General features: G+C 41.8%; 3 protein-coding genes and 1 long non-coding RNA gene across 14 annotated transcripts; 2 read left to right on the top strand and 2 right to left on the bottom strand.

The window, feature by feature from the left end:
- The first annotated feature begins 33,968 nt into the window (after positions 1 to 33,968).
- LOC125459598 (uncharacterized) lies at positions 33,969 to 42,693 on the top strand. The gene is made up of 4 exons (XR_007249059.1): positions 33,969 to 34,045; positions 34,950 to 35,040; positions 37,337 to 37,446; positions 42,340 to 42,693. It is a non-coding gene; the product is annotated as an uncharacterized LOC125459598 (long non-coding RNA).
- A 28,444-nt stretch (positions 42,694 to 71,137) lies between these two features.
- meak7 (MTOR associated protein, eak-7 homolog) lies at positions 71,138 to 103,491 on the top strand. 5 transcript variants are annotated; one of them, XM_048546565.2, is made up of 8 exons: positions 71,138 to 71,522; positions 76,434 to 76,630; positions 79,939 to 80,040; positions 81,375 to 81,519; positions 87,160 to 87,603; positions 89,950 to 90,068; positions 100,665 to 100,844; positions 102,597 to 103,491. In XM_048546565.2, the coding sequence occupies exons 2-8, from the start codon at positions 76,466 to 76,468 to the stop codon at positions 102,714 to 102,716; spliced, it is 1,275 nt and encodes a 424-aa protein (XP_048402522.2). In that variant the 5' UTR covers positions 71,138 to 71,522; positions 76,434 to 76,465; the 3' UTR covers positions 102,717 to 103,491. The 5 variants fall into 5 exon arrangements, with proteins under 5 accessions (XP_048402522.2, XP_048402523.2, XP_048402520.2 ...); XM_048546563.2 differs by having other exon boundaries at positions 71,140 to 71,522; positions 79,939 to 80,172; XM_048546567.2 differs by having other exon boundaries at positions 71,141 to 71,522; positions 79,939 to 80,172; positions 87,160 to 87,351.
- On the bottom strand, positions 100,758 to 209,494 carry LOC125459753 (calcium-transporting ATPase type 2C member 2-like). Of its 6 annotated transcripts, none has more exons than XM_048546560.2 (27): positions 209,052 to 209,491; positions 185,319 to 185,432; positions 182,824 to 182,940; positions 179,186 to 179,275; positions 175,828 to 175,863; positions 175,674 to 175,735; positions 175,270 to 175,378; positions 168,307 to 168,456; positions 157,675 to 157,743; positions 156,096 to 156,171; positions 148,563 to 148,629; positions 145,441 to 145,565; positions 144,992 to 145,089; positions 143,295 to 143,396; positions 141,511 to 141,600; positions 139,874 to 139,975; positions 139,622 to 139,778; positions 136,193 to 136,363; positions 134,799 to 134,896; positions 133,949 to 133,999; positions 133,561 to 133,727; positions 128,102 to 128,170; positions 127,860 to 127,976; positions 122,965 to 123,112; positions 121,897 to 121,992; positions 112,031 to 112,172; positions 100,758 to 100,863 (listed from the first exon to the last, which is right to left on the bottom strand). In XM_048546560.2, the coding sequence occupies exons 1-27, from the start codon at positions 209,148 to 209,150 to the stop codon at positions 100,859 to 100,861; spliced, it is 2,727 nt and encodes a 908-aa protein (XP_048402517.1). In that variant the 5' UTR covers positions 209,151 to 209,491; the 3' UTR covers positions 100,758 to 100,858. The 6 variants fall into 6 exon arrangements, with proteins under 6 accessions (XP_048402517.1, XP_048402516.1, XP_048402514.1 ...); XM_048546559.2 differs by lacking the exon at positions 100,758 to 100,863 and adding an exon at positions 110,274 to 111,077 and having other exon boundaries at positions 168,328 to 168,456; XM_048546557.2 differs by lacking the exon at positions 100,758 to 100,863 and adding an exon at positions 110,274 to 111,077 and having other exon boundaries at positions 209,052 to 209,490.
- A 14,682-nt stretch (positions 209,495 to 224,176) lies between these two features.
- wfdc1 (WAP four-disulfide core domain 1) lies at positions 224,177 to 281,412 on the bottom strand. 2 transcript variants are annotated; one of them, XM_059651750.1, is made up of 6 exons: positions 280,957 to 281,408; positions 248,728 to 248,923; positions 247,365 to 247,448; positions 238,356 to 238,496; positions 233,717 to 233,761; positions 224,177 to 230,579 (listed from the first exon to the last, which is right to left on the bottom strand). In XM_059651750.1, the coding sequence occupies exons 1-6, from the start codon at positions 281,086 to 281,088 to the stop codon at positions 230,521 to 230,523; spliced, it is 657 nt and encodes a 218-aa protein (XP_059507733.1). In that variant the 5' UTR covers positions 281,089 to 281,408; the 3' UTR covers positions 224,177 to 230,520. The 2 variants fall into 2 exon arrangements, with proteins under 2 accessions (XP_059507733.1, XP_059507734.1); XM_059651751.1 differs by lacking the exon at positions 233,717 to 233,761 and having other exon boundaries at positions 280,957 to 281,412.
- Positions 281,413 to 288,358: the final 6,946 nt, after the last annotated feature.

Below are 288,358 nucleotides of genomic sequence, written 5' to 3'. Positions count from 1 at the left end.
GTAGACAAAGATCATTATACCGTACTCAGGTCATTTGTCGACATGCAGCTGTGACCTGAAATTCCTTCCAAAAACTAGAAAAATGTCTGTTTTTGCTAACTAAAGCCTGATAAAGGTAATACGTGATAAATTCTTGCAGCATTCCATAGATGCTGATACAGTACAATGAAGATAAGATATTTTAATCAAAGATTAGACTTCATTGAAAATCTTAAAATGTTGCTTTTACAATTTGGGAAAAATGGAAGCAGAGTAAAATTTTGGGCACATTAACTTGGGTATAGGAGCATTAGTCAGATATGATACTGTGGCTTTGCACAATAAATATATCAATATCGGTTTGTCACTGCAGATATGTCACTTAGATATCTTACTGTTGATATGTTGACAAAGGTTTGTCACTCCAGATATGTCACGATAAGTATGTCACTGCAGATATGTCTCTATGGATATGTCACAGCAGGTATGTCACTGCAGGTGTGTAACTGCAGGAGTATCAATGCAGGTACGTCATGTTGGGTATATCCTTGCAGGCATTTCACTGTAGGCATGTCATTGTAGGTTTGTCACTGCAGTTATGTCACTGTGGATATGTCACAGGGATATATCACCACAGATTTGTCACTCTGATTTATCACTGTAGATGAATCACGATAAATATATCACTGGATACATGTCACTGTAGATAAGTCACTGCTGATATATCAGTGTGAATATTTTGCTGTGGGGTTGTGTTTGTGGATATGTCCCATGGCTGGATGACTTCAGGTATGTAATTGCAGTTTTGTTAGTGTGCAACAAAGCGAATACAAATCTAAGAGTACAAGAGAATGCAATAGCTGGAAGGCTCTGAATGGGTGTTGCAGAAAACCAGTCAAAATTAAGCGCTACGTTCAGATTAAGATGTATTAGAAAATGTGGATGATATCCGGACGCATGTGCAGCCACAAGGACATGGAGAAAAAGGCAAAATGGTTATGAAAGATCAGGGCAGGGAGTCAAAGAAGAGACAGGAGCTACGGAAATTGGACACTGATAGCAGAATGGAGAGAATTAGCAGGACTGGAGACAACGAGCTGAGGCAGAAGTGCGACCATAGCAACAGCTGATGAGAACCCAAAGAGTCTGATGAGGCTGTAGTAAATTGTCGCTTTCCCACATTGAGTCATGTGATTCATCGCATTGCGGTGGTCAGAAAGGTTGCTGGACAGTCTTGTGATTGGTCCTCAACAGGGGAATGTGAGAGTAAGTAATGTCTAATTTAATGTTTGGTTAGGTTAGGAGCAAATTTAGCTGTAGGTTAACAATTTTGGTATTAAAAATTGGTTATCTACCATTGGCTCAATGTTGGACATTAGCTATGAGGTGGAATGTTGTGAGGTGACTTACATAGACCCAAATACTGATCCCTGATCATTAGAATGAGAAATCTGGGCCAATATTGTCCAGTGGGAGGACGGGTCTGTGACAAGCATAGTCGTTTTTAAAAGTTCTATATACTGGTCTTCAGGCAACTATTCTTAAAGTTAGATTGATGTGGTTTGCACAATTCTAACCAGTTTGTTCAGAAGGATCATTTATAGAAGGCATGACAGATTGACCCTTGTGTTGAATGTTATTTCTGTGAGTGATGCTGTCATTATTAGCTCAAGATAGTTACATTTTCAGCCATTTGTGATCAGAGATATGGATAGAGTGGACAGCCAGAGACTTTTTCCTAGGGTGGAGGTAGCTATTATGAGGGGCATAGTTTTAAAGTGAGTGGGGGTCGATATAGTGGAGATGTCAGAGGTATGTTCTTTACTCAGAGAGTGTTAGGAGTGTGGAATGCATTGCCAGAGAGGGTAGTGGAGTTGGCCTCATTAGGGGCATTTAAACGGCTATTAGATAGGCATATGGATGATAGTATAAAGTAGGGGTGGAGGTTAGATAGACCTTAGGTTTAGGGTAAAAGTTTGACATAACATTGTGGGCCAAAGGACTGTGCTGTACTGTTCTATGTTCTATGTTGTCTTTTGTAAAGTGGAAGAAGAATTTGTGCTGCAATTGGCAAGATAAACAGACATATATGGACGCAACATAATGTATAAATTGCAAAAGGATACAACTTGTAAATTGGAGATTCCTCAGTTCCACATTGTTAAACATCTTGATTGATGGCATTACGTTGTGGTCATCAATTGCTGGTGACCATGGTGATGACATTTGCCGTTTCAGAGCAAGTGGACCATGCGATAGTTGCCACATTCCTGTCAAAGATCCTGGGAAGAACTATATGCAATCTGTATGTTATTAGCACAGAAGTTACAAACATGTTTGCAAACAGAATCACAAATGTGCTTTCATAAAATTCTATCCAAGTCACGATGTTGTGTGAATGTGAGGTTGGCTCCATCCCTTTTAGATTCATAAACTAAAATATGGTCCTGTCTCCTTTGGAAATATGAACTGAAAATTGTCATTGACAAGTTGCCTCAGTCCTGAAAGTTAATATTCACCCGATAATAAAATATCTTTTGGTGAATTACCTCTGCATTGGGCTAGCTAAATTGAGACAACTTCATATCAGAAGCCATGAATGTTTATGACCATTCAGTGAACATTTCTGGTCAGTTATAAATGTTGTTTTTTCACAGATGAACTAATAAACTATTTGAAAGTGTTTGAAAATTGAATCTCACTTCAAATGTCAGTGTTTCAATTATGATCACTGAAGCAGAGACTTAATAAGGAGAGACTAAATAAAGAGGTAAAAATGAATTGTAAATGAGAACGTGAATCAGAAGCTATTGGATTCCAATGGGTGCTGTTTCTTTATCAATCACAGAGCACAGGCTTTGCTTTGGAAGATTGATACTCCCACGATCAACAGAATTGCCATCCAGTCTATAAGCTGTCTGCACACAAATAGGATGACCTAAAATTTGAAGCTCAGACTGTTCAATTGCTTAACTCCTAAAATGGATGTCTTATAAATCTGGGGTTTGCATGCTTTTCAGATGGGCTTTCTTTCACTCCGTGAGCCATTACAATTCTTGATGAATTATATATAGGAGCTGCCGGCAGGAGGAAGCTGACTGTCTCACAGTAGGGGAAGAAAACAGCAGGAGCTTACTTTTATCCCAAATCAGCTGACCACAGAATATCACTGACAGCAATAGTGTAGAATCGTATAGTTAAGACAACTAAATCTTCCCAGGTGAGACAGTTGAATGTAAAAAAGGAGAGCGGGGAAATGCAAACTGCTTAGGCTGAAGCAGGCAATATCCCATTTGGTTGAGCAAATCGAAGAATAGCAACAATTATGTTGACAAAGCAACCTCTGCAAAAGGCTCCTGTAGCTTGCAATCTGGAAGACCTAAGATTAATTTTCAATGGAGAATGAAACACATCATGCCAGTAATTATTTCTCAATATAAACTCAATATTGAGGATTATTAATAGTAATTGCTTGGATTATTTAACTTTGGAAAATATAGAAAGGATTTTTTGCCTTCATGCTCGTGTACCTGAGTCAGACATTGGCTTAGAACTAGAACATAGAACATTGAACAGTATAGTACAGTATAGGCCCTTCAGCCCACAATGTTGCGCTGAACTATTATTGTACTCTAAGATCAAACCACCATGCATAACCTACATTTTACTATCATCTATGTGCCTATCCAAGAGTTGATTAAATGACCCTAATATATCTGACTCTGCTACCACCACAGGCAGCACATTGCATGCACCCACCACTCTCTAAAGAATGTACCTCTGACACCTCCCCTATACCTTCCTCCAATCGCCTTAAAATTGTGCCTCCTTGTAATAGTCATTTCTGCCCTGGGGAAAAAGTCTCTGACTATCCACTCTATCTATGCCTCTCATCATCTTCTACACCTCTACCAAGTCACCTCTCATCCTTCTTCACTCCAGAGAGAAAGGCCTTAGCTCCGTCAACCTTTCCTCATAAGACCTGCCTTCCAGTCCAGGCAGCATCCCGATAAATCACCTCTGCACCCTCTCTAAAGCTTCCACATCCTTCCTATAATGAGGTGACCAGAACTGAACACAATATTCCAAGTGTGGTCTAACCAGTGTTTTATAGAGCTGCAGCATAACCTCACAACATTTAAACTCAATTCTCTTGCCAATAAAAGCTCAGCATACACCTTCTTACCAACCCAATCAATTTGAGTGGCAAATTTGAGGGACCTGTAGATGTGAACCCCAAGATCCCACTGTTCCTCCACACTGCCGAGAACCCTGCCATGAAACCTGTGTTCTGCATTCAAATTTGCCCTTCCAAAATGAATCACTTCACACTTTTCTGGGTTTAATTCCATCTGCCACTTCTTTGCCCAGCTCTGCATCCTGTCTATGTCCCATTGCAACCTATAACAGCCCTCCACACTATCCACAAATCTACCAACCCTCGCGTCATCTGCAAACATACGAACCCACCCTTCCACTTCCTCATCCAAATCATTTATAAAGATCACAAAGAGCAGAGGTCCCAGAACAGATCCCTGTGAAACACCTCTGGTCACTGAGCTCCAGACTGAATACTTTCCTTCCACTATCACCCTCTGTCTTCTATTGGACAACCAATTTGGTATCCAGTCAGCCAAATTTCTCTGGATACCATGCCTCCTTACTTTCTGAATGGGGGACCTTATCAAATGTCTTGCTAAAATCCATATATACCACATCCACTGCATCCACTTCATCAATGTGTTTTGTCACATCCTCAAAGAATTCAATAAGCCTTGTGAGGCATGACCTGCTCCTCACAAAGCCATGCTGATGATTTCTAATCAAACAAATCTATGCTGACTATTTCTATTCAAAACTGGTTTTCAAATCAACTGGTAAAGTTTCTTTGAGCCATTTGTCAATTGAGCAGAATTGGAGATGAAATTGACCAACTTCAAGAGACCCTGAAAGGTAAGTTTTAAATTTAAGTATGTGAGAAACCCAGGAAAGGCTGGGCCTCTGCTGTCAAACTTATTTGGAATTCTCTAGCATGGAGCACTGTGCATAATCAGATGTGGAGTATATTCAAGACTAATCAAATGAATTTGGGTTCTTGGGGAATCAAGGGATGTTGGGATCCAGGATGAGGAATGAAGGTGAAGTTGGACATTATCTGTTATCTTGTTGAATGGCAGACAAATTGTTGAACAAAACTGTAGGAAAAAAATAACATGGAACTTAGTAGTAAATGAATTGAACTCCTGTTTTAAAAGCTTTTTAACAATTAAATAAGTATTTATATATATATATGAAATTGTATATCAGTATTTTTGTTAGTTTGGAATCAAAATTTAATTATTTCAAAAACATTTTTGGCAGATCAGCCGTTAAACCTGAACCTTTTGAAAGTGCAGTATGGAACTGGGCCAGAAATGTTGAGTGATTGTGGTGCTAGGTTTAACAAAAATATGTCCAACAGAGGGTTAATATGTCTTGTTTGTTGCACAGACATTGAAATAGCAATTACACACAATCTATAAGCATCACAATTGACTGATATGAAAAGCTGATACGTTATTTTAGGAAGTGGTGCGATGTAAATAAGTTACCTGTTAGGCGGTGAATGGAATAGTTTGTGACGTCGTATTGCTGACAGTTGAAGGCAAAAGATCTCCAGCCCTTATGCCTTGTAGTAGTAGGCACAATGCTCAGATGATGAAAACTCTCTTCTGCTAACACTGGTAACCCAATCTCCACTACAATGTTTGGAGCCATTGCTTTCCAAATGAAAAAATGGCTTTACTTTGTTTATATGGTTATTAGAAGCAATTCAGCTAAGAATATATAGATTTTTGCATCTTGTTAATTGCAAATTACAGCTCAGGAACAACCTTTTCAATCAAACTGATCTGTGCTACATTTTGCACTCCAAGGAACTTATTGAACCTGCCCACATTAGCAAATCCTTCTGTTCATTTCTCCATCATGTACTTTTCAAACTTCTTGCTATATGGCTCTGAGCTCCATCTTCTGACCACTTTCTGGATAAAGACATTCATTGTGAATAGTTTATTGAATTTGTTAATGACTAATTTACATTTAGGAGTTCCAAGTATGGGCTCCCTGCAAGAAATATCTTCTACGTATCTTCTCTGTCACAGTTCATCAGAAGTTTTAAACGTTTTGATTAGATCACTCCACAACTTTCGGTTGAAGAGAAATAAAATTCACGCTAGATTTGGGATATCTGATAACTTGGCTGCCAAGTAGAGATTGCCATAGCAATCTATTAAGAGGTTATTATTTCCAGAAAGACATATCTTCAAGTCCCAAGTTGAATGCGCCCTTACGTGTGAGTTTACTAGCATGCTAAATGCTTTTTCCGCTTAATATTTAGCATTCCCTTCATGTTGCTGCTTTCTTCAGTGTTTCACCATTTAAATAATATTCTATTCTACCAAAATTAACAGCTTCACATTTTTCCACATTAAATTCAATTGGCCAACTTTTTGCCAATTTCCTTAATTGTCAATATCTCGCTGAAAACTGTTTGTATCCCTCTCATAACCTGCCTTTCTACTTGTTTTGGGGTCATCTACAAATTTGGCTACAGTGCTTTTATGTCCTTCCTCCAAGTCATTAATGTATGTTCTAAACAGTTATAGCCCCAGCTTGATTCCTGTAGAACATCACTCGTCACAGGTCACCATCCTGAAAAAGAACCCCTTTTATCCTCTTGGTATTTCTTGCCCGTAAGCTAATTCTCCATCCATGGCAATATGCAACCTCCAACACCATGGCCTCTTTTGACTTTACCTTTTGTGAGGTTCCTTTTCAAACACCTTCTGGAAGTTCAAATATAATGCATCTACTAGACCTCCCCTCTCTACGCTGATTGAGACTCCCTCAAAAAACTGTAATAAATTACTCGGTCACTACCTCTTTTGCATGACACCATCCTGACTATGCTTCATTAGATTATGATTTTCTGAATGTTCTGTTATTACTTCCTTAATAATTGATTCTAATACTTTCCCAAAAAATCGATGTTAGGCTAATTGGCCTATAGTTACCTGCTTTTTGCCTCCCTCCTTTTTTGAATAAGGGTATCACTTTGGCAGTTTTCCAATCCTCTGGTATTTCTCCAGAACCCAGGGATTTTCAGAAAACTACAAATAATGCCTCCACTAGCTCTTTTAGGATCCTAGGATGAGAGCCTCAGGGCCAGAGGACTTATCTGCCTTTCGCCACATTCGTTTGTCTAATATTACTTCTGTAGTAATTGTAATGGTACTTAATTCCTTTCTGAATTCAATTGACTGATTTTACTGTCATGTGAACCGAAATAACATGAAAAGCTTTGTTTATGAGCAATACAGCAATCAAAGGATGTACAGATAAAAAAAACCTTGAGGCATACAATTAATATTGCAGGTTATATTATTTGAGGTTAGAATCCATTCAATAGTCTGATAATGTCTGGAAAGACGCTGCTTCTGAACCTGCTGTGTGTGTGTTCAGCCTTCCGTATCATCCGCTTGTAGGAGATCATTACCAGGGTGCAATGGGTCTTTCATAATGTTGGCTGCCTTTCTGTGGCAGCAAGCCGTGTAAAATTCCATGGATGGAAGGTTGGCTTCCACGATGGTCTGGCTGTACACGTCACCTTCTGCAGTTCCTTATGGTCCTAGACAGAGCAGCTGGTGGCACGGTGGCTCAGTGGTTAACACTGCTGCCTCACAGTGCCAGCAATCTGAGCTCGATTCCACCCTTGGGCGACTGTCTGTGTGGAGTTTGCGCATTCTCCTGGTGTCTGCATGGGTTTCCTCCGGATGCGCCAGTATCTTCCCACAGTCCAAAAATGTGCAGGATTGGTGGATTGGCCATGCTAAATTGCCCTTAGCTTTCAGGGATATATAGAACAGGTGGATTACAGAGTGATGGGTCTGATTGGGATGCTCTGAGAGTCGGTGTGGACTTGTTGTGCCAAAGGGCCTGTTTCCGCACTGTAGGAATCTATCGAAGTTGCCATACCAGGCTGTTATGAATCCCGACAGTATGCTTTCAATGATGCATCTGTAGAAGTTGGTGACGGACCTTATGGGCATGTGAAATTTCCTGATCTGTCTGAGGAAGAAGAGGCGTTGTTGTGCCTTCTTGACTGTCACATTTATGTGGGAAGTCCAGGACAGGTCATCGGTTATCATCACTCCAAGAGTTTGAGGTTGGCACACTGGCTCTTTGGTAAACACTGCAGCCTCACAGCGCCAGGGACCCGGGTGCTATTCTGCCCTCGGGCGACTGTCTGTGTGGAGTTTTCACATTCTCCCCATGTCTGCGCGGGTTTCCACCTGGTGCTCTGGTTTCTTCCCACAGTGCAAAGAAGTGCAAGTTAGGTGAATTGGCCATAATCAATTGCCCATAGTGTTTGCAGATGAGTTGATTGGGTAGACAGGGGTGTGGGTCTGGGTGGGATGCTCTGAGATTTGGTGTGGACCTGTTTGGCCGAAGGGCTGTTTCCGCACTGTAGGGATTCTATTAAAAAAAAACTTGATGATCTCCATCCTCTCATCTTCAGTTTTGTTGATGTAGATGGGGGCGTATTCTCCTCCTTTCTTTCTGAAGTCAGTTCTTTAGTTTTGCCGACAAGCATTAACAGAATGTTTGCTGCATCTTCCACCGTAAAGACTGATGCAAAATATCTGTTTGACTCTTCTGCCATTTCCTTGCTCCCCAAAATTGTCTCACAAGGTTCATTTTCTAAGGAGCTTATGCACACTTTGACCCTGCTCTTCTTTTTATAAACAAAACCCTTATTGTCAGTTTTTGTATTCCTCACGAGTTTGTCCTTACAGTTTCTTCTCTCTGTCTTTATTATCTTTTTAGTCCTACTTTGCTGGAAGGAGCTGGTTGATATATTACAGCTGGATCAGTACAAATACAGCCTGCATGATATTTTCTAGCCCACAATACATTTGTAGAAAGTTTTAGTTTTCAGAACTGTGAACAAAGTACTGACTAATTTGATCAAAGTCACTGTAAAATCAGATTCTATTCAGATACTGTAAACAATTGGCATTTAAGCCTCTAAGGAAAAAAACACATTCCATTCTCACTCCAAAATTCCCAAAGGTCTTCTTCACATACAAGAAGACACATGTTCGCTGAATTATTCTTTATTTTCATTTGGAACTTGTACATGCTTCGGCACTCATCTCGAGTTGGCAGAGACAACAATGTGTTCAAGTAATAAAGTGTGAAGCTGGATGAACACAGCAGGCCAAGCAGCATCTCAGGAGCACAAAAGCTGACGTTTCAGGCCTAGACCCTGTGCTCAAGTAGCCTGTTCTGATCATTTACCTGCAATGATAACTCTCTTCACAGAGACTTACCAGAACTGATGAACATTTCTAGCATTCTCTGTTTTATTTTACATTTCCAACAACTGTGCTAGTTTGCCTTTGTGCTAAAATGGCTAGTTTGCTATTACAAAATTTTGTATTTTTACCTTCGCTAGTGTGTCAAACATATGTTAAATTGGGAGAAACACAATGTGGGAGAAACTCGGTGTGTTTGGAAACATCTGTGGGGAAAGAAACAGAGTTAATATTTCATATTTAGTACAGGTATTCTCCATTAACATGATCGCTGTGTTCTTGTGCAAACTAGCACTATAGAAAATCATGCTATAGAAAATCACATTCTAGGGAAATTACTGCTGGAAATCGTTATACTGTACAATAGAAAGTTTTCATTATCCAAGCAGTGTTCCCTATTGATCAATCACATTACAGCCAATTCGCATTAATGAAACATATGTTATAGCAGAAATACAAATGATTCTTTTTCAGAACTACCAGACTTGACATGCTAACTCTGTTTCTTTCTCCACAGATGCTGCCTCACCTGGCACATTTCTCAAGCATTCTCTCTGTTTGTCACAGATTTCCAGCATCTGGAGTATTTTGCTTTCATTGCATCTCTGGATCTATATGTAAGTTATAAAAATAGGTTCTACATTATAACAAAGACTATTGAGAGCATCAAAAAAAGTTTATCTCCCACAAGATCCTATTTTACTCTCCCACCAAGTCCTTATGACATCATCACCATGTGTGGTGCTTATTGCACTCAATTCAGTATCAGTTCCTCCCAGGCCCACAAACAACAAGTTGTTCTTGTCTTCAGAGATAAAGGGAACTGCAGATGCTGGAGAATCCGAGATAACAAAGTCTAGGGCTGGATGAACACAGCAGGCCTCTCTGTGAGGCCTGCTGTGTTCATCCAGCCCCACACTTTGTTATCCTGAATTGTCTTATATGGGTTGAGGAATTGCAGCTTCTAACCATGTAGGCTTAGGCTGCTGGCATCACAAATGTGGATGCCAATGGTCAAAGTGGATTCCAAGGTCTGACCACTCAAATTATTGAGGCCTTATCATGGAGGAGTAAGATAGTAGCTGCCTGGATCATGAATCTGCTGTCCTCTCTCCCAAAGTGCCAGTATTCATGCTCCCACAGTTACACTGGATATTATCTGCCAACTAGTCATAGCAGACTGGTGCCACCCAGAACAGTGTAGTTCAAAGCATCTGCAGGGTGCCCTGCAAGGCCATTTGCAGTCTCCACCATTGAAATAAACATCATTTCTGCACCCATGGTGCAGCCACTGGGGTGAAACTACATACGAGCAGCAGATCAGGGAAAGACATTCGCAACATAATCATGAAGGAAATATATAATGGTCATTTGTTCAGTTTTATATGGAAAATGCAGCAGGACCTGGGCAATATCTAGGCTAGGTCTGAAAAGTTGCAAGTAACATTCAAGCCACACAAATCCCAGGCAATGACCATCTCCACCACAAGAGATTCTAACCATCCCTCCTTGGCATTCAATGACGTTACCATCACTAACCTTCCAACATTACCGTTGACCATATACTGAACTGGACAAGCCATTAAAAATACAATGGCTTCAAGATATGGTGTTGAGATTTTGCATGATGTTGGTGAGGCCTCTTCTGGAGTTTTGTGCCCAGTTCTGGTTGACCTGTGAGGGGAACGATATTATTAAACTGGAGGAGGTTCAGAAGCAATTGAGCAGGATGTTGCTAGGAATAGAGGGTTTGAGTTATGAGGAGAGGCTGGATAGGCTGGTATGTTTTTCACTGGAGCCAAGGAAGTTGAAGGGTGGCCTTGAAGAGGCTGATAAAATCATGAGGGGTATAGATAAGGTGAACGGCAGATATCTATTCCTTATGGTGGGGGATTTCAAGACGACGGGCATATTTTTAAGGTGAGAGGAGAAAGATTTAAAAAGGACATGAGGGCCATTTTTTTTTACACAGAGAAATGGCTCATCTGTGGAATGAACTTCCAAAAGAATGCGGGTCCAGTTACAATGTTCAGAAGACATTTGGACAGATACATGAATAAGAAATGTTTGGAGGAATATGGGCCAAGCGTAGATGGGTGGGACGAGTTTAGTTTAGAATTATGATCGGTATGGGCTGTTTGGACAGAAGGGTCGGTTTCTATGCTGTATGACTCTGACTCCATGACTCTATAACAACGGATCAGAGGCTAGGTATACTGCATAAGTAACTCATCTCCTGATTCCCTTAAGTCTGTTCACCATCTATAAAGCACAAGTAAGGAATGTGATGGAATACTACCCATTGGATAAGTGTAGCTCCAACAACACTCAAGAAACTTAACACCATCTAGGAAAAAGTATCCTGCATGATTGGTACCCCTTCACGTAGCAGTAACAGTGTGTCCCATCTACAAGATGCACTGCAGAAATTCACCAAAAACATATAGATAGCACCTTCCAAACGCAGGGCCGCTACCATCTGGAAGGACAAGGGCAGCAAATACACGGGAATAACACCATCTGCAATTTCCTCTGCAAGCCACTTATCATCCTGACTTGGAGCTAAATTGTCATTCCTTCAGTGCTGCCAGGATTCTGGAATTCACTTCCTAATGGCATTGAGGGTCTACCCACAATTCATGGGCTGTGGTGTTTCAAGGAGGCAGTTCTGATCAGTTCTGAGAAAGGGGCACCGGACCGAAAACGTTAACCCTGTTTTCTCCTCCACAGATGCTGGTAGACCTGCTGAACTTTTACAGCAATTTTCTTTTTGTTCTCATTTACAGCATCCGTAGTTCTTTTGGTTTTTGTTGTGCTGCCTGTCTATTGCTTTCCTTCATAAGCACTATTCCTCTTTCTATTTCTCTTCCTGAGGTATATACTGAATCAGTGGTGGCCACTCTTCCGTCTGACACCAGGTTGTGGATTATGGCAGATAAATCATGGTAGCCACATTGGTGAGAATTTGAAGTCTCTTGCATGGGAATTATGAAGATACTAATGCTTTAAGAGGTGTATTTTGTCCTTTTTTTTGAAGGGAGGTTGAGACAGAGATACTGAGTGGTCTGCTGCAAGCGAATGAAGGAAACAGCTTGTGAGGCTTTGGTTTTGTTTTAAGTTGGAATAATGAAGAAGCATGAAGGTGGGGGGGGGGGGGGTGGGGGGGAGAAGCTTCCACAGAACCAGGCTTTTAGTTTAGTTTTCAGTAGCTGCTATATATCTCTCCCTGCTATGGCAAAATGCGTGAGCTCTCTCTCCCTCTCTCCCAGGGCTTGTTTTTGACATCCTTTCCTTCTGAACTGAAGAATCAAATGTGAGATAATCTATTTTACTGAATTTGCCTTTGCGTAGGGTGTGTTTATGGGATGTTACAATCTTGGAACAGTTGCTGTTAAATAGTTAAATAATCCGTTATACTGATAAGTTTTCCAATAGAGTTAAGTTATTCTAATTCTTTTTCTTTTGTTATATTTGCTGTGTATACATAAAGTGTGACTTGTATCAAGTCTAAGTTTGACCTATTGAATTGTATCCAGAACACAATGCCTCACACTTTCCTTCTAAAAATAAGAAAACCTTGGGGTCTAGGCTGTCTTCTGAATATATTTTGAAGGGATTTGTCCTGGTCCATAACAGAATACATGTGGCAAACTCATTACTGTAACCTCAGAATCAATGATTTATTTATGTGACACTGCAGTATTCATGGGTATGGAGTTACTGGATGGGTCATCATTTTTTGCCCATTCCAATGGGCCAATAAGAGTTTACAACATCACTGTATGTCTGAAGTCACATATGGGCCATACATGGTAAGGGGGCAGATTTCCTACCTAAAAGGAATTTAGTGAATCAGATAAAGGCACAAAAAACAGAAGTTGGTATAAACACTCAGCAGGTCTGGCAACATCGGTGGAAAGAAAGCGGAGTTGATGTTTTGTGCCCAGTGGCCCTTCTTCAGAATTAATTGCCACCAGAAGTAAACAATAGTTGGTAGAGATGGGGCCCAGAGAGAAAGAACAACAATTGAACAGATGAAGGAATGGTTAAAGGTCAGCCAGTGAGAACCAATATCTGTTATTGGGAACCATTAGTGGTTGACAATGGGTTGGTTATGGTAACAGCCCATGTGATGACAAAGCCTGCTATATGGGGTTTGGGGTAAGGACATGTGAGAAAGTGCTCAGGCCTAAAATTATTGAACTCAACACTGAGTCCTTAAGGCTGCAAGGTCCTCAAATGATAAATGAGATGTTGATATACCTGTTTTTGCTGATCTTTGCTGGAACAGTGCAGCAAATTCAAGACAGAGATATTGGTCAGGGAACACGGTTGTCATAGGTCATAGGTCATAGTTGTGTGTTGAAGTGGTAGGCAACAGGAAGATCAGGGTTATTTTTGCAAACAGAAACTCACCACCTGTTATCTTATTCTAATGAGAGAGTGAGACGATGGCAACTTTACTTCTAACTGATGTCGCAACCTGTCTATTTCGCTTTCTTCCAATCCATGCTTGGGACTCCATGCTATTACCTTCACCAAGATGGCATTCAGTATGGGTCCCATTGGAATTGAGCATGAGCAAAGTTAAATGTTGTTTTGGCATCAAAATGGCATCTTGTATTGCCTAAGCTATAATTGCCATGCAGCTGAATTTTGACGCTGGAAGGACTTCTTTGTACAGCTCTGGGAAGGAGGTAGAATATTTCCTCAGATATTAATTGGCGCAGCCCATGATAGCTAGGATCATACAATATCACAAGAAGGAAATTCTCCAGTGTTTATTTCTACTTCAATAGTTTCTTATAATAATTCTTAGTATTGACTTTCAATGAACATGGTTGAAATATTTACTTTGCTTACTGATTGCAAAGTTTGTGTGCTTAACAATCTTGCACTGTGCTATTTAATCTCATACCTTGAGATTTTTTTACAGACTGATCAGGGAGAATGTATAAGGCTTAGATTTCACATTAACAATTTATTAAATATTAACACTAAATTCCCAGATAAATGGTCATAAAAGAAAGGGACTGTTACTTATAATTGAATCTATCTTTTTCTTGTGTTCATATCCATATCCTCTCTATGTATCTTCCTGAGAGTACAAATTTCTTGAGCAGTTTCATGTGGTTTCTTCCTGTGATCTGTATTGTCTGTTCTAAGTCCATCCACACTGTAATTTATACTCAGTGATACACAGCTTAGTGATGTAATTGCAAGGTTACTCCACAGTCCAAATGCATTTGCACAAATAATGCAATGAAGGCAGTTGCAAATTAAGAATTTTGGTTTTTGCTCGTCTATGGGCTTTGCAGTGAGTCATTTCACAGACCACAGGTTAACAGTCACCAAAAATGAAATAAGCCAAAAGAATTCTTGCTCCAAATGAGCTAATATTTGGCAGTAGTACATTGTGTTAAAATCTCTTGAGATGGTCTCAGAGATATGTCAATAAACCAAAATCAACAAAAAAATTCTCACTTAGGACATTTAAAGCTATGCATCCTTGCAAACATGCAAAGGATCTGTTCCACTGCATTAGGTATGCAAGCCTCTACTTAAAATTGCTGGGAATGAAGAGATGTAGGAAATCTCTATTTCTGTTACTGGAAGCGATTGTGAGAAGATTTGGGGAATAACTGCTCTATACGTGAGTACTATTCTATTTGCTGGGGTCTTTTAAATTCCAGTTTTGGGGTACAGGGCATGATCATGAGCAAATTGTCTGTATGTAACCACCCCACACCCACCCCTGCCAACTACATTATTAACATTTCTACATCAATGATGTAACTTGCAAACCTCCTGGACTTCCTGGTGGTGATTATTACCAGGTCAGCAAGGTGGATATCATAGAACATGAGTTTCCTAATTTGGGCTGTTAATATGGCCCAATGAGGAAGCTCTGGCTGACAGGTAACAACAGGAGTGTCAGACATCCTGACTGCCTTAAGCTTAGAGCTGGCTCAGAGGGAGTTGGATCAGTGTCAAAGACTCTCCACAAGTAAATAAAGCACAGTTTGGTGATGGGATACTAACTCTGTGGAGTTATTTCACTCAGAATTTCTTATTTTGTATGGCCCCGTCTACTTTCATGAAGCCAATCCCAATGAGATCATAGGAGATCCAAATCTTTGCTAAGAAAAATGAATCAGTCATTGAAGGGATCAGTTATCTTTCCAATAATTGCTACACTTTGAGTGGCCAACAGCGAAGAGGCGAATTTTCCGTTAACCTCTTTCTTATCAGATCGGGGCAGCAATATTTTGATATTCCATGTGGAAATTTGATGTGGCTTCTGCTGAGACACACCCCCCCCCCCCAACCATTTAAATAATCCACCTCTGATTTTTGGGTCAGATCTCTGAATTGGAAGCTCTCTGTTGGATATGTGGTACTGGTGGAATGAGACCTTGAGAATTTCAGGACTATTGAGCTTGTTACATAAATGCTCGGGGGTATAATTTCTATGCCACCGGTAAACTGACCTGAAAAGTTATGACTAATGATGTTGTGAGTGAGTTAGGAACAGCACCTTGACGGCCTAGTCAAGAGATTATTATGGCAGTTGTAAAATTGGATCACCAACTTGCAATTTTCATCATCTTATTTTAACACCTGGCACCTTTCCTTAACAAAATTGTTTTAAAGAATGAAAAATACTGAATTAACTTGGCTGCGATGGTCTCCTGACTCAGTTCATCCCAGCACCAATTATTAAAAGTCAATCTGAGCCAATGCAGGCATTGTTACCAGAAGACATTGAAACTCAGATCTGTACATCATAATGGGATAAAAGTCATCAGCAGATTATCCAGCTTCATGAAACAACGAAGCCTGGCTTGGGCATACATGAGTGAACTGTACTTCAGGCAACAGCTTTCATGACAGTGGAGTGAATGATGGGTATTTAATAGTAGACATGGAAAGTTTGCTTTATCTCTCCCTGTCTCTCAGAGCCACTTGAGAAACATTATTCATTAAAGAGCAAATCATAAAAACATCATCGCGATCTCAGATATCTACACACTTCACCGCTGCTGAGGATACAGACATCAGTTGAAAAATGTAGTTGCAGGTTAAAATGCAACAACTCACTGATTCTAAGGAATTTTCAAACTGAGCAGTCTTGATCTTTCTTTCTATACTGTACCCTGTCTAAACCTTTATACCTATGTTCATATGTGTCATAGATATCACATTATTATTTTCTTCACATTCAATTGGTAATAAAATTCTTCATCCTTTCATTCAAGGAAACTTTGTAATTGTCTTCTTAATTTTGACTAACCCTATATTTAAATTGAAATGTGATACAGCTGCATGCTGAAAAGAATGTTTAAAATATTGATGTGGTCAAGTGAGTTTGGGGAGGTGGCATAATTTACGAAGAGGGACGTCAATTCATGCTTCCTTACTTAGTCCAAACAAGATCTTAACAGTGCATCCAGATTTGAGCACATTCAAATATGGAGAAACTCAGCAGGCCTGGCGACACCGATGGAGAGAAAGCAGAGTTAATGTTTCAAGTTTGGTGGCCCTTCTTCTGAATGGATATCTAACCATATTAGCGGAGAGAAGCATGTTGTTTCGGGTACTAAAACTACGCTGCTTGACTTCTGCAGTTATTTTTCTCACCTTAACCAATCATCTGCAAATGAGTTGCGTCAGTTTCTTAGTTCTCAGTTTTGTCAATAATTTTTCTTTTTGATGCTGCATCATGCTTATTGCTTCTTACAGTCTCAGGTGCACTTTTATGGCATTTATCGCTGCAAGTGGCTAGATGAATTATGGAGAGATAAAATAAATAATCAAAATGAATCATCATCAAATGATTGCAAGCGTTGTTTGGAGAGACCTCTTGCAAAAAGTGATTGTCGCTCCTTGAACAGGAACTGACCAAGCAGATAGGAAGTAGCAACTTTTTGAACCACATGGAAATCAGAGAGCAAGGAATGTGGTGTTTGAAAAAGGAAGGGTGGACATTCACATTTGCAGATGCTAAAATGAAGTAAACTAGGAAAAATACTCCAATCGGCATGGCAGAGCAACTTAAGAGACATAACAATAAGTATAATATTATGGGGGTCTGAGATGTAGGCTGTGCTGAGCTTTGTGACAGAATCAGACGAGAAGTCTGGTGAGACCTAACATAAAGTTGTGAGCATCTCGTGCTACCTTTTATGCTCCTGATGAGCAGTTAGGGAAATTTCTTGTTTGGCAGCAACCAATTACCTACTAAGCTGAATTAATGTTTTGTTTAAAACATCACATTGAGGCCACATCTTGCTTCACGGAAATTCAGCTTCTCACCTTACCAAACAAGGTAAATGTCAATAAATCTCCACATGGAATCCACAACAGGCACCTGGCGACTTCAGCTTACCACTTGCTCGAGGACCCGCTACATTGTACTCTGACCATCGATATCCGTGGGGACGCTTTACATGCCTCCCACATCCATGGATGCTGGCACCCAATATTTGACAGCCTGTAAGAATCCTCGTGGTGAGCAGGGAAGACGTTGCCAGCAATGGAGATAGTGGTGGAGAATGAGCCTTGGTGGGTGCTGGGAACAGCAGTAGAGATGGTGTGAGTATGTCGTATTGAAGAGATGACTGAGTGGAGAAGGTCATTGCCTTAGTATCTGTGTTCCTCAAGGTGGCTGAGACTCAGCTAAGTTTTCATAACCTGGTGTTTTCCCCTCCAGTTGCTCGTCCTGTTGGAAATGGACATCCTACATCTGCGCAAGCCCAAACACGAGGATCTCATTCCCACCCCCACTTGCAAGATTCTTCTGCATTTCAGCGCTGCACCTTGGCTGCCCCATTGTATTACTACAGTAGATGAAATGTATCAGCTGACATCTTTGGCCTGTTCATTCACTGTCATTGTGTTCATTCCCTCTGAGCCTACCTGGATTTACCGCAGCATTCCTGCCTTACCCTGCTTAGCTGTGCTTTTTTGCGTTTTGCCCATTGACCCACAGGCACAGACTCCTATTACATCTGCCTTGACTTGCAGACATGAAACCAGAAAGCTTGTCATGGTTGTCAGCAAGCGTCAGCCAGGTGAAAAGAGATCCCGCTTGGTCCGTTAATCTTGGCATTGTCAGTCATGGGCTGTGTTTGATACCAGTCCAGGGGCTTGGACATAGTTAGTCAGCTGCTTGAGGTTCTCAGAGTCAGGATGTTCTTCGTGTAAAGGATGAGGAGCTGAATTTCAGACGGCCCATCTTGAATCTTTCTGCTGTGTAGAGAAATGTTTTCTTCCTGGAATGAGAGAGAGGAGCAGGTATTAAAGGTAATGAAAGTGGCAGAATGGCTCGGGGTGGCTGGTGCAGTTGTCAGGAATGAATGGGCAGCACGGAGGTCATGCAGAGATAGTGGGTCAGCACTGGGGAACTGAGGGTGAGTGGGGATGATGTTGCAGATATTACTGAGAGAGGCAGAGCACGATCCTTGATGAGTGGTTGGAACATTAGCCGAGATGGAATGAGTGTGAGGCATTAGAGAGAAAATGCTGGCACAGTGAAGAAGCTGTTAGCCGTCTACCTATATTGCCGGGCATTCCTCCTGATGGCCAAGACCTCAGTGACCGAGGTGGCAAGCTTTCACCAGGTTGCCATGATGTGGCGTTGTGTCCTCTGCTACTGGGCCTGGGGAAAGTGGACATCCTTCGTGTGTACCACATTGTCCACAAGGACCTCCAGATTCCAGCTCACAAAGAAGGGTGCCAATTACTCCCTGACTGCCTTGTCTGGGAAAAATGTCAGGAACCAAGGAGGGCAGATCCAGACTGTTGGTGCTTGTTTAGATGCATATTGGGCTTTTAAAGCTGGCACAAGTGCAAGGAATGCTGGTCTTTTCGATAATACCCAGTGAGTGGCGAGATCTTCTGGAATGGCTGCAATTATCTGATTTTGTCTAATAACATGTACTTTCATGTTCTTTTCAATAATAGGCATTATTTGCTGTGTTGTTATCAGTTTTACTGGCAGCATTTTGTGATATCCATGACCAAAATATTTATTTCGTTGTATTAAACTGTCTAAAGTGAAAAAGAAGTGTGAAATATTTACTCCAAGATAATTGAAAGTTAATCAGTAGCAGCTTCCTGTCAACTAACACTACTGTCGCTCTCTCTCTCTCTCTTATACATACATGCTCTATATATAGCATCTTAAAAATCTGGCCTATTGAGCTCACTTCTTGAAAATGTCACACTTACATCCTGGATATTTTCTTCAAGAAAACAGAACTCCGATGTAATGATAAAACCTTCTCTGACTCAATTCGGCATAACAGGAAGCCAGCTAGCATTACAAAAATATGGTATCATATTAGCTTGTGATGCTTACATGATTGTTGATCACAACATGGAATTTTATGCAGCTATTTGAGGGTCAGAGAACACCCTGGAGAGGTTTTGGAACACCTGAAGAATCTTGGGAAACCCCTGGGGATGATGCCAGATGCAACAACGGCATCCAATCAGATTTCAGTGCAGTTACACTAACAAGTTGTTAGTGGCAGGAGACAAACAAGGAAATCTTTGACACTTGTCATTCAAATGAGGAAACATAAGAGCAGTCAGTGAGTGAGAATGGAAAGTTTTTTTTACCTTAACCTCAAATCAACAGCTTGGTTAAGCTTTGTTCGCTGATTGTAGTGAATAAGACACAACAGGTCAGGGGCCTTTTCTGATTGTCTCTCAGAAAACTTTATAATTAGGAAAATATTCCAAGCTTTGTCAATTTCATTTTAGAAAAATGTTGCTCTGTTTCTGGATATAAACTTCATTCTGCTGAGGCCTGACTGTTGATTTTGTCTTTCACTGAATTAGTCATAAAAGCCTGGAATGCCATCAGTACTGTTTGGTTAGAAGATCAAACAATTTGTTGTCCAATTGATCAATAGTGCACTAAAGTTAATTTGCAGAGTTGCTTCCCAGTGAAAAACCAGAACACAATTTGGTGCAAGATCATTCAGGCCATGAAGACAGTCGGGAACCTAGGTACCTCATTGCAGATCAGCAGAGGAACTGTTCTAACACTGGGTTAATCCACAATGTTGGGACAGGCTGGGAATTCTCAGTGGAACAATGAATGCCTAAAATAGAAAATGTTCCATTGCACAGCTCCAATAATGTTGCTCGCCTCAATGGCCACAAAAAAAATCACCTAACTGGTGGCCTGTTTTTAATTGGCATGGGCAGATCACGGAAAGCTAAAGTAATTGTTTATGGAAGGTTTTTGTTTGCGGTCTATTATCGATTATTTTGCTTCATGCACGCGCGAAGAATTCCATATTTAAAGTGAATATCTTCTTCTTCAAAAAAGAGATAGTTCTACTTCTTTTCATGTTTATCCATCTCTGGGGCAAGAGTCAGCAATATTAATCAGAGAATCAAACACAATATAAAAAAGTGTGTGAACAGAAGAACAGCAGAAGTGAAGGGGGTTGGTAGTAAGTTTGGAGGGATAGAGATATACATTTGGATTGTTTGAATTAATGTGAAGGACACAGAGGTAGGCAAGTATGCACGTTTATGCTAATAATTGGCATAGGAGTCTCTTGTCAACATTCTCCCCCCGCCACGTCATTTACCACTGACGAGAAACAAGGGGAGGTGGGAACTGGAAATGCTTGCAATGCTCCAGGTAGGGCCTCCCAATATGTCTGTTACAAACTGCAGCAGTAGGCAACATTGGAGAAAATCTCCCCTTCCCCTAGTTTTGGCCTGGCTGCTGATTTGATTTTTGATTTCAGAGCTGGACCGAGGTGACCTCCACCTTGAGGACCTCTTCTCCCTCCCTTCTTCAGTGCTGGAAGGCTAAAGCGATAGTGTCCTTAGTCCTACACCAAGGGGATCAGGTTCAGGACCCACTCGCTCCAGAGGTATATAATGATCGCTCTCAAACTGGTTAATTTGGGAAAATATCTGCAACACAAGAATGAAGGTTTATCAGCCAGGGTGACTAACATCTTCTTCAAGAAAGAATTTGATAAAAAGAATAAAGAACAAGGAAACCTACAGCACTGGAACAGGCCCTTCGGCCCTCCAAGTCTGCGCCGATCAAGATCCTCTGTCTAACCTGTCATCTATTTTCTAACGGTTTGTGTCCATTTGCTCCCTGCCCATCCATGTACCTGTCCAAATGTATCTTAAAAGACAGTAACGTGTCTGCATCTACCACCTCCGCTGGCAACGCGTTCCAGGCGCCCACCACCCTCTGTGTAAAGGACTTTCCACGCATATGGCTCTTAGTGCTTGTGGGATCAAAGGGTATGTGGACAAAGCAGGAACAGAATACTGAGTTGAATGATCACCCATGATCACATTGAATAGGAGAGCAGACTGGAAGGCCTGATTACCGTAATTCTGCTCTTCATTCTTTTTGCCAAGTTAAACTGTCAGATCATAGTCACAGTAGCCAGAGCATCAATGTATATAATGCTCTTTTTCCTGGTTTATACAGATACGGTGTCTTACTGTTACAGCATAATAAACATTAAATCTTCCTGCCAGATACAAATGAAGCTTTGTCCTGGGTGTTATAGACTGTACCTATCTCTTGGCTTTGTTCGTCTGTTGAAAGTTGACATTAGCTGAGTAAAGAATCATGGCTATTAACATACAGAGGACTTTTGGAGAAGGGAACATCATCACAAATCAGAAATGGGCCATTTTATACAACATAACAGACTCACCAAATACATTTCAGTAGCATTGGTGTCTGCTTACTACCTAAGAAATTATCATTGCATTTGTGTTGTATCTTCTAAAGGTTTTGAGTTTGAGATTGGTATGTGTTGCATGGCTTTTTCAGGCAGAAAACACACATTGAGAAAAGCCATTTTTCCCAATGTGTGCCAGGATTAGTTTTACACTTAAATTTGTTCAAAGTATTTTTAGGCACTGTATCTTCAGACCCCTGAGGCTAATAATTATACTTCTACGGTGTAAATGTTAATCTATGAAAGAAATTAAACTGTGAAATTAGTGTGACCCACTAAATGCTCATCATCTGAATGTATTCCCCCTTCAAAACCAAACTCAGGAGGAGATTCATGGTAAGAAAAATGAAGAAAGAAAATATCTGGTTTGCCTGAATGAAGTTGCTTCTGAATGAGCTTTGAACTTATACAAAAAGAATTGTTTAAGATTTTAAAAAAATAATCCAGTATCTGGTGAATGAGATTGTGGCTGAGTGACCTAGTTACATATACATTGGAAAGCTACATCATATGAAAGCCAAAAGACTCCCCCTGTAACTTATTTTATACAATTCATACACATTTAGTTTCAATTCCTATTGCCCAGATATTACAAACAATGCTTTCACACTGAGCAGTCTGCTCTTTATTATCTGCAATGAGTTGGCAAGTAAGGCTGGTTGCAAAACTAAACACTTCCTCATACTCAGTTGATTTCAGATATGTAGTATTTGCGAGTGCATGATAAGCTGGAAGCTGATTTAACTTTGCCATATATGGTAGTCAGTCCAAAGAACTTGGAGAGCAGGTAGGTGGATACCAGAGAAATCTGGAGACGTTGCAGAACTAACCACACACTGCTGAAGTAGAGATGAATGAAGCAGAGGCAATGTCATTTCAATGGTCTGCCACAAAACACTAGTTGAAATCTTTATTCCTAATAAGGTAAAAATCATTTTTGTTCCAGGCGAATTCAGAGTACAAAATACAGCTAAAGTGTGATACAATAGCTTCTACAGACGAAACTTAGACTCTCACCAAAATATTTTGTCAAACAAATATGCACAAAGTACCACAAGTTCTCATTTACTGTTTACTGCTAAAAAATGAACACACAACTTTGACCTGTTTTGTAATTTTTACTTGCATTTCTTGTTACATTGTTGCCTGAACATTGCAGTGCAACAGAGTTGATCAATGGCATAAAAAGACTTGATAGTTGATAAATTGGAGTTTCTTCATAACAAGATACCCAAACCTTTAAAACTTCAAACATTCGAGATAAGAAATGAAGCCTAAGTTATGTAAGGTAGGCCTTCGATTTGCGGAGTAAAGAGGAACTGTTTAGGTCAAGTACACTAAAGAAGTACGGGAACACATCATGAAAAATTGGAATTTTGAGTGTATGAACACATGAAAACAGAAAGACTTGCACTTCTATAGCACCTATCCTGACTGAAGATCTTCTCAAGCATGCAGCCAGCAAAGTGCTTTTGAAGTTGCAACATAGGATAAGTGACATCTAAGATGCACAGAGCAAACTCCTACCAAAAGCATTGTAGTAGCAATCAGTTATCAGCCTTGTGGTATTATCACTAGATTATCAATTTAATAACCTATCTAACGTTGTAGGTACTTGTGTTCAAATTCTGCCATGGTAGCTGGTTCAAACTAAATCCTATAACAAATCTGGAGTTAAGAGTTTAATGTTGGCAATGAAACTGTCATTGATTGTCAGGAAAAACCCATCTAGTTCACTAATATCCTTTAGGGAAGGAAACACTATCCTTACCTGGTCTCGATATCACTCTAAACCCACAGCAATGCGGACAATTTTTAATTGCCCTTAGGGCAATCAAGGATGGACAATAAATGCTCCCTAGCCAGTGAGACCCACATCCCATGAATGGATAATATTAATAATTTATTTTAAATCTGTTTTTCTGGTTTTGATTGAAGGATAAACATTGACCAGGGCACCAGGGATAATTCAACTGCTCATAGACCCATAGAATTATAAAGTCGTACAGCATGGAAACAGGCCCTGGAAGTTTCATCAGTTAAAGGCTGATTTCCTGAACACTGTTGTGAACACCTGGGGAGAAAAATAAAAGTTGTAGGAACACCTTCTAAAGAAAAGTCAAAACATTTTTTCGAGAATTTTTGAAGATAGGGATAGCAGGTTGTTGCTTGACTATCAGGTAAAATTCATCTAGGGGAGGGGGAGTGAATCCCAGTGACTAGGTTAGCAGGTGGTGAGAAAGAAGGAAAGGCAGTTGTTGCTGGTAACATAAGTCTGGATGGCTCCCAGCAGCAATTTCCAAAGCTTTGGCCTGGAAATGTGGATCAGCTGCCTGACTGTAAGACTCACACGACCAGTTTACATCATTAAAGATTCTAAATTGAGCCATTTTACCAATCCTACCAGCTTTTTTGGCTGATTAGTCCTGACATGACAAGTTTGGCGATGACTGTGGTAAATCTCTCGAGTTGGTGCTATGCTGGTAAGCATAAGTTCATTGCCTGCTTTTTGCCTTGGTTCACGAGTCCTACAGCCTGTGATAAAGAATTGTTTCTGTTTCTAGTTGGCAAAAGATGGGCATGTTGAGTCAGCACTAATGGAGATGTTGAGGATGTGGCAGGGCAACTGGAGATAGGAGAATATGTGACAAAACATTCAGGAGTGCATCCAACCAGAGTTAGCAGCCCTAATGTTTAGGAACTGACTGATATATTAAAATTTGCTGGTTGCCAATGTATCAATTGTCCATCAAACACTTCACATTCCACAATAGCAGTGCTGGGTGGGCAGCAAACATGGAGGGGAAAAAAAGTCTGTAATCTGGGCATCCAGCGTTGGTTTCACAACACACTTAGGAGAATTCTGTCAGATTCTGAACTTTCAGGATTATGGGACCTGCTTTAAAGGCATTCCAAGATATACAAGATTGGTGAAAACACAACCCAGTTGAGAAAAGATGTCAATGCTCTGGAGTTTACCTTTTGAGGATCACTATGCTTTGTGAAACATTTCCTCTGAGATTAAATGGATTGAATATGAGCTGCCTGAATTATTAACATTACGTTGTACAAAGACAACAGAACCGTTCACCTCACTCATTGCTAGTTTAGCTACGTCACTCATCCACCAACAATCTCTATCAATCAGGCCTCATATTCAATAACCATCTGCTGTTGTGGCTATTTCAGAGACATGGATAGAGCAGGGTCAGGAATGAATGTTGCAGGTTCCAGGGTTTAGATCTTTCATTAAGATCAGGGAAGGTGGTAAAAGAGGGGGGGGTGTGGCTTTGTTAGTCAAGGACAGTATAACGGTGGCTGAAAGAACTTTTGATGAGGACTCGTCTACTGAGGTGGTATGGGCTGAAGTCAGAAACAGGAGAGGAGAGGTAACACTGCTGGGAGTTTTTTATAGGCCTCCGCAAAGTTCCAGGGATGTGGAGGAGAGGATTGGCAAAACGATTCTGGGCAGGAGTGAAAGGAACCGGGTGGTCATTATGGGAGACTTTAACTTTCCTAACATTGACTGAAAGTGCTATAACTCTAATACGTCGGATGGATCAGTTTTTGTCCAATGTGTGCAGGAGGGTTTCCTGACTCAGTGTGTCGAAGGGCTGACAAGAAGGGAGGCCACACTGGATCTGGTACTTGGTAATGAACCAGGCCAGGTGTTTGATTTAGTGGTAGGTGAGCACTTTGGAGAGAGTGACCATAATTCGATTATGTTTAGTTTAGCCATGGAAAGGGACAGGAACATGCCACAGGGCAAGAGTTATAGATGGGGGAAAGGCAATTATAATGTGATTAGGCAAGACTTAGGAGGCATAGAATGGGTTAGCAAAATGGGGACAATCGAAATGTGGAGCTGGTTTAAGGAACAGATATTGTGTGTCCTTGATAGGTATGTCCCTGTCAGGCAGGGAAGAAGCAATAAGGTAAGGAAACCGTGGTTTACGAAAGAAATTGTATCTCTTATTAAGCGGAAGAGGGAGGCTTATGTGACGATGAGACGAGGTGGTTCAGATGAGCTGATGGAGGGTTACAGATTAGCTAGGAAGGATTTAAAAAGAGAGTTAAGAAGAATAAGGAGGGGACATGAGCAGACATTGGCAGGTAGAATAAAGGAGAACCCTAAAGCTTTCTACAGGTATCTGAGGAGTAAGAGGATGACGAGGGTAGGAATAGGGCCAGTCAAAGACAGAAGTGGGAAGTTATGTGTGGACCCTGTGGAGATCGGAGAGGTGCAAAATGATTATTTCCATCTGTTTTCACTGAGGAACAGGAGAATATTTTAGAGGAGATGGCTGAGTTACGGGCTACTAGAATTGAAAGGATTAAGGTTAGTAAGGAGGAGGTGTTATCAATTCTAGAAGGTGTGAAGGTAGATAAATCCCCTGGGCAAGATGGGATTTTTCCGAGGATTGTCTGGGAGCTAGGGAGGAGGTGTCGGAGCCTTTGGCTTTGATCTTTGAGTCCTCATTGTCTGCAGGTTTAGTACCAGAGGACTGGAGGATTGCAAATGTTGTGCCCTTGTTCAAGAAGGGCAGTAGGAATGACCCAGGTAATTATAGACCTGTGAGCCTTACGTCTATTGTAGGAAATGTTTTGGAAAGGATTATAAGAAATAGGATTTATAATCATCTAACAAGCAATAATTTGATTGGAGATAACCAGCATGTATTCATCAAGGGCAGGTTGTGTCTCACAAACCTCATTGAGTTTTTTGAGAAGGTGACCAAGCATGTGCATGAGGGAAGGGCAGTTGACCTGGTGTACGTGGACTTCAGTAAAGCCATTGATAAGGTTCCACATCGTAGGCTATTAGAGAAAATACAGAGGCATGGGATTGAGGGAGATTTAGCAGTTTGGATTAGAAACTGGCTTTCTGTAAGAAGGCAATGAGTGGTGGCTGATGGAAAATATTCAGCCTGGAGACAGGTCACTAGTGGTGTGCCTCAAAGATCTGTTTAGGGACCACTGCTGTTTGTCATTCTAATAAATGACTTGGACGCAGGCATAGGTGGATGGGTTAGCAAGTTTGCAGATGACACTAAAGTCGGTGGAGTGGTGGACAGTGTGGAAGAATGTTGCAGGTTGCAGGGAGACTTGGATAAACTGCAGAAGTGGGCTGAAAGGTGGCAAATGGAGTTCAATGCGGATAAATGCGAGGTGATTCACTTTGGGAAGAATAATAGGAAGGCAGAATACTGGGTCAATGGAAAGATTCTTGGTAGTATGGATGTGCAGAGGGATCTTGGTATCCATGTACATAGATCCCTGAAAGTTGCTACCCAGGTTGATAGTGCTGTTAAGAAGGCTTACGGTGTGTTAGGTTTTATTGGTAGAGGGATTGAGTTCCAGAGCTGTGATGTCATGTTGCAACTGTACAAAACACTAGTGTGGCCTCATTTGGAATATTGAATGTAGTTCTGATCACTCCGTTACAGGAAGGATGTGGAAACATTGGAAAAGGTGCAGAGGAGATTTACCAGGATGTTGCCTAGTCTGGAGCGCAGGCCTTATGAAAAAATTGCACACAAGAACAACTTGCACTGCTGTTGTTGATATTTACTATAGTCTTCTGACAGTCTAACTTAGCAGCACTTAATCCTTCAAAGGCTCATCTTTGCATCCTTTTTCTGAATCCCAGTTGCGATCAAATGATTTAGCATAAACAAGAGATGGAACCCATGTCTTTTTACCATCTGTGGTTCAGCTTTGGTACCTTTACTTTGATTCTTTTGGGAAAATCAACAAACGTTTTCATTAGATATAACAGTGCAGAGCTGGAGGAACACAGCAGGCAAGGCAGTATCAGAGGAGCAGGACAGTTGATGTTTCAGGTTGGGACTCTTGTTCAGGAATGGGCGAATTCACAGTGGGGTTATAACTCACTCAGAGAGAGTAAGAGCAGGCAGTGCTAGAGTCAGAGATAATAGTATGGAGCTGGAGGAGCACAGCAGGCTATGCAGCATCAGAGGAGCAGGAAAGTTGACGTTTCAGGTTCTGAAGAAGGGTCCTGACCCAAAACATCAACTTTTCTGCTCTTTTGATGCTGCCCGACCTGTTGCATTTCTCCAGCTCCACACTATTGTCTCTGACTCCAGCATTGGTAGTTCTTATTATCTCTGAAACTTTTTAATTATCCTTTCTCCTATTTTAGTGCTCAATTCCTAATAAATATTTGTAAGGGAGAATGGATAGCCAACTTTCAGCTCAAAGAATCTCAGTAGGATAATCCCAGGACAGCCTTCTGATTTCCTATCTCATTTTTCTAGGGACTCAGCTAATTTTCTTTGAATAGTTTTGTTCAATGTACAGTCAAAAACTTAACCACATCCTACCATCTTGTGTGGCACATAAGCACGCAATATGATGTCACCATTGTGTTAGTGCTGTCCTGGGGCTCTTCTGCTCAGCACTGATGGATAATCTGATGCATTTGCAAAGTGATAGTGGGCCCAATTAAAAGGCTTTTTTAAGCAGCTTGCAGGTTTTCTTTCTGTAAGGCAACCTTTTAAATTTTTTTTTATTGCCATTTCTGATATATGCAAATTCTAATAAAGAAAGGATTTACAAAAGCGAAACCTGAAATGATATGCTTTGACCTCAAAATAAGCATCAAGGCTGTGGTTTTATCATCTACATCACTGAATGTGGACATGTATAAGCTGGTGGAGTGACTAATCACTGATGTCTGGAGTAGGAAAAGTAAAAATTGAGGGAAAATAATAGCGGGTTGACATTTAATGAGTGATATTATTTCGATATTTTTACTTGCCAGACTAAAAACATCCCCTTATTCATTGTAGAGGTCATCTGGGCGATATCTCAGAGAGGACTACAGTACAAGTATTGACTTTGAAAAATATCCTTGACATTTCTCCTGTTTTTTCCAGAGTGTTTTTGTTTTTATTTGGGGTGTGATGGGCTTTGACAGCTGGGCCAGCACTTATTGCCCATCCCCAACTGTCCTTGAGAAAGTGACAGCGAGTAATAATAATGAAAGAGATTCTGCATTAACAGCAGAACTCCATTAACTCAAGAGCTAATTTTACAAGACCCTGGCCCCAGCAAGGGACCTTTAGGTTGAAGTACTGATTATAAATTAGGAATACAGCCCAACAAGCTGAGAAAAAGGGAGTCTTACAAGATGGAAGCCCACCACCACAAACATGTGCATATGTTCAGTAATGCATGTCAGCAGCACACAGTATTGAAGTGACTTCCAGTTAGCATCTATTTCTAATAGGGATCGTTCACTACTACTGTGAATGCTACGATAGCCTAACTTTCAGTGTTACCTGCAATGCTCCCCAGACTTACATGATACTTATGCGATATTTTACATTAAGTAAAATGTCCCAAGCACTTCACAGTAAGTTCAGTAAGATTTTGGAGATTACCAAATGAAAACTTAAGGATAAAAGGCAGGGAAAATTGACGAGAGAGACTGAGGGAGATCTATGGTTTGAGCTTACACTTTTATTTCCTTATAAGGTTTGCTATTGCCTCACTTGCCAATAAGAAAAGGAGAGCTGATCATCACAGGCAGGCCCACTAGTTACTTACTGATTAGCAGCTACCTCTAGTGGCCTCAAATATAAATATATTTGATTGTACATATTTCGGGTGCTACTTATTAAAAGTAAAAGCCACCTTGCATGTAGCTTCCTTCATGCTCAATGATCTGAACCTAAAATTCTGCCATTGGGCAATAATGGAGGAACAGTGTACATTCTTTTTACATACTGAAGTTACATACAATATGTGCAAAGATATCTTTGCGAAGTCACAAACTACGTGAGTTTGTTTCACATTACTGCACAGCACTATTTGCTGTGTGCAGCTCAGAAACTGGTTTGGCAAATATATCTTCATAAAGAATCTCAAATAATTTTATTTTTCTTTAATCTTGTGAAGGTTTGTCAGTATCACGAACAATATCAGCATTTGTTGCCAATCTCTAGCTGCCCCAAGACCAGTTAACACAATTGTGGGCATCTGCAATCAAAGCTAGACCACACCAGGTAGGCTTGGCTGATTTTCTTCCCGAACAGGACATGAGTGAATCAGATTTTTATTTGCAACAATCAATGAGAAATGTCTTGGTTGCCATTACTGAGATCAATCCAGATTGATGAATTAAATTTAAAGTTTCGCCAGCTACTATGATTGGATTTAAACCGATGCCCTGAGAACAGTTGCTTGGTTTTCAAAATGTCTGGTGACTTTACCACAGTGCCACCATTACCTCACCAAAATTAAAAACGGTAAAATGTTAAAAAGCTTACTGAGTACTCTAAAGTCACTCAGCCTACCACATTGGCATTCAGCATGCCAGATCTGTGTATCTGTTGTCATATAAGGCAGTACTTGATCAGGCTAACATTGTGAACTAGGCATCACCCATCAGGATAAAATTGGTCCTATCCAGTTTTTGCAAATGTATATTCATTGTCTTGTACATTGATTGTTCAAGTGCTAAGTCCATGTAGCAAACAATAATGCGCATTTACTCTTAAGTTAAATGTGAAGTCTCACCAGTAACCATTATGTATTTTAGATGCAATGTAACTCATTATTGAGTACAATGTAATCAAGTCAAGTCACTATAGACTTATCAGACCATAGGGCTACTCTCGCATAAGAGAGATGACTGGTGGTGATTTAACCTGAGGACTACCATGCTTCATGCAAGGGGAGAGGTTGAGCAAGAGAAGTCATTCATGGCAACTTCTGCCAGTGCCAGAATTCAACATATGGTCTTGGCATTGCACAGCTTTGCAAACCAACTGAGCTAAACTGGCCCCAATGTAATAAGCTTTGGCTATTTATCAAGATAGAGCCCGTCTTCTGCTGAAGACTTTCTATTGGCATCCACTTTAGACTGATACCAAAAGGAAGTATTGGTGGCAGTAATTCAGATAGACGCACCGCAATAATATAAAATAGTCACAACAGTAGGCGCACTCTGCAGAAAACCTACAGGCTATGAAAGCCGCAGATATTCAAAAAGAAGAAAGAAGAACATAAAATCCAATCAGGAAATTGTGATTATATTTTAAAACACTCAACTGCTGAAAAGTACACAGAATGGGTCAGCCTCTGAAAAAAACATCAGCCAGCAGTTTAAAAAAACAGGAATACTGATCTCAGTACTAATTCAGTCTCTGGAAGCTTAAAACAACCAGAAATAGCATGAATAGTAAAGCTATGAATATTGAATATTTAACATGTTATGCTTTAAATATTGCCATTATTCTCTTCAATTACTGTATGATGAAGATGAGTATTAATAAAGGTGTATCATCAAGGAGTTTTTTTGTTCTAATGAAGATTATTCATTTCTGTTTTCTTATTTGTATCAAAAACCAAGAAGAAAAAAGCGGAGAATAGCACAAAGTTACAGTCTTTTCCCATGTTAGAAGAAAAAAAACAGTATTTCTTTATTATAATGCATTGTAATACTCATTAAACATCTAAAATCAATTTGTTTCAAAAGAAATAAGAGGATTAATCTGTAACACTTGGCGGTATTTCAACTTTGGTAAACAGAAATGAAATATTCCAATTTTCAGAGTTTCTGGGTAATTTTAAGCAATTTTAACAATGCTGTTATAATATAACAACTTAGGACCTAAACTTCCCAGCCCAGGCTTTTCCCCAAAATGTAAGAATTTGGCCATAGCTCTAAGGGACACAACTTACTTCAGGTGTTCAATGTCAGTCATTTCTTTTACCCGTATTTATGATTCAAAACGTTATCCTTGAAGCTATGGTATGGCTTTTCATAGTCACAAAGCCTTTTCAACAGCTGTTACATCTAACGTTCTTTAGGAAAGGAAATCTGTCATCCGGTGCTGGTCTCTTTTACTTGCTAACCCCACCCCCACCATATCTTCAGCATATAAACTGACATTTTCCTAGCTACCATCAGTTTTAATGAAAGGTCACTTGGCCCAAAACATTAACTCTTATTTCTCTCCACAGATGCTGCCAGGCCTGCTGAGTTTTTCCAGCAGTATCTGTTTTTGTCCCAAACTAAATTAGTCCCATCTGCCTGCTCCTGACCCATATCCCTATTTTCCCCTGTTTCCTATTCATGTACTTATCTATGTGTCTTTTAAATGCTGTAAGTGTGCCTGCATCCACTACTTCCTCAGGAAGTTCATCCCAAACCCGAACTACCTACTGTGTATCAAAATTTGCCCCTCATGTTGTTTGAAATCTCTCTTCTCTTACCTTATAAATATGCCCCCTAGTGTTGAAATGCTCCATTCTAAAGAAAAGACAGCTATCATTAACTCTACCCATACCCCTCATGATTTTACAAATTTTCAAAAGGTCACCTCTCAACCTCCTACACCCCAGTGAAAACATCCCAGCCTATCCAGCCTTTCTTTATAACTCAAACCTTCCATACTTGGTACCAGGCTGGTAAATCTCTTCTGAATCCTTTCTACCTTAATAATATTCTTCTTATGACAGGGTGATCAGAACTGGACACAATACTTCAGAAGAGGCCTCAACATTGGTATTCCATGGTGACTTGTTGGAACCTTTTTATAAGTATTCTTTTGTCATCTCTGTAATTGATTTAATTTTGTTACAGATCTGCAGCACAGGAAAAGGCCCTTTGGCCCATCATGTACATGTAGGTCAAAATCAACAATCTAACTGTTCTAATCCAAATTCGTGGCCTATAGCTCTGTGTGCCTTATGTGTAATTTCTTGTTAATAACTTCATTTCAAAATCAATAAGGAATTCTCAGTGGAATTTCACAACAAACCAGCCCTCAACATATATAAAGAAAAGCTTGATTGCTTGTCTACTTTAACATAATTCATTATATAACAAAAGGTTCTATTTTAATCTAGAAATGAGTTTTCCTGTTTTTTTGGCTGCTGTTGTTTTGGCCATAGGAAATGGTTGGAAACTGAGACAGGCCCTGACATAGGTGATAACCCCTTACTATGATGTAAAATAGCCACTTAAATATTGCCTGCGCCCAAAATGGATCCATAATGAACCATACAGATATCTGCTTTTTTAAAACTTCATTATTACATGTAAGATATTACCTTCGCATCAGCACTTCGCACCTTTGCAATCTGTGACTGTCCAGTTGAGATTCATGTTTGAAGAGGGTCATCTACCATTTTCCTCCATCCTGTGAAAACACCTCACTTCCTTCTAATCTAGCCAAGTGTTAACATTGTTTTTGTTTGCACTGGACATACTAGGGAAAGCAGAACAGTTTGAATCGCAGGTTGTCCTGGGGCTTGAACCATCGACATTTATGAAGAGGCACTAAGTATTGCAGTCACCTAAGCTGTGAGCCTTGCATTTCCGAATTCCTTTCAGTAATTAGCTTCCAGTAAGCTTAGGAAATTATTTTTTTTTCTCACATGGGTCTCAATTGAATAGTTGTCTGAAAAAAATGACATTGAATTTCTCCTCTGCAAGTTTTCAAAAATGTTCAGTTCTGATTGGTCTAGAGACTGAAATCGTATGCAACAGGACATCTTGATATTCCATAAAAGAAAGATTCAGAACCAAATCACCATTCACAGGAGCGTGGAAACAGCAATAGTTTGTTTCAGCCATGGCCTGTTCTGTTACTCTTGTAAATCATGTATGATTAGTCCATTTAAAGTGCATACTAGCAGTGTTTTTCCGCTATAAATTGGTTTGTAATTAAGCAAGTTCCTTGCATAATGCTGCCTCTATTTTAGTTTGAGCTTGGTCACTGCATATGCCCAACCTTTTCTCGTAAAGAAACAATCATTTAGTTTGCTGACTGTTGTGACTTTCCCAACCATTTCTGCTCACCACTTCCCTCTTCTGTCACTCCCACTCACTTCCCTCTCTTGAGCGTTACCACTCACAGCTTCCCTTTCTTGGAAATATTTGCTGCCATATGCTGGCTGCTCCTTTCCTGAACCCATGCTGTGGACAAGGTAATGAGAAGGGAGTAAGACGAAGGGAGCCACTATGTTCATGGTATTGTTCGGCTTATGTAGAACAGTTCACGAGTCTGCTGGGGTACATAGACCAGGAGCTTTATTGGAACACAGCTTACTAGTTTGGCAACAACAAGGTGTAGAGATGGATGAACACAGCAGAAAAAGCAGCATCAGAGGAGCAGGAAAGCTGATGTTTTGGGCCTAGACCCTTCTTCTTTTACAACATCCACGAGGCTATGTGAATTTGACCTTCTCTTGGTTAACAAGGCAGGGCAAGTGTCTCATGTGATATTAGGGGCAAACTTTGTATCTAATGATCATAATTCTATTACTTTTAAAATAGTTATGGAAAATAATAAGCCTTTCAGAAAAGTGAAAATGTTTATTTGGAGTAAGGCAAATTTTAATGGTATGAGACAAGAACTTTCAAGACTTGATTGAAGTAGGCTGTTCGCAGATAAAGGGTACTTTGATAAGTGGAAGCTTTCAAAAGAGTGATAATAAGAGCTCAGAGTCATTGTGTTCCCGTTAAAGTGAAAGTTAAGGCTGGTAAGATTAGGGAACAACAGATGAATAAAGATATTGAAGCTGTAATCAACAATAAAAAAAATCATATAATAGATATAGACATCTGGGTTCAAATGAATCTCTTGAACATGCTAAAGTCTCTAGGGTCATTCTTAAGAGCGAGATCAGAAAGGTGAAGAAGGAATACGAGATAGCATCGGCAGATAAGGTTACGGATAACCCAAGGAGATTCTACTAGTTCATTAAGAGCAAAAGAGTAGCGAGAGAGAGAGAGTTGGGCCCCTTAAAGATCAAAGAAGTGCTCTTTGTGTTGAACCTTAGCAGATGGGAGAGACATTATATGAATATTTAATATTTTACTTGTTTCCAGGGAGCAGAGTCAGAGGGAGGAGCGCACAGACCAGTAACCGAAGCCAAACTGATGAAGTGATGTCACAGCAAAGCTGTGGCCTGATGGGCTGGTAGGAAATCTATCCTAAATTTGAAAACAAAACACAGCAAAACTATTTAATAAATTAATTAACAAAGTAGAAATGGACGGGAAGGTGATGTGCTGTGGCTGTATAATGTGGGAGCTGGCAGATTCTCATTGCGAGCTGCAGCACGTGTTGGTTGTTGGAGGACTTTTGGCTCAGAATTGATGAGCTGGAGTTCGAGCTTTGGACAATGCAGCACATCCAGCAGGGGAAGGGTTACCTGGATGCTTTGTTGCAGGAGGAGGTCACACCTGGTAGATTAAGTACGACATATTCGATCAGTGGGTCAGCGACAGCAGAGAATGACTGTAAGTAAGGCAGGTGAAGGGATCCTGTATTCAGGAACAGAGGGGCATCAGCTCTTGACCTCTTCCAAAGGTATGAGGTACTTGTTCCCTGTGCAGATGAGGAACAGGGCTGTGGGGTGGATGAGCCAACTGACTACAGTACTGTGGCACAGGAGCCATTCAAGAAGGGGCAAGCAAAAAGACAAATGGTAGTTGTGGGGGATTCTATAATTAGAGGAATAAATAGCATCCTTTGTAAGCAGGATTGAGAGTCCTGCATTGTAAATTGCCTGCCAGGGTGAGGGACATTTCTGATGGGGTTACAGCGATATTGGTGAGGGAGGGGCAGAATCCAGTTGCTGTGGTTCACATCAGGACAAAAACCATAGACAAGACAAGGAAAGAGGACCTGTTTGGGGATTATCAGGAACTAGGAACTAAATTGAAAGCCAGGTCCTCAAGGATTACAATCTCGAGCCACGTGCAAATTGGCAAAGGGATGCGAGAAAAAAGGAAGAAAACACTGTTGCGAAGTTGGATGGAGTACTTGTGGATTGAGAGGCAGGAAGTTAAAATTTAGTGCTTGTAAAATGCCAGGGTGAAAGCATTGCATGGTCCCTTTAAAAGATCACGTGCTTTTTCTGTGCTTAGTAATTCAAAATAGATGCCTGTAAGCAGCAGCTGAAGGGTTGGAAGCACATGGAGAGCACCCAAATTGAAACATTTATATCAAAAGGTCATATAATTAACAGGCCAAGAAGAAGTTTTTTTTCACCAAGGTAACAGGTTTTTGAATTCATCCAATCAATTTGAACCAGGTAGTTAGATACCCAAAGCCTATTAAATTTAAGTCTAATGGTTTTGATAACATAGGACCATATTAAAATATTAATATGTTATCACGGGTATAAAAAGAAGGGGGCAGTTGGACACAGATGCCAGAGCTAGCTGCCATCCACCAGAGCTAATGGCCCTCAACTCTCAAGATGGAATCACTGGCTCACATATGTCCTAGAACAAGCACCATTTAAATAACAATGGTACCAAGGCCATAACTAGTTAATATTCCTGGCAGAAGAATTGACAGAGAAGGTATTCCTGACAGAAGAATCAACAGAGAAGGCACAGAACATTCCGGAAGACACGTGACATGTCTGTAATTTCGAGAGACTATTTTTTTAATATAAGTGGGAATTCTATTTGTTGGAACAGCATACCATTAGAATCTTGTTTTATTTGGGAATAATTGGTAGTTAGAAGGGATTTATTCAGCTTGTTAATAGATTAGTTAATTTATTCACTGTTAGAGTCAGACAAATACTTGTTGATTTTAAAGTAAGTGTCAGGGATTTATTTTATTTAACAACTAGAAATTGCTGAAAGGCAGATTACACCACTTTCCACACTCTTTTTACAGATTATAGGACAAGGTGTTCTTCTTTGGGTGTTTTAGTTTTACTTCTCAGGAGAGGAGAGGATTAACCTCTGCTTTATAACATCACTTGACTAAAGGAGTGGTGCAGAAAAGGGAGGTTCTATCTCATGGGACACTGGCATCAGTATTGGAATAGGAGGGATCTGCACTGCTGGGATGGTCTGCTCCAGAACGAGCTGGGACCAATGTTCTAGCAAAAAGGGTAAGTAGGGTGCTCAACAGAAATTTGAATGAGAAAATAGAGGGAGGAGGAAGGGAAAGGTAAAACATTATGAAATAAAGTTACCAATGGGAAACAAAGCAGCAGGTTAACATCTGTGGGGGTTAATTCAACTGGATGAAAAGGTATGAAAAAAAGTGCAAAGAAAGGAGAACTCAGGAGAGGATACTAGAGTCTCCAGAACAAAAAATAGGAAAGAGTGTTTGGAAAGGGTCAGGAATCTAACATCAAGCATATCAGATAAAGGGATGACAATGAGAAGTGGGAAGGTCAGGGATGAAGGTGCTATCTCTCAAAGCACACAGTATATGAAATAAAATAAATGTGCTTGTGGCACAGGTCGAAATTGGCAGGTACGATATGATGGGCTTCATGGAGACGTCTCTGCAAGAGGATTGGGACTGGGAGCAAAATATCCAAAAAGTACATCTTACCGAAAATACAGACAGGTGGGTAGAGAGTGTAGTGTTGTCTTATAAGTAAGAAATGAAATTAAATCAATAGCAAGAAATGACATAGGGTCAGATGATGTAGAATCTGTGTGGGTACAGTTGAGGAACTGCAAAGGTAAAAAAAACAGTAATGGGAATTATGTACAGGGCCCCAAACAGTATACAGGATGTGGGCACAAAATACACCAGGAGATAGAAAAGATGTGTAAGAAAGGCAAAGTTACAATAATCATGGGGGATTTAAATTTGCAGGCGGACAGGGAAAATCAGGTTGGCAGAGGATTGCAAGAAAAGGAATATGTGGAATGTCTACCAGATGGTTTTTTTTTTGGAGCAGCTTGTGGTGGAGCCCACTAGGGAATAGGCAATACTGGATTTAATGTTGTGCAATGAGGCAGACTTGATAAGGGTGGTAAAAGTGAAGGAACCTTTTGGACTCTGTGACCATAATATGACCGAATGTAGTCTGCTGTTTGAGAGGGAGAAGCTGGAAGCAGATGTAACTGTATTACAGTTGAATAAAGACAGCTACAGAGGCACGAGGGAGGAGGTGGCCAGAATTGATTAGGAGAGGAGCCGAGCAGGAAAAACAGTGGAACAGCAATGGCAGGAGTTTCTGGGAGTCATTCAGGAGATTTAGGAAAAAGAAACATACTAAAGGGAAGACAAAGAAACTCTGGAAGGCAAGGGAAGTCAGGGACAGCATAAATGCAAATGAACAAGTATATAATGCAGTGAAGGGCAATGGGAAGCCAGAGAATTGGGAAGTCGACAAAGACCAACAGAGGACAACTGAAAGATAAATAAAGAAGGGGAAGGTTACATATGATGGTAACCTAGCCAGTAATATAAAAGAAGATTGCCAGAGTTTCTTTAGATATTTAAAGGGAAAAAGAGAGGCAAAGTGGACATTGCGCAGCTGGAAAATGATGCTGGAGAAGTAGTAATGGGGAACAAAGAAATGGCAGAGGAACTGAACAAATACTTTGTGTCAACCTTCAAAATGGAAGATCCCAACAATTCAAGAGAGTTGTGGGGCAGAGGTGAGTATGGCAGCCATAACCTAGGAGAAGGCACTAGAAGGGCTAAAAGATCTGAAGATGGACAAATCACAAGGACCAGATGGACTACATCCTAGAGTTCTGAAAGAAATAACTGAAGAGATCGTGTGAGAGTTGATGGTCATCTTTCATGAATCACTGGAGTCACGGAAGGTACCAGAGGACTGGACAATTTAGGATGTAACACGTCTGCTCAATAACAGAGTAAGGCAAAAGATGGGAATTACAAGCTGATTAGCCTGAGCTCGGTCGTTGGTAAGATGTTGGAGTCCATTGTGAAGGATGAGATTTCTAAATACTGGGAAGTGCATAGTAAAATAGGGCAAAATCAGCATGGCTTCATTGGGGGAGGTCATGCTTGATGAATCTGATAGAATTCTTTGAGGAAGTAATGAGCAGGTTAGACAAAGAGAGCCAATGGATGTTATCTACTTGGACATCCAGAAGGCCTTTGACAAGGTGCTGTATAGGAGGCTGCTGAGTAAGATAAGTGGCCATGGTGTTAGAGGCAAGGTGCGAACATGGATAGAAGATTCTCTGTCTGGCAGAAAGCAGAGAATGGGGATAATGGTGGAATTCAACAAGGGTCAGTGTTAGGACCACAACTTTTAACTTTATACATTAATGATCTGGATGAAGGAACTGAGAGCATTCTGGCTAATTTTGCAGATGATACAAAGATAGGTGGCAGACATGTAGTGTTTGTGGAAGTAGGGGACTGCAGAAGGATTCAAACAGGTTAGGATAATGGTCAAAAAAGTGGCAGATGGAATTCAACATGGGAAGGTCATGCACTTTGGAAGGAGGAATATAGGCATTGATTATTTCCTAAATGGGGAGAAAATTCAGAAATTTGAAGTGCAAAGGGACTTGAGAGTTCTTGTATGGGATTCTCTCAAGGTTAGCTTGCAGACTGAGTCAATTGTGGGGAAGGCAAATACAACATTGGCATTATTCCAAGGGGATTGGAATATAAAAGCAGTGATATAATTCCGAGGTTTTATAAGGCTCTGGTCAGACCACATTTAGAATATTGTGAGCAATTTGGGCCCCATACCTCAGGAAAGATGTACTGTCCCTGGAGCGGGTTCAGAGGAGGTTCACGAGAATGATCCCAGGAATGAAAGGCTTAATATATGAGGAACGTTTGAGGGCTCTGTTTCTATACTTGATGGGGTTTGGAAGGATAAGGGGATCTAACTGAAACTTACAGAAATCTAAATGGCCTGGATAGAGTGGACATTGAGAAGATGTTTCCATTTGCAGAAGAGACTAATTCCCAAAGGCATAGCTTTAGAGTGAAGGGAAGACCATTTAGAACAGAGATGAGAAGGGACTTCTTCAGCCAGAGAGTGGTGAATCTATGGAACTCACTGCCTCAGAAGGCTGTGGCGGCCAGGCCATTGAGTATATTTAAGACAGAGATAAATAGGCTCTTTATTGTTCAGGGGATCAAAGGTTATGAGGAGAAAGCGAGAGAACGGGGTTGGAAAACTTAGCAGCCATGATTGATTGATGGAGCAGACCCTGTGGGCCAAATGGCTTAATTTCTGCTCCTACATCTTTTGTCTTATGGTCTACATGAAAGTTACAGAACTCAGGGAAATCAATAATGATGTTTTGAAAACAATTCATGTTACAGAAAAAGAAATATAAAGATGGATAAATCTTGGGAACAGATCTAGAGCATTCCAGAACGCAGTGGGAAGTTAGGGAGGAATTTATAGTTTCCCTTTCAGAAATATTTGTACTGTCTATATATAACAATGGGTGAGGTGCCAGATGAATGAAAAGTAGCCAATACAAAAGGATGGAAGGAGAAGCTTGGAAACTATAGACCTGTGAGTCTGTCTTTGGTGGTGAGTAAGTTGTTGGAGGTGATTCTGAAAGACACGATTTAGATGCATTTGCACGAGAAACCTGCTAGAAGCTACATATATTCATCATCACAGAATCCTTACAGTGTGGAAACAGACTCTTCAGCCCAACAAGTCCACACCGACCCTTGGAGCATCCTACCCAGACCCCTATAACCCAACTAAACTTCACATGCCTGAACACTACAGGCAATTTAGCATGACCAATCCACCTAACCTGCACATCATTGGACCGTGGGAGGAAACCGGAACACCCGAAGGAAACTCACGCAGACTCGGGCAGAATGTGCAAACTTCACACAGAAGTCACCCGAGGGAGGAATCAAACCCAGCGCTGTGAGATAGCAGTACTAACCACTGAGCCACCTGTTTGGAGGGACAAGAAATGATAGGGATAGTCAGGATGGCTTTGTGTAAGGGAAATAATGCCTCACAAACCTGACAACTTTTTGAGCAAGTAACCAAGAAGATTGATGAAGGCAGAGCAGTTGACACTGTTTTCCTTGGATTTTAGTAAAGCCCTTCGTAAGGTTCTGCAAGGTAATTAAATGGTAAAGGTAGATCACTTGCGATTCAGAGTGAGCTTGCCAACTGCATGCAAAATTGGCTTAAGAGCAGGACGCAGAGTGTTGAAGGTTGTTTTTCGGACTGGAGATCAGTGGTATTCCACAGGGATTGGTACTGGGTCCACTTTTGTTTGTTATTTATATAAGAATAGATGAGAATATAGAAGGTATGATTAGACAGTTTGCAGGTGACACCAAAATTGGTGGTGTAGTGGTCAGTGAAGAAGGTTATCTAAGATTACAAGGAGATCTTGATCACTTGGGTCAATGGGTTGAGGAGTGGCAGTTGGAGTTTAGTTTGAATAAATGCAAGGTATTGCATTTTGGTAAAGCAAACAAGGGTAGATTTATACAATTAAAGATAAGGCCTTGGATGGTGCTGTAGAACAGAGAGAGCTAGGGGTTCAGGTACATAATTCTTTGAAGTTTGCATCATGTACAGACAGGGAGGCTAATAAAGCATTTAGCATGCTTTCCTTCATTGCTCAGACCTTCGTGTATAGGAATTGGGCCATCATGTTGAGGTTATACAGAACATTGGCGATGCCTGTTTCAGAGTACTGTGACCAGTGAAAGGATATTATTAAGCTGGAGAAGGTTCAGAAAAGGTTTACCAACATGTTGCCTGGAATGGAGTGTTTGATTTACAAGGAGAAGCTGGGGCTTTTGTCACTAGAATGTAAGAGGTTGACAAAACCATGAAGGGTAAAGATAAGGTAAATGGCAGGTATCTTTTTCCCCTGGTGAGGGATTTTAAAACTGGAGGCATATTTCTGAGGTTAGAGGAGAGAGATTTGGAAAAGGTATGAGGGGTAGCCTTTTTAACACGTGGCTCATGTGTGAAATTTAACTTCCAGGGGAAATGGCGCATGTAGGTACAGTTACAACATTTAGAAGACATTCAGCTAAGGTCAGAAATAAGAAATGTTTGGAGGGATATGGGCCAAGTGGAGGCAGGTGGGATTAGTTTAGTTTGGGATTACGGTCGGTGTGGACTGGTTGGACCGAAGGGTGTGTTTCTGTGCTATATGACTCTAAATCACGTGATGCTGTGTCACTTCTTGTGATGATGTACAATTAGAATTTCAAATTAATAGCCCAATATCTAATATGACACATTAACCAATGGAGGAGGAGAGCAGCTGGTGGTGGGAGACAGGAGGGTCGGGAAAGGAAAGCAAATCTTGGTATTCCCTATGTAATGGTATTGTGAGAATGTCTTCAGTAAGTGGGCTGCAGCAGTTTGAGAAAGTGCCGAACCACCGGCCCTTCAAGGGTAACTGTAAATAAGGAATAAATGCTGGCATTGCTGGTGGTGCCCATATCTGAGGAATGAATGTTTTTTTTTAAATAAATCACTAATTTGCTTTTCCCATTTTGTTTCAGTTTCAGCTACCCTTAGCAATTCGCACTTGCCTATCCTAGGGCAGTTCTGCTGACTTATCACTCTTGAATATCAATTGACACTTTAGTAGTGACAGCTCATGACTAATGATGTCCTTTTCAGCCAATCTTGTTTTGATGGTATCTGCTGTACTATGTAATCATTGTTTGAAGCTCCACCTCATTAAGTTACAATCTCCCATTTCTTTCACTTTGTGTGCTCCATCTTTTACCACCACCTGTGCAATCTGACCCCATTTGCACAGGTTGCATAATTCATTCCCATTCACTAAAGTAGGGCAGTCTTAATCTAACAAAGTCAGATAATTTAACTTACTGCCGGGGTAAATTAACATGTAGCACTAATGAAAAGTGCAATATAGCTGCACAATAAAATCATGTGATCATTAGTTTTTTTTGTTTGTCTCAAGTTTGTTCCTTCCTCTTTATTCTTTGTTCAAATTACAGTACTCAGGGGTTCCTTAATCACAATTCATTTTAGTTAGGTACATTTTATTTGGGAGTGTATTGTGTCAAAATCCTTTCAGTAAGAATTTCACCCCTTGGCTTTCAAAACCTAAACCTATGGTGGGAAACATAATTTGCTTAGGTTAATGATCGAGTGAATATTTCCTGTTTCCTCTTGGCTAACGTTCAGAGCTGGGTAGCCTTATGTGTTTTTATGAAAAGAATTGTTCAAGGGGATATGGGTGTCACTGACTAGATCAGCAGTTATTGCCCCTCCCTATTGCATGGAGGGCAATTAAAAGTCAACCACATTGCTGTGGGTCTGGATTCATATTTAGACCAGGCCCAATAAGGATGGCAGATTTCCTTCCCAAAAGCAACCAAATAAGTTTTTGTGATAATTGACAATAGGTTGCATAGTCACCTCAAAGTCAGTTTTTAATCCAAATTTCTATTGAATTCAAATTTTGCCAGCTGCCATAATGGGATTCACACCAATGCTACATAACTTTGACCTGGGATTTTGGATTACTAATCCAGGGACATTAGCACCAAGGCACCGCCTCCTTTTAGTGGCCATAATGTGAAGGAAGCTTTGCCATGTTTAGTTAAAGTGTTTAGCATGAGATTTTTGGGTTCTTGTCCACCACAACTTGGAAAAACTTTTCTTATGTGACTCTCCACTCTTCACCTTGTAGCGTTCAAGTGGGTTCTTGAGCACTTTCCTTCAGGAGTCATTTGGCCGAAGTGGCAGAAGTACTTACCTCAGCTTAGACCTTTTGGGGTACATGCTTTGGTGCCACATTTAAAGCCCAACTGCACACCATTTCACACACTGCAAAGGAGGAACTTCCTCACAGCCTGTAGTACTCAGCCATTATGCTAGGCCAGAGAAGAAATAGTCGCTCCTCACCCTGTGGGCAAGGAGCTAGTTCAGGTGGTGGAGAGGAGGGCTGTCTTTTCTCTTGCAGACAAAGATAGAATGCCATCCCACCAGACCAAGCCAGCTGGGACTGAAATGCCAGCGCAGGCCAGTGAGCTGGGATTGCTTGCTGTGTAGGAGCAAGGTCTATGAGCTCTGCCAGTCTGCACACGTGTCAACCTCTTACCTCTTCTATGTCACACTGACAGAGCCACCTCGAATTATAACTCTGCCATTGCACAGGCCTCTCAGCAAGGTTCATGGACTCCAACTCTCACTATTTTATGCATCATGTCCACGTAATGCTTTACAACCGCTTCATCCATCCAAACTACTAACTCTTCCAGTTTTTTACACTTCCTACTTACACGCTGGGGGCATTTTACTACATCTTCTAGTTCTGCATCACTACTAACTGCATCTAACCACTTCTATCAAGCACAATTTCCCCCTGTTGTCTCATTGCAGGAAATATGGTCCACCCCTCAGACTGATGTTTCTACACAAGCATAACAGGCTCGGTTGTAATCTATGGACTTGGGTGCATTTGATGTGAAGGATTGACAGTGGCCCAATCTCTGGACTTCAAGGGCGTGGATTTCTGTAATCTGATAGGACCTGACTAACCATGACCTTTATCGTTAACTGGCATTGGGCGAGCTCCTTGACTTACTGTGACAGTATCCCTTATGGCTTTCCATAGTCCCCCTCTACTCCATTAAGTACCTTTGATTTCCCCATGTGGCCACTTGTTTGATGTGTACGCAATGTGGCCGCCACGTAACATGCTGGCATATACTACAGATGTGAAATTATTGTAGCTCAGTGTTTCACTGAAACAAGTCCAACCTTTGATTCAAAGATAGTAAGAATTGCCGCTGCAGGTGTATGAGATAACACAGTGTGAAGCTGGAGGAACGCAGCGAGCCATGTAGCATCAGAGGAGGAAAGGATCTTTCTGAAGATGGGGCCCAACCCGAAAAGTCAGCTTTCCTACTTCTCTGATGCTGCCTGGCCTGCTGTGCTCCTCCAGCTCCACACTATGTTATCCATCCCTTGATTGTTGAGCACTCCCCATAGTGATAAACCACGCGCATCTCTCTCGGCTCTGAACAGCAATTCAAGCCACAGAGACTGGCAGCCTCTGATTGAGCATTAAAGACCCTGTGTGCTAAGAATGCAAGCCATGAGCTAGTTACTGCATCCTGTGCAGATGTTTGTAATGTGTGCATGCCCTGTGACCTTGCAGGTGCCTGCAAGTCATAGGTGTCCATAATCTCTGAAATAAAGTGTTGAAGGGCTGAAGTGGTGTGTGATTTGATTTAGTAACAGACATGGTGATAATAGTGACTCTGGTGGTTTGCCAATGTCTATTTGAGTGGACGAAGGGTCGAGGAGAATGTGTCTATGGAGCATGCAGGGAGGTTGTTGTAAAGAAACAGCCAGCTGGTGGCTAGAAAAAGCATCCAGTGAGCTGCAGTTGCCAGGTACCTGCTTTGATTGACATATGGTGGAATTTGTGTCATCGCACATTTCATTGGAAAAGAGAAATGAATTGGGTGTAAATATAGAAAGGACACTTAGGGTTTTAACGAGATGCAAATTCATGGAAATAATCCATGTGAGATTCTGAAGTCATCATTTAAGCCTCACTGGGACAATTGCAAAGTATCTAAGGCCAGTCAAGGTCTTATTTTCATCATTATTTTTCCACCTATCTTGGCCGTGCTTCGCTAAGAAAGGGAACATTTCCCCAGTGATTTTATTTTCATTGCCACGTTATTGCTGGGCCCAAATCCTGGAAGCCCATCCATACAGCAGGGTGGGTGTCCTGACATCACATGAACTAAGGGCTTCCAGAAGGTGACTCAACATTACATTCTCAAGGTCAATTAGGGATGGACAACAAATATTTGCTTTACCAAGAGAAGCCAACATCCTATGAATGAAGTGAAAGAACTCAGTAGGTCAGTCATCATCTAGAGGGAGAAACAGACAAGTTAATCATAAGATTTTGTCATTCATTTTTACTTAACTAAGGACTCGATTTGCAACTTGTGCAGATGCTGCCTTGAGACAATTAGCGCTGCTTGGGATTTGGTAACTGGTTTTGTTGCTAATGGAATTTATCTTACATTGGCAACATTTTTATTGTTGTCATGGCAAATTATTTGCCAAACCCGTATGACCATTTTCAATTGAAACTAATTAAATTTGCCAAAAGATATCAAGGGATGAAGTGGGTTAATTTTTGGCTCAACTCTTTAGGCCAATAGGCAATTCAAATAAATATGAAAACTATGCATGAATATTTACATATGGGAATGTTCAAATATTCAAACCATATTGAAAAACAAATCTGCTTAAAATTCTAAGATGTGATGGTGGCATTCCTTCATTCATTCGCGGGATGAGGGCGTTGCTGTCTAGGCAGCAATTATCACCCATCTCAAATTGCCCAGAGGGCAGTTCAAAGTCAACCACATTGGTATGGGTCTGGAGCCACATGTAGGCCAGAGCAGGTTAGGATGGCAGTTTCCTTCCCTAAAGGGCATTAGTAAGCCAGATGAGTTTTTCCTTTCCCCAACAATTGGCAGTGGATTCATGGTCATCATCAGATTCTTAATTCCAGGTATTTATTCAATTCAAATTCCACTATCTGCTGTGGTGGGATTTGAACGCAGGTCCCAGGAACGTTATCCAGATCTCTGGATTAACAGTCCAACCATAATGCCGCTAGGCCATTGCCTGCCCATTGTTATGAACCTGGCTAGGAGTCCCAAATGCTGAACCTTTATTTAAGTTGTGACCTTTTAGTCTGAACATCAGGAGTGCCTTGGTGCAATTCAGGAAACTGTTCTATCAGCTCTTTAATTATTATAGTGTAGGTTCCCACTCTCATCTTCTGCATATTAATTTCCCTTATTTCCTTGCTGGGCAGCTGTTTTTAACCTTCAGAACTCCCGCATACTGTAAAATTTCCTTTACGTTAATACCTCACATCAATTAAACCTCATTAATGAGATAAACTCTTCATATTTCCAAGATTAATGGCCCATTCTAGAGAGTGCTCTGCAGACATCATAGTCAGGATATCACACTTCACATATAAAATTAATAAATCACAACTGAACAGTCTTAACAATTGCACAGCTATTTCCTGTTATTCCTGGACCTGGTGAAAACCTGGAAAAATGCCAAGCAGCTGCCAATCCAAAGAAATTTCCAATAACAAAAGTAGTTTGCCCCTAATTGACCACAGGATCTGCTTAAAGCGTTTCCCACTAGCAGTGGCTGATCAGTGGGTTTAAAAGGATCAGCAAGTTAAAATTATAATTTCCCGTACCAATAGCAAGCAATCTAGTCAAAGATGAAATAATAGTAAAACGTTGTATATACTACGTGACAATAGAATTTTAAACAGTTAATTGAAATACAGTTTATTAATGATAAAATAAATCAGCTCCCCAGTGTTTCGCTTTGTTAAGGCAATGGTTAGCTTGACCATGAGAACAAGGGCACTATCAAGTTTGATTTGTTGAATTAGATGATCTCAGTTAGTGCTAAATAATTGGCCTCAACAGCCTTGGTCCGGAAAGGAAAAATTTAACAAGGGATTCTTGTGTTGATTCTTTCCCAGCAACGCCTCTGTTGGAAATGCATGTCTGCCCAGCGAGAAGAAGATACAGCTCAGCTGTGATCTCCGTCTTTAGCAAAAGCCACTGTTAATGCATGTGTGTGAATAATTGTCAGAAGTGGGGCAACTATTGCAACAGAAGTTATGCTTTCTCACGTCTTTAGGAGAGGATGGAGTAAGGAGGGAAAAGAAATGAAAACTGCAAGGCAGACTGGCTGTTGCAAATTTCTTAAGTTTCATTTCCTTTTCATGTGTAATGTGACCACAATTTTGTGAAATAAAGGACCGATATGTGGCCCAATCAGATTCAGACTGCAGAAACTAATTTATCCTCAAGGTAACAGCAAACACTGAAAAAACATGCTTTGTGTACAGCAGCTATTAGTTTTGTGACACAAATTGCACGTGGTTCATCTTCCCCAAAACAAATCAATGGCCTTTGTCACTTCATGACTTGTATGTCTTTAATTTTTCTGAGGTGTTTAATTTTTGTGAGAACACTTGCTATGTCAGCTATTCAGGACAATTTGGAAAAATACAGCAAGTTAATAAGAATCAGCATAGTTCTTTGCCAATGACAGAATGCAGTTTCTCCCAACTTTTTATTAGGACAACGCCTGTATTCTGAATCATTTTAACTCATTTGTGAATCATAGTGTTATGCTTGTTTTGGACTATCATGACATTTTTCACAGGGCTCCAGAACTTTTAATTGAAAACAGCAGGGTAAATTATCCTCCCCTGAAAAAGCTATGAACAATAATAACACAGATCAACTCATCCTTTGTTTAATGTGCTGGATAAGCAGCTTCTAATAAACTCCATTGTAAAACCAAATGAATCCAGCCACCAAGTAACAACGAACTGTCACTTATACTAAATAGTCAAATCTTTGCTTCACATAGAACAATACTTCTGAAAGAAATGGGTTGTGAGTAAGTCTAGCAGTTTGTGTCTGACTGCTCCCTCTTACAGGGTTCAAGGGTTGGTCATAAACTAGTTGATTGCTGCCATGTTGTAATATTGGTTGGTCACTTTGGTCCATCCCTCAGAGGTTCTCACAAACCATCAGAGAAAGCTCACTGACATTTTCTGGGACAAAGAGCAACACTGGGTTGCTGATGAGATACTGAGTCCCTCACTTGAGGAGGGGAATTATCAGATCAGTTGTGCTTTTAATGAATGCATGTCATGGGGGCTGAGTGGTCTGTTCCTACTCCTATTACATCTGTTTATGTGTTCTTGCAGTCAGAAGTCTAAAATCAGAGCAAGAGATTCATGGAAGTGAAGGTAACTGTTGACTTCAGCTTCCACATACTATGCTTCTTCCAGGCTCCTGCAGGTAACTGAGACAACATTCTCCAGCTCACCATCCATTGTTGTGTTTGTGGGTGGACAGAGAAGCTGTATGTCAGGAGGCAGGCCTTTTGTTTTGCCTGGACTGAGAGAATCGCATGGGAACGTGTTCATAGCTTTGCCAAGATCGTGGGCTTTCAAATGGTGCAGATGTCCATTAATCACTGATGCCTGGCTTTAAAAGTGCCACGTCCTAGTGCTGCCATGTACTAAAATCGACACCACTCAACCATTATGCAGTCAATGTGTGGCCATACCCAGCACATCATGCTGCTGAATATTTTGTCAGGAGTAGTGATATGCCCATCCTGCACGAGTCCAGCAATCTTCCAGTCACCATATCAAACCACAGAGGTGTTGCTCGGCAACGGGGACTGTAGCTGTTGAGTAATACTCCTCACCAGCCTCAGAACATATGTCCATCACCTACCTAATGTAGCGAAGAAAAATGGCATTGGGGTGATGAGCAATGAGCCTGCTTCCTCAACAGATTTAGCGTGCCTTCTGGTACCCGTTGGCACTGGCAACTTCAATTCATGGCGGAGCTAAACTTGCGAACATGTGCCGCAGCGGCATGGGCGGGATTGACGGCAACAGATGGTGTGCTGGGCTGGACGATGGAAAGCACAGTGAATGAGTCGAGTCCTGCAGCAGAGCGGAGCAAGCGGGCCATGTCCCACGGTGGAGTGGACGCAGCGGGCAGTATGCTGTGGTAGAGCGGACCGAGTGGGCAGTGTGCCGTAGAATAGGGAACTGAGCGAGTAGTTGGTGTGGCAGAGTGGACTGAGCAGGCTGTGTGCTGTGGCAGAGCGGACTGAGCGGGCAGTGTGCTGTGGCAGAATGGACTGAGCAGGCAGTGTGATGTGGCAGAACGGACCAAGCGGACAGTGTGATGTGGCAGAATGGACTAAGCGGGCAGTGTGATGTGGCAGAGCAGACTGAGCAGGCAGTGTGCTGTGGGAGAGCGGACTGAGCAGGCAGTGTGATGTGGCAGAGCAGACTGAGCGGGCAGTGTGCTGTGGCAGAACGGGCTGAGCAGGCAGTGTGCTGCGGCAGAGCGGACTGAGCAGGCAGTGTGATGTGGCAGAGCAGACTGAGCAGGCAGTGTGCTGTGGCAGAACGGGCTGAGCAGGCAGTGTGATGTGGCAAAGTGGACTGAGCAGGCAGTGTGATGTGGCAGAGCAGACTGACCGGGCAGTGTGATGTGGCAGAACAGACTGAGCAGGCAGTGTGATGTGGCAGAACGGACTGAGCAGGCAGTGTGATGTGGCAGAGTGGACCCAGCGGGCAGTGTGATGTGGCAGAGCGGACCAAGCGGGCAGTGTGATGTGGCAGAGCAGACTGAGTGGGCGGTGTGATGTGGCAGAGCGGTCTAAGTGGGCAGTGTGATCTCGCAGAACGGACTGAGCGGGCAGTGTGATGTGGCAGAACTGACCAAGTGGGCAGTTTGTTGCGGCAGAACGGACTGAGCAGGCTGTGCGATGTGGCAGAATGGACCAAGCGCGCAGTGTGATGTGGCAGAGCAGACTGAGCGGGCAGTGTGATGTGGCAGAGCGGTTTAAGTGGGCAGTGTGATCTCGCAGAACGGACTGAGTGGGCAGTGTGATGTGGCAGAACTGACCGAGTGGGCAGTTTGATGCGGCAGAACGGACTGAGCAGGCTGTGTGATGTGGCAGAACGGACCAAGCGGGCAGTGTGCTGTGGCAGAACGGGCTGAGCAGGCAGTGTGCTGCGGCAGAGCGGACTGAGCAGGCAGTGTGCTGTGGCAGAACGGACTGAGCGGGCAGTGTGATGTGGCAGAACGGACTGAGCAGGCAGTGTGATGTGGCAGAGTGGACACAGCGGGCAGTGTGATGTGGCAGAGCGGACCAAGCGGGCAGTGTGATGTGGCAAAGCAGACTGAGCGGGCGGTGTGATGTGGCAGAGCGGTCTAAGTGGGCAGTGTGATCTCGCAGAACGGACTGAGCGGGCAGTCTGATGTGGCAAAGTGGACTGAGCAGGCAGTGTGATGTGACAGAGAGGACTGAGAGGGCAATGTGATGTGGCAGAGCGGACTGAGAGGGCAGTGTGCTGTGGCAGAACGGGCTGAGCGGGCAGTGTGCTGTGGCAGAACGGACTGAGCGGGCAGTGTGATGTGGCAAAGTGGACTGAGCGGGCAGTGTGATGTGGAAGAACGGACTGAGCGGGCAGTGTGATGTGGCAAAGTGGACTGAGTGGACAGGGATGATTCCCGGAGCAGCAATGGAGCGATCTCTTGGTAGAGACTGGCATGTGTTGGCATTGCAGCCTCTTGCTCTAGGACCGACAGACACTGACTGGAACTTTAGAATCGATGGGCACTTGTCATTCTGGACTTTTCACTGTTTTCATGCTAATTTATATTTTTTTGTACTCTGCAACAACACCTTTTTGTTTGCTCTGTAAGATTTTGCGCATAGGTACTTGTACCGAAGGTGGTGCCATGAAAGGCAGACATTGCAGAACCTTTTCCCTGTCCTTCTGTACCGGAGTACATGTGACAATAAAGGATATTCGGATTCTGATCCTAATCTGCACAACTTGGTAATCATGAGCGCACATGCAACCTTTGTCACTTGCCAATTCAGTGATAACTTCAGGAAGAGAAAGAAGTCGAGGAAGAAAGCAGGAATAAGAGGATGTAGCTGGCACATCCACATTCTGAGCAGAGACACAATGGACATCTCATTTGAGTGCAGTTCCATGAATACAACTGCAGATGCATATGTTTGGACAGTTCCCCACCTTATTATTACACAGTTATGCACCAAAATGCTCTTTTGCCACATTCCCAAAATAAAAGCTACTAACAAAACCAGTATTGTTTAGCTTTATGCTGCAAATCATCCAATAATTCATACAAAACTCAATGGCTCCCTTGCGCATGCCTTTGATATCAGTCTTGCAGGTGCTTTGGCCTTGCCTAGTGCACGATTCATTGTAAGAACATAGAACATAGAACATTACAGCACAGTACAGGCCATTTGGCCCTCGATGTTGTGCCGACCCATCATACCGAACTCAAGCCCATCTCACCTACACTATTCCATGTACGTCCATATGCTTGTCCAATGACGACTTAAATGTACCTAAAGTTGGCGAATCTACTACCGTTGCAGGCAAAGAGTTCCATTCCCTTACTACTCTCTGAGTAAAGAAACTACCTCTGTCATCTGTCCTATATCTTTCACCCCTCAATTTAAAGCTTTGCCCCCTCATGCTCGCCATCACCATCCTAGGAAAAAGGCTCTCCCTATCCACCCTATCTAACCCTCTGATTATTTAATCCAGTATATTGGCAAGAATGGTGAAGGTGATGCAGAAGGAGTTTTGCCTCTCCCTGGGAGTGGGCTGATCACTTCAAATGGCATTGGAGCAGACCCTTAGCCAGTTTTAGGCATTGGAGAGCTGGCTTCGGACTGCAGTACTTCAGCAAGAGCAGTGGCAGCAGCAGGCCTGGCCTACTGAAAGACATTAGTGAGGACATTGGAGGGATAGCAGAGGTGGGAGTTTGCATGCTGCTATGCTGAGAGAGGAGAGTGGATCCATAAAGACCATAGGACATAGGAGGAGAAATTAGTCCATTCAGCCTATTATGCCTGATCCACCATTCAACCATGGCTGAGAAGTTTCTCAAACCCCATTCTCCTGTTATCTCCCTGTAACCTTTGATTACCTTGAAAATCAAGAAACTAACTCTCTCTGTCTTAAATATACTCACTGACGTGGCCTCCACAGTCTTCTGTGGCAGTGAATTCCATAAATTCATCACTCTCTGCCTGAAGATGTTCTTTCTTATCTCCGTTCTAAAGGGTCTTCCCTTTACTCTAAAGCTGTGTCCTTGGGTCCTAGTTTCTCCTACTAATGAAAACATCTTCCAATTGTCCACTCCAGGCCATTAAGTATTCTATAAGTTTCAATTAGATTCTCCCCTCATCATTCTAAACTCCATCGAGTATAGACCCAGAGTCCTCAAACGTTCCTCATTTGTTAAACCTTTCGCTCCTGGGATCATTCGCATGAACCTCCTCTCGACCCACTCCAGGGCCAATACATCGTTCCTGAGGTATGGAGCCCAAAATTTCTCTCAATATTCTAAATGTGGTTTGAGCCCTATAAAGCCTCAGAAGAACATTCCTGCTTTCATATTTTAGTCCTCTTCAAATAAATTCCAACATCGTATTTGCCTTCCTAACCACCGACTCAACCTGCAAGTTAACCTTAACAGAATCCTGGGCTAGGACTCCCAGGTCCCTTTGCACTTCAGGTTTTCAAAATTTCTCCCAATTTATAAAACTGTCTATGCCTGAATGCTTCCTACCAAAGTGCATAATCTCACACTTTTCTGTGTTCTATTCCATCTGCCCCTTTTCTGCCCAATCTTCTAACCTGTCTAAATCATTCTGCAGTCTCCTGCCTCCTCAATACTACCTGTCACTCCACCTATTTTTGTATCATATGCAAACTTAGCCAGAATGCTCTCAATTCCTTCATCTGGATCATTAATGTATAAAGTGAAAACTTGTGATCCCAACTCTGAACACCACTAATCACCAGCTGCCATCCTGGGAAGGACCCTTTTATCTCCAGGCAGCCCCTTTCTGCCAAACAGCCAATCTTCTATCCATGCTAGTAACTTGCCTCTAACACCATCGGCCCTTACGTTACTCAGCAGCCTCTGTGCAACACCTTGTCAACGGCCTTCTGGAGATCCAAGTAGATAACATCCATTGGCTCTGCTTGGTCTAAGCTGCTCATTACCTCCTCAAAGAATTCTATCAGATTCATCAAACATGACCTCCCCTTGATTAAGTCATGTTGAGTTTGCCCTATTTTACTACGCACTTCCAAGTGTTCAGAAATCTCACGCTTCACAGTAAACTCCAAAATCTTACTAACAACCGAGATCAGGCTGATCAGCCTGTAATTTCCTGGCTCTTACCTTACTCCCTTCTTAAGCTGGGGTGGGGTGGGAGTACTTCAGCATTTTCCAGTCCTCTAGGACCTTCCCTGACTGCAGTGATTCCTAGAAAATCACCATTAATGCCTCCACTATCTCTTCAGCTATCTCCTTCAGAAAGTTTCAAGGAAATACTACCGCTCCATTAGGATAACAAAGTGTGGAGCTGGATGAACAGAGCAGACCCAGCAGCATCTTAGGAGTACAAAAGCTGATGTTTCGGGCCAGATGAAGGCTGAAACATCAGCTTTTGTGCTCCCAAGATACTGCTTGTGTTAATCCAGCTCTACACTTTGTTATCTCAGATTCTCCAGCATCTGCAGTTCCCATTATCTCTCACTCCATCAGGATGGTGCTTTAGCAGTCTTAATAATCTGTTTGACCACAAACAGTGGGACTGCTGCGTGACTATACCAGGTTGTTTGTACACTGCCGTTCACAACCATAAACTGACACAGTCCCAAATGGCATTGGAACAAGCTTCACTTTGAGTGTTGGTGAAAACGGGACACATTTTGTCAAAGCATTTTGTGTTGATTCATCAGGCTAATTTGCAAAATATGAGTTTAAGGGGAACAACATGTCATACTATATGAGAAGAGCATGCTGATTGATTGGCACAAGGGGTCTGATTGTTAAAGGCATTGCCGTGGAAAAGCATCAGTTAAATAATGAGTGACAGTTAATTGCCAAGCTTAAATGAAAAAAAAGTCAGCCTGACTCTGTATATTTTTTGCAATTGAAACAGGCACTGCAAGTGTATGTATTCTTTCTGCCTGCAAAGAACAGGGCTTTGTGTTCTAATGTAAGTATCTCTGCAGCACATGCAGACGTATCACACTGCAAGCCCACCTGATAATCTTTAACTGGATGTCAGTATAATTCTTAACACACTTGGGATTATTTAGCATATATTGTCCAATCACATGTAACATTGGATGCTGTACTTAGAGCACATGCTGGTTGTGCATGGTCAGTACCCTGCTACAAACAGTTGAAGGGACATGCTGTTTCATATAATCTGTCAATCTTTGTGACAAGCTGCCTAGCATCACACCAGCATTTAAATTCATATCATATATTCCTCATTTGTGTGATAGGCAGAACGTCTCTTTGGTTTGATGGCAGCAACCAGTTAGAGGCAAAAGACATTTGTGTAGCTACTACACAGTAGCAGCTTGGAATGCTTAGCTTCATTTGTTGCTGAAATGCTTGACATACCCTACTTTTGCATGGTACTTTGGGATGGGCCTTAGGTTCATTTGTGTGATTGTGTGTTATATGGTGAGAAGTGATCAGATCAGGGTAGGTAAAATCCCACAAGTTGGCTTCGATGTGCCCAACTTCATAACTAAGCTTCCATAGTGTGTCATTGGCTCAGGGCCTGTTTACAAGATTGCTAATGAGCCCAATCTTCCATGGTATGGATCTGTAGGAATCCCATTGTGTGCATTGACCAGTGAAAGTAGGCCTGCAGTAGGCTTTGGTAGAGAACACCTCAACAGATTTCTCAATTAGCAGTTGAAGAGAAAGGGTGCTCCTTTGGCTGCTCTAGTTCAAACATGAATTTGAGTGCAAGATGGGCCTCATTAAGATGGGTGATGATCACTTATTCGGATATTTTATCTCTGGCCTTGATGCTAGACTGGCATTATTGACTCTATCAGCTTCCTGATTCCATTCTCTTCTCAGTATCTGCTGAAGGTCCTCTTGTACCAAGTGAGAAGAGAAATTCTCTCTGCCTTAGCAGCTCCTACATCAAGGCTATCCAGCTTGACACATCCTCATAGCATGCTTTTGCTGATCCCTACTGAAACCAAACTCATTTTTATGAGCTAAGATAACAAAGTGTGAAGCTGGATGAACACCGCAGGCCAAGCAGCATCTCAGAAGCACAAAAGCTGACGTTTCGGGCCTAGACCCTTCATCAGAACCTCTGACGAAGGGTCTAGGCCTGAAACGTCAGCTTTTGTGCTCCTAAGATGCTGCTTGGCCTGCTGTGTTCATCCAGCCCCACACTTTGTTATCTTGGAATCTCCAGCATCTGCAGTCCCCATTATCTCTGATCTCATTTTTATGAGCTGCAGTCTGGCTTTAGATAACGAAATGTGAGGCTGGATGAACACAGCAGGCCCAGCAGCATCTCAGGAGCACAAAAGCTGACGTTTCGGGCCTAGACCCTTCATCCCATTATCACTGGCTTTAGATAAAGCTGGATTTGAATGAACTTGGGTCTCTTACCTACAGCAAAATAATCAACATTGCACTGCACGCCATAATCACAGGCTGTACAAAGCTCCACACGCCCATTTGAGGTATCGTCCAATTTGAGCACTGTATGTTGGCAAGCTTCCCAGGTTTCACAGCATTATCATGGAAATTAATTGACTACTGCCACCTGCTGGATGAAAATAATAAACCATGAAACTTTCAGCAAGGCACACAGACAATAAGAATACTTGTATTCATTGTAAATAAAATTTATATAACAAATATTACATTCTTCAATATGTATAATTTAATATTTTTATTTGTAATCGATAGACTATCTTCATCAAAACCATTGAAATGAAAAAAGTTCTGAATGTTGCACTTTTAAAATAACTATAAAGGATAACACAAAGCTCACCATCTGGAAAAAGAAACGACAGATTTCTGTTTCCTTAGAGGCTAAATTTGTACTGTCTTTACAGTATGATGGTAGGCTATTTGGCCTATTGAACCCATGCCAGCCTCAGTAGAATAATCCACTTAATCTCAGTCTCCAGCTCTACTTCAGTAATCCACCCAAGACATTTTTCCATCCCCACCCCTGTCTGCTTTCCGGAGAGACCACTGTCTCCGTGGCTCCCTTGTTCGCTCCACACTGCCCTCCAACCCCACCACACCCGGCACCGTCTCCTGCAACCGTAGGAAGTGCTACACTTGCCCCCACACCTCCTCCCTCACTCCTATCCCAGGCCCCAAGATGACTTTCCACATTAAGCAGATGTTCACCTGCACATCTGCCAATGTGGTATACTGTATCCATTGTACCCGGTGTGGCTTCCTCTACATTGGGGAAACCAAGCGGAGGCTTGGGGACTGCTTTGCAGAACACCTCTGCTCGCTTCGCAATAAACAACTGCACCTCCCAGTCGCGAACCATTTCAACTCCCCCTCCCATTCTTTAGATGACATGTCTATCATGGGTCTCCTGCAGTGCCACAATGTCGCCACCCAAAGGTTGCAGGAACAGCAACTCATATTCCGCTTGGGAACCCTGCAGCCCAATGGTATCAATGTGGACTTCACCAGCTTCAAAATCTCCCCTTCCCCCACCGCATCCCAAAACCAGCCCAGTTCGTCCCCTCCCCCCACTGCATCCCAAAACCAGCCCAGCCTGTCTCTGCCTCCCTAACCTGTTCTTCCTCTCACCCATCCCTTCCTCCCACCACAAGCCGCACCTCCATTTCCTACCTACTAACCTCATCCCACCTCCTTGACCTGTCCGTCTTCCCTGGACTGACCTATCCCCTCCCTACCTCCTCACCTATACTCTCCTCTCCACCTATCTTTTTTTCTCTCCATCTTCGGTCCCCCTCCCCCTCTCTCCCTATTTATTCCAGAACCCTCACCCTATCCCCCTCTCTGATGAAGGGTCCAGGCCCGAAACATCAGCTTTTGTGCTCCTGAGATGCTGCTTGGCCTGCTGTGTTCATCCAGCTTCATACTTTATTATCTTGGATTCTCCAGCATCTGCAGCTCCCATTACCACCGGATTTGCCAAATTTGCCTTATTGAGAAAATCCGTGAAACTATTTTGGGCAAATCTTATTTGCATACTCTCAAGGAACCCGACATCCTGCTAAAATGTGGTGACTAGAGATAGACACAATGCTCTGGCTGTGACCTATAAGGGTTCAGCATGCTTTGCAATTTCATTCATTGTCTCTGTTCGGAAGGCCAGAAGTCCCAGACACCTTGCTAACTGCTCTTGCATCATGTCTGGTCAATTTAAAAAGACTTTTACAAAAAAACTGTCTGTCCCTTTGTCCTTAAATGCTCTTTGAACTGTCCCATTTAGTCTGTATTTCCTCACCTTATGCCTTCTGTGAAAACCCATCACCTCTAACTTCTCTGTATTAAATTGCATTTACTACTTGTCTGCCCTATCTCTGTTCTGTTGCAGTCGGTTGATATTGTTTTCACAATTTGTCACACCTCCAAGTTTGGTGGCATCAGAAAATTACTCTGTATTCTTATATTATGTGCACATATGAAAAACAGAAAAAAGCAGAGTTGTAACATTGGTCTTTGGGGGACAACACTGTGTAACAACCAGTTCCTTTGACTTATTGTTTTCCATCCTTCAGCCAGTTTTTAAAATATAGGTCGATGCTGACCTTCCTATACCATGAATCTTATTTCCTAACCAGGCTTTAATGTGATACTATGTCAAATAGTTTCTTGAAATCCATATAGACAACCCAGCGTATTCCCATCATCAATCCTCTCTCTTATGCTGTAGAAAGGATTATTCAACAATAGGTAGTTTGGATGTATAATTTTCATCAAAAGCACAAACACTTCTGATTGAGCATGTACATTCATCTCTTATTTCTCCTTATAGCTGTGGATCTGCTGTGTATATTTAACATGTTCCGTTTGCGAGGTTAAATAAAATTTTAATTGAGTAACTATAGCTTGAAGGACCGCAGCAGGTATGAATTAGAAAGAGGGGCAAATCAACCTGTAGTGATCAGCTGAAGTCACACCATCATTATAAAATCTGTAAAGAGTACAAAGAATGAGCTATACAATGTCCTAATTTTGTTGAGCTTCTGGGAAAAGAAAGGGTGAGAGTTAGAGACGTGGTTCTTAACTTCAAAACAATAAAAAGGCAGGGTAAAAGAGGATAGCCTCAATTGGAGTGATAATTTGGGACAATACGTAAATATTTGGCAGCAAGGTGTTGGCTTGGTGACAGCTGAGATGTGGGAGCACAGTGAAGTACAGCAAAGACTCTACTGTCTTTTTTACCCTGAAAAGAAGCAGACCTGGAGAAGAGCAGAACGTGCCAGGGCAATTACAGGATGAAGCCACAGATACAGTGGCTGGTGGTCGATGCCAGGTAAACTTCACCTTGTTCGAGAGAGAGGAATTTTTAAAATTAGTACTTAATGTCAAAGAAGGGTCTCCAACATACACGGAGATCTGAGAACACCAATACACTTGAAAAGTGGCCCTTCAACCAAAACAGTTTGAAAACCAGTGGACTGATTGGTAAAGACTGATTGCTTTGACTAGTCGACAACACCATAGCCATTGGCTCATGTGACCATCAGGATGGTGGCGAACAAACAATATAAATTTAAGTCTTGTCAAGCACTCATAAGCTTAGAAAAATTCACTAAAGAGTAGATTCATCTAACTGTGTAAATACAGTATGTTGGAAATAAACATGGCACAGCTACCCAATTTGAACGGAATCAGCTTTGATGGATATCCTTCAGTGAATGCCTGTAATTGCCAGGCTTGATATGGCAGAGGTTGCAGAGTTTTTGTAATGTAATGTTTGCTAATGTAAACAGCATGCTGCGCTTCTTTCTGATAAACTGTGTCACCCAGCTGAATCTAAGAAATGAAAATCAATGGAACACTCATGCTTCGATTCTGATTTATTCTATTTTCTTCTTGGTCATTCCAACACATCTTTCCTGTATTTTTATTTAGCACTAGGTGGCGATCAGGAGCAATATTGTAGACGAGCCTGAGGCACAGGTGGACTGCCCACTGCTTCAACTTCACTTCGACAATGCTTCTCCATGTAATCAACAGGAAGCTATGAGTACAGGGGTAAAAAAGAACTGCTCCATTCATAGCTGTGATTTTCAAGGGTTATTTTTTATTCATTCATGGGACACAGACATTGCTGGCTGGCCAGTATTTATTGCCTGTCCCAAATTGCCCTTGAGAAAGTGGTGGTGAGCTGCCTTCTTGAACAGCTGCAGTCCACGTGCTGTAGGTTGACCCCCCATGCCTGTCGGGAGGATATTCCACGATTTTGACCCAGCAACAGTGAAGAAACGGCAATATATTTCCAAATCAGGATTGTGAGTGTCTTGGAGGGGAACTTGTTCCCATCTATCTGGTGCCCTTGTCCTTCTAGGTGGAAATGGTTGTGAGTTTGGCTGTTTGAGGATCGTTGTGAATTTCTGCAGTGCATATTGTAGACAGTACACACTGCTGATATTGAGTATTGGTGGTAGAGGGAGTGGATGTTAGTATAGTGCCAACCAAGCTGTCTGCTTTGTCCTAGATGTAGTCAAGTTTCTTGAGTGCTGTTGGTCCTACACCCATCCAAGCAAGTGAGGAGTATCCCATTATGTATTGTGACTCGTACACAGTGAATAGGCTTTGGGGTATCAGGAGATGGTTTACTCTCCTCAGTATTCCTAGCCTCTGACCTGCTCTTGTAGCCACAGTGTTTGTGTGTTGAGTTCAGTTGAATTTCTAGTCAATGGTAATGTCAAGGATGTTGATAGTGAGATTCCGTGCTGGTAACACCATTGAATGTCGATGAACAGTGATGAAATTGACTCTTGTTGGAGGTCCTCATTGCCTGGTGTTAGTGTGGCACAAAGGTTAGTGGCCATTTGTCAGCCCAAGCTTGACTATTGTCCAGATTCTGTCTCAAGTAGGAGAACACTAGATAATGAAGAATTTGGAGCATCTCACATTATTAATAGTCAGACTTTTCTTTCACCCTTCAGCTGAAAATCTTGCCTTGTAAGGTGTTGCATGGGCTGATAACAAGCAATGAGGGCAGTTAGGACCTTAGTGACTGATTGAACCACCATTGATGCAGCTATCATCTCACCTCGAATGTCCCTTTTTTCTTCAAAGTCCTTGAATTTATTGTCCCGTCCAAAACCAGTTCCCATCTATCCTGAAACTCATTTTTGAAATCTGTCCACTGAAGTAACAAACCTTGCCACAACTTTATTAAAGTCAGCAACGGCATTCTGCAACTGTTTCAATCATGAACATCTCTTCATAGCTCTTCTTGACTTGTCTGCAGCCTTTGAAAGCTAGCCACACCTCTCTTCTCCAACACTTCAATACTGTTATCCAACTGGGCTGCACTAGAGAGGCATTTATCTAAACATAGGCAAAGAATCACTTGCAATGGCTTCTTTTCCTGCTCTAGAGTGAAGTGGGGCCGATCAGCAGCTGGAGTGGAGTCGGGATCGTCAGCGGCCTTGAGCAGAGTCAGGATGGTGAGTGGCCTGGAGTGGAGTCAGGATGGTCAGTGGCCTGGAGTGGAGTCGGAATGACCAGTGGCCCAGAGCAGAGTTGGGATGGTCAGCGGCCTGGAACAGAGTGGGGGCAGACATCAGCTCTGAGCTGAGTTGGGATGGTGGCCAGCAGGCCCAAAGCAAAGATGGCCACTGGTTGGGAACATGTGGAGGCCAGTCAGAGCATGTGGAAGCCCTTATAGAAATGTAATGCCTATCTTTTTAGCTACATTTCTTATTTCCAAACTTCCACTGAATGTAATAATATATAGGTAACTTTTTTTTCTTTATTTTCTATTTTTTTTTGTATCTTAGATTTGTACTTGGGTACTTTGCACATGGGATGGTGCCATATGTTGGTGACATTGTGCACTTTTCACTGTACTCCTGTTCTTTCGTAACTGGAATAATAGACCTAATTCTGTTCTATTCCATTCTGTTATCTCCAGGTCTATCCGTGGCCATCTCCAATTTTTTTATCAAAAGCTTCCCTTGGCCTCTCACAGTCTATCTTCCATAAATCAGAAGCTGACTACACTCTGCTGCTTGGGCTTACAACAATATCTCTAACTCTTGACCGCTACTTCCTCCTCTAAGACACCTCAAAACCTTGGTCTGAGACTAAGCATTAGGCCATCTATCCCAAAATCTCCTTTATGTGGCTCATTGACAAGCTTTATTATATTCCATGTACACAATCATAGCAAGTTTTATTATATTAAAAGTGCCATACAAATACAAGTTGTTGTTATCTCAAATGTAAACAACACACTTTGGACATTCAACGCTTCTTCCCTTCAAAAAAAGTCAAGGAAGAAAAATCAAGTTTTCAACATTTCTCTGAGGTTTCTGTCAATCTTTTGCCAAAGTTACAGTCAAATATTGGAAAATTGTAACCCCCATTAAAATTCCACCTCATCTTCTGAATTTTCTTAATTTTTTTGTTATCCTCATTTTTTTAGATTAGATTAGATTCCCTACAGTGTGGAAACAGGCCCTTTGCCCAAAAAGTCCACACTGCCTGTTGCAGCATCCCACACAGACCCATCCCCCTATAACCCACACACCCCTGAACACTAACGGCAATTTAGCATGGCATAGCACCTAACCTGCACATCTTTGGACTGTGGGAGGAAACCGGAGCACCCGACGGAAATCCACGCAGACATGGGGAGAATGTGCAAACTCCACACAGACAGTTACCCGAGGCTGGAATCGAACCCAGGTCCCTGGCGCTGTGAGGCTGCAGTGCTAACTACTGAGCCGCCGTGCCGCCCATTTCCTTATGTATCTACTACCACCACCCTCTGCTATTCTGCCCCACCCTTATACCCACACAGCTCTCGAGGCAGAATACAAATTCTCCTGTAGGAACTATGCCAACATGATTATGCAGTGGTAAACTTGAATCAGCCAGGCATTTTAAACTAGAAATAGTAGGAACTGCCGATGCTGAAGAATCTGAGATAACACGGTGTAGAGCTGGATGAACACAGCAGGCCAAGTAGCATCAGAGGAGCAGGAAAGCTTGACGTTTCGGTTTGGGACCCTTCTTCCATTTTAATCTAACCAGGATTGAGTGTCCGTCTAAATTTCCATCCCTCACTGTGGGAAAGGCCTATCTTTGCTCAAAGTTTGAAATTGAATCATAATCTCAGTGCATGGGAACCTGATTTCAAACTGCATCTGACTATTGCATTCAGAGCAAATCTTCCATCCTAAGTCTTCTTCATCAACATTCCCTGTCAATCTATAGATATATGCAGAGAGAGCACTATTTCTTCCTCGTATGTTGGTCATTTTTGAACATGTAAACAAGGGCAAGACTACTCACCATTGTCACCACAGTCAATGTCCTGAATTTTTTATATGAACATTTTTAAAGCGGCCAACCATCACCTAGTTATAGCAACTCAACCCCTTCCAGGAAGAGTGTACTGTGCCTTTGCTGGCGTGGAGTAAAACATAATAGTTTGTTAGCAAAGTACTCAAAACATTGATAAAAAGCTACCAGCCCTTCCTTAGCACTTCCTGTGTAAACACTCATTACTGATCTACAAAGCATACATTTGTAATTAGTTAAAACGAATACACTGCTAGATCATCAATATCAATTTAAATTATTGATTTCATTCTCTCAAGTTTCCACTCACAGATATATTTCAAAGGTCACACTCATAGCACTTATCCATGTGTTGAATGTTAAACCTGTTGTCAGATCAAAAGATGGTGGTCAGGGCGTTCCGTAGCTCCACTCAATTTATCATTAGTTTGCCAAAGATAATTTTGTAAGTTTAAGATATGCAAATAGTAAAAAGCAATTTCTGGTCAAATTCTTCCCTGTCTGAGTACATAATGCAGATATTGAAATGTGAATTTGACTCTATGACTCTAGCAATAGATTTCCAATCTTAGCCAGACAACCAGGAAAATATATGCTGAAAATGACCAATTCCTGCGGGGAATATAGTTCTAAATGTTATAACAAAAATAGTTCAACATTCTACCTGAGCACCTCTTGTGTAAACTAAAGTACAAATAGCATTTTCCAATGGTCAGGCTTCATGTTGAACACCATCTGATTCCCATTTTGAGAAACAAGTCCTAGGAACAGACTAAGATACCAACAGTTACTTGATGGTACAGATCTTGAATATTGTCAAAAAGAGAGATATGTTGCTAAGCTTCCCATCTTGCACTTGTCAGGACAAATGTAAGAATGCCACATTTCAAACAATCACGACAATTCATACTACAGGCAAAAAAAAAGGTTCTGGTTAATAGGGACTGTGGAAAAGGAGCTGTGGAAGCTGGACATGAGAAACAAAACCAGAAATTGCTGAAATCACTCAGCAAGTCTGGAAGCATCTGTGGAGTGAAATCAGAGTTAATGTTTTGGGTACAGTGACCCTTCTTCAGAACTACTTTAAGTCTATTCTGATTGTCCAAAATGCTGCCATGGAGAAAGTGGCTGAGAACTATAGGCTCCCCAAGGTGATTCATAATAAACACTAGCCTTGAGTATATTTATTTCATTTGAAGAGAATGTGTCATTGTGTACCAATGAAGGCTGCTTTCAGTAAACTTAAATGAACCACATTGTGAGCAACTAAAATAAAACCAGAGATAATGGGAACTGCAGATGCTGGAGATTCCAAGATAATAAAATGTGAGGCTGGATGAACACAGCAGGCCAAGCAGCATCTCAGGAGCACACAAGCTGACGTTTCGGGCCTAGACCCTTCATCAGAGAGAGGGATGGGGAGAGGGAACTGGAATAAATAGGGAGAGAAGGGGAGGCGGACCGAAGAACCCTCTCCCCATCCCCCTCTCTGATGAAGGGTCTAGGCCCGAAACGTCAGCTTGTGTGCTCCTGAGATGCTGCTTGGCCTGCTGTGTTCATCCAGCCTCACATTTTATTAAAATAAAACCAGCCCAGTTCGTCCCCTCCCCCCACTGCACCACACAACCAGCCCAGCTCTTCCCCTCCACCCACTGCATCCCAAAACCAGTCCAACCTGTCTCTGCCTCCCTAACCTGTTCTTCCTCTCACCCATCCCTTCCTCCCACCCCAAGCCGCACCTCCATCTCCTACCTACCAACCTCATCCCACCTCCATGACCTGTCCGTCTTCCCTGGACTGACCTATCCCCTCCCTACCTCCCCACCTATACTCTCCTCTCCACCTATCTTCTTTTCTCTCCATCTTCGGTCCGCCTCTCCCTCTCTCCCTATTTATTCCAGAACCCTCACCCCATCCCCCTCTCTGATGAAGGGCCTAGGCCCGAAACGTCAGCTTTTGTGCTCCTGAGATGCTGCTGGGCCTGCTGTGTTCATCCAGCCTCACATTTTATTATCTAAAATAAAATGCTGCTTGATTTCATCAGCCAATCACCAGGAAGGGTTACCAAACCCGAAACGTTAACTATTCACAAACCCTACCAGACCTGCTGTGCTTTTTCAGCAACTTCTGTTTTTGTTCCTGATTTACAGCATCCACAGTTCTTTTGGTATTTTTTCAGATGAGTTCAGATTAGATTCCCTACAGTGTGGAAACAGGCCCTTCAGCCCAACAAGTCCACACTGCCTCTTGGAGCATCCCACCCAGGCCCATCCCCCTATAACCCACACACCCCTGAACACTACGGGCAATTTAGCATGGCCAAACCACATAGCCTGCACATCTTTGGACCATGGGAGGAAACTGGAGCACACGGAAAAAGCCCATGCAGACACGGGGAAAATGTGCAAACTCTGCACAGACAGTTGCCCGAGGTTGGATTCGAACCCAGGTCCCTGGCGCTGTGAGGCTGCAGTGCTAACCACTGAACTACCCGGGTCTGATTAATGGATATAATATTATTGTTATCATGGAGACACTGGTTGAAGGAGGGAAAGGACTGGTAGCAAAACATTCGAGATGTAGAATCTTCAGGCAAGTCGGGGGAGGATGAGTAAAAGAAAAAGTGTTGCAACATTGATCAGGAGTTCAATTACTGCACTAAGAAGGGATGATATCTTAGAAGATTCCTCAATTGAGGCTCTGTGGGTATAACTGAAGAACAAAAAGGAAGGAATCCCATTATTTGGAGTGAACTGTAGCCCCATAAACTGTCAAGAATATCTAGAAGGGCAGATATGTTAGCAAATCTCTGGGATAACTGGGTGTCCATGACGCTGACTACTTATACAATAAAACTGAAAAACTTTAGTAAGACATGTCCATAATCATTCACACTCAGGTCCTAGATACATATGATCTGACATAATTTGACATTATTAATGAAGCAATCTAGATATTAGCATGTACTTATTAATCTCACCGCTACATTGCTTCAATTATAATTCTAACAAAAACCAATTTTATATAGTGACATCTGGTCACCTTTTGCAGTTCGCTGATCCTAACATAAATATTAAGAGATTTTCACCTCCCTCTCTGTCAACTTTTGAGACAGAACATATGAACTTAAAGCAGAAATGATGAATTCACCCTGTGCAGTCTACTTCATTATTCAAAATGTTGTGACTGATCTGATTACTTTAAATACCCACATTCCTCTAATTCCCTTTCAATCACCACACACCCCCCCTACTTTTCTTATTAAAAATCGAGAATACATCTGCTTCAAAAACGTTCAAAGATTCTACTTCCACTGCTTTTTAAGGAAGAGAGTTTGAAAGACTCTTGATCCTTTGCGAGGTTAAAAAAAAATCTCTATTTTATACCTTGGGCAATGCTTATTTTTAAACAGTGACCCCTAGAAATACGTTCCACCACGAAAGGAAACACACATTCCACAGTCACCCTGTCAGGACCTATCAGGATTTTATATGATTCGTTCAGTCACCTCTTGCTCTTCTAAACTCCAGCTGACACAAGATTAACCCGTCCAACCTTTCTTCATAAGTCAACCCATCCATTTCAGCTCCCAGTCTGGTAAACCTCCTCTGAATTGCTTCCAGAGCATTTATAGTCTTACTTAAATAAGAAAACTTTTACCATATGCATTACTCCAGATGTGGTCTCATCATTGTCATGTATAAGGACAACCTATAAATTAAAACAAAGAACTGCATAAGGTGGAGAAAAACTGAAATGCTGGAGAAACTCAGTCAGCCTGGTAGCATCTGCGGAGAGAGAAACAGAGTTAACATTTCAAGTCCTGTTGATGGCTGGATTTGAAACGTTAACTCTACTTTTCTCTCCACAGATGCCCTCCAAGTCTGCACTGATCCAGATCCTCTACCTAAACCTGTTGCCTATTTTCTAAGGATCTGTATCCCTCTGCTCCCTGCCTATTCATGTATCTGTCTAGATACATCTTAAATGACGCTTTCGTGCCCGCCTCTACCACCTCCGCTGGCTACGCATTCCAGGCACCCACCACCCTCTGCGCAAAGAACTTTCCACACGTATCTCCCTTAAAGTTTTCCCCTCTCACCTTGAAATCGTGACCTCTAGTAAATGAGTCCCCCACTCTGGGAAAAAGCTTCTTGCTATCCACCCTGTCTATACCTCTCATGGTTTTGTAGACCTCAGTCAGGTCCCCCTCTCAACCTTCGTCTTTCTAATGTAAATAATACGAATCTACTCAACCTCTCTTCATAGCTAGCGCCCTCCATACCAGGCAACATCCTGGTGAACCTCCTCTGCACCCTCTCCAAAGCATCCACATGCTTTTGGTAATGTGGCGAGCAGAAATGTACACAGTATTCCAAATGGAGTCAACCCAAAGTGCTGTACAACTGTAACATGACCTGCCAACTCTTGTACTCAATACCCTGTCCAATGAATGAAAGCATGCCATATGCCTTCTTGACCACTCTATCGACCTACGTTGCCACCTTCAGGGTATAATGGACCTGAACACCCAGATCTCTCTGTGCATCAATTTTCCCCAGGGCTTTTCCGTTTGCCATATCGTTCGCTCTTGAATTGGATCTTCCAAAATGCATCACCTCGCATTTTCCTGTATTGAACTCCACCTGCCATTTATCCATCCAACTCTCCAGTCTACCTATATTCTGCTGCACTCTTTGACAGTCACCTTAACTATCTACTACTCCACCAATCTTAGTGTCATCTGCAAACTTGCTAATCAGGGCATCTATACCTTCCTCATTTGCACATCTGCCAATGTAGTATACTGTATCCACTGTACCCGGTGTGGCTTCCTCTACATTGGGGAAACCAAGTGGAGGCTTGGGGACTGCTTTGCAGAACACCTCTGCTCGGTTCGCAATAAACAACTGCACCTCCCAGTCGTGAACCATTTTAACACCCCCTCCCATTCTTTAGACGACATGTCCATCATGGGCCTCCTGCAGTGCCACAATGATGCCACCCGAAGGTTGCAGGAACAGCAACTCATATTCCACTTGGGAACTCTGCAGCCCAATGGTATCAATGTGGACTTCACCAGCTTCAAAATCTCCCCCTCCCCCACTGCATCCCAAAACCAGCCCAGCTCATCCCCTCCCCCCACTGCGTCCCAATACCAGCCCAGCTCGTCCCCGCCTCCCTAACCTGTTCTTCCTCTCACCTATCCCCTCCTCCCATCTCAAGCCGCACCTCCATTTCCCACCATAAGAGATCCCCCTCTCTGATGAAAGGTCTAGGCCCGAAACGTCAGCTTCTGTTCTCCTGAGATGCTGCTTGGCCTGCGGTGTTCATCCAGCTTCACACTTTGTTATCCAGATCATTTATGTTTATCACAAACAACCGTGGTCCCAACGCGGATCCCTGTGGAACACCACTGGTCACAGTTCTCCATTTTGACCAACTCACTTCCACTACAACTCTCTGTCTCCTGTTGCCCAGCCAGTTCTCTATCCATCTAGCTAGTACAGCCTGGACCACATGCAACTTCACTTTCTCCATCAGCCTCCCATGGGGAACCTTATCAAAAGCTTTACTGAAGTCCATGTATACGACATCTACGTACATACCCTCTTCACTCATCTATCAACTTTGTCACTTCCTCAAAGAATTCTATCAATGACCTTCCCTGCACAAAACCATGCTGCCTATCACTAATAAGCCCATTTTCTTCCAAATGTAAATAGATCCTATCCCTCAATATCTTCTCCAGCAGCTTCCCCACCACCGACATCAGCTCACCATCTATAATTACCTGGATTATCCTCCCTGGATTATCATTGCTACCCTTCTTAAACAAGAGGACAACATTAGCAATTCTCCAGTCCTCCGGGACCTCACTAATGCTCAAGGATGCTGCAAAGATATCTGTTAAGGCCCCAACTATCTTCTCTCTCGCTTCCCTCAGTAACCTGGGATAGATCCCGTCAGGACTTGTCCACCCTATTGCCTTTTACAATACCTAACACTTCCGCCTCCTTATACCGACTTCATCTCGCGTAATCAAACATCTATCCCTTACCCCAAGATCCGTCATATCCCTCTCCTTGGTGAATACCAACACAAAGTACTCATTAAGAACCTCACTCATTTTCCCTGACTCCTCGCATAACTTCCTTCGTCCTTGTGTGGGCCAACCCTTTCTCTAGTTACCCTCTTGCTCCTTATGTATGAATAAAAGGCTTTGGGATTTTCCTTAACTCTGTTTGCTAAATATATTTCATGACCCCTTTTAGCCCTCTTAATTCCTTGTTTCAGATTGGTCCTAATTTCCTGATATTCTGCCAAAGCTTTGTCTGTTTTCAGTTGCCTAGGCCTTATGTATGCTTCCTTTTTCCTCTTTGCTTGTCTCACAATTTCACCTGTTGTCCATGGTTCCTTAATCTTGCCCTTTCTATCCTTCATTTTCACAGGGACATGTCTGCCTTGCACTCTAATCAACCTCTCTTTAAAAGTCTTTCACATATCAAATGTGGATTTACCCTCAAAGGGCTGCTCCCAATCCACATTCCCCAGGTCCTGCTGAATTTTGCTATAGTTGGCCTTCCCACAATTTAGCACTCTTCCTTTAGGACCACTCTTGTCTTTGTCCATGAGTACTGTAAAACTTATGGAACTTTCTGTTTTTGTTTGTGTAAGCATAATCTCCCTACTTTTGTGTTCGATTCCCCTCAAAATTTACAAAATTACACAAGCTTTTCTAAATCCATTTTGTAAGAATGCACCAGACATACATACTATGAAGTAGGAAAGTTAAAGTCAAGGATAAATGAGGCAGTACAAACTGAGTCAAAAGATTAGCAGCAGTTAAAACAAAAGTTTAGCCTACCTAGGTCCTCCCTCTGAGCACAACAATGACCAGATTACATTGTTTACAATTGTTGAGTAATATTAGTGTAGTATTTCTATATTGCACTGAAAATGTCACAGGTCTTTAAATGGTTTCTCATTTTAACAGAAGGCTGACTCCAGAATTTTCTGAAATTTGGCAAAATTTAAAAAATAGAACAACAATAACAGTTCTGAGGAAGTGTTACTTGACCCAAAGCATTAACTCTGTTTTCTCCTCACAGATGCTGCCAGACTGGCTGAGGTTTTCCAGAAATGTCTACTTTTAGTTCTGATTTACAGCACATGCAGTTTTTACAACAATAACTTTATTTGGTACAACAGAAAACACATTACATAAGAATGAAGCACAACACACGAAGCATTAAGGTCGATAATTCCCTTTTTTTTCATGCTGTATCACAGTTGACAAGGTGAGGACTTGGCATAAGTGAATTTATGAGTCTGTCTATCATAGATTCTTTCTTCTTTGATCTGTGCTCAATTGATGCCACAGGCTAGAATGTAGAATGCCTTTTTCACCACAAAGTTGATTGCAGCATGAGATGTACTGAAAATAGTTGTTGCAAAGACACCCGTGAGCTCTAGAAACTGTATGAGGATGCGTTAGGAGAGCCAGTAAAGGAGCATAGGCTGCCTATAAGGAGGATGAAGACAGGCAGACCCTCCCACGGGTTGGCTGAAATTCTAGGCCAGTAGGCCTGGGTTCAAGTCCCACTTACACCAGATGCGTCATAAGGTGTCTGAACAGGCTGGTTAATGTATCTACACTGGAACTCCATGGAACAAAGGGTAGCAGTTCTCCATCTGCAGTCTCTATGTAGATTGCATATGAATAAAAAACATGGCTTTTCTCCAAAGGATAGGATTTCAGTTGGAAAATTTCTTCTCAGGAACAGTGTTATGGATACTTTTTAAGTCAATTTGCTCGGATATTCTACCACACACACCTCTGGAGCAGGTAGGACTTGAACCTTGAAATTCCTCTTTCATGACTTAGAAGTGGAGACAATGCGGCACAAGAGCCCTAGAACGAATCGATTCTTGCAGCTTGGTACCCATAACCACAGCCCTGAAATGAAGAGTCTCAGGCTCTGCAGACTGAGCGAGTTGAGCTGACTAACATCACAGCTATTGGTTTGAGAGCATCTTCTGTCCATATGCTAGAAATGGGAGAAAGCACATTCTATTGTTTCAATCTCTTCTCTTCAACATATGCTCTCTGGTAGTAGTAGGTTTTCCATTTATTATAAGCGTTTGGGCAGCTGAGGGTTAAATGCTACTCCCCTATGTCTGCAGCAGCTTCGAGGTGGAATTTGTTGAAGGCTGCAATGACCCTTTTGTGCAGACACTTAAAACAGCCACATCCCGTGAAAACTGCTCTGATGATTAGATCACTAAACACTGCAGTTATCTTGGTGAGACTCTGGCGGTCGGTGGTTTGGTAGCCTGGTGCCTGTTGTAACACGAGTAATATTACCCATGATTTGAACTCCTCACCCTACAGCCTCAGGCAAGGACACCAACTGAACGCAACTACCCGCCTCCTGAACGGCTGCTGGCCAATGATCCCACAACTACAGCATAAATGTCGCTTTCTGAGTGTCAGATTGGCTCTTATCGCTGTCAGTCTCTTCACCTTCCGCTGCATATTGAGGTTTGGTGGTCCTACGTTAAACCTTGTAGGCTGGCGATGTCTGTTGAACAGTAATATTGCGCTTCGTGTCAGTATGGCTCGTTCAGAAACGACCCTCTTCCCTCCGGCTCCTGCTGAGTGACCAGAGAAACGTCGCTCTGCAAAAAGCCCCAGCATCGTAAGTACGCTTTCAGCAGAACAAGACATGTTCAAGGAATATGTATCCTGTGCAGGAAGTGCTACAATCTGCATTGCCTTTTCAGTAACGTCACCTCTTATCAAATTTCCATGATACTGTAGCTAGTTTATACCCAGTAATATCCAGTTTTCACGCTTTGGCTACTTCAAACCTAAAACTCTGCCGCCCATTTTCTCATTTGCACCAAGTCTCATCAGCCCCAGTATGCTGTTCCTACGTTGGCTTTAGATCCAGTAAGTTCACAATTAGAAATAATCTCATATTTGTATATATAGATTGCTGGATAGTCTTGCCCCTGGCTTGTGAATACAGAGTGATAATAACGAGCTTCTTGTTTCTGTGCTACATTTTGAGACAGTCAATTAAGACACGACACTCCCACCTTTTGGACTGGATTTTTGTTTTTAGTGACTTGTTCTAGTTTGTCTCTTGCAAACCTCTGACATGAAATAGGGTTGACTGGTGTAAAACTGAATCTTAGCATGTATTGTGGATGGTACTGATTGTTGTGTGATCATCAGCAAACACCTAACTCCTTATGATTGAGGAAGGATTCTTGATTAAGCATCTGAAGGTGTTTGGTATTATCCTTGTAATTCTCTTTTTTCCCCAGTATGTCATTTTTGCAACATAAAGCCTATAAATTTACTGTAAGTGTGGTCTAACTGATTTTTGATTATAAGATCAATGTAACTTTCCTGCCTTTACCTAAGTCTATTCCTTTAGAAATGATCTTTTGCTTGGATTTTATGGCCTTGTTAAATTGTATCTCTACTGATAACAACTTCTGAATGTGAATCCCTAGGTGGCTTTGCTTCCCTTAGCCTTTTTGAGTCTTATTTTCTAGTGAATGTATGGTCTCATTGATCTCCCTTCTGATACGCACCACCTCATGTGTCTAAATTGAAATTACTTGCCATTTATGTGCTGAATAGACGTTTGTTGTTCACTGTGTGCTTTAATTTATCCATTGAAGGATTTGAAGTATGATATTCCAAAAATGGTCAGTTATTCTATTAAAAATGTTCTTTTCAAAGCACTGCAAATCTAGAAATCCATAGGTCCATAGGTCAGTTAACATCTGTGGAGAGAAAATGCAGATTCTAGAGTGCCCTTTCATTAGAACTGAGATTGACAAGATGAGTACCCATTTCAGAAAAGTTACAAAAATAGAAGGAAGGGAAGGAAATCTGTAGAAAGGATCCGAATGGACTGGAAACAACTTTAATAGAAGATTTCCTTTGATATAAGGGATGAACAGGTATAGTGTTGGAAATTTGAAAAGGACAAAAATGCAAAAACCCTTCAGAACTTAAAGAAAAAAGTGAGGAAATTATGGGTGGGTGAATGCAGGAAAGGAGATTCTAGATGAGGTGGATGAAAACAAAAATAGTTGCAAATATAACGTGATATTATAAAAGGAAATTGCTGGGCAGAAGTCTAAGAAATGGCCGCTGCGCATCATATCTGCCATCACCCACTCAATACCATCTCGTGATAGAGGGGAAACCACCATAATGTCAATCCCACCCAGAATCATAGTTTGGCTTTCTCCTGTACTATGACCGTTCAGCCTGTTGTTTGTGCTGGCTCTCTGTAGGGGAATTTACTTACCGCACTTCCCCCATCTCTCTCCACCTGTTGATGTTCAAATAGTCTAATTGTGTAATTTAACTGCTTTATATTTAACCCACCGTAATTAAAACAAACACGGTTAACAATCTGTAAATTAATGCTTTTTTTGAAAGGACATTCTGATTAAAATCCCTCAACAATCTATTCCCTTATGTTCCTGTTCTTCCTCCCTGTACTAAAATGCACAGTTGTTATTTCAATGTTCTGATAATTACTTGTTTACAAACTGTAAACAGATAAAGTGATACTCCTTGGTGGTTGCTGTATTGTCATCTCTTTTTCTGAGACTGTTGTTCTTGGAAAGGCATGTGAAGATGCTGCTCAGCCTGCTGTGTTCATCCAGCTCCACACTTTGTTATTTCTGAAGTTACATTGCTGACTGGCGGCTGTTTGTCACCTCCGCGTCCAGTCTGAGCTTAACTTCTGGCACCATACTTTCTCTGTAAATGAAAGCAAGAACTGCAGATGATGGAGTAAGACTGACAATGCATCCTTTACATAGTACATACTGCTGCCACTGTGAACCACTGGTGGAGTTGATATTCAAGGTGGTGGATGAGTTACTAAGTAGGTAGTCTGAATGCTTCTTGAGTGTTTTTGGAGTTGAATTCATCCGGGCAAGTGGGAAGTATTCAGTCACAATCTGAATCTTGCTTGTGATGGTAACCAGGGACAGAAGATGAGTTAACAAGGTGTAGAGCTGGATGAACACCAAGGCTCTACACCTTGTTATCTCAGATTCTCCAGCATCTGCAGTTCCTTCTATCACAGAAGATGAATTACAGGTTTCAGAATTTCCAGCCTTTTGATCTGTTATTGTATCAACAGAATTTATATGGCTGGCACTTGCCTCACCTTTGGAATCCAGCTCTTTCCCCACGTTTAGACCAAGTTAGCAGCAGTATCTGGCAGAACCAAATGCTCATTGGTGAGCTGGTTGTTGCTTGATAACACTACTGTTGACACTTTCCATCACTTTCTTGACATACTGAGTGTAAATAGTTGGAATGGTTGGATTTGTCATGCTTTTCAGATGTGACAAGCATTTGCAGCATCCAGTGCAGTGGGACATTATGGACTTTACTATAGATACAAAATGCAGTGCCTCACTTTTCTTGCTATTATAAAAAAAAGGGAAATGTTGTTGATTTCAGCTCTAATTAAAAACATTAAATAGTGGGAAAACTGGGCAAAACTGTTGGATTAATGCTTTAATTAGAAGTGCTTTCTGTGTGAAGAATTTAGCAATGTCTACCAAGTTTCAGTTGATTTTAGCCTATTTTGAATGGTCAAAGAGCCAAAAAGATCGAACGTAAGCTTTTTTTTTCTATTTGGAATGTGAGCAATAGATGTTTTCGTCAAGCTTTGGGGTTACCATGGCAACAAACTGTTCCACTATCTAACAATTATGACCTGTAGGGATCCACAGATGCTCTGTCAATGAAGGGAACACAAAACAGTAAGCAATGACTAGCCCTGCCATGATTAAAGGGAGATTGGAAAAACCGATTTGCAGCCAAGCCCCCTCTAAATGAAATATAAGAAAAGCTGAGAATCAGGAACTGAGGGGAATGTGCAGCAAAATCTGAAGATGAAGACCGACCTTCCTTTCTAAAATCAGAGATTTAATTGGTTCGTTTTTTTTCAGCTCCTTGTAAACATTGTATGGTGGAATCTTTTGGGTTTTTGATTGGTAAAGGATTAGTTCCTGATTCTGAAGGTCTTCTGTTGCTGTAGTAAATAGAGCAGCTTGATCGTTTAGTTTGTCTTACACCAAAAATATTGTGCCAGATTAGAAATTAGAAAGTCGGATTCTGTGATTAGAAATATTAATGTCATTGCATTGTTTCATTCATGAACAAATATGATTTAGTCAGTGTGATGGGAAAGAATACAACTTTGCCATGAATGACTGTTTAATGTATATTTTTAATAAGTTAACACTTTTTGTAGTTTGGATCTCACAGCTGTCACTTTCCTTTAGTGGTTCAGTTTGATTAAAATAAATGGTTAAAATCAAAACATTATGATGACAGGAATAACTTGAGTAAATCAGCTCATCAAATCTACTCGGACCCTCTGAAGAACAAATCGCCTAACCCCAGCCTCTTATCCTATCCCTGTAATTGTCCATTTCCCATGGCTAACCCATCTAGCCTACACATCCCTAGACACGCTGGACAACTTAGCTCGGCCAGTCCACCTAACCTGCATGTCTTTGGACTGTGGGAGGAAACTGGAGCACCCGGAGGTAACCCACTCAGCGACAGGGAGAATGTGTGCAAACCCCATTCAGACGTGTGAGGGTGCAATTGAACCTGGCTCCCTGGCGCTGTGAGGCAGCAGTGTGCCGTCCCACAATATTGTTCCAATGGCTTTGGATAGATTGAACCTGAGCTAAATTTTAGTTTTGGAATTGTTTGTGGCAATTACCATCATCTGCGTTCACACTCAATCTTAGTTTACAAACCTAGCTGTACTACTCATGCTTTATGGTGAAGTACTGAGGAAGTGTTGCATTATTAGAGGTCTATTGGATGTGCTGTTAACCTAGTCTGCTGTCTTGGGAACTGTAAAAGATCCCATAAGAACCTGTTTTCTTTTGAAAACATGCAGCAGTATTTCTACATCCTGGTTGACATTGAGCCCTCAAGCGTTTCATGCCGGAAAGTGATTGCCCTGTAATTGGTCACTCATTGCTGTTTGTCAGGATATTCTTGTGTAGTAAAGAACTGCATCATTTTCTGATGGAACAATAGTAATTAAAGTGGCCCTGAAGCCCTTTCTGATGTCATGAGAATGCGAAGGTATGAGATCAGCTTGGATTAGTCATTCATTCTGGTGTTTTATGTAAACAAATGTCAACATAAAAATATACAGGAAAGCCCATAAGTGATTTCGGTTGTCCTCCATGAAGAATGAAAATGTAAGGAGGAAGTGCATACTAATCCCTTCAAAAATAGGTGGGATTGCCTTGTGGCCATTTACAGTCTCAGATATGAAAAGCTGAATGCTGGCTTTTTTCGCATATGTTTTCGCCTCAGTATTTAAGAACTGTCTGTATCTTTTAGGGGCTTTGTGAAGTTTTGAAGTCAGGTAATATCTCGCCCTCCTCGCCCTCCGCTCCCTCTCATTTTACAGTAGTTATTTTATTCCCAATGAGCGTGCATGTCTAAATTGCAGATTAAAAGTTGAGTTAAATAGCTGCTTTCTTAGTATTCTGGTGCTCCCTCATTTTTCAAATGTTATTTGTAGGTTTGAGGGACCTCACTTATCTGCAAGAAAAGATGGGAAATGGAGAAAGTCATGGATTGAATAGAATCTGGCGATGTCCATTTTCAGCTGAAGAACGCGTTATTCTGGATAATGTTTTTGACTCCATGTCTGGCTCAAAAAGCAATGCAAAGGACAGAAAAGATGCTCAGAAACAAATTACTTTGGCTATGCTAAAGGTAAATACTGAACACACAAACTGGAAGTGAAAAGATTTATCGTAAATGTACTCTCTGACTTCCATGCAAAGCATCAAATTATGTGTTACTCGAAATGCAATTTAACATTGCAAGTTGTGTCCAATTTTTTTGTAAAACAAAGTTGCTATGTCTGTCTGTTGAACTTTATGATATTTTGTTCTAACTAAACATTTTAAAAAGAGGGTTCCCACTTTTACTTCAGAAATACATCTCCTTAATGTTGCATATGTTTATGCTGCAAACTGGTTTTGGGGAACGAGTCGCAATTTCAAATTTACTTTCTGGTTGGCTTAATGTCTGATCGTAATTTGCAGAGGGAAATAATGTCTCTGGGCTATTTGGATAGACTAATTTTGAGGCATGTGATGAAGAAATCCATATTAACTAGAGGGATTTTCAATGTTGACTGAATCTGTGAATTGAATTCTAACATTGGAATGGCACATATATCTTCGTTGGCTCCTTCACCTAGGTAGGAGAAACACAACTGTTTTAACCTGTGAGGAAAGAGAAAAGTAGATACTTAGCTTTGGAAAATCGATTTGTTGTGGTGTGGTTTTGCCAGTATCGTCTACATTAAGTTCTCTGCTACGAGTACTTAGTGGTGATTTTGAACCTTCTTGAACAATATAACTGACATTCTATTGAATCAACAATTTGTTGGAATAAATAATCAACACTGTTTCTGTTTGAACAAATGTCACCTTCAAGACCTTTTGCTGTTCTAAAGTTGTTCCATTCCTCTTTTGGAAATGGCAGCAGATGAAATGGAACTCCAAAGCTCCACAGATGCAAGATCTCGTAGACAGAACAAAGCTCACGGACAAGCCTGTGGGCTTCACACTTTGGTGGCCAAACACCTAAACTGAGGAGTTGCTCTTAAATTGATCAGTATTGCTGTTGTCAGCTGCAAGATAACATTTTACATCAGTAAGAAAACGCTGAAAACAAAGTTATGGCCACAATGCTGACAGCTGTTGATTGTTTGTATGCACTTGAGTAAATTAAGCAATAACAATTGAAGGTAATAGTCCCTAGGGCTTTATTAGACAAAATGAGCATGCTCATTATGCTTAACCTCCGTGGTTAAACTTGATGTGTGCGCATTACCAATTGTACAACTTGGTTCTGTTTCACCTCAGCTTTCAGGCTTTATTGTATTTATTTCTTCTAAATCTAGGATGGACTAGACCTGAAATGCTCATTGCTTAGTTTTTGCCTCCTACCTCACCCACCTACCCACTTTTCTGGAGAGTACAACCAGTGGGTTAAAACACGATTGCTAAAATAAGGGAAACATTTTCCATGTTGTTTCTTTCTGTTTGCTGAGATAGGGACCCAGGGGTATGGGCTTTACTTTCCAATGAAGAAAGAGCAGCAAGAAAGCCAATGAAGAGGGTGTGCCTGGCAGTGAGGGCTTGTGCCATGTCTGATCAAATTTTTGACAAACACAAGCCCCTGAAAAAAACTGCTGTTCACCGTTTTATGTATATCCTCTGTTCTCAGGCTGTCTTGATCTTAATGTAAAGAGGCGGAGCCTGGTACTGTGAAGGGAAATGGTATATCACCTTTTTTTTTTAAGAGTTCATTGGAGAACAAAGTGAATAAAGGGGATCCTGTGGGATGTTGGGTACTTGCATTCCCAAAAGCCGTAGACTTGATGCCACTTCCAGGTTCCTGCACAAAGTAAGAGCTTGTGGGGTAGAGGGTAACATATTATCCTTGACAGGGAATTGATTAGCAAACAGGCCTCAGTGACGCCATAAGCAAGAAATAGTTATATTATTTCTGTCGTATGCCATGTGTAGCACAGCCAAAGTAAAAGCCACTGGGATGAAGTGGCATCTTATGAGAATAGCTTGCTCAGGTTGGGCCTGCAAGCATTGTGAGTTAGGAGAATGAGGATAATATTATTAAAACATAGACCCTGAGAGGATATGGGAGAGATTGGAACGAGAGAGCACTATTTAAAATGCTGGGTATCCCATTTGAATGGAGATAAGGAGAATTTTTTTCTCTTCGAGAGTTGTTTACCTGTGGAACTCACTTCCTCCAAGATGGACAGAACCACAGTCATTGAATATTTTAAGGCAGAGTTAGATGTCATAGACAGGAAAATAGAATTGTGACCGCAGTCAGATCAGCCATTGAGTTATCAAAAGACCGAGCAGGCTCAAAGGTACCTGCTGTTAATATGTATGCTTGTATGTCCTCACAACCTACTACTATGGATTTTGGTCTGGGATAACTTAGTGAAGGAATGAAGCTCAGTTCCAAGGTGCAGTTAACCCACTGTCAGTTTAGCTGAATAAATGAATTATATCTGACTAGAGCAAATGGCCAGTGGGACAGCAAAAATTTTTTTTTTCCTTTATTTGTTCATGGGAATGTGGGCGTCACTGGCTAGGCTGTATTTATTGTCTATCTCTAATTGTCCAGAGGGCAGTTAAGAATCATCCACATTGCTGTGGGTTTGGGGTCACATGTAGTCCAGACCAGATAAGGATGATAGTTTCCTTCCCTGAAGGACATTAGTGAACCAGATGGGTTTTTCCAACAATTGACAATGGATTCATGGTCATCTTTAGATTCTTAATTCCAGGTATTTATTGAATTCAAATTTCACCATCTGCCATGGCAGGATTTGAACCCAGGTGCCCAGAACTTTGTCTGGGTCTCTGGATTAACTGACCAGTGATAATACCATTAGGCCATCATTTCCTCAATTATTATGTTTAATAATTACACAGTTCCTTAAAAAGAATTTAGTTTGTAGAATTAACTCCAATATTATAGGCTGTGATTTTGCAGATTGGCACGATTCTGGGACCTCTTGATCAATGCAGGGATTCTGGACTGTACTGGGAGGAACTAAACTCATAGCTTATTACATTAGCCACAACCCCCTGATGTGATATAGAATTTTTTTTTCGCAAATCGACTCTGCTGGTCACCAGTTCCACGTGCTCCAACAATGCCATTACAATACTGACGACTCGGTGATCACTTGAAAGACTGATTTTGTAACTTTCCTGAGCTTGGCACACTGTCATTGGAAGTGATATTAGGAATTTGCTATTAGTGCAATCATCCTTCAGCTTTTTATAGACACTGAAGTGATTTTTCCTCCCGCTTGACAATCATTATAAATCCTAAGTAGAAAGAATAGAGTCGTTGTCTCTAGAAAGCTGTCTCACAGCTCAGATGACTGAATGTAAAAGTAGAGTTGGAAGAAGTTTAGGAGACCGTTATACAATGCCAAGTGATGTTGTCTTGTTTTTCCTCAGGCTTACGTGCATGTGACTGTGCAGGGCCCCATGACGATCCGACTCTACAATGCAATGAGAAGCATAGATCCAATTAAAAACACAGAAGGTCTCAGTTACTCCATAAGCAAGAAACAGTTTATTTTATTTCTTTCTTATGCCATGCGAGGCACAGCCGAAGAAAAAGCTTTTATAATTCAGAGAATGGTTTCCCAAGATGCTGATGGTCATGTAAAAGGAAAGCAAATAAAAGAGGTAAAGATGTTAATAATGTCCTAAATTTCAGCAAGGGCGTGCCAGCATTTTATTTACAAAGTGTACTGATACTCATTCCCTTATGATAGAGCTTTTATTTAATGGCATTAGAGGTGCAGTTAGAAGCATTTAGTTTGGTATGTGGAGAGAAACCTCCAAATTTTTATCCTGTAAAGTCTTTTGAATTTTTTTTGTTGAACCACATCGGGGGCATTCTCCTTGTTTTATCCTGTTCAGTATATATTTTGTCGACTGTTTGGATACAAGGCATTTCCCTGAGATTCAATTCCTTGATCTCTCATTTTAACAGTAAGATTTGGGCACATTCATGTCTTTAACCAAGTTTCAAATTCAAAATTCAGAGCATTTATTTCATCTCATGCCAAAGTGAATCAGCCTCATTTAGTTCACAGAGCTCTGTAAATTGTTCTTCTCACTTGTTGGACCTGCATGGTTGTAATTAATTGGACTTTGTTTTTTCAGACTTCACCTTTTTAAGTATTTTCTTCCCTGATATCTTCACTTTTTGTTTGGGCAAGCTAGTCTTGGAAACACGTCCGTTTCTCAAACTTTTTTGTTTAAACCTGTGAAAGGTAATCTTGTGAAAGTGCTGTCCTGGATAACACTGATTCCAATAATACGCGGGCACTGAATCGATATGAAAGTTGTGGACGGCCAAATTAAGAAACTATTTGAATCCATTTTACTTCTGTTGTCACTGCCTCGACCTGTCAATGGCCACCCTCACTAGGCCTGGGTGTATGAGGTAGTTCTGGGCATCTTGTTAACACAAGACCCTGATTACATAGCCATTATTCAACCTAGTCAACAGATGTTGACTAATTGTTTGTCAAGAGACCAACTCAGTTGCACCAAATCATAAACAGGAATATGACATTGAAATAGAAGTTCAGCTATGATCATACAGTAGAGAATCGTAGAACTGTCTCAAAGAGCCATGTGGCCTACTCCTACTCTTCTATGCCTGTGTTTCTGTATCAATCACTTCCTAATTGTCAGGGACTATAATCAAATTTGGGAATGCTAATCAACTTTTAGTCTTGCCTTTTATCCCCTTCCATGCCTGAGACTGCTCCAGATGTTTTGTTTTCGATTTAACTGTGTACTTTACCATTTTGTTCTGAACATTTGTGCTGGATAAATCTCCGTCTAGTCTGTGGTTTGTTCTGTATCTCATGCAGTTCACAAAGGATCTCATTACAACAGTGATCCAGTTGTTGCATATTGAACAGATGCTTGGAGGTTGGACTTTGGAGAAAACTGCAGATCCCACGTTAGGCACAGTACGGCTGACTAACACTCTGATGTCTCAGTTGAAAGCTAAAGGTACTAATATTGCATGTTGTGCATCCATGCCTGTTTTTAACAACTAGCTTATAGCTGGAATAAAATGAAATTGTCAGGAATTTAAAAACTCAACTGCATATATGGTCCTGGTATTTAAAATCTATAGCTCTTTGGAAATTTAAGGGTATCTTGGTTACATTCAGTTGACCCAAATGGAAAGAGTCAGTCACAAAAAAATTGTGAACATTTTATTTAAGTGCAGTTTCATTAAAAAAAATTGTCTTTTCCATGGGATCTTAACAGTTGCCTTCTCATCATTTTGAACCTTTGTGTGACTACTTTGGTTGTCTACACGATCCTCCCAGCGCCTCTCCACTGTAGCCCAGCTGCGTCGCCTCGATGTCAACTTGTTCCATTCTTTCTATTTAAATGTGGCTCGAGTATCACTTCCAGTGGCTTCCCATCCTTCCCGTGCACTGTTAACTTTGGTATACTCCAAGTTGTATCCTTGCTCGCTCTACACCCATTTCTCACTACATCTTGTTCCTTAGCAACATTATTTGAAAACCCGATATTAGTTTTCACGTGTATGCAGACAACACTCAGCTGTACTTCACTGTCAGCTCTCTCAACCCACCCACTGTCTCGCAGTTAGCAGACTGGCTGTCCAAACTCCAGTAGTGGATGAGCCGAAATTTACCCCAAAATAATATTGGCAGACTGAAGCTATTGCCTCTGATTCTCACTCCAAGTCTGTTGTCTGGCTACTGACTTCATCCTCCTTGGCATCAAACTAAGATTAAACCCTCTGCTTGCAACCTTGTTGTCAGATTTTATCATGACCTTCCAACCACGCATATGATTGCCCAGATTGCTTGTTTCTAAGTGTTCCCATAGTGTTCAGGGATGTGTAGGTTAGGTACATTAGCCATGGGAAATGCAGGTTGAAAGGGTAAGTGGATGGATCTAGGTTGGATGCTGTTCAGAGGGTTGATGTTGACATGTACTTAGGGGCGGCACGGCTCAGTAGTTAGCACTGCAGCCTCACAGCGCCAGGGACCCGGGTTCGATTCCAGCCTCGGGGGACTGTCTGTGTGGAGTTCGCACATTCTCCCTGTGTCTGCGTGGGTTTCCTCCGGGTGCTCAGGTTTCCTCCCACAGTCCAAAGATGTGCAGGCTAGGTGGATCGGCCACGCTAAATTGCCCCTAGTGTTCAGGGGTGTGTGGGTTATAGGGGATGGGTCTGGGTGGGATGCTTCAAAGGGCGGTGTGGACTTGTTGGGCCGAAGGGCCTGTTTCCACACTGTAGGGAATCTAATCTAATCTATCTCCAAAACTTTACCCAACATCATCCTGATTTTCGTTTATCTGCTGTTGTATAAACCCATCTGATCCACTAATGTGCTTAAGGGAAAGAAATTTGCATCCATACCTGGTCTGGTCAATCTGTGACTCCAGACCCACATCAAAGTGCTGGACTATTAATGGCCCTCAGTCAATTAGGGATTGGCATTAAAAGCTATCCTAGCCAGTGATGTCCACATCCCATGAACAAATAATAATATAGGGCTTTGGTAGAAATAGGCACAATTTTTCAGATTTTATTTACAATTTCTAGGGTAAACTGAGCACTTTTCAGGACTGACGTCTTGGCCTTGGCGTTGATGTGTTTGTGCAATATATGAGAAATTAAATTTAAGAACTTTGTGCAATAGCAACATGAATGGTGTACAGCACTAACAGGATATTACTGTGAAACTAAAAAGATATTCTACCTATCACACAGATGAGTAATACGGTATGTGAATTTCAGTGCTGGTGTGATTGTGGATATGTGTTCCCTATGACCCAAAAACTGGTGAATTATATTGAACAACATGCTATTTAGACTGTTTGTATTGGGCAAGGTGCTGATCCTAACCAGCTTGCACATGCTTGTTATACTTAAAGCAATGTCCAAAATTATATGTGATTCTGCAATTGAACAGCATTTGTTAAATTATCTTGTGTGCTAAGAATTGCACTGACAATCACCGGAAGCTGCCTTTATTAGTTCACAGTTTGCAAAGAGCATGTGTACATATTGTGCCTATTTTAACACAATAGGTGACAGCCATCCTCAGGTTCATACAAAATAGGGATTAGGCGATTCAGCTCATGAAGCCAACATGATCATGCTGATCTTCTTTTGCAACGCTATGCTCTGTTCTCTTTGTAAACCCATTGATATATTTTTTCCTACTAGCAATCTGTTCATTTTTAAAATCTATTCAGTGACTGCCTTCAGTGGCGCAGAATTCCACAGGCTCAGTACCCTTAGACTGAAGAAATTTCTCTTCATCTCAGTGTGCAATTAACTAGTGGTGTATTTGGATTTTCAGAAAGGCTTTGGTAAGATCCCACTTTAGAAATTATTGTGCAAACTCAAAATATATATTGATGGTGCTTTATTGGCATGGACTGAGAATTGGTTAGCAGGCATGAAACAGAGAGTTAGTTTGTCAAACACAATTTTCCTTTCCTAAATCCATGTTGTCTCTGTGTGAGATCATTGGTATTTTCTAAGTGTCCTAATATCACATATTTATAGTAAGACTGCAGCATTTTCCCTGCAAAGAATTTGTGACTAACAGGTCTATATTCTCAGTCTTAGAATTTTTGGACTGGAAAATCCCTCATTCTGGACTCCCCCTGGCCAGGGAAAACATCATTACTAAATCTGTCAAACCCTGTCAAAAGTTTGTATGTCTCAATGTGCATCACTCTCATTCGTTTAAACTCCAGTGAATGCAGACCCAGTCAACTCAGTCTTTCTCATGTGATGAACCTACCAAGCCAGAAATCAGTGTGGTGACAAAAACAGAAATTGCTAGAAAAACTCAACAGGTCTGGCAGCATTGAACCTTCCTCAGAACTACTTGTGAGGAAGGGTCTCTGGACCTGAAATGTCAACTCTGATTTCTAACTACAGATGCTGCCAGACCTGCTAATCTTTTCCAGCAATTTCTGTTCTTGTTTCTGATTTGTAACATTCTCAGTTATTTTGGTTTTTGCTCAGCCTGGGGAATCTTGACTGTACTTCCTCTTTCGTCTCTAGAGTAAGAATGCTAAAACTGCTTATCATACTCCAGATGTGGTCACTCTGAGGCCCTGTGCTTCCTTGCTTCTGTACTTAAAACCTTTTGCAATGAATTTGCATCCAATTTGCGTTCCTAATTGCTTCCTTGCATGCTTGCTGTCAATGACTGGTGTGCAAAGATATCCAGGTCCTTTTTATTTATAAATCATTCTCAATTTGTCACCTGTAGCATTACTAAATAACAGCTTGCTCTTCCATTTTTCCTTCACGTTCCTTCAACAACTTCACATTTATCCACATTGTGCTGCATCTGCTATGTATTTCCCCACTGTCAACTTGTCCAAATCACCCAGAAACTGCTTTAGCCCCTCCTCCCCATTCACACTCCCATCTAATTTTGTGTTGTTTACAAATTTCTTTTGTCTAGCTGGTTGACATATATTGTGAATAGCTTGGGCCAAATGCTGCTGTCTACACTATCCCCCTTGTCACGGCTTTCCGCTCTGAAAAGACTCACGTATTCCTATTCTGTTTCTTGCTTGCTAACCAATTCTCAAGCCCTTGCCAATAAAGTGCCACCAATCCATGTGCTTTGAATTTTCATCACAGCATTGATGTGGGACGTTATGAAAACCTTGCTGAAAATCTAAATATACCACATCCATTTCCTCACCTATCCTATTATCTATGTCCTCAAAAAAAAAACTCCAGTAGGTTTGTCAAATGGATTTTCCTTTCCTAAATCCGTATTACCTCTGTGTGATAACATTGTTTTTTTTATAGTGTCCTTTTGTCATATATTTATAATAAGACTGCAGCATTTTCCCTACTGTTGTTTAACTATATTCTCTTTCTTTTCTCTCTCCCTCCTTTTTCAAACAGTGGGGTTATATTTGACCCTCCAGTTGTCTGGGACCTACTGAATTTTAGAAGACAATAACTAACTGTTTCACTGGCCACTTTCTTTATTGCTCTGCCATGTAGATTATCAGGTGTGGGGACTGTATTAGTTTTCCGTCCCATTAATTTGTCTTGCACTATTTTTTTTACTGATATTAATTCCTACAATTTCTCCTTACCTATAAATCCATGCTTCCATCACATGGCTCACAGGTTATTTGTGTATCCTTAAATAGTTGTTTAATTGTTCAGCCGTTTCCTTGTTCTTGTTCCTTTTCCTGTTTCAGATTTCTTTTTAAATTCATTCATGGGATGAGGGTGTCGCTGGCTAGGCAGCATTTATTATCCATCCCTCATTGCCCAGAGGGCAATTGAGAGTCAACCACGTTGCTGTGGGTCTGGAGTCACATGTAGGCCAGACCAAGTAAGGATGGCAGTTCCCTTCCCTAAAGGGCATTAGAGAGCCAAATGAGTTTTTCCAACAATTGACAATGGATTCACAGTCATCATTAGACTCTTAATTCCAGATATTCATTGAATTCAAATTCCACCACCTGCTGTGGTGGGATTCAAACTTGGGCCCCCAGAACATCATCTGGGTCTCTGGATTAATAGTATAGCAATAATACCACTAGGCCATTGCCTCCCCCATTGTATAGGGTCTATATCTGTCTCCATTTAATAATTTTCTTCTAAATAATTATAGAAGCTATTGCAGTAGATTTTTCTGTTCCTTGCAGGTTTATGCCCATTTTTCTCTTCATAATCAATCTCTTTTGCTGAATTTCAAATTTGTTCCAGTCTTCAAGCTTGCTACTTTTTCTAGCAATTTCATGTGACTTCTTTGAATCTAATACTGTTCTTAATGACTTTTGTTAACTGTAGTGGCACTGTTGTATTCTTTTGTCTGAAAAGATTGTACAACTTCTGCAATCTTCATTCATTTCTTAAATAGCACCCACTAAATAACTACTGTTACACCTCTTAATCCACTGCATCCAACTCATACTTCCATACGTCTGTAGTTTCCTTTGATCAGATTTAGTGAATGCCTTGATCAATCAGACTCCTCCTGACCGGTTTGAAATTTAAACAAAGCTTGGCAGTTAATAGTCAGTCATCCTTTAACTGTGCCTTCTCCGAGGTAAAATCTTTATTAATCAGAACCAACTTGCTAACCAGTCAGCACATGGAGAGATAGTGGGAACTGCAGGTGCTGGAGAATGTGAGATGACAAGGTGTAGGGCTGGATGAACACAGCAGGCCAAGCAGCATCAGAGGAGCGGGAAAGCTGACTTTTTGCACCAAGACCCTTCTTTGGAAAAATGAAGCGTCTAGGCCCGAAACATCAGCTTTCCTGCTCCTCTGATGCTGCTGGGCCTGCTGAGTTCATCCAGCTCTACACCTTGTTATCTCTTATAGCACATGAAAAGAGTTCATTTTTGTATACCACTTGGCCTGCTGTATTTAACATTTTTCTGTGCAGTCACAGTCCCTAATTACTGCACTGAAACATTAGCTTGAATTATTTCAGCAGAATTCATAGTAATAGGAAAGCGTCTGTAGAAACACTAAGTGGGGATCATAGCCAGTTGAAATACCTGATATTAACTTTATTTTTGTTACTAATGTCCAGTATTGTGACCTGAAAAGTGAACCTGATGTATTGTTTTGATTATTTTTCTTGTCTTTATTGACAGGTAGACAGAAGTTGACTACAGATAATTTGCTGAGTGAAGAATATGGACAGCATGAACTAAAGGACTGGATGTACACAGTCTCTCTCATTTCTACTTTTCTCCGTATGTTTGTGGCAATGAGCCTTCATATTACGAGTGCAAAGTCCCAAGGTGAAGTCTTTAGCACAGGACATCTGCTGCCAGAGTGCACAGGTATAAAATATACTGGAGTGATTACTGTTTTTGACGTTCCATCAGTCATCTACCTTAACGCCTGCTTACCTTCAGAACATCAACACAAATGGCAGCTACTGTTCTCCTCTCATTTCCATGGATCGAGTTTCACTCGTTTTTGCAGCCGGATTCTACACAAAGGACCAACATTGTTGGTTGTAAAGGATGCAGATGGCTACATCTTTGGTGGGTATGCTTCCCACAGCTGGGATGCAAGGCCACAGTTCCAAGGTAAAGTGCTGTTGATGACACAACGCTTATCTAAAGCAGATTTTAATTTTTTGATGATGCAATTAACTGTAGCTTCTGATCTTGGCTTAGCATTTGCAGTAGGATTGCCAACAGTGTGCAACCTGACTGCTTGAGCCATCAAGTCCTAAGGATTTGTTGTATTTTATTCCCTTAAGTTTCTGTAGGACTTTTTTCAACCGATTGAATTATATTAAATTCCCCATTCGTTTTTAGCCCTTTAGTTACCCTGTGAACCTGGTGTGTAATTTATGTCTTCTGCTGGGAAGACAAATCTGTCTCATCTTCACCATTATAATTTCTCCTACATCTCTCACACGCACCAATATTTTCTTTAGCTGCACCACTTATTAGATTGTTGCAAAAGCTCATGTTATTTGTTTTTATGTTCCTGGGAAGTTAATTCTCAGTCTATTTGTTTCCATTTCCTTCAAACATTTTGATTGCCCTTTGTATCACATTGTTAATTATTATTATACTTACTAGACTTTGTACCTGAGTGAGCCAATTCTCCTCTCAGACTTATATAATTCCCCTTTCTGGTCTCTTCTGGTGTCCGCTATTTTGTTTTTGGTCACCCTGTTGAAAGTTGTGGTTTGTAAAGGGCATCTCTGGATCTCTGTCCCCAGGACACACTTAAGTTTCATACTGAAGGGGATATGAACAGAGTAGGGAACCCATCCACTTCCGGGTAATGACCTGTTAAGTTCCTTAAGCTTGTTAACTGACTAAAGGAGGGAAGTGAGAAGGATATTTTCAGTTTGTAAATTGCCAAACTTGAATAGTCTGCATAATAGTGCACAGTCGCCATTGGGTTCAATGCAGGCGGGAGTTAGGCTTTCTCTTATGTGATGCTAAAAACGTTTTTGAGATCTGGGTTATTTTGTGTGAAAAATTATGCTTCCATTTAGCTTTCCTCACACTTCTGTGTACGTGAGGCTGCTGTCCTTTGCAAGTTGCTGCCCACAATGTTTTGCAAAGGCATCAACATGCTCTTTAATGTTTGTCCACTGACTTTATTACTTGCACTGTGCTGACAGTTTCTGACTCATAGTAATGTTTGATCTCATTGATTGAATGTCAAGGTCACCTTTAGCCCAGTTGGATGTTTACATTTGGATTTGGCTCTGCAAGAGTAATGCATATGTAGTGTAGGGTGGGGACTCAAAATTATCCGGGCATTGGGTTCCAGATCCCAAATTGAAATGCAAGCCTTCTAGCCCTGTCACATAGATCTACATCACTCACCTTCACTTATATCACTAGTTCACCTGTCCCTTTTCAAAATGTCTTGTGCATTCAGGTAGCGAGCCATAAAATTTAGTTTTGCTCTTCAGGTTTTGTCTGATCCTTATTTGCTGATGCACTGCTAGTGTTAAATTCCATCTCCCTATTTATTTTCACTCTGGTTGTCTTTAGCCACATTGTTGGATAATTCTATTTTCTTTACTTTTTTTTCACTAGATGGGTTGCACGGTGGCTTTGAAGCAGCAGTGCTAACCACTCAGTACCAGGGACCGGGGTTTGATTCCACCCTTGGGGTCTATCTGTGTGGAGTTTGCACGTTCTTCTTGTGTCTGCGCGGGTTTCCTCCGGGTGCTCTGGTTTCCTCCCACAGTCCAAAGACGTGCAAGTTAGGTGGATTGACTGTGCTAAATTATCCGTAGTATGCAGGGATGTGCAGATTAGGTGGGTTAGGGGGCGACGGGATGCTGTGAGAGTCAGTGTGGACTTTGTTGGTCTGAAGGGTCTGTTTCCACACTGTAAGGCTTCTATGATTCTACGATCGATGATTTCTACATGTCCACCCAATCCCACCCACCCTCATTCTCTTTTAATTTAAAACCGAGCCCAAAAGTCCTACATCTCACTAAGATATTGATCCCAACCCAGTTTAAATGGAGTCTTTAAGTGGAGTTGTGATGGAACAGCTCCCTCTTTTTTGCCCAGTACTAGTGCCTGAAGCACCTTCCTCCCAAAACTACTTTTTGAATCATGTACTTAATTCTCTAACTTTCTTGATTCTGTGTGAGTTGGCATGTAACTTAGATAAAGCGTTAGAGGTGAATACTTTTTGATGTTCTGTGTTTTACTTTTGTTTTAATAAAAACAAAGTCCATCATGCATATATTGGCTATTTTCAGTATCTTGATATATCGAGTTGCCGTGCAATTCCTATATGGCACCAATGATATACTTCAAAGCATACAATTAGCTGTAAAATATGGATTAGGCAAACTGAACATGTGTTTTTTTTTCTATAACAGTTATTTCTCTTGCATGAGACAGAAAATAATACTTCCTTATTCTTGTAACTTCCTTTCACAGGGGACAGTAAATGTTTTTTGTTTACACTGTGTCCGCAATTCGGGATCTATACCTGTACAGGTTACAATGACCATTATATGTATCTAAATCATGGCCAACAGACAATGCCAAATGGACTTGTAAGTATTGAACCATTTTAACTTTGGTGTAAAATTCTTTCAGTAATTAGTATTGTTCGTGCATGGAGCTGTCTGTATTTTGAGCTCAGTATCTTATTGAAGCCTATACTCCATTACAACTTAGTTGTGTGATTACTAGCCTGGAAACTTTTAGGAGGTGGTGAGAAAGGAATATAATTAGGTGGGTTGATCCTTGTGAGAAACTCACTCCTCTCTCTCTATCTAACTAGTGTGTAGGTGAGAGAATCCATGGGCAATCTTCTTGACTCCCTCCCTCTACCAATGAAGTTAATTAAGGGCCACTTAAGGCTTCACCTACTCCTTAAGGCTGTTGTCTCTTCCGTCCTGTCCTCCCACCCATGACTCCTACCTGTAGAAAGAGTATTTTTAAAAAATCCCTCTCTCCTGGATTCCCTGAGGATTAGGCTTCAAACAGCAGTCCTTAGGACCCAGAAGCTGCCGATCTTTGATTAATGAGCTGACTGATGGCAAAATGATGAGTTTTTCATGCGGCGGGGTGATGTGTTAGTCATCACCTTTACACATGACACTTTGGAAAGAAACTGGGAAAATTACCCCATTCATGTTCCGAAGGGAATTTTAGAATAACTTCATACTTTCAGACTTCATAGTTCATACTTTAAGAAGGCGAGAGAGCTTTAGCCTGATACACAAAGTTAAGGAATGACCTCAAGAGGATGAAAGTATTAAGCTATTCTAAAATTCCCTTCAGAACATGAAGAATGGTGTAATTTTCCCAGTTTCCTTCTGTGTAGTCTCAGAATCCTACAAGTTATTTTCTCAGATCATGTATATTATGGTAAGCGTTATGATCGTAATTGCATATCATAGTTCAATGCTCCTAACACTAACCATTTGGTACTCCACTTATCACCCTTTATTGTTATTTTGGGCATCCAGTTGGGATTTCTAGTCCTCCTTGCCTTAAACTGGCATTTGGCAGCAAACAGTTTTGTTTTTGTTGCTCAGTCAATTTGGCAGCTTTTCTGGTATGGTGTTCATAGGCGCCATTGAAAGTGATTGAATACTTTGCAAACGCAGTAAATAACAACCATTTACAAAAGCATCTGAGGTTGTCGACTTGCTTGTCGAGCTGGCTTGTTTTTGTTCAGACGTTTCATCACCATGCTCAGTAGTATCATCAGTGAGGCCTCTGATGAAATGATGTTGTTCTGCTCTGCTTGGAATTTATACTGTCCAGTCCGTTATGACGAGTTGTGTCATTTCCTGTTTTGTTCTGTATGGGTTTGTATATAAGGTCCAATCTTACATGTTTGTTGATTGCATTATTGGTTGAGAACTATGCCTTTAGGAATTCCCATGTGTGTCTGTGTTTGGCTTGGGCTACTGTGGGTACTTTGTCGCAGTTAAACTGATGGACTTCCATTGTCCAAGTGTACTGATATTAAGAAAAGTTCATTGTGCCGTTTTGCTGCTCTCTGATGTTCATTTATTACGATAGTTAGGTTCCTTCCTGTCTGGCGGATATAATGCTTGTATAATCCCCACACTAAGCTGAAGGAACAGATGGGACAGCCAGAACACAGAGAAAAGCACTAGAAAATCTCAAAGACAAGAACATTATAATCCTACCAGCAGACAAAGGGCACATGACCATTATGAACAAACTGGACTAGATTGAGAAAACACAGGCACTGCTCACAGATACAAACACTGACCAACAGGTAGTGATAGGTAATAGGATCACTCAGACACTGAAGAGACTGAAAGATGCAGGACAGATAACCAAGACAGACCACATGAGAATTAAACCAGAAGGCACGCACACCCCCCGCTTCTGTGGACTTCCTAAAGTGCACGAAACAGACATCCCTCTCAACATTGTCTCCCCACCAGCACAGCTTCACACAAACTGGCCAATGTCCTTCAACATCAACTAAAGCACTTAGTTGATGGAGCACTCCATTCCATCCACTCGACCCAAGAATTCCTCAATATCCTCCAGAACATAAAAATCAGCAATGTCGAGAGTTTGGTATCCTTTGACTTCACAGCATTGTTCACATCAATTGACATCCATTAGCCAAAGAAACACTGGCCACATTACTGAAGGAAGCAGGAACCTGCAGCTCCATCATCAATAACAACATAAGCTCCCAGACTTGTGCCTCGCCACACTCTTCGTCTTTAATGATCAAATATGTGAACAGATCATTGGCGCACCCATGGGGTCACCAATCTCAAGACTCATTGCAGAGGTAGTCATGTAAAGACTAGAATATACTACCCTCCCCCTCATTCAACCTGAACTGTGGATCCGGTCTGTGGATGACACATTTGTCACCATCAAATGCACCAAACTAGAAGAGACCAACCACTTCATCAACAGTGTATTCACGAGAGAGGAAGAAAACAATTATTGGCTTCCGTCTCTGGATGACCGAGTTGATCGTATGACCAACAGGGAGTACCAAACCTCAGCGTACAGGGTTTTTTTGCTGAAACGTTAAACAAATGCATCTCCTGCCCTGTGACATGGTCTAAATAAGTAACCATAAAGATTCTACTAGAAATGAAGCTTGTCAACAAGATGCAATTTAAACTAATTTAAATTTCAACAATTGACAGAAATTATTTTTTAAAATTCTGAAGTAAGCTTTAAGAAGTAAAGTCAGATAGAAAAACTGATTGAATGTTCATCCTTACAATTTAGAAGGCTGTTTTCCAGTGCTGGATCAGACGGTAATGCACTTGTCTCTGCATCAAATGGGCCTGGGTTCATCCACCACCCCCCCCCCCCCCCACCCCCACCCCAGTAAGGGGAGTGCTGCACTGCCCGAGATGCTGTGTTCTCGTTGAGACCTTCAGCTGAGGCACTGAGTCATGTGGTTGTAAAAGATCCCATGTCACTATTTTCACTCGACATTTGAATGGACCTAGTCACTTTATAACAACTTCAGTCAACCACTTCTCCATACAATACCAGTAGTTTTTCTGCATGACCTTCTGGCCAGTGCCGAGCTCTTTGGCTCAGAGCCTGTTGACACAATATTTAATAAAAACCAAAATAACTGTGGATGCTGTAAATCCGAAACAAAAACAGAGGTTGCTGGAAAAGCTCAGCAGGTCTGGCAGTATCTGTGAAGAAAATAATTAAAGTTAACATTATTTGGTCTGGTTACCCTTCCTCAGAACTGATGATAGCTGGGAAAACCTCAGTTTATATGCAAAAAATAAGGAGTAAACAATAGGATAAAGGATCAAGCCCAAAGAGACAGAAGAACAGTTGGATAGACAAAGGAGTTGCTAACGATCAGGCTGGGAGGGTGAATAGTTGTTAATGGGGACTGTTAGTGACTAACAACAGTGGGTGTGTAATGGCAGCCTAAGTTATAACAAGGCCCTGGTGTGTGGGGTGGGGAGCTGGGACTTGGGAGTGTTTAGGCCCTAAAATTATTGAAATCGATATTGAGTCTGCAGGGCTGTAGGGTCTCCACGGCTGTCGGGTCTCCAAGTGGAAAATGAGCTGTTGAGTTTCACTGGAACAGTGCAGCAAGCCAGAGACAACAAAGGGTCTAGGCCCGAAACGTCAGCTTTTGTGCTCCTGAGATGCTGCTGGGCCTGCTGTGTTCATCCAGCCTCACATTTTATTATCTCAGAGACAACGATGTTGGCCACGGAACAGGGTGGTATGTTAAAGTGGCAGGCAACTGGAAGCTTAGGGTCTTTTTTTTGTGAGCAGAATGTAGATATTTAGTGATTTATTATAGCTATTGATCAAAATAAAATACTCTTGCTTCTCCATTTCAACGAAATCAACATGAAGCTATTGTCACAGTTTTCTTGTGTTTGGCAATGGAATGAAAGGAACTTTTGTTGGAACATTACTCACTGTGAGATACAGTTTACAACTTTGCACCATCTCTTTATTGCTTCTAGCTGTGCTCAAAACACTGGCTTGGCCTAGCAAAATATTGGCTATATGTTATCCTGTTTCTTGCTTTCAGCATCGTAATGTCTAAATTTTTATCTTGGTTCTTTTTGCTCAAAGACCACTTTGTACTATCTCGGTTCATCTTCAAAGACAGGCTGATCCCTACTGTATTTAACTTAGTCCAGTCGAACTGCATCTTCATAAGTCATGTTCTTCCTATCAGGGAGACTTTGTTCTCTCCTGTTACCACCAGTGGCAAGTAAAAGGACACTTCATAATGTTTTGTTCTAACATTGGAGTACAGTTATTAGAAAATCCATTCAGTTTCACACCAGTTATGCACTAGGAAATATAACTCTGGGATCTCCATGTACTCTCCTGCTGAAATAACAGATGTGGCTACACCTGTATTAAAGCTGCTGGCAATTATTAATCTCCAACATCTGTTTCTACGGTGAATGCTGCAATCTCTCTTCAGCCCTACCACTCTAATCTCCCATGGTCTGTTTTCTTTGCCCTCTGGCTGAGGTACCACTCTTGATCTCTTTCCTTGCTGCTATTATTTTTCTTTCCACACGCACATTTGAGGATTTCCATCTGCTGAACTAGATTGAGATCTACCATGACTTCAGTGGTGCTTTGTTTTGACTTGGATCTTTCCCAAAACTTGGAGCATCACTCTTTTCTCCTATTCCTTCATGCCATCTGGCTATGAGTGACTTTCCCAAATGCGAAATTCTTTGACTGGGAATGGAGGCATTTAGATGGTTAGTGGCTACCGTGGCAACATAGCACCTAAATTTCTGACTCCTGGGCTGTTAACGTGGATCTTTATGAAATCTGGAGAGCCTCTACTGCTGGATAAGCAAAAGAAAAATTTCCCTTGCAATCATGATGCTGTCTAAATTGCACAGCTGCAGGTTGGTGTGCGGAGTCATTCAGTTACATTTCTGGAAGCCGCTGCCAGGCACTGACCTCAGAAATTCATGCAGTGGGAGGAACAATTAGAAGGAATGTAGCTTGAAATTTGTAACTGCCTTTCTGCAACTTGTGTGGCTGTGCCTAATTTGCGGGTCTTCTTCCATGGCTTGGCCTAGCTATGTGACAAGCTTTGTCTGATTACAAACTTGTCCTGAGGGTAAATTTCTAAGTTATGCCAAACCCGTAGTGATGAGACAATTTCTTTAACTCAAGATTGTAATTTGGAACAGTCTGCTTTGATAACTGCCCTCTTTCACACAATATAATTCTCAATATAGCCTCATTCTGGTGGTGCCATGGTTTGGAATCTCATTAATTTCAGAATTTTAGATTTCTTCATAGAATCCCTACAATGTGGAAGCAGGCTATTTGGCCCATTGAATCCGCACCGACCCTCCTCTGAAGATCATCCCATACCCCTACCATATCCTTGCATTCACCATGACTAGCCCACCACCACCAGTCATAGACTCGTAGAATTCCTACAATGTGGAAGCAGACCATTTGGCCCATCAACCCTCCCAAGAGCATCTCACCCAAATGCTGTAACCTGTAATCCTGCATTTCCCATGGCTAATCCATCTAGCCTGCATATCCTTGGACACTGTGGACAATTTAGCATGGCCAATCCACCAAGCCTGCACATCTTTGGACTGTGGGAGGAAGCCAGAGCACCTGGAGGAAACCCACACAGAAACAGGGAGAATGTGCAGACTCCACACAGACAGTTGCCCAAGGGTGGAATTGAACCTGGGTCCCTGGTGCTCTAAGGCAGCAGCGCTAACCACTGAGCTACTGTGCCACCCATCTTAGTGTTTGCATCTGACCATATCATGGTGAGAAAAAATTTACTTTATCCTTTTTATCTCCTGTATTATTTGCTTTCAGCCTAATGTATGCCTTCAATTTGTAATTACACAAATCCCTCTTTCTTGGGATTGAATTCCTCCATTGACCCCAACAATGTTTTCGTATTATCCTCACTCACTGTGTACCTAAATATAATATACACATGTAGAAGTCATTCACATTGCTCAAATCTCTTCAAAATCAAGTTTGGGGTTAAATTTACAACAATATTCTTCCATCCTTAATCACTCCGTAAAATGTTGAAAAAAAATTCTATTCAAGAAGAAAGAACAAAGAAACCTACAGCACAGGAACAGGCCCTTCGGCCCTCCAAGCCTGTGCCGATTGAGATCCTCTGTCTAACCTGTCATCTATTTTCTAACGGTCTGTGTCCATTTGCTCCCTGCCCATCCATGTACCTGTCCAAATATATCTTAAGACGCTAACGTGTCTGCGTCTACCAACTCCGCTGGTAACGCGTTCCAGGCACCCACCACCCTCTGTGTAAAGAACTTTCCACGCATATCTCCCTTAAACTTTCCTCCTCTCAATTTGAACTCATGACCCCTAGTCATTGAGTCCCCACTCTGGGGGAAAAAGCTTCTTGCTATCCACCCTGTCTATACCCCTCATGATTTTGTAGACCTCAATCAGGTCCCCCCTCAATCTCTGTCTTTCTAATGTAAATAATTCTAACCTACTCAACCTCTCTTCATAGCTAGCACCCTCCATACCAGGCAACATCCTGGTGAACCTCCTCTGCACCGTCTCCAAAGCATCCACATCGTTTTGGTAATGTGGAGACCAGAACTGCACACAGTAGTCCAAATGTGGCCGAACCAAAGCCCTATACAACTGCAACATGACCTGCCAACTCTTGTACTCAATACCCCGTCCAATGAAGGAAAGCATGCCATATGCCTTCTTGACCACCCTATTGACCTGCATTGTCACCTTCAGTGAACAATGGATCTGAACACCCAGATCTCTCTGTTCATCAAATTTCCCTCGGACTTTTCCATTCACTGTATAGTTTGCCCTTGAATTTGATCTTCCAAAATGTATCACCTCGCATTTCCCGGATTGAACGCCATCTGCCATTTATCTGCCCAACTCTCCAGTCTATCAATATTCTGCTGTAATCCTTGTTGTCATCTTTCTGATATTTTTGATGTATTTAGTCTGAAGAAAGAAAATGGATTCAGATCAGGCTGGTCATCAACTAAGTTTATTTCTATCCCTGCAACCCACAGCATTGTATCAAAGAATCTTGGGTACCCAAGATCCTTCATACTTCAGAGATAATGGGAAGTGCAGATGCTGGAGAATCCGAGATAACAAAGTGTGGAGCTGGATGAACACAGAAGGCCAAGCAGCATCTTAGGAGGACAAAAGCTGACGTTTCGGGCTTAGACCCTTCATCAGAAAGTGGGAGGGGGAGAGGGTTCTGAAATAAATAGGGAGAGAGGGGGAGGCGGATCGAAGATGGATAGGGGAGAAGATAGGTGGAGAGGGGACAGACAAGTCCAAGAGGCGGGGATGGAGCCAGTAAAGGTGAGTGTAGGTGGGGGGGGGGATAGGTTGGGCCGGGGAGGATGGACAGGTCAAGGGGGTGGGATGACGTTAGTAGGAAGGAAATGGGGGTGTGGCTCGAGGTGGGAGAAGGGGATAGGTGAGAGATGGAGACGGAGAGAGAGGTATTAGAAATGGTCCAGGTAAACCTGAGGTTGGGGTGGAAGGTGTTGGTGAAGTGGATGAACTGTTTGAACTCCTCGTGGAAGCATGAGGCGGCGCCGATACAGTCATCAATGTAATGGAGGAAGAGGTGGGGTTTAGGGCCAGTGTAGGTACGGGAGAGGGACTATTCCACGTAACGTACAAAGAGGCAGGCATAGCTTGGGGCCCATGCGGGTACCCATGGCTACCGCCTTTTGTCTGTAGGAAGTGGGAGGAATTGGGAACCCTGCAGCCCAATGGTGTTAATGTGGATATCGCAAGCTTCAAAATCTCCCCTTCCCCTACTCAATCACAAAACCATCCCAGCTCGTGCCTGCCTCCCTAACCTGTTCTTCCTCTCTTATCTCCTCCTCCCACCTCAAGCCACACCCTCCATTTCCTACCTACTAACCTCATCCCGCCCCCTTGACCTCTTTGTCCTCCCTGCACTGACCTATCCCCTCCCTACCTATACTCAACTCTACTGGCTCCATCCCCGCCTCTTTAACTTGTCTGTCTCCTCTCCACCCATCTTCTCTCTCCATCTTCGATCTGCCTCTCCCTTTCTCCCTATTTGTTTCAGAATCCTCTCCCCCTCCCCCGTTTCTGATGAAGGCTCTAGGCAAAAACGTCAGCTTTTGTGCTCCTAAGATGCTGCTTGGCCTGCTGTGTTCATCCAGCTCGACACTTTGTTACCCTTCATACTTCCTATGTCTTTCTACCCATTTCCATGGCCCCTCATAACCCTGTGTCTCTCGACCATACAATATGACCCCCACGGCAACATTGTGCTTCCTTTCATGCACCACCCAATGCCCTTTCATCTACCATACAAACTCCAAGATTAAAAAAATAAGGCTGTATCATCTCAAATTGAATACTGCACAACATACTCTTCTCGAAACTCGCTAATACTCCATTCATAAAAACACTCCCTTTCATAAAAACACATTTTGAAGCTTCTTGACACTTTGACGCTTGTTGACCTATCTTGATAATACTTGATAGATCAATAGGTTCTTTACATGTTTACGGGTTCCAAGGACTTTGTGCGTAAAAGGAAATATTAATCTCAACAGTTAACAATTACTCAGGTTCCCTGCCCCTTCCCCAACATACTTAAGGATCCCTGAATATCCTTTTTGCAGTATACCTGACAGCATCCCTGCCCCACAGGAACCTCTAATCCCAAAGAGTCCAGGGACCATATCCCTTAGATACTTCAAAAAGAATCCTCACTATCAGAAGAATAGGCCTGCCCTGAGCTTGACAGCTATGTGCATTGTATTTCGTGCAACAGGGCTAACAAAGTGGGATTTAAATTGGGACAGCTCATCTGTTAAATAGCTAGTGGGGGGTGTGTGTGTGTGGTGCAGCTTGAGCCACTCCTACAGAAGTGGGAAGTACCTTGTCTGGGGATAGGATTTGTGATTGCTGACCATTTTCACTGTCCTGGAGAGCCTGCCTGATATGTTGAAAATCTGGGTCAAAGTCCGTTCGAAGCACTTGATGTGAAGAAAATGTTTTCGATGTTTCTGAGAAAGGGTTTACTGCTGTCATGTTGTCTGACTTTGCTTGCTGAGTGTCTATGGTATTATCTGTTTCTTGTTCTTAACTTATTATAGTCAGCGGACTTCAAAAGTAAAATGGAATTTCTAATTTTGCGTCAGTTTTGGCTGTGGGGGTAGCCTCTGAGTCTAAAGCCTGTAATCCTAACCCAAAAACATGATACTTCATGGCTGTACTGAGTGACAGCTACATGTTAGCAGATGAACTGCTAAACTGACACCCTGTTGACCCTTTGTGGTGGATTTAAGCTATAGATTTAAAGAAGAACAAAGAAAAATTCCTGCTGAACAGGTCATCATTTCTTAAGTCTCACCTTAAATATACAGCAAATTCAAAATGAGGCAGATGTTGGAAATCTGAAATTAAATAAAGCCCTGAAGAAACTCAGCTGGTCTTTCAGCATCTGTGCAGAGGGAAACCATTTTAATAGAATTCCAGGATTTTACAGTACAGGAGGATGCCATTTGGTCCCTGAAAGAGTTACCCAATTAGTCCCACCCTCCAGCCCTGATAGAATCATCAAATTGAATAGAATCCTGTATCATGTCCAGCATGACTGTTTTGGAATTGAATAGAGATGGATATATTACTGTAGGGAAAGGTGGTGAGGAGCAAGTGGACTAGAAGGAAAGATCAGTGCAAGGTTAGAGGGTTTGAGAGGTCAAAGGTATCACAGAACAAAAGGCAAAGGGAGCACTAATGGTTGTGGAGAATAAACAAAGCATAGATCCAGACTTTCCTACTCCTAAGATGCTGCTTAGCCTGCTGTGTTCATCCAGCTGTACACCTTGTTATCATAGATCCAGACTAGGTGTTAGTAGTAGTTGTAAAGAGCAGAATTTAGATCAGTTCTCACTGAAAGCAGAACGAAACAAGATACAGATGCTGAGGCTATGAGGTAGTATATCAAAATGAAGGATAGTACAATCTGCTGTTTGTGGGAAATATAATATGAAAATTGGCTTCAACATTGCCAATTAACTGATTTTAATTCATAGCCAATGAGAATGTGAAAAATGCTACTGAATAAATTTAGGACTCTCTTGCTTTAAAAGGTTTGCTGTCTAAGCTGCTTTCCTGTGCAGTGAGGGATTGGAGCTTTGTTGGGTGTCCATAAAACTTTGCATGAGCAACAGTCCCTCTGACCAAATGCCAAAGAAACATCGAGTTTTTATTTGAAGGAGCTCTAAGAAGGGATCACTAGATCCGAAATGTTAACTCTGCATTCTGTTCACAGATGCTGCTGGACCTGCTGAATCTTTCAAACAATTTCTGTTTTTGTTTGTGATGAGTTACTTTGGCCTGCCACACAGATTCATTCCCATTTGGAGTAAATTGGAAGGTTTCTGTGCATAGAGTCGCTATATGAATGCAGACTGTCAAATTCAAACCTGTGGTCAATGTTCACATCTGTGGCAGACTGGATGTAATGGACTGTTTGTGAGTTCAAATGCAAACTAAAACTGCTAACTAATTAATATTTCAAGATATACACATTTTTAAATATTAAATGTGCAGCAAAGATAATGATCATAAACTTGATTTTTTTTGTGATTCTTACACAGGGTATGGGTGGGCAGCTTTATTACTTTGGATTGTGGATTGATAGCAATTATGGTGAAGGACACAGCAAAGCAAAAACCAAGTGTACTACTTACGACAGTCCACAGTTGTCTGCCCAAGAACATTTCAAAATTGACACTTTGGAGGTATGGAGTGTGGGGAATCCTCCTGATGATCAACTGGTGAGTTATAACCCTTATTCTAAAAATGGAAATCGATACATTACATTAATGTTTGGTGCCCATTGACAAAAAATCCAGTCAGGTGATGTTCAGGTGAACGTTATTTCAGTCCCTTTACAATCCAACTATATAGCAATTTGTGTTCAGGATAAACACCAAATCTCCTTGAGAAAAGAAAAAGTGGGACTGCAAACGTCTCTCTTCCCACACTTGTAGTCTCCATTTAAATCTTCATGACCTCTGCCAGATGTTCCTGTATTTGGGTATGGATTTGCTTCCGTATGTGAGGAGTTGTGAACAGTGCTTGAACATTTTAAAATTTTGATAATTCACTAGTTTACCAGAAGCAACACTTGATTGATGTAGCATTCAGTAAGTGAAACAATCTGATCAGAAGCTGAGCAGCAGTTCAAGTTATTTTTCACCACATCCTTAGAATTGTTTTTGAACGTATACCAAAATAAATGAAACAGTGGTATTTTGAGCTGTGTAGAAGTTGAGGGTTTTACTTGCCATAGTTACCAAGCGAAACCTATGAAAGGTTTTCTTTGTAAATAATCTGTGATGTTTTACCCAAAGTCATGAATTAAGTGCTGTAAGTGTCAAGTTCTCTTTTTATGAAGGATTATATCTTTATTAGTGTACTGGCAAGAAAGTCTGTCCATTTGTTTTCAGAAATCTTGTTGATAAATAGACAGATACATCAACCAACTACAAATTAATACTTCTTGAACATGTAAGCAAAATGATTAGGTATATTTAGTTTGCTGAGCATGCACATAAAAGTAGGGTCACCAAAGCTGTAGACTTTGCATCTTTTTTAAGTATTTAAAGTTGTTCAACGTTCTGGAGAAGGACAATGTGGGAGGTAGTTGAGAAAAATGCCACCTTATATCTTTAACAAAATCTCTTTTGCTTGCAATGTTTTATGACCAGTTCTATTTATCTTGAATCGTACTTTCAAAGATCATCACAAGTTGTATGGTTCTTAGTGGACATCTTTTATTAGAGCACTTTATCCACCGTCATCACTCTCCTTCATCCGCACTCCCTATTATTTATTCATCGTCTCATTCTTAATTGCTTCATTGATTGTTAATTACACTAACAGTTAGTACTCATTACTTCACATCAGGGCAAGGATGGGAATACCTTTCTCTCCACATGGACCTGTGGGAGTTTTAAATCAGTAGAAGAGAAATAAAGGAGCAGCCATCAAAAGTTCCCGAGGGATATTTTGCAGAGTCATCTGAATAGTGATGACTTTTGATAGAAAGTAAATTAAGATTATTTTTTCTTTTGAAAAGAATCACACTATGGGAAGTATGAGACAAAGATGGACCATATGCAATTTCAGTTTAATTGAATGTTTCAGTTTACTGGGGAACATAGCTGTTTATTTTCCATATGTTGCTAATTGAAGAGGGGTTGGTTGTATCACGTATGCTCCATCATTAGTGTTGGAGTATTAGCTGATTTAAAAGCCCTTCAGACCATTTCAAAGACAAAGCTGATACATATTTCAACTGCCTGACATAAATAAAAAATTTGTGATGTTCCTCTGATAATGGTTGCATTGTTTTCTGATTAATTTTCAATAAAGACATCTAAAATAAAGAAACTGTTAAGTTGCTGGATCTATATGTAGGGGTGCTCTAGACACACAGAGGCTCAGTGTTAATCAGATGTAAAGTGGCTGTTAGCTATTTTAATTGAATTTAAATTCTACAGTGTTGCGTTGTTTACTTTCAGGCTCGGTCCAAGAGTGTACTAGATTCAGAACCCGAAGCACAGGCCTTGCTGCACATGATCGGAAAAGTACGAATGAGTGATGGATTACGAGATCCAAATGAGGATAAAGGGAATAAATGAAGTGTTCCCTAAATGTGAAAGCACAGAATAAACAAGACAATGTGCAATAACCGTTAAATGTCACCATAATTCCTTAAAGGAAGGGACACAGTTGAATTATTCAAGTCTCTGGTATTTGGAGGAAGCCTTCGCTAATAAGCACGAGTGCCGAATGTTCTGTGTTTTGAAATGGAATATTAATTAAGAATATAAATCATAATTAAAGATTTGCCCATTGTAAAAGCAAGGGTACATGAGCAACAAAGCATCTTCAACTGATTCTAGGACTGGTTGGCACTTATGACTGGAAAGAACAATGAGATGGCTAATTCCTTTGATACTATAATGACACAACTATTGTGTTGCGAGAGAACAAAGAGGTAAGATTCACTTTTTGTTATAAAGGAATTTTACTGACTTTAATGCATCTAGCCCTGCATCTTCACCCATAATGAAACACTGAGCAGTTTTTAATTTAGGTTTATACAAAAAAAAGTCTTAGTGCAGTGCTGTACCGATTGAAGGCAGAAATGAATCCATAGCAAACTGATATTCACCTTAGATGTAGAGTATGATATGTGATTCTGTATGAGATTTGATACTTTTTCTGATTATAATCTAGATTGTTACATAGATTTAGTTGTCATTAATTTGTCACTCTGATTTATGCAGCATTTGTAACTGCAGAAGTTTGCATTATTAAATACTGCTGCAGAACGATTGAAAACTACAATGTATGTAAATTTTTCTATGATAGTGAGTTTATTACGAATAAATCTGCGGTGTTTTAAACTGTATTCACTACAAATTTTTCAATAAAATTATCAATGTTTAAAAATAGTGTCCATACTCATTGTTGGAAGAATCTGTGTCACCCTATAAAATGACTTTTTTAATTGCATAAAAGTTGTTGAAGCCTCTAATGTAGTGGTTTAATTAGGCAGCGTCATGATTCCTCAAAGAATCTAGATTTTGTCACCTCCCATGCTTTTTATTAATGTGTATCTCTTTAAATCACTTCTTGGATGCTTGCATCTGTATTGCAAAACAGTATATCAAAATTGGCCCTTTTTAGCTGCTCTTTGTTTCACTAGTTTTGCTCTGTTCACTGCTCAGCAGGAATCTAAGAGACAGCAACAGGCCCATGGTGAAGGATTAATAGGGGGGGTTCAGAGGGTGCATTTGAGGATTAATATTCCTTATTAATAGTTTGCTTACTTTAGCAACACCTATTATTTTTCATAGGATGTGGGTATTGATGACTTGGCCAACATTTATTGCTCATTCCTAATTGCCCTTCAACTGAAGAACTTGCTGATTAACTACCATTTTAGAAGGCAGTTAAGAATCAACCACTTTGTTGTGGGTCTGGAGTCACATGTAGGTCAGACTTGGTAAGGATGGCAGAGTTCCTTCCCTAAAGGGTATTCACGAACCAACTAGGATTTTACAACAATTATTGGTGCTTCTGTGGTCACCATCATTGGGATTAGCTTCACCAGTTTTTAGTTAATTGAATTTAAATTCTTACCATTAACATATTGTGATTTGAACCTATGTCTTTAAAGTGTGTATCACTGGATTATTGTCCAGGGATTATCAACATGTCGATGTCCCTCATTAGGTAAAATCTTTCAAATGCTTGTAACTACTTCAAAGTAGGAAACCCTTTAGGTTATTTTAAGTGAAGTATAACTGTTCTTTGTGCTTTCTGGAATTGGAGGTCAATTTTCCCAGTAGAGAGTGGAGAAACATAAAACAAAGCGCCTACTTGTTTTGAATTTGCATATTGAGAACATTGTTGTAAATGTCAGTAATGCTTCGGATGATTTATCTATGGGAGGGTGCTCGTTTAAACATAGTAAAATATTCGTCATAGAAGGAAAATGCTAGGGACAGAATAAACTTTGTTTCAAAACAAACAGGTATGTCAGTCACAGTCAATTGAAAAGACTGTATCAGATTTCCTTCATCCGACAAAGGCTTAATGACCAGGATGAATGAAGGGAGGGGACAAAATGAGAAATCTTTCAGTCACAGGAAGACTTAATAGATTCTATTAAACAGTTTGCATCTTAATTAAACCAGAGGTCAATCCAGTAAGATTGTATGACAGATTTCATTTTGGATAAAGGGTATACATTAGAAGGTTTAACCTGAAAAGGGCTTGACAAACTGGATTGGGGGTCTCTGGTGGTGCAGTGCTAGTGTCCCTGTCTCTTAAGAGCCAAGAGGTCTGTGTTCAAGTCCCACCAGCACCAGAGGTGTGTTAATAACACCTCTGAACAGATAGGTTAGAAAATATGTGGACAAACTGGATGCAGGGATAATGTTTCTTTGGTAGCAGAGACATCCAGAACACTGGCTGACGATCTCAAGATACAGGGGAGGACATTTTGTATTAAGATGAGACATTTCTTCACCCAGAGAGTGATGAATCTGTGGAGTTCTCTACCACAGAAATCTGTATGGTGAAGTTGCTGAATATATTTAAGAAATAGATTTCTAGAGACTAAAGGCATCAAGGGTCTGGGGAGAGAGCAGAATTATGTTGTTCAGATAAAGGATCAGCCATAATTCCATTGAATGTCAAGTGACTGATGGGTTGAATAGACTATTTCTGCTTCTGTTTTTTGTGTTTCTATGTAAGTTAGTAATTATTCAAATGAAGAAATGGATGCTGTGTATTTTAAATAGCATCTGTCATTCAGATTGGAACCAGCTTGTATAGTGCCTATTTTCCAGTAGAAAGTGATGAGAGAAGCCTATACTGTTTTTATCAGATGAATATTTTTTTTAAAAAGGTTCTATTTAGCCATCATGTGCACTTAGTTGATCTGTTAGAGGTAATTGTCCTTGTACATTTGCACTGTAATCAGTAGATAGAAAACTGCGACGCAGAAATTTATTGAGCTTTATTGTTCAGTTTTTAAAAATTAATATTCATGTTTGTGCATTTTGGATTATGTCTATAAACTAACAATGGAAAAAGCAGATAATCTTAAATATATTTGGTCCAACAATTTTTTTATATAGCCACAATACTTTTTTGTAGAAGCATGGAATAATTATGGCACAAAGGAGGCCATTCAGCCAATTTGGTCTGTACTGTCCAGCTGTGGCTCATCTATTCTCACAGTCCTGCTTTTTATTCAATGTAGACCTACGATATTTTTTTCTCTTTCAGGGCGTTATCTAATTTGCTTTTGAGACCCATAATTGAACCTGCCACAACTATAATCTTTAGCAATGCATTTTAGACCCTAACAACTCACTGAAAGAATATATTTTACCTCATATGCATATATGGAATGGGTTGCCGGAGAAAGTGGTTGAGGCAGGTACAATAGCAACATTTTAAAAACATTTGGATAGGTACATGGATAAGAAGGGTTCAGAGGGATATGGACCAAATCAATTGGAACTAGCTGGGTGGGCAGCATGGACCAGTTTGGGCCAAAGGGCCTGTTTCCATGCTGTACTACTTTATGACTGTATATCTAATTAAACCAGTGTCTTCTGGTTCTTGATCTCTCAATTAAAGGAGAATAGTTTCTTCCTATCTACCTTTTCCACACCCGTCATGATTTGGAATACTTCTATCAAATCTCCTTGTTATCCTACCCTAGCTTCTCCAAAATACCCACCCAACTTTAGCCCCTCATCCCTCGAACCATTTATGAATCTTTCTGCACTGTCTCTCATATCTGTATAACATCCGCAAAGTGTGGTGTCCAGAACTGGATGCAGTACACCTGTTAGGCCCAATACAGGTTCATCACAGACCCTTCTTCAGAAAATAGGCCCGAAACATCAGCCTTCCTACTCCATCCAGCTCTATGCATTGTTATCTCACAATTGTTTATGACCACTTTGTGGAAATTAAGTATTCTGCTGTACCCTAGAAAATCTCCATATTTAGTTCTGGGTCTCGACCCTTCTTCAGGCAAAAAAAAAGGATCTAGGCCCGAAACGTCAGCTTTCCTGCTCCTCTGATGCTGTTTGGCCTGCTGTGTTCATCCAGCTGTACACCTTGTTACCTCAGATTCTTCAGCATCTGCAGTTTCTATTGTCTCTTAAACAGGTCCATCATAGTTCCTTGCTTTTGTATTTTACATTGCTTTAGTAAAGCTTAGGAGTCTGAATGAGTTTATTAAAACACTTCCTCAACATCCCCTCCCACCTTTAATAAATTGTGCTATTTACTCCTCCTCTGTACCAGTCCCCATTTTAGAATGTACATTTTTGTTTTATATTACCTCTCCTAGTTTCTTACCACAATGAATCATATCACACTTTACATCCAACGAGTCATTTTAAATTTTAGAAATTAGTATCTCTACGTATCATTTGTGTTTTTAAAAAAAATACATGGCCACAAATGTCAAAAGTTCGTTCATAAATAATGTTGTAATTTCAAAGAAAATTACATTTCAGTTTGAATTCAGTGTGAAAATGTCACGACATTGTGATCAATACTTACCTGGTTATAGCGTTTCTTACTATTGCACTTGCTACTTGCAAAACACAATGAACCATTTATTTGCTGTTGAAATGTGATTAGTATATTTACTGCAAAGTAATGTCATTCTTGTGTGGGGGGGGGGGGCAGAAAATCACCAATATTATCGAACTGTTGAAGGAGGAAAATCACCAATGATATTATCGAACTAGTGAAGGGGGGGGCGGGGGGGGAAGAAAAAGCCAAAACCCTTAACTCATCATTTTGGGCATATGAATAGAATGGCAATTAAATAATTCAGACAATATCAGGAAATTTTGATCAGCTAATATATTGGCATCATGGTAGGCAGAGAAATAGTGGGCTGAAGAGCCTGTTCCTGTGCTGTACTGTTCTATGTTCTAATCAGAATTTGTTTTATTTTTAATTTCTTCATGGCATGAGGGCATCACTGGCTAGGCCAGCATTTATTACCCATCCATGATTGCCCAGAGTGGCGTTAAGAGTGAACCATATTGCTGTGGGTCTGGACTCACATGTAGAACAGACCAGTTGAGGATGGCAGATTCCTTCCCGAAAGGATATTAGTGAACCAGATGGATTTTTCTGACAATTGACAATGGTCATCATTAGATTCTTAATTCCAGATATTTTGTTGAACTTAAATTCCACATCTGTGTTTTGGGTTTGAACCTAGATTCCACAAAATGTTACCTGGGTTTCTGGAGTAACAGTCCGATGATAATACCAGTAGGCTGTAGCCTCTCCTGGTTGAGCATAAAAAAAATGATCACTTAATAATTTTGACTCTGGAAACTGCATCACCGCTACCTGAATAAATCATCTGTGTTGTAACAGAGGTATATTCCAAGCTAACCAATTGCTTTATTAAGATTGGAGAGAGTTAGTTTAGGCTGCTTACACAATCCTCTAGATTCCCCCTTGGAAAGGAAATCAGAATTTGTTTTGGAACTGCAAATGGTTTGCACCATCCACATAAAATGTGTTCAGAAAAGTCAACTTGTCTTTGTTTGGATCAAATTTAGTTGTTCCAGTAACAGGTTCACCCAGGTGTGGGAATATGTGTGTGGTTGTATAGATATTTAATAGTGTGATATTGGGAAACTTTAAAAGCAGGTGGAAGAAACTGAAGCATTGTAGATGTTGTAATGACTTGGAATTCATGATTATTGTACAAGGGAGTGGAACTCCAATTAATCGATTTGGGTAACAATCCTTTGGAAGTAGTGATATAAAATAAATGTTTTTCAATTTGCAAAATGTGTAGCTGGGAAGTTTGAATATCTTACTCTGCATTTCTACATTTTCTGGGGAAAATGTATCTTGATGAAAAAAACACTGTCTTTAATTTTCTTACTTAACTGGCAGTGTTTTTTTTAAGCCTGTTTTACTTATTGTTTCCTTTAATTTGTCCGTTACACCAGTGGTTATTAACTACTGAGGAAAAATAGTTTTCTTAAGGAATTTTATTACTTTGTTTTTATCTGTTAATTTATTAAATGTAAAAGTGAGAAATGTAGAAATACCACCATTTGGAACATCTATCATTTTGGACTTCTAAAGTAGCATGGAGGGGAATTTAGTTCAAGCAAATTGTGTTGGATCATAACAACAGTGGTGAAAAATCTCCCAGTGTCAAGACATAGCATGAGTTGCTGGGAGAGTAAACACTTCACTCTTGCCCTGTCTCTGTACCTGAATATGGAATTGCCCCAGAAGTAAAGCATTATCATAGTACAACGTGAAAGAGAAACGTCAAGGGCCACAGGACAGAAATATAATTCTGTGAAAGAGTACAGTATTATTGAAGTCTACCAATACAACTCCAACTGAAAGTTGTAATGGCTAAAATGTCAAAGTTTGCAGTAAAACTTGCAGTTCAAGAGCATCCTTAACCTAATAGAGTTCAAACGTGATTTAGATTTGAAAGAACTACCTGATAGTGGAATTGAGAGCTGGTCAAAAGAAAGATATTGAAAAGTTTGGAACTCCCCTGCAACCAGCAATTGATGTTAGGTCAGTTTTTTAAATTAGGGATTGATCATTTGTTGAGCAAAACTATTCATAGATATTAGGCAAAAGCAGGTGTGTGGTGGCAGGTCATATATCAACCATGATCTAAGAACAGGTTCAAGGGTTAATGCTGATTAACACTTCCACTTGAATACAGAGCTGTAACAGATCTAATGGATCTTTTGAAGAGTAAATAGTTCTCCTCATCTGAACATTCCTCAACCAACGCTACCAAGACAGATTCACTGACTTTATTTTCTGTAGATTGTGAGAGCTTGTTTTAGTGTCATTTGGCTGCTGCTGATATTCACAACTGGGAGCTTGTGAAGCAACCTCCGAATACCTGAGTACATGAAGTGATTTTCATTACTGAGACAGACAGTGGGTAAGTTTTAAACATTGATATTACAAGGGAAAATACAGCTCTTCAATTTCTACAAAATGTGAATCCAAGCCTGATGTTTCCTCAAGCTTTCTACTTGGATAACAACTTGACATTGGCAAAATGAAATCAAATAGTACAAACTGACATGAGGAACTATGCCTACACCTCATTCAGGGTACAATTGTTTTGACTATTTCTTGTCATGGAGCAAAATCAAGCCTTGGTCCACAAGCTGCATGATCGGTATGGTTCTGAAATTCCAAGTGCTGCACCTAGGGTTGGGATGGCTTGTTGAGTCCCTGCGCCTGTTGACATGACTGAGGTTTTCCAATGTGAAATCCTGGAAGAGGACCAATTGGTACGACTACAATGCCATGAAAACCTCTGGGACTGTTCTTGTTGATCTGCAACCTCTGAACTATACATTAGTAAACCAGCTCCCAGCTTCTTTGAAGTTGTACATTTAAGTTTTTAATTCAGTTTTCTACTATCAGTTTTGTTGGATGTTTGCAAACGGGCTATTAATGTGTCACTGTTAGTTCTTAACATTTGTACTTATTTTATACATGTCTACTTTTTTTTGAAAAGCCTCCTGAACAGGAAATACATTAGGCCACATACCTCAAAGAACAAAGATGATACTTGCTAATAACCTTTTACATTAATTATGTATAAATTGCATGAAATTATTTGTGCTCAAGCTCTTGTTATTTTAAAAAGTGCTTGACGAAGGCCTGTTTTCAACAATTTAATTGACAATGCATAGCCATTCAGAGCTAATACAGTGAAGGTGATTGCTGATTAAGGAAATCTGACTGAAAAGTCCAACAGATTGTCATACATTCTGTACCATCACTTAAAGGAATCAAGCTATAATCACTAGCCTTAAATCTACATGTAGCTGTAGACAATGTCTGCAACAACTAAGGAAAAACTGCATTCAAAGAACCAATACTTACAATATTTATACAGAATTATGGAATTATTACAGCACAGAAAGAGACCATTTGACCCATCATACTATACTGGTTTCTGAAAGTGCCATTCACCTAATGACATTCCCTGTGTTTCTCCCTCTAGTTCCAGAGCTGCAAGGCTCTTTTTGCACATCACAACCTACTCCAAGAATTTGTATAATATCCAGTTTTGCGAACTTTCGAGACAAAATGACAAGGGAATCCTTCTGATTAACAGCATCCATACATTCTGAAGAGAAACATTTCCTTCAATGGAATCTCACAATATACGAAACGGACTTTGCTATTTTTTCATCTTCAATATTAAATTTCACAATTATCATTGACAGTCTTGATAAAGTGTAGCTGTGCAGTTCTGTAGTGCACCGTGGCTCAGCCTATATAAGTTACATTCCAATACTGTCATAATCCTGACTTGGCTCCATTTTGCCTTTGAGTTGCTGAAGACCATAACCTTTCAATTAACTTCAATACCTCTGACGCAAAGAAAACTGAAGAGGCCAAGCCAGCCAAGAATAGCAAGTCTGTCAAGGAATAAATAATACAGCTATGTTTAGATTCAAGGCTAGCTGAATTGTTAAATTCAGAAAGTGATATTAGTGTTTCCATTTCAAAACATTCATTATTTGTGCATATAACTCACTCAGAGATAGTAAGAACTGCAGATGCTGGAGTCAGACATGTTTGATATGAGATACAATATCCACAAACTGTTTGTAACAATTCAGGATTTACAAATGACCGAATAAAAATACAGACTATTGACCTTTTAAATTTAATTGACTAGCTTAAAAGCCTTGGACTTTGGTTTGAGAGAAAACAACTGAAATGAGTTGAGATTATTATAATTGAGGCTGGAGGAGTGCAGTATTACTCTGGTCCCACTACTCCATCGGTCACAACTTAAGATGAAAATAAAAATTATTTTTCTAATTACCAAGATGACCAATTAAATACCTAATCTACGTCAGACTTTAAGCAACAAAATCTGTTAACCAGGTTTCTTAATAAACACATTTTATGGTTTTATTATCGAAACAAAACACATTCAATTAGGATGCAATAATTGATTAACATACAGTCAGGAATATAGAAATATAAATGTATGCCAATGTGTATGCATCTGTGTGTTTCATGGATTTTGATTTTGTTTTAAATTAAGTTTAATTCTTTCTTGAGTAAATTTTCAATAGACCAACTCCTTAATTCAAAGAGATCTATCTGATTCTCCCTCCATAGCTGTAATGCATGATCAAGTACATGTGAAATTTGGAAAAACCACACCTGTTTAAACTCTGTTATGCCAATCTCAGTGCTGAAAATAGAGGAATTTATTCACTCATCCAGACTCGGTCATAACGATGGAAACTACACAACGCCATCGGACCTCAAATAACTATTATTAAAGCAGTTGTGAATATGTGCTATAAAAGGTTGACATCCAAAACTCTGTCACTAAAATTCGTCAATTACATACCAAGTGGTGTGAGGTTCTCAGTTTGGAAAATTTTCTGAAGTGGTGGCAAATAAATGACAGCCATTTGTCCCAGAAGTGAGCCAAGTACGGTATAGAGAAATACATGATTTCGAAAAAGGCCAATTTGGAACACTGATTTAGTCTAGGAAAAAAGAAAAGGTGTAAAAGTTATCCTGAACCTTGACATAACACAGTTTAGACCAAAGCTGAAATGTAATGCCAGATCTTTGTCTCTCAATGCAAACATTGATATGGGTCAGGTTGCAAAACACAATTTTGTTTTGTTGGAAAAATAATTTTCCTCCTGCTTCTCGACAGCACGTTTTCTTGAGACCTGTTTCTAAGACTTAAGTACATGAATAAGAAATGTTTGGAGTGATATGAGCCAAATGGAGGCAGGTGGGACTAGTTTGGTTTGGGATTATGGTTGGCTTGGACTGGTTGGACCGAAGGGTCAGCGTCCATGCTGTATAACTGTATGGTCAGGAATAGCGAGTAGAGTAAATTGCAGGTGCACCTCTTCAGAGGTAGGGGTCCCTATTTTGAGGCACATGGTAAAATGGTGTGTTTTGCCACACACAATTTTGCTGCGTTTCTGTGGCTTTTCAAAGTATGTGTAAATTGCACCTCCTTGGAGAGCTTGTGATTGCTGGCAGAGCCAGATAGAGAGTTGGGAATATCCTGAACACTCTGCTGTCCAGGAAGTGGTTCACAGTCAGTTCTGTTGCTCCGTAATGGCCAGTCCAGGGGCTAGGGCTAACGCAGTCAAGACAGATGTCCAGGCATCAGTCAGGGTTTTGGGTACTTCTTGTCTGGAGCTGTCCAGTTGGGTCACTCAAGGGGTTTCACCCTGGTCAGTTTGTCAGCTCCACACAACCGAGGGCCAAGAGGTCTGGGCGGGGTGAGGGGAGGGCACTGTTGTGGGAAGGAGTCTTAGGACTCTGAAAGGATTGGGCTTACAGGGTGAAGAAGAGGTAGTGACAGCTGTGAAAGAGGGCAACTGTATTTATAAGGGGAAAAGGTAAAACATATTGAGAATGCCATAGCCTCAGATGAGGTGGTGGAAGGGGTGGAACAGTGTATGACCACACCTGATACAGTTACCTCATATGCAGGGGCTGAGGCTGGGGGGAGGTGCAGACGAGATAAGTAGGGAGCTAGGTAGGTGCGAAGGATGGAGTTAGGGTTTTCACATGAATGGTTGTCAGGAAAGGGACCTCAATATTCAGTGTCCTTGAGTTGGTGGTTGGAAATCACAGCCTGGAGTGAGCTTGTTGTCACCTTCAAAAATACACAAAGGGAAGGAAATGCCTGTGAATAATCCCAGAGTGTGTGGGTTAAGTGCCTTAACCTATAGTGAAGGATGGGCTGCCAGACTCAGTGATATGAGGCTGTTTACAGGGCAAGAATGTAGCACACAAACTAATGCACTGTACAGCTCACAGGCTTGCTAGCCTCTCAATCCTCAGCGATCCTAATGCATTGGTTCTCTGTGTGCTGCACATTTCCCTGCCCCAGCCACTTCAGTGACCACAGCAGGGAGGAGGAAGAGCTGGCCACCCTTGGAGACTTCTGAGAGAGATGAGTATGATTCCTCCTTCACCTTGATGTATCCTGGTGCTGCCTTGTCTCCTCGTCATGATAGGGCACCTGGATTGAGTGCCAGGTTCCTGTCCTAACGATGCCATGCATTTGCTCATGAGGACCAATGGCTGAGAAGATAGACAGCAGGTCTGTGTGCATATCCAGCAGACCCTGAGTGTGTTGGGCAGGCTGTGGTTGGCAGCCACCAACCTGCCCATGGGGGGCAGCCATATGGTCACAGGTTTGAGGCAACAGGGTTCTGTACTCCTGCAGTTTCTTGGCTTTGAGGGTGACTGCCTCCGATACAGCCACCTGCTGCTCCTGTGCCTCCCTGTGTATTTAGATAGAGTTCGTGATTGCTGACACCTGTCCTGCCTGGAGCTGAGTGGCTTCCTGGTCCCGGCAGGCCTCAAGGTGCCGGTAGCCTGTGGGATTTCCATCTCAGGCCGCTGCGGAGCTGTTGCAGTGAGGTGCTCACCAGACTGAGCTGTCATATGTTCTAACCCTGATCTTCCCACCGAGGTGTCAGGATCTGAGCTGGTTTGGAAGATGCAGGAGGCTGTGTTGCTCATGCTTCCTCTGAATCATCTGACACACTTTCCTCCGAGGTGCCCCCAGTGGAGCAGCCCAGTTCTCAGTCAGGGTCATGCTCATCCCAAAGGAGGTGTGATGGCCAGTGGTTGGAAATGGTGAGCAATGTTGGTGGAGTTAATGTGAAGAGTTATAGTGGAATGAGATGCAATACTCGCAGAGTGGCACATGAATCTCTTGACCTTCTGAAAGGAGTGGTCCTGGTCCTCGCCTGACAGGGGACCAGATTCTGTCCTGACAGTGGGTGAGGAATCTGATGTCAGCAGTTCCTCACCTAGCCTCGCTCCATTTCTCCCTGTGAAGGGCATTTTTTTTTTCTCCTGGAATGAGGGAAAAAAAGAGAAGGATTGAATGAGGTGGAAGTGGCTGGTATAGCTGTTAGTACCAGTGCAGGCGAGGTATTCTTGGCTACTAAGCAAGGACAGCAAGCTATCTAGGGTTAGTGCTGTGGACGAATGAGGGAGATTGAGTGAGGCCAGATGTTGCAGGTAATAGTAATGGTGAGCTTTGGGTGCAGTTACAGAGAGAGCTGAGTGTAAGGCAGCATGAAAAAAAGGAACAGGACTTACCCTAGTAGTGCGACCTTCTTACAGCATTGCTCCGGACATTAGATTCAGCACTAAATCAGGTGGTGACTTCAGATTAGCCTGCCAGGCTCTGGTGGCCTGGCATCGACTGACAGTCCTTCTAGAAAAGGGACTGTCCTCCTCTGGACCACCCTGTTCACCAAGACCTCCAATGTGCCTGTTGGAGAACTGTAGCCATCATCTTCAGAAAGGCTGTCCTCCAACAAGGCAGGGCAGTTTTGGAATGCCAGTACTCATCCAAGGGCACACAGTGGTATTTTGAAGTTAGTACCAGGGATGCCAATTGTTCAGCAGACATCTGGTAAGTGCTGAGTTCTTCCAGAAAGAGCAAGGGGTAGGATGGAGCTGGAGTTGGCCGAGAGTGGCACTGCAGAGTGCAGTAGGTAGGTAATGAGTCACGTTTGCTCAGATGTGGCTAAGAAACTTTCTAGGCGTCACATGGAGAAACTTTCCCCACTATAAACATGTTCAAGATGATAGTGGGGGAGCATTTTAGTGATAGCAACCACAATGTAGTATGATTTATGTTTGGAAAGGAATTAGAAAAGGAAAACAGAAGTCTGCTAAAAATGGTTTTGGATGGGGGAAGCAGATTTCATTAAAATGAGGCAGGATCAGGCCAAACTAGACTTGAAACAGCCCACCGACTCCCACAGCTAACTGATGTCCATTTCAAGCCCACCGACTCCCACAGCTACCTAGAATACACCTCCTCCCACCCACCCTCCTGCAAAAATTCCATCCCCTATTCCCAATTCCTCCGCCTCCGCCGCATCTGCTCCCACGATAAGACATTCCACTCCCGCACATCCCAGATGTCCAAGTTCTTTAAGGTCCGCAACTTTCCCCCCACAGTGATCGAGAACGCCCTTGACCGCGTCTCCCTTATTTCCTGCAACACATCCCTCACACCCCGCCCCCGCCACAACCGCCCCAAGAGGATCCCCCTCGTTCTCACACACCACCCTACCAACCTCCGGATACAACGCATTATCCTCCGACACTTCCGCCATTTACAATCCGACCCCACCACCCAAGACATTTTTCCATCCCCTCCCCTGTCAGCTTTCCGGAGAGACCACTCTCTCCGTGACTCCCTTGTTTGCTCCACACTGCCCTCCAACCCCACCACACCCGGCACCTTCCCCTGCAACCGCAGGAAATGCTACACCTGTCCCCACACCTCCTCCCTCACCCCCATCCCAGGCCCTAAGATGACATTCCACATTAAGCAGAGGTTCACCTGCACATCTGCCAATGTGGTATACTGCATCCACTGTACCCGGTGCGGCTTCCTCTACATTGGGGAAACCAAGCGGAGGCTTGGGGACCGCTTTGCAGAACACCTCCGCTCAGTTCGCAACAAACAACTGCACCTCCCAGTCGCAAACCATTTCCACTCCCCCTCCCATTCTCTGGATGACATGTCCATCATGGGCCTCCTGCACTGCCACAATGATGCCACCCGAAGGTTGCAGGAACAGCAACTCATATTCCGCCTGGGAACCCTGCAGCCACATGGTATCAATGTGGACTTCACCAGTTTCAAAATCTCCCCTTCCCCTACTGCATCCCTAAACCAGCCCAGTTCGTCCCCTCCCCCCAGTGCACCACACAACCAGCCCAGCTCTTCCCCCCAACCCACTGCATCCCAAAACCAGTCCAACCTGTCTCTGCCTCCCTAACCGGTTCTTCCTCTCACCCATCCCTTCCTCCCACCCCAAGCCGCACCCCCAGCTACCTACTAACCTCATCCCACCTCCCTGACCTGTCCGTCTTCCCTGGACTGACCTATCCCCTCCCTACCTCCCCACCTACACTCTCTCCACCTATCTTCTTTACTCTCCATCTTCGGTCCGCCTCCCCCTCTCTCCCTATTTATTCCAGTTCCCTCTCCCCATCCCTCTCTCTGATGAAGGGTCTAGGCCCGAAACGTCAGCTTTTGTGCTCCTGAGATGCTGCTTGGCCTGCTGTGTTCATCCAGCCTCACATTTTATTATCTTGGACTCTCTAGCATCTGCAGTTCCCATCATCTTTGAAACAGCTAGTGCTAGGTAAATCTACAACAGAATACTGGTGGGGGTGGGGGGGTTGGCATTCAAAATGCAAGTAAGCCCAACATATTTCCTTTAGGGTGAAATGTAGCAGAAAGAAGCCCAGAGAACCCTGGATGTTTAGGAATATTCTGGGTTGGATAAGAAGAATTTAAAAGATTTGAAGGGAGCAAATCAGTGGAGGTGCTGATGGAATACAGAAAATGCAGGGGGATTTTAACAAAACAGAAGCACAAAGAGTGGGTGTGAAGAAACACAGGCAGCTAAGATCAGGGAGAATCTTTATTCTATAAGTATTTTCAAAGGGGAAGCGAACAATCAGGGAAACAGGAAGGTACATTAGGGACCAAGGGGGAATTCTGGATCTGGAGGACATTGGTAGGGTGTTAAAACAATTTCTTCACAACTGTATGCACTGGGGAGAAGGAGGATATTGGTACAAAATTCAGGAAAAGTGACTGAGGTTCCTGAGCAGATTGGAGTACACAGGTACTGGAGATTTCACCGGGCTTGAAAGTAGACAAATCCCAGGTTCCAGATGAGATGTATCCCAGGCCAATGTGAGAAATGAGGGAGAAAATTACAGGATCCAAATATTTCATTCCTCTCTTGCAAGACGGGAGGTGCCAGAGACCTCGAGGACATCAAATCTGGTTCTACTTTTCAAGAAGGGCAGTACAGATAAACCAGGGAATTACAGACTAGTGAATCTCATCAGCATTAGAGAAGCTATTGGGGAAAAATCTGAAGGAGGAGAGAATTAATCTTCACATGCAAAGACAAGGTTTGATCGGGTATGGTAAACATACCTTTGTCAGAGGGAGGTCACACCTAACAAATTGGATTGAACTTTGAAGAGGCTGCTAGCTGTGTAGATGAGGGTAGTGCAGTTGTTTAATTTATATGGATTGCAGCATAAGTGACACTCCAATAAAAAAAAACTGATCAAGTCAAAATGATTTGACAAGAACTCAGTAGGAGACTGTTAAAGCTGGTAAAAGCTCATGGAATCTATGGTAATTTGGCAATTTGGATCAGAATTTGGGTGTCCTGCAGGGTTCAGTGTTGGGGCTGCAGCTGTTCACCCTGTATATTAATGATCTGGATGAAAGGACTCGGGGCATTCTGGCGAAGTTTGCCGATGACACAAAGTTAGGTGGACAGGCAGGTAGTACTGAGGAGATGGGGAGGCTGCAGGAAGATTCAGACAGTTTAGGAGAGTGGTCCAGGAAATGGCTGATGAAATTCAACGTGAACAAATGCGAGGTCTTGCACTTTGGAAAAAAGAATACAGGCATGGACTATTTTCTAAACGGTGAAAAAATTCATAAAGCCGAAGTACAAAGGGATCTGGGAGTGTTGGTCCAGGATTCTCTAAAGGTTAACTTGGAAGGCTGAGTGTGATTAAGAAGGCGAATATAATGTTGTCATTTATCTCAAGAGGGTTGGAATATAAAAGCAGCGATGTGCTTCTGAGGCTTTATAAAGCTCTAGTTAGGCCCCATTTAGAATATTGTGTCCAATTTTGGGCACCACACCTCAGGAAGGACGTACTAGCCCTGGAGCATGTCCAGCGGAGATTCACACGGATGATCCCTAGAATGGTAGGCCTAACGTACGATGAATGGCTGAGGATCCTGGGATTGTATTCATTAGAGATAAAAGGTTGAGGGAAGATCTAATTGAAACTTACAAGATAATGCATGGCTTAGAAAGGGTGGATGCTGGGAAGTTGTTTCCATTAAGCGGGGAGACTAGGACCTGTGGGCACAGCCTTAGAATTAGAGGGGGTCAATTTAGAACGGAAATGAGGAGACATTTCTTCAGCCAGACAGTGGTAGGCCTGTGGAATTCATTGCCACGGAGCGCAGTGGAGGCCAGGACGTTAAATGTCTTCAAGGCAGAGATTGATAAGTTCTTGATCTCGCAAAGAATTAAGGGCTGGGGGGAGAGTGCAGGGAAGTGGAGTTGAAATGCCCATCAGCCAAGATGAAATGGCAGAGTGGACTCGATGGGCCTAATGGCCTTACTTCCACTCCTATGTCTTATGGTCTTATGGACACAGGGGCTGGCAGCAGAAAGCTGCTTGTGGAACTAGAGGCAGATGCCTACACGGACATACCACAGGGTTTGTTAATGTTTGTGATATACAAAAATGATATAGATGATAATATGGCAGGCCTGATAAGTACGTTTGCAGTTGGCATGAAGGTTGGCTGGCTGGTTTTTAGGGAAGAAGAAGGTCTTGAGTTACAAGTGGACACAGATTTATTGATCAAATTAGTAGCAAATGGAATTTAACCCTGATATGTGTAAGGTGATGAACTTTGGAAGAAGTATCAAGACACAGCATCATTCAAGGAATGTCAGGACACTAGGAAGCTCAGAGGAACAGAAGAACCTTGGGGTGCTTGTCCAGAGATCCACAAAGGCAACAGGACAGGTTAATAGAGTAATTAAGAAGGCGTATGGGACACTTTCCTTTATTAGTGGTGACATAAATTGTAAGAGCAGGAAGGTTATGTTACAGCCATAATGATCTTTGCTTTGGTCACAGCTAGAATACTGCGTGCAGTTCTCAATACCTCACTGTAGGATGGATGCAAATGCACTGGATGCAGTGCACAGGAAATTCACCAGGATCTTGCCTGTGATGGAGCATGTTAGCAATGAACAGAGGCTGGATGAGCTCAGGTTGTTTCCTTTATGGCAGAGAACGCTGAGAGGGACATGATTGAGGGGCATGGGCAGGGTGGGCAGGAAGCAGCCGCCCTCCTTGGTTGAAAAGTCAATAATGAAGGGTTATAATTTCCCGGTGAATGGCAGGAGGTTCGGAGGGGCTTTGAGGGAAATTATTTTCACCTGTTAGGGTGGGAATCTGGAATGAACTGGGTAGGAGAGTCAACGAGGCTAGGAACCTCACAAAAGGTTAAAAAGTACTAGGTGAGCCCTTGGAATGTCATAACATTCAAGACCAAAGACCAAATGCTGGAAAGTAGGATTAGTGTAGAGTGATGGACTGAAGGGTCTCTTCTACGCTGTATGAAACTTTACCAACAAAAAGTGTGTTTCTGCTCTGTTTTATTGAGAACAACACAAAAAACTCCCACAAGTAGATATCCAAGCAACTAGGAAGATTGACGAGTTGAAGGGAATTAGTATTCATATGAAGATTGTACTGGAGCAATTAGTGGGTCTGAAAGTTGGTACATTCAGGAGACCTGATAAACTATATCCTAGAGTGTTCAAGAAGGTGGATTTTGAGACAGTCAATGCATTGGTGAAGCATAGAATCCCTACAGTGTGGATACAGGCCTTTCGGCCCAACAAGTCCACACTGACCCTTGGAGCATCCCACCCAGACCCATCCCCCTAATCTACACCTCCCTGAACACTACGGGCAATTTAGCATTGCCAATCCACCTAACCTGCACATCTTTGGACTGTGGGAGGAAACCGTAGCACCTGGAGGAAACCCACGCAGACAGAGGGAGAATGTGCAAACTCCTCACAGACAGTCACCCAAGGCTGGAATCGAACTCAGACCCCTGGCGCTGTGAGGCAGCAGTGCTAACCACCATGCTGCCCCAAAGTGGTGATCATCTTCCAAAATTTCATAGATGCTAGCATGATTCCTGCAGACCGGAAGCTAGTAAACATCACTGTACAATTTACAAAAAGAGCAAGAGAGAAAACGGGAAACTAGAGATATCTCTGCCTTACATCAGTATCAGAGAAAATAATGTAATTTATTATAGAGGACAAGATGAGTGTCACTCCAATAAAAAAAATCTGATCAGTCTTAATCACAGGATATTTGCAGAGTGAAAGTTGTGCTCGACAAACAAAGTTTTTTTGAGGATTCTATTAACAAAAGTGATGGAGCAGTCGGTCAATGGATGTAGTATAGTTCGATTGTTAAAGGCTTTTGATAACATCCCCCACAGGAGGCCGGCTAGCAAAATTACACCACATGGTATAGGTGGTGACGCACTAGCATGGACTAAGGACTGGCAGAAATCAGAGGAAATGAATAAATGAAACAAACACAGAGAATGCTGGGAAACACAGATGGTTTGAGCATCTTTGGAGAGAGAAACAGAGTTAACCTTTTGAGTCTGAAATGTCTCATTTTCAGAACGGAAGCAAAACAACAATCCTAGTTTTCTTCTTTTGAGTGGCAGGATTCTGTCCTCACAGTGGGTAAGGGGCCCTGTATTTTACTTCTATTTAGTAGGAATAAATGGATCATTCTCACAAATTCAGATCATGACTAGTACTACACGTGCCAATACTTAGACTCCAGCTATTTGCAATATGCATACATGATAAATGTGGGAACAAAATATAATATTTACAAATTTGCAGCTGACACAAAACTAAGCAGGAACGTGATGTTCTGATGGACAGCCATATCGGACTCAAAACACTAACTCTCCACAGATGCTAGCAGACACGCTGAGTTTCTCCAGAACTTGGCATTTTGATTTCAGCTTTCCAGCATTCACAGTATTTTGCCTTTATTAAAAATATGGTTTTAGTTTATATATGATTATGCTGTAGCTACATGCACAATATATAAATGTACTAACCTATAAAAGATTACAAAGGCACAGAGATGTTTGTTATACCACAGCATCCTTTTTGAGAAGATAAAATTTGAGCATATTTGGAAATGCTGATCATTTTTGTCACATGCACCTGATCTCATGGTGCTTCGAAACTACTGTGTATAACTAACCACTTTAAAGTATTACTTAGAAAAGCCAGGGAGTTTCTCCGGTAAATTTAAAGCATTATAATGTTTCCTTTAAATTGAAGCAAATTACTTTACCATTAAGGCAGCATGTAATAACAGCATAACTCAGACAAAGATTGTGATTTTTTATTAGTGTTTGCACAATTCTCAATCTTCAAATTAAAAAAGTGAGAAATAGAGAATAAAAATATTATCATGCACCTTTAATTTGCAGTCTGTTTCAGTTCTTAAATTAACCAAGTCTCTTCACATTATGGCATCCGTAAAAATATGAATAAAGTAAATTTGTACCTGAGAGCGACAACTTAAAGCGTTGAACATATCAAAGAAGACAAAGCAGGTAAATGTCATAGTTGTGGTCCTTGAGGAAATCTTCCCCTCTGGAAGCTATTTTAAATATAATGATAGATTTAAAGTTGTACAATCATAAGAAATATAAATATTGATAACTGTTGCAGCAAAATCAATCATCTCTATCTTTCAGACAGTAGATGTTGATGACTGAAATATAGAAGAGATTTTCAGACATTTAAAGCAGGAACCATAGATGTACACTAATAACCTGCATCTGTGTATGTTATCACAAACTACCTTTTCACTAAAATTAACAAACACCAATAACACATATTTGTGGACTACTTATCTCGAATGAGAGGTTTCTTTTAGGATAAGAGCTAGAAAATTTAAAATCGAGATGAGAGGAAGTCATTTCTCTCAAAGGGTCATGAATCTGTGGAATTCATTACCCAGAGTGTGGTAGACGCTGGGACATGGAGAAAACTTAAGGATGCCAAACACACATTTTTAATTAGTGATGGATTGAAGGTTGATGGAGAGTGGGCAGGAGAGTGGAGTTGAGACGGAGATAAGATCAGCCATAATCAAATCAAATGGCAGAGCAGACTTGGGCTGAATGGACTACTTCAGCTCCTCATTCTTATGTTCTTTTGTGTGGTGTTTCAGCACTGTTTTGAGGATTAAATTTATTGAACAACAAGTTTGGATTTACAAAACTAAGGCCTTTAAAAGTCTTTGCTAGAAATTGCTCCTGGAATGGTCTGTGAAATTATTTCAGGGGTATTTTTGGAGCACGCAGATACATGGGAATTACAAGCTGGTTCTGGCAGAATCAGCATGAAAAAGAATTAACATAGAATCCTACTATTAACTGACAGATGTAAACGCATTTCTCTCTGGAAGTCAGTACCACTACTTTGATTAATTTCTGAATTTCCAAATCAGTCAATGTTCCTTAAAATTGAATGATAACTGTGTAGAAGTCATCTTTCCATATACTGATTAATTAATTAGCAGTAGTCAAAGGATAAAGAGCTATTTAGGTTTATAAATTATACAGACCTCTTTCCAGAAAACGAAGAGGGTACCACTGATAATGATAATAGCGGAGAATAAGATTTTACAAATGAGGCCCTTATTCAGGATTGAGTCTTTAACATCTCTTGGAGGCCGTTTAATGACATCCTGGTCAACTGGTTCAACACCCAAGCTGTAGGTAAAAGTTGGAAAAAAATCTAAAATATCATCCAATCATCTAATCAATTGGTGAAAGTATTTAAACATATGAGAAAATTACAATTTCATTTATTGGAATGTTACTGCATTCTGAATATGTCTAGAACTGTGACAACAGCTAGAGAAATGAAACAAAAATGTGCGCTGATGCTTCGTTTATTTTTATTCACTCGTGGAACATGTGCATTGCTGACTTGGACAGCGGTTTGTTATCCAGCCCTAGCTGCCCTTGAGAAAGTGGCGCTGAGCTGAGCTGCTTTCTTGAAGCCCCACAGTTTATGTGCTGGAGGCAGACCCCCAATACTGTTCAGAAGGGAGTTCCAGGATTTTGAGCCAACAACACTGAAAGTACAGTGATATAGTTCCAAATGAGGATGGTAAGCTGGAGGAATAACATTTTATATCTGCTTAGGCACTGAATAGCCTCTAGGAATCAATATTAAATTCCACAACCTCAACACGCATGCAGGCACATTCTCACGCACATACGCATACACACATAGACACACACACACATACACATTCTCCTTTTTACATCTTCATTGACACCAATTTTGAGTGGGCACCCTTCAGTTGTTCCTCCTCTCTCCTGTATCTACCGCATAAGAAAACTAACATTTTCTAACCCCTTTTTTGTTCTGAAGAAGAGTCATATTGGAATTGAAATGTTAACTTTGTTTCTCTCTCCACGATAGTGTCAGACCTGATGAGTTTCTCCAGCACTTTCTGTTTGTATTTCAGTTTTCCAGCATCCACGGTATTTTGCTTTTATTTAGGTGGCATTCCATCCTGGAGTCACATCTACAATCACATAAACCTGTGGCTGTTCTCCTAACTAATGAATCACATTCATTCTTCTTCCAAGCCCCTGGCAGTATTACAAACCTGACTCAGACTGAACTCCCTTGAGGAACCAGTACCCCGTCCAGTTTCCAAACCAGAAAACTGATTTGTGAACAGGATCCCAAATGGTCCCTGCGCTACCTGTGTGTTTCCCTTGGACTACGTCATGGTCAGCCACTGCCTTTTGATTTCCAGACACTAAAGCTGTGGTGTGGCCTCTCTGTTATTTATCTTCCCCTCCAGCCTGATTAGTCCTCCAGATTACAGCCGACCCACCACCCTGAACTGAATTTGCCTCCAGGTCAATATAAAGGTGCGATGCCATGAATATCCCACTGACAACTGTTCCCCTTGAGGTGTGTTTTCAGAGCCAGAAACGCTCCTGATATCTGTTTTCCAAGGCTAGAGGGAAAAGTCATCTTCAAAATGTATCTGTAATCTGCAAGCACTCAACATCCAGCATAATACAGTCAATTCTGATCAGGTAGGCAGAGGAAGGTTTCAGTTAACTCAGTGGAGCCTCAGTCCTTGCGTAAAGGCAAGCAAAGGTCAACAATTTATGTGCAAATGGTGTCTGGTGACCATTGTTATATGCATGTGTCAATCTATGTGTGCACAAGTACATCTGGCGAGAATGGTAGTTGCTCAACTATAATGCTCCTTTTTTAAATTGCCTCTGACACCATTCACCATAAAGACTCATGTGTTTCATTGCCTCATATCAACCAATGAACCATGAAGGAAGATAACAAAGTGTGAAGCTGGATGAACACAGCAGGCCAAGCAGCATCTCAGGAGCACAAAAGCTGATGTTTCGGGCCTAGACCCTTCATCAGAGCGCTCTGATGAAGGATCTAGGCCCGAAACGTCAGCTTTTGTGCTCCTGAGATGCTGCTTGGTCTGCTGTGTTCATCCAGCTTCACACTTTGTTATCTTGGATTCTGCAGCATCTGCAGTTCCCATTATCACCCTGTAGGAACACTGGTTGAGATGAGGTGAGGAAGTCTGGGATATCAGAAATTGGCAAGAAAATCAACCAGTCGAGGAAAACACGATGAACATGTCACCACGGTAAGTTGCTGAGCAGTGTGTGAAAGTCAAGTACTTTGCAGCACAGTTTATCACCTAACACTACACTGTGTAGATGCCACACTTGGTCGAATGTAGCCTTGATATCAGGGGCTGCCACTCTCGCCTCATCTCTGGAATTCAGCTGTTTTGTCCATGTTTGAACCAAAGTTGTAATGAGGTCAAGAGCTGAGTGGCCCTGGCAGAACCCAAACTAGGCGTCACTGAGCAGGTTATTGCTGAGTAGGTGCTGCTTGATAGCGCTGTTGATTACACTTTCAATCACTTTACAGATGATTGAGAGTAGCTGATGGGGCAGTAATTTGCCAAGTTGGATTTGTCCTTCTTTTTATGTACGGGACATTCTTGGACAATTTTCCACATTGTCGGGTAGATACCAGTGTTGTAGCTGCACTAGAACAGCTTGGCTAGGGGAACGGCAGGTTCCAGAGCACAAGTCTTCAGTACTTTTGCTGGAATGTTGTCAGGGTCCATAGCCTTTGCACTATCCAGTGTTTCCAACTGCTTCTTGATATCACGTGGGGTGAATCAAATTGGCTGAAGATTGGTATCTGTAATGCCTGGAACCACTGGAGGACGCCCAGATGGATCATACACTTGGCACTTCTGGCTGAAGATTGCTGTGAAAGCTTCAGCCTTATCTTTTGCACTGATGTGCTGGACTCTTCTGTCATTGAGGATGGGGATATTTGTGGAGTATCCTCCAGTGAGTTGTTTAACTGTCCACCACCATTCGCGACTGGATGTGGCAGGACTGCAGAGCTTAGATCTGATCCTTTGGTTGTGGAATCACTTAGCTTTGTCTATTACTAGCTGCTTTCACTGTTTGGCAGGAGAGAAGTCCTGTTTGGTGGCTTCACCAGATTGGTACCTCATTTACAGGTATGCATGGTGCTGCTCCTGGCATGCCCTCCTGCACACTCCAATGAATCAGAGTTGATCCCCTGGTTTGATGGTAATTGTTGAGTGGGCCATGAAGTTACAGATTGTGCTGGAGTATAATTCCGCTGCTGTTGATGGCCCACAGCGCCTCGTGGGTAACCAGTCTTGAGTTGGTAGATCTGTGCGAAGTCTGTCCCATTTAGCACGGTGATAGTGCTACACACCATGATGGAGGTTACTCTCAATGTGAAGGCAGGACTTCATCTCCACAAGGACTGTGCCATGGTCACTTTTACTGATACTGTCATGAACAGATACAACAGCAGCTGGCAGATTAGTATGGATGAAGTCAAGCATGTTTTTCCCTCTTGTTGGTTCCCTCAGCATCTGCCGCAGACCCAGTCTAGCAGCTATGCCCTTTAGGACTCAACCAGCTCAATCAGTCATACTGCTGCCAAGCCACTCTTCGTGGTGGACATTGAAATCCCCCACCCAGAGTACATTTTGTGCCCTTGCCATCCTCAGTGCTTCCTCCAAGTGTTGTTCAACATTGAGAAATACTGATTCATCAGCTGAGGGAGGACAGTATGTGGTAATCAGCAGGAGGTTGCCTTGCCCATGTTTAACCTGAAGCCATGAGACTTCAATGTTGACGACTCGTAGACCAGCTCCCTCCCATTTGTACACCACTGTGCCGTCCCTTCTGCTGTGTCTGTCCTGATGGTGGGACAGGACATTTCCAGGGATGGTGACGGTGGTATCTGGGGCATTGTTTGTAAGGTTCTGTGATTCTGTGAATGTGACTACGTCAGGCTGTTGCTTAACTCATCTGTGAGCTCTCTCAACTTTGGCACTAACCCCCAGATGTTAGTGAGGAGGACCTTGCAGGGTCACCCAGGCTGTTTCTGCTGTTGTCTTTTCCGGTGCATAGGTCAATGCCAGGTGATCTGTCCAGTTTCATTTATTTGAGTCTTTGTCGCAATTGGTACATCTGAATGGCTTGCTAGGCTGTTTCAGAGGGCAGCTGAGAGTCAACCACATTGCTGTGGGTTTGGAGCCACAAGTAGGCCAGACCAGGTGAGAGCAGCAGATTTCCTCCTCTGAAGGGGTTGAGTGAACCAGATGGGCTTTTCTGACAATTGACAATGACCTCATGGTGATCAGTAGATTCTTAATTCCAGAGTTTTTTTTGAATTCCAATTCCACAGTCTGCCATGGTGGGATTTGAACCTGGGTCCCCAGAACATCAGCTGGGTTTCTAGATTAAACAGTCTAGTGAAAATAGCACTTATATGGCCATCACCTACCCCTAATATTGGGATCCAACTTCTTATTTATACTTTATCTGGCTTCTTATTTATACTTTAATATCTCAACAAAGTGAAAACTGCTTTGCACAATGCCATAGCTGTAGTGTAAATTATTCACACTACATATTGGGGTAAGGTGTCTCATAGATCATTATCAAACAAAATGAGAAGATGCTAAGTTGTTTTAATGAAGATATTAAGGCCTGAAAGTTAACAGGATTTTGAGTACTTCACTAAAAAGTAATAAAAGCAGAGAACAGGTACAATTGCCAGAACAAAAACAAAGCAAAAACAAACCACCACAGATCGTGATCCAAGTATGCGTAACACATGCACACAATCCTGCTATTGATAGAAAGGATGCACCACTTTATTTTAATGTAAACAAGGATAGAACTAAAATTAGACTAAATGGTACAAAATGCAAATAGAAAAAACATGCTTGTAAATGGAAGTAAATTAGCATAATTCACCATTCAAATTTATATCAAGTAACAATAGGATTCTGGTTAAAATCATAGCCCCAACTAAGCAATGTGACAAGAACACAGCATGAGCTTAATGGTTACAATTAAATAATTAACATTAAGTTGATACCTTTGAGCAGGAGGTCCATCCATAATGATGTTGATCCACAGAATCTGCATTGCATTTAGTGGATTTGGTAGGTTAAATATAATAGAAAGAGCAATCAAGCTCAATGCTGAAATACTTCTGCATGTTTAAAAAGAATAAAGATAAATACAACAATTTACATATTTATATATATTCACATGACTGATCTGTAATCTTTAGTGACAATTAGAGTTCTTCATATAAGTAACTAAATTTATACTTACGTACTCAGCTGAAAGCGCACAAAATTTTTAATATTGAAAAAAATTCCTTTGCCTTCCTCCATTGCACATCTGCAAAATAATAACATGGCAGGTAATTTAACTTCATGGAAATCATTAAATTATGCAAATTTCAATTTTTTTCCTTCTGCTAGCATTTTTCTCATTTGTCCTTCTTCAAGACAGAGACATACGGTTGAATACAGTTCAATAGAAACTCTCTTATATTATTATTATTTATATTAAACTTCCTAATGTTTTTTGGCTAAGTGCAAGTTTTGTTGACATTTTTGGAAGAATTTTCACTGCAAGAGTTAGTGTGTTCTCTTGCCATATCTAACCAAACTTGCCTCTTTACTTACCTACCCCGCTCCTGGGTGTCTTTCACATCTGTCCCCAGCCCCATCTTACCAGGCGCTGCTCCTGGAATAACTCGCCAGGATATCCTGAAATTAACTGGCACCTTTGCTGCTATGTCATCTTTAGAAGAATGTTGCATAATTGGGCAAGCAGCCCGTAAGTGCCCTGCAAGGGCCCTGTCACTTGCCCTGGAGGGGTTTGGCACCCTCTTTAGTCAGTGAGGACTTGGAGATCCTGCTGGACAGCAGAGGTGGGACCTTCTCTTACCATGGGACCAGCAGAGGTGGCCATGACACCAGACTTTGTCAGTCTGGCCTATGATTGCTGCCCCTCTCAGCCATTTCGAGGAACACCCAGCAGCGTAGAAAGAGGGTTAATGACCTTCTCCACTCCACCAGCATGAATACCACTATCTCTTCTTGGATGCCTGGCACTCACTCTATCTCTGCTACCGTTACCCATCTCCCATCAAGGCTCATGCTCGACGGCTATCATAATTGCCTGCAGGATCCTCCCTGGCTTGTTCTCACCCATCCCAAACCCCTGACGCCGTTAACATTGTATGCCCTCTGAGGTGCCTTTTCATTCGTTAGAAACACCTCCCCACCCGTGCCAAAAGTAACAGCAATGCCACCATCTCTCATCTCTCTTTTTACCTGCTTTTCTCTTATTCCAGGAGGGAAATGGTCCGTACTAGGGCAGAAAGAGTCAAAGCAGGTGACAGGCTGCCTGACATTCAGTTCCCAATCCCTTCCATGGAAAACAGCTAAACTCTGATTGCCCCAAAAGCAGGCTGACTGTGCCCAATCCCCTGGAGTGGCATTGGACACTGCCCTTGTATTACCGGGGCCCGAAACCCTTGATCGAAAGTCACCCCCCTTGACTTAACTGAGGCCTATAACTGTGGCAAGCTTCCTGGCTTTGGAGTCTGTGCTATTCGACAAGGCAGGAAAAAAGTGAGAAGAGTCTGGTAGCTCTCATTGATGGTGCGAAGCTGAAAAACAGAAGGCAGGGATATTGTGAGCATCTAGCTAGGTTCAGAGTGAATGAGTGTTGACAGCTATTGAAGAGTGTGGAGATACATCCTGGTTCTGCCCATGAGTTGGCTGCTTTTCCCTGACAGCACAGTGTCCTGGCAGCAGCATTACAATGACAGTCACTACTGCAGCTTATGAGCAATGTTGAAGTGCAGATGAGCACTGAAGGTGGATCAGCAAAGTGCCATGAGAGTTCAAAGAGGCTGGCACATATCAGACTCCAAAGTCTGTAGACATGGGGTATGTGTCTGTTGCTGGTTCACATGGAGTGCACCCTGAGACATTGTTACCCGGTGTCCAACATGGAAGTCCTTCAGAGCAAGTGATCTGGTTTATTTTATTACTACAACATGTGCCTAGGTATAGTAAAAAGTTTTGTTTTGTGTGCAGTACAGGCAGATCATACCATACAAAGTGCATGTGCGTGATAGAACAGAGCAAGGAACACAATGTTACGGTTGCAGAGAAGGCACATTTAGAGTGAGATGAACATTAAACTTGAAATTTGAGAGGTCCAGTCAGAAGTCTAATAACAGTGGGGAACAAGCTGTACATGAACAAAAACAGAAGTTGCTGAAAAAGCTCAGCAGGTCTGGCAGCATGTGTGAAGTAAAAAATCAGAGTTAACATTTCCAGTCTGGTGGCCCTTCCTGGTGACCCCTCCTCAGAAAGGTTCTGAGGAAGGGTAACCGGATCCGAAACGTTAACTGATTTCTTTCTTCACAGATGCTACCAGACCTGCTGAACTTTTCTAAAAACTTCTGTTTTTGTTCCTGATTTACAGCATCTGCAGTTCTTTCAGTTCTTGTAAAGTTCTGCCCAATGGAACAGGTTGGAAGAGATTATTATGAAAGTGGGAGGCGTCTTTGCTGATATTGAATACCTTACTGAGACAATGAAAAACATGGATGGAGCCAATGGACGAAAGGTTGGCTTGGGTGATGGACTGCGTGTTCACAACCTTCTATAGTTCCTTACAGTCCTGAGCAGAGCAGTTGCCATACCAAGCTGTGATGCATCCAGGTAGAATGCTTTCTATGGCGCACCTATAAAAATTGATAAGAATCTTTATAGACATGCTGAATTTCCTTAGCCTTCTGAGGAAGTAGAGGCATTGTTGTGTTTTCTTGACCAGGGCATCAATGTGGGTCAACCAGGACAGATTGTTGGTGATGGTCACTCCAAGGAATTCGAAACTCTCAGCCATCACCTCTTCAGCTCCATGGATGTAGATAGGGGTGCGCCCTCTACCTTGCTTCCTGAAGTCAATGACCAGTTCTTTCATTTTGCTGATGTTGAGGGAGAGATTGTTATGTTTACACCATGCATTCTATCTCTTTCCTGTATTCTGTCTCATCGTTGTTTGAGATCCAACATACAATGGTGATGTCATCAGCAAACTTACAGATGGAGTTAGGACAAAATTTGGCCACACAGTTATGAGTGTACAGGGAGTATTGTAAGGCACTGAGTACACAGACTTGAAGGTGCCAGTTTTGAAGATTGTCATTGAGAAGGTGTTGTCGCCTACTCTTACAGATTGCAGTCCATGGGTCAGGAAGTAGAGGATCCGGTTGCAGAGGGCGGAAGAGAGACCTAAGTCTCTGAGTTTGGAGATTGGTTTGGTTGAAGTTAATATTGAAGGCAGAGCTGTAGTCAACGAGTAGGAGCCTGACAGAGGTATCCTTGTTTACAAAATGTTCCAGGGATGAGTGTAGGGCCAGGGGGATGGTGTCTGCCGTGAACCTGTTTCCATGGTAGTTGAATTGCAAGGGATCAAGGCAGGCTGGGACGCTAGAACTGATATGAGCCATGACTAATCCCTTGAAGCACTTCATAATTATGGAGGTCAGAGCTACAGGGCAGTAGTCATTGAGGCAAACTGCAAGTGTTTTCTTCGATACTGGGATGATGGTGGGCTTCCTGAAGCAGATGGCACTTCAGATTGTAGTAGCGAGACGTTAAAGATGTTAAATACCCCTATCAGTTGGTAAGCAAAGGATCTGAATGCATGGCAGGGGACTCCATGTGGGCCAGTCATTTCTGTGGGTTCATTCTCAAAAAGGCTGATCTGCAGTGATGATGGAGGAAACAAGTGTACCAGGGACTATTGGGACAGGTACACCGTCGCACTGACCATTTGTTCGAACTGAGCATAAAAGTACGTTGAGCACATCGGGGAGGAATGCTTTTTTGTCCTCTATTCTGATCTGCTTCACTTTGTTGCCCATTATGGCATGTAGGCCTTGCCACAAACCGTGGATGTCCATGGGCTTAGTTTGGGTTTCTAGCTTAGTCTGGTATTGCCTCTTGACATCTCTAATGACCTCATAGAGGTGACATCTGGATTTCCTGTAAAGGTCAGAGTTGTCTGACTTGAACGCAAGACACGTGGACTTCAGTAGGCAATGGATCTCCCGTTTCATCCATGGGTTTCCGGTTGGGGAATAATGGGGTTGACTTCCTTGGCACACAGTCTTCTACACACTTGCTAATGAAGTCTGTAACAGTCGTGCCATACTCATCTAGGTTGGTTGCTGAGTTCTTAAATTTGTTCTAAATATGCCGTTTCTAGCCAGTCCTGTTGAAGTTCTTCTGCTGCCTCAGACCAGCACTGTACTACTTTCTGTACTAAGTCCTCATGTTTCAATTTCTGCTTGTAAGCCAAATGGCAAGCTGACATTGCCAGGTACCTTGTCTGATTTCCACACTAGGTTATCTCGACCTCTAGCTTGTTGGCATGTTTGGTAAGATCAGAAACTGAATATTAATAAGGCAAGTTGTGCCATTAACAAGGCATTTAACAAGCAATAATCACTCTTAATTGGAAACTTACTGTTGGCCAGTCAAGAACCTCACCTCACCACTTGTTAAAAATGTAAAAGATGCAGCGAGATGCTCTCCTCCCCAAGAGGCCTCTCTCAACTTTTCATTTGATTCTGACACCAATCTCGCCACAGCTCATCTTGTCCCCTATAAGATCCTGCACTACATCCTAGTAGCCAGTGTTCATATGTGACTGTGGGCAGTGTACGTCACAAGCTAATTGACTGTACAACCATTACAGCAGAATCTGGTTCAAAGATTGTGCAATTTTAACTTTACCAAAATTGTAAGTAGTTTTTCTTGTGTACTTACATTAAATAAACTCCTCATGGGTAAGTCCAGATGTGAACTGTCTATGTAAAACAATGAATTTTGGAAGGTCAAGTACAGATGGCAATTATACAGTGAATGCCAGAACCCTTAGGAGTATTGATATGCTGAGGAATCTGGGTGTGCAGGTCCACGGATCACTGAAGGTGGTAGTGTAGGTAGATAAGGTAGTAAAACTGGCCTATGGCATGCTTACCTTCATTGGCAGGGACATGGAATATAAGGACAGACAAGTTATGCTGCCGGTTTTTGGAACTTTAGTTAGGCCACACTTGAAATATTACATACAGTTCTAGTACCAACTACCAAAAGGATGTGGATGCTTCGGAGAGGATACAGAAAAGGTTTACCAGAATGTTGCCTGGGGAGGGGGATTTTGGCTATGAACAATTGTTGGATAGACTGTGTTTGTTTTCACTGGAATGCAGGAAGTTGAGGGACATGCGAATAGAAGTTTATAAGACCATGAATGGCATGGATAGAATGGGAGGTATGAGACTTTTTCCCAAGGGTGGGGGTGTTAAATGCTAGGGGACATAGTTTCAAGATGCAAGAGAGAATTTTGAAAGTGATGTGAATGGCAAGTTTTTCCAAGCAAAGGGTGGTGAGTACCTGGACTGTACTGCCAGAGGAGATGGTGGAAGCAAACACAATAGCAGCATTCAAGAAGCACCTGAACAAGTACGTAAATACGGCAGAAACGGGGGAATACAGATCCTGTAAATGAAGACAGTTTTGGTATGGAAGGGCAAAATGTGCTGGCGCAGGGATGGAGGCCAAAGGGCCTGTTTCTGTGCTGTATTGTTCTTTGTACTTTGTTTTAAGTCAGCTTTTGTAATGCATTATAGGTAACATACTGTCTAAAGAACAAAGGTAAATTCTTAAATGGCATCAATTGAAGTTACTCACAAAATAGATGAAAAGTTATCATCCACCAGAATCATGCCTGCTGCTTCTTTACTGACATCAGTCCCTGTTCCTTTCATGGCAATTCCAATATCAGCAGATTTGAGAGCAACAGCATCATTCACACCATCTCCAGTCATTCCCACCACTGCACTGTTGCTCTGAAGTGCCTAGGCATCAACAATTATAGGAAGTATATAACTGTACAGTTTGTAGTTAATATAACATTTAAACTAAATTTATTACTACTTAAATTAGCAGTCAGGCATCTAAAACAACTTCCATTCACAATTACATCATCTTTACACAAATGTAGTAAATATATGGATAACGCCAAACCAGAAGGGATTAATACACTTCCAATTTATTGTGCAAGTTTAAAAAAAAATACCTTAACTATTTTCTGCTTGTGCTTTGGACTTGTTCTGAAGAATAAGGCCACCTGATTTGGGGGTGGGGGTTGGCGGTTGAGAAACAGGAATGGAGACAGAGAAAGTGTACAATTATTAGTTGGATACCTGTTACATTAAAATGCTGCTCTGTGGAGCATTTGCTATTCTAATTTAAAAAATATAACAAAGACACAAACCGCAATATCTCTAAATAGCTACTTTTTTTTGCTAAACATTCAAAAATATACAACTTTCAATTCCCGGAATGGCGGGACTATCATATGTTGAAAGATTGGAGCGACTGGGCTTGTATACACTTGAGTTTAGAAGGATGAGAGGGGATCTGATTGAGGCGTATAAGATTATTAAGGGATTGGACACTCTGGAGGCAGGAAGCATGTTTCCGCTGATGGGTGAGTCCAGAACCAGAGGACACAGTTTAAAAATGAGGGGTAGGCCATTTAGAACAGAGTTGAGGAAAAACTTCTTCACCCAAAGAGTGGTGGATATATGGAATGCTCTGCCCCAGAAGGCAGTGGAGGCCAACTCTCTGGATACTTTCAAGAAAGAGATAGATAGAGCTCTTAAAGATAGCGGAATCAAGGGTTATGGGGATAAGGCAGGAACAGGGTACTGATTGTGGATGATCAGCCATGATCATAATGAATGGTGGTGCTGGCTCGAAGGGCCAAATGGCCTACTCCAGCACCTATTGTCTATTGTTTATTTCAGGCGGTTGAATAAATATGTTAAAGAGGAACTTATAAATACACATTTGGAAAGTGTTTTCAGTTCATGTACACATGCGAAACTTAATGTGTGCTTTGAATAACTGGATTGGAATCATACCTTCATTACCATGACAGAAAGATCCTCATCTTTTAGTTGGTCCAGCTGCTCCCCTGACATAACCTCCATATCATCAGTATAAAGGTCTATGCTTTTTCCTGAATGTACATATAAATTTTAAAAAGTTTACCTACTATCATACAACCCATTTATGCTCTGTACCTCAGATCATTTTATTTGAAATTGTTAACAAAAACTTTTGTCTGTAATTATTACCTAAGAATAGCCTTTTAACTGTGTTCTAAGAATACAAACACATCCACTCAATGGAAATAAAACAGTGAAACACAAAGTCACATCCAGTGACATATTCCCAATAGCAGGTGTCCCAGTAGAGAAATAGAAACCAGTGGATCAGTAAGCTCATATACCTTTGTCATTGCTGCTACTCATGTTAGGAATAAAAATCAGACAGCAATATGATTGTTATTTATTACTATTGAAAGTAAGTCCAATGGGTCATCCATTACAAAAGGCCCAGGAATAGAATAGATTCATAAGTTACCAGAACATCAGCCAAGGACAATAGAATGCCATTCACTCCCCGAAAGCTTCTGTCTCAAAATCTGAAACTCCACATCGTAACATTAAATTACATTTTGAATAACCCAAGCAGCTGCCTATATTGCCTTGTCTGATTATTTTTTTCAATGCCAGTTTTTAATCATTTATTGGTCTTTTCAGATTACAGACAAAAAATACTGATGTAGATGTGTGCAGAACACTAGATTATTTAGTAGCTACAAAACTGATTTCATGTATTAATAAGCAAAGTATGATTAAGCTTAAATTGTAAGGCTCCATTGTTGGCATCGACCTTTGATAGCTGGTGTGGCAAACACAATTGGGGTTAGAGTGAATTCCAATTCCTGGCCTTGTAATGTTCAAATTTGACATGTTGTTTTCATGCACAGCTGTATTATAATAATCTCCCTTCAATAACTAATCTACAGCATAATCAATCCTTCATATTTTTCTTCTCAATTTTAAAAAGTAGACAATCGATTTCAGGTTGACACATTTTTTTCTCCAGTTCCCATGCACAATAGAACTTGTATTTGTGCAGGGATTGCAAATGATCAGCTGTGTGCTAAAGTTAGATGCTATATTGTGAGGCATGCTGCAATACTAAACTATAGGCTGGTGCTATGAATGGCCAGAGAAAACATCAGATACAGCAACAGATAAACATCCCTTAAATTGACTCATTTTCTTTAAAATTATCTTGCCTACAATATTATCTTTTACACCTAGAAATGGGTGAATCATTACATAAATAGAATTTGGCAATAAAGTTGTTAATCATTTAGGATTCTGTCTGGAATTAGATCCCAAAATTAACTAAAGACAAAAAAATTATTGCTTAAAATAACGAATGCCAAAATTCACAGCACCTATAGAAATAGCTGTCTCCATAGAGTCTCCAGTGATCATCTTTACAGCAATGCCTGAACTTTGAAGCATTTGAACTGCTCCCTTGACTTCAGTTCTTGGTGGATCAATGATGCCAATCAATCCCAAGAACGTAAGTGCACCTAATTCACACCCAGCAGCTAGTGTGAGCACTGAGGGGAAAAAAAGGGAAAGAAAACCTCATTAAAACTAATTTTGTCTTTGTTGAACATGTATTATATATAATCAACTTGGATTGAGAGCCAATAGATATTGAGATCACGTGCACGCTACCTTTGAAATCCTCAATTTACTGGAACAATCTAGTACTTGGAATCAGACTTTTGCAATGACAGACTGTTTTTCCTTTGCGGCAAAATGTCAGAATATTTTGGAAATCCAAAGTCACCCCGAACCTGGTATTCCCATTTTCCTGGAGACGGGAAATGGGGTGGTCCGTAGTTTGGGCAAGCACACTTGAAGGAGGCAGTTTCCATTTAAATGATGGGCAGCCTCCACTTAGATTTGACCTTGGAATCCCTGGAGTCTGGAACTTGGACTATGGGGACTACAGAAGGTGAGAGCGGGCCTGTTCTGTTTTTTGTTTGGATTACCAGGGTATCCCTTTAGAGAGCTGAGCAATCCCGATGGCTGTGGTTCCAGGTCTTCTTATGGTTTGGGTCAGGGATAATTTGCGGAAGGGTGTTGTTTGGGTGCCATTTAGAACTGTCAATTTGGGAAAATATTATGCATAATCTCAGTGGAATTGTTTTCTCAAATCAGTGTAGTCTGTAACGTACAAGGTTAAATAATGTAACTGAGATAATAGCAACTGCAGATGCTGGAGAATCTGAGATAACAAGGTGTAGAGCTGGATGAACACAGCAGGCCAAGCAGCATCGCTGAAGTTTTGGACCTCGACCCTGAAGGGTTTTCCACACTCTCCATCATCCACACTCTATCATCTTACTGGATGCACAAAGAAGAACAAAGTTTTAGGGTCGTATTTAATGACGTGGGTTGTATTTAATAATGGTGTGTAATTCGATGGTGGCCAGTCTACTCATGACTTCTCCATACAATCACCCTCTTGCCCCAAATAATGAAGGTGATTGCAGACCAACCAACCAAACCCAACAAATTGTCAGTGCACTTCCTTCCATCGGTGGGAGGAAATCCCACCCTTCCCAAGAGAATAAAATGTGAGGGTGGATGAACACCGCAGGCCCAGCAGCATCTCAGGAGCACAAAAGCTGATGTTTCGGGCCTAGAACCTTCATCAGAGAGGGGGATGGGGAGAGGGAACTGGAATAAATAGGGAGAGGGGGGAGGCGGACCGAAGATGGAGAGAAAAGAAGATAGGTGAAGAGGAGAGTATAGGTGGGGAGGTAGAGAGGGGATAGGTCAGTCCAGGGAAGACGGACAGGTCAAGGAGGTGGGATGAGGTTAGTAGGTAGGAGATGGAGGTGCGGCTTGGGGTGGGAGGAAGGGATGGGTGAGAGGAAGAACAGGTTAGGGAGGCAGAAACAGGCTGGGCTGGTTTTGGGATGCAGTGGGTGGGGGGGAAGAGCTGGGCTGGTTGTGTGGTGCAGTGGGGGGAGGGGATGAACTGGGCTGGTTTTGGGATGCGGTGGGGGAAGGGGAGATTTTGAAGCTGGTGAAGTCCACATTGATACCATTGGGCTGCAGGGTTCCCAAGCGGAATATGAGTTGCTGTTCCTGCAACCTTCGGGTGGCATCATTGTGGCACTGCAGGAGGCCCATGTTGGACATGTCATCTAAAGAATGAGAGGGGGAGTGGAAATGGTTTGTGACTGGGAGGTGCAGTTGTTTATTGCGAACCGAGTGGAGGTGTTCTGCCTCCGCTTGGTTTCCCCAATGTAGAGTTAGCCATACCGGGTACAGTGGATGCAGTATACCACATTGGCAGATGTGCGGGTGAACCTCTGCTTAATGTGGAAAGTCATCTTGGGGCCTGGGATAGGGGTGAGGGAGGTGGTATGGGGGCAAGTGTAGCATTTCCTGCGGTTGCAGGGGAAGGTGCCGGGTGTGGTGGGGTTGGAGGGCAGTGTGGAGCGAACAAGGGAGTCACGGAGAGAGTGGTCTCTCTGGAAAGCAGACAGGGGTGGGGATGGAAAAATGTCTTGGGTGGTGGGGTCGGATTGTAGATGGCAGAAGTGTCGGAGGATGATGCGTTGTATCCGGAGATTGGTGGGGTGGTGTGTGAGAACGAGGGGGATCCTCTTTGGGCGGTTGTGGCGGGGGCGGGGTGTGAGGGTTGTGTTGCGGGAAATGCGAGAGACGCGGTCAAGGGCGTTCTCGACCACTGTGGGGGGAAAGTTGCAGTCCTTGAAGAACTTGGACATCTGGGATGTGCGGGAGTGGAATGCCTCATCGTGGGAGCAGATGCGGCGGAGGCGGAGGAATTGGGAATAGGGAATGGAATTTTTGCAGGAGGGTGGGTGGGTGGAGGTGTATTCTCGGTAGCTGTGGGAGTCGGTGGGCTTGAAATGGGCATCAGTTACAAGCTGGTTGCCAGATGGAGACTGAGAGATCCAGGAAGGTGAGGGATGTGCTGGAGATGGCCCAGGTGAACTGAAGGTTGGGGTGGAAGGTGTTGGTGAAGTGGATGAACTGAGCCCTTCCCAAGTGCTGGGTAACCTGGTTGGTTTGCAGTCCCAGCAGCGCCAGAATGTAGTAGTAGGCACAGCTGGAACTGCAGGCTGGCCTACTGAAAGGAAGTATCCCATACCAAGGCAAATGGAGGATATCGGGCTGGGATGGATTGGGCAATTTTACTGATGGAATGGGGTGAGTGTGGTGAGTTGGTGTACTACATGAAGGGGCAAAAGAATTCAGGGATGGAAGTGAGGCAGTTAAACCCAATCTGCAAACAGTAATCCCTGAAGTTGGTGGCCCTGCCCCTTCCTCAGAGCTCACTTCTTCCCAGATCTATTAAAAACACTTTAAAACAAAAAAAGCTGTCCAACCCTTGCTCATGCTTACTGTATTATGTAATGGGCAGGATAATACTGGGCTGTGATGAATGCCAAACAAACTCACGCTCTGAATAAGTTGCAAACTCAATGGATACTTTGTTCACTCAAGCACAGATGGCAGTCGGCAATTTTGGTAACCCTACCACCCCCTTTACTCATTATCAAGATGTGCTCACCGGGACAATATATCTTATACACTCCCACGCTGCCCTGCTTTAAGGACACCCCAGTGGGGGCATGTATTAACCTTTTGTACAATGATTTTCTATGATAAAATGATTTGGTGCAACCATTATGTAACCAATTAATATTCAATAGTTATCCATTTACCATTATATATATTACAAAGAGCTAAAAAGATATCAAATACACACACATTTTCACAAGACAATTAATTGTTTATGAAACTTAAGACAGAACACAAGATCATACCACGCAGACCCTCTGATCCTAATTTTGCTTGTTGTTGGACATATATAGTCTTTTGTTGTGGTGTGAGGGGCACAGGCATGCCACCATTGTTATAATTGCTGCAGTACTGAATAACTCCTTCATACGCACCCTTCATGAAGTAAACTTCTTCAGTTTCCTTTAAATGGCACATAACAACAGTTAGTGCTGCCTCAGAGACAGAGACAAACCACAGAAAATCTCTTTCAAGTTCCCAAACAAAACAGTCCCTACCCGACTCTGGTGGACACATTTAACTGCCATCCATTTCTGTTCTGAGCTAAATGGATATTCTTTCTTCCTCGTATAGCTCTGCTTAACATGATCAAGGTCCATCTTCAATTCAAAATGCAAGACATTAGATTTTAAAGCGAAAGGTTGTTCAATAATTTAATCAAGTCACCTCTTACTTTTCCTCCAGACCTATTTGTACTGAATGACATATGTATTTCAGTTAAAATTATACTTGCACAATAACATTAAAAAAGACTATTAAGGTGGTCCTTCATGGGTAAACGACATTCTTACTGTCTTCTAATTAAGGGGGTGACAACAGCCTAGTGCTATTAATGCTGGACTGTTAATCCAGAGACCCAGATAACATTCTAGGGACCCTGATTCGAATCCTGTCACAGCAGATGGTGGGATTTGAATCCAATAAAAATATCTGGAGTTAAGAATCTGATGATGACCACGAATCCATTGCTGATTGTCAGAAAAGCCCAAGTGGTTTACTAATGTCCTCTAGGAAAGGAAACCGCCATCCTTACCTGGTCTGGCCTCTACGGCCTTGAGGGGCGGCACGGTGGCTCAGTGATTAGCACTGCAGCCTCACAGCACCAGGGACCCGGGTTTGATTCCAGCCTCGGGCGACTGTCCGTGTGGAGTTTGCACATTCTCCCCGAGTCTGCGTGGGTTTTCTCCGAGTGCTCCGGTTTCCTCCCACAGTCCAAAAATGTGCAGGCTAGGTGGATCGGCCATGTTAAATTGCCCGTAGTGTTCAGGGGTGTGTGGGTTATAGGGGGATGCATCTGGGTGTGATGCTCCAAGAGGCGGTGTGGACTTGTTGAGCCGAAGGGCCTGTTTCCACACTGTAGGGAATCTAATCTAATCTAAAAAAAACTATGACTTCAGACCCACAGAATTGTGGTTGATTCTGAACTGCCTTCTGGGCAATAAATGCTGCCTTGCCAGCGATGCCCTCATCCCATTATGAATTTAAAAAAAAATTAAGCCCCTATACTTTGATAGCCTATTCAACAGGAAATTTCCCTGCCATCCTGTCAGCTAATTAGTGGTCTGAGAGAGGTGAAAAAAATCTGTGTCACAACAACATAGCTGGGGAATGAAAAACATGTAATGAGGGAGGTAGAGGTTGCGAATAGAGCTGGAATGAGCAGCATGTAGTATGGTGCACTTCCTGGCTGAGACACAACAATGTCTTCACCTTATACTTGCCAGGTTTCACAATGCAGTGGAAACTTTAACAATATAGGTCCAAAAACACAAACTCATTAGCAAATGGAAGCACACTGCTACCTTAAAGAGCTGTCATTACTAGCCTCCTCCTTAAGAGCACATTACTTGGGTGTTTCACCTCATTTCAGTTCCACTGAAATGGTAAAAAGGTAATTCATGGCAATTTCTTATGTCATTGACTGTGATTGAATAATTAAGTTGTATTGTAAACATTCATCTCTTCGGGTGAGATTCACATCATGCAACTGAAATTTAAAAATACATTGGATGCCTTCTCCACATGACATTTACAACATTTTAAGATAATTTAGCTGTAGTTTAATACTAACTTGTAGCTAATGCACTATTTACCTTCTGCTTCAAATATCCAAATGTATTTTTTCAGTAATTACCTTCATTGCAAGAGCAATTAAGGCACCCTCTGTTGGTTGTCCCATTAATGTGTCTTCTCTGATAACAGCATTATTGCATAAACATCCAGCCTATGAGTAAGCAAATTTTAAACATGAGGCCCCACCAGCAGTCTTTGCAGTACGTCACCAGTAACAAAATAACCTGTTCATTCTTACTTTGTTGCTCTCTGTCATGGCTAGAGGAAAGATTAGGAACAATGGATTACCCCTTAACCACAAGAATATTATCTGGTGTAATATTTTTTATTTCTGGCACCTTATCAAATACCTTTTGAAAATCCAATGTGTTCTCCTTTATCCACCCTGATAGTTACATATTCAGGAAGTTCTAATGGATTTAGTGTCGGTGATTATTTTTTATATTGTTCTTTATTCATATTAATTATATTAAGTTCCTCACTTTTATCAGACCCTTAGTTCCAAATTGTTTGGGTCGTTTTGAGTCTGTAGGTGGATTAGCTGCACAGTCATAGAGTCATACAGCAAGGAAATAGGCCCTTTGGCCCAACTCAACCATGCCGATCAGATTTTCTAAACAAACTAGTTCCATTCCCCTGCGTTTGACACAGATCCCTCTAAATCATTCCTACCCATCTACCTGCCCATACTAAATTGTCCTGTTGTGTCCGGGAATGTGCAGGTTATGAGGATTAGCCATAGTAAATGTGGGTTCATGGGAATAGGCTCGGGCGGTGGGTCTGTGTGGCAAACTCTTCAGCGGAGTCAGTGCAGGCTTGATGGGCTGAATGGCCACTTTCTGCACTGTAAAGATTCTATGATTTTGCATCTTCTACTGTGAAAACAGATAGAAAATATTTTGATTTTTACCCATTACAATTCTTCCAATCTAATCCCCAAAGGGCCCATGTTTACTTTTGTTACTCTGTTTCTTTTTGCACACTTTTAAAACACAGATTGCAATATTTTCTACACTTCTGTTTCGTTGACGTCCATTCCATTTTATCCCTCTTGATTTTCACTTGGCCATCCTTGACTAATTTTGGAATTTGTTCAGTTCCATGGTTACTACTCTATTAAGTGGTCCTCATTAATAAATTGCTCATTGACGCACAGTTTGGGTTCCATCAGTGCCAATTGGCATGAGATCTTGTTGCAGGCTATCTCCAAAAATGGTCACATGAGCTGAGTGCCAGAGGCGACTGGAGATTGACTGACATTGATATTAAAGCAAAAATTGTGGTAATATCTTGTGATCATTACAAATGACTTGGATGAAGAAGTGGAAGGGTGGCTTAGAAAGTTTGTCGATGACACAAAGATTGGTGCAGACGTGGATAGCGTGTAGATTGCAACAGGACATTGACAGGATGCAGAGCTGGGCAAAGAAGTGACAGATGGAATTCAACCCAGAAAAGTGTCATGTGATTCATTTTGGAAGGGCAAATTTGAATGCAGAATACAGGGTTAATGGCAAGGTTCTTGGCAGTGTGGAGGTATGAGGGATCTCAGAGACTACATCCATAGATCTCTAAAAGTTGCCACCCAAGTTAATAGGGTTGTAAAGAAGGCATATAATGTGTTGGCTTTCATTGTCAGGGGAATTGAGTTTAAGATGCATGAGGTTATGCTGCAGCTCTGTAAAACACTGGTTAGACCACACTTGGAATATTGTGTTTAGTTCAGTTGGATAGCAGCAGTTCAAGAAGAACACCCAACACCACCACCTTTTGAAGGCCAACTAGGAAAGAACAATAAATACCAGTGACACCCACATTCAGGGAATTAATTAAAAAGTAACTCACTTCAACCAGTTTTCCTACAGATAGATTGGAGAATGCCTTTACTATTTCTCCATTGGATGACAAGTGTACATTACCATTTCCATTATATCCTGTACCAGTTACCTGCAACAAATAAAAATGCAATTTTAATTCACAAGCCCAAAATGCAACTAAATTAGATTTGGCCATTATTCAAATGGTTATATTTAAGTCTGTTAGCCAATTCTCTTTCAACAATAGCTAATGAATACTTTTAGATAGCTTGAAAATGAGCCAATGAATTCCCTTTCTGACTGGCCTTCAACAAGCAGCTCATCTGACCATGTCACCAATGAATGTAACCCAAATTCTCCACGAGATAATGTTCCCATACATTAGCTTCCACTGCAAGCTCACCATCACAGACCTCTTGGATGTAATACTGCGGTCAAAGCTATTGTAAAACAAATATTCCAAAAATGTTTCTTCAAACAATACAAGATTGCAGTCAAAAATTGGTTGATCACCCTTTGAGTAGTGACTCTCCTGTGTGTCTGTGCCTGCTGCAGTGATCCTAATCAACGCTACCCCATTAGTAGACCATAGCTGATGGAAGGCTGCAGACTTCCATGATGGGGGACCTTGAAAAATGATCTCAAGCAGTTTTGACACTGGAAAGCTCATTTTCAGATTAAATCATTTTGAATGGGTGGTATCAGTCTGGACCAGACAACAGCATTGGTGCTGATGGGATTGAAAAGTTAAACAGAAGAATTTGCTCATTCTGAAAGAAGACAGCAGGTTCACATTCTAAAGAACTAATGCTATTCCTCTCAGGCAGCATGTCACCAATCCTAGTCATGTAAATGAAGGACACATTGCTAGACTGCTAAGACACCCTCAAGCCACTTTGGACTTTGATAACTATAACCACAATAGTAGAGATTCGGCTCGCATACCTTCAGGCTGAGATTCCATTACAGCACATCGACACTACAGCTTCTGCTTGAACTGCAGTTGAAGCTGAAATATTGTCCATCAAATGCTACATGATGGTTGGGTCCACAGTGAGGGAGTGAAGTTGAAGTGCATGGGCCCTAAGCTCTGCATACAGCTATTTGGCTGGTGATGCAGTTGGCAGTGTATGGCTTTTAAAGATGTAATCAGTGATCCTGAGCACTTGTGTGAGTCTACTAAACTTGTTCTGGTACTTCATCCAAGCCCTTGGCATTAAGTGGTGCCGTTGACTATTATGGCAACTGTGAGTGGTATGGCTATCTGGTCCACTGCCTTTTCAGTGTCTGTTTGAAGGTTTCTGAGTATCCTGTAAATAGAAAATCTACTTCCTCCTCTATCCATTCCGTTTCAAGGTCTTGAAGGAACTTGGAGCATGCATGACCAGCTATTTACAGGCCAAACACCCTTTTACAATGATTTCCAGGACTTATTCTAGTCACAATGCACCTCCGTCCTGGTGAACGGCAGGCTGATTTTAAATAAGGCAGTGCTGCTTTAAGCTAAGGCAGTACTAACTGCAGGTTACAATCGCATAAATGAGCAGACATAACAGCAGTTACAAATTAGATGCATTGAAAGGAATGAGCGTGAGTTAATCATGCACTGTGACCCTTACACCCTGTTTTAATTTGTCCTCCAAAGTTTTGTACATGGATAAATTGTGATGAAGGAACGATAAAAACCTTTATCAGGTTGAAAATGCAAGATACTACATTGCTCACCTCTGCATGGATTCCATCTGATGTAACCAATCGCGTTACAGTCATTTCATTAGCTGTTAGGGTGCCAGTCTTATCAGAACAAATAACATTACAGCAACCTAGAAGTTAATAAGTGTAACTAGTAATTAAATTGCATTTTGTCAAAAATTATATTCAGGAATTGATTAGGAAGCTAACTTATTAAGTCAAGATTCTATTACTATCTTGGCCATTTATGTATGAGAAGGTTTGTACAAATCAAACAGCAAGAAAAGCGGAAATGTAATTTACATTTTTCTTGAGCAATGCACATATATTAAAGGCATTTGTTTTTAAACTGACTGCCTCTGCTGCATTGTGCCTGATAGTTCCTTCAAAAGATGATTTATTTGGGTGTAAAACAAATCAAGTTATTCAGAAGCTGAGTGACTTAAAAAATTGGAGAAAATAAACTCATTCTGATGACTTACCTAATGTTTCTACAACAGGGAGTTTCTTTATTATGACTTTCTTCTTTGACATTCTAATTACACCTAGTGCCAACGTTACCGTGACAACAATTGGTAGGCCTTCTGGAATAGCTGCAACTGCCAGGCTATTAATAAAAACAAGAAGCCATGTCACAGCCAAGACTGATCCTGTCCATACCCAAAGTGCAAACATACATTTCATAGTGAGGTATCAACGGATAGCAAACAGAACTGCAGAAAATGATGGAAACCAGTTGTAGTGGTTGGAACAAGGTCAGCCAGGTGGGCCTTATGAGTTTCTTGATTGGGGCTGTTAATCTGGTCCAATCAGGGAGCCCTGGCTGACAGATATAAACAGGACTGTCAGAGATTCTGTTCAGTCTAGGAACTGGCTGGGTCAGTGTCATGGACTTTGTACATGTAGATAAGGGGTGATTTGGTAACAGGATACTGGCCTTTATAGCTTTCCCAAGAGAAAGCAATTGACCAACAAGTCATCCACTCTTGTTTTTGTTTGCATGATAGGAGCAATACCAACTGAGGTTATGATTATTTCCTTTTTTTTTATTCATTCTTTATTCACAGGAGGAGGGTGTGGCTGGCTAGGTTAGCATTTATTGCCCATCCCACTGCCAATGGTGGGTCTGGAGTTTCACATGTAGGCCAGACCAAGTCAGCATGACAGTTTCTCCTCCCTGTAGGGAATTAGTGAACCAATTAGATCTTTCCTCAACAATTAACTTCATGGTCATCATTAGACTCTTAATTCCAGATGTCTGCTGAATTCAGAATCTACCATTTGCTGTGGTGGGATTTGAACTTGGGTTCCTCACAGCATTATCTGTGTTTCTGGATTAGCACCTGAATGATATTACCACTAAGCCACTTAAGTTGTTTTACAGTGTTTTTGTGGGTATAGTATCACTCTTTGGACACCTAGTGTGGGTGACAAGATCTTCTTCTCAAAAGTGGCTGGTAAATAGATAGTGTTTTGTGATTTCAGCAGCTTTCACGTTAATTTCCTTTCTCATTTCAACTCACGAATGATCAGATTTATTAACTTCACTTTGATTGTTTTCCCAAGTGTAGATGATTTATTTGAAATTTAATCTGTCTCCTCCTTATTTTGAAAATTCCTGACTAGTTTATTTAAAAAAAACCTCTCCTTTCCGAAAGAGGAGAATTTGAACTATTTTAATCTTTCCGCAATCCACTTTGTTACACCTTGCGGTCTCTCTCTTTTTTTCTTCATGTAGTCAAATACCACATATGTTACAAAACACAATACTGAAACACTAGCACTCCTTTAAAATGACAATTTCTATAACTGCTGATACAACTCTGCCTTTCTTCCTTGCAAATATGTTCATGCATAACAGTCACTCTTAGTGAGAAGGGAAAGATTTAAAAGGGACCTATAGGCAACTTTTTCATGCAGAGGGTGATGCATGAGCTATGAGAGGAGGTGATGGAGGCAGGGACAATTACAACATTTAAAAGGTGTCTAGATGGATTCATAAATAGGAAGCGTTTAGAGGGATAAGGGCCAAATGCTGGCAAATGGGACTAAATAAATTTAGGATATCTGGTAAGCATGACTGAATTGGACCAAACAGTGTGTTTCCGTGTTGTACATCTCGATGACTCTATCGTTCTTTCATACATTATGAATCCTTAAGAATCACATTGTCCACATTCCACAAAGTAAGGCAAGGAAAGAATGTCCCCCTTCATGGAATTGCGCACACATTTCCAGCTGAGCCTTATTTGTGTTTATTTGTTAGGTAACATTGGATAAAGAGAGTAACCCCAAGGTCCCGACCAGGGTACTTTTTCGGGAGAATTCCAGATCATGGATTTGACCTCTGACCAATTTGTAGCCATCTCCCATCGCAGTTATTCACAAAACCAGTGAATCCACAGAAAAAAACTCCTTGTTTTACTTTTAAATGACTTGAATCTAATCAATCGCAAAAAAAACACATCAATAACGAGATTGATCTGCACGTTTGAAAATATTGTTCTTGTAATCATGAATGAAACCTCCAAAGCCTAGACTCAGTTACATGGATGCTGAAAAAAATAACGCAGACTGTGCCATACAGTAACTCCAACACAAAGAAAATGATACAGCCCGATGATTTTAAATAAATGGTTCTACAAAAATACTGGTAATTTAAACCAGTTCTGATAATGCAGACACCATCATAAGCAAGAGGTGGAGCAAAGTTTGGGGAAAATGTAAGGAAGAAGTACATCACAAGATATTTAAAAAGAGGTTAATACAAACTCACCAGCAACTGTTCAAATGAATGGGAACCGTAATTAAAATAATTGCACTTTAAGGAATCATTCATTCATTACTTCAGTTGGGAAAGGTAGGAATTACAGCCAACATCACATTCACAAAAACAGGTCGTACGAGTAATATAAAAAGAGAAAATGCGTTAAGCACAGTTAACAAAAAATGTACTCATTGAAAGTTTGTATTCATTCGGATATAAATAATGAAAAAATAAATCATGGATTTGACCTCTGACCAATTTGTAGCCATCTCCCATCGCAGTTATTCACAAAACCAGTGAATCCACAGAAAAAAACTCCTATTTGTAATTCCTACCTTCATGATTTCAGGAATGATTATTTTAAATTCACTTTTGGTGGAGAATGAAGGATTAAAGAAAATCATTCACTTTACTTTCTTTGAAAGACCAGTTTAACATCTTCACCGCTAATTTTTCGCCTTGTTCCGGTCCCACTGAACTGCCTGTTGCCAACTAGCCTGCTCCACAACCTATTGATTAATTCTACCTGATAATAGGGATAATTATTTTGTTCAGCAGCATAAGCAAAAAGAACCTATTTAGAAGCAAAATTATTGCCAATAGTTAAGTAGATTGAGAGAATATCCACTCATCTGTTAATCATAATTCTGATTTTAAATAGTGTTCTGTTTATTTTACTTAAGCTAATAACACAAGAAAGAGTAACTATTTTCTCAAGTATAAAACCCTGAAGCAGAAATTATTGAAGGCCAGTAGGCTCAATTTCTGGTAATGTCATATCACAATGGTCATTGCTATTCTATCCCACTAAACTGAAAGCAGCATTGATGTTCTTACCTAACTCCAATCGTAAACATGCCAAGGACATGCTTCCCTTGTAACCAACCAATCAGCATCATTAAACCTGTGGAAAACAATGTTTGCGGTTACGTAAAAAGTATTGAAATTAGTGAATTAAGACATTCGAGGTTCCAGGGGATTTGTCCCAATCCATGGCTGTGAATTTAGTAATAATGACATTACAGCAATGGAAAGAAAGAGCTACAAAGAAAATTCAAGAAGTCTGAAGACGTGCACGTTAGATGAATTGCCAGTTGCTCCAAGGTGTTCAGGGATGTGCAGACTGGGATGGCTAGCCATGGTAAATGTGGGGTTACAGGGACGGGATGGATGTCGGGGGGGGGGACTCAGCCTGGCAGGATGTTTTTTGGAGGGATGGTGCAGACTCGAATTGCCTCTATCTGCACTGCGGGGGTTCAATGATTCTAAAACTTCACTCCCACTTGATTTATTTCCATTTACAGTTTCATTATCAACATAACTACATTTAACTAGAAAGCAAAAAAGTTAACAGATGCATTTCATTTGGGAAATTTTCGAAATGGCGCCTCTTTTGGCCAAATTCGGAAAACTTCCTAACAATTTTCAATAGGACTAGTCAGTCTTCCATCTCAATACCTATAGCATGTCAGAAGTTAATGAAGTTGTAATATGAAAGGGATAGTACACAATATTTTGGTCTGTTTATACAGTGGGACTTTGTATGAATTATTCTCCCCATTTAAGTACGTTGATGTAAACTGATGTAAATAATGAGAACAACTTGTATTCATGTTACAACAAAGGTGATATATAATAAGTTATGGCACTTGACAGGGGAGTTATAGATCAAAATATGACACCAATACATATAACGAGATATTAAGGCAGGTGACTAAATGTTTGGTCAATGATGTAGGCGGAAGGAGGAATGTGAGGTAAAGAGCAGGGAAGATTTGGTAAGGAAATTCCAGAACTCAGAAACTTGACGCTTGAAGGCAAGGCCATCAAATGGTGGAATGATTGAAATCAGGGACAATATGGAAGCCAGAATGAAAAGGCCACTGAGATCTAGCAGGTGTATGGGGCTGGATCAGGTTACTGAAACAGGGAAGGACAAGAACATGGAAGGATTTAACAAAGATCAGAAGGTTAAAATGTAGGTACTGCATAACCAGGAACCAATATCAATCAGTGAGTACAAGTTGGATTGGTGATGGTACGTTTGTGACACAGTAGATGGGGGAGACGATATGGTAGGCTGCGCGGGGGCACATCAGAAAAGTTCAGACTGGAGGTAAGAAATTAACAGAGGAGTGTTTCAACAGCAGATGAGCTATGTTGAGGACGGGTGGCAGAGCAGAGTCAGCAATGCTACAGGCATTATAATAAAGATGCGCGCTTGTGCTGAAAAGCATGAAAATATGACACCAAAGTTGAAAACATTCTGATCTGAGCAAGTGCAAGGTAGAGAAAGTGAGGAGTCGGGAGCTAGGGAATGTAGCTTGTGATGTGATGAAAACAAAGGCTTTTGATCTTCTAAATATTTATTTGGAAGAAATTTCTGTACAGCCAATCTTATTGTCATAAATCTATAAATATATTTAAATAAATCATATTGATTAGAAGTAGCTGGAGACCAACGTATCCAGTAGATAGATCCTTGGGGACCTCAAAAGGCAACAGTTTGAAATAGTTTGACAATTCTTGCGTATGATTTTCTGGTTGCGAATATATATATATAATAATAGAGGTAGACAAGAGCAGCTGTACTCAACTGAATCATGGCGAAGGATCAAGGTGTGATGTGTATACTGAGATAAAATAAAGACTGGCTTCTGGAAAAGATTCTAAATTATAAATGTTTGGCTCCAAGTAAGAAAGAAAGCAGCAGAGGTGAGTTGTCTTTCTTCATATTTAAGCAGCAACTTGCCCTTTGGTATATCAGTATGTATCTTTCACTGTTCCAAACAGATTTTAAGAAAGTTTGCATATTTCTCAGTAATAGGTGTTGTTATTCATCAAGATGTACAATACGGACATGGGTTGTAATTTCCCCTTTTCAGTTAACGTTTTTGTCAGCAAGATTTGTGGTAAGTGATCCATTATGGCTTGGAACGACTTCCATCATACCAACTCCCACTCTTCACCTCATTAATCATATACCTGCGTTCTTGGGATTTTCACAGGGACAGAGGGATTAGGGTACTCATCACTACATGCACCTTCTGTTGTATACGTCGCCAACGTCATATTGAAATCTCAGCTGTGCTTCACTTCAGACCCTCACACTATGATTAGAAACAAAAGCACAAATTGATGGAAAGGGTCAGGCAGCATCTGTGGACAGAAGTCAGAGTTAATGTTTCAGGTCAAGTGATTTCCCTCAGAACTGATGGTAGCTAGGGAAATGTCAGTTTAAATGCTTGCGATAGGATGGGGGGAGGGGGTAAGGAGTAAACAGTAGTTGGAGGTAGAGACCAAGCAGAGAGAACAGCAGAAGGACAGACAAAGGAGTAGATAGTTATTAGACTAGGAGAATGAATAGCTACTATTGTAGATTTTTAGTGGCTAACAATGGATTCTGTTTAATAGCAGACTATGTGCCAGAAAGGTTTGGTGTCTGGGAACTGGGGTAAGGACATGGGAGAAGGTGTTTCAAGCCCTAAAATTGTTGACATCAATATTGAGTCCAGAAGAACGTGGAATTCCTAAACAGAAAATGAGGTGCTGTTCTTCCAGTTTGTGGCGAACTTCACTGGAGCGCTGCAGCGAATCTGAGACAGAGATGCTGGCCACAATGCAAGGCAACGTGTTGAAGTGGCAGGCAACTGGAATCTTAGGATCTTTCTTACGGACAGAATGTAGGTGTTCTGTGAAACGGTCTCCCTGTTTACACTTTGTTTACCCAAAGTATGCTGTAATGGTCAAGCCTCTATAATCAGGACATACTAGAGGAAAGGAAAGCGCTTTCTGTGCTTTGAATTCAAGGACCTGGAAGTCAAAGTGGACAGGATCGTGGAAAGGAGGGCACCCTTTTCCTAAAACCATCAAATGCTATCCCGAAATCTAAGAACTGCACATCGACCAGTTCCCCTTCTCCACAGCGTATATTATTTCTCCAAAAAAACTCCAATAAATTGGTCAAACATATTTTCCTTTTACAAAACTTTGTTGACATAATCTTGAACTTATCCAAGTCCTGCTATAGCATCTTTAATAATAGCTTATAACATTTCCCTCTGATAGATGTTAGGCCTATAGTTTCTTGCTTTATGTCTCCCTCATTTCATGGATAAAGGAGTTGCATTCACTGTTTCCCCAACACATCAAGGGAGCTTTGGAAAAATAGGACCAATGCATCATCTATCTCACGAACCACTTCCTTTCGGATCCTATGTTGAATTACATCAGGATCAAAGGAAATATCCGCCTGCATCAAATTTACCCAATACCATTTCCCTGGTGATTGTGATTTTCCTGAGTTCCTCCCTCCCTTCCATTTCCCAATTATTGTTGCTTCTCAGAAGTTGCTTGTATCTATAAGACCGTAAGACCATAAGACATAGGAGTGGAAGTAAGGCCGTTCGGCCCATCAATTCCACACTGCCATCTAAATCACGGCTGATGGGCATTTCAACTCCACTTCCCTGCACTCTCCCTGTAGCCCTTGATTCCTTGTGAGATCAAGAATTTGTCGATCTTTGCCTTGAAGGCATCTAACATCCCGGCTTCCACTGCACTCCGTGACAATGAGTTCACAAGCCCACCACTCTCTGGCTGAAGAAATGTCATTTCATTTCCGTTTTAAATTTACCCCCTCTAATTTTAAGGCTGTGCCCACGGGTCCTAGTCTCCCCGCTTAATGGAAACAACTTCCTAGCATCCACCCCTTCTAAGCCATACATTATCTTGTAAGTTTCTATTGGAGCTCCCCTCAACCTTCTAAACTCTGATGAGTACAATCCCAGGATCCTTAGTCGTTCATCATACGTTAAACCTACCATTCCAGGGATCATCCGTGTGAATCTCCGCTGGACACGCTCCAGGGCTAGTATGTCCTTCCTGAGGTGTGGGGCCGAAAATTGGACGCAGTATTCTAAATGGGACCTAACTAGAGCTTTATAAAGCTTCAGAAGCACATCGCTGCTTTTATATTCCAAACCTCTTGAGATAAACGACAACATTACATTTGCTTTATTAATCACGGACTCTACTTGCAAGTTAACTTTTAGAGAAGCCTGGACCAACACTCCCAGATCCCTTTGTTCTTCTGCTTTACGAATTTTGTCACCATTTAAAAAATAGTCCATGCCTGTATTCTTTTTTCCAAAGTGCAAAAGGTCACATTTACTCATGTTGAATTTCATTAGCCATTTCCTGGACCACTCTCCTAAACTGTCTAAATCTTTCTGCAGCTTCCCCACCTCCTCAGTACTACCTGCCTGTCCACCTATCTTTGTACCATCAGCAAACTTCGCCAGAATGCCCCCGGTCCCTTCATCCAGATCATTAATGTATAAGGTGAACAGCTGTGGCCCCAACAGCTTATATCCTTATCCTTATAGTGAAGACTGATATCCAATACCTGTTCAATTCATCTGCCATTTCCTTATCTTCCATCATTAACTTTCCAATCGTACTCTAAAAAGGATTAAGGCCTGTATGATTCAGTGTTTTTTTTCAGAAAAATATTGATAAAAACTCTTATTATTTTGTTTTCCCTCTAACGCTGCCACTGAGCATCTTCCCATGATTCATGGATTACAACCCTCACTACTGCAGGCATTATGTCCATTCGCCAGCTCTCACCAACATCATGCTCCCAAAATACTAATCTGCACTCTGTACTTCACCGTCACCTCCAAGAGGAAGCCACTGAACCCTTCAGAGGACATCGTGCTAAGGCTTTCACCTGCACCATCCACCAACCCAAAGAGGCTTCCTACATGAGAATTCGGGAGCACAATCTGGTGACCACTGCACTCATGACACATGCTTGCAGCTGATCAAGGATGAAATATCCAGGTCTATGACATTCAACAGGATTGTCAGAGACCAGGCACCTGCTCAGCCCCAGACGGAACAGCTGATGTTTTCTCAGAGGCTCTCGGTTAGCTGGATCAAAGGATGGATGAGTCTACCACTGTTATCAATGCCATGCTGGCTTTGGCATGTTAGCAACTGCCACAAAAAGTCAGTTCTCACACACAAAGTACCTCAAGTAAATCTTCAAATAAATTCTAAAGTGAATGTGTGTTAAAAAAGCAACTTTAGCGCAATAAGATGATTATGTTGTTGTCCTCTTGCACAAATGCATAAGGTCCATATCTGTCCCTGCATATAAAACAACTTGGCAGAAACATGCAACTCATTGTTGTTCTTGAGTTGCAAAGTAAATAGTTGAAGGGCTGAAGTAGGACCTGATTTGGTTTGAGATTAGGCATGGTGAGGCTGGTGGTTTGTCAATGTCAACTTGTGTGGACAAAAAAATCAAGAAGGATGGGAGGCATGAGCATTCACATGTTGTCGTGAAGGAGCAGTTGCATGATGGGCAGGACAAGCATTCGGTGAACTGTAATCACTAAGCAACATGTCATGAATTTGCACTGTCTTGTTTCTTGGTGAAGATTTGATGCAGCCTATGAGTGAGATGAGTTGGGATTTCATTGAGATGTAATGTATGGATATAAGGTAGTTGCCAATCAAAGGTCAGGTTTTGAAGTTGCCGTTTAAGACTTGAGGGTAAAGAAAGAAAGATCCAGAATATTTTTCTCAACATTGAAAACCTGATTTTCTGACAACCACTGTAATTTCTTGCCTTTCCTGCCAGCACACATGGTTCACCAGAATGGGTTAAATTCTACCCATGATGTCAAAATGTTCTTGATTTACAGAAAAATTTGCTCACGGTCAATGAAGCTGTAATATCACAGTATGAACACTACACCCAGGTCATGTGATCTCAGAAAATGTTTCCGGTGAGCAGCTTGCAACTCCACGGCAAAATAGTTTTCCTGCAATTGTTTTTGTGCTGGGCAGTTGGAAAATCTAATACTTCTCTACCCTGGCTCAGATTGGGGTTATTAAAAAGAAAATTGAGAGAGACAACATAGGTAGGGTGTGACCATGGTAGCATGCATCATAAACAAATTCTGAAACCCAACCCACTATGATCACACTCAATTCTGGATTACGAACACCATGGCTAGGGAATTCAAGTCTGCTCTCACCAACAGGGTCTGCAAGCATGTGCGACACTCTGCCACACTTATCCTCCAGTCTTCTCAACGGCCAGCAACTGATACCAGCTGCTAGTGCTTTAACCTGACAACAGGCCTGGCTCCCAAGCCAGCTCCAAGAAATAAAATAATTCTAACAGGAACCTGCTGTTAAATGCAATGCAACTTTCCTGGTCACAGATAGGCACCTCCCACTGCATCTTTGTAATTCCCAGACTCAACTGTCTGAATTTTTGCACAGAGCTATTTATCTCAGAGAAAATACTGCTGGAGGCACAAAATCCTGCCTCTAAACCCAGTCCATGTCATTTTCAAGGAACAGTAGGGAGAATAATGGAGGCAGCTTCTAATTTTTACATCGTAGTTCATGGGAGCAACTTTACATGTTAAAGTCCAGATGCTTTCAGCCAGATCTTATTTTCACTGGTGGGAAGTCCAAAATATGATGTGTGTACTTTAGACCTATTAGGAGAAGGTCCAAAACTTACAAGAGTTCTCTGGAGAGGTAGGAAACTTTTCTGGATATAGTCCAGGAGCATGTTTGGAAACTGACAGGTGCCTTTTGAAATCGTCAAAGTATTCATGAATTTTTTTTATGCTTGGCAAAAGTTGGATTTGTCAAAGGGAACTATCAAGGTATTCAAATAACCTGAATATTAGGCAAATAAAAAATATAAAAATAACACTGCTTGCTATTTCCCTCAGGCTGTTGATGTATAGGATTAATGCTGCATGACTGATTTCACAAGTCATTGTCACAATATTCTGATGGTCAGTTCACAGTTTGACTGACAACTCCAAGTGTTTATAAAGCTTTTGAAGTGGAACTATGAATGCACTAAGTACTGAAGGATCTTAAAGGTAGTGAACAAGTTTTAACCATTGTGAGTGGTTTTGTAGAAATTATGCATTCATCAATACACACTAAAGAGCTTTATTGAATCTCTGCACATACTCAGGCCTGCAGATGGTAGATAGTTGATGAGTTGCCACAGAGGGTGGAAGAATTAAGAGTATTGGGTGAGGAGTATAAAGAGCCATGAGGGTCCGTTTAGTGACATGAGTTGGAATGAATGGAGCAAGGAAACAGAGAGTGCATGGATGATAATGAATAATGGCTGCTGGGCTGTTCTATTTTTTATTCCTTTACATTCCCTGCTGTGAAATGTTGGAGTTCTAAGGTAATGTCTTCTTTAAGTCTGCTTCCACATCTGGCTGTCTTAAACTCTTTTAAATCTCACAAATGATAACCTTAATAAGATATACATTGATGACAGAGAAAACAAAAGTTGTATTTTGTGGAACTCACCAATAACAGCAAATGAAAGGAGTGTTAATTGCTTTCCTAGCTTGTCCATACTTTTTTGTAATGGAGTCTTTGGAGCCTAGGTATAATACATAAAAATAAAATCAATATTTCACCGATTATCGGTTTAAAGGTCTTTCATTGTAAACAATTATAAATTTTAGACATGATTTAATCATTGGCAGAAATACTATTAACCAAGATATTTGTTCTATTTTTAATTATTTTGTTTGCACAACACATTTCTAATCAATGGTTGAGGAAGGAAACCCACGGTAAAAATAGCTTGTCAGTTTATAAACAAAGTTATGTGGGGAGATTTTATTATGGAGAATGCCAGTTCACACATTCTGGGCTCCATTTTTCCATAGATTTCAGGATTGTCTTCTAGGGCCAAATGGGGTTCACAGTTGCCAGAGGCAAGAACTGCAGAACAATCTTTCCAGAGCTTATCAACACTGCAATTACCAACTAATTAATGAAGCCAGTAAGGCTCACAATCCTATCAATCCAAAGAGTGGACCAGCAGCTCTGTAACCTTAGAAGCCCCATTGGACAAGGTGGCAGCTGCTGAAAAAGATCGGGAAGCAAGGGGGCACCTCATATGCACAGTAGCAAGTATATAAAGAAGGATCCTGCTTGCAGGTGCATGTGGATGGAGGCAAAGTCCCTCTGCTGGGTTGGGTTCAGCAGCAATTTGCTGTCCTTTATGGATGCAAGGGATGCAGCTCAGCCTTGGCGGAGTGACACCTTATGTCTGATGGTGCCACAATCTGCTGCAGGAAGGCTGCCTCAATTGAGCAGGAGGCCAGTAAAATGCAGAAAAGGCAGCAGAGTCACCCCTTCCTCGCACTGAAACTACAGTAATTGGCCACCCACCTCCATGGTCTCCCCGAGAAACCTCCTCAACACCAGGAATTCATTAGGGAGCCTTTTCAATGCCAGCTCCTCCTCATTTTCCTGACCTGACCCCCAACCATCCAAGTTCATCAGTGCGAGATCAGGAAAATTTAACCCAATACAACAGAACTACACACATTAAAAGAACAAAAGGAAAATGAAAATGCCAAAGTTACTCCACTTCCAAGAAGACTGTGAATATGGAAAACTAAATGTCAAATGCCACAAGAAAACTTAGCCTCCAGTTCCTTTTTTATTTCGATTTTTAATAAAAGGCAAGAAATATTTGTGAGGTGTTGAAAATCATACTTCAAGCATCTGATCAGGCCTTTGTCAGTCAGGTATAGTGTGATCAGATACTTACTAAAAAGCTCCTTTGTTTTCCACTAAACAGTTTGCAACCAAGAACCACAGTATCAGTCTTTTTTTTGGTGTTCAGGTGCATGTCCAGTTAATGCCTACCACCTCTATACAATTAAAGACAACATTTATTTGATTACCATCATCAATGGTCATCTTTCACTTCAATGATGGCAGTAAAAGAAATATTGTCGGGGGAGAATTTCAAGGCCAAGCTATCCTGTCATTTGTATTGAATATACATGGTCTCTTTTGACAAATCTCAGACTGACAGATCTCATCTGTAGGCAATCATACTAAAAAAAATATGAATGGTATATACCTCTTCAGCTTGCATCATTTTAAATATTTCTCCAAACTCAGAGCTTTCACCAGTTCCAATCACAATGCCCTGGTCGTAAGAAACAAACAAAAAAAATTCACATTGGCAAAAGCTAAATATTAAATATCGCAAAGAACTGGGAATGCTGGAACGCAGAAACAAAATTGTTGGCAAACTCAGCAGGGTCTGGCAGCATCTGTTGGAGAGAAAACTAAGTTAATGTTTGGAATGTGGTTCTAAATTACTGGCCCAGTAACATTAACACTATACCACTGCCTGTGGTTAAGGTCAAGACTCATGACAATTCAGGGCAAATCTTGGAAATAGATAAGAAATGTCTCATAAATGAGAAGCCAGTACTTAAAGGATCTGTACTGGCATGTGTATGGGAAGGCTGGAGGGCAGGTCAAACGGAGTGGAAAACCTCAGATTACAGTACTATGAGTATACTGGTTCCACTTCTAAATTAAGAAGATTCGGAATCAGACATTTATTGCAGTTGGTACCAAAACTAGGACAGGTGAGTTGACGTTGAGGAAGAAGCTTGGGAGCTGAAGAAACAGTGTTGGAGAAAATTTTATCAATGAGTGAAACAGATTCAGGGAAAATGTGATACATAACACAGACAAGTGTAATGAAGGGGAAAAATGGGAACAAATGGTCCTTGAATATTATCACAATAGAGGAGGATAACATTTCAAATGTGGACTTCCATAGAGGTATCTTCTACTTGCTCAACTGAATAAAGCAGAGAACTTACTTGTAACAGCTAATGTTAACAGTTCAACACAATCCCCAGAAATGTACTTAAAGCTTATTTCTTGGATTCCATAAAGAGTTTACTTAAAATTAGAATACACGGTGGTTGTTTTAGACCTGAGTGGACTCATTGATCTAAAGGGCCGCTTTCTGTGCTGTAGATATCTATGTCGCTATGACTCTAAAGGTGAAAAATTAAGTGGTCAGTAGACTTGACTCTTTAGAAACTTTAAAAGTGTTCACCCTGAAGGCAGCAATCAAAACAGTAAACATAATATGTTAGAATATGACTAAACCTGCAAAATAATATTTTCATGAATTCATAGTTAAGTCATACAATACTCTCGTACATACATAAACAAGGGTGTGTATCTAACAGTACCTGAGAATCTCAAATGACATTAAAAAGACATCAGAGTGTAGAATCATAAAATCAGAGTAGGTCAAGGGTGTACTGATAAAAAGGAGTGGAAATAATAACTGCTAATGTTCAAAATTCAGTCAGAATTAGTAAAATATCCAATAAAATGAGGTGCAGGGCAAACCAATTTGATCATTTCAAATCTTTCCACCTGCATTTTTCTATTTTCTCACTAAACTAATACTGTAATGAAGAGATAACAAGGTGTAGAGATGGATGAACACAGCAGGCCAGGCATTGTCAGAGGAGCAGGAAAGCTGGTGTTTTGGGCCTTGACACTTCATCACATGAAATAAGGTTTCAGGCACTGAAAAGAGCAAACTTCAGCAAAAACAAGTGTGTGGCTTCCTCTGGCAGATTTGAAGTATTTCTCACATTTTGTTCAGCGAAAGGCCTTTCCACTTCCAGTGTTAAAATTGCAGACTTTCACAGACCCATCACTCAGTCAAGTGAGTGAATCCGAATCTCACAGAATGCACCAGTAACAAATTAACGTAAACAGTTCAACACAATCCCCAGGAATGTACTCAAAACTCATTTCTTAGTGTCCATAAACAGCAACAGTAGATTCAGGAACTTGGTGGATTAGGGATGTAACAACTGAATGTTTGTTTACAAGTTGATAGCTGAAATGGCCATTTATGCAGCATATTGAATTTCATTGTTTTAGAAGTCTGTAACTGTGTCAAACAATGAAGAAAGTCCATATCTCCTGCCAGTGCAATTGAACAGGATGTCAGTGCCATTTATGTCACCTCGATCAGAAGTTTTGCACCCACTCTGACTGTAAGTGCATGTGTGGTAAAGCTGGCATCATTGCTGCATGCCTGTTAACACCTACCACCCATCTGCTTGTCCTTCTTGTCACTCCTTCATCTCTCCATTAGCTGCTTCAATCCCTGTCACCACAGTACGGTGCTTCCTGCCCCATCACAGCTTCACTCAGCACTCCCTTGCAGTCCATTTGTCACCATTTACAAAATCTAACTACTTTGTTACATAGAACTTGTACCTTCAGTGTACACCTAAAGATATAACTTTCTCATTTTCATGTAAAGTGCTTTGTCAAGTGAAATTCATAGCACCACGGGTCGGGTAATTTTTCTCTTGCAATCTTTTGCCCTTCATTTCACCAATTATGAAACTGGGGTATTTGTTATCCATATCAGGGCAATTGTAAAGCTGGAAAGGCAGTACTTGCCACTTCTGGGACTTGACAGCATTCACTGCCATATTTATCATTTAGCTGTTGACCATTTCAGATACTGCACAGCAAGGAACTGCCCACCACACTATGATACATGGCCATGACAGCCCAGAGAAAAGCAAAGCTCATGCCCTGCTTCAAAGCCAAGGAGGTGCTGGGAGATGGGTTGGTGGAGAGGAAGAGGGCCTTTTTTCCAGCTGACTACCACAAAGGACCATGCCACCAGACCTTGCCAGCCTGGACCCAAATTGCAAAATGCATCAATGTTGTCTCCTGGCTGAGGGAGAAAGCACAGCAGTGTAGAAAGAAAGTAAATTATCTTCTGTGCTCTGGTTCTATTGGCCCTCTGCTACCTCACAATCAGAGGACCACCAATTATTCTAATTTTGCAACTGCACCCCAAAGCTCATGGACTTCAACTCTCACTACTACATACATTACATCCATTTAACTATTTTCAGCAATTGCAATAAATGTACACAATAAGTTAGCATTTTGGAATCAATATTTTAAAGTAGAGATGTGATTTCAGTTCTGTTCAGTTAAGTCATTTGGAACGGCAAACTAACTAAATCATTTTTGTGACTTCAGTTAAGTGCTGAGCAGGATAACTGTGATGTTAACTGATGAAGCGTTTTTGTGATATACAGAGAAAGTGGGCAAAGGCTACTGAGTAATATGAATTCAGTTCATAACTTGGTTTTAGTTCAGGAGAACAATTTCGCCTGAGAAGTGCTTTTGTTTAAGTCTCAAAACTGTAAGATTTTGTAGAAGTCTTCATACTGTCGGAAATGTAAAGATGTTTAGTTGATCAAGACAGGAAAGAAATCATTGGGCCATTACACTTCAAGAGAGTTGGTTAAGAAAGAAATTAAAAAGTTAAGAGTGACACTTCATTGGGATTGAGTGCCTGTAAAGGAGATTGCTCAGAAATACATTGAAATTTAGTTTTGTTGTTTATGTTATAATCTTTCTAAATTGTCATATATACATACAAACACTTTTTTGTGTGTCATAAACTTGTGATCTTTTCTTAAACAACACTGGCAGCCCCATTTGAATATATTTTCAGTGATTAACCGCCAAGTAAACTGCAAAAATTAAACTTATGATCAATCAAACCAATTTTCACTCTGGGATTTGACTTGTCCAGTATTACCAATGGCTGCGATTATAATATTCATTTCATCCTTCCAAAGTAATACCTCACCCTGCCCTCTGTGATTCCTACTCACTTACTGGGGATAACTCGGTGATCAGCACTGCTACTTCACAGTGCCAGGGACCTAGGTTCAATTCCACCCTCAGACGACAGTCTGTGTGCAGTTTGCACATTCTCCCTCTGTCTACATGGGTTTCCTCTGTGTACAAAGATATGCATATAGGTGCATTAGCATGCTAAATTGTCCATAATATCCAACAGTAGTGTAGGCTAGATGGGTTAGCCATCGGAAATGCAGGGTTACAGGGATAGGGTAGGGGGATAGATCTGGTTGGGATGCTCTTCAGAGTGTTGGTGTGGACTCAATGGGCTGAATTGCCTATTTCCACACTGTGGGGTCTCTATGATTCTACGAACTCAACCCCCTCTTCTGCTCCTGCATCTATCTACTTTTCCATCTACTTCCACTGCCCTCAAACCCTTTCTTTGTCTCAGTACAGGGAGAATTGGCCCATATGGGGGCTGCAAGGTCGCAGACATCAGGCTTCTCATTCTGAATGAGGAGAAGATACTCAGCCTAGGTGGAGAAGAGGATAACCACTTGTGCAGGAACAGAGAAACCTCAATGGACACTCAATCCATTCAGTTTCATGCGTGTTGCTGCTGTGCCATTAAAACCAATACTTAATCTGCACAAGCTTTTATCCATCATACACATCTAATTCTTTCTTTTCTCTTATGCAGGCAGGTATATTACCCAATGAACCTCTACTGGGAAGAGGACAGCATCAGAAGGCCTCAGCACCACCTCTATCTCTGAGGAGGAAGCCACTGATCACTCAGAGGATGCACTAACAGGGGTTTCATGGGGTCCCTTCACCAGTTTAGAGATTTTCCTGTTTTTTCCCATATTAAACTCAGGAGCACAGTCTGGTGAATACATCTTAAAACATGTATCTGTAGCTGGTCGAAACATAAACACCTCAGGTCTCTGGTAATCAGGGTACTTTCAGAGACAATGTGCTGATCAGGCCCAGGCCACTATGATGGTTGTCTTCATCATCAACAAATGCACTGTTTCATACCACAGACCGCTGTCATTACTGTACATGTTTACAGTTCAGTGTACAAGCATGGCAAGTATTTTTTTCCAGTGATAGCTGTGGAACTTGTTTACGAAAACAAAACTTTATGTGTCACTTTTAAGTGCCTTTCTCTGATTCCATTTTTTTTACCTGACATGACAAGGAGGCAATTAGTACGCACATGTAATGTTAATGATTAATTGATTATTAACTCTGAATGTGCATTCTTGGACGTGAATGGCATGCAAATTGAAGCCAAATGGATCACATTACTGAAATACTAGAGACATAGTTACTGAAATTCCACTTAGCAGAGCCTCCAATTCCAAACATCTTACGCCTTCCACCCAAAAGGAAGATAAAATCACCTGCTCCATCCACTTTGTACATGACATTAGTCATTTTGTGTTATTGCACAGTTAGCTTTGATCTGCCAATGGGAAGATTCCAACTTAGTTTTAGTGAGTGAGTTGCAGGCTCTGCCTATGATACACAAACTTTCCCCATCCTTTATGCCGCTGTCCCTGCAGTCCCTGTGCTTATTCCACTCACCCTGTTTCATTTTAGCCCCTTTATAAAGCCAACAATGTTCCTACGTTACCCCAGAATCCACGACAATGGGAATTCTCAATCCCTTGTTCGCCCTATACCTTCCTCCTACAGAGGTCAGAGTTACCATGAGTTATTTCAGTAGCCCCTCTAGAGCTCCCAGTCCCTTCCTGTTCACAAAGTGGTCCCTTAGTACCATTTACAATTGACCCCCATGACTGTCAGCATTCCCTCAAAAACTCCAGTACAACGAAGCCTATCCCTAAACTTGTTATTACAGAGATAGCAGGGACAGCTAATGCTGGAGAATCTGAGATGACATGGTGTGAAGACGGATGAAGACAGCAGGCCCAACAGCATCAGAAGAGCAGGAAAGTTTGACATTTTTGGTCGAGATCTTTCTTCAGAAATGGGGGAGGGGAAGGGGATTCTGAAATAAATAGGGAGACAGGAGAGGCGAATAGAAGATGGATAAAGGAGAAGATAGGGTGAGAGGAGACAGACAGATCAAAAAGGCGGGGTTAGAGCCAGTGAAGGTAAATGTAGGTGGAGGGAGATAGGTCAGTCCAAGGAGGATGGATAGGTCAAGGAGGTGGGATGAAGTTAGTGGGTAGGAGATGGGGGTGGGGCTTGAGTTGGGAGGAATGGTTAGGGAGACAGGGACTAGCTGGGCTGGTTTTGGGATGTGGTTGGGGGAGGGGAGATTTTGAAGCTTGTGAAGTCCAGATTGATACCCTTGGGCTGCAGGGTTCCCAAGTGGAATATGAGATGCTGTTCCTGGATCTTTCGGGTGGCGTCATTGTGGCAATGTAGGAGGCCCATGATGGACATGTCATCCGCGGAGTGGGGGAGTTGAAATGGTTTGCGACTGGGAGGTGCAGTTGTTTGTTGCGAACTGAGTGTAGGTGTTCCACAAAGTGGCCCCCAAGCCTCCGTTTGGTTTCCCCAATGTAGAGGAGGCCACAACACGAACAGTGGATATAGCATATCACATTAACAGAAGTACAGGTGAACATCTGTTTGATGTGAAAAGTCTTCTTAGGGCCTGGGATGAGGGTGAGGGGGGAGGTATAGGGGAAGGTGTAGCATTTGCTTTGGTTGCAGGGAAAAGTGCCGAGAGTGGTGGGGCTGGAGGGGAGTCACAGAGAGAGTGGTTCCTCCAGAACGTAAATAAGGGTGGGGAGGGAAAAAAGTCTTTGGTAGTGGGGTCAGATTGCAGATGCGTAAATGTCGGAGGATGATGCATTGGATTTGGAGGTTGGTGGGATGGTATGTGAGGACGAGGGGAGTCTGTTTTGATTATTATTGTGAAAAGGGGTGTGAGGGATGAGTTGCGGGAAATGTGGGAGACACGGTCAAGGGTGTTTGCGATCACTGTGGAGGGGAAGTTGTGTTTCTTGAAAAAAGAGGACATCTGGAATGTTTGGGCGTGGAATGCATCATCTTGGGAGCAGATGCAGTGCAGGCGAAGGAATTGGGAATAGAGGATGGCCTTTTTACAGGAAGGTGGGTGAGAGGAGGTGTATTCTAGGTAGTTGTGGGAGTCAGTGGGCTTAAAATGAATATCGGTTTCCAGGTGGATGCCAGAGATGGAGACTGAGAGTTCCAGGAAGGAGAGAGATGTGTTGGAGATGGTCCAGGTGAACTTAAGGTTGGGGTGGAAGGTGTTGGTGAAGAGGATGAACTGTTCAAGCTCCTTGTGGGAACACGAGGCGGCACCGATACAGTCATCAATGTAATGGAGGAAGAGGTGGGGGATAGGGCCAGTGTAGCTTTGGAAGAGGAATTGTTCCACATACCTACAAAGAGGCAGGCATGGTTTGGGCCCACGCGAGTACCCACGGCCACCCCCTTTGTCTGTAGGAAGTGGGAGGAATTAAAGGAGAAGTTGTTGAGGGTGAGGATGATTTTGGATAAGTGGGTGCCTGTGTCAGTGGAGGGGGACTGGTCGGGCCTGCGGGACAGGAAGGAGTGGAGGGCCTTTAGCCATCTGCATGGGGAATGCAGGTGCATGGGGACTCGCCATCCATAGTGAAAATGAGGTGTTGGGGACCAGGGAATTGGAAGTTCTGGAGGAGGTGACGAGCATGAGTGGTGTCACGGACGTAGATAGGGAGTTTCTGGACCAAGGGGGAGAAAATGGAGTCCAGATAGGTGGAGAAAAGTTTGGTGGGGCAGGAGCAGACAGAGACAATGGGTTGACTAGGGCAGTCAGGTTTGTGGATTTTGGGAAGGAGATAGAAGACTCATCTCCCAAAACATCCACAACCTCATTACCTCAGGTGACCTCCCACCCACAGCTTCCAATCTCATCATTCCCCAACCCCACACTGCCCGCTTCTATCTCCTTCCCAAATTTTCCCTGTATTGTCCCAAATTTCTTACCATGCTCTAAACAAACTGTTCTCTGAACCACAAGCGGCTCAGCTGAAATGTTCTTTGATGCAAGAAGCTACTTCTGATGCTGTTGCCAGGAAGGTCACACGTACTGTGCATACATTTATAGTGAATATAGTCCCTGCCGTTATGCTGGCATCAAATACAGCCATGAGAAAAAATAGCAGAAGGTGGGGAGAAACGAGAAGAAAACTGATAAACTATAAACTTGTGGGGAAAATAAAAATGATGCAACTAACAGGTTTCCTGAAATGCCTTTGAATCAATCGCAGGATGTGTGCATCACGGGCTAGGCCAGCATTTATCATCCATTACGAATGACCCTGAGAACAGTTCAGAGTCAGATATATTGCTGAAGATCTGGAGTCACAAATAGGCCAGACCAGGTAACAACATTAGATTTCCTTCTTGAAATGACTGAGTGAATCAGATGGGATATAATTGACAACAGTTATCATTAGGCTACCTTTTTAAAAAATTCTAGATTTCTATTGAACGTTAATTTGCCATCTGGGGTTCAAATGCACATCCACAAAACATTAACCTAGGAGTGCTCTGATGAAGGGTCTAGGCCCGAAATGTCAGCTTTTGTGCTCCTGAGATGCTGCTGGGCCTGCTGTGTTCATCCAGCCTCACATTTCATTAACCTAGGAGTTGCTGGCTTCTTGTCCAGTGACATTACCACTGCATCACTGCTTCCCCCTTAGTCACTTACATTATGTGCAGATTTATTTCTGTGGCAGTTATAAAAGTGGAAGTAGTTTGCTTCTTTATCTACTTTCATGTTTGGTGCACTATTCAAATACTTATAAAAAGGCAGTTAGCAATGGAGATGCACTACAGTAATAGCAGCATACTAAACTATTACATAACATCCCCGTGTTTTGAAACACAAATTTCAATCTAAAATGTTACAACAGATTTGTTCATGCAGGAGTTGATTTCTGATGTGGTATCATTCAGGGAGACAGGGTGTGTTCTGCCCACTTCAACAAATAATTGTGAGGTTTGTTTATTCCTTAGGGCTATTTCACAAGCAACAAAGAGGCTTCACAGCAACAACAACGACACCATGGTTACAGTAAAGGAGGCTCCTCAGCCCTTCAAGTCTGTGTTGTCTGTCTGAAAGAGCAATTCACCTCATGCCACTCCCTTGCTCTTACCCCACAGCCTTGTGCATTCTTCCCACTGTTATCCAACTCCCTCTTGAATGCTGCGATTGAATGACTCCACCCACTCTCGGCAGGGCTTGCTCCAGGTCCCAACCACATGCTACATGAGATAATGGGAACTGCAGATGCTGGAGATTCCAAGATAATAAAATGTGAGGCTGGATGAACACAGCAGGCCAAGCAGCATCTCAGGAGCACAAAAGCTGACGTTTCGGGCCTAGACCCTTCATCAGAGAGGGGGATGGGGGGAGGGAACTGGAATAAATAGGGAGAGAGGGGGAGGCGGACCGAAGATGGAGAGTAAAGAAGATAGGTGGAGAAGGTGTGGGTGGGGAGGTAGGGAGGGGATAGGTCAGTCCGTCTTCCCTGGACTGACCTATCCCCTCCCTACCTCCCCACCCACACCTTCTCCACCTATCTTCTTTACTCTCCATCTTCGGTCCGCCTCCCCCTCTCTCCCTATTTATTCCAGTTCCCTCCCCCCATCCCCCTCTCTGATGAAGGGTCTAGGCCCGAAACGTCAGCTTTTGTGCTCCTGAGATGCTGCTTGGCCTGCTGTGTTCATCCAGCCTCACATTTTATTAACATGCTACATGAAAACAGTTTTCCTCATGTGGCCATTGTCAATTATCTTGAATTTGTGCTACCTCATTCTCAATCCTTCAACCAATTAGAACAACTCATCCACGACCCACTTTGTTCAGATTTCTTGTGTTTTGACAACTTCTATCAAATCTCCTCTTAAATGTCTCTGCTCCAAGGAAAACAGTCCTAATTTATCCAATCTATCTCCAGAACTGAAGTTTCTCAAGCCTAGAATCATTTCTATGGATCTTTTGCACTTTCTCTTATGTTCTCATCATCTCTGAAGTGTGGTTATAGCATCATAGAATCACACAGCACAGAAACAGACCTTTCGGTCCAACTCGTCTACACCAGACATCTCAATCTCACACAGTCTCATTTCGCCTGTAATCCCCTAAATCTTTCCTGTTCACATACCTATCTACAGGCCTTTTAAATGTTGTTAGAACTGGATGCAACACTCCAGCTGAGGCCCTTAGAAATTCACATAAATTTCTTGCTTTTGCACTTCGTCTTGCTATTAATAAAGCTTAAGATACTGATATGCATTATTAATTACGCTTTCAACCTGCCTTGCCACTTTCAACAATTTGTTCATAGTTTCCTCTGCTCCTGTACTCTCTTCAGAATTGCACCCATTAGTTTATATTGTCCCTTTGTGTTCTTCCTATCAAAATATATCACTTTACACTTAAATTCTAACTACTACATTTTCACTCTTTCCACCACAGGGTCCAGATCTCTTTGAGGTTTTACATTATCTGCCTTTTAGTTCACAATGGTTCAAGTATGGCACTTCACTTACAAATACTAAATTCAGTCCTGTACACCAAGATCTAGGACATCAGCCTATACCAAGAAGCGTAGGGAGCCTAACACTGGCTACTGACTATGTGTGTTCAATCCATTGTTTCCAAGGATTATACCTTCTAGTTACTGAAGCAAAGAAATACAGCACAGCTCTTTGAAAGAGCGACATATCTGCATAGTAGCTAAAGAATATACAGTTACAGTTTTTTAAAGAGTTAGATTTATTAGACTGGTTCCATTAGCCAATTAGTTTTATTATCATGAAATAATTTGAAAGCAGCTTTTTTGCCTACTGCCTCTTGGAAAAGAGAAAAGATAACAACAGGCTCAGTTATAAGCTGAAAATGAAATGGTAAAGCAATTTCAAGCACCGATGACAGGCTTAAAAATTAATGCATACTGCAATATTTCAGGCTTTATAAATTCCTCTCCAGCCTAAATGTAAACTTTAGCTTGAGAAAACAGTGATTTGTTAAAACAGATACCTTTCCATTGCCACATCGTACCAGGGTTCCCATGAATGCAATGTTTTGAAGAGAAGTCAGATCCCCAGATTCTGTCAAGGTTGTTGTACTTTTATTACAAGCTTCTGATTCCCCTGTAAAACTTGATTCATCGATCAACAGATCGACAGCCTAAATTAAAACCAATAGACCAGTTAGTTTTAATATCGAGGCCAAAACAAAATGCAACATGTTGAAAATTAATAGGAGATTTCTTTTATTAATAAAATGTTGGTGCATAAACAGAAATTGCAATCATTAGTTGAAAAACAAACTTCTTGAACTTAGAGCCATAGAGATGTACAGCATAGAAACTGACACTTTGGTCCAGCTCGCCCATGCCAGCCAGATGTCCTAAATTAATCTAATCTCGTTTGGCCCATATCCCTCTAAACCGTTCCTGTTCAGACAGACATCCAGATGCCTCTTAAATGTTGTAATTGTACCAGCCTCCACCAATTCCTCTGGCAGCTCATTCTGTGTATTCACCATTCTCTGCATGAAAATGTTCCCTGTTAGGTCGTTTTTTAAATCTTGCCCCTCTCACCTGAAACCTATGCCCACCAGTTTTGGATTCCCCTACCCTGGGGAAAAGATCTTGATTAGTTACCTTAACCATGCCTCTCATGATTTTATACACCTCTATAAGGTCACTCCTCAGCATATGATGCTCCAAGGAACACAGCCCCAGCCCATTCAGCCTCTCCCTACAGCTCGAACTCTCCAATTCCAGCAACATTCTTGTAAATCTTTACTGAACCCTTTCAAGTTTCACTTACGCACCTTAAACAACAGGTTTTTTTTAAAGACGTGTACTGTAAATTAGATTAAAAATCTAAATAAAACCAAAGGCATTTATTTAATTATGCATTGTGACATTGCAATTACTATTTGTGTGTGTGCATTTTGGCTGCCACCAGACTAAAGTGTATTATTCCATTCCTGCTATTTATCTTGACTCCTCTGAGACCTTTCTCTCCCATTTAGCACCTGTCACTGAGCTATGTCCTTACTTTTCTGTCCTCTCTCATACTTTGCCCTTCAGCTTTCCTGCTAGCCACCCTTCTCCCTCAAATCCCCACTCTAATCAATCATCTTCTGTTTAGCCTTCCAAACTAATTTTCCTGGGAATTAGAAGCATTTAAAATCATGAAACACTTAGACAGTAAAAATAAAGATAAATTATTTCCAACAGCTGAAGGGTACATTAGCAAGGGCACACATTTGAGTTGATTGGCAAAACCAGAGATGACATGGACAGAAACTTTTCTTATGAAATGAGTGATTAAAATTTGGAATTCGCTACTTAATAAAGATGATAGAATCAATTCCAAGGCCCTCAAAAATTAATAGGAAAATAAATTGTCAGGACATGGGCAAGGGAGTAGGATGCACTTTATTTCTTTTTAAAACAGTCAACACAGACTTAAAGGTTCAAATGGCCTCCTTCCATGCTGTGTTATTCTGAGACTATGAAAGGAGCAACATGAGCATAACATAGCATCACAGTCTCATGATATGCACTGAGTATTTAATTAGTAAAATTTAAGTCTTCAAGTGAAAGGAGTATAGGAATGAGCAAAACAGTGGAATAGACTTTTTATTTAATTTTTGCAGGAAGCTTTGGCTTTGAAAAGTAATTCCTTTTAAACAAAACGTCAACATACTTTTAGAGGTTTATAAAATAATGAAAGGGCATCGATAAGGTGAATAGCAAAGGTTTTCTTCCCTAAGGTGGGAGGAGTTAAGAACCAGGGGATGTATTTTTATTCTCAGAGGAAAAAGATTTGGGAAGGGCATGGTGGGCACAAAGAGTGGTCAGTGTGTGGAATGAACTGCCAATGGAAGTGATGGATGTAGGTACAACGTTTAAAAGAGATTTGGATAATTTCACAAATAGGACAGGTTTGGAGGGGGTTACATGCCAGGACAAGTTTAGTTTGGGAACATGGTTGATGTGGATTAGTTGGACCAAAGAGTATGTTTCCACTGTGTATGACTCTATGTCTCCATATCAGAAAAGGTTTGGATTTGAACATACAATTTCTTTAAAATGACCTTCTCTGATACCATTAAAGAAACACTGCTAACAATGCAATCTTACATGTGTAAACAAAACTGAAATTCAATGTCATGAAAACAATTACCAACATTATGAGCAATAAAAACACGACTGATTCAACACACTTGCGCAACCGAGAAGAACAACGAAAATCTACCATAATTTAGCACGTTAAAGCTTCCGGTAAATTGGAAGCAAATCCATCGGAGATTTAGTCAACAAACACAAACCACTTTATGTTGAACGAAGGTAACACATCACCTGAATACGTCAAATGGATTAGTGTCTGAAGGTTTACAACATCACAGTCACTACCCACTTTCGCAGTTTTTCTGAATAGTATTGATATGGAAAATGCATTTACACATCAAGATTTTATGATAATAGCACTGAGCCAATAACTAGAATAAGAGGTCATAGTAGCAGATTTAAAGTAGAGATGACGAGAAATTACTTCTTTCAAAGAGTTGTGAATCTGTGGAATTCACTACTTGGGACTGTAGTGGATGTTGGAACATTGAGTAAATTTAAGGAGGAGATAGGGAGATTTTTAATTAGCTTTTGGTGAAAGCGTTATGGAGAATCAGCAGGAAACTGGAGTTGTGGCTGATCAGCCATAATCATTTTAAATGGTGAAGCAGGCTCCAGGGGCTGAATTGCCTCCTCCTGCACCTAATTCTTAGTTTCTTATATTAGCATGTTCCCCACGTTGTCCCCCCAATGAAGAAGTCACACAAGACTCCGCCAAGTGTAAAGCTAGCTGCTCTGCTCAGTGGGGTGTCTGCCGCCTCAGGCATAGGCTCCTGGCCCATGTGGGGAGGAAACCCTGCTTTAGAATGTTGCCAGCCAATCCAATTGTTACTTGTGAATGGTGGATCCTATTGGGATGATAGCCGTAATGTGAAAGAAAAGGATGTTTTGGAAATCAGACTGAATTAAAGTCTGGACAAATGCAGGATTTTGGTTGGCAGGTCCCAATGAGTGGGTAAGATAGGTGGGGTGCTGAAGAATTAATGGGAGTGACAGTAAGGCCTTACTCATGGGATGGTGAAGTTGGAGATGACTTTGTGGGAACAAGGGACTTTGATACCATCCTGCCCAGTAAAATCTGCTGACTTACCTACTTTGGCTGAGCCACCCCCTGGGCCACAGATACGGCAGAATGACACTTTAAATGCTCACTGAATTGGGGAAAGTGCTTCACAGGCAATTTCTATTGTAAAATGGGAGACAGCTTGTGCAGTCCACGCACCATACTTTACAAACCCCCTCACCCTTTTGCAAAGACACCTGTGGAGAGCTGTAAAATCCTGCACTGGTTTTCAGTTGCTAATGCACGTGACATTAAGACTTTAGGAGACTCAAAAAACCCATCTCAGATTTCCTCAAGCACTTGATATTTTTTGGGAGGGGCAGGTACCAGTGGCCAGGGAAGGCACATAGCAAAAGGACGCAGTGAAACTGACCATAAAACTCTGTGTTCTGATTTTAAACTATTACCCGGTACAACAATCATTGTTCTATGAGCCTATTGTACTCAACTCGTAGCTGAAAGAGGAACAAACTCTTCCTTTACACCATTTAATGAATAACTGGTTTGTAAACAGATGCAAAATTGGGACTAAATAAACAAAAAGGGCTGATGTTTGTGGCAATACATTGGTAACTTAAGCAAGCATAACTAACTAGTGTTTGAACGAAGTACAAAGAACAAAGAAAATTACAGCACACAAACAGACCCTTTGGCCCTCCAAGCCTGCGCCGATCCAGATCCTCTATCTAAATCTGTTGCCTATTTTCCAAGGGTCTGCATCTCTCTGCTCCCTGCCCATTCATGTATCTGTCTAGATAGACCTTAAATGATGCTATCGTGCCCGCCTCTACCACCTCCACTACGCGTTCCAGGCACCCACCACCCTCTGTGTGAGGAACTTTCCACACATATCTCCCTTAAACTTGTCCCCTCTCTCCTTGAAATTGTGACCTTTAGTAATTGAGTCCTCAACACTGGGAAAAAGCTTTTAGCTACCCACCCTGTATATACCTATCATGATTTTGTAGACATCAATCAGGTCCCCCCTCAAACTCTGTCTTTCTAATGTAAATAATTCTAATATACTCAACTTCTCTTCACAGCTAGCAGCCTCCATACCAGGCAACATCTTGGTGAACCTCCTCTGCACCCTCTGCAAAGCATACACATTCTTTTGGTAATGTGGCGACCAGAACTGTACGCAGTACTCTAAATGTGGGTGAACCAAAGTCCTACACAACTGTAACATGACGGGCCAACTCTTGTACTCAATACCCCATCTAAAGAATGAAAGCATGCCGTATGCCTTCTTGACCACTCTATTGACATGCGTCGCTACCTTCAGGGTACAATGGACCTGAACACCCAGATCTCTCTGTGTATCAATTTTCCCCAGGCTTTTCCATTTACCGCACAGTTCACTCTTGAATTGGGTCTTCCAAAAGGCATCACCTCGCATTTGCCTGGATTGAACGACATCTGCCATTTCTCCGCCCAACTCTCCAATCTGTCTATATTCTGCTGCATTCTCCAGCAGTCCCCTTCATTATCTGCTACGCCACCAATCTTAGTGTCATCTGCAAACTTGCTAATCAGACCATCTATAACTTCCTCCAGATCATTTATGTATATCACAAACAACAGTGGTCCCAAAATGGATCCCTGTGGAACACCACTGGTCACAGTTCTCCATTTTGAGAAACTCCCATCCCCTACAACTCTCTGTCTCCTGTTGGCCAGTCAGTTCTCTATCCATCTAGCTAGTACACCCTGGACCCCATGTGACTTCACTTTCTCCATCAGCCTACCATTGGGGAGCCTTGTCAAACGCCTTACTGAAATCCATGTTTATGACATCTACAGCACTTCCCTCATCTATCAACTTTGTTCTGAATGTGCGTTGACAAATAAAACTGAAACTGTGTATATAATACTACTCATAAGTTTCCAACTCTACAAATGCAGTGAAAGCTTCTTAAGCAACCTACATCTTCTATTCTTTCGCCTAACATTCACACCATGCAAACAACTAATCTTTAAAATCTACTTGATTCACAGGTCACTTCTTTTACTTGTATTGCAACTACAAATAAAAAAAACCTATATTAATTCCTAAAACATTTGTTTCCAGGAAAGTACCAGCAAAACGCAAGGAAATATGTTGGAACAGCACTGCATTATTCTTATAGTCCATAATCAAATGAGGCTATAAGACCATAGGTCATGTGAATCAAAGTCAGCCATTCAGCCCACTGAGTCTTCTCTACCATTTATTTAGCTCATGACTGATCTGATACTCTACAATACCAAATTTCTGCCTTTTCCCCCATCATTTAGCAATTAAAAATATAACTATCTCAGCCTTGAATATTCTTAACCACCCAACCTCTAAAGTTCTCTGCAGTGAAGAATTCTACAGAATCACTACCTATTGAGAGAGGAAAAAAAAAACCCTCCTCATTTCTATATTAAATGGAAAACATCTTACTCTGAGGTTATGTCCTCTGGTCCTAGACTCTTTTTAATGAGGAAACAGTCACTCCTCATCTGCCCTGTTAGGCACCCTAAGTATTTAAGGTGATTCAATAATGTCACCATTCATTCTTCTCAACTTTTATGTGTACAGGCCCAACTTACTTAACCATCCTCATAAGACATTCCCCCCATGCGTCCAGGATCAACCTGGTGAACCTCTCCATGCCAGAATATCATTGCCTATGATATTCTAGGTATGATCTAATTAGCGCCTTTGTAGTTTTAGCAAGACTTCCTTATTTTCATACTCCATTCTTTTTGAAATTAGATTCAATATTTCATTTGCCTTCCCTATTACCTGCAGAAGTTAGAAACTAGCTTTTTGTTATTCACATACAAGGACTCCCAAATACCTCTATTCTGTAACTTTCTGCAGTCTCTCTCCATTTCAATAATTTCCAGTTCCATTCTTCCTGTCAAAGCATATAATCTCACATTTCCTTGCAATATATTCCATCTGCCAAGTATTTACCCTCTCATCCAACCTCTATATCTATTCTCTGCAGACTTTGTGTCATCCTCACCACTCGCCATACCGTTTATTTTTGTGTCTTTTTGTTTAGATTAGATTCCCTACAGTGTGGAGACAGGCCCTTCAGCCCAACAAGTCCACACCACCCCTTGCAGCATCCCACCCATACCCATCCCCTTATAACCCACACACCCCTGAACACTACGGGCAATTTAACATGGCCAATTCACCTAGCCTGCACATCTTTGGACTCATCTACAAAGTTGGTCATCGTCCATTCACTTCCTTCACCCAAGTCATTTAACTTACATCATAATTAACTGTGGTCCTAGCACTGATCCCCGTGGCACTCCACTAGTCACAGGTTGCCAACCTGAAAATGCCCCTTTATCCCAGCTCTCTGTCTTATGTTAATTATTCAGCCTTCTATCCATGAGGCTATCATTTAACATTATGCCACTGGTAATAAGGATTTTTTTGCTCGCCTCAAATTTATAGATTCATATATATCTTATTTAGTATTATCATTAATACGTAAGTACTGTTAATACTATTGAGAAAATCTATTTATTTTTTGGCAGCAATCATTTATCTTGGGAGATGATGGACTGGATCCATGGTGGAGATCACTTTTGGATTTAATGTTGTTGTGGCCAAAGAGGCTATTTGTTAGTGGCAATGCATCAGTAGCTGGCATGATGAATAGTGTTGGCCAAAGTTGGCTGATGATTTATCCTGTCCCTTGTAATTACCTCACCACCAGTTGTCTCTTACTTACGATAATGTGGGACTATGGCAACTTTTTCTTTACCTAGAGTGGTAAAAACATGCAAAAGGACAAACCTCAAAGAGTCGGACATCTGCAGGGACTCGGTCACCAACTGAAATGCACACGATGTCACCCAGTACAAGCTCCTTTGCTAACAGATGCTCCAGCTTACCTTCACGAATGCTGAAAATGAGGAGACAGGCAGACTAATGTCATCCTTTGAGCTATAAAGGTTTAAACACCACAAAAACAAATTGTTTTTGATTCCTCATCAACTATTTCCATGCATCTGCTTCTGGCATGTAGCCCAACTTTGGCGCAAGTGCACTGGAAACACAATTTACACCCTCACGTGGAATTACAACTGTGATTCCTAACAGCTGAGTTCTAGCAGCTCCTGTTAACTTTCCATCCTACGAGCTAGAGGGAGGATTGCTCCCACACTTCATGAAGCATTTCAAGGTATAGTGGCACCTACCAGTTACATTCTGGAGGAATCAGTTTGCCTAGTTCTTGCAGAGACTTCTCAGATCGATACTCCTGAAAAAATAAACGGTTACTAGACAACACAAAATTTTAAAATAATTGATTTCACAAAAGTTTCTACTGAACAAACAGTAAAAATACCTTACCTGCACAAAGGCAACTGTGACAACGATTATTATAGCCTATAACATGAATGACATTAGGTTACTAAGTTGTATTAAAAACACTTCCTATTTTGCAAATGATAATAAATCAACTTTTTTTCGGTGTCGCAGCTAGGCAGTCACAGGATCACAAAGTTGTTCAGTACAGAAACAGACCTTCAGTCTAACTCGTCCATGCCAACCCAACATATTATATTAACCTGGTCCTATTTGCCAGCATTTGGCCCATTTCCCTCCAACTCCTTCAAATTCATATACCCATCCAGATGCCTTTTAAATGTTATAATTGTACCAGCCTCCACCACTTGATCTGACAGCTTCTTCCATACACGCACCACCCTCTGTATGAAAAGGCTGTCCCTAAGGTCCCTTTTAAACCTTTCCTCCCTTACCTCAAACCTCTTTCTCCTCGTTTCGGACTCCTTACCCTAGGAAAAATACCCTGGTTATTCACCTTGTCCATGCCCCTCATGATTCAATAAACCTCTACAAGGTCATGCCTTAACCGCCGATGCTTAAAAAGCATCAGCCAGATAGGTGACAGATGAATAACGCTGAGTTGGCCCAGTGGAGGTACCTACTCTTCCAAGAACCATTTTCACTTGTTTCTTCATGTTATTGATCTCCTCTTTGAAATTTCCTGAATCGAATTGGAGGCATTAAAGTTCAGAAGTGTTGGGACCTCAACTAGAAGTGAAAGCATCAGCATGTACTGTACTTCTGCTGCTGAGATGTTTGCAAGACGGGAAGTAAAGAAAAGAAAAAGGCCAATGCACAAGCACTTGTTATCATTTTCCACAAGTTTGAAGAAGTAAAACACTTCTGGTAAATATTTAAATCAGGCTGGCACAAAGCAATGTTGAGGTTTATGAACCATGCTGGGGAAAGAGGAAAGAGCAGCCAGTTCCTGAATTGAATTGGTTTTCAACGGAAGTCCTCCTCAGGGTGAGAAGAAATGCTACACCCAGACAATACATTCCAGACTTAGCCCTCACTGTTTGAAAATATTTCTCATGTCACTTTTACCAATTATTTTTTGTTTCAGTAAGACCCAAAAGAAAGCATTGATTGGATTTAAATGCAATTCTTGGGAGGCAAATAGTACAGTATTTTTGTGCACATAAATGAGAGTATACTAACATAATTCCATTACAATGTTCATAAACAAAGGTCTCCAGGAGAAAATAAAAGCAGACAAAATTGGTATCTTGAGAAAATTCACAAAATTTACAAATAGCAAAAATGCAAAATACTTTCTAAGGATAATTTAGGGACGGAAAACAAAGATAGTGCCAGCTTTGCTGTAAACCTAGACAAGCAACAATAAAACCAACTGGTTTATTTTACAATTTATCTCTAATAATATCATTGAATCAATTTAAGTCCAAAAGTCTAATTATGTTGTAACCAACGGTAACAGGCAGTGGCCAAGTAGCAACCCATCCTTGCTCCTTTTTTTCAAGTATATTTATTCCGCTGTATATATTTTCTACTTTTACAAACAAGTACTTCCTTAAAAAAAGTGCTCTGACCAAAATAAAGTTGATGTTCAACATAAGACACAGCTGAAAATTTCACATTATGTACAGGATGCCCTTGAAGGATTTTCATCGTCAGGACATCAGCTCCAAAGGAATTCCAAATCAACATGAGAATCGGGACCAACTTGGTTGGTCTAAACATTTCGTATGCAACCTGCTGAAGGATTTATCCCTGAAATGTTGACTTCTCTCTTCTTCTCAAATATAGATGCTGATGTAAGTACTTTTCCAGCATTTCCAGCATTTCTGGGATGGTCACTCCTGTAAGTAGATCTGCTCTTATTTATGTTGCAAAGTTGACTCACACAGACCAATATCTATTTACCACAAAGTGTGAGCCAGCAGATGTAACAATGTACTGTCTTAATATACAAACCAGTCAGAGAACCTTTTCATATAAGCCCTTCTTAAGTGTGACACTATATCTCTCAATAGATGGACTATTTACTCACTAATGAGATGAGGGCAGAATTGAAACAATGAACTGCTTTATTTCTCAGGCTATGAACAAACACAGAGCATTATTTCTGATCAAACTCACTTAATTCAATCTGCATAACATGGGTTTATGAAGGAATACAAAGAGATGAATGCACAATGCTTCCCCACATCAGATGGTCATCACACAGATTCATATAATTATGAAGCACAGAAAGTGTACATTCAGCCCATACTGTCAGTGCCAGTTCTTTGTTACAGTTACCCACTTACTCTCAATTGCCTCAGAGATAATGGGAACTGCTGATGAAGGGTCTAGGCCTGAAACATCAGCTTTTGTGCTCCTAAGATGCTGCTTGGCCTGCTGTGTTCATCCAGCTTCACACTTTGTCATCTTACTCTTAATTGCCTGCCTTCTCCCCACAACTCTGCAAATGTTTCTTCCTGAAACATTTACCTAATTTCCACTTGGAAGTTATATATTCTGCTTCCACATTTTTATCAGCAAATTCCAGATCATAAGAACTCACTGCATTAGAAAAAAATATTCAGACTTTAGAATCCCTACACTGTGGGAACAGGCCCTTTGGCCCAACAACCCTCAGAGCATCCCACCCAGACCCCTGTAAGCCATCTAATTGACACATAGGCAATTTAGCATGGGTAATCCACCTAGTCTGCTCATCTTTGGACTATGGGAGAAAACCAGAGTATCTGGAGGAAACCCACACAGCCACAGGGAGAATGTGCAAACTCCACACAGACAGTCACCCAAGGAGTGAGATTGAACCTGGGTCCTCTAGTGTCATGAGGTAGCACTGCTAACCACTGAGCCACCATGCGACCCCAAATTCTTGCTCTTTGCTTTGAAAGCAAATAATTTTAGTCTGTATTTTCTCATTAGGACCTATATTCTAATCTTTTGAATCCTGGTAAAATTCTGCACCAGCAGCTTGCTGCTTAAAATCCTGAATTTTCTTTTAAAGTTCTGGCCTTATTTTGTTCCTAATTCTAAAAGCCAATAGGAAAAAGAAAGCCCTGCTAAATGCCCAGTACATGAGGCTGAAATCTTTATCAGTTGTTAAATTAGGCAAGCAAATCGTGAAGCATTTTCACCTTGGAGAAATAACTTCTATACCTAGCCCATAACATTTTAACCTCTTCCCGTAATTTTGCTTTTAAATAAAGAAGCTGGCACACACACTTTGCTTTTAAATTCCAACTTATAAATTTATCTGATATCCTTTCTGCGGAAAATTTGCAACCCATTTCCCTGTCTTTCCCTCAACAAATACAAAGTCAAAATAATGTGCCAAATCATATTCACTAACAGAATTGATTGGGTGAACATTTATACGTACCAGTGTTATGCTCACTGCATCTTCAATTTCTTTAGTGATGAGACTAACAACAGCTGAAGCCAAAAGTAACAGAATAAGGGGATTCTTGAACTAGGATTGAAAACAAAAATTAGCAAGTGTACTGAATATATTACCTATCAAAATGTAAAACTAAGGTTTGAATATACCTGTCACTATTTGTGTATAATGGCTCATGTAAAACAATCATGTGTCTGGATGGGATTAATGCGGTTATAAAAGCTGACATCTAAATGTTTTTTTATATGCTCAGCTTTCACTTTATCTTGTGACACATACTTTAATGAATAAAGCATCCACGACAGTGTTAGATAAGCTAGACTTAATGGCTCAAAAGAGGAAAATGCGTAGTACAATATTGGTTCAAAGGGCCAAGGACATTTAGAATGGGTTTGAAATCTTAGTTAAACAGTCAAATGTTAACAGTACAAAGAGGAATAAGCTTGAATAACTGATATTTCCCAAAGTCTTTATAACTTTGCTTACTAAAGTACACAAACCCATCAGTTAACAGATTATTTAACACATGACAAATAGTGCTTAAAGTTAATTAAATCTTATCTCAACATAAAACCTTTCCTACATTTTGTAGCAACAAAGTTACACAACTGTAAAAAAAACTGATTCATCTGTGAAGGTTACCAATTGCTAACCAACTGCATTTCTGTTGGAAATACAAATATTTTAAAGCAATAGTACTCCTAGCTAAAAACAGCAAAAACATTATTTGTATATAAAGTATAAAATCACATTAAGCAAAATCTGTTTCAGAGATAGTAGGAGCTGCAGATGCTGGAGAATCTGAGATCACAAGGTGCAGAACTGGATGAACACAGCAGGCCAAGCAGCACCAGAGGAGCAGGAAGGCTGATGTTTCGAGCCTAGATTTCTTCTGAAGAAGGGTCTAGGCACAACACATCAGCTTTCCTGCTCTTCTGATGTTGTTTGGCCTGGTGTGTTATCCAGCTCTGCACCTTGAATTCTTAAGCAAAATCTGCTTAGCTTTTAAAGCAATTGAAAATCTCCTTATGAGCGACAACCTCAAATGAAATGAAATATCTCTGTCACATCAACATTCCCTCTCAAGCATAACTGCAGGGGACTTATTCCTATACAATTTAAACTCTCATTTGCTTCCAGTTAGGGTGCAACCAGATCATTTCAAGCAGATGTTGCTCATCCTGACCTGGAGTTCTCCAAGGCCATCTCTTTGGTCCTTTCCTGTCCCTCACTACCTGTGGACCATTAGCCATAATCATGCAATGACACAAGACTGAGTTTTTACCCAGTGCCCTCATCTTTGCCAAAGGTGGGGAACTGTGATGCTGGCACCCATCCCCACCCTCCTAATATTCGTGGGCCAATTTCCTGAGGTTGAGAAGGATGGGTTATCTACCTGTAGGTGGCAAGTAGCCAAATTAAGAGAAATTAACAGCTTATACTTACCATCAGAGGTATTGGGGCAAAACAAGTTATCTGGAGGTGATCCTCTGGCCTTGGTTCCTAGCTAACTTTGAGGCCCTCTATGAGATTCCCTTCCACGGTTGTGCCCTGGATACTGAATCCATTTTTAATTTGAAAATTTAACATGTTTGAGATGGGGTAGCATAAGATGCAAGCAGCTTCTCTCTCTCTCTCTCTCGTACCTGAACATTGGGCTGCTGTTCTTACCAAGCTGGAGGGCCTCCTTCAGACACCACTGCTTTGGAAGCCAGGCCATTTTTGGCTATGAGTTGGCTAATTCAAGGTGTATTGTGCAACATTCACTATGAGCTACAATTAACTTCAGTTAGACAGTGGTAAAACAAAGCCATGCTTTTAGTCAGCTATAAACTTTGTAGTCAACACTGTCTGCATCTCTACCCTGACCACTACCTCTAACTGAACTAATTTGTTTCAACTCTGGTATCTAAATTGCTAAGACTTGTTGCTGAGTCTACTTTCTCTCTAATGACTAAGAGTGCCCTTATTTTACTGTTGCTAACATATTTCGCCTCAGCCCATCAGTTGCTAAAACTGTGATTCACAACTCTGGTTCCTCCACAAGTGACTGTGACAATGCTCCCCTGTCTTGAATTTTATATAAGTCCTTTGAAGATCTCATCATTCCCTTTTATTTGTACGCTTACCAGTCTTACAGCAAGCCTTCATGGACTCCACTTTAGCATCTTCTTTCAACCAAATGTGTTGACCATCATCCTGCAGCCATCCAGACACTACGCTTTCAAATTACCTTCCTGAACACTGCCTCTCTATTTTTTTAAGAATCTCCTTAAAGCATTCCTCTTTGCCAATGCTTTTCCCTGTCCAATATCCCAATTCTTTAGCTTACTGTCCATTTTCTTGTTCAGAGAAGCTGCAGATACCAGCAGTGAATGACCATTAAAGCCTTAATCTCCCGAGGCCCAACTGCTTAGTCATGTTGAGGAATCTGATCCTGTGTCTGTATACTCTTGCTGTGAGTATCTTCTCCTACAGGCTGGAACTCTGAGACCATCCCTTCTGTCCTGTGAGCAATATATGAATATGAGTAGACAGTTGCTGGTGCTGCTCTAGTTCCTCATTAAAGGTCCATGCTTTGGATATTCTCCAGCAAAAAGTGACAGCAGAGAACTTCAGATCAATGTGGTTAACATCCAAAGTAGTAATATGTCACAGAATCCTTACAGTGTGCAAAAAATCCATACCCTCAGAGCATCCAAACCAGACCCATTCCACTAATCTACACATCCCTGAACTCTACAGGCAATTTAGCATATCCAATCCACCTAGCCTGCATGCCTTTGGACTATGGGAGGAAACTGGAGTGCCAGGTGAAACCCACACAGACAAGGGGAGAATATGCAAACTCCACGCAGACAGTCGCCTGAGGGCGGGATCAAATGCAAGCCTGGTGTTGTGAGGCAGCAGTGCTAACCACTAAGCCCCCATGCCACCCTTTTTAAAATGGCTTGTTCGTTCAAAGACGACCACTGTCTAACTCCTAGTTAAGCTGATGGATTGGCTTTCCAAAGTTGGAAATCACTCATGAAACAGTGCATCAGGCTCTAATCACAAGGAATGCGAACACAAATATGTAATGTAGGCTTACCCTCAGCTGCACAATTTCAGCAGTTAAAGGCTTTCAAGCTTCTTCTTTTCATTGAGAAATGTATTGCTGCTTTCATCTCATCTTGTCAACTGGAAATCTCCGTACCCTTGAAAACTTATTCGCTAGCAGTTAAAGCCAAAATCCTGGATTAAATGCAAACTACTGAGCATTTTCACATTCAGTTTACTTACTCAACTTCTCCACTGTGGTTTCATGCTTGCCTCCAAACCGCACCCAGCCAAACCCAGAAGCGGGATGAATCATGTCAGATTCCTGACCGACAGGCACTTTTAGACTTTAAATCCAAACCCCAAGCCCACTCTCTCGTTCATTAACTGGTTTTTCCCCAAGTGCGTGAAGAATGTCAAACTGCATTTTGCAACATCTGTTTCAGGGAGAATGTCAACGAACTCAAGACCAAACCTGCATTTAAATGTAGGCCATAAAGTCAACTTTCTTTCTTGATTTCATCACATCTGTATGGTAATTTCTGAATTTACACAACACCCACACACATGCTAAGCATTACCTGACCAAGGTACTTCTTCCAAATTGGTTCGGGTTTAGCCACTTCAAAATCATTCCATCCATACAGATGCCGACGTTCCTGCACATGGATCTTTGTGAGCCCATTCTGTAAGTCAGCCTAAGATTAAAACCAAAGATACATTTTAAAATTACCAATGACAAGACCCTGCTCAAAAGTAAACATACTTCATTAAAATTACATCCAATGCATTTTTCTGAATTCAGTTGTTTAAAATAAAATGTTCCTTTTAGCAACTTTTTTTTGTGTTTTCTACCCACCTTCTGATTGAGTCACTTTTGACATTTGACTGACTGAAGCTTTAAGTGGTACCTAGTAACACTGAAGCCAATAAGAATCAGGAACAACCTTTCTACTGGCTGACGTTATACCCTTCACAAAGGAAGGGTTGTTGAACAGAAGTTATCTAAAGTCCAGGACACTGCTGCAGCTGCTCCTCAGGGTGGGAACACCACTGCTGCACCACAAGGACCTGTTCTTCAGGCCAGTATCCCAGGCACATCCATCTTCAGTTGCTTCATCCTTTTATCTATGAAAGCTGGAAGTGGGAATATTCACCGATATTTGCACAGCGTTCAGCATCATTCGCAACTCCTCAGATAAGGAAACAAACACTGCTGATATGCAGCAACATTCCAATTCTATTAAGGCTTCAGCTGTGAAGTGGCAAGTAACATACATTGGGCAAGGTGCCAAGCAATGACCAACACCAACAAACAAAGTCCAACCATCTCTTCTTGGTATTAGCAGATTGAATCATTCGTCAGCATCCTGGGCATCACTACTGACCAGAAGATTAAGTGAACCAGGACATAAATGTGGCTACAAGAGCAGGTCAGAGCTTAGGTATTTTCCAAAGCCATTCCATCATCTACAAGGCAGTAGTGGTACAGAATGAGCTTCAAATGTCTGGACAAGTTTAATTCCACCATGAGAAGCTCAACGTTATCTGGGACAAAGTACTTTCCTTGATTTCCACCTCAGCCATCACCTAAGCATTTACTCAACCCACCGTGAGCTCAGGGTCTTCTGTGTACATCATCTGCTAGTTGTTCTGTAGCAAGTCACCAACATCTCCTACATTCACAACCTGTATTATCCAAAAGATCAAAGGCAGAAGGCATGTGGGAAAATTTGGAAATATGTTATTGTTTCTTCATTAGCATTGGTCAAAATCCTGTAAGGCCCTCCCTATCAAAATTGTCTCATTGCTCAGACAGCATCGGCTCAAGACAGTAGGTCACCAGCACCTTTGGAGGCAGTTAGGAATGGGCAATAAATGCTGATCATGCAAGTGATACCTTGAATGAATGAATGAAAATAAAGCAGCACTGTAATTGAATGTAATTGCGGGGAAGTTGGGTTTTGCTTCAATGGCTACAAAATGATTCAAATCATCCATCTGTTAGATAATGAAAATACAACTTAATGTGGATACACTAGATGCTGAAAGCAACCAATTTCAGAATCAATAACACAGTCTATAAGGAAAGAAGCACCAACAATGCATTCAAAATAGTAATAGAAAAAGCATTTATGGCATAAATTTGATGCAACCAAAATATTAGGTAGATAAAAGATTAATTTAATCAGAAATTTAAATTTTTACTTGAATTTCCATGTTATTTAACTGCTTTTTAAAAATACAGCAGTTTTCCACTCATTTTAGAATTGTAGAAGTTACACTGAAACAGAAACAGTATTGATTAGTTGCCAGAAAAATGAGTGGAAGGCTATCTCAGGTTGCAAAACCCGATTTCTGTCCGTATTATAGAGGCCACCATGATAAAAACAGTGTTAAAAGCCTCTTGGACAACTGACAAAATGTGATGCAAGTCTTCTAACGTATGTAAACATGAGCCTTAATTCCTGGTGTGGGCTTCCTTGCAGAAATTTGACTTGGTTGAAGAGGGTAGATGTTCCTCTGCATCATCTTTAGCCATTCCTATAGTTCAAATAGCAGCTGCCACCATCGCTTAAATTACCAAAAATAAAATTAAGGATAAGTAGTTCTTTTGGAGCCAGAAGGTATGGCTTTTCTCTACTCTTTTCTACATAATCTATTTGCATCATCTTCCACCTGAGACATGTAATTTTCATCTTTATAGAAGGAACAAGTTGTCAATGGAAGCCTGACAGACCTTTGCAGGTCACGCATTAAATGTTATTGAAACTACAAGACCATTTTGGTCTATGTGATATAGGTTTGCATGTAATTTAAGCTATATCTGATGGGAAAACTTGCAAACAATATCTCCAATGAAAACAGATCTTCCAGACAAATACCGATGTTTAGAAGTATCTGTAGCAACCAATTCAAACCTGGAGTTTCCGGTTTAAAACATGGAATGAGAACAAATTTACACAACAAAAGTGCCTTCGGCAAATTGTTCACCCAACATTTCAACCAGATGACAAATACTATTCCTTCAGAACAAAACAAAGTCCTGGAATCTTAAATCAAAATATATTCTCACCTGAAGATCGCTTACTAGCTCATCCAGGTACCGTGTGCTAGCTTCTTTGGAAGATATAGGCACAATTGGCTGACTTTTGCCATTAACTTTTAGTTCCTGGAGCTCCCCATTCTCCTGTTGAATGAGAAAAATTCAATTACGCTGAATGCATAAGTGAAATAAATTATAGCTCTACCACTTCTTTGCTTACTCTATATATATAAAATGATCAAGTTATGTGAAATGAACCAATATCTTTTCTTGTCACACTGCTTAACTGATTTGAACAAAGTGTGGAGCTGGATGAATACATCAGGACAAGCAGCATCTTAGGAGCACAAAAGCTGACGTTTCAGGCCTAGACCCTTCATCAGCAAAGAGGCATGGGGAGAAGATTCTGAAATAAATAGGGAGAGAGGGGGAGGCGGACTGAAGATGGGTAGAGGAGAAGATAGATGGAGAGGAGAGTATAGGTGGGGGGGTAGGGAGGGGATAGGTCAGTCCAGGGAGGACAGACAGGTCAAGGGGGCGGGATGAGGTTACTAGGTCGGAAATGGAGGTGCGGCTTGAGGTGGGAGGAGAGAATAGGTGAGAGGAAGAACAGGTTAGGGAGGCAGAGACAGACTGGGCTAGTTTTGGGATGCAGTGGGTGGAGGGGAAGAGCTGGGCTGGTTGTGTGGTGCAGTGGGGGGAGGGGATGAACTGGGCTGGTTTTGGGATGCAGTGGGGGGAGGGGAGATTTTGAAGCTTGTGAAATCCACATTGATACCATTGGGCTGCAGGGTTCCCAAGCGGAATATGAGTTGCTGTTCCTGCAACCTTTGGGTGGCATCGTTATGGCACTGCAGGAGGCCCAGGATGGACTTGTTGTCTAAGGAATGGGAGGGGGATTTAAAATGCAACTGGGAGGTGCATTTGCTTATTGTGAACCGAGCATAGGTGTTCTGCAAAGCAGTCCCTAAGTCTCCGCTTGGTTTCCCCAATGTAGAGGAAGCCACACCGGGTACAATGGATACAGTATACCACATTGGTGGATGTGCAGGTGAACATCTGCTTAATGTGGCAAGTCATTTTGGGGCCTGGGATGGGGGTGAGAGAGGAGGTGTGGGGGCAAGTGTAGCACTTCCTGCGGTTGCAGGGGAAGGTGCCGGGTGTGGTGGGGTTGGAGGGGAGTGTGGAACGAATAAGGGAGTCACGGAGAGAGTGGTCTCTCCAGAAAGCAGACAAGGGTGGGGATGGAAAAATGGAGGATATTGCAAATTTCCACATACAGTGTGTACCTTCCTGACCACCTGTCAGGGTCAGCATGGGAATTTTTGTACCTTTCTCTAGCCTGCCCCTTCTTCTACTATCTCAAAGGGGCTGACTTGTACAAAGGCATTTCCCTTGTTGCAGTTTCTGATGAGAACCCTTGATGGACTGTCCCCTCATGGGGTTACTGCACTTGTACACATACTTGCTGAGTGCTGGTAACCACTCTTCTTGTTTATCATCTTGAACCAATCTTGGTGCTTGGTTGGTCCAGCATATCTTGGTCTTGCTTTGATGGGTTTCTCTTGTACCATGTACACACACATGACCTCTTGCCCAGAAATGAGATGCTTTTGCTTCAGTCCAACTATAAAATCTGTGGCCAACTGAAATTCCTTCTGCAAATTCAGTCTCATCATCTTCATCAGCATTGGCTACTCTGGTTTTACTTTCACCCTGCAGTACCATTTGCATTATCTCATCATCAGGCAGTTGTTTCATGAATGGTGTATCTTTTTTTGGCATCTATCCGGGCCTGCAAGTCGTTTTTCTCAGATTTTTCATCACCTGAAGCACTGCAGGGAGTCACTCTGAATCTAGCATAGTCAGCCTCCTGAGCTGAATGAGGACAGTCCTCAAACATTAAGGCTGTCCGGAGACTGTCCCATCAATTCTTCACAGTGAATCATAGAGTCATAGAGTCCCAAGGCACAGAGACAGGCCCTTCAGCACAAATTGGTTCATGCTGACCAAAATGTCCATCCACGCTAACCCCATTTCCCTGCAATTGGCCCATATCGTTCTCAATCTTTCCTATCCATGTATTCGTCCAAATGCCTTTTAATTGTTGTTAATGTACTCATCTCAACCACTTCCAGTGGCAGCTCATGCGATATTCATACCACCCAATGCGTGAAAAAGTTGCCCCCTCAGGTTCCCATTTATTCTTTCCCCTCTTTCCTTAAACTGATGCCCTCTAGTCCTCAATTCCTCAACCCTGGGAAAAAGACTGAATGCATAAACCCAATCCATGCCTCTCATGATCTATATACTTCTATAAGATCCCCACCTCTGTCTCCTAAGGGCTAAAGAAAAAGTTCTGGTGTTCAAACTCTCCCTATAACTTAGTCCCTTGAGTCCTGGCAACATCCGTTTAAATTTCTTCCGCAATCTTTCCAGTTTAATAACATCCTTCCTATGGTAAGTTGACCAAAACTCAACACAATACTCCAAGTGCGGCCTCACCAACGTCCTGTACAACTGCAACATAACTTTCCAATTTCTACACTCAATGTCCTGACTGATGAAAGCCAGTGTGTCAAACACCTTCTTCACAGCCCTGTCTACCTGTGACTTCACTTTCAGAAGACCTTGCACCTGAACTCCAAGGTCCCTCTGTTTCACTACACTCCTTAAGGACCTATCATTTACCATGAAACTCCTACTTTGATTTAACTTTCCAAAATGCAACACCTCATACTTACTTATATTAAATTCTATTTCTTGGCCCACTTCCCTAGTTGACCAAGACCCTGCTGCAATTTCTGTTAACCTTCCTCATTGTACACAATACTGCCTATTTTAGTGTTATCAGCAAACTTACTAATCATGCCTTGTACATTCTCATCCAAATCATCACAGTTAACAAATAGCAATGGGCCCAGCACCAATCCCAGATGAACACTACTAGTCACCTGTAGTCCGACAAGTACCCTTCCAGTATTATCCTCTGCTTCCTATCGTCAAGCCAATTGTATAACCAATTAGCCAACTCTTCGATTCCATGCGATCCAACCTTCCAGAGCAGCCTACCATGTGGAACTTCATTAAAGACCTTACTGAAATCTATATAGACTCTGTCTACCGCCCTGCTGTCATCAACCTTCCTGGTCATTTCATCAAAGGACTCTAACAAATTTGCGAGGCATAATCTCCCACACATGAAGCCATCCTGACTGCTCCTAATCAAACCCTATCTTTTGAAATGTATGTCTACCTCTTCCTCAGAATCTTCTCAAGTAACTTACCGACCACAGATGTTAAGTTTACTGGTTTATAGTTCCAAGATTTTTTTTTGCAGCCCTTCCTGAACATGGGCACAATATTTGCTATCCTCCAGTCTTCCAGAACCTTACTGTAGCTAATGATGATGCAAATATATCAGCCAGAAACCCTGCAATTTCTTCTCTAGCCTTTTGTAGGATTCCTGGATATACCTGGTCAGGACCAGGAGATTTATCCACCTTCATACATTCTAATACTTACAACACCACCTCAACGGTAAAATAGACTGTCCCAATGATATTGCCATAACTTCCCAAGTCTTCATATCTTTCCCCATGGTAAACATAGAGAGGAAACATTCATTGAGGACCTCACCTATCTCTGAGGTTCAACACACGCATGTCCACTTTGGTCCTTGAGGAGTTCTATTCTCCCTCTAGTTGTTCTTTTTCCTTTAATATATTTAAAGAGTCTATTTGCATTCACCCTAATCATCTCAGCCAAAGTGTGTCCCCTTTTCACCCTACTGATTTCCTTCTTCAGTAAACTCTTGCGCCTCTAGGAGCCTGTTCCTGATCCATGCTTCCTTCTTCTTTTCTAGTCAAAGCCTCAATATTATCCAGGGTTTCCCATTCCTGGCAACCTTGCCCTTCACCCTCACAGGAACATATAGAACTTACCAGAAGTTCCTTTGCCTGCAAACAAGCTATTGTAAACAACCCATGCAAATATCTGTGTAATTCCATAAAAATTCGCCTGGCCTCAATTTAGAACATGAACTTCTGGACTAGTTTTGTTCCTCTCCATAGCTATTTTAAAATTAATAGGACAATGGTCACTGGTCCCAAAGTGCCACCGCCCCCCCCCCCAAATATACTGCTTGAGGAAACTTTCCTGAACACATTTAACAAATTCCACCCCATCTAACCCTTAAGACTATGGTAGTTGCAGTCTATGGTAGGAAAATTACAACCCCCACTATGGCATCCCTATTTCTTCTGCAATTCTCCATAATCTCCCTGCATCTTTGTTCCTCTAATTCTCATTAACTACCTGGGGAGCTATAGTGCAACTCCAATAACCTCAACATACCTTTCTTATTTGTTAGCTCCAACCACAACGCCTCCCTGGAATGAAGTTCCCTTCTCCAGAACTTAGTCTGTATTGATACTGCATCCTTAAAGTCAATTTTTTCAAAAATACTAATCACAGACGTCCCAGAAAAATAGCCAAAAGCAATCAGTACATAAGTTCAGATCTGTATTTATTCTTAAGAGATTGTAAGATACCCTGATTGCAAGACTGAATCAATGGAGATACGTAGGGGATAAAAACATTTCCACCACACTGGCTTTCAGGTGGGCAGAACAAATAGAGCTTAGAACATAGAACACAGAACAGTACAGCACAGTACAGGCCCTTTGGCCCACCATGTTGTGCCGACCTATTATCCTACTAAGATCTAACTACCCTGCATACCCTACATTTTACTATCCTCCATGTGCCTATCCAAGAGTCACTTAAATGTCCCTAATGTATCTGACTCCACTACCACTGCTGGCAGCACATTCCATGCACCCACCACTCTTGTGTTAAGCATTGGCAGCGTTCTCCAAGCCAGTGCACACAAGGTACTCTAGCCTCTGGCATAAAATATTCTAGAACCACTCATGGCATAAGTTAGTGGTTATCCAACATGTTGTCATGGTACTTATTGTGAAATATTTTTACCATTCGGGATTCACACTTTTGCCAATGACGACGAGCTTGGACTTGTTCATCCCCAAAGCTTTGTAACCACCAAGAACCACAAGCCTAGACAGTTCTGGAGAAACTCAACAGGTCTAGCAGCATCTTCAGTGAGAGAAACTGAGTTAACATTCTGAGTCCAGTATGACTCTTCTTCGGAACTGAAAGGAGTAGAAAATAATGGATGTTTGTGTTGTGGACAGAAGGGGATAAAGAGCAACTGGAACAGCTGGTGAGGGTGTCCAGAGCAAAACAGAAAGGCAGTGATAATGGTGGTTAAGGCAAAATATGTAGAACAGATGTAAATTGGAGGTGTGAAAAGGAAAGTACTGGTCCATTCTGCTATGGCAAAGTCAACAAGGCACACAAGACATTCCTGGAGTAGGACATAAGCAAAATGGAGTAAAGAGGTCATGCTCTAGAGTTGTCGAACTGAATATTGAGTCCCAGAGGCTATAAGCTGCCTTAAGCAGAAAGTGACATTTTTTCCGCCACCTTATATCAAGCTCCATTGGAACAGCATGAAGGTTTATTAAAATGGTAAGCAACTGAAAGATTGGCATCATTCCCTTTGGACAGAGTTCTTAAACTTCTTCAGCCATCCTTATGACCATTCACACTCATGCTGTCAGTTAAGGACTTTACGTAATATTTTTACTTGGGCAATTAACATCTCACCAGAAATACTCGTACCAGCATTCTGACGAAGCCCAAATCAACGCAGGGGTGTGCTGTGTAAATCACTAGTCTTCATTCCTTTAATGTTTTCCAGACTGCCATAATGCTGTCTCTTTCAATGCCAGTTAAAAACTTAAAACAGCAATAAGATAAGGTCTTTCAATCATACAACCCAACATTGTAAGCTTCACACAGTGCCTGGCATGATGGATGCATACTCACTTCTTTTTCAATAATTCAACCTTTGGCAGCATTGATAATGACACATGTTTACACTTCACTGGTCTCTGATGACATTTCAGACATTTAATTTATTTTAAATGCTGGGAACTGAGAGGTGTTTAATGTTAGGAAATCTCATTTAGTCCTCTTTAAAATTCCTTTTTCACTCTTCAGTGCTGGGAACTGCGTTTTCAGGTGGGAAGGCTGCCTGGTGCATGTCAAACTGCTTACCTGCCTTCCTGCACTGTAAAATATGTCATCTTCGGAAAGCCAGGAGCAGTATGTCTGTCAGGCCACAGAGTGCTGGATTAGACAGGTACAGCTCACATGCACATTTATTAGACGTATATGGCTCAGTATGAGAAACGTATTAAGAAGTGTCTCTCTCACACACACACACACACACACACACACACATACACACACACACACGCAGTCACTTCGCATGCAAGTGCCTTGCTGGATCTGTCATTGTTGAATCGCTTTTCTGGTGATCGTGGTGTAGGTTTCATGTTATCCTCTAGGTGCCCTCAACTTGCAGTGATGAAGTTTTCTGGCAGAGTTTCAACTCACATCTGTGATGGTGACAGTGTGACAGACAATAAGTGACAGAGAGACAGAGTGAGACACAGTGACGGTGGCAGAGAAAGAGGTGACCTCTCTCTGAAAGTAATGTGGATACAATCAGTTGAATAACACAGCCCCACACTGGTCGCACATTTTCAGCACAGGCATCATGTAAAGTCGGAGCTCAGCCTACCAGCATAGCACCTACCCAGACATTACACCCATAACATGGAGGTTAGCAGATACTGAAACCAATAGCCTGACCAGCACGTTCCACAAAATAATTAAGGGTCAATTTTAAACTTGGTTCAACCACTATGGACCTCTGGCAATGCTGTGTGTGTTAGTCAATCAGAATGATCAATACCTTCAGAGAGTGGGACATTCCCCATATTCACTAATTTATCTCCTCTGAAACAAGCCGTGGCTCAGGACAGCCTTGTTCGGAGATAGCAAGGTGTGGAGCTGGATGAATCACCATTAATTAAGTAATTAATGGTGATCGTAACAGGATCTTTTGCATAGCAACATAAAACTCAATTAGCTTTGTATTCAAGGAGAAATGCTAATTAGCTATCTGAGGTCCCAACTTGATTTCCCCTTGGAAGTAAATGGACAATTACAACCGCTCACAACTTGATATCTGTAATGCCTTCCAGGGATTTTGGGAAAGTTCACGGCCAAATTCCTTGTAAACTCAGGGACTGCTACCAAGAACGTGGAGAGGTAAATGTATAAAAATTGCAGAAATCTGCAAGATAAAGGAACTTGAGGGTAGTTGTGTTTGAAATGTAGAAAGCTAGCACACGGATAATCAGGAAGGCTAATGGAATGTTGGTCCTTATTTCAAGGGTGTTGCAGCATAAGAGTAAGTAAGTCTTACTACTACTACTTTATAGGGAGCGACCACATCTGGAGTATGGAGAGCAATTTAGATCCTCTTATTGAAGGAAATATATCATTTCATTGCAGGCAGTTCAGAAAAGGTTCACCAGGATGATCCCCAGTATGGATAAACAGGTTGGGATTGTACTCACTGGAATTTAGAAGAATGAAAGATGATCTCATTAAAACATATAGGATTCTTAAATGGGGCTTGGCAGGGCTAGATGCTGAGAGGATGCTTCCCCTCATGGGACAGTCTAGGGCCAGAGGGTATAGTTTCAGAATAAAGGAGTGCCAATGTAAGACTGAGATGAGGAAGAATTTCTTTTCTCAGAAGGTTGGGAGGCTTTGGAACTCTTTGTAACAGAAAGAAGTGGAGGCAATGTCTTTTTGACTATTTAAAGCTTGATTAGACAAGATTCTTGATTGTGGATGTGAGAAATGTCAGGTCAACCATGATCCTATAGAATGGCAGTGCACACTCCATGGGCCAAATGGCCTACTCTGTTCCTATTTCTTATGGTCTTATGATCTAAAAATACCCTGAACCTCCAACTGAGTACATCAAGCTAAACCTTCCTCTGGTCTCTAGCAATGAAACTACCAAAATTTATTTTCAGGCAGATTACGGGTTATCGGATCCCTTCCATATAACCCAAATTTAATCTACAGTTACAAAATTCAATACTCTTTTAAACATTACCATTATAATAGTGATATTTAATGCTGTACTCTATGTTTAGCTGAATGGTTTGCTTACTTTGAGCATGTATTGCAGCATTTTAAGGATTTGTATCATGTTCCCCTCAAGGTCTTTGACAAAAGCTTATGTCCATAGTTTTCTCCTCGCACCTTAGAGTACCTCATCCCTTCAGTCCTGGATTCCTGTCCAAAACACTCCTTCTTGGGATCACAAAGGCTTGTTCAAAATCTTGGAGTGCCTGCCTTGCCCACAGCACGTAAAGAAATAAATTTCTTCCCCTCATTGATCACAGTTGCAAAACTATTAGCTTTAATATCAACTACTACATTTACGTTCATGAAAAGTTTAAAAATATCCTTTTATCATTGTTATTTATTCATGGGATATTGTTGTTATTTATTCATGAGATGTGAGTCATGCAGTGACATTAAGGAGTTCCAGGATTTTGACCCAGCAACAGCAAGTGAACTCTGATATAGTTCCAAGTCAGGATGGTGTGTGTGACTTGGAGAGAAAATGGCAGGTTGGTGTTCTCAATCATTGCCATCCCTGTTCTCCAAGGTACAGAGGTCACAGTTTTGGAAAGTGCTGTCAAAGATGTCATGGCAAGGTGCTGTGTACATTCTAAGGCAATCCCACGGGATTGACCATGGTTTGTGTCCACTTGGTTTCAATAGATTGTGGGAAGGCCAAGAGTTCCATGTGCCATCTGCAAAATCTACCATGTGTGAGCCAGGTGGTGCTTGGGAAGTTGTATGTGTTAGGTGGCTATTTGGAGGTTTACATGGCCTCTCCAAAACCTCAACTGCACTTCTGCACAAATTGACATGGATGCTTGTCTACTACACACCAAAAATGTATCATCTGTCATGCTACTGGGACCAAGCAGTTGCTTTGGGACTCTGCTGTCAGGCACAACTTGTGTTGAATGAATTTGAATGATCCATGACTTGGTGTTGGACATGTTGCCTTTTGGGAGGATGCCACTGCTGGACCCCATTCATTGCGACAGGATTTGGAAAGTCTTATGAAGGCACCAGTGCTGGTACCTATCCAGTGTTCTGAGTTAATGAAATGTGAGGCTGGATGAACACAGCAGGCCCAGCAGCATCTCAGGAGCACAAAAGCTGACGTTTTGGGCCTAGACCCTTCATCAGAGAGGGGGATGGGGTGAGGGTTCTGGAATAAATAGGGAGAGAGGGGGAGGCGGACCGAAGATGGAGAGAAAAGAAGATAGGTGGAGAGGTGAGTATAGGTGGGGAGGTAGGGAGGGGATAGGTCAGTCCAGGGAAGACGGACAAGTCAAGGAGGTGGGATGAGGTTAGTAGGTAGGAGATGGAGGTGCAGCTTGGGGTGGCAGGAAGGGATGGGTGAGAGGAAGAACAGGTTAGGGAGGCAGAGACAGGTTGGACTTGTTTTGGGATGCAGTGGGTGGAGGGGACGAACTGGGCTGGTTGTGTGGTGCAGTGGGGGAGGGGACGAACTGGGCTGGTTTTGGGATGCGGTGGGGGAAGGGGAGATTTTGAAGCTGGTGAAGTCCACATTGATATCATTGGGCTGCAGGGTTCACAAGGAATATGAGTTGCTGTTCCTGCAACCTTCGGGCGGCATCATTGTGGCACTGCAGGAGGCCCATGATGGACATGTCATCTAAAGAATGGGAGGGAGAGTGGAAATGGTTTGCGACTGGGAGGTGCAGTTGTTTATTGCGAACCGAGCGGAGGTGTTCTGCAAAGCGGTCCCCAAGCCACCGCTTGGTTTCCCCAGTGTAGAGGAAGCCACACCGGGTACAGTGGATGCAGCATACCACATTGGCAGATGTGCAGGTGAACCTCTGCTTAATGTGGAAAGTCACCTTGGGGCCCGGGATAGGGGTGAGGGAGGAGGTGTGGGGGCAATTGTAGCACTTCCTGCGGTTGCAGGGCAAGGTGCCGCGTGTGGTGGGGTTGGAGGGCAGTGTGGAGCGAACAAGGGAGTCACGGAGAGAGTGGTCTCTCTGGAAAGCAGACAGGGGTGGGGATGGAAAAATGTCTTGGGTGGTGGGGTCGGATTGTAGATGGCGGAAGTGTCGGAGGATGATGCGTTGTATCCGGAGATTGGTGGGGTGGTGTGTGAGAACGAGGGGGATCCTCTTTGGGCGGTTGTGGCAGGGGCGGGGTGTGAGGGATGTGTTGCGGGAAATGCGGGAGACACGGTCAAGGGCATTCTCGACCACTGTGGGGGGATAGTTGCGGTCCTTGAAGAACTTGGACATCTGGGATGTGCGGGAGTTGAATGCCTCATCATGGGAGCAGAAGCGGCGGAGGCGGAGGAATTGGGAGTAGGGGATGGAATTTTTGCAGGAGGGTGGGTGGGAGGAGGTGTATTCTAGGTAGCTGTGGGAGTCGGTGGGCTTGAAATGGACATCAGTTACAAGCTGGTTGCCTGAGATGGAGACTGAGAGGTCCAGGAAGGTGAGGGATGTGCTGGAGATGGCCCAGGTGAACTGAAGGTTGGGGTGGAAGGTGTTGGTGAAGTGGATGAACTGTTCGAGCTCCTCTGGGGAGCAAGAGGTGGCGCCGATACAGTCATCAATGTAACGGAGGAAGAGGTGGGGTTTCGGGCCTGTGTAGGTGCGGAAGAGAGACTGCTCCACGTAACCTGCTGGAGATGGCCAAGACATTTTTCCATCCCCACCCCTGTCTGCTTTCCGGAGAGACCACTCTCTCCGTGACTCCCTTGTTCGCTCCGCACTGCCCTCCAACCCCACCACACCTGGCACCTTCCCCTGCAACCGCAGGAAATGCCTACAGTTGCCCCCACACCTCCTCCCTCACCCCTATCCCAGGCCCCAAGATGACTTTCCACATTAAGCAGAGATTCACCTGCACATCTGCCAATGTGGTATACTGCATCCACTGTACCCGGTGTGGTTTCCTCTACACTGGGGAAACCAAGCAGAGGCTTGGGGACCGCTTTGCGGAACACCTCCGCTCGGTTCACAATAAACAACTGCACCTCCCAGTCGCAAACCATTTCCACTCCCCCTCCCACTCTTTAGATGACATGTCCATCGTGGGCCTCCTGCACTGCCACAATGATGCCACCCGAAGGTTGCAGGAACAGCAACTCATATTCCGCTTGGGATCCCTGCAGCCCGACAGTATCAATGTGGACTTCACCAGCTTCAAAATCTCCCCTTCCCCCACCGCATCCCAAAACCAGCCCAGTTCGTCCCCTCCCCCCACTGCACCACACAACCAGCCCAGTTCTTCCCCTCCACCCACTGCATCCCAAAACCAGTCCAACCTGTCTCTGCCTCCCTACCCTGTTCTTCCTCTCACCCATCCCCTCCTCCCACCCCAAGCCGCACCTCCATCTCCTACCTACTAACCTCAACTCACCTCCTTGACCTGTCCGTCTTCCCTGGACTGACCTATCCCCTCCCTACCTCCCCACCTATACTCTCCTCTCCACCTATCTTCTTTTCTCTCCATCTTCGGTTCACCTCCCCCTCTCTCCCTATTTATTCCAGAACCCTCACCCCATCCCCCTCACTGATGAAGGGTCTACGCCCGAAACGTCAGCTTTTGTGCTCCTGAGATGCTGCTGGGCCTGCTGTGTTCATCCAGCCTCACATTTCATTATCTTGGAATCTCTAGCATCTGCAGTTCCCATTATCAGTGTTCTGAGTTGCCTGCAACAGGTTTTTCAAGTCTCTAAAGTATTTTGGAGCAAAGGGAATACAGCTGCCTAGCAAACCAATACCTTAGTGTTGGGTTTGAAATCATGCCCCTCAAAAAAGTCCTCTTTTCCTTTTGTGGTTTAAAACAGAGCTGGCATATGGGAAGCAGTGATGAAATTCGTCATCTATGTCTGCCTGAGAGTGCAACATATTCGTCCTCGGTGCGGGTGATGCTCTTTTGAGAATTTTTCAAAGGATTTTTTTTCTCTCACTCTCTCATGTGCAATCTCATAGTGACAATATCTTGCATAGGGGATAGTTGGGCTCATAGGAGCAGATGTATTCATATTAATTAGCAACCCTCCAATAAAGCAAAGTTATAACACAAAGCAAACATAAATTTCATGGACAATACGACATTTAAACAAAATATCATGCATAAGTTTGTAAGTATTATTTTCAAAAAGCTGATACACATGCATTGACAAAAAAGCCATCAACCTTGACCTATATTTACCCCTCAAGCAAAATAATGTGATCATTATCATAACTTACATAAGGTTTCGGCTGTAGAGGGATACAAGTTATCCAGGAAGGATCTGAAGAAAGAGTTTAGTAGAGCTATAAGGGGGCATGAGAAAACATTGGCAGATAAGATCAATGAAAACTCTAAGGCTTTTTACACGAATGTGAGGAATAAGAGAATGATCAGAGTAAGAATAGGGCCGATCAAGGATTGTAGAGATAATTTGTGCATGGAGCCTAAAGAGACAGGAGAGGTCCTTAATGAATACTTTTCTTTGGTATTCACAACTGAGAGAGACCTAGTTATAGAGGAGGACAGTGTGAAACAGGCTGGTAGGCTGGAGAAGGTCGATGTTAGTAAGGAAGATGTGCTGGGAATTTTGAGGAACTTGAAGATAGATAAGTCCCCCGAGCCTGATGGGATTTATCCAAGGATTCTATGGGAAGTGAGGGAAGAGATCGCAGGGCCTTTGGTGATGATCTTTTCATCCTCACTGTCCACAGGTATAGTGCCAGAAGATTGGAAAGTGGCAAATGTCATTCCCTTGTTCAAAAAAGGGAATAGGGATAACCCCGGAAAATACAGGCCAGTTAGTCTTACATTAGTCGTGGGCAAATTATTGGAAAGGGCTCTGAGAGATAGGATTTATGATCACTCGGATAGACACAGTTTGATTCGTGATAGTCAGTATGGATTTGTGAGGGGTAGATCATGCCTCACAAATCTTATTGAATTCTTTGAAGAGGTGACCAAACACGAGATGAAGGTGGAGCAGTGGATGTGGTATACATGGGTTTAAGTAAGGCGTTTGATAAGGTTTCCCCATGGTAGGCTCATGCAGAAGGTAATGAAGCATGGGATAGGTGGAAAGTGTGGCCGATTGGATTCAGTGTTGGCTGACCCTTAGAAGACAAAAGGTGGTAGTGGACGGAAAATATTCAACATGGTGCTCAGTTACGAGTGGTGTACCACAAGGATCTGTCCTGGGTCCTCTTCTATTTGTGATTTTTGTAAATGATTTGGATGTAGGAGTGGAAGGCTGGATTAGTAAATTGGTGGACAATACAAAGGTGGGTCGAGTTGTGAATAGTTCGGAAGGCTGTTCTAGGTTACAAGGGGATATTGATAGGATGCAGAGCTGGGCTGAGGAGTGGCAAATGGTGTTTAACCCTGAAAAGTGTGAGGTGATTCATTTTGGAAGGACAAACTTGAAAGCGGAATACAGGATTAACAGAAAGATTCTTGGCAGTGTGGAGGAGCAGAGGGATCTTGGGGTTCATGTTCACTGTTCCCTGAAAGCTGCCACCCAGGTGGATAGAGTTGTTAAGAAGGTGTATCGTGTGTTGGCTTTCATTAATAGAGGGATTGAGTTCAAGAGCCATGAAGTTATGCAAGCTAGGGCTTTTCACTTTAGAATGACAAAGGATGAGAGGTGATGATTGAGGTGTACAATATGATCAAAGGTATAAATAGAGTGGACAGCCAGAGACTTTTTCCTAGGGTGGAGGTAGCTATTACAAGTGGGCATAGTTTTAAAATGAGTGGAGGTAGATATAGGGAAGATGTCAGAGGTAGGTTCTTTACTCAGAGTGTGGTAGGGGCGTGGAATGCATTGCTGGAGAGGATAGTGGAGTCGGCATCATTAGGGGCATTTAAGCGACTATTAGACAGGCATATGGATGATAGTATAAGGTAGGGGTGGAGATTAGATAGATGTTAGGTTTAGGATAAAAGTTCGGCACAACATTGTGGGCCAAAGGGCTGTACTGTGCTATGTTCTATGTTCTATATCATCCCCAATTGCCCTTGAGAAGCTATTAGTGAGCTACCTTCTTGAACTGCTCCATGTACTGAAGATCAACCCACAATGGAGGGAATTCGAGGATTCTGACGGTGGACAGCAAAGGAATGGTAATATATGTCCAAGTCATGATGATGAGTATCATGGAGGAGAACCTACAGATGGTGGTGTTTCCAGATGTCCGCTGCCCTTGTCCTTCTAGATGGAAGTGGTCATGTGTTTGGATGGTGCTGTGTCAGGATCTTTGGTGAATTTTTGCAGTGCATCTTGTAGATAGTACACACTGTTGTTATGGAACATTGGTGGTGGAAAGCATGTATGTTAGTGGATGTGGTGCCAATTAAGCGGGCTGTTTTGTCCTGGATGGTGCCAACCTTCTTGAGTTTTATTGGAGCTGCACCCATCCAGGCAACTGGGGAGTATTTCATCAGACTCCTTATTTGTGCCTTGTAGATGATGGAGAGGCTTTGGAGAGTCAGGTGGTGAGTTACTAGTCCAAGCCTCTGACATGCTCTTGTAGCCACTCTATTCATGTGGCAAGTTCAGTTTCTGGTCAATAGTACCCCCAAAGATATTGATAGTGGGGGATTCCGTGATAGTAACACCATAGAATGTCAAGGGCTGGTGGTTAGACAGTTTCTTGAATTGGAGACTGCCATTGCCTGGCATTTATATGGTATAGATCTTACTTTTACTTGTCAGCCCAAGCCTGGGTGCTGTCCAGATCTTGTTGCAACTATCCATTGAGGAAGAGACTAAGTTTCTCACGGCCTTCGTCACACTGATTGCAATGTCTTGTTTCAACTGACTACTCTTCAGCACCACATCAGTGCCAGAAATCTTTGAGAGGACAAAGGCGAGTATTGTAGAAGGATGGAGTTAGATGTCACAATGATGGTTGCATTCATTTCTGGTTGCAGCAGCAGCGCGAGTGGGAGCTTGGACCAGGTGCCTTTCGGGAAGCCAGTGAGTCAGAGATTTTTCAAACTTTTAAAGCTTACCTCAAGCGTCGGAGCCTTCCATTTCTGGTTGCAGCTGCAGCACCTTAGAGCAGAGGTTTCTGGGAAGGGAGGGACTTTCTTTTTTCATCCCTCAGAGTGATATAAGTCATATAAGTGATCGTTGTCTAAACCCGAGACCCTACCCTTGTAGGGCCTCCCACCCATCCATCTCCTCTAACCTGATACACCAGGGACAAATCAGGTAAGCTTTTCTTTTTCTTAACTTTCTGTTTAGGGGATTAGCAGGGATGGCAGTGCAGGTAGAGGAATGTTCCTCCTGCACAATGTATGAGGTGAGGGACGCCATTAGTGTCCCATCCAAATACGTCTGCAGGAAGTGCACCCAACTCTTGCTCCTCCAAGGCCGCATTAGGGAACTGGAGCGGGAGCTGAATGAACTTTGCATCATTTGGGAGGCAGAGTCAGTGATAGACAAGAATTACAGTGAAGTAATTACTCTTAAGCGTGAAGAAAGCTGGGTAACTGTTAGAAGGGGGAAAAAGCAATCAGTGCAGGGATCCCCTGTGGTCGTTCCCCTGAAAAACAAGTATACCGTTTTGGATACTGTTGCGGGGGGAACGACTTACCAGGAGCATGCACTAGGGTGCAGGTCTCTGGCACAGAGTCTGTCCCTCTTGCACAGAAGGGAAGGGGGGATAGGAAGACAGTGATAGTCATTGGGGACTCTATAGTTAGAGGGACTGATAGAAGGTTTGCTGGGAACAAAAGAGACTCACGGTTGGTGTGTTGCCTCCCAGGTGCCAGGGTCCATGATGTCTCGGATCGTGTCTTCGGGGTCCTGAAGGGAGAGGGCGACCAGGCCCAAGTCCTGGTCCACATAGACACCAACGACATAGGTAGAAGGAGTGATAGGGATGTCAGGCAGGATTTCAGGGAGCTAGGGTGGAAGCTGAGAGCTAGAACAGAGTGGTTATTTCTGGTTTGTTACCCATGCCACGTGATAGCGAGGCAAAGAACAGGGAGAGATTTCAGCTGAACACGTGGCTGTAGGGATGGTGCAGGAGGGAGGGCTTCAGGTACATGGGCAATTGGGGCTCATTCTGGGGAAGGTGGGACCTCTACAAACAGGACGGTCTCCACTTGAACCAGAGGGGCACGAATATCCTGGGTGGGAAATTCGCTAGTGCTATTCGGGTGGATTTAACCTAGCTCAGAAGGGGGATGGGAAACTGAGGTGTAGTCCTAATACACAGGAGGGTGAGCGTAGGGAGGACATGGACAGGACCTCATTGTCACAGGAGTGTGCTGGCAGACAGCAAGCTGGGTTGAAGTGTGTCTACTTTAATGCCAGGAGTATCCGGAATAAGGTAGGTGAGCTTGCAGCTTGGATAGGTACCTGGGACTTTGATGTTGTGGCCATTTCGGAGACATGGATAGAGCAGGGTCAGGAATGAATGTTGCAGGTTCCAGGGTTTAGATCTTTCATTAAGATCAGGGAAGGTGGTAAAAGAGGGGGAGGTGTGGCTTTGTTAGTCAAGGACAGTATAACGGTGGCTGAAAGAACTTTTGATGAGGACTCGTCTACTGAGGTGGTATGGGCAGAGGTCAGAAACAGGAGAGGAGAGGTAACACTGCTGGGAGGATTTTATGGGCCCCCGCACAGTTTCAGGGATGTGGAGGAGAGGATTGGCAAAACTATTCTGGGCTGGAGTGAAAAGAACAGGGTGGTCATTATGGGAGACTTTAACTTCCCTAACATTGACTGGAAATGCTATAACTCTAATACGTCGGATGGATCAGTTTTTGTCCAATGTGTGCAGGAGGGTTTCCTGACTCAGTGTGTCGAAGGGCTGACAAGAAGGGAGGCCACACTGGATCTGGTACTTGGTAATGAACCAGGCCAGGTGTTTGATTTAGTGGTAAGTGAGCACTTCGGAGACAGTGACCATAATTCGGTTATGTTTACTTTAGCAATGGAAAGGGATAGGAACATGCCACAGGGCAAGAGTTATAGATGGGGGAAGGGCAATTATAATGCAATTAGGCAAGACTTAGGAGGCATAGAATGGGTTAGCAAAATGCACGGGATGGGGACAATCGAAATGTGGAGCTGGTTTAAGGAACAAATATTGTGTGTCCTTGATAGGTATGTCCCTGTCAGGCAGGGAGGAAGCAATAAGGTAAGGAAACCGTGGTTTACTAAAGAAATTGTATCTCTTGTTAAGTGGAAGAGGGAGGCTTATGTGACGATGAGACGAGATGGTTCAGATGAGGCGACGGAGAGTTACAGATTAGCTAGAAAGGATTTAAAGAGAGAGTTAAGAAGAGCAAGGAGGGGACATGAGCAGGCATTGGCAGGTAGAATAAAGAAGAACCCTAAAGCTTTCTACAGGTATCTGAGGAATAAGAGGATGACGAGGGTAGGAACAGGGCCAGTCAAAGACAGAAGTGGGAAGTTGTGTGTGGACCCTGTGAAGATCAGAGAGGTGCAAAATGATTATTTCTCATCTGTTTTCACTGAGGAACAGGAGAATATTGTAGAGGAGGTGACTGAGTTACGGGCTACTAGAATTGAAAGGATTAAGGTTAGTAAGGAGGAGGTGTTATCAATTCTAGAAGGTGTGAAGATAGATAAATCCCCTGGGCAAGATGGGATTTTTCCGAGGATTGTCTGGGAAGCTAGGTAGAAGGTGTCGGAGCCTTTGGTCTTGATCTTTGAGTTCTCATTGTCTGCAGGTTTAGTACCTGAGGACTGGAGGATTTCAAATGTTGTGCCCTTGTTCAAGAAGGCCAATAGGGATGACCCAGGTAATTATAGACCTGTGAGCCTTACATCTATTCTAGGAAAAATTTTGGAAAGGATTATAAGAGATAGGGTTTACAATCATCTCGCAAGCAACAATTTGATTGGAGATAGTTAGCATGGATTTGTCAAGGGCAGGTTGTGTCTCACAAACCTCATTGAGTTTTTTGAGAAAGTGACCAAGCATGTGGATGAGGGAAGGGCAGTTGACGTGGTGTACACGGACTTCAGTAAAGCCTTTGATAAGGTTCCATATGGTAGGCCTTTGGAGAAAATACAGAGGTATGGGATTGAGGGAGATTTAGCAGTTTGGATTAGAAACTGGCTTTCTGTAAAAAGGCAACGAGTGGTGGTTGATGGTAAGTATTCAGCCTAGAGTCCGGTTACTCGTGGTGTGCCTCAAGGATCTGTTTTGGGACTAATGCTGTTTGCCATTTTTGTAAATGACTTGGACGCGGGCACAGGTGGATGGGTTAGTAAGTTTGCAGATGACACTAAAGTCGGTGGAGTGGTGGACAGTGTGGAAGAATGTTGCAGGTTGCAGCGAGACCTGGATAAACTGCAGAATTGGGCCGAAAGGTGGCAAATGGAGTTTAATACGGATAAATGTGAGGTGATTCACTTTGGGAGGAATAATAGGAAGGCAGAGTACTGGGTCAATGGAAAGATTCTTGGTAGTGTGGATGTGCAGAGGGATCTTGGTGTTCATGTACATAGATCCCTGAAAGTTGCCACCCAGGTCGCTAGTGCTGTTAAGAAGGCTTACGGTGTGTTAGGTTTCATTGATCGAGGGATTGAGTTCCAGAGCTGTGATGTCATGCTGCAACTGTACAAAACGCTAGTGCGGCCTCATTTGGAATATTGCGTGTAGTTCTGGCCGCCCCATTACAGGAAGAATGTGGAAGCATTGGAAAAGGTGCAGAGGTTTGCCAGGATGTTGCCTGGTCTAGAGTGCAGGCCCTATGAAGAAAGGCTGAGGGACTTGGGTCTGTTCTCATTGGAGAGAAGGAGGCTAAAACGGGATTTAATAGAGACATACGAGCTGATCAGAGGATTAGATAGGGTGGACGGTGAGAGTCTTTTTCCGAGGATGAGGGCTTCAGCTTGTACAAGGGGGCATAGCTACAAATTGAGGGGTGATAGATTTAAGACAGATGTCAGAGGCAGGTTCTTTACTTTGAGAGTGGTAAGGGCGTAGAACGCCCTGCCTGCCAATGTAGTTAACTCAGCCACATTAGGGGCATTAAAACAGTCCTTGGATAAACATATGGATAATGATGGGATAGTGTAGGGGGAGGGGCTTAGATTAGTTCACAGGTCGGCACAACATTGAGGGCCGAAGGGCCTGTTCTGCGCTGTATTCTTCTATGTTCTATGTTGATGACATCCCGATCCATGAATACACAAAAACAGAACATGACACTTCAGTGTGAGCTGTGCAACACCTAACAGGACTTATACTCAACTACAAGTCCGAATTCTCACAGCAGAATATCACAATCAACAGGCATATTGTGGACATATCCCATGTCAGAGTTGATCCACAGAGGATAAGATCAATCAAGGAGCTTACAGCTCTCAAAATATGACTAAGCTCCAGATATGCAGAGATATTATAAAGTCAGAAGGCTTATTCCCAACTTCCTATTGTCAATGAGCTCTTCTGTCGGTTGTTACAATGAAGACAATGCATAGCACTGAGAGGCATAGCAACATAGATCTTTTGAGAACATCAAATTATTGTTGCTATCACCTGCTATTTCAGCTCACTAAGACACATAGCTATCCCCTAGCATTACCTCAAATGAAACTTCTGTTTGACTGGGAGCTGTAATTTTTCATGTAAGTATAGATCCAGTGTACTACATATTACATTCACTCAATGGAATTGACCAGAGATACACAGTGATAGAGAAAGAAGGGTTAATAGCCACTTGGACTTATGAAAAAGTGGCAAGTATTATTCTTGATTTTCATTTAAAAATAGGTGCAGACCACCTTAGTGGCATCTTAGTGACCCTCTTAAATTCTACAGCAAAAATGCCTTCATGAGTACAACAATGAGCCCAAAGATGATGCTCAAATATGCCAAAAAACAGAAGACTTCATGTGAAACTTTGTCTCATATCTCTATGGCAAGGGTTGAACATCAAGATGTTCAATGCATTAAAGAAGTGGAAATCTTTATGTTGACAATCAGCCTCTCCTCAACTGAGTGGCTGAAGGAAACAGACCAAGAATGCCCATAAGATAGCCGATGCTGTGCTAAGAGATGGTCAGGACACACGTGACATAACCTTTGTCTTAGACTCTGTAATCAAGTGTAGTGGATGATGTACTCATTTATGATGAGAGATTGATCATTGTGAGAGTTCAGAGATTTGATATATCTCAACTACTGCACCAAGGACATCTGAGTATGACAAAATGTTGAAACAAAGTGAAACATTCTGTTTGGTGGCTAGATAGCTCAAAATCATCAGGGGAGATGATAGCCAGCTGTATTACTTGTGTGTTTCATTGTCTGGAGTCAAGTGGACCATTAATGTCTCCTTCCTTTATATCAGGGCCATGGGAAAGTCTTGGGGTGGACTTCTTTGAACAGAGATAAGATGTTCTTCATAGCAGATCACTTCTGTCGATGGATAGACGCACATGTCTAAAGTAATTATTACACTGCTGCAGGAGATGTTTGAAACACATGGAATGCCAGGCCAAGCAGCTCAATGGGCTTACCAAGATACCTTCAAGACAATAGGAAGCGGAAGAAGGATGGCATTTAACTTGCAATTCTGAGTAATCATTCAACTTCATTCCAAAATTGTGTAGCTCCAAATGAACCCCCTCATGGGAAGAAGCACAAGCTCAAGTTCCTTCCCTCTCACATAGGCTCATATTGTGTGTACAAGATGATGACTTGAAAAAAGGGGAGTAAGATGCTAAAGAAAAAACCAGAGAAATGTGAATGCAGGAAATCAGTAACAACAACAGAAATCAAATGCAGAGATGTAGTCTGGCAGCATCTGCGGAGTGAAAGCAGAGTTAACATTTCAGGTCCGTTGTCCCTTCAATAAGAAGAGTCAGTCTGGATGTGAGATCAAACCCATTGTGAAAAATGTGGTGGAACAGTCACCATGATCCTGTCTCATTCAAACTAAAAATGATACAATGCAACTGAAGAGACATGCACCAATTTCCACGCAGAAGCAATCTTGTACACAGTTAAAACAGATGAGATATGTTGCATTCATCAAGAAACACAGATGACAGCCTGACCACTAAATCAGACTCATCTGTCAATTCTCTTTCTGCCCAGCAGAGTCAGAGAGGACACGCAGAGGGCTTGAATTCCCAGACTCCTCCAAAGAGCTGAGCACAATTCAGATAAATATGGAATCTACCACAGTGGTGGACCCTGTAATGAAAAGAATGTGAGGTCAGAGACTTGGTTGGGGGGTGATGTAGTTTTTGGAGTTAAATTGGACTGTAAGATATGATAATGAACTAAAGATTCTTAAATAAATTTTCTTTTTCTCTACCTCAGCAGACTCTGTAAATATTCTCCAGCAGAGCAATGAGTGCATAGATATCAAATAAAATTATTGAGATGTCATCTGATTATGAAAGACTTTATGTAATTGCATTTTTTAAAAAATGGATTAGTTCATTGGAAGTGAATTAAAGGATCACAAAAAGAAAAGCATTTCAACAGAATCATTTTCTAAATGGAGATCATCGTATTATGTTATCACCTTTCATAATTCCTCTTACTATTGTTCGACTCTGCATAAATTTAACTACACAATGTTTCCTGGTAAAGTGTAATCTAGCAATTCATGAAGTGGGTGTATATTAATAAAGTAGTTACTTATTTAAAGAGAATTCATACGACTGCCTTGCCAAATTTGCATAACTGCCACACATCAAACTTCACTCTTCAGCCAATTGTTCAAATAGTTCTAATGTGATACAGAGTCCTCAGAGGCAGCTACATCACTCAGCAGTCATAAGTAAATCTGGAAGGTAACAAATACATTTATCCTTCTGAATATCAGCATGGCAATTTATAAAAATTGTAAAATAAAGAAAAAATGGGAAGTGTTTTCTCCAGCCAGGTCCAATTCAATTCACAATGAGTTATTGGATTAGATTAGATTACCTACAGTGTGGAAACAGGCCCTTCGGCCCAACAAGTCCACACCGCCCCTTGCGGCATCCCACCCAGACCTATCCCCCTATACCCACACAACCCTGAACACTACGGGCAATTGAGCATGGCCAATCCACCTTGCCTGCACATCTTTGGACTGTGGGAGGAAACCGGAGCACCCGGAGGAAACCCATGCAGACACGGAGAGAATGTGCAAGCTGCTGTAAGCAGCAAGAGCAGTATTTAAATATGTTTCTTTAAAAGGGAGGCACAAATAATGTCAATTTCAATTTGCAAAGCCATTTTCACACAACTGAGCCTTCAATCTTCGATTCCTGTTTAGGATCATTGGTTCATTGTTATTGAATTACTATTCTGCTAGCATTCCTCACGAGGTTTTGTTAACATCTTTGAGTGATGTGAGTGTGCAGAGTTTTGCATTTAACATGTTCCTGGCGTAGTAATTCAATCTAAAAATTGGGCAAAGAGTCATGTAACCAGACTGACCGAGCAGGTGCTTCTGCCGACTTATCACTCCGTAGGAATAGGTGACCAATAAAAGTTAGTGCACAAAGCCAACAGAGAGAATGGGAACTTACATACAGACATGCATTTAAAATATGGGTCAGAAATTGAATTTCCTATTATTATATGCATTGTACTGATCAAAAAATTTTGCTTGCTTTATTTTTGCCTCTTAATAATTACTATTCAGCAGTTCTCAGGTTGACCTGTTAACATGTTTTGGAATATTACAATTATAATTATGGGCATAAACATAAGAAGAAAGTAAACGCTAGATAAACCATAACTCAGGCATGTTGTGCAAATTTGTGAGCATAAACAATACAGCTTTCCCTGTGGTAGCTGAGTGATGTGACTTACATATTAAGTAAAAAGAATGGAAAACAGCCCATATCATTTCAGTAATATTTCAAATGTTAAAAAGCTTCACAGCAATCTATATTAAGATTTTAAACTTAACTCTTCATTGGGCTGGAAGCTATTTGAAACTCCTTTGGCCATTATACATTACAGACAGACCCAAGACCCATTGTCCACCACAAACCAGATAAAAACAAAATATTTCCATGTGGCTCAATAGTTCCTTCATAAATCCAGTTGAAGCGCTGTGTCTATGTATTGGACCAGGGATTGTAGCGTACAGGTTTAACAGTAGAAGCATTTGGTGCTAGTTATTGTAGAAGTTGCAAACAATAAATCTGCAATGCTGAAGTGGTTTAGAACCACATAGGTCCTTTGAGAACCAAAAAATAAAACTCACAGTATGGCCTATTTTTGAAACAAGAACGGAAAAGGTTAGAGATCACCAACTTTTAAACTTATTTTCAAAAGATCGTTTTTTCAATACCTCGGTTGGATTAACTAAAACAAAAACGCAGGTCACGAGCTGGAAAAGCAGCTGCCAAGTTTTTTCTCTCTCTCTTGCAAATCGCACACAGAGGACTGCATTCGGCCCAACGTGTCCATGCTGGTTCGCTGAAATGACTAAGAATTAGGCTCCTTGTAATCGCTCGCCACTCAACCCAGCAAGTTTTAAAATGTCTCCATTTAAACAAGTAGCCACGAATATAAAGAAAAGGCAGTTCTTTATCCAGCAATAAGAATGCAAAAAGAACACCGAGATGTTTGTTTGAATATATCGGCTTTACAATGTAGCTTCGATTGCTGAAATGATTAGGACAGTGGCATCAGTCTGATGCTGCCATTGAGCCCGGAGCCCCAGGGTAAGCGTAAAGCATCCCATAATAAGCAGGCACTCACTCACCTTGCCGTGCAAATCACTGTCCTGGAGCAGTTGGTATTTTCTTCCGGAGAAGGCGAGGGAAAGTTTCTGGAAGAACTTGGGAAATCGCGATTGTTTCATGCTTTCATCCCCGCACTGCCCTCCTCACAGACACGCGTAAAATAGATGTTTGTTTGGAGAGTGGCGGCGGCTTTCCTCAGTGCGTTGTCTGACAGCACTTCAGCGAATGAAGCAGAGAGTCGAGTTAAATAGTTTTTACAAGCACACACACTTGCAGCAAATGTTTCCTCCTTCCTCCTACAGACAGGTACAGTAACTAGCACGCCTATTCCAGCTCCCGAAAGCGGCAAGGTGATGATTCTAGTTTAGGTTTATTGCCACGTATCTGTCATTATACTGAGCAAGAGGCCGCACCTTCTTTTTGTTTTGAATTTTTTTTAAATGAATACATTGAATCGTTATTAAAGGTGTTGCTGGTGCCCCAGGGTCACTGACTGGTAATACAACTCTGCAAGTCCGAACTGACACCGAGAACTGCCTTCATCCTCACCCATCCCTTCCTCCTACCCCAAGCCGCACCCCCAGCTACCTACTAACCTCATCCCACCTCCTTGACCTGTCCGTCTTCCCTGGACTGACCTATCCCCTCCCTACCTCCCCACCTACACTCTCCACCTATCTTCTTTACTCTCCATCTTCGGTCCGCCTCCCCCTCTCTCCCTATTTATTCCAGTTCCCTCCCCCCATGCCCCTCTCTGATGAAGGGTCTAGGCCCGAAACGTCAGCTTTTGTGCTCCTGAGATGCTGCTTGGCCTGCTGTGTTCATCCAGCCTCACATTTTATTATCTTCATCCCTCCCTCCCTTGTTCACTGACCCACACTGCCCCCATCAGAGAATACTTTGCCAATTCCCATCCTTGTTCTCAGACCCCTCCATGAGATTATCCCTCGCAGTCCCGCAGCACCTACAACTCTCCAAGAACTCTGCAATTGTCTCCAATGCTATGTATCTCAAACAACATTCGCCTAGTGATTGCAAACTTTCTAACCCCAAGGTCGGGAATTCCTCTTACCATTGATCCCCTCCTTTAAGATACTCTTTGAGGCTTAATATTTCGACGAAGCTTTTGGTCACCTGCGGCCCCATGAGCCTGCTCCATTGTCAGTACCACGCCTGATCTTCACCTCAAATGTTTGTCATTGCTTCTGTGTAAATATTTGCCTGATCCCGGTTGTATGAAACACCCGGTGAAGTTTTATTACGTAAGAGTATACCAAGTTAAGTTGACTGGCCATAGGGGATATGTTAGCTCAGTTGGGTCGAGAGTTGGCTTGTGCTGCACTGTGACACCAACATTACAGGTTCAGTTTTTGCACTGCCTGAGGTGATGATGAAGGGCTCTTCTTCTCAACCTCCCCTCTCACTTGAGGTACGGTGTCCCTCAGGTTGTTCAGTCACCTCCTCTCCTTGGATAAATGGAAAGATAATCTTGAAAATCCATATAGTACATAGCAGATATGGGTCATTGATCTTGACATGTTCTGGGTTGAGGTGTATCCCATATGTTGGATTGTTGATCTAGCCTACACTCAGCTGACACTGTACTATTTGAAGATGTAATGAACTGGGCCATCAGTGAGTGTAGATATTAGTTGTGCACTTCATTGACATTAAAGTGATGGTCAAAATCATCAGAAATAAATACACATCCAAGAATACCTTCTGTAATTCTATCCAGGTGCTTCTGGAACAGATCCTGACTGACACCCAGTTGGAAAGTACTCTTCAAAAGCCATAGCTTCCAAATGGTGCTCTGAAACTAATTCTGAAGTGAATCAACAAACATGCATACTTGGTATTCAGGCTGTTAAAAAAATATTGCTACTGCGAATTTAGGATTCAATTGTTTAATGTTGAAATATTTGTGTGGACACGTCTTTAGAGAAAGATTTAGATACCTAGCGTCCAAACGTACCCTGATGCTATCTTTCTTCAGAGAAAATGTAACAAAGTCCACTCGTCCATGTTCTGATGTACACATCAGATAATATCATTAACTTCCTTTATTGCCCAGCTCACTCTTAAGCATCTCTTGTTTGTGAACACTGCACGTTCTCTGAGGGTCAAATGACTGAATTGCATCTTTTGAGGCGTGTAATAAAGCATCAGTTTTGAAGTTTCCTATGGCATTGAAACCATCTGGGTATAATTTTTGTAAGAAACTGAAACAGAAATTGCTGGAGAAACTCAGCACGTCTGGAGAAAACAGTTATCATTTTGAGTCCTGTAACTCTTTCTTCAGAGCAGTTCTGAAACGTTAAGTCTGTTTTTATCTCTGCCAGACTGCTGATTTTCTCAAACAGTGCTGTTTTTGATTGCTTCAGATCTTTGGTATCTGCACTTCTTTGTTTTGTAAATTCAGGATCAATTCACTGTGAGTATTATTGGCCTGTTCTACAGGAATGGATATACTGATGAGCTCATGATTGGTCACATTGTTGAATGCTGTACACATTGGATCTTTTTTCTTTATTCGTTAATAGGATGAGGGCGTCACTGGCTAAGCAGCACTTATTGCACATCCCTAATTGCACAGAGGGGCGGCTGAGAGTCAACAACATTGTTGTGGGTCTGAAGTAACATGTAGGCCAGACCAGGTAAGGATGGCAGTTTCCCCCCACCCCCTTTAAGGACATTAGTGAACTAGGTGGGTTTTTCCCGTGACAATCGGCAATGGACAATGGATTTGTGGTCATCGCTAGATTCTTAATTACAGATATTTTTATTGAATTCAAATTCCACCATCTGCTGCGGCAGGATTCAAACTACAGATCCCCAGAATGTTATCGGGGTCTCTGGATTAACAGTCTAGTGATAATACCACAGGCCATTACCCGTTATTGGTAGTTGTAGGTAGTCCTGTTACTGCTGTCCATTCATTTCAAAAGGTAAAATGCTTGTGGTTCCATGCAAAACTGCCTTAACTACATTTTATTGTTAATGTATCAATGTGAAGGATGGGTGACCTATTGTTTGTGGTCAGTTTTGCTATTTTATTTTGTATCATAGATTTCCAGTGATCCAAGCACAGGCCCTTTAGAGTTCTAACTGGTGGGATGTTTGCACGTGCTCCTGTGTTGACTTTGAACTTGAGCATGTGTTTACCAGTTTTCCTTGTACATATGGCGTTAACTACAGGATTTACTCTGAATCTTCACCTTGGGCTGTCCTGCTGCAAAAGTAATGTATATGCTTGTGCTTATGTAGGACTCTGGCACTGTCCTTGGTATGGTTGCCAGCATGCTGCATGTGCTTTTTTTATTGGTCGTGTCCTGTTTTAGCCTTTCCCCCTTCAAAATCCTATTTCTTGAACTTATGAGTGTTTTGTGCTTTTGCAATGCGTGACTTATATATTGGAATGCAGGACAGTCTCATGGGAGACTGCAACGGATTGCATTTCACACAGAGTGTGCTTTCCTTTCATGTTTTTGGCTAATATATCAACACTGGTAGCTGCACCCGATGTGTGCAGATGTCGTTGGCCGCAGTTATAATGGCTTTTTTTAACTTCCTGCTGTCATTTGGTGGTGCATTAATGTTGTGACCTTTTCTCCAACAGGTATTTTTGGACAGCTTGCTTGGTCTTGAACTTGTAACACACTCCATTGTATCTTCATATATAACACAGCGTGAAGCTGGAGGAACACAGCAGGGCCAGGCGGCATCAGAGGAGCAGGAAAGTTGTTGATGTTTTGGAGCAGGCCCCTTCCGAAAACATCAACTTTCCTGCTCCTCTGATGCTGCCTGGCCTTGCTGTGTTCCTCCAGCTTCACGCTGTGTTATCTCTGACTCCGGCATCAGCAGTTCTTACTATCTCTATTATACGTCCAGCTAGCTCAACCTCTGAGAAATCACTGTCATTGCACTTGTCATGATGCCGACTGATAAACTTGATGATATAAGCCTTGCGACTGTTGTCTGTAAGACATCAACTATAGGTGGTGATATCTAAAATACATTTTTACACAGAGCTGATTCTCCAGAAATGAACAAGCTTATCAAGACCTGTTTTTCCTTCAGACAGACCTCAAGCATTGAGTCTTTATCACCCCTCGCTCGCAATGTCTACTTTATTTTCACCATCTTTATCCAGTTCTGCAACAGCAAAATCCATGAAGCATAGTTCCATCCTGTGTTTAAAAAGCTGAATATTTATGACTTTCCAATTCATGCTGGAGAATTTTGTTGTCATCTTGTTAATGCTGTCTGTCATTTGTAAATACTATCAACGGAGGGGTTTATAGAAGCAAAACTATCAGGCTATTCTATGTGGAGGTTCCACAATGCAGCTTCTGCGTTTCCTTTAGAGTTATAGGGTCACAGACCCTTCAGCCCAAACCGTCCATGCTGACCAGATGGCGTAAATTAATCTAGTCCCAGTTGCTAGCATTTAGCCCGTATCCCTCTAATTCCTTCCTGTTTATGTACCCATCCAGATGCCTTTTAGATGTTGTAATTGTACCAGCCTCCAACACTTACTCTGGCAATTCATTCCATACATTCACCATTCTCTGTATGAAAATGTTGCCCATTAGCTCCCTTTTTAATCTTCCCCCCTCACGTGAAATCTATGCCCTGTAGTTTTGGACTCCCCTACCCTGGGGTAAAGATCTCAATTATTTACTTTACCCATGCCCCTCATGATTTTATACGCTTCTATAAGGTCGCCCCTCAGCCTACGATGGTCCAAGGAAAACAGCCCCAGCCCATTCAGCCTCTTCCTACAGCTCCAACCCTGGCAACATCCTTGTAAATCTTTTCTGAACCCTTTCAAGTTTAACATTGTCTTTCCTATAGCAGGGAGACCAGAAATGAATGCAGTATTCCAAAACTGGCCTAACCAATGTCCTGCACGGCTGCACCATGACCTCACAACCCCTGTGTTCCTAACTGACCAATAATGGCAAGCTGTACCAAAAGCCTTCTTCAGTATGCTGTCTACCAGTGACTCTACTTTTAAGGAACTATGAACTTGCGCTCCAAGGTCTTTTTGTTTGGAAACACTCCCCAGGATCTTATCACTGAGTGTGTAAGTCCTGCCCTGATTTGCCCAACCAAAGTGTAACACTTCACATTTATCAAAACTCCATTTACCACTGTTTGGCCCATTGGCCCATCAGATCAAGGTTCAGTCGTACTGTGAGGTAACCTTCTTCACTGTCCACTACGACAACAATTTTGGTATCATCTCCAAATTTACAAACCATAACTCTTATATTCACATCCAAATCATTTTGATTTATTCCATTAAAAATGTCTTGGCATGTGCTATGTTTGGCTGAAGCTCCAGCTTTTTTTGTTTCACACTCTTTCCTCCTCTTGCATAGAAATGGCAACCGACATTGGCTCAACAGCTCTGTTGCTTCCATAATCCAACTCAAATTGACCTGCTGTCTACACACAACACTGATCTAGTCAGCTGACAAAGTATGTGGCACAGTGGTTTGCATTGCTGCTGCACAGCACCAGGGGCCCAAGCTCAATCTCAGCCTTGGGTGATTGTTGTTTGTATGTTCAGCCTGGAGTCTGGTTATTGGTGGCGTGCCTCAAGGATCTGTTTTGGGACCACTGCTGTTTGTCATTTTTATAAACGACTTGGACACAGGCATAGGTGGATGGGTTAGTAAGTTTGCAGATGACACTAAAGTCGGTGGAGTGGTGGACAGTGTGGAAGAATGTTGCAGGTTGCAGGGAGACTTGGATAAACTGCAGAGTTGGGCTGAAAGGTGGCAAATGGAGTTCAATGCGGATAAATGTGAGGTGATTCACTTTGGGAAAAATAATAGGAAGGCAGAATACTGGGTCAATGGAACAATTCTTGGTAGTATGGATGTGCAGAGGGATCTTGGTATCCATGTACATAGATCCCTGAAAGTTGCCGCCCAGGTTGATAGTGCTGTTAAGAAGGCTTACAGTGTTTTAGGTTTTATTGGTCGAGGGATTGAGTTCCGGCGCCGTGATGTCATGCTGCAACTGTACAAAATACTGGTGCGGCCTCATTTGGAATATTGCGTGCATTTCTGGTCGCCCCATTACAGGAAGGATGTGGAAGCATTGGAAAAGGTGCAGAGGAGATTTACCAGGATGTTATCTGGTCTGGAGCGCAGGCCCTATGAAGAAAGGCTGAGGGACTTGGGTCTGTTCTCATTGGAGAGAAAGAGGCTACGAGGGGATTTAATAGAGATGTACTAGATGATCAGAGGATTAGATAGGGTGGACAGTGAGAGTCTTTTTCCGAAGATGATGACTTCAGCTTGTACAAGGGGGTCATAGCTACAAAGTGAGGGGTGATAGATTTAAGACAGATGTCAGAGGCAAGTTCTTTATTCACAGAGTGGTAAGGGCGTGGAATGCCCTGCCTGCCAATGTAGTTAACTCAGCCACATTAGGGGCATTTAAACAGTCCTTGGATAAGCATATGGATAATGATGGGATAGTGTAGGGGGAGGGGCTTAGATTAGTTCACAGGCCGGCGCAACATCGAGGGCCGAAGGGCTTGTTCTGCACTGTATTGTTCTATGTTCTATGTTCTCCCTTTGTGTGTCAGTTTCCTCCCACAGTCAAAAGATGCCTAGGTTAGGAGGAGATGCTGCTGGGCCTGCTGTGTTCATCCAGCCTCACATTTTATTATCCTAGGTTAGGTGGATTGGCCATGCTAAACTGCCCTGTAGTGTGCAGGATCGGGGGTGGATCTGGGTAGGATGCATTTCAAAGGATAGGTGTGGACTAGATGAGCCAACTGTAGGAATCCTATGAAGTACTCATTTTTTTTGCAAGTGGGGTCACAATGTAAATATAACTTCTGCTCTGCTATAGATCAGGCTTGTACCTGTAGTATTCACAAGACAGGGATGGCAGGACTGACAAATGAAGAGAGATTGGATTTGTTAGGATGAAATTTACTTGAGTTTAGATGGGGAGAATCTCATAGAAACCCATAACATTCTATCGGAACTGGATAAGTTAAACTGAGGAAGTATCTTCCCTCTAACCAGGAAGTTCAGGACCAGAAATAGGGTAGTCAATAAGACTGAGATGAGGGGAAGTTTCTTCACCCAAAAAGTGATGGGCCTGTTGAATTTTCTGCAGCAGAAAGATGCTGAGGCCAAAGTATTGAACACTTTCAAGAAGAAAATAGACATAGTCTTAGGTTATGTGACAAAAGCAGGAACAGGGTACAGAGTTGGATGGTTAACCATGGTTATATACAAAGGGTGGAGCAGGTTTGAAAGGCCAAATAGCTTGCACCCTTTTTTAATGTTTGTGTTTTAAGAAAAATCACATCTCATTAAAACTACATGTTCAGATGTTGTTTTCCTTGATTCAGAATAATCATTCTTACATTGATTGGTAAGTAGTGTAGGGGGTTCATTTTACTTGAAAATCTCACACAAAGACAACATCTCTCAAAGACAACCTGATAACTTGCTGTTAAAGAGCAACCTATCAACACATCTTAGTCTGGTATGATCAGAGAAAATGGGAACTGCAGATTCTGGAGAATCCGAGATAACAAAATGTGGGGATGGATGAGCACAGCAGGCCAAGCAGCACCTTAGGAGCACAAAAGCTGATGTTTCAGGCCTCGATTCTTCATCAGAAAAGGGGGATGTGGAGAGGGTTCTGAAATAAATAGGGAGAATGCGGGAGGTGGATCGAAGATGGATAGAGGAGAAGACAGGTGGAGAGGAGAGTATGGGTGGGAGGTCGGGAGGGGATAGGTCAGCCTGGGGAGGACGAACAGGTCAAGGAGGTGGGATGAGGTTAGTAGGTAGGAAATGGAGGTGCGGCTTGAGGTGGGAGGAAGGGATGGGTGAGAGGAAGAACAGGTTAGGGAGGCAGGGATGAGATGGGCTGGTTTTGGGATGTGGTGGGGAGAGGGGAGATTTTGAGGCTTGTGAAATGCACATTGATACCATTGGGCTGCAGGGTTCCCAAGCGGAATATGAGTTGCTGTTCCTGCAACCTTCGGGTGGCATTATTGTGGCACTGCAGGAGGCCCAGGATGGACATGTCATCCAAGGAATGGGAGGGGGATTTGAAATGGTTCGTGACTGGGAGGTGCAGTTGTTTATTGTGATTCTAAGGAATAGGAGGAGGAAGTTGATTCCTCCCCGGACTGACCTATCCCCTCCCTACCTCCCCACCTATACTCTCCTCTCCACCTATCTTCTCCTCTATCCACCTTCGGTCCGCCACCCCCCTCCCTATTTATTTCAGAACCCTCTCCCCAACCCCCTTTTCTGATGAAGGGTCTAGGCCCGAAACATCAGCTTTTGTGCTCCTAAGATGCTGCTTGGCCTGCTGTGTTCATCCAGCTCCACACTTTGTTTTCTTAGTCTGGTATGATGTTGCTTGGAGTCCCCTTGTTTTCTGTCATGTGGCGTCAACTTTAAAAAGTAACACATGTATCATCAAGTGCGATGGTAGGAATTGACCTCTTGTGTCCAGGGCCTTAGTTTGGGCCTATGGATTACTTAGTGGCCTACAGATTTAACGTCGCATAAAATTAAACCACTGATTCATGATTGTTAAATAAAGAAATTAAACTGTTTTCAGTTAAACTATTAAATAAGATTAAAATAAGTGTTTGAGACTAGAGAAAGTGACTGTCCTCAATATTTCAGTACAACGATTGACTGAACGATTGTTATGGTTTGAGAGTATAATTGTAAGAGAAGCTATATTATGGAGCTCGAATTAAGACTGGAAAATAAAGAAAATGTGTTGTCTCTGTCTCCTTCATTTCCAGAGTCTTGTCGAAACTGAAAAAGGCCATAGATAGGCTCTCAAACAAACACAAAATGTTGGAATTCAGAAAAAAAGTCTAAAAATAACTGAGCAGGTCAGGCAGCATCTGTGGAGAGATTAAATATTTTAGGTTGAGATGACCTTTCATCAATAGCATTCTGCTGAAACGGCATTGATTTAAAATGTTGACAGCCTGTGACAGCTTTAATATTTAACCGTCAAAAGATTGCCAGAGCATCTGTGGATCAGAAAAGCAATTTTTTTTTCACTTACTCAGTGACCATTGCTAAATGCATGAATGAATAGCAGGATTTGACTCGGGTTTGATGCCCTCTTAAAGAACAAGCTTGTGAGCATTCATACATCAGCCAATTATTGTGTGACATGGCGGCAGAGTGGTTATCCATACTGCTTCACAGTGCCAGTGAATCCAGGCTCGATTCCACTCTCCGGGGACTGTTTGTGTGAAGTTTGCACATTCTCCTTGTGACTGCACGGGTTTTGGCTACATGTCCTGGTTTTCTCCCACAGCCTGAAGGTATTTACGTTCGGTAAATTGGCCATGTTAAATAATCCCATGTCCAGAGATGTGTAGGCTAGGTGGACTGACCATGGGAAATGCACGGTTTCTGGAACAGGATAGGGGCGGCTCTGGGTGTGTTGACCTTTGGAGGGTTGGGATGGGCTGAATGGCCCGCTTCTGTACCATAGGATTCTATAATTGACTGAGAGACTAGAAATTAAATGGACATATGACTGTAAATGGCCAGCAAGTTTGAATGATGGGGATTGGACAATTGGCAGGCAGGAGGGGAGATCTGTGGGTCTGTATTTGGGAGACATGGTTAGCTGGGAGGATGGACAGACAGATGGATGATAACACGGAAAAATGGTGATAGGTGCTCCCCTTCTCATCTCTTCAATTGATTTGAATTCCTTCTATATACCAGTTATTTAAAACAAACTGTTCAGATTTAATGCGTCACATGGAACTTGCTCCAGAGGCAGAGCATTACCCAAGTAACACATACACATTGGCCTCTGTTTGTTGACTATGATTCCAAAATGCTGTGGAAGAGACTAATTAATCAGACAATCAGTTTTTTCTTTGGTAAAAATCTGATTTGTCCATGTTCATTCAAGAAGAAACTAAATTAAGACCAACCATCTTGTATTGTTTTAGACAGACTTTAATTCAGAATTTTACTTCAGTTGCCACTGATGCAAAGTGAACAATAATAAGTATTTGTACATTACACAAACTCTTTCAAACTATCACACAAGATATTTAGCACCATGTAAAAGAATGAGATACTGATAATTACACAGATGTACAAAAATTGATCATCAATGTAAATGGAGGCAGATTGTTATTCAAAAATCAGTGAAACGAATGAATAACTGTAAGACATTAATTGCACAATTGAGGTACTCAAGTCATGAGTGACAAAGTACTATGGACAAAATAGATTATAACTTGAAATGTAATTCTTGTGTTACTTAATTTCAAAAGTCTTTAGTATGAAATAAAAAGTGTATTGAAGAAGGAAGCTATCAGCTACTACGACTATGTAAAAAGGTCAAAATGGTAGACTTATACAGGAATAATATCAGCTAAATTATGATACACATTGATGGCGATGATTCAAACAATATGCTAGTTTAAACAAACTACTGTGGATGCTGGAAATATGAAATTTTGTTTAAAAAAAAACTAGTTCCAACAAATCACACTGGACTCAAAACATCAACTTTGTTTCTCTCTCCACTGATGCTGCCAGGTCTCAATTTCTCCAGCACTTTCAGTTTTTATTTAATATGCTAGTTCATGTAATTGTGTTTGACTGTCTTTTTAAGTCAAATGTTTTGGTGCAAGAAATATCAAATGATGGGTAAAATGTTTCTGATTGAAGGTAGGTACTTGTGTTTAAAACCAAGAGGGAGGACAGCCTGGTGTTTTTTATTTTCAGAAAAAAATAGTATTGGCAGATAGATTTCTCGTATTTCACAGAAAGCGTCAACCATTGTGATGTTTGAGGACACACGAGGCGGGGAGAGGTTCCTGGGGTTTGGAATGCCCTAGCAGTGAAAAGGGGAAACCATTAGAATGGGTGGTTTAGTTTGTGGTACTTGAGGGTTAAGAACAGTTAGGGACTGGGTTTCTGCATTCTGTTAGCCTTAGGGGATAATACTGAGATTGTGGGAACATCATGAAAGGGAAAAATAAGTGTCCAATCACAGCTTGAGAGTCTAGAACTGGCAACACTTTCTATTCCTGTCCTTGTCATTTTAATCGTGTGTTACTCACTGGTGTCAGAAGTTTACCAAATCAATGAGTGCACACTGACCCTCAAGAAGGCAATGACTGGGTGAAGAGCAGCATTAAGAGAGGAAGGACACTTACTGAGACCAGGGAGAAGGAAAATGTGAGTTTTACGATAGACCAGTGGAAAAGATTGTAAAGGATAACTTTGTTATAACTATATCCTCGCTTAGAGCATGGATGCACTTCCCCTGCATCCTTACTCTATGTTTGGTTATTACAATGGGCTTAGAAAAATAAAAATAAAAGTTAAAAGGAAAGCTTAAGGCTGAAACTTCAAGGTGTTTCTGAAGCTGAGAAATGACAGCACCAGCTGAAAATAAAAAAAAAAGCTGGAGATCACAGCCAGACAGGCAGCATTCATGGAGACAAAGTAAGCTCAAAAACAGAAGTTGCTGGAAAAGCTCAGCAGGGCTGGCAGCATCTGAAGAAAAAAATCAGAATCAATGTTTCAGGTCCAGTGACACTCCTTCGGAACAGATTTAAGGTAGTTTGGGAAAAACAGCAATGGAGGCTGAAATAACTTCATACAGGCTGCTTTCCTGTCACCCAGTCACCCTTTATTTACATGCGCACAGTATACTGACTGTGGCCAGCCAGCTCAGAGTCAGTCCTTGAGGTCAGCAAACTCTCTTACTCCCCTGCTTATAAAAGTCAGCTGGGGCTCCCTGGCCGATCCAGGTTAACACCCTCAATCAAGGATCTCATAGAAAATAAGATCTACCTGGTTCCAATGATTACAGAGGCATAAGGAGACATTTTCTTACTCTGAGTGGTTGGGATCTGGAACTCAGTGCCTGAAACGGCGGTGGATGTGGGGTCAACTGAGGTTTACATGAGAGAATCTTACAAAAAGGAAAATTGTACCCAGCTGTGGAGCAAAGGTAAGGGAGTTGAACAGCTCATTTGTCAGTAATCAGGTCGATTTAGAGAGCTGAGATAACAAGGTGTAGAGCTGGATGAACACAGCAGGCCAAGCAGCATCAGAGGAGCAGGAAGGATGATGTTTCAGGCCAAGACCCTTCTAAGTCTATTACTCTGGAGAAGCATGAACTTTGATATTTGGGCTATTCATACTAAACGGTACGTCCCCAACATACCTCTAAGTTGCAAAGACACAAAACCAGGTTAGGTGCTAGGAAAAACCTGGTGCAAATGTCAATCTTTGGAATAAATTTCCTGCATTTACAGTAATTGCATATTCAGTCCAATTATTCAAAAGAGAGCTGGTCTAGTTGCAATGTGTCGTAAACATCTGAATATTCAGAAGCAAATGGACAATCTGAGGCTAATGTCAGCTGTAATTAAACTCCAGGAGCTTGCTTGTTTGATTGCTTTCAGGATGGGAAAGGAATTTCTCAGTGTTTCTTTCTTAAATTGACTTCAACTTTCTGTTATTATTTAAACTTTCCCAGGATTTCGTGTTATTGGGATGGGAAAGTGGGAAGTGTGGGCTAATGATGTCTGTAAGTTACGTTATACTCATGCACAATGTCATGGAGAAAATGAACCTGGGAGATAGAGCCTACAGGACAAAGCTGGGAATGTGTCACATGGAGTAAAAAGAGCACTCAAATAAAAAGTAAAATACTCCCGATGCTGGAAATCTCAAGTAAAACCAAGTGCTGAATAATGGAAACAGGTCTGACAGTATCTGTAGAGATAGAAACAGAGCTTATGTTTTGAGTAGAGTTATAACAGACACAAAACATTAACTCTTTTTCCATGGGTTCTGTCAGACTGGTTGAGTTTCACCTGTATTTTCTATTTTTATTTTAAGTAAAAGGAGCAGACTGGCTAACAAAAAGAAAATCCCAGCTAAAGAGTTCAAAGTATGACAAGGGTATGTGACACCAACAGCATAACTGACAATCAAGCCACAATTAAATGTGATAAAAAATCCAGCGACCCAAATATCATAAATGTTAAAAATAAATGCTATGCATAGGAAGCGTTAATATACTTTTATGCCAGGTTTGTTCAGACTTGCTTTATAATCTATTTGTTTGTATTTCTCAAGTGAATATGTGGAATTGCAATCATGCTTTTCCAATGTAAAATGATTTGTAAAGAATGTGCAACGTTTACAGTACGCTTGCTTGATATTGCATTTGAGGTCCAATTGCTGCAGAGTTTGGCCTTCAGAAGGTCCATATAAATAAGCAAGCAAGTAAACATAAAACAAATGGAACTTGTCACTACATGCATACATGCTTTACATAATACTCATCCTTGGAAAACAAAATTAGAGTTTTTTTTTCCATTTGTTAAAATTGGTAAATGAAGATGCCATTCAGAAAAATATGCAATTAAAAAAATGAAAGTTTTATGAACTCAGCTGAAAAAGTGATCTGTGCAGTAGAAAACGTTTGCCCACTTGCTTCTGATTTGATAAACAAATAAAAAGAACATTTTGATACTGGTTAAATACTGTTACAGTGTTATATCTGTGTTTATAGCTTATACGTTACGTTACTCTGCTTCAAAGTAATCCTTTATCAGGTGTTCTGAACTATTTGACTGAAGTGTGGAAGTGAACTATGAATGGAAACGTTTTCCACATTGAAATTATGTCAATTTGTAGCAGTTTGTTGACATTTGACAGCAAGTAAGCTATAATAGACAAGAACTGTAACCAAGGAGAAGCAGATTGATTGAAAGTTGAATGGGATAGGAGAGGTGATGGCATTGTGGCTGTGCCATTGGACTTGTATTCCAGAACTCTGGGTTAATGTTCAGGAATCATAGAATCAAATCCCACCAGGGCAGATGGTTAAAATTTGAATTCAGTAAAAATCTGGCTTAATAGCATTCATGTGACCATTGTCAATTGTTGCCCCCACAAAAGAAAAACACGTCTGCTCTGCTAATGCCCTTCAGGGAAGGCAAGCTACCATTACCATTGGTCTGGCTTTCAGGTGACTTTAGCTCCACAGCAATGTCATTGACCTTTATTTAACCTCTGAATAATTAGGGATGAGCAATAAATGCTGGTCTAGCCTGTGACACCCACATCACAAATAAATGAAAGAAAAAAAAGCTAAAGAACAAATTGGTTCAGTTGTCAGTTTCCTCAGTTACAATGCACAAATGTGACAGGTTTATTTTTGCTGCCGAATAATATGTTCACATTTCCAGTGAATAATTTAGCATTCCACATTGTATCAAATGTAATGTTGTTTATAAATCTCCAAACCGATGTATAAATGTAGTGACGTTTCATATAAAATTAATGCAACAATCTTCTCAAATTCAGCTATTCAATAGTCAAAAAAGATCTGTTCACGTGAGGTGTTATTACATAATTGAGGCCCAACAAGGTTTTACCTTTGTTAACAGATATTAAGTACACAACCATTTAATTGCTTAATTTTAAATTCTCTGTATGAAACACTTCATATATTTCCACTCTTCTTTAAAAAAAACTAATGTCTACTCCCTTGAAAAATTGTTGAAAATATTGCTGATGTAAGTTGTAATAATGATATCAAGAAAAGGCAACTAACTGACTTGTTATTGTATAGCTTAATGTAAAATAAATTTTGGACATATACATGAGGTCAGTCATTATTTGAAAGAGAAAGGTAGATGAAATTACACCTACAACTTTGTTATTTTCCAGATCCTGATTTGACTTTCTATAAATTTCTATCAGCTTCTGTTTCTACTGTTGGTGGTGAATAACATTGCACAATATAAAATGAAGGGCTAAATTCAAAAACAGGTTGAGGGATCACAAGGTGAGGTTGACCCAAATACATTTCTTTCATTGTAGACAGCACACCAGTATCATTCCCTATGATTAACACGATTGTTGCACGCCGTCAACTAACTGCATTGTTCAGCAGCTGCATGTCTTAGTGGGCTTAAAATGGCGAGAGGTTAGCTCTAACTAACGCTACATGACATTATTTAATATAACAAAGTGTGAAGCTGGATGAACACAGCAGGCCAAGCAGCATCTCAGGACCACAACCCTGAGATGCTGCTTGGCCTGCTGTGTTCATCCAGCTCCACACTTTGTTATCTTGGATTCTTCAGCATCTGCAGTTCCCATTATCACATGACATTATTTAATGTTAGCTTACATCTCTTAAATGGGGTGCACTGCAGATGGAGGTGTTTACCACTAATTCTGCTCTGGAAATATTTAATAATAGCACAGTATGGGAGACAGTCTGATCTAGTATTTCCTAATGATGTACTTAAAGTCTTGGTCAGGATGGGGAAGAGGTGCGCTGAATCAGTAGATAGCCATGGAGGTCACTGCAAGAAGTCAAACTGCTAAGGCCTGGATGTTATACCACAAAATATTCAATAAAATGATTTCATTCATGTGGTCAAAGTCACAAAATGCATCTTCGAGTGCAACACCCCACCGTACACACTGTTAACATTAATTGAACCACACCCACATCACTCACTACTCCCAAAATTACATCATCATCCCGGACTTGAACCTAACATAGCTTCATCCTGCACCCACATACGTACTAATGCTGCAAGCCATGCCCCCACATTTCAGTTTGCATACATGACCAGCTATTTAACAATGAAAACAACATCACTCATACACCGAGTGAACACACCTTCAAGGCGAGGAGGTGCGGAAATGGAGGCAGTAGATGCTAATGGGAAGACGTAAGGTGTAGCTTCATGTCCTCACCCCTTGGACGTGACAATGCCTAATATCATTGGAGTAGCCACTGCTTACGCCTCCACCAAGCTGAGCCAAAAACGACAGAAGTAGACAATATATTTCTACCTCATCCATATCCTCACAAGTTGTGATCCCCTTATCTGACACAGAAGATTCAGAATATGTAAGCTTCTAACTCTTACTTTGTGTCACCCTCTCTCCTCCTCTCAACCTGCCCTTATTCTTTCCTTCTTCCAGACACTCAAGAGCTGCTGTGGGAGGGGGAAAATAGGTGGAAGTCTGATAACGGGCTAACACTGTTACCTGATCTATCAGTTGCTGGCATAAGATTAAATACTGGCACTGCATTTACTTTAGTGTATAGTGTATGAGGTGGAGTGTACAGGGTGAATCATTGGGCAACAACAACCTGAAGTCAAGGCAAGGAGCAAAGTTAGTGTGGGTGGCAACTCCCTAGATGGTGCGTCTCTAATGACTTCTGGCGCAGACGATTCAGACGAATACATTGATGGGACACACAGTCTGCAGAAGAAAGTTGCTGACATGCACTGTGGAATACTTGCTACATTGGCAAGTCAACCTATGTGAGAGATGTTAAAGGAGCATGGAGAAGTCTAGCACCAACTTTCCACGGTGTGCAGAACTTTCAGTTGTGTTTGATTAACCTTTAAGATAGCAGCTACTCTGCACTCTGCGGCATTAACTGCTTAACACAGGATCAGGAAAACAATAATACATTCAAGGGTGGCTCAGCCTTGTTCATATTGGGCTCCACTGTTTAGGTATCTTCATCAGACTGTCAGCCCACAGAGGTGACAAGGTATGTTACAACACATCCTTTACCATACTATCTATTAAACATATAACCATTCCTTTCAAGGCAGATCATAATGCTTCCAGCATGGAAATGGTGCCAACACCATTAGCAAACTTGTGGACCTAGCCAGGAAGAAGCAACCGATGGGTGGTGCCTCAAGATTTTGTTGCAGCTGCAGCAGAAGCCACATGATGTCTAGCTGCTGCAGTAGAAGCTCAGAACTCTGCCATTTAATGTAGGGTCCAGTCCTGGAAGCAATCTGAAAGCCACATCATGGCCAGTGTTAAAGAGTTTTGCAGCAGCCCAGCCATCAATTCTCAAATAAGAACCAACCCAGGAGGAGTGGGAGTTGCTCCATAGAGCCATAAACCTGCTGACCTCCTATTGTTCTTTCTCAGGCTAATGTCATGTGTGCTCCCACCCTGTCACCTCACCATTGCCAGTCCTGGCTGCTGCAGCCTATCTCAACATGGTGTAGCCCAGGCCTTTTAACACCAAAATACTCAAAGTCATCCTGCAATTTGTGAGCTTACACCACTGAAAGTCAGCAACCTTCCACCACAGGCATATTGCAATTGCAGGGATGGCATTGCGTAACAAAGCAAAGGCACACAGAGATATCAAGGGCACAGAAACATGGGATTACTTGACATTTGAATATTGAATAGCATCTGGCACAACTTAAATTCTAAATTTTGTTCAGTATGTCTTAGCTCGCGTTTCATTTTTGCATTTAATTTTAAGTAGAAGCTGCGATGATCAGTGACAGCGGAACTGATGTTGCTGCTGGTCGTCCAGTTGATGGTAAGTACTGCAAAGTTCCTTTACAGTGGTTCTGGCAACAGTAATATAATTTCTGCATGAGCCTGGAACCCAAGGCTGATGTTTTAGGGATTTGCATTTGGACCCCTGCGGCTGATGATGAAATTTGAATTAAATAACAAGTTGGAATTCAAATCTAGCCTAGTCTCAACAGCATAATCGCTAATTGTTGTAAACACCCAACTGGCTCTCTCATTCCTTTTAGGGAAGGATATCTGCCATGCTTACCTGGTCTGGCTTAAAAATAGAAACTTGGAAGATAGGAGCAGGAGTGGGCCATTCAACCCCTTGAGCCTGCTCCACCATTCATTATGATCATGGCTGATCATTGAACTCAGTACACTAATCCACTCTTCCTCCCCATATCCCTTGAGTCCTTTAGCCAAAAGATCTATATCTATCCCCTTCTTGGAAAGGCTGTTTTGGCTTTAACCACTTTGCGATACTGAATTCCATAGGGTCACCACTCTCTGGGTGAAGACGTTTCTCCTCATCTCATACCCTAAACAGTTTTCAGCTTATCTTAAACTATGACCCTCATTTTGGACCTCCTCTCACCATCAGGAACAGCCCTGGTAGGATAATATAGGTTTCTATGAGAGCACCCCATCATTCTTCTCAACTCCAGTGAATACGATCTTAACCTACGTAATCTCTCCTCATGTCAGAGTTGCCATTCCAGGAATCAATTCAGTAAACCTTCACTGCACTCCGTCTACAACAAGAACATCCCTCCTCAAATAAGGAGACTAAAACTGCACACAATATTCTAGGTGCGGCCTCACTAATGCTATGTATAACTGCAGCAAGACATCCTTGTTCACACCAACAGAATGTTGTTGACTCTTAACTGCCCTCTGAAATGGTCTGGCAGCCACTTTATTCCTGGGAAATTAGGGATGGATAAGAATAGGCTGGACTAGGCTCTGAATGCCCACATCCCATCAATGAATAGAAAACAATAGTCAGTGATCTCCTTTAAGCAAAGGCAGATGAACTATCATGAGATGTTGAAAATATCCTCTGCTCGGCTTTTAAATAGTCAGTCTGTAAACAATCATGGTCACCGTCTGACAGTGCAGCCCTTGTCCTGCTCTGACTGCAACAGGTAGCTGTTTTTAGTGAAGATAGCCTGATTCAGATGCACATTCCACTGAAGTTCTGGTGAAAGGATGACTTCCACAATACCCCAGCCCTTAGCTGAGAAGCCTCGCTCCCCTCTTCTGGCAGCCTTCCCTACTCAATTTTAGGATCATGTTGGATGCCAAGGATAATGCCTACTATTGTACTAATGCCTAAGAATAATTCATTTTGCAGATGTCAGGAAAAAAAATCTTACAGCATGCATTACACCACTCCTGGTAGACATTAGCAACTTTAAATAACTTTCAAAAGCGCCAAACAATTGAACAATCAGAGCAACAGTGAGTAGAAATCAATCAGCACTTAACCCGAAGGTGGTATATATCTCTTTAATCAGAACTAGTGTGTCCTTCATGCTGCTGAATATCAGATTAGACAGACTTTATCCACCTGAATTTTGTAGCAAAAGTTTTTTTTACGAAAGGTACTCCATAATACGTTTGACAAAGACAATAAGAATACTTCATAATTACTGTCCACACATATTGGTTCACTTGATTTGCATTATATGTAGCAGTGCTGACTATAATTTGAAGACTACAGCACCAAACATTTTATTAGCTTATGAATTGTCAGCTTTAATTTCATTGACCACAAAATCAGAGTCAATGGATAACTGACAGACTTGCTGCTGACCTTGAAAACTGCCCACAAATATCTGGGCATCGATTTTCTCTTCCCAATATTGATTAAATTCTGACACTAATTATAAGGAAATCTCATCTCCAAAATCAATAATATCTTTACACAAGCTAAAAAGTCAATCATATCGAAGCATACTCAGATAGCAGGCCAAGAAAAAGTTTATCCTTAACTTAATAAATCATTTTTCAGGCCATGAAAGAATGATTGAGATATACGTAAGGGATTATGTTCAAACTGAATTATTATAGTCAAATCTTGTTTTTCGCACATCCAACCTTCACAAGTTCACCTATCCATGCAAAACCTATTGTGCACCTTTCGCCCACTGAGAGTGTAATCTTAGCTGTGGTGTTGAAGAAATAAATTAAAACTTACTTCCTGAAGCAGGTGTGCACTGCACATTTTCGCTGTTTGCGAAAATCACAATTTACAAAGTTTCCCTTTTTCAAGAACATTTGCAAATCACAAGCCTTCATTCAAAAATGTGTGTAGTGTACCTGATTTTTTTTTAACAAGTGACGTTTATCATAATAATACTTTGCAATCCACAAATGTACAATTAGTTTTCCAGGGACAGGGAAGTTGTTGGGCAGTAACGCTGACTAGGTCTGTTAAAATAAAATCGAGATACACATCATTCAACAAAATGCAACATTTTCCAAGCTTTTTACAATGAAACCATTCATGTGAAAAGGGGAATTTTGCATCATATCAGCAATTTTACATAGATTTACTTCTGCAATGACTTCATCAATGATAAGAGCCACTGCCAGAAACTTCCAGGCAACTGGGTTTAATTACACATGCAGAAGTTGTTGCCAGTTTGGTAGAATGTTGAGCACAAAAATTGGCAGTTTTGCCATTATTAACATCACAAAATCTGGGCCATTATCTTAGTGATGTAAATGATTGTTTTCAATGTAGTTAAATTCTTTGGCCCAGAAAGTTTGGTGAATGCTGAGATTTGGATCATTTATGACCTCCTGCAGCTCCAATTGTTTTCCTGTTGCAAAATTATTGGAGGCACAAGTTGAACAAACTCAAACAGGATTGTGGTGCACTTGAGACCTTGATGAGTAATGAAACCAATTTCTACATCCCAGCCATGAAATTTAAATGGCTGTCAAAGCTGTGAAGTGACAGTTTGACCATCTGCTTATGAAAATAAGATCGATCGTTGAATTACAGCAAAGAATACATGTACAAGTGCCAAGTTTTATTTTGTTTATGGGCCTTGCGAGGTGAAAAAGACAGCCTTTTGCACATGGTTCAGATTGTTTGGTATTTTAAAATTTAGGAGTGGAATTAATTGAAAGCAGCTGTTGCTATCAATGAAAGCATTATATTTTATTTGATAACACAGTATGAAGCTGGATGAACACAGCAGGCCAAGCAGCATCAGAGGAGCAGGAAAGTTTGACATTTTGGGTTGAAACCCTTCTTCAGAAAAATCATATTTCATTATATTTATTGTTACTTTTGGAACTTGCATGTTAATGTTGCTTTCTTGTAAAAATAGTAGGTCCAGATTTCTTTTTTACTCAACTTGCTCAGACATTATTATGCACTCCTCTGGGACAGGTGAGATTTGAACTTGGGTCTCTTGGTTCTGGGAACCCACCATTGCACAACCAGAACCTCAGATACTTTGAAATGGTTGGTGGAGTGGGTAGGTCAGTGCTAAGTCTAAACCATGGCAGGCTGAATTGAATTTAACATTTACTTTGTTCCCAGCAAGAGTCCACAAACACTCATTTTAATCAGTGAAACAGAGCAGCTCAACTTACATTCTGGTTGGGTGTTTTCTGTAGCATGTACAGATCCTGTAATTGCCTACTGGTTATAAGCTGGAAGACCACTGGATAAATAAATTAGTCCACTCAAGGGACCCGCAACTTTCCGTCATTGGTTTAATTCATTTTCGAAGCACAACATTTCTAGACATTTATAGGGAGATGTATAGCAAACTATCCAGCAATTTGCAGCAATTCACAGCTCATGGTGTAACTCATACTTGCTGTAAATTGTTGGAGACTTTATATACTGATGACATTATGTGAATGTTGCTTACAATTATTTTGCCAACGAAATCCTGGGCTTTTATTTGATAAGCAGTTAATGATGAAACGTATGTGACTCATTGTGAATAATGATCCAGGTTACTGATATTTTTACAACAATTGATTGTGTTGCAGAACTACAAGTAGTGCGCTCTTAATCACATTGTGCTCTTAAAGCAGATCTTGCTGTACCTTCACATTGGCAACTTTAGCCCAGATGTTTATAGTGGTGTTTCTTGTAGCCAACAGCATTATTAGAACTAGTTCCTGCAAAATGAAAATATACTTGTTACAAATTTAAATTATTTTATTCATTGCCATGAAATGATTTTCTTTTGAGGCCTGAAGATTGAGAGAAGATACTGCAGAACATGAATTATAATACTGCTAATTTCAGGGCGTAGTTAGTTGTGGTGTACACGGACTTCAGTAAAGCCTTTGATAAGGTTCCACACGGTAGGCTATTGGAGAAAATGCAGAGGCATGGGATTGAGGGAGATTTAGCAGTCTGGATTAGAAACTGGCTTTCTGTAAGAAGGCAACGAGTGGTGGTTGATGGAAAATATTCAGTCTGGAGTCCAGTTACTAGAGGCGTGCCTCAAGGATCTGTTTTGGGACCACTGCTGTTTGTCATTTTTATAAATGACTTGGACGCAGAAATAGGTGGATGGGTTAGTAAGTTTGCAAATGACACTAAAGTCAGTGGAATGGTGGACAGTGTGGAAGAATGTTGCAGGTTGCAGGGAGACTTGGATAAACCGCAGAATTGAGCTGAAAGGTGGCAAATGGAGTTTAATGTGGATAAATGTGAGGTGATTCACCTTGGGAAGAATAATAGGAAGACAGAATACTGGGTCAATGGAAAGATTCTTGGTAGTGTGGATGCGCAGAGGGATCTTGGTGTCCATGTACATAGAACCCTGAAAGTTGCCACCCAGGTTGATAGTGCTGTTAAGGAGGCTTACGGTGTGTTAGGTTTTACTGACGGAGGGATTGCATTCCGGAGCCCGTGATGTCATGCTGCAACTGTACAAAACGCTAGTGCGGCCTCATTTGGAATATTACGTGCAGTTCTGGTCACTCCATTACAGGAAGGATTCGGAAGCATTGGTGAAGGTGCAGAGGAGATTAACCAGGATGTTGGCTGGTCTGGAGCAAAGGCCTTATGAAGAAAGGCTGAGGGACTTGGGTCTGTTCTCATTGGAGAGAAGAAGGCTAAGAGGGGATTTAATAGAAACATAGAAGATGATCAGAGGATTAGACAGGGTGGACAGTGAGAGTCTTTTTCCGAGTATGATGGTGTCAGCTTGTATGAGGGGGCATAGCTACAAATTGAGGGGTGATAGATTTAGGTCAGATGTCAGAGGCAGGTTCTTTACTCAGAGAGTGGTAAGGGCATGGAACGCCCTGCCTGCCAATGCAGTTTAGTCAGGCATTTAAACAGTCCTTGGATAAGCATATGGATAATGAAGGAATAGTGTAGTGGGAGGGGCTTAGATTAGTTCACAGGTCAGCACAACATCGAGGTCTGAAGGACCTGTTCTGCGCTGTATTGTTCTACGTTCTATGTAGAAGATTCATGGATATTAGGTAAAAATATTTGGAAGGAGAATGAAATGGTTCCTTTGGGAGAAAAAGATCTTTAGTAAAGAGACTTGAACATTTCTTACAATAAGAATTTAGTGTAAAAGATATATAGTTCATTTAACAGAATCTTATCTGTACTTTAAAACATGATAAGTACAAATAAATTAGAATGCTTAAATTTGAGTGCGGAGATGTGGACATTTGATCCATTTTGCCTAATCAGTGCCAGCTCCAGAACAGAACAATTTAATTCCATTTTGCCGTTTTCTTTTCCTATTCCCTTTACATTTTTCTTTTGTGCTAAATTAGTTTTAATTTCCAGGACTGATTTCACTTTAATCATCATTTCTGGTAATGCATTCTATATTGTTATAGCCCTTGGATAAAACAAAATCCTGCAAACTTGTCATTTATACTAAAAAAGTTAATGATAACTTAATGCTCCATTGTTGTAAATGGCAATTACGTTTGACCTGCAAAATGTTCCCTGGCTTTTCAATTTTTTTAGAAAAAAAGATCCTAACCTATTAGCAATATAGCCTGACAGAATGTCACATTTCAGCAGTGAGAGGGTGGAGTATTAAGAAAGGTAGTTGAAATTACGACTGACATGCGATTTGATTATACTGATTAATATAAATGTAATATCTCATATTGGTAGATTCAGCAAATTCTCCTTTTAAAATCATGTAATGGTGCTCTCTGCTTGATCTAAGCAAACATTTGAGTAGGAGATATTTAGTTTCTTTCTCTCCCTCCTATGCTATGTGTTAAATTACTTTTGCAAGAGTGGGTCAGGATGCACCCATTCATTTCATTTTCTCCTATTATTTGAAGTTACCCAAATTCTCAACCCTTAAAAAGGTTGGCTAAATTGCTATGGATACCAAAGAGTGATACAAGGTGTTACATTTAATACGTCCTTGGTAATTGCTATATCCAATTCTAAAATCCGGTGTACAAACAAATTATGTTTTACACACAGCCTCTTGAGCCTTCCCTGGTATTCAATAAGAACATGGATAATCTGATTAATCCACATTCCTACCAATCCTCAATGCTTAGCAAGCATTTCTCTATTGCTGCCTTAGAAAAATATATATATAGGCTACATTCCACTGTTTTTTGAGGAAGAAAGTTTGGAAGACTCAACTGAGAACCTTTCTCCTCATGAAAGGTTTGCAGAAGCATTGGATGAACAGACAGCCAATTTGATTTAGCTTTCAGAAGTATATTGTACATTATTAGTAATTGTTTTTGCTGCTGAGCAGGCCATCAAGGTCTGTGCGTGGGAACAGCTTCCAGAAGCAGAAGCCATCCAGCGATCCACTAAATCTACTTTACAGTAAATTAACTTGGGGTGGCACGGTGGTTCAGTGGTTAGCACTATTGTCTCACAGCACCACAGACTTGGGTTTGATTCCACCCTCAGGTGACTATCTGTATGGAGTTGGCACATTCTTCCCGTGTCTGTGTGGGTTTCCTCCAGATGCTCTGGTTTCCTCCCACAGATTCTATGTCTCTAAATTGAGAGGCATATAGCTTCCCAGCAGCCATGGCTTACAAAACATTGGCTGGGTGTAGAGAATAATGAACATCCAGACCGCGAGATATTTTTCTTTGTATTAATTATTTAATTGAATAGTACTATATTAGTATTTTAGTTGTCTGTTATATAGCATTTTGTTTACTTTGAGTTTGTTACAGTAGACGTCTTCATATGATTAAACCTTGTTATACGTTGTCTCTGTGTACATTGTAACACATAACCTGCAGTCAACGAGCATGCTATTCAATTTACTTCCTGAAATTCTTACCAAAATAATCTTTATAGTACATTTTCGGTCTTAAATTGCGCCCATCTGTGAACAGACATTGTGATTAATTCGATGTAACTTTAGAGACATTATTGAAATAGCCTGAACAAGAAATGACTCTTTAGGGCAGCACGGTGGCTTAGTGGTTAGCACTGCAGCCTCACAGCACCAAGAACCCAGGTTCAATTCTACCCTCAGGTGACCACCTGTGTGGAATTTGCACATTCTCCCTGTGTCTGCCTGGGCTTCCTCCGGGTGCTCTGGTTTCCTCCCACAGTCCAAAGATGTGCAGGCTGGATGGATTGGCCTTGCTAAATTGCCCGCAGTGTTCAGGGATGTGTAGGTTAGGTGGATTAAAGGGGGAAATGGGTCTGGGTGGGATGTCTGAGGGTCAGTGTGGATTTGTTGGGCCAAAGGTCTTGTTTAATTGATTAATTGAAATATTTTGATTCAAAATAGCTCATTTATCAATTAATTTTTGCCTCAAAAGATGAAAATGTTGTAGAATTCATGGCTGTTAATCTCTATCTTTCTTTGCTAATCCACACAATTAACAGGAACGGAGTTGCATTTTCCTGTATGTCAGTTTTGTTCATTGGTTGGCCAAAAACCTCATAGCTAGACCCTTCATTGCATTGAATGCCATTTCTGAATTTCTGGATTGATTAGGGCAAACCAAAAGGTATTTTTCACAATGAAAAATGTGTCAAACATTTCATTTATACAAGGGCCCCTTGGCAGCGCAAATGGGATATAAATGTAATAATTTGGCAGTAAAGATGAAACTGAATTTCCCACATATAATTATGAAGATTTAGTCTGTAAAATAAGGAAATGCAAACTTAGATATATGGATTGACCTTCATGATTTCATGATGTCCCAAAAGGTTGGCATTACAGTGCAGTGAATACACGCAAGGATGCAAAGCCAACTCCACCTAATCTATTTGTATTGTATAACGTATCCCAGAACATTATGAGAAATAGGGGAGGAAATTACGAGACGCCTTGCAGAAATATTTATGTCATTTAAAACTACAGAAGAGGTGCTTGATGATTGCAGGGTGGTTAATGTTGTACCTTTGTTGAACAAAGGGTGTAAGGGGAAATCGGGAAACTATAGACCTGTGATTCTGACTTTGGTTCTGGGTAAATTGTTGGAGGTGATTATAAATAATGGGATTTATGGGCATTTAGAGGCAAAAATTGATTAGGGATAGTTAGCATGGATTTGTGTACGGCAAATTGTGTCTCACAAACTTGATTGAGTTTTTTTTTAAAGGAAGTTACCAAAAAAGTTGATGATGGCAGAGCAGTAGACGTTGCCTATTTGGATTTTAGTAAAGCCTTCGACAAAATTCCGCATGGTAGACTAATTTGTAAAAGTTAAGTCGCTTGGGATTCAGGGTGAGTTTGCCAATTGGATACATGATTGGCTTAACAGTAAGAGACAGACAGGAATGGTGGAGGAACAAAAACAGAAGTTGCTGGAAAGGCTCAGCAGGTCTGGCAGCATCTGTGAAGAAAAAAAGTCAGAGTTAACGGGTTCATGTCCAGTGACCCTTCCTCAGAACATTAATGGTGGAGTGTTGCTTTTCGGGCTGGAGGTCTGTGACCAACAATGTTCCACGGGGATCAGTTCTAGGTCCTCTGTTGTTTATCATTTATATAAGTGATTTGGATGAGAATACAGAAGGCACGGTTAATGAGTTTGTGGATGAATAGACAGTGAAGAAGGTTTTCTAATATTACCAAGGGATCTTGATCATATGGGTCAAGGAGCTGAAAAATAGCATATGGAGTTCAACCTGGATAAATGAGAGGTATTGCATTTTGGTACAACAAACAATGTAGGGCTTATATGCTTAATGGTGGGGCCTTGGGTAGTATTGTAGAACAGAGGGACCTAGGGGTGCAGGTACATAATTCTTTAAAGTTTGTGTCACACATAGACAGGATGATTAAAAAGGCATTTAGCGTGCTTGCCTTCATTGCTCAGTCCTCTGAGCATAGGAGTTGAGATGTTATGTTGAGGTTGTACAGGACATTGATGAGGGCCCTTCTGGAATATTATGACCAGTTCTGGTTGCTCATTATAGGAAGGATATTATCAAGCTGGAGAGGGTTCAGAAGAGATTTTCCAGGATGTTGTCAGGTATGGAAGGTTTGAATTGTAAGGAAAGGCTGGATAGGCTGAGACTTTTTTCACTGGAGTGTCAGAGGTTGAGAGGAGACCTGATGGAAGTTTATAAAATAATGAATGAGAATTAGAGATAGAGTTAATGGTAGCTCTCTTTTCTCTAAGATGGGAAATTTCAAGTCTAGGGGGCACATTTATAAGGCGAGAGGAGAGAAATTTAAAAAAAAAGACTGGAGATAAATTTTTTAGACAGACCGTGGTTCGCGTGTGGAATGAACTTTCGGATGAAGTGGTGAATGCAGGTACAATTACAATGTTTAAAAGACCTTTGGATGGATACACAAACAGGAAATGTTTGGAGGGATATGATTAAGGAGTAGGCAGGTGGGACAAATATAGTTTGGGATTATGTTCAGCATAAACTAATTGGACCGAAGGGTCTGTTTCCGTACTGTATGGCTCTATGACTCCTGAATTACATCCAGACACAAGAGAACATTTCTGTGTACTGCTCTACTCCCTTGAACCCTCTGATGTATATTTAAAATGTTGAAACTAAGCCCAAGTGAGTGTTTACTTATTTGAAATCGTGACATTGAAAACTTTGACTGGAACTTTCTCCTGGAGGCAGATAAGATGGTAAAAGTAATATAATGAGATGCCAAGTGTTCAGACACTCTCTTGGCTGAGCCTCTGGATTACAATGGGACAGAATGGGAAGGTGAGAGGGAGCTAAAATAGCCCTCTTAACTTGCATGCTGTTTCTTCTGCTTCATCCCGCAAAGTATTTTCACAGAGATGGGATTGGGAGATGGCAAGTTTACCTATCCACACATAATGTGTAACTGTCAAGGCCTAATAAGAACCAACTGACACAGGTTTAGAAGCACCTCGCAGCTAGCTTGTGACAAAACTGTCACTCTGCCTTGCAGTGGTCTCACCCTTCTCCTCCCATTCCTCCCTGCATGGCAAATTGGTCCATTATTAGAGGTACATCCATTTTAACTGTTCAGACAAAACACTGTTGAAATAAAACAAAATTTGCTTTTAAACATTTTCTCATGCACTCATTAGGACAGATGCAAAATCGTCAAACCTCAAGTTGAGCAACAATTCAGATTTCAAGAGAAAAGGATACTGTTTGCATGGTGAGTGAACTTTGTGTGATTGTCATGGAGCATACAGGAGGTCCACCACACCTTTATTTAATTCAAACAAAGCAACATGTTCTTTTTAACTGGCAGAGGATCAGTCCCTGCATATGAATTTATGTGGCTTCTAGTAAGTATAAGTGACCTGTGTTGTGAGCATACTATTTCTGCGATTCTTAGTAGATTTGGGATTGTTCAGCAAATGTTGTATACTTTCAGAATAATATTTAATGTTAGGTGTCACCTTTTTAGTTGGGCAAGCAGAGTCTGGCTGAATCTGGCCAGTACGCAGTCTATTGTGACTAGCTTGAGGGATGTGCTGAAAGTCTATAGGATGTACCCAGCATCACACCAGCACTTATTCTCTTGGCCAGCATTATTCATTTGTGGAGTAGGTGGCAAGCTTTTTTTTGTTTGGTTACTGCATCCTGTCAGTAGAAAACATCAACTGTGTTGCTACTGCCCAATAACTCTGTAAAGTGGTTTGCTCATTGTCTTTTATACCTTACTCTTCCAGGATAATAAGTGAATAAAGAATGCCTTCATTTTAGCAAGCCTGTATGTAACCTCCATGTCAACAGCAATACATCATCCACTGGCTGATTCAATATTGCAAGCCGAATTGCAAAGGTATTGCTCAAGGAAGCAATGAGAATTTGAGCTGCTTCACAATACCAATCACATTCTAGATGTGCTACCTTTTTCTGAATATGTATTCATTGAACATATGAACTTAGCAGCTAATGCAGTTGAGTTCAGATCTTGAATATTAGATGTGATCCCGCCACTGGACAGTATTTGCTGAACAATTCTGAGGGTACTAAGAATTACACTAATAAACTATTTGAGACCATTAGTCAGGCTCACATTGTACATTACTTCTAGCAAGCCATTGATGCACAAGGAACTGTCCTGCGCAGAAGAAAAGAAACAGGTCTAGGCATTCACTTTTTTAAATTAAACAAAAGCATGGAGGTATTAGTTCCTCAGTTGAACCGCTTCCATAGAGAATGCACCAGAATTAATTTTCTAACCAATGAGTACACTTTTTGCATGCAGTGTTATTCCCATGGCATCTTGCATCTGTCCTCATGAGTGCAAGTCAAATAGCTTCAACAGCATGATTTTTAAGCAAACTTCAAGTTCAAACAAATTTTATATAGATTCACATAAAGAATCATTGCTCATTTCTTACATTATTCAGAATCATTCCTGTCAAATAAACTTCAATCATCTCAGACCTAGGTTTGAGGTCATCTGTATGATTCAATTATCAATGCTACATTCGCTCCCCCATTTGTTTTGTCACCACAGTATTAATAGTAGAACATGTAAAATTTTAACTGACCACTATTTCCTCGTTGCTTTATGCATTGTCCTCTGTTCGGAATTCCTTCTGCTGGATTCCCGGGATTTATGATGTGACAATCATAGCCGGTGGGACAATGTAGGGGTTCATCTCCATCCTCTGTGGTACTACAGGTTTCAGCTGCAGAAAAGACAAATGGCTAAACAAACTGTCATGACCCAATCTTGTAATTATATTGCAGTATCTGTGATAAAAAGAACAAAAGTTTGTGTAACTTGATCACAAACACTTTCAAAACATTATGTCATTGGTGAGATCTCAGTTCTGGATTTCCCAAAAGGAGAACATCCCTTCAGCATTCGTGCTGTTGAGCCCCCTCAATCCTATGCGTTTTAATAAGTTCATCTCTCATTTTTCTAAAACTCCAAGTGAGTATAGGCCCATCCTGGTCAATCTTCCTCATGAGAGAACTTCTCCATTGCAAGAATCATCACGGTAAAAGCTCCTCTGAACAGCTTCCGAAATAAGCACATGTCCTCCTTTTAAGCAAGATGATGAACGTTATACACAATATTGTAAGAATTGTCTTACCAGTGTCCCTAAATCCTTTGAATTGTGGCAGTTTACAAAAGGGAAAGAGACCTTTTGGCCATTAAGTTTACATTAGTTTTCTGCAAGGGCAGTTCATATAGTCCCCTCCTTTCATCTTCTCCCCATGACACAGCATATCTTTTATCTTCAAGTGTTTATTCCAACTCCCACTTGAAAACCTGAACTGATACTATCTCCACCACCCTCTGTGTAATCCAGGTGTCTGAGAGAGAAACCATGAGGGAAAGAGAGGGAAAGAGTGAGAATAAAATGAGCATATATGGGCTGTAATAGATATTAACATTTGAAAGTATAAATTAGTCAAACAAATAACCTTCAACTCTCATTACTAAATAAAAATGTTTGGCCAAACTAGATGTATGTAATTTTTTAAAAGTGTTGGCTGTTCTTGATGCCTATTGAAATTAATTACTTAACATAGACACCAAGATGATAGGAACAGGAGATGGCCTTTCAGCCCTTCGAGCCTGGCGTGCCATTCATCACAATCACGGCTGACCGTCCAATTCAATAGCCAAATCCTGCTTTATCCCCATGACCTTTGATCCCATTCACCCCAAGTGCTATATCTAATCGCCTATTGATTATATGCAGTATTTTGGCATCAACTAATACTTGTGGTAATGAATTCCACAGGCTCACCACTCTTTGGGTGAAGAAATGTCTCCTCATCTCCATCATAAATGGGCTATCCTGAATCCTCAGACTGCGATTCCTGGTTTTGGGCACAACCACCATTGGGAGCATCCTCCTTGCATCTACCCCATCTAGTCCAATCAGAATTTTATAAGTCTCTGAGATCCTCAGTCGTCTGAACTCCAGCAAAAACAATCCTCACCATGCCAAGGAGACAGAAAGGACTGCAGATGCTGGACACTAGAGTCAAAGAAATGCAGAGCTGGAAAAGCACTGCAGGTCAGATAGCATCTGAGGAGCAAGAAGGTCAACATTCCAGGTCAGATGTTTACTTTCCTGCCATTGGGATGCTGTCTGACGTACCCTAGTCAAGTCTGTCCTCATACATCAGTCCGGCTATCCCCAGAATCAGCATGGGAAACCTTCGCTGCACTCCCTCGAGAGCAAGAGCATCCTTCTTTAGAAAAGGTGACTAAAACTGCACACAGTATTCTAGGTATGGCCTCACTAAGGCCGTGTATAACTGCAACAACACATACCTCTCGCTGTACTCAAAACCTCTTGTAATGAATCATGTTTACTACTCACATTTGTCACGCCGAGAATTAGAACATTTTAAATGTATGTACCTATTAATAATAATAAAGCAGTTTAGGTTATGTACCTTTTTATAGTTTTGACTTCTGTATTTTCTTCCTGCTACTAACATTACATAAACAATGGGAAGCTATAACTAACTCAGTAAGCTTTATAAAATAGATCATAATTATCAGTTCAACTGCACTAATATTCCCGCGTTAACTCGATATCAGGCTTTCCAAACTGTGGGTTACGCCTTGAGCATGTCACCAGCAGAAATTTAGAGTTGTGAGCTCAGAGGCACCAATAGCTATCATGGAACTCCCATCAAATGCTAATAGATGTGTGGTTTCTTTAAATTCTCACAGCTCTCTAAATAATAGGTGTGGCTGATCCTTAAGACCTGATTGCTATTTTGCAAAACCCAGTGGAAAGTAAGTATTTACAAATACTGTGGACAAAACAGCTTTCCATCCCTGCTTTCACAGATGTTTAAATCTCATCTCCCTGACACCATTACTCACAAGCACAGACTTCTCTTACCTCCCTTCCCATGCAAACGTACACACACAAAAAAAATGTTGCGGAGCGGTGGTAAGTAACTCACCTCTCAATCATCTGCAAGACACAAACATTCCTGGCTGAGTGCAGCTCAATAACACTCAGGAAGCTTGACACCATCTAGGACAAACCCACTTGATTGGCACCACATCCATCACCTTTAACATTCATTCAAACAGAAAAGATAAGGAACTCCTTCCATTAGCTGACAGGCTGAGAACCACAGATCAATTTAAATGTGTTTGGGTCTTTTGCCAAAGGAGACATAACATATATGCATTAAATTCCCTGCATGAGAGAATGGGGCAGGTAGATTCAACCAGGCATTCCAAAAAGGTACTAGACAACTACCTGAAAATAGATGCGTTGGGCTACAGGGAAAAGACATGTGGAGTGGGACAAACTGAGCTGCTCTTGCAGAGAGGCAGCACTGACAGCATGGGCTGTACCTTTCTACACTGTAATGACTCTAAGCTTTTTATTGTTTTACCCTCGACATTAAGGGTCTTTAAGTTTTGGGATAATCAGTGCTGGCTGACATTAAACTAGCTAAAAGTAGTTTTATCATTCCAGTCGAAATCTAACAGCATGCTTTTGTCCAGTGACATTTGCTAGTTTTACAATTTATTGGAAAGATGCCTGAATTTAAGAGTTACAAAAGATAAAAAAAATCCTCCCCTACACAAAGTGATTTGCTTGTTTGAAAATGTAATGCAGTATGGGTGGAAATTAGGAACAGCAAGGGAGTAGTCACCTCGTTAGGGGTTTACTACAGGGGCCCCAATAGCAGCAGGGAGATTGAAGAAAGCATAGGTCGGCAGATTTCGGAAAAGTGTGGACGTAGTAGGGTTGTTGTAATGGGTGACTTTAACTTTCCCAATATTGATTGGAACCACGTTCGAGCAGAAGATTTGAATGGAGCTGTTTTTGTAAGGTGCGTTCAGGAGGGTTTCCTAACTCAGTACATTGACAGGCCGATGAGGGGAGAGGCCATTCTAGACTTGGTGCTCGGAAACGAGCCGGGGCAGGTATCAGATCTTGTGGTGGGAAAGCATTTTGATGATAGTGACCATAACTGCCTCACATTCTACATAGCTATGGAGAAGGAGAGGATTAGGCAAAATGGGAGGATATTTAATTGGGGAAGAGGAAACTATGATGCGATTAGACATGAGTTAGGAAGCATGGACTGGGAGCAATTGTTCCATGGTAAAGGCACTATAGACATGTGGAGACTGTTTAAGGAACAGTTGTTGCGAGTGATGAATAAATATGTCCCTCGGAGACAGGCAAGAAGGGGTAAGATAAAGGAACCTTGGATGACGAGAGCGGTGGAGCTTCTCGTCAAAAGGAAGAAGGTAGCTTACATAAGGTGGGGGAAGCTAGGGTCAAGCTCAGCTCTAGAGGATTACAGGCAGGCGAGGAAGGAGCTCAAAAATGGACTGAGGAGAGCCAGGAGGGGGCACGAGAAAGGCTTGGCAGAACGGATTAGGGAGAACACAAAGGCATTTTATACTTATGTGAGGAATAAGAGAATGGTCAAATAAAGAGTAGGACCGATCAGGGATAGCATAGGGAACTTGTGTGTGGAGTCTGAGGTGGTGGGGGAAGCCCTAAATGAGTTTTTTGCTTCTGTCTTTATGAAAGAAACGAACGTTGTAGTGAATGAAACCTTTGAAGAGCAGGTGTGCATGCTGGAATGGATAGAGATAGAGGACGCTGATGTGCTGAAAATTTTGTCAAACATTAAGATTGACAAGTTGCCAGGCCCGGACCAGATTTGTCCTCGGCTGCTTTTGGAAACGAGAAATACAATTGCTTCACCACTTGCGAAGATCTTTGCATCCTCGCTCTCCACTGGAGTCGTTCCTGAGGACTGGAGAGAGGCAAATGTAATTCCTCTCTTCAAGAAAGGAAATAGGGAAATCCCCGGCAATTACAGACCAGTAAGTCTCACGTCTGTCATCTGCAAGGTGTTAGAAAGGATTCTGAGGGATAGGATTTATGTGCATCTGGAAGAGCATGGCTTGATTAAATGCAGTCAACACGGCTTTGAGGGGGGCAGGTCGTGCCTCACAAACCTTATCGAGTTCTTTGAGGATGTGACTAGAAAAGTTGATGAGGGTCGAGCTGTGGATGTGGTGTATATGGACTTCAGCAAGGCATTTGATAAGATTCCCCATGGTAGGTTCATTCAGAAGGTCAGGAGGAATGGGATACAGGGGAACTTAGCTGTCTGGATACAGAATTGGCTGGCCAACAGAAGACAGCGAGTGGTAGTAGAAGGAAAATATTCTGCCTGGAAGTCAGTGGTGAGTGGGGTTCCACAGGGCTCTGTCCTTGGGCCTCTACTGTTTGTAATTTTTATTAATGACTTGGATGAGGGGATTGAAGGATGGGACAGCAAGTTTGCAGATGACACGAAGGTTGGAGGTGTCGTTGACAGTATAGAGGGCTGTTGTAGGCTGCAGCGGGACATTGACAGGATGCAGAGATGGGCTGAGAGGTGGCAGATGGAGTTCAACCTGGATAAATGCAAGGTGATGCATTTTAGAAGGTCAAATTTGAAAGCTGAGTACAGGATTAAGGATAGGATTCTTGGCAGTGTGGAGGAACAGAGGGATCTTGGTGTGCAGATACATAGATCCCTTAAAATGGCCACCCAAGTGGACAGGGTTGTTAAGAAAGCATATGGTGTTTTGGCTTTCATTAACAGGGGGAATTGAGTTTAAGAGTCATGAGATCTTGTTGCAGCTCTACAAAACTTTGATTAGACCGCACTTGGAATACTGTGTCCAGTTCTGGTTGCCCTATTATAGGAAAGATGTGGATGCTTTGGAGAGGGTTCAGAGGAGGTTTACCAGGATGCTGCCTGGACTGGAGGGCTTATCTTATGAAGAGAGGTTGACTGAGCTCAGACTTTTTTCATTGGAGAAAAGGAGGAGGAGAGGGGACCTAATTGAGGTATACAAGATAATGAGAGGCATAGATAGAGTTGATAGCCAGAGACTATTTCCCAGGGCAGAAATGGCTAACACGAGGGGTCATAGTTTTAAGCTGGTTGGTGGAAAGTATAGAGGGGATGTCAGAGGCGGTTCTTTACACAGAGTTGTGAGAGCATGGAATGCGTTGCCAGCAGCAGTTGTGGAAGCAAGGTCATTGGGGTCATTTAAGAGACTGCTGGACATGCATATGGTCACAAAAATTTGAGGGTGCGTACATGAGGATCAATGGTCGGCACAACATCGTGGGCTGAAGGGCCTGTTCTGTGCTGTACTGTTCTATGTTCTAAGAAGCAATCATTATTTGAGTGAATGAGTTATATGTTAATTAATTGAATCATAGAATAAATGGATTTGTATTTGTGTGTCGATTTCAGTTAGTCACTAGATGTTGAGCTCAGGTAGGTGATTCAGGTAAAGTCAACCAGCAGGTAAATAATGGCTCAAGTGACTGCCCAGGCAACACACATACATTTTAATAGGGGGAACAGTTGCATGAAGGCTGTGTTGCGTGTTGCTGGGCTGACATATTCAGAAACACATATTGGAAGATAAAACCTGAAAGAACTGCAGCTGTTGTAAATCAAGAACAACATCAGAAGCTGCTGGAAGCTCAGCAGGTCTGGCAGCATCTGTGCAGAAAAAAATCAGAGTTAACGTTTCGGTTCCAGTGACCCTTTCTCAGAACTGTCTCAACACACATTGAAACCCCACCATGGCAATTGGAGAATTGAAATTCTTACAAGAATTAACCTGGAATAAAAATCTGACACCGGTAACGATGACCGTACCAGAATACAAACCAAAACGAACTGAAATGCTGTAAGTCAGAAACAAAAAAAGACAGAGGTTGCTAGAAAAGCTCAGGTCTGGCAGAATCTGTGAGGTGGAGTCCAAGTTAACATTTTGGATCTGTTTCCGAGGATGGTTCACTGGATCCGAAACGATAACTGATTTCTCTTCCCAGATGCTGCCAGACTCACTGAGCTTTTCAAGCAATTTCTGGTTTTGTTTCTGCTCTGTCCTTTATCTGACTTCCTTTTAGATTACAAAATTCCCCTCTGAAATGGCAATATTAGTCTCATAATTGTCCAGGAGGGACAAATAAATGTTGGTCTTGGCAATGACGTCCACATCTGGTAAATGCTGTGAATTCTTTTGTAAAATTGGAAAAGGCATGCGATTTTAATCACACCGATGCATCTGTCCAGGCAATTTTGTGTCATTCATGGTCACAAAAGGAAGTCTGGGAAAATAATTGATGTGGGGAATAAATATCAAAACAAAAGCTGACAGGTCATCTTTTCCATTCACTTTTGGGATTTGAAGGTCATTGGCAAATGTTGCCCGCTCCTAGGTACAATTGAATAGTTTTCTAGGCCATTTCAGGTGGCAGGTGAGCATCAATCATGTTATTTAGCACTTGAGCCACATATCAGTTCGGTATGTTTAGGTTTGCTGGGTTTCTTCCCTCAAGGAAATTGTTTTATTCCCTTTGATAATAATAGGAGTTGCGAGGATCATAAAATAAATTTATGTTTTTTTTGACTCCCAGTCATGTTCATTCATGTGTTATTACATATGGGGATGTGCCATACTGACATATTTGCACAACATGTGCCTATTGGGCAGCACGGTGGCTCAGTGGTGAGCACTGCCATGTCACAGTTTCAGGGACCCGGGCTCAATTCCACCCTCGGGAGACTGCCTGTGTGGAGTTTGTACATTCTCCCCATGTCTGTGTGGGGTTTCCTTTGGGTGCTCTGGGTTCCTCCCACAGTCCAAATATGTGCCGGGTAGGTGCATTGGCCATACTAAATTCCCAGGGCTGTTTAGGTTGGGTGGGGAAAATGTAGGGGAATGGATCTTGGTGAAATGCACTTCAGAGGGGCAGTGTGGACTTATTGGGCTAAATGGTGTGTTTCCACACTGCGGAGATTCTATGATCATGTGCTTTATGACCTGTTAAAAGAAATAAAGGCTTCTTTTTCAATAGAGAGGAAGGAAGACCCAGATTTTCTTTGTCCAACAACATTGTGGAGATTGGTAATGGGACAAAAGCAATTTGTTTATGCACAGAACTAATTTTGCTTTGGCAGTCACACAACACCAAGTTATAGACCAAGATAATGAAATGTGAGGCTGGATGAACACAGCAGGCCAAGCAGCATCTCAGGAGCACAAAAGCTGACGTTTCGGGCCTAGACCCTTCATCAGAGAGGGGGATGGGGAGAGGGAACTGGAATAAACAGGGAGAGAGGGGGAGGCGGACCGAAGATGGAGAGTAAAGAAGATAGGTGGAGAGAGTGTAGGTGGGGAGGTAGGGAGGGGATAGGTCAGTCCAGGGAAGACGGACAGGTCAAGGAGGTGGGATGAGGTTAGTAGGTAGCTGGGGGTGCGGCTTGGGGTGGGAGGAAGGGATGGGTGAGAGGAAGAACCGGTTAGGGAGGCAGAGACAGGTTGGACTGGTTTTGGGATGCATCCCAAAACCAGTCCAACCTGTCTCTGCCTCCCTAACCGGTTCTTCCTCTCACCCATCCCTTCCTCCCACCCCAAGCCGCACCCCCAGCTACCTACTAACCTCATCCCACCTCCTTGACCTATCCGTCTTCCCTGGACTGACCTATCCCCTCCCTACCTCCCCACCTACACTCTCTCCACCTATCTTCTTTACTCTCCATCTTCGGTCCGCCTCCCCCTCTCTCCCTGTTTATTCCAGTTCCCTCTCCCCATCCCCCTCTCTGATGAAGGGTCTAGGCCCGAAACGTCAGCTTTTGTGCTCCTGAGATGCTGCTTGGCCTGCTGTGTTCATCCAGCCTCACATTTCATTATCTTGGAATTCTCCAGCATCTGCAGTTTCCATTATCTCTGATACTATATTAACACCAAGTTATAGACCAACAGGTTTATCTGAAATCACAGGCTTTTGGAATCCTGTTCCTTCAACAGGTGAAGTGAAGGGAGATGCACATGCATAGAAAAAAAATAGGTGGAGAGATAATGGCAAGTTATCTATTGAGGATCTTAATTACCTGGAGTTAATTAAAAGTGTAAGTGGCGTATTGACAGGCTGAAATACAAGTCTTTGCAAGTGTCAACTGGTGTGAGTAAAGTGTCAACACCTGAATAACAAGAGAAGAGTTGACCTACGAACCAATAAATTGAGACAGAGAGGTAACCAAAAAGAAATCAAAAATCAATTATGGTTAATTAAAAGTTGAGGGGACCAGTAGATTTACATTAAAATGTTCTTCTACACCATGCAAAAATACAACCAAGAAAAAAAGTTCAATTAAGCTGAAGTGTATTTTTGCACATTTACCAATGCTAATTATCTCATTTACTATTTATCAGAAGTTGTCTGATGTTCAATTCACTTCCTTACTTTTTTCCCACTTCTTACTGTTAATATTAGAATGATGAAAACCCTGAAAGTGCAGTAATCAGGCCAGTCTTTAAATGTATCTATGATTGAAATACTCAGTAACTTGAAGAAAAAAAATGAGAGAAATCTGGATCAGAAATGATTTCAATGAATGGCATTTCAGGCTTAAGGGGCTAAATTGTCATACAAAATAATTAGTGCACATACAACATATCGGGGTGTTCAATCTACTCATTTATAGTGAAATCACTGATTATATTGAAGAAACAACACCTTGAAGTACTTCTTCTGGTCCATCAAGTAGCCATCCATTACCTCCGAGCCATCTGGGCTTTGGTTGTATCAACCAATCTAGGACTAAAAATTAACATTGTAGTTAAACAAGGCAGCAAAAACAAAGAAACAACTTTGCACGGCCTTTGGGTGTGAAGTATAAATCAATGATTATTAGTAATTTGAAATGCAATCCATGTCACAAAATATTCTTCCTACAGTAGTGGAACAATTATGCAAATTCCATGGGACAATATATTTGTCATGTAACTTACTTGGAGCCTGGGTATTCACATTATTTCTACTTGTCATTGAAACGCATAGTTTTACTGGGAATTGAAGAGAGGTAAGGAAATAAGATCTATCTAATGCAATCGCCAGATTTATTTTCAGTTTGAGGGAGCAAATTTCAGCAAATTATCGTATTTGTTTGCCTTTCTGGTGAAGACATTCTCTTGTCAAACTCATTGTCTTTCTCCATTTCAGAAGCTAAAGGATGGTCATTATGATCTGCAGTGACAAATTCACTTCCAGTGGAAGATCTATTCAAGCTTCCAAGATAGAAAATATTTAAGAGGCTAAGTGGAAGTTGTGTCTATTCGTTAAAGCAAATGTCCTTCAAAGAATGGCTGCAAAATACATTGTTATTTTTAGTCTGTTATCTTCGTCATCTTTACATACCTAGAACTCTACCAAACCTGAAGAAATCCCAGATGATTATACTCTAGTACAATTATTTATAGTTGCTGCATTCTACTTGTTCAGTATTTGGAAGCAAAACTCATTAGTTTGCTAAACCGAGGGGTTGAATGTTTTTAATGTTGTAATATTATTTTGATTAAAAATGAGCAAGTCTTCGATTTGCATTCATTAAATAATCATTCCAAATGTTGAGTTGCAAGCCTTGGCAAAAGAGAGAAGGAGGCAAGCAAAAGCATCCATCTTAGAAAGAGGGAAAACCGAGCAGGCACATGAGCCTTACACAGTGTTGACAGACCTATCAGCACATTGCTACCGGGTCTAGGCCCGAAACGTCAGCTTTTGTGCTCCTGAGATGCTGCTTGGCCTGCTGTGTTCATCCAGCCTCACATTTTATTATCTTGGAATTCTCCAGCATCTGCAGTTCCCATTATCTCTGAGCACATTGCTACAGATTGATTGAGGCAGAAGGTTGGGAGCACATTCCTTAAAGAGTCTTTCAGCCAGGCAAGATGGAGGAATGAAAACTATGTTCTTGTCAGCCTGTAGCAAATGGAATTAAGAGATTTTAAAGTCCGTTGTGCTTTCTGCGTAACTAAAGGCTACGCTGCCATTATGAATATACCAAAGAATGTTCACAGAATCTTGCAAAGATTAACTATACCTGGTGGTGGCTTTACTGATTCCAAACAAGCATAAATACACCCATTATAACAGCAGCGTTTGTGCCTTTCACATTCAGAGTCCGACCTGCAGCTGGGAACATCACAGGCTCTGTCTGGCAAAGCCTGCGGAGGAGGAGGACATCGATCGTTCTTCTGGTATGGTGATGAATATGAAACCAGCTGATACTCATAGTCCTGTGTAAGAATAAAAAGAAACCGCAAACTTTAGCTCATGTAGCAACCACGAGCCAATTCAAACGTATTTGATGCCGAATTAATTTTCCACTTTTACTGCTACTTTGCTTACAGCTGGACTGGTTAAATGACAAAGTTGCCTCTTTTTACAACAGCATTGCAAATTTGCTGGTAGCAAGTGTCCTTTTGTTTCAACTCAATGTGAATTCGCCTGTCATACAGTAAGTTTGATGCATTATCAATGGATTAAAATCATCATCTACATAGTTTCCTGCTGTTCCCCATTTGCGAAATACTTTCTTTCTTGACAGAAATTTTACCACCACGTATAGAGTAAAAGGTTAATATTCATACGCAAGTAGCTAATCGATATCAGTAGTATTATAAGAGATCACAGGGGTAGACTCTCGAGATAAACAAAGATTATTTGTACAACGTTGTGCTAGGGTTTGATATTTGAGAAGGACAGTTAGTAGCATGTTCGATAAAAAGGTAATATTACTAACACGCTCAACTTCGTATTCTCTAGACCTTAGAGATAATGGGAACTGCAGATGCTGGAGAATTCCAAGATAATAAAATGTGAGGCTGGATGAACACAGCAGCCAAGCAGCATCTCAGGAGCACAAAAGCTGACGTTTTGGGCCTAGACCCTTCATCAGAGAGGGGGATGGGGTGAGGGTTCTGCAATAAATAGGGAGAGAGGGGGAGGCGGACCGAAGATGGAGAGAAAAGAAGATAGGTGGAGAGAGTATAGGTGGGGAGGTAGGGAGGGGATAGGTCAGTCCAGGGAAGACGGACAGGTCAAGGAGGTAGGATGAGGTTAGTAGGTAGGAGATGGGGGTGCGGCTTGGGGTGGGAGGAAGGGATGGGTGAGAGGAAGAACTGGTTAGGGAGGCAGAGACAGGCTGGGCTGGTTTTGGGATGCAGTGGGTGGAGGGGAAGAGCTGGGCTGGTTGTGTGGTGCAGTGGGGGGAGGGGACGAACTGGGCTGGTTTAGGGATGCAGTGGGGGAAGGGGAGATTTTGAAGCTGGTGAGGTCCACATTGATACCATTAGGCTGCAGGGTTCCCAAGCGGAATATGAGTTGCTGTTCCTGCAACCTTCGGGTGGCATCATTGTGGCACTGCAGGAGGCCCATGGTGGACATGTCATCTAAAGAATGGGAGGGGGTAGTGGAAGTGGTTTGCGACTGGGAGGTGCAGTTGTTTGTCGCGAACCGAGCGGAGGTGTTCTGCAAAGCGGTCCCCAAGCCTCCACTTGGTTTCCCCAATGTAGAGGAGGCCACACCGGGTACAGTGGATGAAGGATCTAGGCCCGAAACGTCAGCTTTTGTGCTCCTGAGATGCTGCTTGGCCTGCTGTGTTCATCCAGCCTCACATTTTATTACAATTGCCCAGAAGCTTGGTTTCACATTACCAAGTCACCCTTTATTTACATGTACACAGTCAGAGCCCAGCCAGCTCAAATCCAGTCTTTCAAGTGAGGAGTCTTTCTGAATCTCCTGTTTATTTTGTTTCCTGCATATTTATTTTGTTTTTTTTAAGTTTTCAGAGCCAGTCCCTAGACAGAATGGATCTTCAGCATCTCCTGTTTATATCTGTTAGCAAGGGCTTCCTGATTGGCCCACATTAACAACCCCAAACAAGAATCTCAGTCAATGAGATCCACCTAGACCTGGTTTCAATCACTACAGGGACACTTTGGGGCTAATGGTTTAACCAATCATGAACAAGATCTGCAGACTGTAAGGCTGGAAGTCTGAGTCTATAGGTCTGAGGCTGGAAAAGCACAGCAGTTCAGACAGCATCAGGGGAGGAAGAAAATCAATGCTTCAGGCTGAAACCCTTTGTCAGGACTGGGGATGGGGAGCCCAGACACAGAGGGAGGGAGTGGGGCTTGAGGGATGGGTAGGAGAGATGGTGGTAGGTGGATGCAGGGTTAATAACAGGGGTTGAAATTGTATCAGTGATAATGGGAACTGCAGATGCTGGAGAATCCAAGGTAACAAAGTGTGGAGTGGATGAACACAGCAGGCCAAGCAGCATCTCAGGAGCACAAAAGCTGACATTTCGGGCCTAGACCCTTCATAGGCCTGAAACGTCAGCTTTTGTGCTCCTGAGATGCTGCTTGGCCTGCTATGTTCATCCAGCTCCAAACTTTGTTATCTAACAACAGAGATTATTGTGATTGGTCTGTGGGAAGGGTGGAGTGGATAGGTGAGTGGGAAGATGGACAGGTCAGGTCAAGGAGATGAGGAAGAGTGAGAGGGTTGGAAATGGGATAAGGGTGGGGTTGGAGGGATTTTAAACCTGGTTAAATCAATATGGAGGCCACTGGGCTGTAAGCTACCAAGGTGAAATATCAGGTATTGTCTTCCAGTTTACGCTTGGCCTCATTCTGACAGTGGAGGGGGCTGAAGATGGACATGCCATCAGGGAAGGGAGAGGGGAACTTAAAATGGATGGTAACTGGAAGGTCAGGTTGGTTGATGCATGCAGAGCGCAGATACTCTGTGAACCAGTCTCCAAGTCTGCATTTGGTCTCCACAGTATAGAGGGGACCACATCGAGAGCAATGGATGCAATAGATTAGGTTTGATGAAGTGCAGGTGAATCTCTGCCAGATCTGGAAGGATTGTTTGGGGCCTTGGATGGAGGTGAAAGGTCAGGTGTTGCACCTTTTTTGTGGTTGCAGGGAAAGGTAGCGGCTGTGGTGGAGAAATTGATGAGGAGCCTGGAGTTGACGAGGAAGTCACAGAATGAATGGTCCATGCAGAAGCAAACAGGGTGGGGAGGGAAATATCTTTTTATTAGTGGGGTCTGATTTCCATCATTACAATGTCAGAGGATGATGCATTGGATTTGGATGTTGGTGGGATGGTACATGAGGACTAAGGGGATTCTATCCTTGTTGCTATTGGGGGGAGGAGGTTGGAGGGCAGAAGTGTGGGAAATGGAGGGGATGTGGTTGAGGGCATCCTTCATTATAGAAGAGAGGAAATTATGGTCCCTAAAGTAGGAGGATATCAAGGATGTTCTGGGGTAGAACACTTCATTCTGGGAGAAGATGCAATGGAGGTGGAGGAATTCAGAGAATGGGACAGCATTTTTGCAGGAGGGTGGGTGAGAGGAGGTGTAGTCCAGGGAATCTTGCGAGTCAGTGGGTTTGAAATTGATGACGATGGTGAGTCAGCGAGGAGTTCAAGTGATTCATCAACTTCGCCAACACCTTCCACCCCGCCCTCAAATTCTAGACTATTTCTGACACCTCCCTCCCTTTCCTGGACCTGTCCATCTTCACCTCCACAAACCAACTCATCACAAACTCCCCTGATGACATGTCTATTCCTTGGCCACCTCCATTGTTAGAGGGAGGCCAAATATAAACTGGAGGAACACCATCCGATATTTTGCCTTGGAAGCTTAGAGCCCAATCGCTTCAACACTGACTTCACCAAATCCCCTCCCTTATCCCATGTCCATTCTCCTCCTCCTCACCTCCCTGACCTGACCCGTCCATCTTCCCATTCACCTATCCTCGCCACCTTCCCCATGGACCAATCACGCTAACACCCTCCATGCATCTACCCTGCACCATTTCTCCTACCCACCTCCAAGCCCCACCCCCTCTCTGTGTGTACATCTGGGCTTCCTTCCCTCTCCTGATGAAAGATTTCTGCCCGAAACATTGGTATTCCTCTTCCTGCGATGCTGTCTAACCTACTGTGCTTTTCCAGCCTCACAACAACAAGGTCTGTGCCATTTTTATGCATTTGACAGCAATGAAGATGATGCTTTTAGTGATGAACGATACACATGAAGGAACTGCTACCTCTGGTTGATATCTTTGGCATTTTTGATATTTACCTCAGGCAGCAACACAATATTATAACAGAGAAGAAGTTTAAGAAACAATGCTAAAGAAAAACCGAGAGACATGAATTAATGACCTCTATCAATTAACAGAAAATAATGAGCTTGTAACTAGTGGAGAAGACCTGATAAGGAAATGCATTGTGGTTGGAGTTTTGAAAGAAAGCTTATTTTTCCACAGCTAAGAGGAGACTTGACAAAAGCAAGAGTGTTACAATTGGCAAGGTAGCTAGACATGAGGAAATACTTAAGTTTTTATTTGCTTGTTCAAGAAGAGAAAACAATGGAGGAAGAATTATTTGTAGAGCACAGGAGACGAAATCGCACCGAAGCTGAGGCAGGGAAAGCATGAAGAAAAGGTGAGTCACCAGCCATAATTCTGCAGTCAGTTCCCATTATGTAATTGTATTATAATGAATAATTATTACTGTTGCTTTTGGACAAATTAAGAATTTTATCAGTGATAATGGGAACTGCAGATCCTGGAGAATCCAAGATAATAAAATGTGAGGCTGGATGAACACAGCAGGTCCAGCAGCATCTCAGGAGCACAAAAGCTGACGTTTCGGGCCTAGACCCTTCAGAGAGGGGGATGGGGAGAGGGAACTGGAATAATTAGGGAGAGAGGGGGAGACGGGCCGAAGATGGAGAGAAAAGAAGATCGGTGGAGAGGAGAGTATAGGTGGGGAGGTAGGGAGGGGATAGGTCAGTCCAGGGAAGACGGACAGGTCAAGGAGGTGGTAGGTAGGAGATGGAGGTGCGGCTTGGGGTGGGAGGAAGGGATGGGTGAGAGGAAGAACAGGTTAGGGGACAGGTTGGACTGGCTTTGGGATGCAGTGGGTGGAGGGGAAGAGCTGGGCTGGTTGTGTGGTGCAGTGGGGGGAGGGGACGAACTGGGCTGGTTTTGGGATGCGGTGGGGGAAGGGGAGATTTTGAAGCTGGTGAAGTCCATATTGATACCGTTGGGCTGCAGGGTCCAAACCCACCACACCCGGTACCTTTCCCTGCAACCGCAGGAAATGCTACACTTGCCCCCACACCTCCTCCCTCACCCCTCACCCCTATCCCAGGCCCCAAGATGACTTTCCATATTAAGCAGATGTTCACCTGCACATCTGCCAACGTGGTATACGGCATCCATTGTACCCAGTGTGGCTTCCTCTACATTGGGGAAACCAAGCGGATGCTTGGAGACCGCTTTGCAGAACACATCCGCTCGGTTCGCAACAAACAACTGCACCTCCCAGTCGCAAACCATTTCCACTTCCCCTCCCATTCTTTAGATGACATGTCCATCATGGGCCTCCTGCAGTGCCATAATGATGCCACCCGAAGGTTGCAGGAACAGCAACTCATATTCCGCCTGGGAACCCTGCAGCCTAATGGTATCAATGTGGACTTCACCAGTTTCAAAATCTCCCCTTCCCCCACCGCATCCCAAAACCAGCCCAGTTCATCCCCTCCCCCCCACTGCACCACACAACCAGCCCAGCTCTTCTCCTCCACCCACTGCATCCCAAAACCAGTCCAACCTGTCTCTGCCTCCCTAACCTGTTCTTCCTCTCACCCATCCCGTCCTCCCACCCCAAGCCGCACCCCCATCTCCTACCTCCTAACCTCATCCCACCTCCTTGACCTGTCCATCTTCCCTGGACTGACCTATCCCCTCCCCACCTATCTTCTTTTCTCTCCATCTTCGGTCCGCCTCCCTCTCTCTCCCTATTTATTCCAGAACCCTCACCCCATCCCCCTCTCTGATGAAGGGTCTAGGCCCGAAACGTCAGCTTTTGTGCCCCTGAGATGCTGCTGGGCCTGCTGTGTTCATCCAGCCTCACATTTTATTATCAAGAATTTTATAACAGGATTCAGGAAATCAGGTTAACAATAGCTTATGTGATGCAGATTTTTAAAAATTCATTCACAGGATGAGGGCATTGCTGATGAGGCCAGTATTATTGCTCATCCCTAATTGCCCAGGGTCCAGTAAACAGTCAACTACATTACTGTGTGTCTGGAGTCACATGTAGGTCAGACCAGGTAAAGATGGAAGCTTTCTTCCCTAAAGCACATTAGCCAATCTGATGAGTTCTTCCAACAATTGGCAATAGATTCAGTCATCATTGGACTCTTAATTCCAGATATTATTGAATTCAAATTCCATCACTGCCATGGTGGGATTCAAACCCAGGTCTTAACTGCCCTCTGGGCAATTAAGGATGGACAATAACTGCTGTCTAGCCAGCAACGCCCCCAATCTGTGGATGAATAATGTAAAAAAATTCCTGCATAAAACCATGACATATTCAAATTTGTACCACAGTGAGAAGGGTCAAGCTCAAAATCAAAATTAAAATCTCACCCAAACACGTTATAGCCAAGACACTGGCGAATTCACAATTAATGTTTGAGAGAAATAACAGAATCGGGAAGAATTTAATGAGCTGTGAAATTAAATGCATGGTGGCTCAGTGGTTAGCACTGCAGCCTCACAGCACCAGGCAGGCATCGGATGACTGTCTTTGCAGAGTTTACACATTCTCCCTGTGTCTGCGTGGGTTTCCTCCGATGCTCCGGTTTCCTCCCACAGTCCAAAGATGTGCAGGCTAGGTGGATTGGCCATGCTAAATTGCCTGTGGTGTTCAGGGGTGTGTGAGTTATTGGGGGATGGGTCTGGGTGGGATGCTTCAAGGGGCGGTGTGGACTTGTTGGGCCAAAAGGCCTGTTTCCATACTGTAGGGAGTCTAATCTAAACAGGCAAAAAACAACAAAATTTTGAGCTGGTCGCTAAGACAGTCATATCAATCCTACCCATCAGTACAGGGACCATGATGTATGAACTAAAAATACCAGAAAAGGTTAGTTAACTGCAACACTGCAGTTTAAAAGAGAAACAATCACAGAGACCCTATATGTGATTGAAAGTCAAAAGAATTTGTTACATAGCAGGAAAGTATGCATGTTTGAGACTTCTTACACAATTGATAAGCTGGACAGCCAGGGAACAAGAGGAATTCAGATGAAAGAATTCCCACAATTGTTCAGTGGTTTATGAAAGCTAAAAACAGCATACAATGTAACATTGAGAGTAAAAAGCTAACCTCTGGTTATATCGTCCAAGAAGGGTTCATGTCCAAGTTTGAAGAAAGTGAAGCAGAAATTGAAGAAATGCTGAAACGGGGAGTGATTTCATTAGAGACAAGGCTAACAAATTGGCTATAACGTGGGGTAGATGCCAAAACTAACTGGTTGAGAAAGAATGTGTGTTGATCTGACAGAATTAAAGACAACAGTACAGAGACAAGTCTGTCCTATGGGGCCTGTGATTGAGAGTCGGGTGGAGCTAGCTGAAAGCACAATTTTTACTGAACTTGATGCCAACCATAGCTTTTGACAGCTTCCTTTGGACAAAGAATCAAACTACTACATGTTTATAACAACATTTGGATAATATTGTTCTAAACGTTTATTTTTTCGGGCATAACACTGGCATCAGAAATTTCTTCTCTGGTTCTGTAATTACATTTGTTTCAAAATTGTTCACCTTCAACATTTCCTGATTCTGACAAAGGCTCATTGATCCAAAGTATTAATTTGGATTCTTGACATCGGATCAAGTTGGGCTTTGAACACACACTGGCCAGGAAAGAGAGCTGAGGGGAAATCCCATGGGTGGAGGTTCTGAATTTGCCTCCTCCGCCCTCAACATCATCTTGAGAATGAAAGGTGGATTCCCAACTCCTCTGGCAGCAGAGTGATGGAAGCTCCCTGGGCTCACCAACCCCAGCGTGGCAGCTGGACCCTCTGTGACAGGCACAGGGGAGCCTTCATCATTGAGGTATCCTTGGAGACCTAAATCAAAATAAAGGCTTCAGAGGGCCAAGGCAGCATGTCTATCTGGTCAAAACATCTGAGCCAAATGTGTAATCTTATCGAATTCTTTGCACTAAAATCATTGAACAGGCAACCACATATTCTTTTTAAAAGGGCAAAGACATCTGTTCCATAAGGAGAAATTTTAAATGGATGGGTCAGCCGAGGAGACTTCCGTTTGTGTAGGACACTTACTCTAATGCAGAGACTTGATGGGTCGAATGGCCTGTTTCTTCACTGGAACATTCTATCATTCTACAGCCATATAAAAACAGGTCAGAACAAAAATGGGTGGCATCGTGGCTCAGTGGTTAGCACTGTCGCCTCACAGCACCAGGGACCCGGGCTTGTTTCCACTCTTGGGCGACTGTCTGTGTCGAGTTTGAACATTCTTCCCGTGCCTGCGTGGGTTTCCTCCGGGTTCTCCGGTTTCCTTCCACAGTTCAAAAGGTGTGCAGGCTAGGTGGATTGAATGTGCCAAATTGCCCATAGTGTTCAGGTTTTGTGTAGATTAGATGGGCTATTGGGGGGGGGGGGGGATGAGTCTCGCTGGGATGTTCCGAGGTTCGGAGTGGACTTGTTGAGTCGAAAGGCCTGTTTCCACACTAGGATTCCCAAAAAAAAAACAGATGCAATTTTAAACTGAAACAGACGATTCTGGAGGTGTTCAGCAGGGTTGGCAGCATCTGTGGAAAGAATTCACCAACTTTTTTATAGAATCCCTACAACACAGAAAGAGGCTGTGTGGCCCATCAAGCCTGCACTGACCCTCCAAACAGCATCTCACCCAGACCCAGTCCCTCGACCCCATCCCCATAACTCTGCATCTATCATGGTTAATTTACCAATGGACAACACAGACAGTTTAGCATGGCTAATCCATCTAACCTGCACAGCTTTGGGCTGCGAAGGAAACCGGAGGACCCAGAGAAAAGCCACAGACATGGGGAGAATACGTTACCCTCATCAATATATTACGTAAATGGGCTTTTAACCATTATGCAGTCAAAACAGACCAAATGGACGCATTTAATTTTCATAAATAAAAAATTAGAAAACTTTGTAATAGCATTTTCAGTAGAATAAAGATGAGCAGCATTCATTTTTGCACGGATATATCAGCACACTATGCACATGATGAAAGTAGCTGTTGAAGTTCTCTAAGTGCAAGCAATGAAGGACCACATTGGGTCTAGCGTAGTAAAGGAAAACCAATTCCTTGTCTACCTAGAAGAGTATCTTGGAATTAATAAGTTTCTATTTATTGCCTGTTAGCAGTTAGTTGGGTCTTACTGCTACGAGAGCTTCAGCTGATGTGCCCACAAATCCATATACCATTATCATGTGGTTGGTGCATTCCCCATATACAATACTTACAGCCCACAGCCCCGTCTTCACAACATGCAACCTCTAGGTCTGCTGACTCTGCAGCCAGCTGCAGGGTCATGCTGGTTAAAAGCCCATTTCATGTAGTATATTGGTGAAGTTTGCATATTCTCCCCGTGTCTATGTAGATTTCCACCAGGTATTCTGGTTTCCTTCCACAGTCCAAAGATGTGCATGTTAGATGGATTAGCCATGCTAAATTGGCCATACAGTGTCCATAGGTGGATTAACCACGGTAAATGCTGTGTTATGGGTCTGGATGAGCTGCTTTTTGGAGGGTCAGTGCAGACTTGATGAGCCAAACAGCCTCTTCCGGCGTTGTAGGGATTCTATGAAAAAAAGTTGGCGAATTCTTTCCAGAGTTGGTAGATGGCAAAATGCTGGGTGGGCTGCAGCAAAGAGAAATGCCCCCAAAATGAGGCTTCATGCAAGCAAATTGCCACCTCCATGGAAAATGCCTCTAAATGGCTCTCTGAAGAAGGGTCTAGGACCGAAACATCAGCTTTTGTGCTCCTGAGATGCTGCTTGGCCTGCTGTGTTCATCCAGCTTCACACTTTCACTCTTGGATTCTCCAGCATCTGCAGTTCCCGTTATCTCTGATCTTTTAACTTGCTGCCTTTCGTTTTGTGCATATTTAGCTAAGTAACTAGAATTATTCACTCGTATATTATTGATCTTCTTGGCACCCAAAGAACAGTTTGAAATTGTCTGGGCCACCTGTAGTTCACAAGGTCGGTTTTTACTTTCCACATAAGCACAACATTAAAGGTAGAAGACAGAAGGTGGTGGCGGAGGGTGGCTTTTCAGACTGGAGGCCTGTAACCAGCGATGTGCCAAAAGGAACACTGCCTTTTGTCAATTATATAAATGACTGGGATGTGAACAAATGAGGTATGGTTGGAAAGTTTGCAGATCACATTAATATTGGCGGTGTAGTGGATAGCGAAGGAGGTTACCTCAGAGTACAATGGGATCTTGATCAGATGGGCGAATGGGTTAAGGAGCAGCAGATGGAGTTTAATTAGATAAACGTGAGGTGCTGCATTTAGGAAAGGCAAAAGCAAGGTAGGATTTATACACTTAATGGTAAAGTCCTGGGGAATGTTGCTGAACAAAAAGGGACCTTAGAGTACATGCTCGTAGTTCCTTAAAAGTAGAGTCGCAGCTAGATTGGAGAGTGAAGGTGGTATTTGGTATGCTTGCCTTTATTGGTCAATCCATGGAGTATAGGATTTGGGAGGTCATGTTGCGGCTGTTCAGGACATTGGTTAGGCCACTTTTGGAGTACTGTGTGCAGTTCTGGTCTCCCTCCTACAGGGAGGATGTTGTGAAGCTTGAAAGGGTTCATAAAAGATTTGTGAGGATGTTGCCAGGTGGGAGGGTGGGATGGGAGGAGGCGAGTAGGTTTTGAGCTAGAGGGAGGGGCTGAATAGGCTGGGGCTATTTTCCCTGGAGCATTGGAGGATGAAGGGTGACCTTATAGATGCTTATAAAATCATGAGGGGCATGGAAATTGTCAAGAGGGGCATGGAAATTGCCAAGGCCATTTCCCCCCAGTGAGGGAGTCCAAAACTAGACGGCATCGATTTAAGGTGAGAGGGGAAAAGATATAAAAGGGAACCAAGGGCTAACTTTTTCCATGCAGAGGGCATGTATGGAAAGAGCTGCCAGAGAACGCAGTGCAGGCTGGCGCAACAACAAGTTTTAAAAGGTCAATGAATAGGAAGGGTTTAAAGAGAGATTTGGGCCAAATGCTGACAAAGGAGACTAGATTTATACAGGATTTCTGGTCAGCATGGAAGAGTTGGACTGAAGGATCTGTTTCCATGCCGTACATTTTTATAACAAAGTGTGAAGCTGGATGAACCCTTTGACTCTATTAACTGGCATTTATTAATGCAGCAAAGTCGCAGTAACTTTCATTTTCCTGCAGGTGGCCCTAGTTAACAGGGTAAACACAGCTGAACTGTACACAGAGCTGCCTACAGTGCTACTATAACCAAAGAGGTTTCTGCTGGTTTACAAATGAACCGCTCAGACTTGGACGTTTGGATAAAACAATTGAGCTTTCGTCTCTCACTTGGAATCAAAATGTTAGGAGCAAAAAGGGGCAATTGCCCCACTGGCCCATTACGATCTTGGTGAAAGAGCCATGGAAATCCCAGGAAAAAAAATCCCGTTTCTCGAGTTTGCCATAACTCTCTTACTGATGTTAAACAAAATAAGGATGCAAAATTTCCAAGAAAATCCAAACTGTTGTGGATAACTTTGTATTGTATCTCTGCTTTTAAAACAGTTTTGCGTTTTCTCTTCCTTTTACATTTGCACTCATGAAATGGGAGGAAAATAATCAATACTGTACTTTAACAAAAGTTAGGTGTAATCACAGAATACCATAATACTATCATTGAAAAAAGGAGGTAAAAAATGTATAACGTGGTGGCATAGTAGACAGGGAAGAAGGTTATCTAAGATTACTAAGGGATCTGAATCAAACGGGTCAAAGATCTGAAAAATGGCAGACGGAGTTCACTGGAAAAATGTGAGATATTGCACTTCAGTACAACAGAAGTAGGGCTTATACAATTAATGGCAGGCCTTGGACAGTGTTGTAGAACAGAGAGGCCTAGGGGTTCAGGTACATAATTCTTTGAAGTTTCTGTTACATAGAGACAGGATGATTAAAAAGGCATTTGCATGCTCACCTTCATTGCTCAGTGCTTTTAGTATTGGAGTTGAGATGTCATGTTGAGGTTGTACAGGACATTGGTGAGGCCTCTTCTGGAATACCGGGTCCAGTTCTTGTCACCCAGTAAATAGCAAGGATATTATGCAGTTGGAGAGGGTTCAGTAGTAAGGTTTGAGTTCTCAAGAAACTGTTTTCCAACGGAGTGTAGGAGGTGACCTGATACCCGATGGGTGTAGGTAGAGTTAATAGTAGTTGCCTTTTCCCTAGAATGGGGGATTAAGACGAGGGGGTGCATTTTAAAGGCGAGAGGAGAGAAGTTTAAAAGACACGAGGAGCAAATTATTTACCGAGGGTGGTTTGCAGGTGGAATGAACTTCCTGAGGAAGTGGTGGATGTGGGTTCAGTTCCAACATTTAAAAGACATTTGCATAAGTACATAAATGGGAAAGGTTAGGAGGCAAATAGGCCAGGAGCAGGCAGGGTAGGATTAGTTTAGCTTGGGATTATGTTTGGCACAGACTGGTTGGACCAAAGGGTCTGTTTCCATGCTGTATGAATCTATGACAAGATTTTATCCAGATAAATAGTATGACACAGGATTTGATATGCAACAAAAGACCAAGGTCCAGTTAGTTTATAATCTATCGTCTTGATGATTGCATGATTCAACAATAATGGAATACTTAACTACCTTTATAGATCAATTTCCAGGCACGAAAGGACACTAAGAAAACTAATGGTACTAAATTTGGATAACTATCATCTTTTTGCTCCTATACATGTGACAACATAACAGATGATAATTTTAGCTTCTGAGTATCTTTATTACAGCAAAAAAAATGACCAATTCAGTTGAAATCTTAACAAAAATATTTACTCCTGACCCACGTAAATTAATAAAGATTCGTTACATTTTTGTGCTCTGCTGGCTTATTTCAGTCTAGACAGTACAGTGGATTCTACAGTACAGATCTGCATCATTGGAAGTAGACAGTGTCAGCTAAAATTCCTGAGTCTGAATGTTATCTAGTAATCACCGTGGTTGATGTCAATCTAGGTGGGGGCAAGCTAGGATGCCTTGATGCGGATGGTTTCACAATCAAAAATGTCTGCTAGCACTGACTGCATGGGTGGAAATGTAACAAACAGCCTCTTAAACAAGGAAATGAAAGACCAGTGGCATCTGCAAAGGTCCTGTTACTAAACATTCACTTATCTCAAATTATGGATTCTAAGAACTCTCACAATTGATGCAATGCTTTCTAAATTGGTGGTAGGGTGGGGCTGGGTGGAGGGCTAGTTTTGTCCACCGATATGGTCACCGTCATTGTACAGACTTGTTGAAAGAAATCAAGTGATATGTACAGCATGTGAATAATAACCTTATTAACAGCATGATACAGCAACACTGTGCAAATTAAAAGAAATGTGATGTGAACTACATAAACCGGTATAACATAATTTATTAGGCTGCTGCTTGTTGAATTATAAGGCTTCAGTCAATTTTAGATTCATTATAAATCCTCAAAATTTTTAGACGACAGAAATATCACTTGGTCAACAACAATCTTCTGAGGGTCAATCTTGGAGATCCAGATTTTCAACAAATAGCCTGAACAATATTTACCTGTAATCACTATCCCATGAAATACATCAGTTTAGTTCAAAAAGTTGAACTTTAATTGATTAATTTTGTTTGAATTAAATTAAATTCAGAGTAAAGGATCCATATTTTTTCTCATGTAAAACTTGACTCCGCATATCAGTATCCTCCACTCGAAAATCAATGCCGTTTCAGAAAATGCAATGGTGCTGTTGACATGGTATTTGCTTCACATCAGATCAAGAGAAAGACCAAGAGCAAAACTGAAATTTGTATTCAACATTTATTGATCTGCTTGTCACCTTCAAAGCAGTTAGTCATGAGGACCGAGAGAAGATCATGGCATAATTTGGCTGTCGAGAAAAGTTCATAGTTGTGGTACAATTATACAATGGCATATTTTGTTCCTATCATGAATGATGAAGTTTTTTTCAGACAGACACTTTCCCAGTCTATGTATTGGTGCGTAGCCTGTTTAGCACAATGTCCTCTGCTTTTCAAAATATTCTGGGGCAGTGAAATTGCATTCTCATTAGATGTTGCACAGACAGCGATAGATACTTCAATCTAAGGATACTTGTAATATCTCAAACCAAAGTACATGATGCTGTGGTTCATACATTTCTTCTCACTGATGATTCTGCCCAACATGTCTGTTTGGAGCACAAACTGTAAGACTGCATTGCCCACTGCTCGTCTGCACGTGATACAATTTTGTCCTAATCATCAGCTCCAAAAAGATTGAGGCCATAAAATCAGGGAAGATTTATGTCATTGAGAAAGGTCACTTGCCCATCATGCTTGCACCATCCAAGAAAAAATATGACCCACCTAGCTTTCCAGTATTTGGTTCATACACCTACAGGCTACTACACTCGGGATGCACTATCCTTTCATGCAGAGAGCTCCAGATCCCTTAACAGGAGGTTAAAGAATTTTCTCCATCTCCCCAATCAAAACACTTTAAATGTGCGCTTCCTGCCCACTGTCCTTTCTGCTCAATAGGTGCTTCCCACCCACTCAATGCAGCCCTGCCACAACTGAGTGACTCTCCATTTAATCTCTCATCAGCCTCCTCTGTTCTAATGAGAGCAACCTGAGCATATCTGATCTTTCTTCAGAGCTGCAAATGAAAGCATCTTCTGTCCAATCTTTAGGGCATAACCCTTCTTCAATAAAATGATGAGAACTGCAAATTGTATGCAAATTCTGGTCTAACTCATAATTTGTACCATACCAGCGTAACCTGCCTGATCAGACCAGGTCGAGCCTGGTGCTCACGGTGCCTAGTTCAAACTACTTTGCCTCTATGATCTGCCAATTCTAATTCTGGCCTCCAAATAAAATGGCTGCAACCAAGCCAAGAGTGGGTGGAAACACTGTCTGCTTGATTAAAGCCCATGTTTTTGACACTTTCCTGCAATGGGAAATCCTTCAAAAAGCGCTTGCAACAGATATGCAACTATAGAACGCAGGTCAAAATGGAACTGATTTAGTTTTATTGTCACATGTACTCAAATGAGCACAGTGAAAAGCTTGCAGTTGCTGTATTACAACATCACCTTAGGCACAAAAGATACCTAAGATCAAATTCTTTGGAAGCAACAAAAAATAAGTAAAGAAACAAATAGCCCAGCATTGTAGGTCATAGGAATAAGTGATAAAAATAAAGTTAAAAGTTCAGAATATCAGTCTTTCTGATGATTTGCAGTTTGAATTGCATTGTCTATGTGAAATTCATGCAACATAAGAGTGCGTTGTGGTGCAAATGCTGGTTACAAGCAGTATCACTCATGTCATTGGTCTTTGTAAATTGTAGATGGGTATCTTCAAAGTAGAAATAATCACAGGTGACCTTACAAAAGCCCTTTGCCGGTCACAACACATACAGATAATACAAGATCCACAAGGGTGCACAGGGCTACAGAATTGATTCTGTCTGAATTCTGTTTTCAGAACTGTAAGCATAATTCATGGCTCCATTATGTGCAGTAATGCCTTTCATGGGTGATGTGAAGCTGGGAAGGAGAAGGAATCAGTGCTCATGCAGTGCTTACGCTCTACTACTATTTATTTGCCACATGGCTGGTGATACATTTATTCGGTTATGGTCCGATGGCATAGTATCAAGATAAATTACTACATGGCCCTCCTTGTCAGAATGTTCCATTGGATGGAGGAATACGTTAAGTTGTCACTTGAAAGGGAGGTGAATACGGACTGCTGATGTTGCTAAGGTCCTGTCCTGTTTCTTGTGGTCCCCATAATCCTTTCATTACGAGCTTGATTAATGGATCCATCTACAGCAGGTACGGTCATTGCTGTCACTGTGATACAACAACTGTGCAGAGAAATGAACCAGTAATTGATGCGCCAACAAACCCTGGACTAGTGATAACCTCTAGCCTCTACGTACTAAGGGGTCATAGCCGAAGAGTCCTTGAGGATGCACTAAAGACACAGGGTAGGCCAGAACCTGTGGTCCTTATTGCTGTCTCAGCTGGAAGAGTGAAGTGCAGGCAGAAAATGCCCTAGGACATGATTACTGAACTGTTCCAGCTTGTATCTTGGGACCTACAAACAAGGCTATGTAGCCATCCTAACCAGGTTGCCATAATGCGAAAACAGCATTGAACCTTTATGCTGCTGGCTCAATCCAGGAAACCACTATATGGGATCTTTCAGTTGTCCATCTACAAATGTATCAAGACTGCAGCCGCTGTCATTTGTGCCACATCACACCAATTTGTCTGGTTTCCTCATGATGAGGTCAGATTTGCAGCCTGGGCAGTAGGATTCAGCAACATAGCTGCTTTCCCACAGGTGCAAGGCACAATCGACATAAACACATTGCACTGAGAGGACCATATCACAGTGCAACAAAGCCATCAATAGAAAAGGATTCCATTCTGTTAAATGTGCAAGTGATCTGGGATCATTAGCTCTGAATCCTGGTAACTGTGACGCCTCCTTACATCCTTGAGATCTCTTCTGAAGTTCCTGCTTCGTCTTAGGGTCCAGATGCTGTACCAGAATGGTTACTGGCAGACAAGGACTATTGACTGTGACCATGACTGAAGACTTCAATATGCAACCCCTCACTGAGGCTAAGTGTGCAGACAATACTGCTCATTCTTAATCCAACGTCACAATGCAGCCAAAAATACAACTGCTGAAGATGATGCTCCCATGCTTGGCCTGGTTGGGGGCGGGTGGTCAGGATGTAAAAGGTGGCTACGGTATACTCTGGACAGAGCGTGCAGTATAATCCTAACACGATGTGCTCTGCACAACTGGAACAGGCGATAAATGAACGTGATGTAGGTTGAGGAAGTGGCAGAGCAGAAACTATTTTCCGAGGAGAATCAGGACATTGAGGACATTGGGCAGGAGGAACATCACCTTCTGCATGATGAAATGCAGCTACATCAGGCAGTACAATACAGTCAGGACATGATTGACATCCAGTTCCAGTAGAATGGAGCTGGTTGCTGTGTTCAGTCATGAACTGTAAAATTGTTGGTGCTCAATGTGCAAGCAATATATTTGTACTCCAAGCAGCAAATGCAGCTTCTGGTTTGATTTCTGTTCACCTTTGGGGCAGAAGAGTAGAGGTGAATCTTTTGAAGGCTTTTCTATAATGCGATGGCCACACTTTCATTACTAATAGATGCTGTGAAAAAGTGGGGATTCAGGAAAGCAATGACTTAGAGAAAGATGTAAGATGGCAAATGGCTAAGGATCGATCAGTTGAGACTTGTGTTTAAACAGCCATTGTTTCAAGAATGTGCTGTCGCATATGCAAGAAAGTGCCAGCCATGCCATCTGGTATGGTATGCAGCTGCTGTGCCAACTTTGACAGTGAAGGATGAATCCGACTGTCACCATTCCACAGAGTGCATGTCTCAGGCTCCAAGATGGTGTTAGTGCTACTGATGGCAGTGATAGCCCGTGATATCCTGACACTAGCAAGTACTTCTGATTACAGGGAATGGGTGAATCAGGCTGGCATCAGGGACAGTGGCAGCATACAGCCTGGTCGGTAGTTAGTGAGATACATTAGGGATGACAGCATGAGAAATCCCACTTGGACTCGTAGAGAGAAACCCTCCACACTTCACCAAAATATGGTGAAATTTAGTCCCCTACACCCAATATTTCACAGTGCACCTTAAGCACAATACCTTGGTGAAGACAGATGCAAGAGTGTTCATTAACAATCACCTTCTGTCTCTACACATAAAAGCACAAAAAGACAAAGTCTGGGCTCTACTCTTTCCTTTTTGTTCTCTTAGTGTAATAATAAACCATCTGAATTAATCTTGTCAATGCTCTTTCATGCTCCTGCTTTGCTTTCCTAAATTTAACTCTCTGCTGTCAATACTTCGCTTGACTTTCTGTGGCTTTGAGTTCTTGGTGTTGAACATAAGCGTTCCTCATCTCTCTTATCCTCTCTTGTAAGCTCCATGACACCTGGGAGGTCTGGATTTGGCATTTTCCACAGTGGAACATATTTATCTTGAACCATTTGAATCTCCCTTTTGAATGCCTTCCATGGCCCCAGTACGGATTTATCTGCAAGTAGATGTTTCCAGTCTACTTTTTGCTAACTCAATCCTCTGCTTTGTAAAATTAGTCTTGCCACCAACTCTGCCTTCTTTGTCCCTTTTTCATAATTAAATTAAAGCTAATTATGATCACTACCACGAAAATGCTTTCCCTGCTGACATTCCTCCCAACTGCTTAGTTTCATTTCCTAAAACTAAGTCCCACTGCTCTGCCCTCTCGTTTGACTTAGTACGTATTGGCCAAAGAGTTCTCAGAAACGCACCTCAAACATTCTGTTTTTGTGCCAACTTTCCCCACAGAAAAAATATGCCAAGCCAACTGCTAACATCAATGGCGCGGCCATCAGATTTACCTACCTTGGCAGCACTCTCCGCGGAACAGTATGTCAGAGACCTGCACTGCCATTGGCAAGTTATGAGCAAATTTCTGGTAGTGAAGAGGACTTAGTCTCCCAATGAAACAGAGGACATAAAAAGCAGTTGTTCTTCACACTATTCTTTATGCCTGAGGGGCAAGGACCAATTACCTCAGGTATGCTAGCTTAATGCATCACTTTTGGCATGAAATTAACTCAATTAACTTTTTGTATTTACGTATTTATTTATTTTATGATATATGGGATCACTGGCTGGGCCAACATTTATTGCACCTGACTGGCTGTTAAAAGACATCCACATTGCTATGGGTCAGCAGTCACATGTAAACCAGATCAAGGATGGCAGATTTCTTTCCTCAGCAAACATGAAAAATAAAAATGAAAATTGCTAGTAGTTGTAAGAACACCATTAAGCTAGCTTTTTAAATCTACAGTTGTTTTTTAAATTGAATTCAGATTTCACCATCTGATATGGCGGAATTCAAACCCCTCTCCCACAATATTGAGCTAGGGTTCTGCATCACTAGTCCAGTGACATTACTACAACACCACACTCCCTAGTTGACGTTGAGGTCATTTTTGATTATGGAGGATGAATGTTTCTACATTTGTGCACCTTCTCAGATGTGCTCATTCTGCAGGAGAGCCAACACAACTATTTTCACCTTGGCAGGGGCTACTTGCATTACAGTCTACACTGCTGTTTGGACTCTGCAACATGATGGGCAGATTTACGGCTTGTCTTTGGCGATGGGATGAAAGATTGTATCGAATCATTAGAAAACTGCGTGGTAAGCATGGCAGAATTCCAGACTTGCTGTGGTTGGAGGCAAATCTCCTCACTGGCAACAGGGGCTGTCTTGCCTAAGCTCTTGCAGTAAAATTATTATGAAGCAGTCGTTACTGTTGCAAAAAGCATTTCAAAGAACTTCACAAAACCAGCTTGGAGTGCAAGGAGCATACAGGCAGTGTATGACTGAACAACTATAATTTAAAGAGAGCTGTATGTGTTCTCCTTGCCTAGTTATATGTTTGTGGTGGTGACTTCCCTGGGTCTGAATCTTTGTGGTTCAACTCATCTCCCTTTGAAAATTCCTGAATTAAAAATTGACTCCTATATTGTAGGAGAAGAACCACAGGAAGTACTAGAGGAAACTGAATGTTTGAATGACAATAATTAGAACATTTCCTTTAAGGAAAGGATGAATGAGGCTATCATGCAGTAACATTTCAGGATTTCCTAAATTAAAGTCCCATCATTTCACAACATTGCAAACATCAATTTGTAAAAGTTGTTCGCAAAACAGAAAATCTGTCATGAACTGCCTTAAAGAAATGTCTTACGGTTGGTCTCCTATTACACCAGTCTTGGAATTTACTGTGCTAGTTCCATTTTTGTCTCTATTATGACATGCTGTGTTAAGGATCTCTTTCCAGCCCATGAACTTAAAATAATGTCTAGGTAAGCCATAGTAAATTTAAAAACTGCATTTCAGTTTTCCAACATCTGCAATAATTGCTTTTACTCAAGACAAAAATGGGCTTTCTTACAGTCTTTGATAAAATCTGTGTGTTCAGTTTATCTATTATATCCAAAAGTGTCCCACCTGATGAAATTGGAACTTTATTTCATACGATTGTGCAATTTCATTATCCCTCTTACAAAATGGCAGTCAAGGTTGTAATGACTTGAATACTACTGAAGAGAGATGCATGTGGGCAAAGGTTTTTGTGTCACACTCATCAGGGCAAATATAAGAATATCAAATATCAAACAGCCACAATGATACATGTTAAACAACAGAAGGGCACTGACTGCCTATGAGATGTGGAGGTGCCAATGTTGGATTGGAGTGGACAATGTCAGAAGTCACATAAACACTAGGTTATAGTCTAACAGGTTTATTTGAAATCACAAGCTTTCAAAGCACTGCTCCTTCACCAGGCAAAGTGAAGGGAAGCGCACAGACAGAGAATGCAAGCTAGTCAGCTCATTGAGTGTCCTCTGCCATTCAGTGAGCTTAAGGTTGATCTGATAACCCTCATTTCTACTTTTCAGCCTTTTCCCCCATACTCTGTTTCCCTTACAGATTAAAAATATGCTGAAATCAGCAGTAAATATTCTTAATGACACAACCTTGACAGCTCTCTGCAGTAAAGAAATTCCACACATTCACTACCTTTTGAGAGGAGAAATTTCTCATCTGTTTCAATGAGTGATCCCTTATTTTGATATCACACCTTCTAGTCCTAGGTTTTCCTCAACCTCTCCGTGTCAACCTTCTCACACCCTCCAAGAATATGGTCTATTTCAATAGCATCACCTCTTATTCTTCTCAACTCCAATGAATGCAAGTTCAACCTACTCAACCTTTCCTCATAAGAAAATTCCTCCATAACAGTGATCAAGCTAGTGAATCTTATCTGAACTGCCTCTGATGCCTGTATATAAGTTTTTGGAGGAGACCTAAAATGTTTACAGTATTCTTGGTCTGTCTAAATAGTGCCTTGTATAGTTTTAGCAAGACTTCCCTTTATTATCCGTTCCCTTTGATATAAAGGCCACATTTCGTTTGTCTTTTCAATTACCTGCTGAACTTCGAAGTTAACTGTTTTTGTGATTCAGGCATGAAAACTCCAAAATGCCCATGCTGCAAATTTCTGCAGTCTTTCTCCATTTAAATAATATTCAGCTCCTCTATTCTTCCTGACAAAGTGCACAAACTCACGTTTTCCCACATTATGATCCATCTGCCAAGATTTTGCTAACTCACTTAACCTGCCTACATCTGTCTGTTAATTCAGTGTCATTCTAACCACTTGTCTTACCACCTATTTTAGTGTCATCTGCAAACTTGACACTGAACTCACTCATACTAACTTGTACTCTCATTAGCATTTTACTTCTCACCCTTTCAGCCTGACTAGTTCTGTTAGTTGTCCTGTTCACTTAGATCCCGGATACCCTGTTTTCTCAACTAGGCCATTATCAGTTTATACTTTCAGTGAATGCACGGGTAAAACTATTTTGATCTCAGTACAGAAGCAAAGCTAATCAACAGCAAACAACATGAAATTAGATTTTGCTGTGGTATGTTAACATAAAACCTGAGTTTACGTCACTTTGAACTTCTGCATGACTGTAAATATTGGAAGGGAATGCTGCAGAGGGAGTTTAAAGAGAAGCCATTCAGATATCACCAGTTTTAGTCTCCAGAGAAGTTGAAAGTTCCAGGTCATGAAACACGGATTCAGTTTAAGTAGGGAAGGTTAAGGTATAGCATATTATCCTATGCGTCGTAAGCAGGTGGAATAGCCTATTCAGGGAGAAAACATTAGTGATTCAGCAGCTCAGTGGTTAGCACTGCTGCCTCACAGCGCTAGGGACCCGGGCTCCATTCCACTCCACAGCCTGTGTGGAGTTTACACACTCCCCGTGTCTGTATGGGTTTCCTCCAGGTGCTCTGGTTTCCTCCCAGTCTAAAGATGCGCAGGCTAGGTGGAGTGGCCATGCTAAATTGCCCGTAGTGTTCAGGGATGTCTAGATTAGGTGGGTTATTGGGGGATAGGTCTTGGTGGGATGTTCTGTGGGTCAGTATGGACTTGTTGGACCAAAGGGCCTGTTTCCACAACATGGAATTCTATGAAATGACATATCTTGTAAGTTAAGAGAGGTGATCAGGTTTATTAAAAGATGTGAAGTATGTGACCAGCCCAATGGATACAACTGGTTTGATCTTGTATCAGTTCTTATGTTTCTAAAGGCAATGAGACATGTTGCTGAGAGGTTAATTAAGCACAATATCTTCAATGACACCATTGTTGTTGAAATTTGTTTTATTCTTTTATGGGATGTGAGCACGCTAGCAAAGCTAGCATCTGGTGCCTTTCTGGTTTCTTTCCTTAAATTCCTTTAAACCTAAGTAACCAGGTCAGATGGCTAATTAAACAATACACAGAAAGATTTTAAAAGGACCTGTGAAGCAACTTTTTTTTGTTGAAACAGAGTGGTTAGTGTGGGAATGAACTGTCAGAGGAAGTGATGTATGCAGATACAGTTACCATGTTTAAAAGACATTTAGATAAGTAGATGAATGGGAAAGGCTCAGAGGAATATGGACCAAATGCAGGCAGGTGAGACTAGTTTAGTTTGAACCATGGTCGCCCTGAACTAGTTGGACCAAAGGGTCTGTTTCCATGCTGTATGACTCTACAACTGTATTACTGTGGATCTGGAAATACATTAAGGCTAGACCAGGTAAGGTTGGTAGATTTCCTTCCCTAAAGGACAAGAGTGAAAATGTGTTTTTGTTTAAATAACAATTAATGACAATTTCATACTCACCATTGCGGAGACAAGCTTTTATTTACAGATTTTACTAATAGAATTTAATTCTATCAGCTGCTGAGAAATTTTAAAGCCACATCCCTTGAACATTAGCCCGGGTCTCTGAATTGCTAATTTAGTGATATTACCATTGCTGCACTAATTCGTGATCTTCTGTTCTCCAGGGTTTACCCTCTAAATTTACCACCAGCAACAGTACAGAAAGTTCATTTTTAGTCCATAAGAACTTAATACATGTAGAGAGAGACAGAGACAGAGGCAGAGACAAATTCTTTAGAGTCAGATTAAATGCCAACAAACTACAGGCAAATTTTTATACTTTGGTTCAAAGAAGGAGGAAGCCCAAATACAGTAATTAGCAACTACTTAGCTCAGCTCAACCATTCTTGCCAATCATACAGAAATTACCAAAGGAAGTAATTAGGAGCAAAATAAATACTTAGAAAGTAATAGACAGATCAGAGATTAACGAGAGTCTCCACCAGGCAAGTAATGCTGCAGTTACCTAGCAAACATTTAAATAAAAGGGCATTAGCTACAGGGTTGGTTAATGTAGCCTTACTGGAGGAATTTATGCAATGCCATGTAGCAAATTCATTGAGAATATTACATCCCATGGGTCTCCTGACTGCATCAGAGTTCATACAGTAAGGATTTGTGGTGTGGGGGTGGGGGGTGCAGTGAGTCGGCTGGATAGGTAGGATCGACTTAGAGGCTGGCTGGCATCATCGGTGTTGCTGTTTGAAGTTTTTTTTGTTTACGAGAGTGATTAAAATTTTTACTAAGCTGGTGCCATCATTCTAACACTTTCTACGCCATCATTGCAACACTTGAGGTCAGGAGTAAATACATCACCCTGGTTTCCAACACTGATACGACATAAGCTAGTTCCCCTCCAAGCCATATACCATCCTGACATCCAATCATATTGTCACTCCTTCATTGTCACTGAAGTTCTGGAAATCCCTTCTGAACAGCTTTGTGGGTGTCCTACACCTCATGGACTGCAGCAGTTCAAAAGATAGGTTATCGCCACCTTTTCAAGGTCAGTCAACGATAGGTAATAATGCTGGATTAACAAGCAACACCAATGTCCCATGACAAAATTTTTAAAAAGAGGAGAAATGTGTGGGGTGATTCAACTCTTCAAATACAACACATATTGTTCCTATAAACAAAGAGGCCGTTCCAGCGAAAAGGTCCCATTTGTCCCATAAAAACCAAAAGAACTGCATATGCTGCAAATCAGAAACAAAAACAGAAATTGATGGGAAAGCTCAGCAGGTCTGACAGCCTCTGTTGAGAGAAATCAAAAAGTTAACAATTTGGGTTGAGTGACGCTTCCTCAGAAGATGGGAAATGCAGGCTTACAGGGATAGGGTGGGGCTAGGTCTGGGTAGGATGCTCTTCAAAGGGCTGAATGGCCTGCTTCCGTTCTGTAGGGATTCTATGATTACAAGTTGCATTCATATTTAGTGCCTTTTTAAACTTAATTGTAACTGGGCAGTTCTTCAAGGAGGAACAGCCAGCAAAAATGACAAACCAAGTAAATTAGATAAACGGAAAATTACTGCACAAAGCATATCTAAGAACAGGTGGCTTACATTTAAAGTAATCACCTGTGGTTTCTGTCTATTTTGACCTTAACCCTTCTTAGTAGTTCTACTTTCAATACAAGATCATGATTTTATAGTATAATAAAATTAAATGGTTACTAAACTTCAGTTTGCTTCCTACACGATGAAATATTTTAAGTGCAGGTCGTAATTACCTAGTCTTACGTTGCAATTTATGCAACTTCAAGCTTCAGGATGACAGAAATGAGACAGAATAGAAATTTTTCTGGAAGAAAATGTACCAGACAAATTACACCTCCGAAAGTCTTCCTGCTTTTGTCTAATGGTTCAACTCTGTAATTCAGCCCATTAAGAACTCAACAAAAATCTCTCAATTTTGATCTGCCTCAAATTGCAACTCACTAACGAGTTTTGCGAAGATTTGTAGCTCAGGTTCTGGATGTGAGTTTGCTCGCTGAGCTGGAAGGTTAGTTTCCAGACGTTTTGTCACCTTTCTAGGTAACATCATCAGTGAGCCTCCAACGAAGCTTCGTTGGAGGCTCACTGATGATGTTATCTAGAATAGTGACGAAACGTCTGAAAACTAACCTTGCAACTCACTGTTTATTTGACCATATGCAGCTCATTTTAAAAGCTCAAACTTTCAGTTGAAAAATAGTGATGATTTGGACTTCTATGATTCTACCCATATGAATGGGTATTATAATACACATTTGAGATTTTGGTCTCTTGAAGTGCTTATCTAAATGAGCCAAGCATTTCAGTGAAACCAGCATGAAATGTTGAGTCATTTAGTGAAGTTGAGATTTTGGTCTTCTGAAGTGCTGATCTGACTGAAATAAGCATTTTGGTGAAACAAGCATCAAAAATTGAGTCATTTGGTGAAGTTGAGATTTTGGTCTTCTGAAGTGCTTGGCTCACTGAAACAAGAATTTTATGAATGGGTATTATAAATACATTTATCATTGGGGCCAAAAATCATTGTGGCTTATTTTTCAATTCCTTATCAGTTATTATAACAACACTAATTTCCCTTTTCCATGGAGCCAAAATCCCAGTTTACATCTGACCAACGCTCCTCGGCATAGTCCTGTCATTTCCATTCAATGGAGAACTTGGACGGACGATTCTGAATTTCTATGCTGACAAAAAGCCATTGAATGCTCTCTCCAAGAGAAATTTAACTAGATACACTCTCCTACTCTTTCTCTGTAACCTGCAAATATTTTCCCTTCAGGTACCTAGCTGATTTTCCATTAAAAGTGTTACATACAAGATACAGATGTTTGACTTTCGAATTCCACCATCTTATTTTTTCCTTTGGCTGAAATTATTTCAAAAAGTAAAAGTACCGACTTAAAATAGCTACAGCAATCAGCCGATCACACAGGCTAATTAAATTTCAAGAAACTAATACGAAATAAAATTGTCTGAACTGTAGTTAACACTTTTAAATCAGAGACTTAGTCCACCCAGCTAGGCTTGAAGAAACTCTGTGTAGATTTATACCACCATGATAAATTTTACACCTTGGAGATGTATGATATCAAGATTAGAAATAATGAAGTCAGAAACAGAAGTAAACAAACCAAGATTCTCACTAGCGAATTTTGAGATGGTAATTCAGAGGGATTATTTCCTATCAACAGACTAATAAATGTAATCTTGCCTCATTAATATGCAGCTCCGATCCTACCTCTGCCCATAAGAAACTAGGCGTCAACAATTGCTGGCATGAAAGTCCGAATGGGTAAGTGGTTATGTTTGCACCTCTATCCCATCATTTCAGATACCTGGCAACATTTCAAGGCAGGCACCCTGGCAACACATGTTCACGGCACATCTCTGATGCATTTACACTGTGTGCCTGTATTTCTATGCTGTATCTCAGGGTGCACCAACAACTTTCATTTGAATGCTGCTGCAAGTATACTTTACCCACAGGGACAGGCACCCAGTTTATGGATTAAACCAGGGTGTATCTCAAGGCTGTTTGCTTGCTCTCTCAGCGCTTGCCTACCTGCACACCTCAAAGCATCTTTGTCCTGACTTGCATTTTTGCACTTTGGCCCCTCAGCCAGAGCTGCCGGGTTCACAGTACTTTTGCATTGTCTTGTTATTTGGTGCAGGCACAAAGCCAGGTCCTAATTTAGGTCAAGACACTCAGCAGCCACTGGGAGTTTCTGTGAATGCAGATAGATGTGCCACACATTGGCTTCTGATACCATGAAGGGCTGTTGGAGATTGTGCAGTGCAGAACAAGTAAGAGGGAACATTGCCCAGTGGTCAGCTATCTTCTCCTGGAAAGACAGAAAGGGAGGTATTAAGGAAGATGACAGTGTCTAGGGCAGCTGTTAATGTTGCTACAGCTGTGGGAAAGGTGGTGAGGTGTCCCAAAGGAGGGGTTCACACAAAAAGCATGCAAAGTTAGTGGTGTAGGGGTTCTGGGGAGGGTGATAGTGAGCGGGAGGTGATGCCGCATGCGAATAACTAGAGTGGTAGAGCATGAGCCTTTGTCGGGTCTGAGTGCAACCGTGAAGATAGAGTAAATGTGAGGCAGTAGAGTAAAGATGGTGGTACTTACTGCAGATAAGCAGAGAATGTCATTGATCTTCTTCTTGGTGCCTGTCCATGAAGTGGGACACCAGGTTTCCCACCCTCCCATATTTGGGACAATTGTCAGGAACAGCATGGGGCAGCCTTTTAAAGGTGAGGTGAAAACTTGCCTGGCATCTCACGAGAAAACTCTCCATGAAACTCCATTAGACTGATACTTTGGCAAAATACAACAAGATTCAGCTCCAACTCTCTGCTGTCGAAATTGGGGAGATTGCAGAGGGAAGTCAATGCATTGCACCTCACCTGCTTATAAGAAATGCCACAAACAGTATCACCTCCCTACATGCAGTGCTGAACTGAAAACAAAACCCTTTTCTCCCTTACAATTTTGATTTGGCGACAATTCTTTAAACTGGTTCCTTATTTTCTTGACCTTTATGCCAATGGGAACACTTCTCTATCCGCCCTAATTAATCACCTCACATGGGGTATCATGGCGTCTCAGTGGTTAGTACTGCTGCCTCATGGGGACCCAGGTTCAGTTCCACCTGTGGGTGACTCCGTGAATTGAGTTTGCACATTCTCCCCATGTCTGTGTGGGTTTTCTCCAGCTGCTCTGCTTTCCTCTCACACTCCAAAGATGTGCAAGTTAGGTGGATTAGCCATGCTAAATTACCCACACAGTGTCCAGGGATGCACAAGCTAGGTGGATTAGCCATATGAAATGCAGAGTTACAGGGATGAGGTGGATCTGGGTGGAATGCTCTTCAGTGTGGGCTTGATGGGCCAAATGGCCTGCTTCCACAAAGCAGGAATTCGATGATATCAAATTTCCCCTCAGTATTTTCTTTAAAAGAAAAACCCTACCTTCTCCAATCCATTCACATCACTGAATTTCTCAGTAAACAGTCATGCTTTTGGAGTTACTTCCTTTTTAAAAGCGGTTTGTCTGCTACAATTCATCATTTGTGTTTGTTGTTATATTGGTAGTTAAGAAGGCATCTTTTCTTGCATACTTAGCATCTGCAGTGACATTTGGCATAGGATATGAATTCAGATGAGCCCTATCAGCTTCAATTGTACATGAAGTCTCTTAAATCCAATTCAGAATGTTTGCTGGCAGCAAGAATTCTTGTTCACCACCAGAGCACATTGAAAACTGACAGGCTCCGGGCCAAGACTTCCCAATATGGGATAGTACTGGATGAGATTCTTCACCTAGAAACATTTGCTCTGCCTGAGCAGCAGGGCAGGAGCAAGTTTATCATTATACAACAACTTGTTTCACCCAGTTTACTGCAGAGAATGTAAATTGTTAACAGGGAAAGATGAGCTTAATGAGCACTTTCTTGGCCCAGGAAATGATGACAATCCTTAGGATTGTCAGACCATCTCAGGGTTAAATTCTGTACTGGCATTTATGTTCATTTGGAAGCGTAAACTCCTTCAAGAGACTGAGTTGCTCCCTCTCAAAAGCAGCGACAAATGTTTTCTTTCTTGATCTACACACCGGTCGACATCAAGAGATGTGTAGCTGAAAAAAAAATCACAGCTCTCTATCTTGTTGTTGCTTTGCTCACTAATTTCCTCCTCTCCTCTCGAAGATGTTGGATCTTTGAAATTTCTCAGAAACAAAGTCCCCTTCCAGTTATTCAACTCAATCCTCCCACGATGGATAAGGAGTAGGACTCCTGAGCCGAGCTTGATTGCTCTGCCTGTTTCTATTTTTTTAAGAAGTTTTTCTTTGCACTTTTTTCCGCCCTTTTCCTTTTTACCTCCTATTCTCAGGTGGCATCAGACTCCTAGCCTCAGCGTGGACTCAATTCCTGGCAGTCCCAGCATCAAACTGAAGCCCGGTGCGGTCTGGGTTGGAAGGACGGTTATTCTGAACGCTTGTTTCTTTATTTTTCTAAAATTTTCCCCTTAAAAATTTGTGCTTAAGTAACAGTGATTAGGTACCTTGCTACCTAAGATTGCGCCGTAAGTAGTAACTTGTAACCTTTGCACTGTACTCGTGAGTACGTGTGACAGTAAACCTAATTCTCAATATGAGGTGACTTTTATCTATTTGAAAACCTTGTAATTACGTAAGCTGTTTCAGTCATTTAACCATCAAGAACACCAAAACCAAACCAGCCCGATTAGCATCCTATGTGCCTTCAAATTATTAGTATTTAAAGAATCAATAGTAATCATTGGATGATGCTGGGTGCCAGAGGAGTGAATGCATCTGGTTTCAATATTTTGGACGTGGCAAGGCCAACATTTATTGTTCATTGTGAAACTTTGATATAACTGAATGTCCAGTAGTGACAAGGGCATGGATGAGAAATGAGGAACATTATGGAGGTGGCTGCAGTTAACAGAGGTGAGTGGCTTGGAATCTCAACTCAGCCACACAAGACTCAGACGCTGTGAACAGTCCAGTTTGGCCTCTGACACGTACCATGGGAGGACAGATCCTGTCTGTCCGATGTGATGTCTCAGTCCTTGCATGGAATTTTGTATATTACATTGGTTCTATCCATAGTGGCTAAGGATCTTTGGTTTGAGTTAGCACTTGGCGTAGGGTTGATGTGGGTTGTGCGCTACTCTGATGCCTAATGGCTGTAGGAATCTTGTGTTCAGTTTGGATATGTTCTTGATGTACGGTAGTGTGGTGAGTATGTTAGGGCGTACAATGTTGTTGTCCATGTGACAGGCATCGTCTGATCTAGTTGTTTGGGTATCCATTATCCTTAAATACTTGGTGGAGGTCGTCTTCTTCTCGGCCAGACAGGAAGAAAATTGGCCACAAGAATACCAACTAGCAACAAAAAAAACACATGGCCAACATGCACTCATTTCCATTCACATGGATCAGGAGAACCATTAGTTTGATAGGGACATCACCAGGATCCTAGGATGGGCCAAACCGTGACACAAACAGAAATTCCTAGAAGCCTGGTTTTTCACCCAGAAGGCCACAAAACACACAGAACTAGACTCTATCATATACACCACTGTGAAGAAAAACCAGAAATGAGTTCATCAAGTCCAACGGACCCCAGAGTTTAAATACCAGGTGGGAAAACACAACAGTGCTTCTTCGGAGGCTGCACTGATGTTACCCAGCAGGGCATTGAAACGTCTGCAAACTAATGAACCAACCACAGCATCCACAGCCTGAGTCACAAATCTACTCACAAACCTTAGACACCAGAGACAGAGAGAGTGGTGTTGAGGCAGAGCTGAGCAGAGCACATAGGTGGTAAATCAGCATATTGCTTTCAGAGAATGTTGTTCAGAGGCAGAAATAGGAAGGGTTTGATCTTTGACTTACTACAGATGTAAGAGGAGCAAGATAAGCTTTTGCATGTGATCCTTTTGACCATGAAAGAATAGGTAGGAATGGAGTTGAGCCAGTTACAGTTCCACCCAGCCGAGGAGATTTGAAGAATGCATGATTTAATACCGATACTGCAACTTGTAACGGATCTAGTCATGCTATGGCCTACTACCAACATAATGTTTTATTTAATCCTCACTAAATCTGCACCATATTACTGTACTATTAGCACCAAGTTTCTCCTTGTTCTTACATCCTCAAAAGAACACGAATTGCATCTATTCATTTTATAGAAGGCAATACTTTTCACTTGTCAGTGCAGTTATAATTCACACAAATTAAAACGCAGAGTAGTAAAGATAGCCGACACAACGTAATGCAAAAAAAACCCCTCACATTCCGGGGGTGGGTTATAACTCACTCAGAGATGGTAAGAACTGCCAGTGCTGGAATCAGAGATAACACAGCGTGGAGCTGAAAGAACACAGCAGGCCAGGCAGCATCGGTGGATGCTGCTCGTCTGATACAGCCTGGCCCGCTGTGTTCCTTCAGCTCCACACTGTCATCTCATATTCCAGGCATCAATTTGCAGAAAAGAGTAGTTCATGTGCGATTGAGAGCTTCTTGAGCAGGACAGGCCAATATTATTCCCGGCTGGTATGTTCTTTAGAAAACAATGGCTAGCTATCAGAAGCTGCTTTCTATTCAGTCATTAAACTGGCTCCAGATAAAGCTCACCATTCTTGCTTGCTTTTCAAAGCATCTGCTGTGATACGTTCACGGTTAAGATAACATTAGCCCTTCAGCGATAGGAAATTTATTTCAAACGTTCCCAGCAGGATCGGCGCTGTAGTTTTTAATCACCTAATCAGCGATGATGTGCGCGCATTCTACAGGAATTGAAGCTACTTCAAGCATCAGATTTGTTTTCTCTCTTGCCATCAATTCCACATCACTGTGGCTATAGAGCTCTCTTTATTTTTATCTTGTTTATTTTTGAAAAGTGCAGAAGTTGTTAGTTTGATTAAACTACACCATTCTTGGGTCCTAATTATGCCATTTGAGAATACCGTTTACCTCATCGAGATATCAGGTTCTTAAGAGGCCTTACCAATGTTACCACGATTTAAGAAGCTAAAAAGAAAGCGTTAAACAAAAGTTAAATAAACTGCAGATGCTGGAAATCTGAAACAGAAACAGGAACGACTGGAGAAACTCGGTAGGTCAGGCAGCCTTAGTGTCGAGAAAGCAGAGTTAACGCTTCGAGTCCAGTCACTTTCTACTTTTTTGCTGAGTTTCTCCAGCAATTTTCTGTTTCGTGTTAAATGTGGACAGGAAGGGTCTCTGCCAGTGAATAGCAAGACCCCACGAACGGGGGCTGGGAACGGATTGCCCACGTTGTGCCCGAGCAACCGGGGAACCAAACTACCCCACTCTCACACTACTACCCAGGCTTCAGATCTCCATCAGGTTTCTCTGAAAAAATTGCAGAAAATACTTAAAGGGGTGAACGCGTTCAGAATGACGAGGTTTACATAAATACGCATGAATTTCTCCTTTGAGCATTTCCCCCCAGTCCTCCGGGCTCCGTTTGGTACTGGGGCTGATCAGGAGAAACTCCAGTGTGCTGGGATTTTTTTTGTTCCCAGTCGACTGTTAATTTATGACTTTAAAGACGAGTAAGCAATTCATCTCCTGACTACAGCGTCTTAAGCATGTGTTCTGGATTAAAATCGGCTCGTTGCCACTTCACGTCAAAATGCTCACTTTAGAATCAGTTTGTCCTTATTTTGTTTTAAATGGCAGTACCCCACAGCACCCCCCACTCCCTCTTTTGAACAGCCGTACTCACATCGTTTTTATCTGCTACTTTCACACGGAGGCTTTTGGCAAACCCAGTGCTAGGCTGTAGCGCTGAGAGACAGAGCAGGACAGCCCCAAGCGCTCTTAGAAAACTTCCCTGCCAACTTCCACAGCGACCCATCGTCCCGACTGTGCTCCCGTCGCTATCAGAGGGCGGCGAACGGAGGTTCAGAGCTAGACTGGCCGAGTTTGCCTGCAGAGTCTGAGGAAGTGTAGCGAGTTAAAGCCGAGGAGCGGTATGGCACAGATCCAAGCTGGGAAAGCCTTTCTTTTTGTGTCTGTGCGATTAGATATTCACGCCTCTCCTCCACCCACCGACTGTCTTTACTCTAATATTAGCCAGATATATTTAGATATCTGCAAGCGTCTTCTCTTCTGACAGTCTGCCCTCACACACCGACTACAATAAACTCCTTAACTGGGAGCCCCATCTCCCTTACAGCTGTGTAGAATGAGCAGCTGACCCGTGTTCATTAAAAAAAACACAATAAAGCAGCCGGCATATGGGAGCAATGAACCCATTTTTGACACGGTGTAAATTTAAATCTGGTGTAAAAAAGAAATGAGTGAGGCAGATTCCAACGTGCTTCTGATTGCGATAAAGCGGAAGAAAAAGAACGTTTCGGACACAATTTAAGGCGGTAGGCGGATTAAATTCAAGAAACAACGGTTTGAAATGAGATCAGTGTTTGAAGACGGTGCCAAATGTAAATCCAGATGCCCCACTGTTGCTATGTGCCAACGTTATATCTACACCAACAGACCTCCAGATCCTACACACCCCAGCCATACTGAATTTATCGTCATCGAACGATTAATTAATTGTAAAGTACGGTTTTATTTATTAATTCAGGTGCATTCATGGACAAGTTCAAAGGAGGTTTTCATGTCAACGTGATATAGCTTTCGTACGCAGTCTGACGCTACTTTGGAATTTCTAATCCTAAAGTTGCTATGAACACTGGTAAGTCGTTTATCCTTGGACAACCTTGTAACCCATACAAAATCATCTTCTAAAACTGTACTCTGGATATAAACATTCCAAACATTTGCTGAACTGGCAATTTTAGCGCAAGGAAACCCAAGCTGGAGAATGGTCTAGATGCCACAGATGGTGAATGGCTAGACTGGCAAGGGATACTTTCCTAGAAATAATTTTTCACCACCACATCCCAGGACCTAACTCCAAAACTAGGTTGCTACTTTTTGTACCCATGCAGATTCAAAAACACCATCAACCAATGTGTAATTGGCAGTAAAACTGTCATCCTATGCCTTGGGAAACAAGTGCATTAATCTTGTGCCTTTGTTACTGTTTTAATAAAGACCATTAATAAATGAAGCAAGATCAAGCAACAAAATGAATCTGAAATTGCTCATGAAATATTGGGTGTTGCTGCAAAAGTGTGTTTATTGCTGTGTTGCAGGCCGGGAGATTACCTCAGACACTTACTGTGTCTGCACTTTCTACACAATGAAGTCAGAGTGACCTGTTAGTCTGGATACTTATCCACAAAAGGAAACCAATTGAACGAACTGCTTTGTCCCGAAAGGCATTGGGCAAGCAAACAATGACTATTCCATCATCACTTTTTATTTCAGAAATAGATTCATAAAATTCATCAATTAGTATATAAGAAGATTCTAAATCATATCTGTACAGTTAAAAACCAAAAGAACTGTGGATGCTGTAAATCAGGTACAAAAATAAAGTTGCTGGAAAAGCTCAGCAGGCCTGGCAGCATCTGTGGACAAGTAAACAGAGTTAATGTTTTGGGCCTGGTGAACCTTCCCCAGAACTGAGTTTTGAGGAAGGGTGACCGGACCCGAAACGTTAACTCTGTTTTCTCCTCCACAGATGCTGCCAGACCTGCTGAGATTTTCCAGCAATTTTGTTTTTATATTTGTACAGTTGTTGCAGAGAGCAAAGCCAAACATAAAACATTGGAATTTTAATTTTTCTCAGACCTTCTCTACATGTGGCAAAAAAAAGATTTTTCCTACTTTTGCAGGTAAGTATTTTCATTTTTGAGGCACAGAGGGGACTATTTCATCATGTCATTGAAGCTTATCAACAGTTGAATGACATTGAAAGGTTAGAATGCTAGCCAGTTGCTGGAGTAGCAAGCATCTGCCTTGCACTTACGGTCACTGTGCTACTACAGCCAGCTCTTTTACATCTTTGATAGATGATCTGGTTTTTGAACAACTCTGGTGCATCCAAACAGACCCCAACTGGTGGAAGCATTCAGGGCCTGAGAAAACTAATTTAAAGTGATTGGCAAATGAATCAGAGATGACAGGAAGAAAAATATTTTTACTCAGTGAGTGATTAGTATCAGGAATATGTATTCTGAGAGTATGGTGCAAATAATTGGTGTTCAAGATGGAGTTGAATAATTATTTGAGGAGAAAAGATTTGTAGAATGAGGGGGAAAGTGCAGGGAAATGGTATTAGTTGAGTTGCTCTCATTGCAAGCCAGCGTAAACAAGTTGGGCTGAGTGGCCTCCTTCTGTATTTTAACCATTCTATAATTCTATAATGATGAACCCCACTGCCCCAAACATTGAATGTAATGGAGGTAATTATGGAGGTGGTGTTGAAGGTTGGGGAGAAATGGCTGCTTTTGTTTTTTTGATAACAAGGTGTAGACCTGGATGAACTTAGCTGGCCAAGCAGCATCAGAGGAGCAGGAAAGTTGACGTTTCAGGTCTGGACCCTTCTTCAGTAATGGGGGAGGGGGAAGGGGATTCTGAAATAAATAGGGAAAGAGGCAGAAGATGGATAAAGGAGCAGATAGGTGGAGAGGAGACAGACAGGTCAAAGGAGGGGGGATGGAGCCAGTAAAGGTGAGTGTAGTTGGGGAGAAATCAGCCCAGGGAGGACAGACAGGTCAAGTGGGGGGGGGGGGGGGGGGGGATGAGATAAGTAGTTAGGAGATGGGGCTGGGGCTTGAGGTGACAGGAGCAGATTGGTGGGAGAAAGGACAGACAGGTTAGGGAGGCAGGGGCGAGCTGGTCCGGTTTTGGGTTGAGGTCAAGGGTGGGGATGAGCTGGGCTGGTTTTGGGATGAGCCTCCTTGTTCTATTTATTTCATAATCCCCTTCCCTTCCCCCATTTGTGAAGAAGGGTCCAGACCCGAAATGTTAGCCTTCCTGCTCCTCTGATGCTGCTTGGCCTGCTGTGTTCATCCATCTCTACACATTGTCATCTCCTACTATCTCTGTTTTTTTTCCATTGGAAAGTTAATTCCAGGCGCTTATGTGATGTAAATGCCACCTGTCACTTGTTAGACCAGAGTGGATTTTTCTCAGCTGCTACTATGGGCTGTCATAAACCACTTCTGTATCAAAGGAATTAGGAATGAAGCAGTATCATCGGCAGATGAATGCACTTCTGATCATGTTGTCCAAGAGGAGGAGGTCACACTTAAAATGATCAAACATGTTCACTATTCTGAGACACACTTGCAGCAATGCTCTTGGGTTACAATTAGAGAATCACAACCATATTCATTTGTGTCAGTCATAGCCCCAATCAATAGAGGTATTTCCTTTGATACTCAATGCTTTTAATTTTCCTAATGCTCCTCAGTTTGTATTCATATCGATGCTATCTTGCTGTTGAAGGAAGTTATGTACCATGAATGAATAAAATGAAACAATCTTCAAGGCTTTTACTATTAAAAAGCCATAGGTTACGGGGTAATGTGATACATGTGTTTACAATAAGGAATCGTGGGAAAAGTGGGTTGAAATAGGCTTGCTTGCAATAGTTGAAAGGTCCAGAATGGGCTGGGTGTCTAGGTACAAGATTAAATGCAAGAGATTTAGAACAAAGAGCAAGGGAGAATTCATTCCAGAGACAGTTGTGAAGGTGTGGAATTCACTTACAATATTTGCAGTTAAGGCAGAAACTATGTTAACATTCAAGATTAGATTGGAAAGAATGAAAGAAATATGGGAACAGGGAGAAGAAATGTGTTTAGGACCATTTGCTTGATGAAGGGTAAACAATAACTTGTATCTGTTTTGTCTCCAATGATCTATTTCTATGATGTATTTTTCACTAATGCTTATGATATTTAAATGTTGCATCTGTGCCCGGATTAAGGTTGACAAGCCTTAGAGATTACTGTTTTGAGCGACCAAGAAATGAATATTATTAAGGCAATTCAAGGGAAGGAGTCATAACACCAATGATAATGAAAACGATAACACCATTGAATTTTGAGAGGCTGATAGGATAGAAATGGGCTGATATTGGTTCATCCTCCTTTACATGGATATAATATACTTTGGCCATTGTACACTTAGATAGAAGTCAGTGTTTTAACCACACAGTGATCACTAGCTCTTGTATGTAACATATTGACATAGTGGCAGTGAAGGTAGAGCAGTATGCCCACATTTCATTGTGCTTGGCAAACAAATAAAAATTAGACTGCCAAATAATTTTCTGAGACAAGCCTGTTCTCCTGGGGGGAAAAAAAAGCTGCTGAAAGATAATTAATCCCTTGCATATTATTGTAGCTTCTACAAGTTTGTACTCTGGACTTCTGATACTTACTTGGGTGTAGCTATGCAAAGGTATCTTATATTTAGCAGGGCACCTGGACTGACTGATGTCTAGATAACTTATATCTGGGCTTATTATAATCATTCTCTTGTGACCGGGATTCCGTATTCTTAATTTTTGCACACAATTTTAGTCTCTTCAAAGTGGATTGAGAAAACATTTCGCAAGATTAAACTGACAAGAAATGATTTCACTTCTTTCACAGAGAATGAGCATATAGAGCAACCTAAAACCAAATTCATTCAATCCCAGCCGTACAACTTGCAATCACATTTATAATTTATGCTTTCTTACTTGGAAGTTTGTTTTGTGTTAGTAAAACAGTTCTTAATTATCCTCTTCTGTGCTAATTTTCTGAAATTTTTAGAAGATCAAATCACAATTTTTGTCTTTTCAAAACCTTCCTGTCATGCTAGCCTTTGATTGATCTATTTTACTGCCTTATTGTTCACGGCCGTCAGCAGCTAAAGTCTTCCAAACATCACTGTTGTGAAGCACTTAGCAATTGCCAAAACAGGCTGGCACTGTATCTCTGTTAAAGAAGGGTCACTGGACCTGAAACATTAATTCTGCTTTCTCTTCATAGGTGCTGCCAGACCTGCTGAGTTTTCCCAGCAATTTCTGCTTTTGTTGCTTATTTCCAGCATCGGCAGCTCTTTGTTTTACCAGGGCATGACAGTGGCACAGTGGTTAGCACTGCTACCTCTCAGCACTAGGGACCTGGGTTTCCACCCTTGGGGGACAGTCTGTGTAAAATATGCACATTTCTCCCTGTATGGGTTTCCTCCAGGTGCTCTGGTTTTCTTTCACAGTGCAAAGATGTGGGGTCATAGAGATAGGTAGGATAGTGGGTGTGGGTTGGTGTAGACTCAATGGGCCAAATATCCTGCGTATAGTGTAGGCATTCTATGCTATGTTCTGTCTATTGGGCGAAAATGCTTAAGCTTATATTTCCTATATTACCCTAGTGATTACTTTTCAAAGGTTTCTTTGAGTGATTTGCTTTGGAAGGTCCCACAATTAGGAAAGTTGCTTGAGAAAGCAAGTTTTTATTTCATTAAGTAGCATTTTAGCATTGATGAAATCAGTACGAACTTTAATGGACCTGAATGCACTTTGCTGTAAAAGCACAACTTTTAAAAATAACCTTTGTTTTCAAACGCTTTCTGTAAGAAAAGTCAAAAATCCAAAATGTCACAGTAATTTTTGTTTTGAATCAAAACAATTGAAGTCATCACATGGCTCATTTTGAGTGTGTATTATGCAGTGAAGAACTGAACCATACAGACCTCAGTTCTTAGTTTATGCTGAGTTGGTTAACTGCAGTCGAGACCGTGTCTGAGAATGTAGAGGTGACCTCCACACTTGATTCCTGTCAAGAGTCTTCTCCCGGAGTATGCATTGTTTTACAGTAGAATCCAGCTCACATATTGAGTCATAGTCATAGAGTCATGCAGCATGGAAATAGGCCATTTGGCCCAACCAGTCCATGCTGAACATAATCCCAAACTAAACTAGTCCCACCTGCCTGCTCCTGGCCCACATTCACCACTTGGTCAGAAAGTTTATCCTCATGCGAACCACCCTCCGTGTGAAAACAATTGCCCCTCATGTCGTTTTTGAATCTCTCTCCTCTCACCTTAAAGATATGCCCCTAGTCTTGAAATCCCCCTCCCTATGGAAAAGACACCTGCCATTAACCCTAATGTTTTATAAACTTCTATAAGGCCATCACTCAACCTCCTATGCCCCATTTCTAATTCTGCATCCCACTAATTGATAAAATAACCTGCTGGTTTTACTGGCTAGGCTCACCCTTCACGATTAATCCACTGTGTAAGATAATAGACACCTTACAGTTTTTAGATGTCAGTATTGAATTATACAAGTTCAGAAACTGACCACATTTTGTTTGCTATTTCTCTCAAACAGGGCAGCATGGTGGCTCACTGGTTAGCACTGCTGGCTCACAGTTCTCTAGGGACCCAGATTTGATTGCACCCTTGGGCAACTGTCTGTGGAAGTTTGCACATTTTCCCTGTGTCTGCATGGGTTTCCTCCCGCTGTCCAAAGGTGTGCATGTTAGGTGGATTGGCAATGCTAAATTGCTCATAGTGTCCAAGGACGTGCAGGCTAGGTGGATTAGGCATGGGGGAAGCAGGGTCACAGATTTAGGGTTGGGACTGGATTTGGATGGAATGCACTTTGGTGGGCTGGTGCTGGTTTTATGGGCTAAATGGCCTGCTTCCACACTGTATAGATTCTAATCTAACAAGTTGCTTTTAAATGGCATTCAAGCTTCTCTTCATCAGCGGACAAATTTCACTGGAGTTGAAGACAAAAACAATGCAAAAGAGCAACCTAATATTTTACTCTGTGAAATTTTCCTTCTAGCAGTCTATCATGTAGCAATACTAGGAAGAATCAACAGGGTAGGGAATTTCATCTAATAAATGGAAGAAGTGTCATTTATTATTTTTCTATGCTGATGGTAGTTTTGCAGATTCTGGAGTATAGGTGACTACATAAATGTTATCCTGAGGTAATTGCAGTCCCATCCTACATTTTTTACATTCCCTTTCACATTCACTTCAGCTTCTTATATTATAACTTATTATTAGCTTAATGTTTAATGGTGATTGGACTGTCTTTAGCTGTCTCTTTCAGTGGTCAGTTTCAGATGTGAGCTGAGATGGTGTATAGTGATGACTAGCTGCTCATTCTCATTTGGCATTTAGCCTGAAATTTCAATAATAGTTCTCCCAGTCCTCCCCGTAACACCAACCCATTGCTGGCAGAAAGATGCATACAA

Source organism: Stegostoma tigrinum, chromosome 16 (genome assembly GCF_030684315.1).
Source record: "Stegostoma tigrinum isolate sSteTig4 chromosome 16, sSteTig4.hap1, whole genome shotgun sequence".
In the NCBI taxonomy this organism is placed as follows: domain Eukaryota; kingdom Metazoa; phylum Chordata; class Chondrichthyes; order Orectolobiformes; family Stegostomatidae; genus Stegostoma; species Stegostoma tigrinum.
This window is presented reverse-complemented; position numbering and strand designations above follow the sequence as displayed.

Coding starts and splice junctions, on each gene's coding strand:
- meak7 (XM_048546563.2), top strand. CDS start 76,466: ATGGGAAATGGAGAAAGTCATGGATTGAATAGAATCTGGCGATGTCCA. Junction 80,173..81,374: donor AAGGAAAGCAAATAAAAGAG/GTAAAGATGTTA, acceptor TATCTCATGCAG/TTCACAAAGGATCTCATTAC. Junction 90,069..100,664: donor AGACAATGCCAAATGGACTT/GTAAGTATTGAA, acceptor ATTCTTACACAG/GGTATGGGTGGGCAGCTTTA.
- LOC125459753 (XM_048546557.2), bottom strand. CDS start 209,150: ATGAAACAATCGCGATTTCCCAAGTTCTTCCAGAAACTTTCCCTCGCC. Junction 185,433..209,051: donor ACAGTGATTTGCACGGCAAG/GTGAGTGAGTGC, acceptor CTCATTCAACAG/GAGAATGGGGAGCTCCAGGA. Junction 156,172..157,674: donor AAATGATGCAAGCTGAAGAG/GTATATACCATT, acceptor TATTATACCTAG/GCTCCAAAGACTCCATTACA.
- wfdc1 (XM_059651750.1), bottom strand. CDS start 281,088: ATGGGTCGCTGTGGAAGTTGGCAGGGAAGTTTTCTAAGAGCGCTTGGG. Junction 247,449..248,727: donor ATCAGTAAAGCCACCACCAG/GTATAGTTAATC, acceptor GTTAATTTTTAG/TCCTAGATTGGTTGATACAA. Junction 238,497..247,364: donor ACCAGAAGAAGTACTTCAAG/GTGTTGTTTCTT, acceptor TCTTTTCTGCAG/CTGAAACCTGTAGTACCACA.